The 243887-nt window shown below is 40.2% G+C and overlaps 3 protein-coding genes across 6 annotated transcripts; 1 reads left to right on the top strand and 2 right to left on the bottom strand.

Moving 5' to 3' along the window:
* Positions 1-2075: 2075 nt before the first annotated feature.
* Positions 2076-20233, bottom strand: rsph3.L (radial spoke head 3 L homeolog). Of its 2 annotated transcripts, XM_018261576.2 has the most exons (11): positions 20142-20233; positions 18704-18779; positions 16405-16596; positions 14125-14212; positions 12725-12866; positions 12276-12421; positions 11175-11378; positions 9581-9743; positions 7439-7525; positions 5789-6014; positions 2076-2619 (listed from the first exon to the last, which is right to left on the bottom strand). In XM_018261576.2, exons 3-10 carry the CDS (start codon positions 16515-16517, stop codon positions 5806-5808), a joined length of 1152 nt encoding a protein of 383 aa, XP_018117065.1. In that variant the 5' UTR covers positions 16518-16596; positions 18704-18779; positions 20142-20233; the 3' UTR covers positions 2076-2619; positions 5789-5805. The 2 variants fall into 2 exon arrangements, with proteins under 2 accessions (XP_018117065.1, NP_001121286.1); NM_001127814.1 differs by lacking the exon at positions 18704-18779 and having other exon boundaries at positions 20142-20219.
* A 23864-nt stretch (positions 20234-44097) lies between these two features.
* On the bottom strand, positions 44098-175872 carry tagap.L (T cell activation RhoGTPase activating protein L homeolog). 2 transcript variants are annotated; one of them, XM_041562843.1, is made up of 14 exons: positions 175739-175872; positions 152699-152784; positions 81488-81658; positions 66795-66959; positions 51121-51162; positions 50341-50425; positions 50190-50243; positions 49297-49363; positions 48556-48716; positions 48220-48354; positions 47659-47768; positions 46780-46975; positions 46180-46294; positions 44098-45595 (listed from the first exon to the last, which is right to left on the bottom strand). In XM_041562843.1, exons 1-14 carry the CDS (start codon positions 175805-175807, stop codon positions 44361-44363), a joined length of 2691 nt encoding a protein of 896 aa, XP_041418777.1. In that variant the 5' UTR covers positions 175808-175872; the 3' UTR covers positions 44098-44360. The 2 variants fall into 2 exon arrangements, with proteins under 2 accessions (XP_041418777.1, XP_018118719.2); XM_018263230.2 differs by having other exon boundaries at positions 48220-48381.
* A 34695-nt stretch (positions 175873-210567) lies between these two features.
* On the top strand, positions 210568-230569 carry ltv1.L (LTV1 ribosome biogenesis factor L homeolog). 2 transcript variants are annotated; one of them, XM_018261854.2, is made up of 12 exons: positions 210568-210723; positions 210822-210979; positions 211604-211735; positions 216179-216367; positions 217526-217613; positions 219243-219366; positions 219480-219723; positions 220983-221110; positions 221543-221679; positions 223004-223056; positions 228973-229170; positions 229835-230569. In XM_018261854.2, exons 2-12 carry the CDS (start codon positions 210977-210979, stop codon positions 229946-229948), a joined length of 1410 nt encoding a protein of 469 aa, XP_018117343.1. In that variant the 5' UTR covers positions 210568-210723; positions 210822-210976; the 3' UTR covers positions 229949-230569.
* The last annotated feature ends 13318 nt before the right edge of the window (positions 230570-243887 follow it).

Consider the following 243887-nt stretch of genomic DNA (forward strand, 5'->3'; position numbering starts at 1 on the left):
GAAACTGATAATAGATTAAATTGTCTACTTAGAAAAAGCTAGATATGCATGTTATTTGTCTGGGAAACAAAGTAGTAGTTTTAGTGGTGCTATACAGATGAGATAAATAAGCTATACCTCCCTGGAAACCAAAGAGGTTATTTATAGAATCATAAAACACAGGTATATGAGGATCGTTGTTGTATGCTGACACTTTCCATAGCCCTGTTTTTTCAGAAATATTTCTAAATCTATGAACACAAATGCAACTATTTCACTAGAATCTAGTCTAGGTGCTGAGACAGCCAATGATTATTATAATGCTAAATGTTTTCCTCATTTGTTTATTTGGTCTTTTTGGCATATATTTGTCATATATTAAAAATAAATAGAATGAGCTTGCTGATGTTTATGCATTACTGAAGGGCAAGAATATATGTACTGTACCTCTTCTGTGTGCTTTAAAGGATACTGTCATTACATAATAATACAGATTTCATGTCTCTATCATTGCCTTCACAGTTTTTCCATTATAAAACTCTCTGTACATACACTGGAAATGGCCTTGCCTGTGTTGTACATTTAGGCTGATGGCACACACACAGAGATTAGTCAACCATGGTAAATCAAGAACAGATGCGGCCGCGATCCGACTGGATTTATAGTCCCATCCGATCGAGATCTGGCCGACTTTCGGCCAGATCTCTATCGGGGAAGCCCCTTTGGGGGCCCCATACACGGGCCAATAAGCTGCCGACTCGGTCTGTTAGCAGCTTTTATCGGCCCCTTTAAGCTGGACAACTTCCGATTAGGTCTGTGTGGTCAAACAAGACGATTATTGAGATTGATCCTTCTTGAGATACAGACTCAGGGTAGCTGCATCTGGATCAAAGGACTACATGTGTAAGTAGCCTTTTGCATTACCGAATGCTGTTGACTGAAAACAGGCATAGCTTGCGGTGAGCTGATTTATTATCTTTACTTAGTGGTCTACATTAAAGTATGTAGACTGTGTGGGCTATAATATTGTTAGATATAATATTGTGGGTTTATCAGAACCAACTGCACCGAAAATCCCTAACAGATATCCCATACCTCTTGAATTTAAACAGAAATTGAAGGGCAGAAATGTCTATCCCCACAGACGACCCCAAATGTCACCAGGAAATTTGCCAACAAACAAAGCCTTATATTACAAGCCAACCTCCTTTTCTGCTTGATAATTTGCAACAACCCCTAAGTTTAGCTTCTCAACAGCTGCTCAAAGCCCACTGAGCACGTGAGTGTCTCAGACACTTTCCAATATGTTGACCCCCTGTGACAAGTTTGAAGTCCCAGATCACTGCTGCTGTTGAGAAGCTGAAACTTTAGGCTGGTGCGATAAGTTCAGCATATAAAATATGGCATTTTTAGCCATATTCAGTTTTAGGGTGTAGTTCTCATTTAATGTGAACTCTAGTTCCCCTGCCATGGGTTTCCCCACATGGTATGGCTCTTATTAGCAGCCTATTGCCCATTGTATGGGGCCCTCCGACGGGCTTCCCTGATTGATATCTGGCCGAAAGACAGCCAGATGTCAATCGGGCAGGTTTAAAAATCCTGTCGGATTGATAATTGTGTCTGTTAGTTGATTGTGTACTCGATCCCACCACCCATTTTCTCTACTTTTTCTCCATCAGCCCGATATTGCCCGCATCAAGGTGGGCATATCGGGGAGAGAGCCACACATTTGGCGACCTCGCCAAACGAGTGATCTCCATATGTATGGCCAGCTTTAGATTAGGGCATCATAGGTTGTGATCCTTTTACACATGGCTGATTCCAGACCTCTGACATCTTTTTGATATTATGAGGCCATGTTTATGTTCAGTGCAACACTCCACATGCTCAGCAGAACAGCTGTATAGAAATGGAGGATAGAGTACATTGTAGTAAGTCGTCAAACTATTGGCAGGCCCTGTGGCTATGTCCACGTTTTTCATTAGCTCAATGTAGACTGAAGGGGCTTTTATGGGTAACGTAATAGAAATATGGATTACTTACCAGACATTTATTATTATACATTTTTATAGGTTTTAAAAAGATTTGCTAGACTATGTATTTAAAGATATTTATTGCAGAGCTATATAAAAAGCAGCACAGTCGCCAGCTTTCATATCGGCATCATAACACAGTATGACTGATAGGTTGTAGTTTAGTAATAGAAAGCATGTTAATACATAATTCTTCACTTTCAGTATATTGTATGGTTTCCCTATTAACTCTGATGACTGAGAATAAACATTTTTTTTGTTTTAAAAGAAGAAAATTAGAGTTCCACTCGGGACTTCTTATGTGATGTGAACCTTCCCAATAAAAACTTGGCTCTGTTCTGTAGGCTGCTACAAAAAAAAGCAAAACAAAAAGTACAGCATTTATAGCCTTAATTTTACTGGGCTCTATTTGTCTTTTGAATGCTTATAGAAAACAAAACAACTGAAGTATCAACAGTGAAAACAGTAAAGCAATATAAGAGGATTTCTGGAAGAATACAATGAGGTTGTTGTATTAGCCGTTGTCCTGTGGCCATGTCCATTTATTCATTCTTAATTATGGGTTTGGTCTTGTTTTTTTCAGTGTAGATCTTAACTTATGTTGTATCTGTGTGAGGAAAAAGTGCAATTACTAAAATATAATAAAATGACTCATATAAAATATTTTTAGTCATACAATAATATCAGATTATGTAAATTTACTAGCAATGTCAGATTAAACTTCTTTGATAAATCCTAACTTGCTATAAAATCTTACTTCTGCCTGCAAACTGAAAGGAATGTTTCTGTGCAGCTTAGCTAGATAATGTAATAAATTCACCCAGGAAAGTGTCGGTCACTTTCCAAACTTACAAATATTCTGTTGAGTGGTAAAGCAAACTTACATACAAATTCAAATATGAATGAATATTAGCAGCCTTTCACACATATTCATTGATGTTAAGGTTAAAATACATAAATACATTTGGCCATATCATATACCTACATCTTTATGAATTAAATGAAGCCATTTTTTAACAATGAAAATTGATGAAAGTATTGTGTGTGAATATTCTTAATAATATTCTTTATTTTATATTACAAATCCACAACTATTAGAATTGTAATGCAAGCTTGCCTGGGTGTTCCAGGTCAGTTTTTGAAATGGATGCAGCCTGTACTTTGGACACATTACCTCGTAGCGATTTCCAGGGGCCCTATAGATAGCAACTGATTGATTTTTCATTTTAATCCTCCATCCAATGGTGTGACTACAGAGGAAGCAGACCCCATGGCAGGGGGAGGAGGACAGATCTGCTCTGCTTTGTCTGTAGGGGGACCTGTGGGTGACCCATACATTTTTGTGCATCGCGACTCACTTCCTGTGATTTTAGTCTTTTACCTCATTTTTAATTTGAAGCCTCGGCTTGAAGTGCTCAATTTGATGAGGATGTCCATAGCTGATTAGAAATTGTCTGTGTAGTCACTCTGCTATAGGGTTCCATGTGTATCAAAAATATAAAATAGAATTATTCCTATTCCTTTTCTGATGTAATGTTTAATTCCATAACAGTCATGGAGGTCAGAGAAAAATGCTGCTTCCTCCTTCCTCTCCACTGACTGGAACTTGGATTACCATACTACATTATTCACTGCTTTTAGGGGGACAAATAGATTTTTGCATTTCCTGAAGGATTTATATTAGCCAGTTTAATAACTAATCAGCCATTTCAGAAGTCAGGTTTATGCTAAGATGGGACCTGGAAACTACTTGATTTTCTGCCTTCCAAGTATACAAATGGGATGGCAGGTCTTAAAGTGACACCGCCACCCATTCATTACTATTCAGTTGTTAATCCAGATGTGCTGTGCAATGCTGAGTAAACTAAACATTTTGCTAAATGCAATGATTCATGCTTTGCACTCCTAGGTCACTTTCTAAGTATGGGAACAGGGAATTTTCTTCCGGCAAGTTTATTTTTATAATGCAACACATTTTGTTATTATACCCTGGCCTTGCAGTATTTTCTTTGACTGCAGGGCCGGATTACCCATTGGGCACCCTAGGTGCCATAAATTCAAATACTTGTAAGACACATAGTTAATCACAGTTTAGACGGTATTTACAATTTAAAGGTGTAAAACTGAGTTTTGTTATAGTGATTATTATCTCTGCAAGCGGTTCTATAGCCAGATGAAAACAGAAAGGGGGCAGTGGATATGTCCATTCCAGTACAAAGGATGGGAAGAGAATATTATTGGACTGCATTTATCCAGTAGGGGAATAAGAAGGTCCATTCCACTGAGTCAAAGGCTTTTCCAGATCTAAAGCCACAACAACCTGATTATCTCTCCTCACAATTAAGTATATTTAAGTAGTCACACATGGTAAAATTCTTGAAATGGAAACTAAATGGTTGTTTTCTCTTGCATCTCACCAACATGCATATGATATTGAGGTACATACATTGAATCCAGACTACCTAATTGCAGTGTGTCATCCACTACTGTTTTCTTTTATGCCTCAGTTCATGGCAGTTACCTAAAGTTGTTTAAACTGCTAATATTCCCACCCACATACTACAAGAATGTGCAAGTTCAGAATTAAGACATTCAATAGCAATGACTGTAACAGGGGAAGCAAACATTAGAAGGCTCAAGTTAGTATTTAAGAGATAATCAGAAAGTAAATGTTTAATCCAGAAAGGAAATAAATTGCACCTAATGGCCTGTTAATAGCAGCAAAGTAAGGCAGTGTGTATCACAATCAAGTGAGTCAAACAGAACCCATTCCTTCTCACTAGACCTAGTAGGGCGGTGTCCTAAATTGTTTCTAATCTCAGTGAATGACGTGGGAAGGAATGAAATGTAAATAAATTACACTGACTGTCAATGTGCCCCTGAGGGCGTCTGTGAAAGTCAACTGAAGTGACATACCACTATTTGGTTAATGTTCTTCATCCACAAAGCTGTTGCCTAGTGCAACCTTTAAACATAACATTTGGACTCAATATGGATGCATTAAGGCTATTATTTACTGGGTGATGCAATTCCCAAGCTCTGTTTTTCTTTTCCACTGCTGCCAATAGACAGGCAGTGTTGGACTGTAGACCTTTGGGTCTACCATAAGACCTGATCCCCAGGGCCCTGGTGGGCCAGTTCAAAGCTATGAACAAGTGTATAGGATTGTAAGGAGTGCTAAAGGAAATGTTGTAAAATGATGCATTTATAGATGTAATCTGTCCATGTGTGAGATAGTGTGAGCTTTTGATCAACAATTCCTGGAGGATCAATAATTCAATTGGTTTAAAAATCTATTAAGAATACCTCAACTAAAAAAAAAAAAAAGAAAAAGCAAAATAGCCAACTCATTCTACAATTAAAAATATGGAAAGAAGAAATGTTTTGTTCACATACTGACTTATACCCTCACATTTTACTGTACACAATTTAAAGAGTCCAGGTAAAAAATACAGGTGCATACTGGGACAATACAACAAATGACTCCTCTGAAATGTGAGCCCACTACAAAATTTCTAGTCATACATTCATGCCTGGCCTCCTATCCCAAATTCTTCCTATATTTATATACCTATATATCTGGTCATTAAGCCATTTACTTTTACAATTGTTTTGCAATTGTTCTGCCTGTCACTGCCCTATGGGTGCAGATTTCAGTCCTGTCAATGCACACATATTGGGAAGAGTGGCGCAGTATCTGCCTCCTCAGGCAGAGAAGCACATGGTGTGCCATTAGCGTGTGCTTTAATTACTAGACTCTGCTCACAGCCCAATACCTTTTTCCCCAAACTGGCTATATATCCAATGGGATCTCATCTTTGGGTTCTGTTTCTGGGTCCTTCAGTTGCAGTTCTGGATGTGTGGCTTCCATGTCTGGGTTGTGAGGCTGCATTACTGATTCTTCTGATTTTACTTCTTGTCCTTGAGATTTGACTAAAGATTCTTGTGATGTCACTTTCTGAAAATCAGCTAATCGTTTTTTAACAACATCCCGAATTATCACTGTAAGCAAAAAGAAAAAATGCTTTAATTACCAGTTATGTCCTGGTCTAGGTGTATAGGTGCATACAGTTCATGAGCATTCATTGATTAGCCTTTTGCAATTATTTTGCACTTTTTCAGAAAAGCATATAATCTGATATTTATCAGCTATTTGAATTCCATTTCTTATAACATTAGTGAGGAAGCTGGGACCCTTCCTGTTAATGTGTGCCTAGACTTGTTGATTTTGGACTTCCACCCCCCATCTTTGGTTGGTTCCCCTATCTCTAGCTATGATTCCCTCCAAGGGTTCAGTTTGAGAACATGGGCCCTGCTACAAAATGTACTACTATGCCAAATTAAACCCCTATTGTTTATTTATTTATTTGGTTTAGCGGAATTGGAATTTCCTCAGCATTGATGGTTCCTACATGGGGAGGCCCATTTAACAATGTCCAAATTTATCTCAATATTTTCTGAAAAAATTTGACCAAATCCGCACGGGTTTTTTTCGCCATATTTATTAATACACATTTCTGCAAATTTGCGGGAAAAGAACAGAAAAAATCCTGAAAAATACAAACTACACTTTCAATCAGATTTTTTCCCAGAATACCCAGAAATCAAAACGTTATTGGGACTTCTCTCATTGACTTATCAGCATTGCAACCTCAACAGATCTGAGATGCTGGATTTTCAGATTCGGACTGTTTTCAGATTCAAAAAAAAAAAACCTCACAAAAAGATCAGATTTTATACTAATAAAAACACAAATTTTTCAGGATTTTGGCATTCGGAGTTTAGTAAATAAGCCCCCTGGAGTTTTTCCGGGTTCCTAACTTACAACGAAAGATGGAGAAGAAGTAAATCAGCTGGTGCACACTGTTGTGTGTGTTGACAAGTGACAAGCATTACCCTTATAACAGTTACCACAAATGTGCTTTTATCAAGCTGCTCCATCAGAGAAATTAATATATAGTCTTATAGCTGGGGCACAACAGAGTTAAAACTGAAAGTCTAGAACTGATTGTCAGCACTTTGTTTTTAACTAGTGAACCAGACATACTGTATAGCAGAAGCTGCATTCAGATCACTTATATGGGTGAGCACAAACATTTTTAACTAATCATTATTTTCTAATAGTTCACCAGAAATAACTCGTTATTTCTTTTGCTTTTTAATTTGATAGATTCGTTGAAATATTTCTAAACCTTAACCCTACTGAGCACAATTCCTGTCCTGTTAAAATTGATACATTTATCAGTAGCATCTGTGGAATGTTAGCAACTACTGTATCAACTAATGTAAAAATTAGGAAGCAACCGATAAACAACTTTAAAATGAAACAGCTCATTTTGAATCATAAAAAATATGCATTCATATTACTCTGGCATATAAAGAATCTTACACCACTGATTTGGGGAAAGGTGTCGACAGAAACTTACTATCAAGCATAGTTCGGCCAAGATCATTCTTCTTCATAATATTTTCCACCTCTTCCATTAACCAAGGCATGAATGCTGTTTCTACATCTAAAAATTAAAAAAAAAAACAGGAATATGTGATTAATTGAATTTTTTTTCTAATTTTGCACAGATAATGTATGTGAAACAAAACTAACACTTGGGGGCACATTTACTATTGGTCGAATATGGAGGGTTAATTAACCCTCGATATTCGAACCTCGAAGTAAAATCCTTCGACTTCGATATTCGAAGTCGAAGGATTTACCGCATTTCGTTCGATCGAGCGATCAAAGGAAAAATTGTTCGATCGAACGATTAAATCCTTCGAATAGAACGATTCGAAGGATTTTAATCCATCGATCGAACGATTTTCCTTCGATCAAAAAATGCAAGGAAAGCTTATGGGGACCTTCCCCATAGGCTAACATTGGTGCTCGGTAGGTTTTAGGTGGCGAAGTAGGTAGTCAAAGTTTTTTTTAAAGAGACAGTGCTTCGACTATCGAATGGTCGAATAGTCGAACGATTTTTAGTTTGAATCCTTTGATTCGAAGTTGAAGTCGTATTTTTTATTCTAATCCTTCCCTCGAGTTTAGTAAATGTGCCCCTAAAATTACATCTAGGTTGAGAAAACCCAACCTAAAATGCTTATGTGCCAGTCCTGCTCCTAGTTTTCTAGTGTATCTTTAATTTTTCTGTTTTACATAATAGACATAATCATAACTGACATAACATGCTGTTTTATTCCTCCCTCCATATTTTCCTCTCAGTTTTTACAATCTAAATGAAAATATAACACCAACATTGAACGACCCCAAACAAATATATCAGTGGGCTGTTCTAAGTGTGTTATTCCTTCTTATACTACACAGACAGACCACTGTGGGAAACAGTAGTTATCACAGGTTATTATAAGCTAGAGGTGACATTTCTATCCGCATAAGCGACCTGACAGAGAAAGGACTGTATGAAAAGCAATACCTAGATATGTTACAGATTATTATACAGAAGGTTTTCAGGTAAGCATAAAGTAATCAGCAAGTGACTTTGTCAGCTTCTGATATTGTTCCAAGTTAAACAGCCCTCACATTTTCAAGACACTTATTAATTCAACAAAATATATCAATCTAAACCAGTGACGTAAACTACATTATCCTGGTACTGTGTGACCTCCAAAATAAGGAGAAGTGTTGCACCTTACATATCAGAAATGCTGCATTCATGACATATTAAAGGACCAGTAACATTACAAATGCAAACATTTTATTTACATTTATAAGTTTTATCTATATGTCCAGAACCTGCAAATTGAATGTTTCTTTGTAGTATCAGTCATATTTTATATGAGAAATGTTTGTGCCATATACATGTGCAGAAATCTTTTAAGTAAAGTAATTTGATTAGAAATTAGACCAATTGTATTCTGTACACTATGGGGGATATTTATCAAGGGTCGAATTGCGAATTTAAAAAACATTGAAATGCGAATTCCAAAGGACCGACTGAAATGAAGTCGAAGTTTTTTTTGGTCGAATAGGTCTGTTTTTGACCAAATAGGTCCGTATTCAGCCAAATTCGAATCGAAGGAATAGCGCATTCGATCAAATTCGATTCAAAGTTTTTCCCAATAAAAACTTTGATTTTTCAGAGTCCACCAATTGGATAGGTTCTAGGAGGTCCCCCATAGGCTAAAACAGCAATTCGGCAGGTTTTAGATGGCGAATGGTTGAAGTCAAATTTTTAAAGAGACAGTACATGATAAATTTGGATATTTAAAATTCGTATCGAATTTGGACTATTCCCTAGACGAAGTACACAAAAAATAGCTCGAAATTCAAATTTTTTTTCATTCATAAATTCACCTCAACCTTTGATAAATCTGCCCCTACAACTCTACTAAAACTTTAATACAAACTATATTGAATCTTCTAAAGCATTTAGACCTGTTCTGGTTGCAGGGTTACAAACTCTCTAAATGTGTTGGTATAGACTACTTCAGGCAGTCTGTAAAATGAATACTTGAATAGACTGAGCATTTCCATCTTCCTCCAATCTATTTAGATACTCTAGCTGTAACTTTAGCTAAATCAAACGTTATTTAAAAAAAACAACCAAAAAACCAACCTCTTTCCACAGGGTCATAGAAATATCCATTGTCTCTTAGACTGCTAAACACAGAAGGAACCAAATCAGCAAGATACTGCTGTGCAAAAGCCCGTGCTGCCACCTTCTCTGCAGTCTCCTTTTCCTTAAGTAGGATCTCACGGTGCTGTTTCTTGCGTCGTTCCTGAAACAGTGATCAGTATTTTCTTTAATTATATCCTAGAATTAATTAATTTATCTATTATATCATTTAGCATTTAGATACTGTTTGAATTTACTTTAATATAGCCCATTGTTTTCATTCTATTGTTTTTGTATTTATAGGAACAATCTGTAGGCCTATATGTTCATTTGAAAATGTCTGTTTAGCTCATCCCTCTTTAAAATCAATATCCATTATCTTGGAGTTAATAATCTAAGGCTTTCCCATTACTGGTGAGTTTGTATGCCCACAATCTTCAGCTATGGGGAACTATACAATAGTTTGGTAACAAGTGGAGAGTCAAAATTTAACCTGACCCTTTATATCCATTAATCTAACCTGTTATACCCATTACATAGTCCCATCATAATATATTTAGCTGTTGCCCAGCCAAACAAGCTACAATCTTTGATAAAAAAAACCAAAACAAAACATATAGATAGATGCTGGCAATATTCCCCCCCTCTCTTTATCTACATTTTATTGTATGTCAGTCACCCTCTCCAAGGAACTGTTCTGGCAGATACAACAGATAGTTTCAAAAGTGAGTTTAGTGCCTTTTATAGAAAGTAAAAGATACAGGGTTAATTATTTTAACTCACAGTAAAAAGTTGATCTAGGGATTAAGTCAGGACAGAGTCGGACTGGGATGCCAGGGGCCCACCGGAAAACCTTAGGCTGAGAGCCCACTTTCCAAACTATTATACTTCTTCTCCTCACTCAACCTCTTTATTCTCCTAGTCTTATTTTCTCTACATACTATACTCTATTCTTCCATTATTAAACCTCTTTATTCCCTTAAAGAAATAAGGAATGGTTAGAAGCAAGAGGCCCACTGACTCCTGGGCCCACCGGGAGTTGTCCTGGTATCCAGGTGGGCCAGTCCGACACTGAGTCAGGAAGGATTCTATCTCCCTCTGAGGCAAACCGGAGAAGCTTCTTTTTTTACCTTCCTGTTTAGGCAGGTCTCATTCTGCCATAAAGTTTGAACATGATATATGTGTGTCTTTTTTTCAACCTCAGCGACTATTCTACTTATCATATTTTAAGCTACAGTAATGCCTTATTAGTGTAAAGCTACATAAGTTAAAGTATTTCTACAAATTTTCCTCAGACATGTATCATAGTACTACCACCAATAATTGCCTATAAGAAGCAATACCTAGGACACATAGGAAATTGGCATGATTATCATTCAGAGCCATGCACAATGAACACCCAAATTCTAATAGACTATTGTTGGCACAATTTTGATGCATTCCATCTCTGCAGTTTGTTTCTGAAAAAAAACCAATCACGGGGTGAAAACACTGTGTGTGACATTATGGTTTGTACTAAAACATACTGAATGTGTTAGATAAAACCTTCATTCTGTAACAAACTAATTATCATAACTACAATAAAATATCACACTTTTTCCTCCCTGTGCCTTCTCTCCTGCTCTTCTAGACGCTGTGCTTCGGCAAGTTCTGCATTGCGCAGCTCTTCAAAAGCATGCTGTTGTGCCCTTAATTGGGCAAGTTCCTCCTCTTCCATCACTTCAAGGAGTGCTTGCTCAATTGTCTTGCCAACCAAAACTTCCAACATGGGTTTCACTTCCAGGTCAAAATCAAACAGCTGCAAAACAGCATAAAGTAGTATTTTAATATGTATGAATTATCAGGCAATCAACAAGGTTAGACCACCACCATCAGAAACGTATTTAGCCTATTAGTGAAAAGAATCTGTGAAAAAAATAACATAAAAGACAGTGTAAGAAAAATACAATACACTAAAAATACAAATTAGAGTTGCCTTTAGTACTCAACACACATATTGCCACAATGGGAGTTTGATGTTCATGAAAAACTTTTTTGGCTTCACAAATGCTAATAAGATATACTACAGTGTACTGAAAAACTTGAGACCACCCTAGCTGTCCTTAAACATAAAGTTAAAGGTCATATACTTAGTCTTTAGGGTAGTCCATGAAAAACATTCCACCCGATGGACCACTTCCCTGGCATCACAGTAATGGTGAAACTGGTCTGGAGTTGGTCCCTGACTAGAGGATACCCCATGTTAGTGCATAAAATGGAAAATAAAACTCAGAAGCAAAACTTCCCAGCATCAAACTAACAGTTTGACAGGGCTTACTCATTCTCAGTGTGCCGCTTGTGGATTAATATAATTAAACCATTAAAATATGACTGTGAATTTGTTTTAGTAGGTTAGTGTCACTGTATTAAAAGGGATTATTAAGACCTATCACAAATAGTATGTTGGGACCCAACTCTCAGGTTAAATCAGAAAATAAGTGCGCTTCTATAGAACAAAACATGGCACTTGGTAATATACCTTCATTAGATTTCCATATTTTTCCAAAATTGAACAACTTGTTCTCTTCACATCAAAGATATTACAAAATCTTTTGCTTCCTGTCTACTGAGCAGTGACAGACAGAGTAAGCATTTGTCTTTGCAGAGCATCTTACACAAAAAAGATATGGACAGAGGATTTCTATTGATACATTACCTCTCCCTCCAGAATCTGTGTTGCTACATCTGCACCTGTTTTTGCTGGGATAAAGAGAGGTGTGGGAGGCCTGTCCAGAAAAGCATCAGTCTGGCATTCCATGTCTTTCTCCTCAACACGGTCACTAAGTTCTTCTAGATACATCTCTAAAGGATACAGAATACAAATGATACATATCTGCTGAAGACATTTTTGGAACAAATTCACAGAAGGGGAAGGATAATTTACTTAAGTAGTTTTTTTTAAAGATCTGTTCTTATAGTTATCATTTAATAATAGTAGGTACTTTTTGTGAGTAAATCACATTTCTTTATCTTTGTATTTACGTGTATAGTATGAAGCTGCATACTTAATGCCTTAGATTAGACATGGTTCATGGGTAGCAATAAAACATTGGACTAATTGGAAAGGTTCTGAGCCAAATATACAAAAGAAATTTGCAACTGTACCTGTCTGCACATCAATATGTTTTCTTCCCTCTACTGCTTCTGGTGTTCTGGGCCTTAAAAGTTCCTTGGCTCGTTTCTTTGCCAGAGCTCTCCTTTGGGCTTCCTGCTGCCTTTGGATCTCAATTGGGTCTGGTTGAGCAGACTAAAGAAAACATGTAAACCAGCCTCTTACAGATGTGTACCATATACATTGTTAGGAACATACAAAAACAACCAACTTTTGCTAGAATCACTGAAAAGGGAAAAATCTGAAACAAAAAGGGCCAATGTAAACACAGCATCTTATATAAAAAAAAAAAATCTTCCTTTGATTTCAATTTTAGTCCCATGAACCATTGTTTAATATATCCTTTTGTTGGAACATCTGGTGACAAGCACACATTTCTCAAGTGATAGCCCTCAGTTTTCAAGTTACTCCACTGCAGGAGCAAGAAGTCAGAGCAGCCTGGACTGTGGTTCTGACTGGCTCAGAAGCAAACCTATCATTGACACATGACTCAAAATAGAAACAAAACAGACTCCAAAAATAGACTCCAGAACCAAAGTTAAAAGATCCGGAGCATTAACTACGCAGTCACATGATTCATTGAAGCAAACAGGCCATGTTACGTATAAATATTCTTGAGTCAATCAACACTTGCTAACAAATCTATCTAGATGAAAGGTGAGACAAAGCTATAGACAATAGACAATATTTACAATATATCTTTCTCCTAGATACATCATTCTGTTGTGTTGGTTGTAACTACAATGACATAATTTTAACTACAGTATTATCCTTTCACTAGGCCTGTAACATGTATACATCTTTAATAAGAAACAAGTAACAGATGGGCTTATATGATGGAGTCAGAAAAGTGCTTTGAATAAAATTATAATAAAAATGTAAATAGAATATTACTGGATCATTATTGAAAGAATTTAGGGTCATGGAATTTGAGAGCAGCAAGCAATATACATGTCTATCAAGTTCAACTTAAACTTTTTTTTCTAAATGAAACCAACTACTATTTTGATTGAGAGTTAGGCAAAATACTCATCTGCAGTCTCTCCAAGGAGAAAATTCCTTCTTAACTTGGAAATTGGACCAGTCCCTTGATGAAATTCAAGTAGATAAAAGTCCAGTATACAATAGTAGGCAGCAGAGTTGTACGTTAAGTACCAGGTAGTAATTTACATAAACTATATTATCCTAGATACCTATGTACAGTACGTATTTTAGGTATTAGGTCAGGCCAAGACAGCACAAGTCTTCCAAAGAAGTTGGAAAGCTTGGCATTCGTGTTATTGCCTCCTCTGGCCTCAGGATTTTATTGTTAATATTTCTTAGTTTGCATGCACTAAAGTGTAACCACAGGTACAAATATACAGCTTAGTGTCCCTCTGTTTTTATCACTTACCAACGGTAAAATATGTTGTGCATAGGTATTGCCTCGAACCACCCGTCTGTCATACATAATGTTTCCATAAGTGAATGTTTCTTCAGTCCTGGGAAATTAAAAATATATTGTTAATCACTATTAAATCTATTTAAAAAACATTTGATTTCCTAAGCAATATAAAGAAAATATAATATAAGAGAAAATACCAGGCTACGGATATCAATACTTCCATAGTTAGTTACATAGTTAAGTTGGGTTGAAGAAAGACCAAAGTCCATCAAGTTCAATCCCTCCAAATAAATCCCAGCGCACATACCTACACACCCCCACTGAAACGATATACTGTATACTGAGAGCAGAGCATCTAATACAATGGCAGCAATTTACTAGAGTTCATTAAAGGAGAACTAAACCTGATCCAATTTTCCTAGAAGTTAACATTTACAGAAAGCATTTATTTGGACAAATCCCATTTCCTGTAGACAGAACAAATTTTGCATGATAATTAGAACCATAATTTAGTAAACCAACTTCTGTAGGATCAGTATAAAATTGAGAATATTCTGATGCCTTATTGAACATGTGACCTACAAGCTCCATCTGCTGGTGGTATATTTGTAGCAAATAACTGCTAGCTAATGTGCATTTAGATTAAAGGAATAGAAACATGTTCTTCGCACTGAAAGGGAACCCGTTTGTTAAGCATTATAATGCTGCTGTAAATTTGCTTTGCCTTATTCTACTCATGCATACCCAGGGAATAATTTGCTAGTTTAGTTAGCTTATTTATTAACAAGCAATCTCCCAAGTGGGCAGGAGGTTTCCAGATTCCTAGGAAACTCATACAGAAACACAGCAATGCATTCCTAGAAATGCAAAGCAAACCAAATGGCTTGTACATGATTACAAATATTAAAAATTAAAACCCTTTTTTACTGTAGAACAAGTAATTAATTAAAGTGATAGTGACACATTCCAATATTAACAGGAACATGTCACTAGCATTTCCCAGCTCACCCTTACTAACCTGCATTGGTCTCCATGCAGCTTAAAGTTGAGCAGCTTCCTGGTTTACATTGAACATTTGCCCCGACCACAAGCACACAGCACAGTGACTCATGAAGCTGTTCATCTTCAAGTTGTGCTAGAGCCCGACCTGAGTTAGCAAGGGGTCTATAGTTTATGTAGGCACAGTGGCACAGTTCTTTTAAAATCTATCCCATTTTTAAAAATTGAGTGGTTTCCACAAACCTTGGTGCCCTGGGGGGGGGGCGGGTGAATTACTCTGGAGGCCTATTAGAATTGCCTATGAGGTGCCACTGGAAATCAAGAGAGGATGGTGAACTTGGGGTTACCATCACACACAGGGGCACATTTGCTAAGGGTCGAATATCGAGGGTTAATAAACCCTCGAATTCGACCCTCGAAGTAAAATCCTCCGAATTTGAAGGATTTTGCGCAAATACTACGATCGATTGATCAAAGTAAAAATGGTTCGATCGAACAATGAAATCCTTCGAATCGAACGATTCGAAGGATTTTAATCGATCGATCGAAGAATTTTTCTTTGATCAAAAAAACCTTAGAAAACTGATGGGGAAGGTCCCCATAGGCTAACATTGTACCTCGGTAGGTTTAAACTGCCGAAGTATGTAGTCTAAGTTTTTTTTAAAGAGACAGTACTTCGACTATCGAATGGTCGAATAGTCGAACGATTTTTAGTTCGAATTGTTCGAATCAAAGTCGTAGTCGAAGGTCGTAGTAGCCTATTCGATGGTAGAAGTACCCAAAATCTTACTTCGAATCCTTCACTTGAGCTTAGTAAATGTGCCCCACAGTGTCGGACTGGCCCACCGGGATACCAGGAAAAGTCCCGGTGGGCCCAGGTGTCAGTGGGCCCTCATGCTGCTAAACATTTGGCCTATTTCATGGCCATTCCCTATTTCTCTGAGAACAAAGAGGCCGAATAGATGTAAAAATAGAGTATAGTATAGTATAGAGACTAGGAGAATAGAGGTTGAGTGAGGAGAGTAAAAAAATAGCACTAAGTGTTGGCCCCTGGTCTAAGATTAATTGGTGGGCCCCTGGTCAAAGGTTTTTGGGTGGACTCCTGGGGTCCCAGTCTGACACTGATCACACAGCTTTAAAAAAGGACACTTACTGAATACACATGCTGCAAGGTGGATACTTGGATCAAGGATTTTTGTGCAGCCATGTGTATTCAATAAGCATACCTAGGGATACCTAAAGATAATAAAGATAATAAAGTTTTTGTTCATTTAACAAAATAATACTCACACAGTTGGCTGAACTCCTCTGTATTTCCTGCGATTTTGTACAACTCTTGGATGGCTGGAAAATGTATATGTTCCACTCCCCATCTGTTTCTGACTGGGTAAAACTGAAGTCATGGCTGCTGTCTTGCCTTCCTGGTTCCCAAGATGGTGATTAGGGTTATTTCTAAATGATTTCTTCGTTCAAATGACAAAACTGTTTAAAACACAATATATTTTATCACATATGAAATGTCAATTAATCACTGAATAAAATTTGGGCAAAGTGGAATGGTAACAAAATTAAAAAGAACATAGCCAAAAAATGCTTCTAACTCCTGTTAGTCAATTACATATGCAACAGTGAGAATCACCCATATCAAAACTAGATCAGTCATCTTGCTAATATGTTACAAATAACATAATTGTGACTTGCCAAAAATCACATATGCAGAGGGTGGAAATGTGCTGTTAAGGTGTTTGTACACTGAAGATGAAAATAATAACCGCAGCAGCACTCCGATCATTGATTTAGATATTTATTCGTGCCACTAACACTGATCGGAGTGCTGCTGCAGTTTTTATTTTCATATGGATTCAACCTGTGCAGAGAGGAGTACAGCGTGCACATGACGCTTCAAACAGCGGATTAGTGTGAGTGTGGCATTTTACTTTTTACAATTTAGACTGAAGATGTATACTTTTGCCTTCAGTGATGATCACACAAATGAAATAATATCCTGCATTAAGTAGGCTGCTCGTCCTGTTTATTTACAGTAACATTAGCAAGTTGCATGGCTGCACTTCATTTAAATTACATGCAATCATTGCAGCCCTTTTAGATGGATTTTCTAGAAGTGTCCCCTAATTTTCCCACATTATCTCGTAACCTTCAGCTATGGAAAAGCTTTATGAAGTATCATTACTTTATTGATCCAAACCTTTGGGGGAAAGGGGGGGGGTTACAAACGTGGTGTTAACATGGATTTAGTGTTAATTTGGAGTAAAATGTTCATTTTTACCAGAAAATCATTTAACACCAAATTTTTTGCTGTTTCTTTAAGACACCCAGTGTCTTTTTTTTGTAAATCTAGAGGTAAAGTCATTTATCAGTCTCTCTTTTTGTATTTGATGTTATTAACAAGCAAAATTGAGTCTCTCCAAATGATTTATACAAACTTAACTTGGCGTAAATTGTACTTCAGATTGTCTGGTGACATTCGGTACCGAAATTAATTAAAGTGGTATTCTGGAATTAGGATTAAATGCCAACATTTCTGCTGATTCACAGCAAATGTTCTGTGCTGCTGTTACTGAGCTTAGGGACTGATTCAAAATATACAGTACACATAGAATATAAATGTCACAATATTAGGCTGATTAGTAATCAATACAGATAATTACTACATGGCAGCACAGAAACCAGTGCAACTAAAATGACAATTTAATAATCAGCCTTGTAGCATTATCTTATGTTACAGACAGACCTCATTTTCTGTTTGATAATTTACAACAACCCCTAAGATCATCTTCTCAACAGCTGCTCAGAGCCCACTGAGCATGTGAATGTCGCAGACACTTTCCAAAATGGTGACTCCCTGTGGCAAGTTTGAAGTTCTGGATCATTGCTGCTATTGAGATGCTGAAACTTTAGGCTGGTGCAATAAGTACAGTATATAAAATATGGGATTTTTAACCATATTCATTTTTAGGGTTTAGTTCTCATTTAAAAGGTGTGACATTTCTTCCTTTACTTAACGTGGAACTTAAGTCTATTTAAAAACCCTTTCTGACCCCTCAGCCTCCCTGCCCCCTTCAGAACTGCATCAATCTGATCTCCTGGCACTATATAGCCAAACAGGACCATGTGCACAGCAAGCCTTGATTTTGGAGGGGGACATTCAGTACTAAGGAGCCAAAGGTGTGATATTGTGTATGTAAATGTGGTGGCTGATGACTCTTTTGTGCAGCTCTGCCTTTGGAGATCAGGTACATGGTGTATTTAGGAATGTATTGATGCTGTTCAGAAAGAAACACAAATGGTTAAAAAGTGCCCTTTAGGCTACTGTCACAATATTAAATTTTCTCCACCAGCAAAGCAAGTGTAAGTATGCCCCTTTGCTCCAAATGTATGTGCACTGATGGATTTTGACCAGAAAATGCTTATCTGTATTTTCTGTCCGGAATCCACTTTGTGCAGACACTGACAGGTGGATTCAAGTCTTGCCAGCATACAAACATATGAAGTTTAAGGCTGCAGAATCAGAGTTTTAAACACAGGTGTTTTACCCAAATGTTATTGTCCTTAGACCAAACATACTTACTTGCATCCTTGCCCATGATTCAATATTAGTGTTATCAGATTCCTAAAAATCACAGGACACATACCAAAACAACATGCTGCAAGCAGAATCAAGAAGAATCTCAGCATTTTAAGGGTTATCACACAAAATATCCCCCAAAAAACAGAAAATTGTGCTATAAATATGCCCAACCGAAAGGAGAGCAAACAAAATGAAGAGATGTATGTGAAGAGAGTTAGCTAATAGTGCTTAGGGAATGTGTTATAATTGATATGGTAATAATTTGCATTTAAGAAAAGATTATTGTATTTGACAGAGAAAACAAAACTACCTATGTAACAAAAAATGTTGTCAAATATATCCCATGTCCACATCTAGAAGCAATGGTATGCAGTTTACCTCTTACTTTATGTAGTTAACATTGATGTTGGCTGAATCTAATATATACTAACGTCTGCAGCGTCTTTTCATAGTTAGCCCTGTTCTATTTTCATGTTTACCACCACAGGCCATTTCAATAAATTACAGCAGAATGTCAGGGGGTATAATGATGCAGTAAACTGGACTGCAGGGCGATGACATTGTGCCTTCCATGGGTAAAGTCACATAGGATTGAGTAATACCCTGCAGCAGACGATACAATGCCGTTTAGGTGGTCATTAATTAGAGCCAGGTAGACCTATAATGACCTGGCGTGCTGCGTGCAACCCTATTAAAGCCATTGGTGGGAAACAACAGAATGCATATGCACAACCAAAGAACGTTAACTAATAGACAAAATGCAAATAAAAAGGAAACATGAACAGATGTATATTCTGGATTAATATAGATGCATAGTCTACTAAATGCCTGAATGAAGACCACAAGTGGAAATTTACATAAAATCGACAGTCACAATGCCTGCAACAGATTAATACAGTTACAGGAGTGCCCATTATGCATAGGGGGGGGGGGAAATATAGCATGGATTCTATGACCATCAGAGTGTCTTTACAGTGCATGTCACATAAAGAACAACTAATTATTCATATCTAATAGCATATAGTTACTAATAAAATTTAAAAAAAAATAAAAAATCCTACAGTACAGATACACATATTAGTTAATACTGAACTTGTTAGATGCAAATACATTATATGCATACTCTAAGTCTATTCTTAGAGGCAGGAACTTATAATGTTGTTACAGTTCCGCAACAGCATACAGTCTGTCATTATAAAGTATATTTATACTGTAGTTACTTATGAGACAGAAGCACATAAATGTATCATTCTGGTAAAATGCATAGATTCACACATACAGCTGATACAGGATTATTACTGTGTGATTTAAACACAGTCACACGTTTACATTTCATTTTAAAGGTCTGTTCGCACCAAATGATATCTAGATATCACCTAGTCCCACCTCAAACAATACTGAGTTCCCCACCCTCAGTTGCAAAGCCCCTTGTTCTTACATGCAGCTTCAGCTTTGTTTCTCCTTTGCTGGAAGTTTAAATGTTACAGAATGAATCCTGTTTCCTAGCACAACAAACTGTGCCTTGTATTGTACAGTTGCTAGGTTACATAGCACTTCCCTAACAACCAGTCCTTTGCATTTTTTTCTGACCTAGCTTTATTAGTGCTCTGCACTGATGAGCAGCCATGTAGAATTGTTTGTTTTAGCCTGTGCAGGACAATTCAATTGCAAGTAATGCAATACTTAGGAATTTTGTACGAGTTGGCCAAATATTGTGTTTGGGGATTATGATATGTAACATTCTGATATCTATAATTCATATTTATTTTGCCTGAAATATACTGATAGGGAAGTGTCATGCATTTTAATGTTTACAGATTATTATAAATATTAAGATCAATATAATCATTGTATTGTCTTAAATTTTACAGGTGCACTATTGATGCACTATATACTGCCCTACATGTATTGTGCAACACTCATCAGTCTACTGTCATAAACTGTCAGGGTATTATGAGAGTCACATTTTGATAATATAAAGTATAATTTAGAAATATACGTATTTAATATTTCTGAATAAGTATCACATATTTGTGTAGTGCTCATTTAAATTACCATGTGTGCTATATAACTTGTTATCAAATAAAAAAGACATTTGTTGTCAGATGATTTTCTTGCATGAATACATTTTTGGCAAAAACACTTGTAAATCCTGCCCTGGGGCAATCCTGGCCCCTCTGCCGCCTGAGGCAGGAGCAGTTGCCGCCCCCGCTTCCCCAGAAATTCGCTCTAAGGGCTCTTACACATGAGCGTTCTGACCTGCGCTCCCCTGCGTTCCGTTTTTTGGCGTTCAGCCGCAGGGGAGCGCAGGAATAGACGCAAGTCATTATTTGAAATGGGGCTGTACTCACTCAGGCGCGTGTAAGCGCCGAACGCAGGTTCAGACGCAACATGCTGCATTTTTCCTGCGTTCTGCGCCTACATGCGCCTGAGTGAGTACAGCCCCATTTCAAATAATGACTTGCGTCTATTCCTGCGCTCCCCTGCGGCTGAACGCCAAAAAACGGAACGCAGGGCAGCGCAGGTCAGAACGCTCATGTGTAAGAGCCCTTAAAGTACTCCTGGTACCTAGTGGGGCGCTGCCGCCTGAGGCGACAGCCTCAACTCGCCTCATTGGTGAAGCACCCCTGATCCTGCCCCGACATGCAACTTATTTTTAGTATAGCTGGCACTTTTCCTTTAAAAAAACTAGACACATTCTAGTTAGCAATTTATATAGCTGTATGTTGCAGATGGCTGAGAAAGGAATGCAACCACCCAGTTTGCATTTAAATGAAATGCTAATTATCCATTTAGCATGTAGAATTGAATGTCTAGATTTTAGATTGGAGTAGGAGGCAGCTCTGTTTTAGTGTAGTTCATTCACATTTGTTTCTATTTATTGGTAGTTTTGTTAAGGAAATTGCTCTGATGTTTACACCTACAATTTAATTCACACTAAATACAAATAAATAAATTTAGTGCAGCTCAGTAGGTGAGATTTGAGGGGTGAAATGATAATATATACAAAAAGAGCACACGATCCACACTAAGGGGCAAATTCATCAAGGGTCGAATATCGAGGGTTAATCAACCCTCGATATTCGACTGGGTAATGAAAATCCATCGACATCGAATATCGAAGTCGAAGGATTTTGCGCAAATACTTTGAACGAACGATAGACAAAAAAGATAGATCAGGCAGTAGCAGGCCATTTTGTGGATATGGGTCATGGAGTGAAACAACTGAAATGCCAGATGGTGGATAATGCCCCTTATTACCAGCGGGGAGGGGACAGAGCAAAGAGGCTCCTAAAAAAAAAGGCCCTCTGGATCCACTGCCTGGAAACCCTAACCCCCAAATGGTCTTAATAAGGAGTATGACTTACAAACAATTTTCCAATAATTCTGGATTTTAATATAACAAATAAAAAAAAAAACAAATACAAAAAGTATTGTAGAAGTGATACCTATATTGGCTAACAATAAAAAAAATACATTGCAAGCTTTCGGAGCACCAAGGCCCCTTCGTCAGGCAAAATACAAATGAAAGCTAGAAAGGCACAGCATATATTCTGTTAGATCAGTGAAAGGTATACATGGGCAATAAATTAGGGCATTCCAGATAGATAGAGATAAAATGTAGAGATAATACAATGAATTAGGGTGGGTTGTAAATAGTCCAGGAGTCTGGATTCAGTCAGGTCACATAGTGTGACATGAAACCTGACCCTAAATTAAGGCCCTGTCTTAATGTGTTAAATAACTCCATACATTTGAATTCATAAATCTTCCTTTCCCGTTCAGTTTAAAAGTTCCCTTTTAGAATTAAGACCTGCATGTCTTGAAGACTGTGATTTTGACTGCAGAAATGTTGCCCCACTGGTGTATCACATGATTTGGTGTTGATTTTATGTCTGTGCGCATCCTTGTGCGCAATTTTGGTCCTGTTTCACCAATGTATATGCCTCCTGTAGAGCACCTAGTACATGTAATCATGTATACCAGATTGGATGAAGCAGACGAATAGTGGTCCAGAATGGTGTAGACTTTTTGTGTATTCGGAATTGCAACTTGATCTTTGCACAGGATGTATTTGCATCTGTTGCTGTTGCAGGGAAATGTACCTGCTTTAGTTGTTTTAGGAAGAGCACTTCTGACAATCATTTTCCTCAGATTAGGTGGTTGTCTATAAGACAAGAGAGGTAGTTCCGGGAATATTTGTTTTAGTCGGGTATCTGTATGGAGCATGGGTTGCAGGTGTCTGGCTATTTTTCTAATAATGTTCAGTTGTGGGTTGTAGGTAACTACAATAGGTTCCCTGTTGTTTTCTGTCTTTTCTTTGTAATCCAAGAGTGTGTCTCTGGGTATGAGTTGCTCTGTGGATTTGATCATCAATAACCTGCGAATGGTATCCCTGATTAACAAAAGTTTTCTGTAAGGAATGGAGATGTTTATTTCTGTCATCAAGGTTTGAGCAAATCCGGTTGTATCTCAGAGCCTGACTAAACACAATTGATTTTTTTATGTGATGAGGATGAAAACTGTCCCACATAAGATATGCAGGACGGCCTGTTGGTTTTTGGTATAGGGATGTTTGTATGGTTCCATTTTTGATGTAGATGGTTGTATCCAAGAAGTTGATGTGTGAGTAAGAGTGGTCAAGGGTAAGGTTGATGGTGGTGTGGACTTGGTTAACCAATTCCACCCCCATTGGTTAACCAATTCCACGAAGGGGCCTTGGTGCTCTGAAAGCTTGCAATGTATTTTTTTTATTGTTAGCCAATATAGGTATCACTTTTACAATACTTTTTGTATTTTTTTGTTTTTTTATTTGTTATTTTTGCTACTGGCTAACACGGTACCACAGTTTTTGTTTTGGATTTTAATATGAATTTTAATATTTCTTTTTTTACAGCTATAACCCTGATATTGTGTACAGTATAATATAGATGATGGACAGATAAGTGATAATGCCAGTTTGTTACATCTATTTTGAAAATGGAAATAATTGACAATGATTTATTTGTTTGTGTGAACAACAGATGGTGCTGTTCTAATGTTTTAAAAGGAAGTTCAGTGACTGTATCAGTTGAAAAAGAGCCGGGAAACTGCTGTATACTTGGTCTAAGCTATGAAACAACAAAGGCTTTTATATAATAAAAATTTATTATAGAGTGTTTTTTGCAGTATTATATGTGTTTGGTGACTTGTGGCCATAGTGGAACGTGCACCTGCCTACGTGAGGAGTATTGTGTTTCAAGTAAGACCACAAAGGCCACAAAGGATCAGACCCAGGGTGGCAAGATTTTAGGGGGCAAATTCACTAACCAGCGGAAATTCACCAGCGACGGCTTCGCTCACATCGCCACTCTTCGGCAGGCGAAAATTTGGCAGGACAACGCTAATTCACTAATTCAGCGTTAATTCAGCAAGCACAGTGAAGTTGTGCTAGCTTTGGCTAATTTGCATAAGCTGGGAAGTTCAATTTCAATGGACGTATATGTTGCAGCAAATACATTACACTACGCAAACCCAGGGAACCTTAATAAAATAAAGTTGTTATATTGCCCTACACATGAGCCCAGGGTATAGTTTATGTGACATATGTTAGGAAATGTAGGGGGGAAGCCAGGACCCTAAAAAAATTTTATGATCTTTTTCAGCCTATCACCCTGTAAAAAGTAAATGATTAAGTGTCCTTTGGGGACATGAAACGCGTCAGGCTTTTATTTTTTATACATGATGTAAATAAAGACTTTTGTATTATTTCGCAAAAAAAATTTGGACTCCTGGATTCTACTAATTGATTGATTTTTTTGGTGTTTCGGAATGGTGCCTGCTTGTCATTCAAGGTTTTTGCGTGTAGTTCCCCAGGACCCATGAGCAAGAGCACCCAGACCCATTATGGAAAGCGGTATGCTTGTCCTTTTATTTAAAATGTCCATGCTTCTCATTGTACACATTTCAGCAGTGTCAACCACAGTATTAGTGAGTCAGGGTCACTGTACAAATTGTAATATCTGCATGTCTAAAGTTACAGTGTACCTTTAAGGCAGAGAGGTAGGCTGGTTAAGAAGGCAGAAACAGGAGGTCAGAGGAATTGTATGAAAGGAATGGAGGCAGAGAACTGCACAATGAATAAAACTGGGTTTATGCTGCAGGCTGTATTGGATGTGTAATCTCTGCATTGATTAAGCACACAATGAATGATGTAGATATAACATTAATGAGGAGCTTTAAATCTGGTTGCATGTATCCCATGGCAGGGACTTACCTTCCCCATCCCCTGAAAATCATACTGTAGTAGGAAATGGAGACTTTAAAGGGCCACACAGCACCAAATGGCTACAATAGGTATCTAAGTGCAGTAATCAGACTAGCATCTTTGTACCCTTACAATAAAATTGTACTTAAATGCAATCCACACCCTTTTTTGCCTTGTATGTATGTATATATATTAGTGTCTGCTACATCTTAAAAATGCCTTATGTAAAGATGTAATGTTTAAAATTGAATTTCTTTCTCAAAAGCTTGCTTCTCTAAGTTACTAATGTCAGTATCATTTTCACTTTACAGTTTACACGTAGGTTCTTTGTATTGTAAATATATATATATGTATTTATATTTATATATAAATTATCAGTGAAAACTGTCCAAAAAATATTCAAGATTGGTATCATGTAATAATGGTTGAAGCATCATCAAAAAGCATAGACATTATATTTTAAACAGAAACAATGCAACATATTGGTCAGAGAGTTAGTGGAGGAAATGAGTAACCATACCTTCTTAGTTTTGACCATTGAGAAATTCCCTGCAGCCTTATAACTAGACATATAGAACAAAAGTGTTCTTGATGTCACACCACAAAGGGAAATATTGTGAACCCCCTATTACATCACATTCACACTGTAAAAGCTAATGTCATGTAAAATCTTTAAGGCAATGTGTTTATAATTACAGTATGTTCATTGCAATATATTCAGTTGAACTCATGGGGACACATAAACACTTTTGTTAAAAAGAATGAAAAAGTAATCACCAAAGGTGTTTCAATAATGGGAATTCAGACTTGATATACATGGAGGAATGGTATAATTACACCACAAGTATTTCTAAGGCTAAATTTCATAGCACAAATTTGGATTTAACACATGAATCCTTTACTATCTTCAAGGTCTTTCATGACTTTTTAATGTAGATTAATAAAATACTAAATATATGATGGGATATAGCTTTACTTGGGAAAATATGTGTCAAATGATACCCCGGAGTTGAAGGATGAAAAAATATGTCATTTATTTAATGAAAGGCATTACCAAAGAATAGCAAACTACAAGATATAGTGAATATAGTGAAGCCACCACCCATAGTAAAATAGTGAAGCCACCTCGTCTAAAATTATGCTTATGGTTAAATTAACAGTTATCTTCTTCTATGCTTCAATATGTTAGTGATGTATGCCCTTTAAAAGAAGAGAGCTGTGATATAATGTGGTGAAAACTAGGGGAGTATTTACTAAAACTTTAATTTTTTTTTTTAAAACAAAATCGACCCAGCTCCCATACATGAATTTAATGCATTTATCAATTATCAATAATTCTTCTTGGAAAAGTCGGTGCGAGAAACATTGTAACAAATGAATGCATCAATTTGAATCGTAAGACTTTTTTGAATTGACATGCCGAAAACTCGACTTTATTGATTTAACACTCAGAAAACTCAACTTTATTGAATTGTCAACGCAAAAAGTCTACTTATTTGAATTATCAGACGAAAAACCAGAGCAGAGCATGATGTCTAGAAACATCTTCCACTCAAATCAGTTTCTTTCTCCTGGATTAAGTCTGATTCTCGCACAACTCTACAATCATTTTCTGTGGTAGATATTACCTAAATAAAGGTTTTGGAGTGGAACTTTGGCATGACACTTGATAAGACATGCCAGATGCCAACATTGGGATAATGTGAGGAAGAGTTCTGTCCTGCTGAAGCAGAATATAAAGTTCTGTTTAAATCATAGAATTGATCAATTGTATCCTTATGATAATTGTTTTGGCATGTGTTCAATAATGGAGTATTGGGCTCATTTATTCCTATGGATACACTTTGCTCTGGTGCTCTTTTGCACAGGCACCAATGAGCATAATTTTGTTGCCCTTTGTATACTTGCATTTGCAATGTCTAAATGAGCCTTTTTGTGTAATTTTTGTGGACATGCCCAAGTTTGCAACTAATTTAATAAAATTATATTCTTAGTCCTACGCATAAACTTAAATAGAGACATATGTAGACTTGCTAGAGGTTGGACCTGGAGGTCACCTTCTTTTAAATTTGACACATTTTTGCAAAATCTGTAACAAATCTTTCATTAAAGTGGTTGTTCACCTTTTAATTTATTTTTAGTATATTAATGAGCAGAATAAATTGCAGATAATATGAGGTAGACTGTCATGGTTGGGTTTTGTTTTCTCTGGAGAAAATGCGCTTGGCACGATTACTTTCTACAAGGACATTAGTGGCCAATATTGGGGGATCTTTTCCCCCATGGAAAATATCAATTTATCAGTGGCCACTTTTCACTTGAGGAAATTAATTTTCATTTTAAGTTGGTTCATAATGATGAGGGCAGTGAGGTTGTGGAGTGCCCTACTGGCAGATGTTGTGATGGCAGATTCTATAATATCCTTACAGGCTATTGTGATCTTAATATATATAAGTGTAAACATAGGTCTGTATGTGTAGGGGCGTATTTAGAGGGCCTGTGCCTAGGGCAGTAGGTTTTGGGAGGCGGGCCCTTGGGTACCTATACATTTATTTTTTATATTAAAAAAATGAAAAAAATCGTCCAGCCTCTTCCACGGATTTCAATAGGAAATACGGTGAAAGCGATGTGGGGTGAGGGGTATGGGGCCGGGCTGGTTGGCAGAAGTGGCGTCATGTGCACATGTTGTGTGATGTCACTTCACTCCACCGTGACATAGGTATAGGTATGGGTATATAGAATTTAATTAAAAGTAGGGAGGGGTGGGGCGTGGCCTGACTGCTGATGGGATAGCACGCACTTGGTGGAGCTCCGCAGCATACCCTGCTATTATCCTGAATAACCTGCATTATTTACTCTATTTTTGGAGCTGGAGCACTCACTACAGCCTCCTTTACCCCAGAGAGAGCTCATGGGGCAAAATAAAGCGCAGAAAAGGGCTTCGGTGGCTGCATCCCGGCTGGACAAGTATGCCAGAAACTCGTCTCAAAATGGCGGCGGTAAAGGCCTGGCTGCGCAACGATCTTCACCTGCGAAGGAGAAGGAGACGGATTACACTACCACGGATAATGGAATCGGTGACCCACAACCGGAGGGTGTTACTTTGGCTGAGCCAACACTCCGGGATGTCTTGGAAGAAATCAGGCTGCTAATGATACCTGTACAACTCTTATACAATCCAAGACTGACGAAATCAAAATCGATCTTTCCATTATCAAGCACGATCTCCAAAAACTGAGGGAAAGAACTACAGCAGTGGAGTCGCGGGTGAGCAATCTTGAGGACTCGTGCAGCGAGTTACCCGCCCAATATCGTGCGATGCAAAAACTGATGGTGGAATGTCAGCGCAAATCGGATGATTTGGAAAATCGATTGCGCAGGAGTAACTTGCGGTTCGTGGGCTTCCCCGAAAAGGCTGAGGGGGCCGCTCCCGAAACTTTTCTTGAAACCTGGCTCAAGACCACCTTTGGAGCAGACCAACTTTCCCCGACGTTTACTATTGAACGGGCGCACCGGGTACCTACCAGGCAGTCGCCTCCGGGAGCCCCTCCTAGGCCGATGATTGCTAAACTCCTTAACGCAAGGGATCGAGACAAGGTGCTTGCTCTGGCGAGAGTACAGGGTCAGCTGCGATATCAAGATGCCACGGTCTCCATCTACGCTGACTACTCTATGGAGGTCCAGCGACAACGCGCGGGATTCCAGAGCTGCAAGATCCGACTCCGCAATGCTGGGCTCACGTATGCCATGCTCTATCCGGCCAGACTCCGGGTGCAAGCGGAGGATCGCACCCTGTTTTTCACGGCACCACAGGATCTGAACCAGTGGTTGGATGCGAGGGGAGTGAATTAACCCGTTCTACGGATCTACCGCGCTCTCTGTGAGTACTGTTCATGTATGCCTTTTGTCATGCCTTGCGGGAGGCCTTACTCTGTCCTCTCTGCCTGGCCGGGCATTGTTGCACTGTCTGGGACTTGGCATTCATTTCATCACCTAAGAAGTGACTCTTTGAGTTTCCCGACAGAACATTACCGTTATTTTGGCTTGGTCTACAGTTTTCATACGGCCGAATGTGCCGCTGCTATCCTGTTTTGTCACCTGGCAGGTTATAATTTATTTTCATTTATTTACCTATTCTGAAGCTGCGGGTTCCTTGTTTTATTTTTTACTTCCCAAGGAGCGACTTTTCCTTTTTTGTTTTTCTTTGACTTTTTTGACTTTTGTTGTTGGTTGGAGCCGCTGCATCCACGGTTAGTGGCGCCAACGGACTGGCACGACCCGCCCCCAACCAGGATGTGCACCGGGGTTATGTTTTGGGCTCGAGTTCTGCCTTTTGTTAGATATGAGGTGGAAGGGGAGGGGGGGTTTTTTTTTTGTGGGCGGCATAGAGTTGTTCTGTTGTTACGCATCTCTAAGCCTATTGTTAAACTTTTTTCTGCAATTTTTTTGCTTTATGCTTAAAGAACCGATTTGAAATGTACTGCAATGTTTATGGTGTTTATGCTGTTACAACTGGGTAGACAGGAAAATGGCAATTAACCTCACTAGCTGGAATGTAAGGGGTCTGAACTGCCCAATAAAACGTAGATTGGTTATGGATTTCCTGAAGCGACATGCCACATCCATTGCATTCCTGCAGGAAACCCATCTAACTGGTTCCAAGGTGATGGCTCTGCGGAGACCCTGGGTGGGATGGGCATACCATGCTGAATTCTCGACTCATTCCTCAGGGGTATCCATCCTAATCGCTAAGTCTGTACCCTTTGTTTTTGGTAGCATTAAATCTGATCCTAAAGGCAGGTATATTTTTCTACATGGTCACATTCATTCCCGGGAGGTGCTGCTGGCGAATATTTACATCCCCCCGCCATTTGACGTTCGGGTACTTCAATGCCTGGCTGACCAACTCCTTCTATACCCTCATGCCTTGGTCATAGCTGCAGGGGATTTTAATGAAGTCATGTGTCCAGAGGTTGATGGACTGTTAAAGCGTTCAGACAGGCCACCCCCGCAACACACTAGGCTAAGCAGAATGATTCAAGGGTTGGAGTTACTGGATATATGGCGTGTCACAAACCCGGCTAAAAAGTTATACTCCTGCTATACAGTTGCCCAGCAGGCGCTTTCTAGAATAGACCTGGCCTTTGTGGATGCAGCTGCGGTCCCTCATGTCGCATTTTCTTGCTATCTCCCTAGGGGTATTTCTGACCATGCCCCTCTCCAACTTAAGCTTACTGCCCTGCATAAGCCTGATAGACCTCGCCTTTCTATTCATCCAGTTTGGTTGAACATTTTGGACAACCACGAGGATGTGGAAGCTGTGATACAAGAGTTCCTGGAACTAAATTCGGGTATCCCTAGTATTCTGCCTATCTGGGACTCCCTTAAGATATATATCCGGAATTGTATTGCAGCGGATATTGTTGCCTTTAAGAAGCAGTCTAGGCTTGCAATCCAGGTCTTGGAAGAGGAGGTAGCTGTATGTGATGCCCGTGCTGCTCTAGCCCCTACCCCTGAGAATTTTAAGCTACTACAAGTAGTCCAGGACAAGTATTCTACGAGTCTAAAAGCCAGTGCGCAAAACCGTCTATACTTTTCTAAAGTGGGAGTATATGAGCAGGGAGAGAAGGCAGGGAGAATGCTCGCACACCTAGCCAAGGCCCACCATACACCACCCCCGATTCCTGTCTTAAAGGACAAACTGGGGACCCTCCACACTGACCCTAGTGAGGTGAAAGACATGCTAGCTGACTTCTACACTGATCTCTATTCGAGCAAATTGAGTGTGTCTTTGAATGACATTGTAGCCTTTTTGCAAAAAGGGGATCTCCCTGCTCTCACCCCTGAGTATAGGGAAACCCTAGAGGCGGATCTATCTCTCCTTGAAATTCAGGAAGCAATTGATTCCTTTCCTATAGGTAAAGCTGCTGGGTCTGATGGCCTCCCTATAGAGATCTATAAGCGCCACTCTAAAACTTTGTCACCGCAGCTCCTGAATTTGTACACTGAAGCCATTCAGATGGGACAGTTACCGCAATCTCTATATGAGGCAGCCATTGTACTTCTTCCAAAGCCAGGAAAGGATCCACAGCTATGTGAATCCTTTCGTCCCATCTCCCTTCTCACGGCAGACGTGAAAATCTATGCTAAGATTCTTGCTAGGAGGCTAAGCAGGGTCATTACCCAGATTGTTAACCCCGACCAGGTGGGATTCATCCCCCAGAAAACCACTAGTTTAAACACTAGGAGGCTTTATCTTAATATTATGATGGATAGTGGGAATGTAGGAGGTAGGGCCATTGCGGCGCTTGACATTGCCAAAGCTTTTGATACGGTGGAGTGGCCCTACCTCTGGCAGGTTATGGAGGTGATGGGCTTCGGCCTAAATACATTACCATGGTTCAACTGCTATACAAGCTCCCTACAGCTTCCTTGAGATTAAACTCTTTGCACACCCCGAGCTTTTCCCTCACCAGAGGAACAAGGCAGGGATGCCCTCTCTCCCCTTTGCTCTTCGCCTTGGCCATTGAACCCTTTGCCCAAGCTGTACGGTTACATCCTCAAATTAGAGGTTTTGAAAGGGAGGGGCAAGTGGAGAAGATTCAATTGTATGCAGATGACACACTGGTGTACCTGGGGGATAGAGGCCCATCTCTGCAAGCCTTGGTTGAGCTCACACAAGACTTTGGCAGAGTTTCTGGATTACAAACAAACACGCAAAAATCTGTACTGTTTTTGGTGGATGGGTTGCTACCAGGTGAAACGTTGCATGACTGTCCCTTGCAGGTAGTAAATTCTTTCACTTACTTGGGTTTGCAAATAGCATTGCCAATTGGGCGGTTTCAGGAATTGAACCTGGATCGGTTAACTCAGTGGACTCAACTCAAATTCAAGACCTGGGACTCCTTGCCTTTGGGGCCCGCTGGTAGGGTACAGCTAATTAAAATGTTTATCCTCCCTAAATGGTTATATACCCTCTGGCATTCGCCAATTCTTATACCTAAGAAGTTCTTTGCTGGACTGAACAGCACTATTAGCCAATTCATATGGGGTGCCTCTAGGCCACGATTACGCCTCACTACCTTAATGAGACCTAGGGTTGAGGGGGGTTTGGCACTGCCAGATCTATATTTGTATTACGTTGCAGCACAGCTTACTCATTGCATACCGTGGGTCCAGGATGGTATATCTCCTCCACTGTCACAGCTCTGGCGATAGCGGCGCAACATCCGATCACCCCATGGGCAGCACTGTTGGTTAAACAGCCTAAGAAACGACAAATGCCGTTGGTGTGGCTACAAAGCTATATCTTACGTTGCGCACATAGAATGGTTGGTTACAACCAACTTGCCCCCCAAACTCCTCTTTGGGGTAATCCTGAACTAGTGGGTCTGGCGGGATTTCCCCCCCCCAAGGATATGGTGTGATCTTGGGATTGTTTCTCTGGGGGACATTTGGGAGGCTGATCAGGTGCTTTCGCTGCTCCACCTTCACCAAACTAGAAACCTTCCCCAAGCTCAATGGTTAATGTACCATAGAATTGTTACCACTTTGCAGGAATTTAGACGGCGTCCGAACACTGAACTAGCGAACTCACCCATTATCGAGGCCCTATCCGCCAGCACCCTCAAGAGAAGGATCTCGCATTTGTACGCATGTTTATCCAAACCACAATATGTGGATACCGAATTGAAGGCCAGAGGGGCATGGGAGGCAGATGTAGGCATAATCACTGATGATCAGTGGGAATGGGTATTGCGCACTCCTACACTTGTAGCCCACTCATATAGGCACAACCTACTGAAGTTGTACTTGATCCATAGAGCATACTATACAGTTCAGAGGCTATATGCTATGAAGCTGTTGCCCTCTCCCATGTGCCCCAGATGTGACTTGGAACCTGCTACTTTGCTCCACACACATTGGGCGTGCCCCAGGGTCCAGGTATACTGGAAAGAAATTATTCTCCGTCTGTCCTCAATGGTACCTGATTGGGGGGCGGGAGATGCTAGAAATTGTATGTTAAATATTGATCTCACTGAAACATTGGACTTCCATACCAGGCTTTTTCTTGTTAAAGCGCTATTTCAGGCAAGACGCTTATTAACTCTACACTGGAAAGACCTCACCCCTCCAACATTTAGAGAATGGCACCTTGCTATGGCAGACTTGGCTGCTCTTGAACGAGTGGTGTTGGAAAAGAGGGGTCAAATGCTCAAATACATTCAAATATGGAGACACTGGTCTAGCCACGTTGAGTCACTTGAAATTGGCACGGGATAATATGGAGTCATGGAGTTAGTTTCCTGAGTGGGGGACGGGTGTGTGGGAGCTCTCTCGGTGTACTACCTTTGTTTTGATTGCCATTGTTGCTGTCAGTACGCATTGGTCTGTATCTTGTACATTGTTCTGATTGATGTAACCCTATAACATTGCTGTAATGACTTTGTTTCAATAAAATTTTCTTTGAGCAAAAAAAAAAAAGTAGGGAGGGGTGTGTGTATGGATGCTGGGTTTTCATTTGGAGGGGTTGAACTTGATGGACTTTGTCTTTTTTCAACCCAATTTAACTATGTAACTATGTATGTGTTTAGGTCCAGTGCCTAGGGCAGCGACCTAAGTCCATATATATATTTAACCTGCCTAACTGCTAGTATGTATGTATGTATGTATGTATGTATATTTTTAATTGTATGGCGCTCCTTGAGGGCAAAGCACTGTACAGCAAAACAATAAATTAATAGTAACAAACAGGGGGTTATTGAAATAAAAAGTAACAATAAGTGCATTATTAGAAATACAATTCACATAAATATAAAATATAATTACAATACAGATTAAGTGCTCAGTGTCAAGGAAACAAAAGGCTAGAGGACCCTACAGTCTAAATGGGAGGGTAACATACAGACACAATTCAGAGGGGTATTAAGGTGCTGTAGGTTCCAGTTTGTTACACTGTTATATAAGTGCCAGTTCCCAGTTCAGGTGTTATCCAGGTGCTCCCAGAGGTAGTCTTTGAGTTTCATTTTAAAAACACTGAAGGAGGAAGGCAAAATATTTGAAGCCTCTCCAATTTGCCTCAGAGGGGAAAAAATTCCTTCCTGATGATCAGATTAGCCTCTGTATCAACTTGTTCTATAAGCTATCTTCCATAACCCTGTATTACCTCACTTGCTAAAAAGCCATCCATCCCCTTTTTAAAGCTATCTAATGTATCAGCCTGTACAACTGATTCAGGGAGAGAATTTCACATCTGTTACTGTATAAAACACCTTCCGAATATTTAGATGGAGCCTCCTTTCTTCTAATCGGAATGGGTGACCTTGTGTCAGTTGGAAAGACCTACTGGTAAATAAAGCATTAGAGAGATCATTATATGATCCCCTTATATATTTATACATAGTTATCATATCACCCCTTAAGTGCCTCTTCTCCAGTGTGAACAACCCCAACTTGGCCAATTTCCCCCATAGCTAAGATTTTCCATACCTTTTACCAGCTTAGTTGCTTTTCTCTATTCCCTCTCTAATACAATAATGTCCTGTTTGAGTGATGGAGACCAAAACTGTACGGCATGTAGATAGGGCCTTACAAGTGCTCTATACAGTGGAAGAATGACCCCCTCCTCCCTTGACTCTATGCCCCTTTTAATACAGCTCAAGACCTTATGTGCCCTTGATGCTGCCGACTGGCATTGCTTGCTACAGCCAAGTTTATCATCTACAAGGACTCCAAGGTCCTTTTCCATAATGGATTTGCCTAGTGCAGTCCCATTAAGGGTATAAGTGGCTTGGATATTTTTACATCCCAGGTGCATGACCTTACATTTATCAACATTGAATCTCATTTGCCACTTAGCTGCCCAGATTGCCAGTTTGTCAAAATCATGTTGCAAGGATGCCACATCCTGGATGGAATTAATTGGGCTGGATAATTTTGTTTCATCTGCAAACACTGATACATTACTTACAACACCCTCCCCTAAGTCATTAATGAACAAGTTAAATAAAAGTGGACCCAATACTGAGCCCTGGGGGACCCCACTAAGAACCTTACTCCAAGTAGAGAATGTCCCATTAACAACCACCCTCTGTACCCGATCCTGTAGCCAGTTTCCTATCCACGTGCAAACGACTTCAATAAGCCCAACAGACCTTAGTTTAGAAAGCAGTCGTTTGTGGGGCACAGTATCAAACGCTTTAGCAAAATCCAAATAGATCACATCTACTGTCCCCCCCACTGTCCAGAATCTTACTTACCACATCGTAAAATGCAATCAAATTCATCTGACATGACATATCCTTCATAAAGCCATGCTGATTGTTGCTCATAATGCCATTCATTAGGCCAAAATTTTGAATGTGATCCCTTAACAAGCCTTCAAATAATTTGCCCACCACAGATGTCAAGATTACTGGCCTATAATTGCCAGGCTGAGATCGTAATCCATTTTTAAATATTGGAAGAACATCAGCTTTTCTCCAATCCATAGGCACCATACCAGATGACAGTGAATCTGAGAAAATCAGAAATAAGGGCTGGTCTAAAACTGAACTAAGCTCTCTTAGAACCCGGGGGTGTATGCCATCAGGCCCTGGAGCCTTGTTTACATTAATTTGTATTAAAGCTTTTTGAATCATATCCTGAGTCAGCCACTGATTGAGCTGAACCATTCGTGCAGTTATAAAGTGAGCTTGTGAACCCAGACTCCTCTATTGTATACACTGAAGAAAAGAACTGATTTAACACATTTGCCTTTTCTGTATCTGTTACAACCATACTGGTACCATTATTTAATGGAGCAACACTCTGAACCTGCATCTTTTTATTATTAATATATTTAAAAAACTTTTTAGGGTTAGTTTTCACCTCCACCGCAATTAACTCTTCATTTCTTTTCTTAGCCTTCCGGATTGCTGATTTACAACATTTATTACAGTGTTTATATTCATTAAATACAGCTTCTGTCTAGTGATGGGCGAATTTATTCGCCAGGCCCGAATTCGCGGCAAAATTTGCACGATTCGCCGCCAGCGAATAAATTAGCGAAACGCCCACGAAAATTTGCTGCAAAAATTCGACGCCGGCGCAGTTTCAGGAATTTTTCGCCGTTTCGCGAATTTCGTGTGAAATTCGCGAATTTATCGGCGAAATGGCGCAAATTCGCCCATCACTACTTCTGTCCCTACAGATTTGTAGTTTTTAAATGCCTTTCTCTTCTTTCCCATTAACTTCTTTACTTCTGTATTAAGCCACACAGGATGATTCTTAGAGCTTCTACGTTTAGTCTTTAAGGGAATAAATTGAGAACAGTAATGATTTAATATCATTTTAAAGGACAACCATTTCTGTTCTGTGTTTTTAGCCGTAAACTTATTGCTCCAATCAATGCTTTGTAGGGTAGCCCTCAAGGCACTAAAATTAGCTTTTCCAAAATTCATGGTTTTTGTTGCCCCAGTATATTTTTTGTTTTTTGCACCAGACATTAAAAGCTATAACATTATGGTCACTATTACCCAGGGGTTCAATGACTTGCACATTTGCTATAAGTTCTGGGTCATTAGAGATCACTAAATCAAGAATAGCATTTTTTCTGGTAGGCTCCTCAACAACCTGTGCTAAAAAATTGTCGTGCAATAAGTTTATAAACTTGTTCCCATTAACTGATCTGGCAGTACTGTTGCTCCAGTCAATATCTGGGTAATTAAAATTCCCCATTATCATTACTTTACCTAAACTAGCAACCTTTTCTATTTGCATTAGGAGCTTTGTCTCTTCCTCCTCACGTACATTAGGGGGTCTATAGCATATGCCTACAATTAATTTGCTGGATTCTTTACAATTGGTGAAGAACTCCACCCATACGACTTCTGCCCCCTCATTTTCTAACATAACCTCCTCCTTTATACTGTATGAGCTTTTAAATCCTGCCTTACATACAGACATACCCTTCCTCCTTTTCTATTGCCTCTGTCTCTCCGAAACAAAGTATAGCCACTGATATTTACTGCCCAGTCATGCGACTCATTCAGCCATGTTTCAGCCACACCAATCACATCATATTTTCCATCCAACACCAGCAGCTCCAGCTCTCCCATTTTACCAGTCAGACTCCTTGCATTTGTAAACATACATTTAATACTGGTACCATATTGAACATATGACATGTCTAGCGGATTGTTTACTTTGGAACCATTGCTGTAGCTGATTGCAGGTACAGAGTACAAAATATCAACCTTCAGAGCCCGACATCAGTTTGGCTAATGTAAATTAATAGTTTCTAGTAACAAGAATGAAGACTCCCCATGCATAGGAGAATTAGGTAGAGTGGTAATATGCTTCTAACCATGGTTTTCTCAAAGTACATATTTTGTTCCCTTTTAAGTGGGTTTCCTGGAGAAGTATTACATGTGGTTTGGCCCTCTGAATAACCTTAAATACTAGACCCCTTTTTATTGAGTTGCCTAGTCCTCAGACATTCCAAGATAGCAGTCTTACCTGGGATATTTATTGGGGGGTAAAAAAGGTCCACATGAGCGGAGGGCCTACACTATCTGGAAGGTGTGGATTCTGCAATTTGTTTTGCTAAGTGCGATGTATGGTTTATCTGAGGATGATAAGAGTGAGGGAAATATAGGAAAGTCAATGGCAGTCATGTGATAATCCAGTTTCAGTTGAATATAGAACAGACCCTCCCCTCCCACTCTACCCCAACTTGAATGGGTTTTATTCCCATAACCAAAAAATATAACAAAGGAGGGGGAACCAGAGGGTGTTAAGCTTAGTTCTCTGGTTCAAAGGTCGTAGTAGGTGTAGTCGGCTACGTTGTTGTGCTTGCTTCTGCAACTCCGGGTTAATCTCAAGTGATTTGCCTCACATTGTAAATGAGGGAAGTAGGGTATGTTTCTTTAAATTGTCCCATCGCAGAGAACTGGGAGAACCTGGTCCTCTCTATAATCAGGAAGGTGGAGGTGGTGCAGTCTCTTCAGTCGATGTAAAAAAATGTAGGCTGTCATCTTTTACAACATGGAGTATGGGCAATTGTAGTTTCCGCAGCTTTTCTTTCACTTGAGCAAAGATCAGAAGGGAAGATGGATGCTTTATGGTTTTCATACTGTATAAAACCTATGGCCCTGGCTTCCCGCAGTACAGCATCACAATCTTTGTAATTAAGTAGGCATGCTATGATTGGCCATGGTGGGGAACCCAGTGGAGGTGCTTTGCTGGAGACTGTATGAGCCCACTCAATTATGAAGCACTGTGAAATTGGTTCTCTTCCAAATGTTTGAGTGAGCCAGTTTTCTACAAACAGCTCAAACTGTCTGCCAACTGCACGCTCAGGAATGGCCACTATGCGAATATTGTTCTGCTGCAGGAAATTCTCTAGGTCATCAGATTTGGCTTGTAGGGTGGCAATCTTCTGGGCATGCTCCTCAAGGGTGGTTTGATAGGCCCTTGCTCTATCTTCTAGGTCTGATATGTGTCTCTCTGACTCTAGTGTGCGCTCTCTCAGTTTTTGCTAATTTTATAATATTGAAATCCATTTTCAGGTTGCTGCCCAGCTGTTGCATTTCTCCCAGGGAAGGCTCAGGAGGGGTCACACGGGGGGAGGATAGGGAGCTGCTCTCCTTAAAGGGGAAGGAAACCTCGTCGGCGCTAACCCCCCTCCCCCATCCCGTGAATTGCCCCCCCTCGCTCCTCCCACCTGGCCTACCCCTCCCGCTGGGCAAATGCCCCTAACTTGTTACTTACCCTTCTGCGCAGGTCCAGTCCAGGGAGTTCACAGGCGACATCTTCTTCCACGCGATCTTCTTCCTCCTTTGACCGGCACATGCGCAGTAGGATCGTTTTGACGGTACGGATCTACTGCGCATGCGCGTGACTTTTGGCGCATGCGCAGTAGATCCGTACCGGCGAAACGATCCTACTGCGCATGCGCCAAAACGCCGGTCAAAGGAGGAAGAAGATCGCGTGGAAAAAGATGTCGCCTGTGAACTCCCTGGACTGGACCTGCGCAGAAGGGTAAGTAACAAGTTAGGGGCATTTGCCCAGCGGGAGGGGTAGGCCAGGGGGGAGGAGGGAGGGGGGGCAATACACGGGAGGGGGGAGGGGGGTTAGCGCCGACGAGGTTTCCTTCCCCTTTAAACTTCCAGCCCAGAGGCTGTGGAGGGGCTTGGTGGCATTTGTATGGCAGAGGTAGGCATTCTGGCATATTTGCTAAGGTTATTCGCTGCATTAAAGGGATACTGTCATGGGGAAAAAAATATTTTTCAAAATTAATCAGTTAATAGTGCTGCCCCAGCAGAATTCTGCACTGAAATCCATTTCTCAAAAGAGCAAACAGATTTTTGTATATTCAATTTTGAAATCTGACATGGGGCTAGACATTTTGTCAATTTCCCAGCTGCCCCTGGTCATGTGACTTGTGCCTGCACTTTAGGAGAGAAATGCTTTCTGCTGTTTTTCCTTCTCAATGTAACTGAATGTGTCTCAGTGGGACATGGGTTTTTACTATTCTTAGATCTACCAGGCAGCTATCTTGTGTTAGGGAGCTGCTATCTGGTTACCTTCCCATTGTTCTTTTGTTTGGCTGCTGGGGGGGGAAGGGAGAGGTGATATCACTCCAACTTACAGTACAGCAGTAAAGAGTGATTGAAGTTTATCAGAGCACAAGTCACATGACTTGGGGCAGCTGGGAAATTGACAATATGTCTAGCCCCATGTCAGATTTCAAAATTGAATATAAAAAAATCTGTTTGCTCTTTTGAGAAATGGATTTCAGTGCAGAATTCTGCTGGAGCAGCACTATTAACTGATTCATTTTGAATTTTTTTTTTTCCCATAACAGTATCCCTTTAAGTCTCACTTGGAGTGTTTGATGCTACACTGGTCTTCCTCCTATGCTAGTCCGTCGGTTGGGAGTGGGGTGGTGCACCTTTGTTTTTGCCCATTCCTGCTATTTACTGGCACCGGAGGATCGGCAGAGGCTTGGGGGCAAATTCCCTAAGATGCGAAGTTGCGCCAGGCGCAACTTCGCCGCACTTCGCCGCACTTTGCCAGGCGTAGTTTCGCCAGCGCTCCGCAATTTCACTAAAATCCGAAGTTGCGCTCAGGGGTAGCGTAAGGTTGCGAAGTTGCGCTAGCGTTGATTCGCTATGTAAAGCGAAGTTACGCTAGCGAAGGCTAATTTGCTTACGGCGCGAAATTCAAATTTCAATGGAGGAATATGTATCAGCACTACAAATGCCTAGAAAACCTTCAAATCAGCAAATAAAAATTGTATTTTGCCCTACACATGTGCCCACTGTCTAGGTAAGTTGCCATGAGTCAGGAAATGTAGGGGGGAAGGAGGGGAGCCCCAAAAAAATTTTCGATCTTTTTCAGCCTATCACCCATCATGTAGAAAACACGCCAGCGTTTTTTGGGACTTAGAAAAAAATTTGACTTTTTTTGAAACAATCCCTATCTACTCTATTGCGCTTCGCCAGGTCTGAGGTGGCGAAGGAAGTCTAGCATAAAAGGTAGCGTTCAGTACACTGCGCAAGTTAGTGAATTTGCATAGTTACGTCGCTAGCGAAAATTCGCCTGGCGTAAGGGTGCGAAGTAACACTAGCGAAACTACGCCAGCGTTTGTTAGTGAATTTGCGCAGTAATGAAAATGCCAAACGCTAGCGAATTAACGCTAGCGTTCGGCGCTTCGGCGCTTAGTGAATTTGCCCCTTGGAGTGTTAGCGGGAGACCCAAGGGAGCTGTGGAGAGAGGTATTCAGGACTGTTTCAGGATAACTACAGTACCCGGAGCTCTGCAGTTCTGCACCCTACTCCATTCGCATCAGGCCACACCCCTAGATACAGATATCTGCCACAGAGTATCAGTCACCACTAACCCACTGATATGTTTATTAGACCCAGGGTATGAGTTCTTAAGCATTTTTTTTTCAGGACAGAAGTAAAAGTTGTTTTTGTCCCTCTAACAAACTGCATTAATTGATGGGGTGATTGCACTTTTTTCTAGCCTTCTGTGTCAGGAATACTTTTGGCCCTACAAACTTTCCTGTTGATTCTAATTTGGGATAGTAATGCATACCATCTGTGACTTTTTGGGCAGGAGTGCAAGAGATTTCTTGTTTTGTATATAAATTAGAGATGTCTTCAGGATGGGTTTTAGGCAGGTATCACTTAGACAAAAAGGTTGAAAACGATGATGTCTTTATGATGTTAATTAGGCACAATGCAGGATAAACTGAAAACTTGTTCAGTCAAGGCCTTTTTACTTCTTGCATTGGTTATTGGTCGCTTTTGTATGTAAATTTGTATATGCAATGTATAAACCCACTTATCGTACAGTGCTTAGGACTATGTTGGAGCTTTATAGATAAGCTTCCAAGTTTTGCAAAACAATACTATTTTCTGGTTTGTGGTTTTTTTTTACATAAACATCTAGTTCTGCAAAAGAGAAAGCCATCACATTTTGCCATCACTGTGGGTTTCCTGTTTTCTGTAGCCAGAACGTTCTGTTTTATAAGCTGGAATAATATCACAGCATTTGTATAGTTTGTAGCACTGCAAAGTACTCATAAATCTTAAAGTGAATCTATTGGTTTTGAAAGAAAGCTAAGAGATACTTTATTTCCTAAGGTGACCTATCAAAAGAATCTTGTGAAACTGACAGTTAGGCATGTCGGTTTCTGTATATTCTGAGATAGCATCTACTGTTCACATGTTTGAAAATAGGCATTGGATGGGTTACTGTGGATTACTTGCCAAACTTCCTTTAGATTTCCTTTTAAAATGTCCTTAAAATGACAGTGTATTATTTTGGAATACATGTCTTTTTGAATTTTTGACGAAAATATTTTCTATATGCAACAGTATATTACATATGGGATGCTTTGTAATATATATATACTGTACATTGATAAGTCACTCTAGAGTGACTAGAGTTTATCAGAGCACAAGTCACATGACTGAGGGCAGCTGGGAAACTGACAATATGTCTAGCCCCATGTCAGATTTTAAAATTGGATATAAAAAAACATGTTTGCTGTTTTGAAAAATGGATTTCAGTGCAGCATTCTGCTGGAGCAGCACTATAAAATGATGCGTTTTGAAAAAAACATGTTTTCCCATGACAGTATCCCTTTTAAAAATTTTTATTCTAGAGCTGTCCAGTTTTGAATTCAGTCTGGCCTGGTTTTTAGTTCCATCTATTCACCGAGGCAGTGGGTTGAAAGAAAATAAAAGGATCTGGACAGAAAGATAAGTGTTACAAAATAACAATAAAAATGAGTGCCTATGTTTGTTATTCACATTTCATACTCATAAGTGTCTAGTGCAAGTGTTGAAAATGCATCTTCAATTCATAGAAATGCACCCATAGTCCTAAGAAACATTTCCTGATAATTTTAGCAAAGATACAAGCATTAGACTTGTGTTTCCTGGCAATGAACCAAAAGAACCACAATGCAAAAGAGATAAGTAAGGTTACCAGGCTACAAAGAAACAAAAAGGCATTATGGCAAATGTGTCTTTAGGGTACACGTAACGGGGCCAATTCACTAAATTCGAGTGAAGGAGAGGAAAAAAAACTTGTTTTTTGGCAACTTCAAACCATCGAATGGGCTACTTCGACCTTCGACTACGACTTCGAATCGAACGATTCAAACTAAAAATCGTTCGACTATTCGACCATTCCATAGTCGAAGTACTGTCTCTTTAAGAAAAAACTTCGACCCCCTAGTGCGCCACCTAAAAGCTACCGAAGTCCATGTTAGCATATGGGAAAGGTCCCCATAGGCTTTCCAAGTTTTTTCTGATTGAAGGATAATCCTTCGATCGATGGATTAAAATCCTTCGAATTGTTCAATCGAATGAATTGCGCAAAATCCTTCGACTTCGATATTTGAAGTCGAAGGATTTTAATTGGCCAGTCGAATATCGAGGGTTAATTAACCCTCGATATTCGACCCTTAATACATAATTAACCCTCGATATTCGACCCTTAATACATCTGCCCCTTATTATGGTGTAAAATAAGTGGCATTTGCCTTTTTTATTTTAACATTTTAGTTGTATTTAAGTGCCAAAACAAACAGTCTTTAGGGTACACTTATTATGGTGTAAAATAAGTGGCATTTGCCTTTTTTATTTTAACATTTTAGTTGTATTTAAGTGCCAAAACAAACATGCATATTGCCCAATGCATCCAAAAATACAAACCAAGCATGCTGTTTTCTAACCATATGAAAGTGCTTTATTGTAGTGAAAAATCAGTAGAATTGTTTTTTTTCACATTATATTGAGCAAAATAAAATTGTTGATTAGTATGTGAAAATACAGTATAGTAATACATTGTTCATGCACTGAACATTATTGTTCAACATATAGATATTTACATTGGTAGGTGGTAAACATAGCAAGTTAACTAAAACACACTGAACATTCATTACAATTAATGTTACTTTGGGAATGGTTTATGTTGCCCACTTTTAAAGCTGGTGTGGTAGAGACCAAGTGGATAAGAAGTGTGTGGGGGTAGTAGCAACGGAAGTAATGTGTTTTTGAAATGTTGCCTTTTTGGCTATGTCTTTTATGGCTATGTGCAATTGCTGTAATGTTTCTTTTTTGCCTGACAAAAAATAAAGATTTTAAAAAAAAAAAAAAAAAAAAAAAAAAGAAGTGTGTGGGGGGGGGATAGCTGTTGCCTTTACTTAAAGGAAAACTATACCCCCAAAATGAACACTTAAGCAACAGATAGTTCATATCATATTAAGTGGCATATTAAAGAATCTTACCAAACTGGAATATATATTTAAGTAAATATTGCCCTTTTACATCTCTTGCCTTGAGCCACCATTTCGTGATGGTCTGTGTGCTGCCTCAGAGATCACCTGACCAGAAATACTTCAACTCTAACTGTAACAGGAAGAAGTGTGGAAGCAAAAGACACAACTCAGTCTGTTAATTGGCTCATGTGACCTAACATGTATGGTTTGTTGGTAAGTTTGTGAGTACAGTGAATCCTACGATCCCAGGGGGCGGCCCTTATTTTTTAAAATGGCAATTTTCTATTTATGTTTACCCAATGGCACATACTACTAGAAAAGTATATTATTATGAAAATGGTTTATTTACATGAAGCAGGATTTTAAATAAAAGCTGTTTTATGCAATATCTTTTTATAGAGACCTACATTGTTTGGGGGGTATAGTTTTCCTTTAATTGGACAATAATGGATTTGCATCAATTTTACTGACAAGTTAATTTAATATGAGTTCATGTATATTTAATACAGTTTTTTTTTTTTACAAAATGTATTTTACACTTCAGCTTTGGTAGATATGTACAAAATGGAATTCTATTATCCATCCATATTTTACAAAATGAGCCATTCTGTTAGCTGCTAACTTGACTAAACATAGGATTCCTTGGCATATTGAATCTGATCATAAAGCTCAAAAGGCTGGCTGCATCTCCGATTTAAAGTTTCATGCTTGTGTTTCTTAACAGACTCAGACATAGATCGTATAAGAACACTTTTAGTTTTTCCATACTGACAGAGCTGTTGCATTTGCAGAGAACAGTTTCTTTCCATTGACCCTTCATTTATTGTTGTCTGTATGGTGTAGTCATGAGTTCTACGTTCTCTGTATGTACTGTCCATGGGGATATCACTGGAAGATGAAAATTCATTATTTGAAACTGTAGCTCTCATGGTTTGGACTGTCATACCTTTGAAGGGTGGGACATTTTTATGAATGGCTTCCTCATACGATGGCGGTTTGCCAGGGTTTCTTTGGTCTACCATTCTGAACACTTCATCAACTGACATTTTGCGGGCAGATTGTGGCCTTCTTAGCCTAACTACAGCTGGCTGCTGAAAACTTTTAGCCTGTGGACTCTCATTTTCATATTGATTTCTATTTCTGAGGCTGCTGTTGAACACGTTCCTCTGTAACCTTGGATTTTGTCCTTCTGGCCCCCAACTCTGTGTCTTAGCCAACATTTTCTTGTTGTTTACATAGGAAAATGACTTTGAATGTTTTTTTATTTCTCTGCTTGATGATTTTAAGTCAGTTCTAATTCCGCTCTTCAAAGAACATGATTGGTGCCTTATCAAACAGCTGTTCTTAGGACTGATGGGGGAAGCAAGTGGTGAGCTGGTAAACACAGAACAGTCTGAAAAGGAGCTCTCTAGAGAACAACTGGAAAGAGCGTTCTGCAGTACATCATCTAACACATCTACTGAATAACTAGTATTAACTGTCAAACCTCTTGGCATCTTATTCTTATAAAAGGCTATATCTAACACTTGCTTAGTTAGCTTCTCCTTAGTTGAAGGTGCTCCACTTTTACAAACAGTGACATCATCATGGCTTCTGTTCAACTTTCTGCCTTCCACCACCTTGGTATCCCTTGAGAGAACTATGTGTGGTTCTGACTTCCTCCTTCCCATACTGCTGACTTTGAACAGGCTTATAGAAGATTCAGACAGATTTATATCATGATCCATTGAGCTCTTTAGTGCCTCGCTCCCACTGTTGATCATCCCCAAATCTTCTTGATAGCTGGTTAAGGTACTAGCATGTCCCTCATGTTCAGGATCTGTGCTGTCATACGCCGAGTCATTTTGTTGGAAAGTAATTTCTACAAGACAAAAAAATCTGGTATTACTTATCTAGTTTGATGTACTCAAAGACTAAAACATTGTGCAGGTACAAGATTTCTCTAGTGCAGTAACTTAATAATTGGATATTCACTTTTGGGAGAGATTGATGCTTGTTGTTGATTGGATGCTATGGCCTGCTGCAGTGCAACAAATTTGCACCAGTAAATTGTGTAACAAAGCAAGGTAAAAAGCAGGGGTGACATTTTTTTTTTCGACCCCCCCCCCCTTGCGTGCATCAAGGGTCATTTGCAATTTTGCATGGCCAAAACTTGCCTAAAGCTGCCAAAGCCATTTTTTATGTGATAAAATGTGACACCTTTTAGGACCTTTTAACAAAACTACCCCAGCTCCTCCTTTTAGACAAAGTTCTTATTTTGCTTCTGTTTAAATAATGAAACAACAATTCTCCTTGTTCCTTTATCTCCTGCAGTCCTTCAGATTTATAGTTCTGCCAATGTTACTCTTTTGATACAACTGTATCATTTTGTGCCAGTCTTCAGCTATTGGTTTTTAGAAGACAGAAAAAGGGCAAACAAATTCTCTTAGAAATGTATTCTTATACCTGAAACATCAGTGTCCTCCAGTGAATCCTTCTCTGTGGTACTTATCAATTGTGATATATTTTCATCAAACAGATCAAAGCAGTTGTCTATAAAGAACTCAACTAGTGTGATAACCTGTAGAGATAATAATATAACTTAGTAAAGGCATTTGGGAAAACATGCAGCTGTCTTTATATTTACTTTCTATAACTGGGGATCATGTATTAACAGTGGACACATGAGCAGCCCTGTGGTAAAATACAGAAACCAATCAGTTATTAGCTTTGATCAGACTAGTGAATATTAAAAAAAGCAAAACTGATTGGTTGCTCTGTGTTGCTGGACTGAGGCAATTTTGGCAAGTGTTAGTAGATTAGGCTGAAATTATTGATTTTTGCAATTATTCTTTATATTATACTGTCTATACATAAATGAAGTATTCATATTTAAACATTATTCTTGCATTCCATATTATTTATATTGTATAAGATTACCTATTTAGCAGAGTACTAATAGAGTACCAAAATAGTATTTCTTCTTTTTTAAAGCTCAGCTAATTAAATAATGCAACAATTTTGTAATGATAAAAAATAAAATAAAGTAAATAATAAAAAAATTACCCTGTCATTTGCTTGCTTCTGAGCTTCTAGAGAAAGAATCTTGTCATGTCGAGGTTGGAGCATATTTGGGCCAATGCAGACAGCTAGATTGTTTGAATCCATCTTGTTTACAGTTGAGGCTTTGCTGATGTGATGGAGGACGCAGATTAAATGTTGTAATAAAATCCAGTTAGGTCTGGGAAGTTTATCTGCAACACTAAAAGAAACCAAAACAAATGTAAAATGTCAAACTGTTTTCAAAACTCCCTAATGCACAGAAACAGAAACTGTCTTAAAGAAAGAGGAACAAAGTTTAAAAATTATCTAAAAAATACCCTTTCAGAAATAACCATCTCTTGCTTTACATTGTCTATTTAAACATTAGGGTGTTTAACAGAAGAAACCAAATCACTAATGGAATACCTTCATTTTTACAATAATACAGTACTTCGTATAAAAAGGCATATATATCCTTGAGAAAGAGCACAGTTGGGGTCAAATTTTGAAGTGAAAAAACATCGAAATTCGACCATCGAATAGGTGTAGTACGATATTCGAAGTCGAAGGTTTTTAAAATCGTACAATTTAATTGCATGATCGTACGATTTTACAAAAAACCTTCGACTTCTCAAAACTTAGCCAAACACTCAGATAGGTTACAGGAGGTCCCCCATAGGCTAAACAGCAATTCGGCAGGTTTAAGTTTTTACGTTTTTTCTATTCAAATCGAATTTTGGCCTATTCGATTTTCGAAGTACCCAAAAATTACTTCAAAATTCGAAGTTTTTTAATTTGAAAATTCACTTCGACTCACTTCACAAGTACTCCTGTTTCATACGATACTATGTTACTTTATAAATATATATATTAATCTTAATACAGAACAGTCAGTTTGTTTACCATTTCATATTTTCAGTCCTTTTCTCCAAAGTTGGCTTCTCTAAAGCTGCCATCCATTCATGGTACAGTTCAGATGACAGAAGCTGGTTTGGAATACCTCTTAGAAAATCCTGAAAACAAAAAACAAATTTTTTAAAATCTCCAATAAAATGTCACCATTAAACATACATCTAAGGTATCTAAGCACATAATAAACCATCTATGTTACATTACATAGCTAGGCACTTTGCAAAAATGAAATAAAATGTAGTTTAAAGCAACTTTTCAATATTCAGTTAAATATTTTCAATTATTTTAAAGTTCTTGTAACTGTAGTTGCCATTGAAAGTAGTGTTTTTTCAGCCCTTTTTGTTTTGTTAAAACAATGTAACAGGAGTCAGTTCTTTGTGAAGTATTTTCAACAGATTTAATCATTAACCACTGAATAAAAACCTAAAAAACTGAAAATATATAATATATAGTGGAAAGTGAAAATTCAATTGTTTTAACTATGCATAATAGTTTTGGTTGGAGGATCCTTTTGAAAAGCATTTTAAATATCCCTAGCAATACAAAATTTACCTTGAGGACCACAGCCAGTAAATGCACTGGTTTGCTTTTTAAATCCAAAGTCTTTCCACTGTTGAGATCTTCCTTGAGCTCTTTGCGTGTTTTCTCATTGGCAGCTTTACGGAAAATACCTTCAGTAGATGGGCCCTGCTGGCACAGAATAGTAAGGATTTCCTGTGAGGGAAGGAGAAAACACTAAAACATTATATTGATGCCTAATGTATCACAGTTATGTATATTGACATCAGAAGCCTCCTAAAATGAGGACCTCATACATTTGCTTCTATCTTCATGCTATAATGAGCGCAAAACCTATGACTCCTAGCATTCTACCTGCATGATACTTACAAGTATTGGTTTGGGAAGGGCATCCTCTTCACAGACAATAGAAAGTGGTTGGTCAAACAAAGTTGCTTTTAGCTCAGGTGAAACTGATGTTTCTGATAGTGTTGAGCTTCTTCTAAATGTAAATGGCCAAGATATGACAGCTTTTCTCTTTTTGTTGTTTTCTAATGAATAAGAAAAAGATAATGATAAATATTCATTAACCAATCAGCCCAACTAACTCACTACACTGTACATATAATATATATACATATACATATTGGATGAAAAGAGCTTTACAATCTAATTTTTTTTGTCTAACTCTTTATCTCTAACTCTAAAACACATGAGAAAGAAAAACCACTGTGTATGCCATAATGTGGGTGTTTTGGATCAATTTAAATGTCATGTCTTTTAATATAGCCTTACAGTATATGTAAATACCTAACTTTGCAATATTAAGATATTCATGTCCAAGAACTATAGCCTTTGATTAATTTATGAATTATTATGTAAATAAATGTCCGAAATCAGCAAAATCAGGACTGTGCCGTTTCAGAAGCAGCAGGAAACCATAGTAACAGTGCCAAGTCTGTCCTAATTAGATTCATGCTAGATGTTAGATGTCTACAGTAGCAATATAAGACTGGTTTTAATACCAAAATATTTAACTGCCACAAACTACACATTACAAACCAGGTTAAATTACCAGATTAAACTACAAATCCCAGCATCTTCCTGATTCAAATGGGAGTTGGATCTTACCAATCAAATGGCACATGCCATCTTCATTTATCATTGCTGCCAATAACTGGTATTTCTTGGCATCTGCCTGCAAATGAAATTATGAAATTAGAAAAGTTTTCAATGATGTAAAAATCCTAAAGAAAACAGTAAATCCTGAATTTAAAGTGCGCAATTTTTCATACAGCTATGTGGCAAGGTGCTCAAAAGTTGTAGTTCTACATTAACTCTATTTATGTTTATGAAATGGCAAACGTATTCTTTAACATTGTACAACCAGAGGAAAATTCAACAAGTGACAATTTACACTGCAACCTTACAATGACAAGTTCTGCATTTACAAGTCTCTGTTTGTATTATGCTCAAGAATAACTTGTGTCATTAACTAGACCTTGTAAAAGTCTAGGATCAAAAATATTTTACTAGAAATAATCACTCATGAATAAATAAAAATAAAACATTAATAATAATATAGAACATATCTCTGTTATAAAAGATACAATAGTACTGTCCAGATGTCTAGTTGCCATACATTATCATCTGCTATATTTCCTACCACCAAGTACGACCACTAAGTTGGTGAAAGATAGCCTCATTTTCTAACATATTTGCTGAAATGCATCAATGAACACATAGGAGCCAATCAGACCTTTGTTTTCAATTTATCCTGCAGTAGACTGCAAAATGTTAATTGTTAACTGGTTACTGCAGTTAAATGCACTGGTGCAATTATACACATATTAAAATACTGTATATAAGCCCCACTGAGAGTTAGCATTATATAGCAGCTGGATTTACCTGTATCGTTGATATAAACAAGAATTGATCAAATTGGCTATTTAACTGTCATATTAAAAAGAAATATCTCTTACATATGTGATTCATTATTAAAGGCCTATAGTAAAACAACTCACCTCTGTTGGGCAATCAATCAGGCCTTCCATGTTGCTGGTATTGATTGCTTTAGACTGCAAGTGTTAGAAAAGGGACAGTGAATTAGAAGCTCAAACTGCTGTACTAAAAACTTTCTACTGCCAAAAGAATATCATTGGAAGAACTACTTACAGCATTGCAGCCTGTGAGCACCTTCATGAGTAGTCTTGTATAGGGGACAGTAATGCTTTCAGTTCCTCCAACTTCTCTAATCTGCCTGTAAACACAGCAGACACTATTATAGTATCTTTTCACAGATTACAATATTCTTTATACTATTACGTTTACAAGGACAAAGCTTTAGGAGAAGAACTGTAGGTATCCAGAAACATAAGGAATATGCAGTAAGGATTATGATCTGTGCATTGAATGAATTAATCCCTCCCATAATATAATAAAATATAATGTGCTTTGTGAGGATAAAGTATAAAAATCAGTGACTTCATCAAGCTGCATTCAATAATTTATCTATTTATGATCGTACAGGATCAGAATGTTAAAGGTTTTTTTTTTTTTTTTTGCATGACTGCAGTGAAAACCAGGTTCCCCACGTGTATATATGTGTATATATATATATATATATATATATATATATATATATATATATATATATATATATATATATATATATATATATATATATATATATATATATAAGGAAAACTACCTAATACCAAAGAACAATGCATACATTCAATACATAAATTGAATATAAACATCCAACAGTTATAGTTTTTTTTTTTTTTAAGAGCTGCTTTAAAATCATCGGAGTCTTTTCTGTTTCATTTAGTCGTTTACATACATAGATAATATGATGTATATAGATATATGATAGATTAGTGGATAGACAGACAGATAGTTATACACATATTTATAGTTAAGTGTAATAAAATACATTTGAATTTGACTTACCAAACTAGAGTATCAAGCCAGAGCTCCTTCACTTCAAGGGAGCTGTACAGAGGAGAAAGGAGACCACATTACATTCTGTGAAAGCTCGCAGTGCAGAACTGGCTGACTAAACTTGGCTGCCTACACGCTTTACTCTTTTGTGTAGGGGCAGGTGGAAATTCACTCGAGTCACAGAGACAGGAAGCAACATCATCATGGGCAGTTCAGTAAAACTATCTACATAGAATGGCTTCCTCTTTTCTTATACTTAGACTGTTTTTTTTTCTAAGAGGTAATGCTAGTGGAAATGATGAGTGGTAAGGTGTAAGGTCCCATGATGTCACAGGGACTTAAAATTTTCACCTACAAAAAAAATGTTTTCACCTCAAATGTCAGTGCGTGAGAGTCACTATAAGTTGTTTATGCTGGCAGTAGTGCAATACAATAACTAATGTAAAGTACACTATAGTTCATTTGTGATGGACCAAAAGAAAATATTTATTTCCACATGTATAAAGTAAACTGTGCGGTTCTTCAGACAGAGATTTTGTTCCAAATCATTGTTCTAAATTTAATAAACCTTTGCCAAGATTGTGAACAATACACATTAACCTCTATAAAAAAAAGATACCATGCAATATCTTTCTATGTTTTCCCAGAGCAACCCACATTTTAGTCACAAGGGCGCTACCCCCAGTTCTCATATAGCCAAGCACCCCAAGACTGTTGTGATTTGGTAACTTGAGGTTTCCAGGTCTGAAAAATCAGAGCAGTAAATTACTAAAAGTAATTTTACTTTTAGTTTATTATAGAATGGCCAATTCTACACACATTTTCAATTGGTCTTCATTATTTAATTTTTATAGTTTTTTAATTATTTGCCTTTTTGTTCTGATTCTTTCCAGCTTTCAAATAAAAACCATCTAAATCATCTAAAAACCAATGCTCTGTAAAGCTACAAATGTATTGTTATTGTTACTTTCTATTACTCACATTTCTATACAGGCCCTCTCCTATTTATATCCCAGCTCCTTATTCAAATGAATGTATGGTTGCTAAAGTACTTTGGATCCTACCAGACAGATTGCTGAAATTGCAAACTGGAGAGCTGCTGAATAAAATAATAGACTGTTAAAGGAATTGTTCAGTATAAAAATAAAAACTGGGTAAATAGATAGGCTGTGCAAAATAAAAAATGTTTCCAATATAAGTAGTTAGCCAAAAATGTAATGTATAAAGGCTGGATTGACTGGATGTCTAACATAATAGCCAGGACACTACTTCCTGCTTTTCAGCTCTCTTGGGGGCAAATTTACCAAGCGGCGAAAATTCGGCAGCGACAGCTTCACAGGCAGCGCAACACTTAGCCAGGCGAAAATTCGCTGAGACAACGCTAATTCACTAACATGCAAAGTTGCGTCCAGGTCGACGAACGCTGGCGAAGTTGCCAGCGTTAATTCGGCAGGCAGAGCGAAGTTGCAATATCTTGGCTAATTTGCATACAGCGGGAAGTTAAAGTTGAATGGGCGTATATGTTGCAGCAAATACATTACATTACACAAGCCCAGGGAAGCTTAATAAAAGAAAATGTGCCATATGATAGGAAATGTAGGGGGGAAAGCCGGTTACCCCAAAAAAAATTACGCTCTTTTGCAGCCTATCACCCTGAAAAAAGGAAAAGACACCAGCGTTTTTTGGCACTTAGAAAAATTTTCAACTAAATTTTGAGGAAGTCCTATCTACTCTATTGCACTTTGCCTGGTCTGAGGTGGCAAAGGCAAGTCTGGCGCGAGAGGTAACGTTCATTGAAATCCGTATGTTAGTGAATTTGCGCAGTTACGTCCCTTCGCCAGAGTGCAACTTCGCCTGGCAATTGAGTGCGAATGAGCGCCAGCGTCAGTCTCTTTCACTAGCGAAGTTACGCCTGTACCCAGTCACTTCGCCTTTCAGTAAATTTGCCCCTTGGTTTCCACTGATTGGTAACGAGGCAGTAACCAATCAGTGACTTGAGGGGAGGCCACATGGGTCATAACTGTTTGCTTTTGAGTCTGAGCAGCATGCTATTGATCAATTGCAATCTCACTGAACAGTTATGCCCCATGTGGACCCCCCTTCAAGTCACTGACTAACTCAGAGTTAGAGAGCTGAAAAGCAGGAAGTTGGGTTCTTGCTATTATGTTCCAGTCACTCCAGCCTTTATAGATTACATTTACGCTAACGACCTATATTATTAACATTTTTTATTTTGCACAGCCAATCTATTTAACCAGTTTTTATTTTTACAGTGAACTATTTCTTTAACTCAAAGACTACAAATAATAAAAATAGAAAACCAGCTTCAAATTGTCTCAAAATATCACTCTCTAGTCTAGATCATACTAAAAGTTAACTCAAGTGAACAACCCCTTTAAAGGGCAAGGTTATCACAATTCTTTGCATTTGCTCAGTATGATTTTTACACAGACAATTCATTCCAAGTTACTCGTAACCATTAAAGGAGAATAAAGCTTGACTAAAGAAGTATGGCAGAAATGCTGTACATTATGTTATGGACTTCTGTACAAGCCCAAGGCAACCACAACCCTTTAGAAGTGAAGATATGTGCCTCCTAAGATGTCCCTGTAGCTCCCCATCTTCTTTTCTGCTGATTGATTGCACATGTTCTTTGCTGCTGTCAGTTATTAAACTTAGAGACCGATGCACACTAAACTAAATATATATAATAAAACTGTCATAATATAATGCTGTTTAGTAAATAATTCAGATTATTGGTACATAGCTCAGAAACCAGCACAATTAGCATTAGATTATAATAATCAGTCCTGTAGAATCAGCTTATATGACAGGCAAACCTCATTTTCTGCTTGACAACCCCTTAAGTGTAGCTTCTCAACAGCTGCTTAGAGCCCACTGAGCATGTGCATGTAACAAACTGTAATGCTGGAGAAGGTTAACAGAGGACCCCGTTGGCCAGTGTAGAGTGCATAACAGTTCTTTTATTTACAGGTTACGGAGAAGAACACAAACAACAACATAAAGAGGACGGCGACCTTCCACATAGCAGTGGTGAGTCTCACAGTTCCTTTTGGTCTTGATGGAGACAAGGAATAGTAATGGAATCTTTCTTGCAGGTAACAGGTGATGGAGACCCGCATCGAAGTGCCAATCCAGGGTAAGTACTAGAAAGGGACTACAGGGCAGCCAGGTATAGTTATTAGTAGTAGGGAAGATAAGGTTATTGAGATTTACATATATTAGGTTCTAAACCAGAAGTCACTGGGTTAACAGGAAGTGGAGCTGCAGATTTATAATCCAGTGGAACAGGCAAGAAGATCCAGCAAGTACTCAAGGGGTTAACAGGAGCCAGATATGCAGAACTGTAATCCAAGGGAACAGGCAAGGAGATCGAGGAGTTAACAGGAGCTAGAGAAGCAGGAGCAGGCTGTCAGTGAGAGCAGAGGGGAGGGGCCTGGAGGGGAACCAAGTCAGCAGTAAGAAGAAGAAACCAAGGCAGAAGAGGGAGGAACTGCAGGAAGACAGTCTGGAGCACAGAAGGCAGGACCAGAACAGAAGAGGATCTTCAATAACTGTGCGCAAGGTAAATTTATACCCTGCTGGGGAAGGAGACATGGCCAAAATCAGGTTCCGGGTCATTACAGTACCCCCCTCCCTTCAACAGAGATGCCTCCTGGCATCATTTAGGATTATTAGGATTCTGCCTGTGAAAGTCCTGTACCAGTCTATCAGCATGAACATGAGTAGCGGGTTCCCACGTGTTTTCCTCAGGGCCGTAAACCAGCCACTCGATGTGATACTGCAACTTTCCATGGGAGATACAGGAATCAAGAATGTGTTTCACAACATACTCCTCCTCTCTATCCACCAGAATCAGCTTCGGTGGGGAAGGTGTCCTCCCAACAAATGGGTAATCCCTAAATGGCTTTAGCAAAGATGAATGGAAAACCGGATGTATCTTCATCTGCCGAGGTAGCCGTAAGCGGAAAGTCACCGGTTTGATCCCATAGGGGCCAAGAAATTTCAGATCAAACTTTGGGGAGGGCACACGGAGGTTCAAATGTCTTGTTGATAGCCAAACCTTGTGTCCTACCGCACACCTAGGTGATGCACCACAAGCACGATCTGCAAAACGCTTCTGGGTAGCCTTTGCTTCTTCCAAGATATGAAGCAATATCTGATGATTCTCTTGAATGTTCCGAATGCGGTCTTCTATGGCAGGTATAGGTGGTCAGACTGTGGGAAGAAGGCAGGGTGTAGGCTGTAATTGGCAAAAAGTGGGGCTTTGTTTAATGGAGGTGTGATGAGCATTATTTTAAGCAAATTCAGCCAATGGTAGTAAATCAACCCAATTGATTTGAACATGATTCAGGAAAAAATTGTATTGTTCCAGTTCCTGATTGACCCTTTCTGTTTGACCATTGGTTTGGGGGTGCATTGGATAGGGATGTAGTGATACCAAAGAAATTGGCAGAATGTTTTGATCTAATACCACTTCCTTGGGGAGGCCATGGAGACGGAAACTTTCTCGTAAAAAGATCTCTGCAGTTTTCTCAGCAGTCAGAAGCTTGGGCAGTGCAACGAAATGTGCCATTTTAGTATAACGATCCACAAATACCAAAATGCTGCTCCTTTGCTGTGAAGGTGGAAGCTCTACAATAAAATCCATGGACAATGAATGCCATGAATGATGGGTTGGTAGGGGCTATAGTAAGCCAGTAGGTTTAACTTGTGAATATTTATGACCTGGCACAAACATCACATGTTAGTATGTAGTTCCTCACATCTTTGACACAGGTTGGCCACCAGAAGTAGCAAGATAACAAGCATTAGTCTGATAACACCCAGAATGTCCAGCTGGTGGAGAATCATGTACTAGCTGGAGAGCTTGGAAGCAGAGAGAGGAGGGTATGTAGTAGCGTTTTTGGTATTTCCAGAATACATGGTCAAGTTGTAACATGGAAAGGATGTCACGATTGGTTAATTCTAAATCAGAAGGATAGGCATCCTGGAGTCTAGTAACAAAGTCCACCATTGTGATACTTCTCACAATGTAATGAGGGTTATTTTTTGGAAAATCCTGTCCTTCCTCTTCTCTGTCTACTGGGGAAATCCTTTGTAAGGCACGTAATGTGAAACTTGAACCGAGTAAAGAATAGGGACCATCTCACTTGATGGGCGGAAAGCCTCTTAGTCGTTTTAATGAATTCCGAATTCTTATGGTCCGTGAGGACAGTGACCGGGTGATGTGCACCTTTTAGATAATGGCGCCATTCCTGAAATGCTTCCTTCACAGCCAACAGTCCTTTATTTCCAATATCATAATTACATTTAGCTGGAGTCATACGTCGCGAGAAATAGGGACAAGGGTGCATGAGCGCTTTGGGACCTGAACTTTGTGATAGAACTCCCGCAATAACTGATCTGTCCACTTCTACAGAGAAGGGCTGATCAGGATTTGGGTGGATGAGTATGGGAGCAGATGTGAACCTTCTCTTGAGTTCTTGGAATGCATCCTCTGCCGAATGGGTCCACTTTGTAAATTTTCCTTTCCGAGTCAGTTGTTTAATGGGAGTAACAACCCAGGAGAATCCTTTAATAGAACACCTATAAAAGTTAGCAAATCCAAGAATCCTTCAGATTTTTAGGGGTAGGCCATTCAAGGACTACCTTAATCTTTGATGAATCCATTTCCAAACCAGCAGCTGAAATAAAGAATCCCAAGAACTGTATTCTTTTGCATTTAAATTCGCATTTCTCGGGTTTTATGTAAAGTCTGTGGCACCTAAGCCTTTCAAGAACTTGTCTCACGTGGATCCTATGTTCTGAGAGGTTATTGGAAAATATAAGTATGTCGTCCAGGCAACAACATAACGATCTAAAAGATCTCGAAAAAACATCATTAATAAAATGTTGAAAGGTGACTGGGGCATTGCTTAAAGGGCACCTATCACAGCCAAAATCAAACACATACTGTATTAACAATCTGACCAGTACAACCCAAACATGTTTAATCAAACTACATATATAGTTTTTTGAAAAAAACTGCAGGGTTTTTAAAAAAAAAAACCTTACTTTGTCAAAAAGGGAGTCTATATAGTGACTACAACAGTGACTATAACATGCAAAGTTCAGGAGCATGCTCATATTGTAGCACTGCCCTGAGTATTCTACCCAGAATGCCAGGTTTTAGTAAACTCCTCCACTAGAAGTATCCCGAGATTTCTCTATCTTGTCCCCTGCTGGTGATGTTATTATGCAAATGAAAGGCACACACTAACTTCCAGACAGGTGGCAGCACTACTGAAAAGCAGCTAACACAGAAGTTTGGCTGATTTGAAAATAGCTTAGAAGGGTTGCTAAGCAAACAAGGAATTTCAACTGAGCATGTACAAGATTTCAGAACTGTGAAGATATAGGTAGGTGTAGACAGTGAATCCAAGGTGCCTGTCTCAGCTAGAACTGCAGTGGAGATAGGGGAAATTTGGCAGAAGGTATAGCGAGCTGATGGTTTACATTATACAAACAATTCTAACTGTTTTAAAAATCAGACCTCTAGAACTTTCACATAGTGTCTTTACTTACCGTATATACTCGAGTTATACTCGAGTTTAAGCCGAGTTTTTCAGCATCCAAAATGTGCTGAAAAAGTCTACCTCGGCTTATACTCGAGTCAGTGGGCAGTAGCTGAGATTGCAGTCACTTTTAATCATTCCTATACCAACAGTTCGCTTTGGGAGAGACTGCAATATCACACAGCGCCCTCTGTTGGTTATATGAAAGAATAACATTGCGCCCTCTGTTGGTTAGATGAAAGAATAACAGTGACTGCAATATCACACAGTTCCATCTGTTGGGTATATGAAAGAATAACAGTGACTGCAATATCACACATCACCATCTGTTGGTTATATGAAAGAATAACACTTCGTCCTCTGTTGGTTATATGAAAGATTAACAGTAACTGCAATATCACACAGCGCCCTCTGTTGGTTATATGAAAGAATAACAGTGACTGCAATATCACACAGCGCCCTCTGTTGGTTATATGAAGGATTAACAGTGATGGCAATATCACACAGCGCCCTCTGTTGGTTATACGAAAGATTAACAGTGATGGCAATATCACACAGCACCCTCTGCACATGGTAGTGGGACAATGCACACAGTAATCCATTTGGCAATTCTCTGTCACCGTCAACTTTGCAAAGAAGTCCGGTTGATCGCTGGGGGGGTCACTTTGGCAGAATGTGCGCTGCTGGGAGACAGGGCTGTAGTTGTGTCTAGGCTTATACTCGAGTCAATAAGTTTTCCCAGTTTCCGTAGGTAAAATTAGGTACCTCGGCTTATACTCGGGTCGGCTTATACTCAAGTATATACGGTAGTTCTGGAATTAAAGGCAATGGATAGCGATTCTTGACCGTCACTTTGTTCAAATCTCGATAATCGATGCAAGGTCAGAGTGACCCATCTTTTTTTGCCACATAGAAAATAGGTGCTCCTGCAGGGGAGATGGTGGGATGGATAAATCCCTTATCCATGTTCAGGACACTGCTTTCCAACTTCTGTGGTACAGAAGGCTGGAATTTTTTTCTGGTCTGCATGGTGGAGGGCCGATAATGGAAGCCAGTGTTAGCCATTCCCTGTTTTTAGATCACACCCACTTAAAAACAAACCCATGTTACCACAAGATCATGTCCACATTAATAACACACCAAAAAAAACAAATAGTTGGTGCTCACTGCAGAGATATCACTCATATGTGAAAAAAGTTGTCATATTAAGATATACCCTTAAATCCATATACCTACTCCCCTGTGAATAGCACAGTACCCCCAGAACATGATTAAACACCTTAAACAAACACCCAGAACAAATACCAGGCTTATGTTCGACAGGCAGAGCAGGGCACATACAGGGAGCATAGGGAAGACAAAGTATGACACACACTGGCAGAGTATGGCAAACCCAAGGAAAATAGGACATTCATAATATGGAATATCCAGGGAGTACAGGATGAGCAGAGTATGGCACACATAGTGAGCATAGAGCAGGCAGAGTATGGCACACCAGGGAGCATAGAGCGGACAGAGTATGGCACACACAGGGAGCATAGAGCAGACAGTGTGGAAGACATAAGAAAAAACTTTTCTAAGCAGCGATATCCACCCTGGAAAACAAGGGTTAAGGGCTCTCTTTCCCTTGTAATGGGCCCTGTATTCAGTAATGAGACATCAACTGTTTTTCATTGGAAGGGGGGCTGACAGGGAGCTAGTTGGAATACCATGGCCCTGCACCAGAGTCAATCATTGCCCCACCTGGATCCTTTTAGTAGTACTAATAATAATAATGTTACACATGAAATGCCCATGAATTTGAGCATCCAATACAGAAAAAGATTGCAAAACTGAATATGGTTGTTGAGGCTTAATGGCATTCTTTTTCTCTTTAAAGGAAAACTATACCCCCCAAACAATGTAGATCTCTATAAAAAGATATTGCATAAAACAGTTCATATGTAAAATTCTGCTTCATGTAAATAAACCATTTTCATAATAATATACTTTTCTAGTAGTATGTGCCATTGGGTAATCATAAATAGAAAATTGCCATTTTAAAAAATAAGGGCCGCCCCCTGGGATCGTAGGATTCACTGTACTCACAAACATACCAACAAACCATACATGTTAGGTCACATGAGCCAATTAACAGACAGAGTTGTGTCTTTTGCTTCCACACTTCTTCCTTTTACAGTTAGAGTTGAAGTATTTCTGGTCACGTGATCTCTGAGGCTGCACAGAGACCATCACGAAATGGTGGCTCAAGGCAAGACATGTAAAAGGGCAATATTTACTTAAATATATATTCCAGTTTGGTAAGATTCTTTAATATGCCACTTAATATGATATGAACTATCTGTTGCTTAAGTGTTCATTTTGGGGGTATTGTTTTCCTTTAAGAGGACAATCAACAGCAAAATGCCGCATAGCCCCAGGCCCAGCTTTATGGCAAGGCCACAAAGGGCCGGGCCTAAGGCGGCAAAATTTTAGGGGCGGCATGGTGCCCCGATGCAGAGTGAACTACATGGGGAATTCCGAGTTCCCTTGTGTGAAGACACATGCGCACCCTTCCCGCCTTCGGCGTGACTTCTCTTCATAGGAAAAGGGACCTTGTATGACATCCACTTGCATGGGCAGTGACGGAGTCTCTTTTGGAGGTGGGGCTCTATGAACTGGAGCCATAGGTCCCCACCCCTGGTTAGATTCTGCCTCTCAGCTCGCATCTCCTGCAGTTTGTCTATCTGTATGAACAACAATATCAAATCTGCCAGGGAATCTGGGAATACCACACAGGCCAATTCATCCTTAATATTTTCATTAAGGCCTCTCCGGAAATTAAATCTTTGTGCTGACTCATTCCAGTTAGTAACTGTAATGAGTCTGCGAAATTCTGCTGCGTATTCTGCTATAGATTTCTTGCTCTGACGCAGATGCAGGAGGGCTGCCTCTGCAGTAGCACTCCTATTGGGATCATCAAATGCTAGCCTCATGGCCTGCAGAAAATCAGTCAGATTTGCTAGAATGGAATCTTGACGTTCTAAATAAGGAGAGGCCCATGCCAAAGCCTCCTTTCCCAGAAGAGACACGATAAAGCCAACCTAGCTCTTATCCTCTGGGAAATATCGAGACTGGAACTGAAAGTGCATGTGCCATTGGTTTAGAAACCGCCGATATTTGCGCCTGTCCCCCAAAAATCTTTCTGGAAGGGGATATCATGCAGGCCAATGAACTGGATCTAGTGGTTGCCCTTGAGAGGAAAGCAATTGGTTCTGCAGGGTAATAACTTGGTCTTGCACGACCTTGCAAGGTATGAATTACATGGGCCTGATTCTGAATTATCGGTGACATTATTGCTATCTGGGCGGCAGCAGCAGCCTCTACACTGGCGGCATCCATCTTGGAGGGGGTGTAGGCGCGCAGTTATTCTGTAATGCTGGAGAAGGTTTACAGAGGACCCCGTTTGCCAGTGTAGAGTGAATAACAGTTCTTTTATTTACAGGTCACGGAGAAGAACACAACAACTACATAAAGAGGATGGTGAGCTTCCACATACTAGCAGTGAGTCTCACAGTTCCTTTTGGTCTTGATGGAGACAAGGAATAAAAATGGAATCTTTCTTGCAGGTAACAGGTGACGGAGACCCGCATCAAAGCGCCACTCCAGGGTAAGTACTAGAAAGGGATTATAGGGCAGCTAGGTATAGTTATTCACAGTAGGGAACTGGGGTTAACAGGAATTGGAGCTGCAGATTTATAATCCAGTGGAACAGGCAAGAAGATCCAGCCAGTACTCAAGGGTTTAACAAGAGCCAGATATACAGAACTGTAATCCAAGGAAACAGGCAATGAGAGCCAGCAGTGAGAAGGTGAAAGCAAGGCAGAGGGAGGAACCGCAGGAAGACAGTCTGGAACACTGAAGGCAGGACTGGAACAGAAGATGATCTTCAATAACTGCGCAACTTCAACAGTGCACAAGGTAGATTTTATACCCTGCTGGGGAAGGGGGTGTGGCCAAAATCGGACCTTGGGTCCCGGGTCATAACATGGACAAAACACTCCTAACAGAATCCAAGATGGGAAACTCCTGTGACAACTTTGAAGCCCTGGATGGATGCAAAACCTTTAAACTGGTTCAATAAGTTCAGTATATAAAATTAGGGATGCAGCGAATCCAGGATTCGGTTCGGGATTAAGCCAGAATTCAGTGTTTTTTAGCAGGATTCGGATTCGGCCAAATACCAAACAGAATCTGAATCCTAATTTGCATATGCAAATTAGAGGCCGGAGGGAAATTGCGTGACTTTTTGTCACAAAACAAGGAAGTTAAAAATGTTTTCCCTGTCCCTTCCTTGTTTTGTGACAAAAAGTCACACAATTTCCCTCCCGCCCCTAATTTGCATATGCAAATTAGGATTCAGATTAGGTTCGGTATTTGGCTGAATCTTTCTCAAAGGTTTCGGGGGTCAAATCCAAATATATAAAATATATAAAATATGGCATTTCTAGCCATATTCATTTTTAGGATTTAGTTCTCCTTTCAAGGGAAAGTACCTAAATTAGCTGCCTCTTCAGAGGCAGGCAAAGCCGACAGGGTGCCCTAGGAAACCCAGCCAGCCTCCACTTCCTCTGGCAAATGTGTGGTGATGTCGTACGCATGTATGAGCATGTGCGGTGACAACACGCACGTACGCATAAGTCGAGTGGCAGGTGAGTCCGGTCTAGGGGTAGGCAGAAGAGGTAGCTGCCCAGCACCCCCCAATTGTTGTACCTTAGGCAGCTGCCTCTTCTGCCTACCCCTAGTTCTAGCTTCTATATGTGGGTCTGTGGGCAAATTCCTTTTGATGTGACACTTGCATAGCCTTTGAACCTGACCAGGAACCACCACAGCCAAAGTTGCCACTGAAGGCTTGCGCAATGCAGACTTGTACCTAAGGAATCCGGTACAGTTATCATTTCGATGTAGAATGCTGGAAATCATACAATCATATGAGACATCAGCACAATTGTTTTTGTCAGAAAACAAGCTCAGTTGTACATCTTTGGATGCATCAGATCCAGTTGTGGCAGACACAACCCCCATTTTAGCCACAATTGGGCTGGAACACTGGGGAAATAATGCATTGAGGTTAAAAATATGGCAAATGGCAAAATGACACTTTGTACACTGCACTTGACATATAAATAACCTATTAGATATAAGACCTATAAATTGTTCCTAGGCAATGTGCAAATAATGGACACAAAGGATGTGCAGCAACATACCTCTAGTTTATACAGCTCTTGTGTTACAGATGCAACTATTGTAGAATAAATATCTGGCAGGAAGTGCAGATCCAAAAATGTTCTATTAACAAACACTAAACATTTAGTTTATACCTAAGCTCAAAAAACAAAAATAGATGCAATTTGCCCACAGGCAACACAGCATGCAGAATAAATGTGCTCCCCACAAAAATCTGTGCATTCCAAATCTGCCGCACAAAAGTTTTGTTGTTTCCTAAATTAGGCGCAAGTTGCATCAGCAACGTGGCACAAAGAGCATATCAAAACTGTTGTGGAACACATATAGGTGAAAAAACTTTTTCTAAGTAGTAATTGAAAGAAGTAGTTCAGTACTCATTGTTGTGCACCTTGCAATTGAAAATGAGCAGTAAATTGCTTAAAACTACAGAAAATGAATATAATGAAAAGTGATTAAATTATCCTTTTAGAATAAATGACACTTTACATTTACTAACAATCGAATTTCGATTTTTGTTCCATAAATCTCTAATAATGTATGGTTTTCTTATTTTTTTTAAAAACCATGAAAACCGATAATACAAAATTTTGCCAGGTAAAAGTTGTTGAGGTCCTATCGAAGTCAATGGGAGCTGCACTGATCCTATTGGACCATTTTTAAAAAATTCGAACTTTTAGAGGTTTTTGTATTTTTTTTCTAGGAATTGTCTGAAAACTCAAATTTTTAGATATTCCTATTTTTTAAGCATAATTTTCCATTTGTACTTTTTTATTCGGCTGTTTAATACATTTCATGACATGAGTAATTTTTGAGTTTGAGTTTAGTTGTGGTTTCAAAAAACCTCTAAAACCACTAAAATCCAACGTTTCATAAATAGGCCTCTTTATCTTACATTTTGCCCCATGTTTACCCTCAGTTGAACATCTCTTCTTTTAACAGAAGTAGTCCAGCTCTCTTTCATCATTCTGCTTAGTAATATTCAGAATTCACGTGCCTTCACTGAAAACACTTGTTTAATAAAATAGGGAAGTCAAAGGTAATTATCAAAATGAAAAAAAAGCGAGAAGGAACAAAAAAACAAAGGAAATAGCCAGTTGACAGAGCAACGTCTGAATATCACATGGTGCAATCATGCTTTGTGATTCTCTGTTTTTTCTCTGTGTAATGGAGATAAGCTAGGTTACCTAGGGTAAGTGGTGTGTGATACATTGGGGAAAAACATTTGGTACAAATGAAAAAAATCAGACTATCAATGACTAGTAAGAGCTTTAAAATAAAAGGGAGAGGGGGGGGGGAGTAAAAGTAGTACAAAGGGCCCCATGTGAATGTACATGGGTATATCTTCATTGTTTGCTTATCAATAATTCATTATTTTACTTTGATGAAATGAAGCAAGCACTATTATGCTTTTTATTAAATATGACTTTTAGTTGCTAAAACAGAATGTACAGTATGATATGACCAAAAGCAAAAAGCTGAAAATCCCAGGTTAGACATTCTACTAAGCTTATTTTGCGCAATGCATCTATATAGTACTATGAAATTAATAATAGTAACTACTCAGTGACTACGTTGTGAAAGTGTTCTCATATCCATGTGATCACTTTTGAAACAACCACATGAATAGGAACCCTTGTGTATTTAACAAGAGAGGCAATATCTTGCCTTTCTGTGCAGGCTGCCAGATTTATACTGTCACAGTTCTGCATTTACAGTCCACAAAGTGTATTTACAGTCCACTTACAGTCCACAAAGTGTTTCTATATTATACAATAAAATATATAGATGTATTTTAATTTTTGCCCAGAACAGTCACATGCAATTAGGATTGCATATGTGTTCTTCCCACTTGAATATCCTTTGAGCACAATAAGCCATCCCCTATAATGTACTGACTTAGAGTATGTATTTGGAAGACTTTGCAAGCTCTTGTAAGCACTATAAGGCATTGCCAATTCCCATAGTGTTCTATTAAATATATAAATTATAAATGAAATTTTCAATGCATTTACCCTGCATGCATTCTAACCCTAATGTTTCAGTACTCCTTGCCTCTCACTGAATATAATGTGCTTGGTGTGCCATCACTAGTGATGTGTGAATCTGACCTGTTTCAGTTCGCCAAAAATTCGCAAAACATAGAATATTCTGCAAAATGCATCAAAGTCTAAGGGCATCAACTTTTTTTGATTTGTGACAATTCTTTTCACTTGAAGTCTGTGGATAACACTGCACCCCCAGCACATGATGAAACACCTTAGGGGCCACTAACAATAATTTTCAAATGCTAACAAATCCCCAGAACTAATACCACGCTTATGTTCCACAGGCAGAGTACGGCACACACAGGGAGTATAGGGAAGGCAGAGTAAGGCACACAGAGGCAGAGTAAGGCACACAGAGGCAGAGGATGGCACATAGAGGCAGAGAATGGCACACAGAGGCAGAGGATGGCACACAGAGGCAGAGGATGGCGCACAGAGGCAGAGGATGGCGCACACAGGCAGAGGATGGCACACACAGGCAGAGGATGACACACACAGGCAGAGTAAGGCACACACAGGGAGCATAGGGAAGGCAGAATAGCAGGCGACAGGGAAACCTATTAGGACCACTCTAAAATGTGCTACATACAGTGACACAGTGCTGGTCCCCTCCAGCAGTTTGTAGTGTAATTAGGTGAACAATGTGGGCAGTTTCAGTCTGGGTCTCAACAGTACAGGGCTTTAGGGGTGTTAACAATAGAGGTGTCACAGGTGTGAACAATGCAGGGGGGATTACATGTCTGAACAATACAGGGGATTAAAGTCTGAATTTGAGGTTTAAACAATGCAGGGGCCAATTAATCTCTGTGGTGATACCTTTAAAGTTTACACATGGTAAGCAGACACAGCAGGCAGACTTTCGTGTGGGGGCCACGCAAGGGGGGGTCGGCCGTGGTGCCCCTGGATTTCACTACTATCTGATAACCTTAAGTTATTTCATACCAAAAAGGTTTGTAAAATTCCCAAGTGTGTTCAATAATTCTCAACAACATTAAAATGCACAAAAGCACGTGTATGTGTCTGTTTGGTGATTGAGAAATAATGTGACTGTTGGAGAGAAGTATGATGGCACAATGTAGTTTGCTTTCAAAAGAGGGTGAGAGAGAAACACATCATTTGAACGAGTGCATAACTGAAACCCTGGAATCTCATGATAATGAGAGACACTAGGCAGTTAATGAAAGGGATTCCTGCAAGTTTACCCATAAATCACAAAGCAAAAGACTGCAATATGTGGCTAAACATTATATGAACTGGTGCCCAAACCTAAGAAACCTTCACACCTCAGTCCTAATTTAGTGATATACATATATAGTGGAATATGGTACTTTTTGACTGAAACTTCCCTACTGCGGAGAATAAACATTCATCTCTGGCTCTCACTGCTTTTAATGTTAGTTAAAAAATCTCCCTGGATAACACACACAAAACAATGGTAGGTGGACTTCATTACAAGAAATGCTCAAGCAAATATTTTGGGCATGATCACAAGCAGAGAGAGGTGTTTTGGCAGCTGTTGCTATCCACAGTGTCATCCAGATTAACATGTCAAACCACCTAGCATACTAATTTCCCATTTTTGACTGCAAGCACAGTGTGTTATTTTCTTTGATTTTGGGCAGGGGGGCAACAAATAAACAGGTGATTGTAAAATTTAAAGAACTGCCAAAATCATACAAAATTATGAGTATGTATGTGGGCTTAGTCAACAGTATAATTAATATGAAATCATATATGGACAAAGAGCCGGTTTTGTTTTGTATAGTTATATACATGAAAGCATGGCTGCTACAGTGTAAGCAAGAATGAACTTAGTCAATAACATCCCACATACCGGAAGGAGGCAATGCATCCATTACATGGCCAGATAAAAAGCAGGGCATTCTTAGGATAACTATGAAAAAGGCAGGCTTCTTCTTTCTCATCTTCTTCTTCACATGAAAGTGCCATCATTTCTGCTAGATCAACTCTGTGCTTCAGTCTAAAACTAGTGCCAGATCTTTAAGATAAACAAAATGTTGGTTATAATATATATACATATATATATATTCTGTTAATTATATCCATTATAAATGGTGCTTAGTGATGTAATCCTTGCTCATTGATGTCACATGACTCACTGAAATTCATATTATAATAAATAAAGTATCCCGTGTTGTAAAATGTGATGATAATAGAAGCCACCTTAGAGTTCCATGACCTGTATAAAAGAACTCAGCCTTCACTCTTGTGCTTTTCTATGGTCATGCAACTTCTCTGTGACTTATAATATCCTTATATTTTACAATAGGGGGTACATTATTTACTATATATATGCATACTATGCCTAATAGTATCAAGGTCACCTGTTTGTGAACAGGTATGGCATCAGTTATCCAGAAACCCATTATACAGAAAGCTCCAAATTATCTGAAAGCCATCTCCCATAGACACCATTTTATCCAAATCATCAAAAGCTTAAACATTTTTTAATTTTCTCTGTAATAATAAAACAGTACCTTGTACTTCCAAACTTAGATATAATTAATCCTTATAAGAAGCAAAACCAACCCGTTGGGTTTATTTAATGTTTAAATTATTTTTTAGTAGACTTAAGGTATGAAGGTCCAAATTACAGAAAGTTGTGTTATCTGGAAACCCCCGATCCCAAGCATTCCGAATAATAGGTCCCATACTTACATTATGCATCTACATTTTTTTATATGATTTAATGTCAGATAAACTAAGAACATATAGATCTATTTATAAGCATGTATACATTAACTTTCTTTCTGTTGTTTTTTTATGATGAATGTTACTTAAATCATATTGATCATTTCCTGATGGCTGCACTGATATCTATAAGGCAATTTTAAAAAATCCCATTGGCCAAGGACCGCATTGGCATCTTGATGTGGACCTATTCCAAAGGGCCTGTAGAGGCGCCAGTAATGATCTGATTGTTAGTCTGTGGCCAAATAATCGGATAAGCTTGATTTGGCCAGAATGGTCAAAGATCTACTTGTTTGGCAACTTCACTGTATGGCCAGTTTTATGTAGAGATTTAGGAGATGAAAAAGAAGTTGAAAAGATTTGGCACAAAGTAGGGTGAAAAATCATATATTTATGATTCAAATGTTTACATATCTGAGGTAGTCAAATCTAATGTTACTGGTAATGCATAGTGACAAAATGTCTATTTGTATTACACCCTCATTACAACATGGCTGAACCCCTGCCTGAATCACATAAAATGTAATCTCAATGCCAAAGGATCTTCATTTCACTATAGTGTGGCTATAGATGATAGGTACCTTGTTCCCATACTATCATAATGGAACACGATTCTGCCAGATTGGAACACAAGAATGCCTCATTTGGAGAAATCAGCAATGCATCACTTCTCCAAAAAATGTATTTTTCTTCATGATTATGCTTTAAGTGATACATTTGGTAATAAGCGTGTAATTACATTAAACTTTGTACTTTCCAATATGTCATATTGATACCAGAACCCAAGCCATGATTAATCAAAGAGGCTCAGGCAAAATAGCAGACCACCCACTTGGCACGGTGTATAGTAGGAGGAAAGTGAGAAAAGCAAACCTCAGAAATGCAGTGGGTGAAAAGCTAGACTGTGACATTTGCTTTCCCTTGCATTGCTGCATGTTTACAACTAATCTTTAATGTGAGACCACTATAATAGGTGATTGATGGACAACAAATGAATCATGTCTTGTGCTGGGTTCACCATTGCAGAAAACTGTTTTTACAGTAAATGTACACCACTTGTAATTACAGTTTATATTTTCCCAAATGTGATAGATCTGTCTACTTCTAGTAGTAACTGTATAAAAAACAACAGTCCCTCACAATGTGGAGAAACCCTGTGAATGTTTTAGTAATAAACAACTGGAAAAAGTGAGCAATTACAAAATACAGAAAATGTAGGCCAGTTTTCAAATTCTGGGGAACCCCCTTAATTGTTTCCTAGTTTCATTATAATATTACAGTAATATTATGGATAGGCCCCTGTGTAACAGTTTGTGCAGCGAACAAGCTTCACTATAAACATAATTTTGAAAGATTGATTGGACAGTGCCTCATAATGATGTTTAAAGCATTCGTTATAGTTATTATAAAAGTTAGCAATTTATGTTTCAGTCACAAAGTTAATCGTTGGGTTATGTTGTAAGAGAATGTGCTACTGAGTTGCTCTCTCTCTCTCTCTCTCTCTCTCTTTATATATATATATATATATATATATATATATATATATATATATATATATATATATATATATATATATATGACCACAAAATACATATAGACATTGCCCCCCCGCCTAATGGTTTTAAAATTAGGGGTGAACACAACTTTCCCTTGTTTGTTATAGTTTATACAGGAGCAGTGGCCAGGTCCTTTTTGTAGCTCCCACCCTTCCCAGCAATAGTCAGGTGATCCCACTTGTGGCTAATAAAAGGGCACCCAAGTTTGGAAGTTTTGCTTTTGAAAGCAGCTAGTAAGTTGCAGGTAAAACTTAGTCCCTTTGTAAAATGTAAAATGAAGCAATAGAATTCTTAATGAATCAGATGAAAGTTGAGTGTAGGACTGGCCAGATATGGGATGACTTTGACGTAGTTGGCCAGCTTAACTAAGAAATGAGGGTAAATAAAGATAGCTATATGGCCAGCCCCTGTAACCTGTATAAAATAAGCCCATGGGTATTTAAGGGACATGGCCGGTACTAGCCACACCTCCTCTGATGAAGCGCCCAATAGCACAAAACACACACACAAGGTATGCAGACCAGGGGGAGACACTGCACTGTGGTGTGTTTTTGTATGTACAGTATTAACATGAATTTTTGCTGTGGCTGTTTTAAGTAAGAAGCTGTGCATGTCTCTAATTTATATGTAGCATTTGGAAGTGGACCCGTGCACAGTTCTTACTATAAAGATAGCATATACCCCAAAACTTTATAATTAAAATGTGTCATTATGTGGACTGCACCCAGATGCAGATCTGCTTATACAGTTGAGTGACTGCATTCTTTTTATTAGTCATATAAAAACAAAGACCAGAAAGCACAACATACAATCTACATTTGAATTACTGAAACTTGGTGGAATGTACTTTTAAAGCTTATAATGTTGATTTAAATAGCTATTCACTGATGCATTTATTCAATAATAAAATTGGCATAAGCAGGGTCTAGAGACATAACTATTTTTTTTTTGGATCTTGACTGCTTAAAATGCTGTATAAGGGCTCTAAAACACAAGGCTTTATTGCCTGTTGAGAAATCCCTCTTAAAAACTACAAGCTTATGGGGACAAGTCACTTTATTGGTGCAGCACCCCTAACAATAACAGAGCATCAATACTGTACTGTAATACTGTACTGAAATAAATGTTTTGTCTAAATTTTCCCTCCGTAAAATGTTTCATGGTACACTTCCAAGCTGTTTTTAAAACAAATGTAATGCAGTTTCATTTTCCAGTGTAATGCAGTTTCGCTTTCCAGTTAACTGAAAGATATGGGTGACCCATGGTTATGAAAAAGTATGGCTAAAACTTACACAGCAGGATTTCCCCTCTTTTTTTGCTTTCAACTTTCTTTTATTTAATTTTCCCTGGTGCTACATGGTTGTTGTTTTAATTTAAAGTGTGTTTCGATGATGAAAAAAACTGTTTGATGAGAGTTACAAAGCCCAGGCTTAGCTATTAGGTTCCTGTGATATAACAGTTTTTTTGAATTGGTCATTTCTTTCATTTATATTCCAGTACATAGATAAAAAGGTCATGACTGAAATATAGGACTAATTAAATATTTTCACATATTTTTTAAGACCCATTAATATCATAGCTTTTTTCTTCCATATTGTTTTTATTTATATATGGGTCTGTATTAATTTTGTATCCCCTCTGCTGTCTACGGGAAAGGTGTGCCAGGTCTATTATAGGGTATTATAGGGTTGCTTCAGCCTCTTACCTCCCGACGCATCTCTTCCAGAATGGTGGTGCACATGCGCGCACTTCCAGGTTCCTGCTCCAGTGATGCTGGCATCTTGATGCGGAGCATCATGACATCATCGGTGCGTGTCTAATTTGAATTTTGGCGCCAAAGGCAGCTTTAAAAGGCCAGTCCACCATTGTGTGAAAGCCCAAGCTGGTTCCAGGTTTACTGTTCCTGCCGAAGCATTTTGTTTGTGATTTTGGATTCCTGGTTTTTAACTTCTACCTGACCCTTGACTACGATTTCTGCCGCCTGCCGTGAACTCTTCATCTGACTTCAAATACAACCATGCCAGTACCTCGCTTTCGGTCTTATTACGCACCTCCTTGATGGTTTCCGCAGCAGAAAGCCCAGGGCCCCAAAAGGGTGTCGGTGAACACTGGAACCCACAATGTTCACCTGTGCATCCGCAAGCTACAGTCGATGAATAGGGTTCCTCATCACGTGGTCATTACAGTTAACTTGGGCCTATATGGAACCTTCCCAGGCTGCAGCTCCTCGACTATGGAGGGATTTTTTGATGTAAGATGAAGCGTCTGGACAGCCAGGAGGCCAAACAGACTCATCTCGCTCAAGCGTTGCAGCACTGTCACAAACGCCGCCCGGAGCAGTTCCAGGAGCTCCGGGCGGCGCGTCTATGTCTTCCGGCGTCGCTCCCAAAATGGCGGCGCCCATGGCCGCCACGTGGGAAGCGGCGCCGGCGCAAACACGCCAGCGCATCGACGCCAGCGTCAGGACGTCGGTGACGTCACTATGGCGCCAAATTCAAACATAAAAACGCTACCCAGACGCCAGAATAGTTGTCTCAGCTCTTCATCCAGTATATTTTCAGTCTGCATGGTTTTCCTGTGGAAGTTGTCTCTGACAGAGGTTCCCAGTTTACAGCTAAATTTTGGCGTTCCCTGTGTAAAGTTCTGGGTATTACTCTCCAGTTTTCCTCCGCTTATCATCCCCAGACAAATGGGGCAGCTGAACGTGTGAACCAAGCTCTGGAGCAGTTCTTGAGGAACCATGTGTACCTTTGCCAAGATGATTGGTCTGATCTCCTCCCGTGGGCGGAATTCGCTCATAACAATGCCTGCCACACTTCCACTGGAAGGTCTCCGTTCATGTCGGTGTATGATCAGCATCCTCAAGCCTTCCCCCAGGACTTTGTGTTGTCTGACGTTCCGGCTGCTGATGACCATGCGGCCCACATGTCTGCTATTTGGGCTGCAACCAAGTCGAACTTGGAGAAGAGCGCTCTGGTTCATAAGACGTTTGCAGATCGTAGACGTAGACCCTCTCCTCCCTACAAGGTTGGTGATAAAGTCTGGTTGTCTTCCAGGAACATTCGGTTGAAGGTGCCATCTCTTAAGTTGGGTCCGAAGTTTGTGGGTCCATTCTCCATCTTGGAGGTGATCAATCCTGTGGCTGTCAGACTTCAGCTTCCTCCTGAGATGCGAATTCCCAACGTGTTTCATGTCTCTTTGGTGAAACCCACTACCTCCAACCGCTTTTCTGTGAACCAGTCTCCTCCTCCTACTATCTCTGTGGATGGTCAACAAGAATATGAGGTGGAAAAGATCCTTGATTCCAGAATTTCCAGGGGCTCTCTCCAGTACCTCATCAAGTGGAAGGGCTTTGGCCCTGAAGAATGCTCTTGGGAAGGACACTCTGGTGTGCACGCGCCTCATCTGGTGAGGGATTTCCACTCTAAGTTTCCCCAGAAGCCCAGTCTTGGTGGTCCGGTGGCCCCCCGTGAGGGGGGGTACTGTCACGAACGCCGCCCGGAGCAGTTCCAGGAGCTCCGGGCGGCGCGTCTATGTCTTCCGGCGTCGCTCCCAAAATGGCGGCGCCCATGGCCGCCACGTGGGTAGCGGCGCCGGCGCAAACACGCCAGCGCATCGACGCCAGCGTCAGGATGTCGGTGACGTCACTATGGCGCCAAATTCAAACATAAAAACGCTACCCAGACGCCAGAATGGCGCCCAAGTATAGGAAACATTGCCTATGTGTATCCTGGGTTCCCTGACATTTGATATTGCTATTCTTGTCCCTGATTGGTATCCTGACCCTTTGCATGGACTTTGGACTTTGCTGTTATCTGCCTGCCCGTGAAACTCTTGCCTGGATTCTGACTACTCCTTTGTTTAACCCTTTGGACACCGCAACCTTGTTCCCTCAAGAGGGCTTCCTCCTCGATCCCGACTACCTCCCTGGAGGGAGCTCCCAGCTCCCTGACATTATACTTGGGCCATGGATCCTACTGATGTCGGACAAGCGCTCCGCGGACTGGCATCCCGCATGGAGGAATATGAAGCCCAGCAGTACCGCATAGGACAGGCACTCGATACCCTTCTCTCCCGAGTGCCTCCAGCGCCTCCTGCTTCCCAAGCGGCTGCAAATCCTCCCATGGCGGACGTCTCGTCTAGCACAGGTTTCTCGTCTGGTGAGCCTCGTATTCTGCCTCCTCCTCGCTTCAGTGGGGACCCACAGGCCTGCAGAGGTTTCGCTACACAGTGCCAGATCCAGTTCGAGTTTCAACCCTCGCACTTCCCCAATGAACGTTCCAAGGTGGGGTATGTGATGTCTCGTTTGGTGGGCAAACCGCTTGAGTTGGCAACATCTCTTTGGGAGAAGAATTCTCCACTGACTTTTGATGCCAAGGCTTTTCTTCAAGCATTTCGTACTGTGTTTGATGCCCCGGGTCGGGTCACAAATGCCCCTTCTCGTCTTCTGCAACTCCGACAGGGAAACCGCAGTGTCAGTGACTATGCTATTGACTTTAGAACTTTGATGGCTGAGACTTCCTGGAATGACGATGCCTATAAGGCCGTATTCTATCAAGGTCTGTCTATTCGCATTAAAGATGATCTTGTCTCCAGGGAGTTCCCTGATCTGCTGGAAGATCTGATTGCACTATCCATTAAGGTGGACACTCGTCTCAGACAGCATCAAGTAGAGAGGGAGCGTTGTAAACGATTTCAACCCTTGTTGGCACCTCGCTTCCAGAGACCTCTCTTGCAAACTCCAGCTGCTCAAGCTTCTCCTTCTCCTCCGGAGGAACCGATGCAAGTTGGAAGGGCTCGTCTCTCCGAACAAGAAAGACTCCGTAGACGAATGGCTGGCTTATGTCTATATTGTAGTGGACAGTCTCATTTTACGAACTCTTGTCCGGTGAAGCCCACGAGTTCTGTTCCCCGAGGTATATCTAGGGTAACTCATGTAGGGGGCACTACTCCGAAGTCTCAAGAGAACACTCACAGGTTTCTCCTTCCTTTACAGATTCGCCTAGCCACTAAGACCATTGTCGGCTCAGCTTTCATTGACTCTGGAGCTGCTGGGAACTTCATGGACGCTCTTTTCGCCAAACACATGGAAGTTCCCTTATTCCCATTGTCCACTCCGCTTCGTGTCACTGCCATTGACGACAGACCCCTGGAGGCTGAATTTATCTCTAAGACGACTGGGGATTTGCCTGTGCAGGTTGGGACGCTGCATAAAGAAAGACTATCGTTCCTAATTATTTCCTGCCCATCCGTTCCTGTTGTTTTGGGTCTCCCTTGGCTGCGCCTGCATAATCCCACCATTGACTGGTCCGCAGGACAGATTTCCCGTTGGAGCCCATTTTGCCAGCAGCATTGTCTTCCTGCTGAACCCCTCCAGAGGGTGAATATCTCTATGTCTGATCTGAAGACTACCCTCCTTCTACGGGGAATTCTCTGATGTATTCTGTAAGAAAGCCGCAGAATTCCTTCCTCCACATCGACCAAACAATTGTCCAGTCGATCTCCTGCCAGGAACCATGCCCCCTAGGGGTCGCACCTATCCTCTTTCTCCAGCTGAGACTTCCGCTATGAAAGACTATATTCAGGAAAATCTCCAGCGGGGGTTTATCCGCCCCTCTACTTCTCAGGTTTCTTCTTCGTGGAAAAGAAGGATGGAGGCCTACGTCCTTGCATTGACTACCGGGGCCTTAATAAGATCACTATTAAAAACCGGTACCCCTTGCCTTTGATTGCTGAACTCTTTGACCAATTGAAAGGGGCTAAGATTTTCACTAAATTAGATCTCCGTGGGGCGTACAACCTCATCCGCATCCGTGAAGGGGACGAATGGAAGACGGCATTCAACACTCGGGATGGGCACTATGAATATCTCGTGATGCCCTTTGGCCTCTGTAACGCCCCCGCTGTCTTTCAGGAGCTCGTGAATGACATTTTCCGGGATCTCTTGGGAAAGTCTGTGGTCGTGTACCTGGATGACATCCTAATCTTCTCGAAAGACCTTGAATCTCATCGCTCCCAGGTGAAGGAAGTTCTCTCTAGTTTGAGGAAGAACTCTCTCTTCGCCAAGTTGGAGAAATGTGTCTTTGAGGTGTCTAAGATTCCTTTCCTGGGTTACATCATCTCCCCAGAAGGTTTCGAGATGGATCCCGTTAAGGTGTCAGCAATCCAAGAGTGGCCCCTTCCCTTGAGCACCAAGGCTATTCAAAGGTTCATCGGATTTGCCAACTACTACCGGCAGTTCATCAGGGGGTTTTCTTCCCGTATTGCACCTATCCTTACTCTCATCTGAAGAGGGGGTAATCCCAGGTCCTGGCCTCCAGTTGCTGTAGAAGCTTTTCAGTCCCTAAAGGACGCATTTACTTCTGCCCCAGTCCTCCGTCATCCGGATCCTAAGTTACCCTTATGCATTGAGGTGGATGCATCTGAAGTAGGTGCTGGGGCTATTCTATCCCAGAGACATTCTGCCGATGAGAAATTGCACCCCTGTGCCTTTTTCTCCAGAAAGTTTTCTCCTGCAGAACAGAATTACGATGTAGGGAATCGAGAACTCCTGGCAGTCAAGCTTGCTCTTGAAGAGTGGCGTCACCTCCTAGAGGGTTCTTCAATTCCGGTCACGATTTATACTGATCATAAGAACTTGGAGTTCATACATTCTCTCAAGAGACTGAATCCTCGTCAGGCCAGGTGGGCCCTGTTCTTCTCCCGCTTTAACTTTGTTCTGACCTATCGTCCTGGCTCCAAGATTCGGAAGGCCGATGCGCTCTCCAGAAGTTTCACTCCGGGTGATCGTCTACCAGAAAGACTTGAACCTATTATTCCCCCCACCAAGATTATTGCATCTCTATTTCCCCAAATTGCCGAACAAATCTTGGCCGGACAGTCTTCTGCTCCTCCAGATACCCCCATTGGGATGGCTTTTGTTCCCTCCGAGTTACGACTTCCTATTCTTCAACAAACCCTCTGCTCCAAGCAAGCAGGACACCCTGGTCCTGAAAAGACTCTTGAACTCCTTAGACGTTTAGTTTGGTGGCAGACTATTCGTAAAGATGTCAAAGACTTTGTTGCTGCCTGTACCGTTTGTGCCACATCCAAACCTAGCCATTCTCGCCCCAGTGGGTTATTACAACCATTGCCTGTCCCCTCTCGTCCATGGACTCATTTAGCAATGGACTTCATTGTTGAGCTTCCCCCCTCTAGTGGAAACACCGTGATCTGGGTTGTGATAGCCCGCTTTAGCAAGATGGCCCATTTCATTCCCCTGCGGAAGCTTCCCTCTGCTGTGTAGTTGTCTCAGCTCTTCATCCAGTATATTTTCCGTCTGCATGGTTTTCCTGTGGAAGTTGTCTCTGACAGAGGTTCCCAGTTTACAGCTAAATTTTGGCGTTCCCTGTGTAAAGTTCTGGGTATTACTCTCCAGTTTTCCTCCGCTTATCATCCCCAGACAAATGGGGCAGCTGAACGTGTGAACCAAGATCTGGAGCAGTTCTTGAGGAACCATGTGTCCCTTTGCCAAGATGATTGGTCTGATCTCCTCCCGTGGGCGGAATTCGCTCATAACAATGCCTGCCACACTTCCACTGGAAGGTCTCCGTTCATGTCGGTGTATGATCAGCATCCTCAAGCCTTCCCCCAGGACTTTGTGTTGTCTGACGTTCCGGCTGCTGATGACCATGCGGCCCACATGTCTGCTATTTGGGCTGCAACCAAGTCGAACTTGGAGAAGAGCGCTCTGGTTCATAAGACGTTTTCAGATCGTAGACGTAGACCCTCTCCTCCCTACAAGGTTGGTGATAAAGTCTGGTTGTCTTCCAGGAACATTTGGTTGAAGGTGCCATCTCTTAAGTTGGGTCCGAAGTTTGTGGGTCCATCAATCCTGTGGCTGTCAGACTTCAGCTTCCTCCTGAGATGCGAATTCCCAACGTGTTTCATGTCTCTTTGGTGAAACCCACTACCTCCAACCGCTTTTCTGTGAACCAGTCTCCTCCTCCTACTATCTCTGTGGATGGTCAACAAGAATATGAGGTGGAAAAGATCCTTGATTCCAGAATTTCCAGGGGCTCTCTCCAGTACCTCATCAAGTGGAAGGGCTTTGGCCCTGAAGAATGCTCTTGGGAAGGACACTCTGGTGTGCACGCTCCTCGTCTGGTGAGGGATTTCCACTCTAAGTTTCCCCAGAAGCCCAGTCTTGGTGGTCCGCTGGCCCCCCGTGAGGGGGGGTACTGTCACGAACACCGCCCGGAGCAGTTCCAGGAGCTCCGGGCGGCGCGTCTATGTCTTCCGGCGTCGCTCCCAAAATGGCGGCGCCCATGGCCGCCACGTGGGTAGCGGCGCCGGCGCAAACACGCCAGCGCATCGACGCCAGCATCAGGACGTCCGTGACGTCACTATGGCGCCAAATTCAAACATAAAAACACTACCCAGACGCCAGAATGGCGCCCAAGTATAGGAAACATTGCCTATGTGTATCCTGGGTTCCCTGACATTTGATATTGCTATTCTTGTCCCTGATTGGTATCCTGACCCTTTGCCTGGACTTTGGACTTTGCTGTTATCTGCCTGCCCGTGAAACTCTTGCCTGGATTCTGACTACTCCTTTGTTTAACCCTTTGGACACCGCGACCTTGTTCCCTCAAGAGGGCTTCCTCCTCGATCCCGACTACCTCCCTGGACAAGCACATCACGTCCAGTCCAGAGGCACTTCAAATCTCTGGGTCCGCGGCTCACTCTTCGCCGCCTGCACCTGCAAAGGTTCCTAAGATTCCTGCTCCAGTTCGTTTTGGGGTGATCTGGATGCTTGCCGAGGGTTTCTTACTCAGTGCAAGATCGAGTTTGATTTAGACGGAGAGGTCTAAAGTGTCGTATATCATCAATCTTCTAAAGGGACAGTTGCTTGCTTGGGCTTCTCTGCTATTGGATAGAGATGATCCCCTGGTCCATGACTCTGCGGCCTTCCTTTCAACTTTCCATCAAGTTTTTGACATCCCGGGCCGGAAGCTTAATAACTCTGATCGGCTCATAAAGATCAACCAAGGATCCAATACGGCCTCCGAATATGCCATAAATTTCTGGACTTTGGCTGCAGAAGAATCCTGGAATAATGACGCGCTTATTGAAGCTTTCTAGAGGGGGCTTCATGAGGATGGTTACTCGGCATCTACCTTCTTTTGATGATTTTGTGGCATTCATCGTCAAGATTGATTCCCGAATGTGAGAGAAGTCTTTGCTTACGTTTTGTGTCTCTTTGGTTACACCTTATGTCAGGTCTGAGGTTCCTCCTCCTCCTGTGACTCCTGTTAACCGCTGGTTCAAAATGAACCTATGCAGATAGGAGCTACGCGCTTAACACCAGAGGAGAGAACCTGTAGGAGAAATTCTGGTTTCTGTTTATATTGTGACCTCGCTAGACATCTGCTGAGATCCTGTCCTACCAGACCTCAGAATCAGGGAAACGCCCCAGCCTAGGTGTGAGTGTGGAGTCTCCACTAGGCAAGATTTCTGCACTCCCAGTTTCCTTCAAATCTCGTATGTTTCTCCCTGCTTCCCTTTCCACCCTGTCTGGTACGTTTTCCTACCAAGCTTCTCTGGATTCCAGAGTGGCAGGAAATTTCATCAATAACTCCTTTGCTAAGTCCTGTGGTCTGAGTCCGATACCTCTCAAGATTCCTCATTCTGCCCGGGCTGTGGATGGCAGACCAATTTCACCAGGTGTACTCACCTCTGCTACTGCTCCAGTCCTAATTCATGATGGCAGCCTTCATATAGAGGAGATCTCATTCTTACTTATTGAATGTCCGGAGACTCCCATTATCCTGGGTTTCCCTTGGCTTCGGTTTCATAATCTGTGATTGGTCTTCTGGGGAACTCACGGCCTTGAGTTTGTTCTGCTGCTCGAACTGCATTTCTTCTTCCATTATTCGAGTTTCTGCTGCTTTGTTACTTCCAGCATCCAATCCTCTTCTTCCTGAGGTTTACAAGGACTTCACTGATGTTTTCAAAAAGTAGAATTCTGAAGTTGTACCACCTCATCGTCCCTATGACTGCCCCGTTGACTTAATCCTCGGCTCTATTTCTCCTAGGGGAAGAACCTATCCCTTGTCTGTGCCTGAAACACAAGCTATGAAAGAATATATCTTGGAAAACCTATCCAAAGGTTTTATAAGGAAACCTACTTCTCCAGCCGAATCGGGGTTTTTCTATGTTCAGAAAAAAGACGTCTCTCTTAGGCCTTGCATCGATTATCGAGCCCTGAACAAAATAACAATCAATAACTTGTGTTATTATATATTTGGATGACATCTTGGGTTATTCTTCCTCTTTGTCTGTTCATCAATCTCAAGTTTTACTCAGGTTAAAAAAGCATCGTCTCTATGCTAAGCTTGAGAAATGTGAGTTTCACAAGACTACTATTTCTCTTTTGGGCTACATCATTTCTCCCTCTGGCCTATTCCTTCTGGTTTGAAAGCCATTCAACGATTCTTAGGTTTTGCCAATTTTTATCGGAAGTTCATAAAGAACTTTTCCCAGACCGTGGCCCCCATTACAGCACCTACGAGAAAGCCATTTAAAGCTTCCTGGACTCCTCAAGCACAGGAGGCTTTCTTGACCCTCAAAAAATTATTTAGTTTGGCTCCTATTCTTCTCCATCCAGATCCTGCCAGGCCCTATATTTTGGAGGTCGATGCTTCCGAGGTTGGAGTTGGTGCCATTTTGTCGGGCAGAGTTCCAAGGGACCCTTCATCCCTGTGCATATTTTTCTCATAGACTTTCTCCAGCAGAGAGGAATTATGATGTAGGCAACTGTAAAACTCTTGGCTATTAAACTTGCATTGGAAGAGTGGCGTCATCTGCGTGAGGGAGCTAAAGATCCTATTACCATCCTAACAGATCATTTGAACCTTGAATACATCTCTTCTGCCAGAAGACTCAACCCTCTCCAGGCCTGTTGGGCTTTGTTCTTCTCCAGGTTCAACTTTTTCATTTCCTATCGTCCTGATTCGAAGAACGCGAAGGCGGATGCTTTGTCCAGGTGCTTGGTTCAAAGTGAAGTGAATCCTATGCTGCCCGCGCCCATTATTTCCCCTAATTTAGTGGTGGCACCTACTTCTCTTTCATGGTCTGATTTTTCTGATGTGGAACATCCTCTTGAGTCATTTTTGTTCCTCAGCAAAGAGTCTCCCAAGTCCTGGAATGGGCTAATTCTTCTAAGATTTGTGGACATCCTGGCATCAGAAGACTCATGATTTCATCTCCAGATATTGCTGGTGGCCTCCTATGTTTAAAGATGTTAAACTTTTTGTCTCTGCTTGCACTGTGTGCGCACAACAGAAAACTCCTCATTCCTTACCATGTGGTCTCCTCCAACCCTTACCTGTTCCCGCTCAACCCTGGCTCGATTTTGCTTTGGACTTTATTGTGGATTTGCCAAAATCTTCGGATATGACTACTATACTGGTAGTCATTGACAGATTCTCTAAGATGGCTCATTTTATCCCTCTGAAGAAACTTCCCTCTGCTGCTGGCTTGGCTCAAGTTTTCATTAAGGAGATTTTCCGTTTGCCTGGTGTCCCACAGTCCATTGTGTCGGATCGGGGAGTACAGTTTGTGTCCAGATTTTGGCATGCTTTTTCTAGGGATGCACTGAATCTGGGATTCGGCCTTTTTCAGCAGGATTCGGCCGAATTCTTCTGCCCAGCCAAACCGAATCCGAATCCTAGTTTGCATATGCAAATTAAGGTCGGGAGGGAAATTGCATGACTTTTTGTAACAAAACCAGGAAGTAAAAAATGTTTTCCCCTTCCCACCCCTAATTTGCATATGCTAATTAAGATCCAGATTTGGTTCGGTATTCTGCAGAATCTTTCCCGAAGGATTCAGGGGTTGGCTGAATCCAAAATAGTGGATTCGTTGCATCCCTAGCTTTTTCTAAACAAAAAATTTAATTTTTCTTCGGCTTATCCTCAGTCAGACTGAAAGGACTAATCATATCTTGGAACAGTTTTAACGATGCTTTATCTCTCGACCAAAATGATTGGGTTGATCTTCCCTGTGCTGAGTTTGCTCACAATAACTTACAACATGTAATATGTAAATGAGTGGTTCATTTACATATTAAAGACAGATCTAATTTGCATTTTTAGGTGAGCGGCCCATTTACATTTTAAAGCAAGCGGCTCAACGGGCATTTGCCCGAACCCACAGATTGCCAGTCCGGGCCTGGTATATACATTATATCTGTATTGTGCAGTAACAATACTCTTACTTTAATTTGGCAATGATGATCATATCACTGAACAGGAAGAGATAGCGCTCCTTAGTCTTCAAGTCCTGGGTCAGCTTCACAGATTCATGCAGAATTAGTTCTGAATCTTCACTGGTTAATCCCAGAACAAATGGGCATTGCTCTATGGATATGGAACAGACATTGCTCTCCCTATAGAAAAAAAGAGATTAAGGTTTGTTCAGTAATTTGTAAAGCACCCAGTTTTTTTTTTGCAGTACTATAACCATTTGAAGGAAAAGCCAGCAAAGTGAAATGAGTCTGAAGACTTTATATCACATCAGAAGAGAAAGTTAGGGATGGCAGGGGAGTGGGTTGAGTCAGGGTGGGAAGTAGGCAGAGGCAGGAAGTGGGAGGGAGTATGGGGATCCAAGTGCACTGGAAGTTTTTTTTTAAACCTGAATTCACCTTAAAGATCTGTATAGCTTGTATATAAATGGAAGCAAATTGTATTTGTCCCTGAAAACTGCATGCTGCCTGTTACAGTATATGTTTGTCAAAGGTTGTTTTTCAAATTCAGTAAAAATATTTTCACAGAAAACACCCCAAGCAGGAATGCTACTGTATGGGGGTTATTTACTAAAACTCAGTCAAATCTAATTTTTTTATTAAAACAAAGTCTACCAAACTTCCATCCACAAATGTAACACATTTATCAATAATTGTTTTGAAGAAGTCGGTATCTAAAAAATGTCACAACAAATTCATGCCTCAATCATACGAGTGAAGCTCTGTAAACTCATCTTTATCAGACGAAAAACCAGGCTTTATCGGATTTGAGATGGAGTATTTTTGGATTAGGATTTTTAGCATCTTTGGGGTATAATAAATCTCTAAAAATTCAAGTTTTTTTCCCTCTAAATATTTGAGTTTTCCACTTTAAAAACTCAACCAAAAAAATTTGAGCTTTAATAAAGGGTCCTCTAAATGTTTATGGGCTTACTGTGTGTTTGCCTTTTTCCACATTGTTATCTCTTCATTGCAGTCTTGGGTTTTTTTTTTTGCTTGTGTAACCCATGTGACCTATTGCAGCATTATGTGATTTTTTCATCTTTGTCTTGACTTCCTTATATTCCAAAGTGGAACTGTACCCCTCCCAGGACTGCTTCAGAAGGTGAAAAATTACCCTTTACACTTCAATATTAGAACCACCCCTTTAACCCTTTAAGTGCCAAGAACATAGAGCCTTTTTAAGCCAGAACGTAGGAGCTAAGTGCCAGACACGTAGGAGCTACGTTCTTCACTAGAAGCGCAGTCTCTCTGCACTTCAGCCGCAAAGGAAGTGCAGAGAGGCGCTCCGGGCAGCATAACCCGCTAGGCAACGAGCATACTTGCCTGTCTTGCTGCTCCTGCCCTGCGATCGCTCCCACGGCGGCCTCCAACAGCAGCGACGTCATCAGAAGAGGTCTGCCGTGGGAGCATGTCGCAGGAGTCGCCAGAAGGAAATTTTGCCCAAATACAAGGGGGCTCCTGGTGCCTACAACCCCTAGGCAACGAGCACGCTCACCAATCATTCCTCCTGCCCTACGATTGCTCCCACGGCGCTCCTCCAGCAGTGTGACATCATCAGAAGAGGACTGCTGTGGGAGCATGTCGCAGGAGTTATTAGAAGATGATTTAGCAGCTGCTGATAGGCTGCTCCAGTTCCCTGAACCCCCTAGGCAAAAAATATTCTGGCTAAATCCAGCCCAGTGATCACCCCCAGGATGACCCTCCTGCTCCAGTGATGTCATCAAGGGATGCCAGCTACAGGAGTATAAAACTGCAGTCTCCAAACATCTCCTCCTCACTGTGTTGGTCGTGGATTTTCGAGGAGCCTTCCTGCTGTCTGCTGTGGTCCCCCGGTGTCGTGTGCCAGCGTGATCTGACTTGCCTGAACCAGGTACACCTGTTACACACCTGTTACACACCTGTTACACACCTGTTACACACACTTGATTGTACATTTTTGCCTAATCTGACTTTTTTTTGCAGTGTTTCATTTTTTTCCAGTTAGTTGAGCACACACACACATACCCTGATACACGTATACAGTAGTATTTTGCACACTAATCCGTGGTTGTCACTGTTGATCACTGTTTTTTTGTATTTTATTGCTTTTCCAGTGGCTTTATAATTTGTATTGCTATTCATTTGCTGTGTTTTACTTATTTCTTGCTTATTCGTGATTGTTTTTGATTGTATTTACTGAATTATAGAGATGTTGCGAACTGTTCGCCGGCGAACTTGTTCGCGCGAACATCGGGTGTTCGCGCTCGCCGGAAGTTCGCGAACGTCGCGCGACGTTCGCCATTTTGGGTTCGCCATTGTTGGCGCTTTTTTTTGCCCTCTCACCCCAGACCAGCAGGTACATGGCAGCCAATCAGGAAGCTCTCCCCTGGACCACTCCCCTTCCCTATAAAAACCGAAGCCCTGCAGCGTTTTTTCACTCTGCCTGTGTGTGCTGAAGAGATAGTGTAGGGAGAGAGCTGCTGCCTGTTAGTGATTTCAGGGACAGTTGAAAGTTTGCTGGCTAGTAATCGTTTTGATACTGCTCTGTTATTGGAGGGACAGAAGTCTGCAGGGGTTTGAGGGACATTTAAGCTTAGGTAGCTTTGCTGGCTAGTAATCTACCTTCTACTGCAGTGCTCTGTATGTAGCTGCAGTGGGCAGCTGTCCTGCTTCTGATCTCATCTGCTGACTGCTGCAATAACAGTAGTCCTTGTAAGGACTGCTTTTATTTATTTTTTTGTTGTTTTACTACTACTACTACTACTACTACTATAAGAGCCCAGTGCTATTAGTCTAGCAGTGTTGGGGAGTGGGACTGGTGTGCTAATCTGCTGCTCCTAGTAGTTCAGCAGCACCAACTTTAATTTTTTTTTTTTTAATATTCATTTTTTTTTTATTTTACTTTTTTTTATTTTACTACCGCTGTAGTAGTGTATAAGTTGACCTTTTAGGCATTATTTGCCCTGTAGGCATTATTTGCACACTGTTTTCTTCAACCCGCCATCTAGCTGTGTGACCTTGTTCACATTCTGTCTAAATATCCATAATATTACCGTCTCCAGAAAAAACACCGGAGTGACTTTTTTCAAGCAGCCATAATATATTTTACGTAATCCGTATCCACCGCTGTAGTAGTGTATACGTTGACCTTGTAGGCATTATTTGCACAGTGTTTTCTTCAACCCGCCATCTAGCTGTGTGAGCTTGTTCACATTTTGTCTAAATATTGATAATATTATCGTCTCTAGAAAAACCACTTGAGTTACTTTTTTTCAAGCAGCATTCATATATTTTACGTAATCCGTATCCACCGCTGTAGTAGTGTATACGTTGACCTTGTAGGCATTATTTGCACACTGTTTTCTTCAACCCGCCATCTAGCTGTGTGACCTTGTTCACATTCTGTCTAAATATCCATAATATTACCGTCTCCAGAAAAAACACCGGAGTGACTTTTTTCAAGCAGCCATAATCTATTTTACGTAATCCGTATCCACCGCTGTAGTAGTGTATACGTTGACCTTGTAGGCATTATTTGCACAGTGTTTTCTTCAACCCGCCATCTAGCTGTGTGACCTTGTTCACATTCTGTCTAAATATCCATAATATTACCGTCTCCAGAAAAACACCGGAGTGACTTTTTTCAAGCAGCCATAATATATTTTACGTAATCCGTATCCACCGCTGTAGTAGTGTATACGTTGACCTTGTAGGCATTATTTGCACACTGTTTTCTTCAACCCGCCATCTAGCTGTGTGACCTTGTTCACATTCTGTCTAAATATCCATAATATTACCGTCTCCAGAAAAAACACCGGAGTGACTTTTTTCAAGCAGCCATAATATATTTTACGTAATCCGTATCCACCGCTGTAGTAGTGTATACGTTGACCTTGTAGGCATTATTTGCACACTGTTTTCTTCAACCCGCCATCTAGCTGTGTGAGCTTGTTCACATTTTGTCTAAATATTGATAATATTATCGTCTCTAGAAAAACCACTTGAGTTACTTTTTTTCAAGCAGCATTCATATATTTTACGTAATCCGTATCCACCGCTGTAGTAGTGTATACGTTGACCTTGTAGGCATTATTTGCACACTGTTTTCTTCAACCCGCCATCTAGCTGTGTGAGCTTGTTCACATTTTGTCTAAATATTGATAATATTATCGTCTCTAGAAAAACCACTTGAGTTACTTTTTTTCAAGCAGCATTCATATATTTTACGTAATCCGTATCCACCGCTGTAGTAGTGTATACGTTGACCTTGTAGGCATTATTTGCACACTGTTTTCTTCAACCCGCCATCTAGCTGTGTGACCTTGTTCACATTTTGTCTAAATATTGATAATATTATCGTCTCTAGAAAAACCACTTGAGTTACTTTTTTTCAAGCAGCATTCATATATTTTACGTAATCCGTATCCACCGCTGTAGTAGTGTATACGTTGACCTTGTAGGCATTATTTGCACACTGTTTTCTTCAACCCGCCATCTAGCTGTGTGACCTTGTTCACATTTTGTCTAAATATTGATAATATTATCGTCTCTAGAAAAACCACTTGAGTTACTTTTTTTCAAGCAGCATTCATATATTTTACGTAATCCGTATCCACCGCTGTAGTAGTGTATACGTTGACCTTGTAGGCATTATTTGCACACTGTTTTCTTCAACCCGCCATCTAGCTGTGTGTATTATCTTTCCAGAAAAACCAACTGAGTTTTTGTTGTTGTTGTTGTTTTTTTAAAAATAATGCCAGGCAAAGGCAGGCCGCCACGCAGAGGCCGTGCTAGGGGCCGTGCTGCTATGCAATCCTGTGGCCCTAGCAAATTGCCCAGTTTTAAAAAGCCAATGACCCTGAACTCCCAAAATGCTGAAGAGGTAGTTGACTGGCTTACACAGCACACCCCATCCTCTACCGTTTCTAACTTTACCACAACATCCTCCTCATCCTCCACTGCTATGGCCACCCCACGTAACACTTCCTCCACCACCGGTGCCCCTTCTTCACTGGGGTCAGAGGAGTTATTTTCCCATGAGTTTCTTGAACTGAGTAATGCGCAACCATTATTGCCAGAAGAAGATGAAGGAGATGAGGACCTTACACCAGATTTAATTCTGGCAGAGAACACGATAGAGATGGACATAATGAGTGATGAGGAGGAGGTCCCCGCTGCTGCTTCCTTCTGTGATGTGTCAGAAGAAATTGATGCATCTGAGGAGAATGATGATGAGGAGATTGATGTTTTGTGGGTGCCTAGTAGAAGAGAGCAAGAGGAGGGTAGTTCAGATGGAGAGACGGAGAGTCAGAGAGGCAGTAGGAGAATAAGACGCAGAAGAAGCAGGGAGGACAGCCCGCAGGGATCAGTAGGGCAACAACATGTATCGGCACCTGTGTTCAGCCGGCCAACGCACCCGCCATTGCCGCCAATGCCGCCAACTTCTACTGTTACCGCCAGATCGCACACTTCCAAAAAGTCAGCAGTGTGGGATTTTTTTAATGTGTGTGCCTCTGACAAAAGCATTGTAATTTGCAATGAGTGCAGTCAGAAACTGAGCCTTGGTAAGCCCAACAGCCACATAGGTACAACTTCTATGCGAAGGCACATGAGCGGCAAGCACAAAGCACTTTGGGAGCAACACCTCAAAGGCAACAGGCAAACTAAAAGCCACACTCCTTCTGGTCCAGCATCTTACTGCTCTACCTCTGCTCTCCTTGACCCGTCTGAACCACCCTCCACTCCGCCTTCCACCTTGACCACCTGTTCCCATTCCCAGTCATCTGCCACCAGCCAAGTTTCTGTGAAGGCCATGTTTGAGCGTAAGAAGCCAATGTCTGACTGTCACCCCCTTGCCCGGCGTCTGACAGCTGGCTTGTCTGCACTCTTAGCCCGCCAGCTTTTACCATACCAGCTGGTGGACTCTGAGGCCTTCCGCAAATTTGTAGCAATTGGGACACCGCAGTGGAAGGTACCCAGCCGCAATTTTTTTTCTAAAAAGGGAATACCACACCTGTACCAACATGTGCAGAGCCAAGTTACCGCATCTCTGTCACTTAGTGTTGGGCCAAAGGTCCATATGACTACTGACGCATGGTCCTCCAAGCATGGTCAGGGCAGGTATGTCACCTACACTGCCCACTGGGTTAACTTGGTAATGGCTGGGAAGCAGGGAATGGGTAGCTCAACAACAACAGTGGAGTTGGTGTCACCGCCACGGATTGCACGCGGTTCTGCCACCACCTCTACTCCTCCATCGCTCTCTACCTCGTCTTCTTCTTCTTCTTACTCTGCTGCTGGGTCCTCCTTCTCCTCCTCCACACCTGTGCACCCCAGCTCCCCCTAGGCTATTCGACGTGCCAGGTACGCCGTTGTCACGCTGTCTTGGGGATGACGTGCCTGGAAAGCAAAAACCATACCGGATCTGTACTCCTGTCATCTCTGCAGTCACAGGCCGATCGGTGGCTGACCCCACACCAACTGCAGATCGGAAAAGTGGTGTGTGACAATGGAAGCAATCTGTTGGCAGCGTTGAGACTAGGCAATTTAACACATGTGCCCTGCATGGCACATGTGTTAAATTTAATAGTCCAACGTTTTGTCTCCAAGTACCCAGGATTCCAGGACGTTCTCACCCAGTCCAGAAAGGTGTCGGCCCATTTCAGACGTTCCTACACAGCCATGGCACGCCTTGCTGACATTCAGCAGCGCTACAACATGCCAGTCAGGCGTTTGATTTCTGACAGCCAGACTCGCTGGAATTCAACGCTCCTTATGTTGGAACGTCTGCTGCAACAACAAAGGGCCGTCAACGAGTACCTTTTTGAACTGGGTGGTAGGACTGGATCTGCACAGCTGGGGATTTTTTTCCCCCGTTACTGGGTGCTTATGCACGATGCCTGCAGGCTCATGCGACCTTTTGAAGAGGTGACAAATATGGTCAGTCGCACCGAAGGCACCATCAGCGACCTAATACCCTTCGCTTTCTTCCTGGAGCGTGCCGTGCGACGAGTGACAGATGAGGCTGTAGACCAGCGTGACGAGGAGCTGGAAGCGCACGATTTCTGGTCGGAATCACCAGAACGAACCCAGGCACCTGCTGCAACGCAGGGAGAGGTGCCAGAAGTGGAGTCAGAGGAGGAAGGTGGCTTTGTGGAGGAGGAGGAGGAGGACCAACAGGAGCAGGCTTCCCAGGGGGCTAGTGGTGACCTTTTGGGGACCCCTGGTCTTGTACGTGGCTGGGGGGAGGAGACCGTGGATGATGCAGTCCTTGATAATGAGGAAGCGGAGATGGATAGCTCTGCATCCAACCTTGTGAGAATGGGGTCTTTCATGCTGTCATGCCTGTTGAAGGACCCCCGTATCAAGAGGCTTAAGGAGAAGGACCTGTACTGGGTCGCAACGCTACTAGACCCTCGGTACAAGCATAAAGTGTCAGAAATGTTACCAACATACCACAAGTCCGAAAAGATGCGGCATTTACAAACCAGCCTGCAAAACATGTTGTACAATGCTTTTAAGGGTGATGTCACTTCAGGAACTCATCAACATTCCAGGGGCAGAGGTGCCAGTAATCCTGCCACGAGCACACCTGCAAGGACAAAGCCCTTTGGCCAGTCTGTAACGTCAGACATGCAAATGTTTTTCTGTCCAAGGCAGCGCCACAACCCTTCTGGATCCACCCTCAAAGAACGCCTCGACCGGCAGGTAGCGGACTACCTGGCATTAACTGCAGATATCGACACTCTGAGGAGCGATGAACCCCTGGACTACTGGGTGCGCAGGCTTGATCTGTGGCCAGAGCTGTCACAATTTGCCATGAACCTCTTGTCTTGCCCAGCCTCAAGTGTGCTCTCAGAAAGGACCTTCAGTGCAGCAGGAGGGATTGTAACTGAGAAGAGAACTCGCCTAGGTCACAAAAGTGTCGATTACCTGACCTTTATTAAAATGAATGAGGGGTGGATCTCGGAGGGTTACTGCACGCCGGAAGACTTGTTCTGACTTCTATGCAGCTGTCCTTCTCTTCAAGCCTCATGACTCCACACACAGCTGTCCTTTAGCGTCCTCCTCCTCCCTCCGCCACCGTTACAAACTAGGGTGCAAACCCTACTGGTTTAATTTTTTCTGGCCTCTGTGCTTCAGTGGCTGCAACCAAAAAAACTGGGCAAACAATGTCTACAAGGTCAACGTATGGCAAAAAATGACTATTTTCAGCATTTATATGGCATATTTTTTCTGGCAACTGTGCTTCAGTGGCTGCGTCCAAAAAAATGCATATTTTCTGCATTTATATGGCATAATTTTTCTGGCCTCTGTGCTTCAGTGGCTGCAACCAAAAAAATGCATATTTTCAGCATTTATATGGCATAATTTTTCTGGCCTCTGTGCTTCAGTGGCTGCAACCAAAAAAATTTATATTTTCAGCATTTATATGGCATAATTTTTCTGGCAACTGTGCTTCAGTGGCTGCGACCAAAAAAATGCATATTTTCAGCATTTATATGGCATAATTTTTCTGGCCTCTGTGCTTCAGTGGCTGCAACCAAAAAAATTTATATTTTCAGCATTTATATGGCATAATTTTTCTGGCCTCTGTGCTTCAGTGGCTGCAACCAAAAAAATGCATATTTTCAGCATTTATATGGCATAATTTTTCTGGCAACTGTGCTTCAGTGGCTGCGACCAAAAAAATGACTATTTTCAGCATTTATATGGCATATTTTTTCTGGCCTCTGTGCTTCAGTGGCTGCGGGCAAAAAAACTGGGCAAACAATGCCTACAAGGTCAACGACGTTGACCTTGTAGGCATTGTTTGCCCAGTTTTTTTGGCCGCAGCCACTGAAGCACAGAGGCCAGAAAAAATATGCCATATAAATGCTGAAAATAGTAATTTTTTGCCATACGTTGACTCAACGTATATGGCAAAAAATGACTATTTTCAGCATTTATATGGCATATTTTTTCTGGCAACTGTGCTTCAGTGGCTGCGACCAAAAAAACTGGGCAAACAATGCCTACAAGGTCAACGTATGGCAAAAAATGACTATTTTCAGCATTTATATGGCATATTTTTTCTGGCAACTGTGCTTCAGTGGCTGCAACCAAAAAAACTGGGCAAACAATGTCTACAAGGTCAACGTATGGCGAAAAATGACTATTTTCAGCATTTATATGGCATATTTTTTCTGGCAACTGTGCTTCAGTGGCTGCAACCAAAAAAACTGGGCAAACAATGTCTACAAGGTCAACGTATGGCGAAAAATGACTATTTTCAGCATTTATATGGCATATTTTTTATGGCAACTGTGCTTCAGTGGCTGCGTCCAAAAAAACTGGGCAAACAATGCCTACAAGGTCAACGTATGGCAGTTGTTTAAAGAGAACAGTAGATTACTAGCCAGCAAAGCTACCTAAGCTAAAATGTCCCTCAAATCCCTGCAGACTTCTGTCCCTCCAATACAGAGCAGTATCAAGCAGATTACTAGCCAGCAAACTTACTATCATCTGTCCCTGAAATCACTAACAGCTCTCCCCTACACTATCTCTTCCAAGCACACACAGGCAGATTTTTCAGATACATTTTTGCCCTTGATCCCCCTCTGGCATGCCACTGTCCAGGTCGTTGCACCCTTTAAACAACTTTAAAATCATTTTTCTGGCCAGAAATGTCTTTTCTAGATGTTAAAGTTCGCCTTCCCATTGAAGTCTATGGGGTTCGCGAACCGTTCGCGAACCGCTCGCGTTTTTGCGCAAGTTCGCGAATATGTTCGCGAACTTTTTTTCCGACGTTCGCTACATCCCTACTGAATTTGTGTTTTTTTTGTTTTCATTACTTTTATTTCACTCCTTTTGCCCTTTTCAACAATTTTTATAGCATTTTAATTTGTGGTGTTTGCTGGCTTTCGATTGTTTTCCATCTTGATTATTGTTCATCTTGATTGGTTTCTTTTATTATTTACTGAATTGTGCCTTCTTTGTTCTTTATTACCTTTTATTGCTAGCATTTGTTATATTACATTGTTTGTCCCAGTTTCAGGTATTTTATTAAAATTTTAGTTGTGTGTTGCTGATCATTTTGATCATCTTTGGTTGTTCTCAATCTTTATTGTAGTTATTGAATTTTCATCTCTATTACTTTTTACTGCTTGCGTTAGGTTTATTACGCTAGTGGTTAGGTGTTCTTAACTTGAATCATTTCATAGTGTGACTAGTGATCAGATTGAATTTGTTGGTTCATAGGTGTTTTATTTGCTGTTATTGTTATAATTGCTATAGAATAGTGAGGTTTCTGTTCTAGAAAGATCCAGGGAGTTGCAGGGAGTTCAAGAGTTCATTTTTTTCTTTGCCAGATTTGTTTATATTGAGTTTTCTTTTTTTTTTTCTTTCTGAAGTCTCTGCCTTGGTGAGTAGTTTCTGTGTTTGCAAAGCTGTCAGTGGTAAATCACACCGCATAATCACTTTCTGTTTTATTGAATTTTTCATTGATTTTATTGAGTTGGTCATATAGTTGTATTACTGTTCATTACTGCTGTTTCTGTTCATAGTTTGTAAAACCTGTCCATATTGTAGTGTAACTAGTGATCAGGTAATAATCACTGTTCAATCTGTTGATTTTTGATTGAAGTTGTTGGTTGATAGGTGTTTTATTATCTGCTTATTGTAAGTACTATAAATTAGTGTGGTTTCTGTTCCTAGAACGTTCTAGGGAGTTTAGAGGTTGACCTTTTTTTCTTTGCCAGATTTGTTTATATTAAGTTTTTTTTTCTTCTATAGTCTCTGCCTTGGTGAGTAGAGTAAGCTGTCAGCCTTTTTTCTTTTTTTTTTTTTTGACTGCAGATCCCATTTCTGATTACTTTGTTTACTGTACTGTATTTCACTGATTGTAAGCTATAGATTTTGTTGGCAACATGGCCAAAAGGTTTTTTTCAGCTGAAGAGGCAGCTGCTCTGTGCATGGCATCTAGCTCAGAGGAGTTTAGTGACTCTGACTCTGATTCTGAGTATGTGCCATCAGATAGTGACTCGTCTACTGACGAGTCACCAGGTGGGAGTAGCAGCACCGTTACTGCCCTTGAAGAGCCCATGGAGCTTGAGCAGGATTTGGATGATCAGGTTGATCAGGGTGTTGAGGATGAGGGAGAGGGCGATAGGGCTGATGCTGCAGCTGGAGGAGAGCCTGCGTGGGGGCCTCCTGGTAATTTTCATCCTGAAATCCCCCCATTTACTGCAGTCTCAGGTGTAAAGGTGGACACCAGAAATTTTGAACCAATTGATTATTTCCAATTATTTTTGACGGAGGCCATCCTACAGGATATGGTCCTCTATACGAATTTGTATGCCGAGCAACATCTTGCCCAAAATCCCCTACCCAGATATGCTCGAGCACATGCGTGGCATCCCACAGATGTAAACGAGATCAAGAGGTTTGTGGGCCTCACTTTAGCAATGGGTCTCGCAAAAGCTCATTCTTTGGAGTCCTACTGGGATACAACTACAGTGTTGTCTATCCCTGTTTTTTCAGCCACGATGCCCAGAAACCGGTATCAGCTACTGCTCCGGTTTCTTCATTTCAACAACAATGCCACTGCTGTACCCCCTAATGAGCCGGGACATGACAGGCTACATAAATTGAGGCCCCTTATAGATAGCCTGTCACAGCGCTTTGGAGAAGTATACACCCCCTCCAAAAATATTTGTATAGATGAATCACTTCTCCTCTTCAAAGGGCGCATAAAATTCCGGCAGTACATCCCAAGCAAACGTGCCCGCTATGGGATCAAATTTTATAAGCTCTGCGAAAGCAGCTCGGGGTACACCAGTTTTTTTATGATTTACGAGGGCAAGGACTCCCAATTAGCCGCCCCTGGTTGTCCCCTTGACCTGACTGTCAGTGGCAAAATTGTATGGGAGCTCATCACTCCACTTCTGGGCCGAGGTTACCACTTATATGTGGATAACTTTTATACAAGCATCCTCTTATTCAGAACCCTTTATTGCTTGGACACCCTAGCCTGTGGCACTGTAAATCGTAACCGAAAAGGTTTGCCCAGGGATCTGATAACCAAAAAATTGAGTCGTGGAGAAATTTATGCCCTGCGAAATGATGAGCTCCTTGCCATCCAATACCGTGACACAAGAAATGTATTCATGCTGACGACAATCCACGACGCGTCAGTAATTGCAGAACAGAGAGTTGGTAGGCCCCCTAAAAACAAACCTCTCTGTTGCAAAGAATACAGTAAGAACATGGGTGGTGTTGATAGAACTTATCAAGTCCAACATTACTACAACGCCACCCGGAAAACAAGGGCCTGGTACAAAAAAGTTGGTATTTACTTGATTCAAGTGGCCCTTCGAAATTCCTATGTTGTGTATAAAGCAGCAGTACCAGGCCCCAAATTGTCATATTATAAGTACCAGCTGCAGATAATCCCTGCCCTGTTGTTTGGTGGTGTAGAGGAGGTAGTGCCCGAGATGCCTGCTAGTGACAATGTCGCCCGATTGCTTGGGAAGCACATTATCGACACTCTTCCACCCACTCCTGGCAAGCAATTTGCACAAAAAGCTTGCAAAGTGTGCCGCAAAAGGGGTATCAGACGAGATACACGGTACTATTGCCCAAAGTGCCCTCGCAACCCTGGGTTATGTTTCAAACCATGTTTTGAAATATAACATACACAGCTTCACTATTGAAATATAAATTGTTGTGTGCACTGATTGGCCAAACTGTATAACAAGAATTGGTATCCCCTTTGGAAATTGTATATTGTATGCATTTGGTTTATATGTGTTCAGGGCAATAGTAGAATTTTTCTTTTGTTTTTAGTTTGGTGTTTTTTTCCCTGCTGCGCTGGGAGGTGTAGTTATTTGAGGTGTAGGTGAAGGACAAGGGCGCCTAAAAATGTGTGGTGCGTGATGACTCTTGAGATAATTTCATCTTGCCTGCTGATGATTTCGTCTCTCTGATGCCACATATGTTTCTTTACTGATACCTCATAAGCTCCCATTTCAGTGCAGTTGCTAACGCTGTATTTCTGAGCAACATATTAAAGTTTTACTAGTATATTAGGTTTCCCTAGAATCTTGGTTAGTAGGGGCTTCAGCTTTTTTTGTAAAGTAATCTTGGCACATTCAGGGTTTGCAGTTCTGCAAATAAAGTTATGGTTTACTGGCAGATGTAGACAGATGGCGTTTCGGGGAGATTAGTCGCCCGGCAACAAATCTCCTCTTCTTTGGGGCGACTTAAATCCCCAAACTGCCTTCCCCTGCCTTCCCACCGGCTAGAATGTAAATCGCCGATGGGATGACACTTGGAGTGCTTTGTTTTCCAAGTCACCTGAAGTTGCCTCTTGAGGAAACTTCGGACGACTTCGGAAAATGAAGCGCTCAGAGTGCCATCCCGCCGTGGATTTAAATTCTAGTCTAGGGAAGGCAGGGGAAGGTAGTTTGGGGAGATTAGTCGACCCAAAGAAGAGGAGATTTGTTGCCGGGCGACTAATCTCCCCGAATCTGACCATGCGTCTCTGCCCTAAACCTATCCTAAAAGTTTGAAATGCCATCTGTCCACATCTGCCTGAGTTTTGTTTAGGCTAGGTTTAGGGCAGAGACACATGGTCAGATTAGAGGAGATTAGTTGCCCAGCGACAAATCTCCTCTTCTTTGGGGTGACTAATCTCCCCAAACTGCCTTCCCCTGCCTTCCCACCGGCTAGAATGTAAATCGCAGACGGGATGACACTTGGAGTGCTTTGTTTTCCGAAGTCACCCGAAGTTGCCTCTTGAGGAAACTTCGGACGACTTCGGAAAATTAAGTGCTCAGAGTGCCATCCCGCCGTGGATTTACATTCTAGTCTAGGGAAGGCAGGGGAAGGCAGTTTGGGGAGATTAGTCACCCCAAAGAAGAGGAGATTTGTCGCCGGGCAACTAATCTCCCCGAATCTGACCATGTGTCTCTGCCTTTAGGGTCAGCTTCTTATATAGCCATTATATTCTTTACTTTACCACTTTTGTTGTGGTGGTGTAGCCTATGGAGGTTGGTTGTTTTCCATAAATGTGCAGATTTAGTGTTCTAAAAGTCCCTCCCCCCCCCTAAAAAAAGCGAAGAAAAACCAGCACTGCCGATGACATGAGTACGGATGAAACAAAAGGTCCAAAGAAGCTCCACTAAACTGATATAGATAAGTAACTTTTTATTACTCGTCTTTGGGGAAATTGGAGAGAAATCAAATGATGAATCTGTAACCGTGTAATTCTGTGAAGAATAGCCTTCAGAAGTTTGTATATACAATGGCAAGGACAGCACTTCTACAAAACTAAAGGTGTGTATGTTCAGTACTTATACAATTTGTGGGGTATTTCACAGGTAAGGGGGGAAAAGATGTCATCTTGAGCGCACAACCCCAAATTTAGCTATTGCCTCAGTTTTAGGGTGTTTGGTTTCTGCCTCTTTAGATGCACCCATATATGTGGGGTATCTTTTTGTTCAGTAGAAGTTGAAGACTGAGATTTAGTAGGTTTTTTTAGTTGCCATGGCAATTTTGGAGAGAAATCTAACTTTGGAACTTTTTTTTTTTCAGGTCAAACCGCACTTCTACGGAGAACTACACCCACAGATCTGCATGTTGGAAGCAAGGAAGGCGCCACTGAGTAACTGCAGGTGTGCACTTTCAAGGCATATATAGTTTGGGGGGTATTTTAGATGTAAGGGGTGTTTAGACTGAAAAACTGTAAGGTGTGCACAACCCGAAATATAGCTATTGTACCAGTTTAGAGTGTTTGGAGACTGGGTCGTTAGGTGCAACCATACATGTGGGGTATCATTTTATTCAGAAGAAGTTCTACATTGATGTTAAGTAGGTTTCTTTTAGTTGTCATGGCAATACTGGGGAGAAATCTGATTTTGGATGATTTTTTCTTTATTTCCCGCCAAACTTCAAATTCTATGGAGAACTCTGTCCACAGTTCTGCATGTAGGAAAGTAAGGATGGCGATACTTAATAGCTGCAGGTGTGCACTTTCAAGGAATATATAGTTTGTGGGGGTATTTCACAGGTAAGGGGGTGTTTAGACTAAAGAAATGCAAGGTGTGCACTTAGAGCGCAGCCCCAAATCTTCCAGCTGAAATTGTCTTTGTGTATTGATCTTGTTTTGGGGTGTTTGGAGGCCGTGTCTCTAAGTGCACCCATGCATGTCTGGTATTGTTTTGTTCAGGACAAGTTGCAGATTGATATTTGATAGGTTTTTTGTAGTTTTCATGGGAATTTTGGGGAGAAATCTAACTTTGTCTCAATTCTTTTCTTTATTTTAGGCTAAACCGCAAGCTACTACGGGGTGCTGCGACCACAATTCTCCGCGTACAAAGGAAAGGATGATGCCGCTGAATAGCTGCAGGTGTGCACTTTTTAGGAATATATGGTTTGTGGGGGGTATTTCACAGGTAAGTGGGTGTTTAGGCTGGGAAACTCCAAGGTGTGCACTTCGAGCGCAGCCCCAAATCTTCCAGCTGAAATTGCCTTTGTGTATTGACCTTGTTTTGGGGTGTATGGAGGCCGCGCCTCTAAGTGCACCCATGCATGTGTGGTATCATTTTGTTCAGGACAAGTTGCAGATTGATATTTGGTAGGTTTTTTGTAGTTTTCATGGGAATTTTGGGGAGAAATCTAACTTTGTCTCAATTTTTTTCTTTATTTTAGGCTAAACCGCAAGCTACTACGGGGTGCTGCGACCACAATTCTCCACGTACGAAGGAAAGGATGACGCCGCTGAATATCTGCAGGTGTGCACTTTTTAGGAATATATGGTTTGTGGGGGGTATTTCACAGGTAAGTGGGTGTTTAGGCTGGGAAACTCCAAGGTGTGCACTTCGAGCGCAGCCCCAAATCTTCCAGCTGAAATTGCCTTTGTGTATTGACCTTGTTTTCGGGTGTTTGGAGACCACGCCTCTAAGTGCACCCATGCATGTGTGGTATTGTTTTGTTCAGGACAAGTTGCAGATTGATATTTGGTAGGTTTTTTGTAGTTTTCATGGGAATTTTGGGGAGAAATCTAACTTTGTCTCAATTTTTTTCTTTATTTTAGGCTAAACCGCAAGCTACTACGGGGTGCTGCGACCACAATTCTCCGCGTACGAAGGAAAGGATGACGCCGCTGAATAGCTGCAGGTGTGCACTTTTTAGGAAAGTGCACCCATGCATATGGTTTGTGGGGGGTATTTCACAGGTAAGTGGGTGTTTAGGCTGGGAAACTCCAAGGTGTGCACTTCGAGCGCAGCCCCAAATCTTCCAGCTGAAATTGCCTTTGTGTATTGACCTTGTTTTGGGGTGTATGGAGGCCGCGCCTCTAAGTGCACCCATGCATATGGTTTGTGGGGGGTATTTCACAGGTAAGTGGGTGTTTAGGCTGGGAAACTCCAAGGTGTGCACTTCGAGCGCAGCCCCAAATCTTCCAGCTGAAATTGCCTTTGTGTATTGACCTTGTTTTGGGGTGTATGGAGGCCGCGCCTCTAAGTGCACCCATGCATGTGTGGTATCGTTTTGTTCAGGACAAGTTGCAGATTGATATTTGGTAGGTTTTTTGTAGTTTTCATGGGAATTTTGGGGAGAAATCTAACTTTGTCTCAATTTTTTTCTTTATTTTAGGCTAAACCGCAAGCTACTACAGGGTGCTGCGACCACAATTCTCCGCGTACGAAGGAAAGGATGACGCAGCTGAATAGCTGCAGGTGTGCACTTTTTAGGAATATATGGTTTGTGGGGGGTATTTCACAGGTAAGTGGGTGTTTAGGCTGGGAAACTCCAAGGTGTGCACTTCGAGCGCAGCCCCAAATCTTCCAGCTGAAATTGCCTTTGTGTATTGACCTTGTTTTCGGGTGTTTGGAGACCACGCCTCTAAGTGCACCCATGCATGTGTGGTATTGTTTTGTTCAGGACAAGTTGCAGATTGATATTTGGTAGGTTTTTTGTAGTTTTCATGGGAATTTTGGGGAGAAATCTAACTTTGTCTCAATTTTTTTCTTTATTTTAGGCTAAACCGCAAGCTACTACGGGGTGCTGCGACCACAATTCTCCGCGTACGAAGGAAAGGATGACGCCGCTGAATAGCTGCAGGTGTGCACTTTTTAGGAAAGTGCACCCATGCATATGGTTTGTGGGGGGTATTTCACAGGTAAGTGGGTGTTTAGGCTGGGAAACTCCAAGGTGTGCACTTCGAGCGCAGCCCCAAATCTTCCAGCTGAAATTGCCTTTGTGTATTGACCTTGTTTTGGGGTGTATGGAGGCCGCGCCTCTAAGTGCACCCATGCATATGGTTTGTGGGGGGTATTTCACAGGTAAGTGGGTGTTTAGGCTGGGAAACTCCAAGGTGTGCACTTCGAGCGCAGCCCCAAATCTTCCAGCTGAAATTGCCTTTGTGTATTGACCTTGTTTTCGGGTGTTTGGAGACCACGCCTCTAAGTGCACCCATGCATGTGTGGTATTGTTTTGTTCAGGACAAGTTGCAGATTGATATTTGGTAGGTTTTTTGTAGTTTTCATGGGAATTTTGGGGAGAAATCTAACTTTGTCTCAATTTTTTTCTTTATTTTAGGCTAAACCGCAAGCTACTACGGGGTGCTGCGACCACAATTCTCCGCGTACGAAGGAAAGGATGACGCCGCTGAATAGCTGCAGGTGTGCACTTTTTAGGAAAGTGCACCCATGCATATGGTTTGTGGGGGGTATTTCACAGGTAAGTGGGTGTTTAGGCTGGGAAACTCCAAGGTGTGCACTTCGAGCGCAGCCCCAAATCTTCCAGCTGAAATTGCCTTTGTGTATTGACCTTGTTTTGGGGTGTATGGAGGCCGCGCCTCTAAGTGCACCCATGCATATGGTTTGTGGGGGGTATTTCACAGGTAAGTGGGTGTTTAGGCTGGGAAACTCCAAGGTGTGCACTTCGAGCGCAGCCCCAAATCTTCCAGCTGAAATTGCCTTTGTGTATTGACCTTGTTTTGGGGTGTATGGAGGCCGCGCCTCTAAGTGCACCCATGCATGTGTGGTATCGTTTTGTTCAGGACAAGTTGCAGATTGATATTTGGTAGGTTTTTTTGTAGTTTTCATGGGAATTTTGGGGAGAAATCTAACTTTGTCTCAATTTTTTTCTTTATTTTAGGCTAAACCGCAAGCTACTACAGGGTGCTGCGACCACAATTCTCCGTGTACGAAGGAAAGGATGACGCAGCTGAATAGCTGCAGGTGTGCACTTTTTAGGAATATATGGTTTGTGGGGGGTATTTCACAGGTAAGTGGGTGTTTAGGCTGGGAAACTCCAAGGTGTGCACTTCGAGCGCAGCCCCAAATCTTCCAGCTGAAATTGCCTTTGTGTATTGACCTTGTTTTGGGGTGTATGGAGGCCGCGCCTCTAAGTGCACCCATGCATATGGTTTGTGGGGGTATTTCACAGGTAAGTGGGTGTTTTAGGCTGGGAAACTCCAAGGTGTGCACTTCGAGCGCAGCCCCAAATCTTCCAGCTGAAATTGCCTTTGTGTATTGACCTTGTTTTGGGGTGTATGGAGGCCGCGCCTCTAAGTGCACCCATGCATGTGTGGTATCGTTTTGTTCAGGACAAGTTGCAGATTGATATTTGGTAGGTTTTTTGTAGTTTTCATGGGAATTTTGGGGAGAAATCTAACTTTGTCTCAATTTTTTTCTTTATTTTAGGCTAAACCGCAAGCTACTACGGGGTGCTGCGACACAATTCTCCACGTACGAAGGAAAGGACGCCGCTGAATAGCTGCAGGTGTGCACTTTTAGGAATATATGGTTTGTGGGGGGTATTTCACAGGTAAGTGGGTGTTTAGGCTGGGAAACTCCAAGGTGTGCACTTCGAGCGCAGCCCCAAATTTTTCCAGCTGAAATTGTCTTTGTGTATTGACCTTGTTTTGGGGTGTTTGGAGGCCACGCCTCTAAGTGCACCCATGCATGTGTGGTATCGTTTTGTTCAGGACAAGTTGCAGATTGATATTTGGTAGGTTTTTTGTAGTTTTCATGGGAATTTTGGGGAGAAATCTAACTTTGTCTCAATTTTTTTCTTTATTTTAGGCTAAACCGCAAGCTACTACGGGGTGCTGCGACCAAAATTCTCCACGTACGAAGGAAAGGATGACGCCGCTGAATAGCTGCAGGTGTGCACTTTTTAGGAATATATGGTTTGTGGGGATTATTTCACAGGTAAGTGGGTGTTTAGGCTGGGAAACTCCAAGGTCTGCACTTCGAGCGCAGCCCCAAATCTTCCAGCTGAAATTGCCTTTGTGTATTGACCTTGTTTTCGGGTGTTTGGAGACCACGCCTCTAAGTGCACCCATGCATGTGTGGTATTGTTTTGTTCAGGACAAGTTGCAGATTGATATTTGGTAGGTTTTTGTAGTTTTCATGGGAATTTTGGGGAGAAATCTAACTTTGTCTCAATTTTTTTCTTTATTTTAGGCTAAACCACAAGCTACTACGGGGTGCTGCGACCACAATTCTCCGCGTACGAAGGAAAGGATGACGCCGCTGAATAGCTGCAGGTGTGCACTTTTTAGGAATATATGGTTTGTGGGGGGTATTTCACAGGTAAGTGGGTGTTTAGGCTGGGAAACTCCAAGGTGTGCACTTCGAGCGCAGCCCCAAATCTTCCAGCTGAAATTGCCTTTGTGTATTGACCTTGTTTTGGGGTGTATGGAGGCCGCGCCTCTAAGTGCACCCATGCATGTGTGGTATCGTTTTGTTCAGGACAAGTTGCAGATTGATATTTGGTAGGTTTTTTGTAGTTTTCATGGGAATTTTGGGGAGAAATCTAACTTTGTCTCAATTTTTTTCTTTATTTTAGGCTAAACCACAAGCTACTACGGGGTGCTGCGACCACAATTCTCCACATATGAAGGAAAGGATGACGCCGCTGAATAGCTGCAGGTGTGCACTTTTTAGGAATATATGGTTTGTGGGGGGTATTTCACAGGTAAGTGGGTGTTTAGGCTGGGAAACTCCAAGGTGTGCACTTCGAGCGCAGCCCCAAATCTTCCAGCTGAAATTGCCTTTGTGTATTGACCTTGTTTTCGGGTGTTTGGAGACCACGCCTCTAAGTGCACCCATGCATGTGTGGTATTGTTTTGTTCAGGACAAGTTGCAGATTGATATTTGGTAGGTTTTTTGTAGTTTTCATGGGAATTTTGGGGAGAAATCTAACTTTGTCTCAATTTTTTTCTTTATTTTAGGCTAAACCGCAAGCTACTACGGGGTGCTGCGACCACAATTCTCCGCGTACGAAGGAAAGGATGACGCCGCTGAATAGCTGCAGGTGTGCACTTTTTAGGAAAGTGCACCCATGCATATGGTTTGTGGGGGGTATTTCACAGGTAAGTGGGTGTTTAGGCTGGGAAACTCCAAGGTGTGCACTTCGAGCGCAGCCCCAAATCTTCCAGCTGAAATTGCCTTTGTGTATTGACCTTGTTTTGGGGTGTATGGAGGCCGCGCCTCTAAGTGCACCCATGCATATGGTTTGTGGGGGGTATTTCACAGGTAAGTGGGTGTTTAGGCTGGGAAACTCCAAGGTGTGCACTTCGAGCGCAGCCCCAAATCTTCCAGCTGAAATTGCGTTTGTGTATTGACCTTGTTTTGGGGTGTATGGAGGCCGCGCCTCTAAGTGCACCCATGCATGTGTGGTATCGTTTTGTTCAGGACAAGTTGCAGATTGATATTTGGTAGGTTTTTTGTAGTTTTCATGGGAATTTTGGGGAGAAATCTAACTTTGTCTCAATTTTTTTCTTTATTTTAGGCTAAACCGCAAGCTACTACAGGGTGCTGCGACCACAATTCTCCGCGTACGAAGGAAAGGATGACGCAGCTGAATAGCTGCAGGTGTGCACTTTTTAGGAATATATGGTTTGTGGGGGGTATTTCACAGGTAAGTGGGTGTTTAGGCTGGGAAACTCCAAGGTGTGCACTTCGAGCGCAGCCCCAAATCTTCCAGCTGAAATTGCCTTTGTGTATTGACCTTGTTTTGGGGTGTATGGAGGCCGCGCCTCTAAGTGCACCCATGCATGTGTGGTATCGTTTTGTTCAGGACAAGTTGCAGATTGATATTTGGTAGGTTTTTTGTAGTTTTCATGGGAATTTTGGGGAGAAATCTAACTTTGTCTCAATTTTTTTCTTTATTTTAGGCTAAACCGCAAGCTACTACGGGGTGCTGCGACCACAATTCTCCACGTACGAAGGAAAGGACGCCGCTGAATAGCTGCAGGTGTGCACTTTTTAGGAATATATGGTTTGTGGGGGGTATTTCACAGGTAAGTGGGTGTTTAGGCTGGGAAACTCCAAGGTGTGCACTTCGAGCGCAGCCCCAAATTTTCCAGCTGAAATTGTCTTTGTGTATTGACCTTGTTTTGGGGTGTTTGGAGGCCACGCCTCTAAGTGCACCCATGCATGTGTGGTATCGTTTTGTTCAGGACAAGTTGCAGATTGATATTTGGTAGGTTTTTTGTAGTTTTCATGGGAATTTTGGGGAGAAATCTAACTTTGTCTCAATTTTTTTCTTTATTTTAGGCTAAACCGCAAGCTACTACGGGGTGCTGCGACCAAAATTCTCCACGTACGAAGGAAAGGATGACGCCGCTGAATAGCTGCAGGTGTGCACTTTTTAGGAATATATGGTTTGTGGGGATTATTTCACAGGTAAGTGGGTGTTTAGGCTGGGAAACTCCAAGGTCTGCACTTCGAGCGCAGCCCCAAATCTTCCAGCTGAAATTGCCTTTGTGTATTGACCTTGTTTTCGGGTGTTTGGAGACCACGCCTCTAAGTGCACCCATGCATGTGTGGTATTGTTTTGTTCAGGACAAGTTGCAGATTGATATTTGGTAGGTTTTTTGTAGTTTTCATGGGAATTTTGGGGAGAAATCTAACTTTGTCTCAATTTTTTTCTTTATTTTAGGCTAAACCACAAGCTACTACGGGGTGCTGCGACCACAATTCTCCGCGTACGAAGGAAAGGATGACGCCGCTGAATAGCTGCAGGTGTGCACTTTTTAGGAATATATGGTTTGTGGGGGGTATTTCACAGGTAAGTGGGTGTTTAGGCTGGGAAACTCCAAGGTGTGCACTTCGAGCGCAGCCCCAAATCTTCCAGCTGAAATTGCCTTTGTGTATTGACCTTGTTTTGGGGTGTATGGAGGCCGCGCCTCTAAGTGCACCCATGCATGTGTGGTATCGTTTTGTTCAGGACAAGTTGCAGATTGATATTTGGTAGGTTTTTTGTAGTTTTCATGGGAATTTTGGGGAGAAATCTAACTTTGTCTCAATTTTTTTCTTTATTTTAGGCTAAACCACAAGCTACTACGGGGTGCTGCGACCACAATTCTCCACATATGAAGGAAAGGATGACGCCGCTGAATAGCTGCAGGTGTGCACTTTTTAGGAATATATGGTTTGTGGGGGGTATTTCACAGGTAAGTGGGTGTTTAGGCTGGGAAACTCCAAGGTGTGCACTTCGAGCGCAGCCCCAAATCTTCCAGCTGAAATTGCCTTTGTGTATTGACCTTGTTTTCGGGTGTTTGGAGACCACGCCTCTAAGTGCACCCATGCATGTGTGGTATTGTTTTGTTCATGACAAGTTGCAGATTGATATTTGGTAGGTTTTTTGTAGTTTTCATGGGAATTTTGGGGAGAAATCTAACTTTGTCTCAATTTTTTTCTTTATTTTAGGCTAAACCGCAAGCTACTACGGGGTGCTGCGACCACAATTCTCCGCGTACGAAGGAAAGGATGACGCCGCTGAATAGCTGCAGGTGTGCACTTTTTAGGAAAGTGCACCCATGCATATGGTTTGTGGGGGGTATTTCACAGGTAAGTGGGTGTTTAGGCTGGGAAACTCCAAGGTGTGCACTTCGAGCGCAGCCCCAAATCTTCCAGCTGAAATTGCCTTTGTGTATTGACCTTGTTTTGGGGTGTATGGAGGCCGCGCCTCTAAGTGCACCCATGCATATGGTTTGTGGGGGTATTTCACAGGTAAGTGGGTGTTTAGGCTGGGAAACTCCAAGGTGTGCACTTCGAGCGCAGCCCCAAATCTTCCAGCTGAAATTGCGTTTGTGTATTGACCTTGTTTTGGGGTGTATGGAGGCCGCGCCTCTAAGTGCACCCATGCATGTGTGGTATCGTTTTGTTCAGGACAAGTTGCAGATTGATATTTGGTAGGTTTTTTGTAGTTTTCATGGGAATTTTGGGGAGAAATCTAACTTTGTCTCAATTTTTTTCTTTATTTTAGGCTAAACCGCAAGCTACTACAGGGTGCTGCGACCACAATTCTCCGCGTACGAAGGAAAGGATGACGCAGCTGAATAGCTGCAGGTGTGCACTTTTTAGGAATATATGGTTTGTGGGGGGTATTTCACAGGTAAGTGGGTGTTTAGGCTGGGAAACTCCAAGGTGTGCACTTCGAGCGCAGCCCCAAATCTTCCAGCTGAAATTGCCTTTGTGTATTGACCTTGTTTTGGGGTGTATGGAGGCCGCGCCTCTAAGTGCACCCATGCATGTGTGGTATCGTTTTGTTCAGGACAAGTTGCAGATTGATATTTGGTAGGTTTTTTGTAGTTTTCATGGGAATTTTGGGGAGAAATCTAACTTTGTCTCAATTTTTTTCTTTATTTTAGGCTAAACCGCAAGCTACTACGGGGTGCTGCGACCACAATTCTCCACGTACGAAGGAAAGGACGCCGCTGAATAGCTGCAGGTGTGCACTTTTTAGGAATATATGGTTTGTGGGGGGTATTTCACAGGTAAGTGGGTGTTTAGGCTGGGAAACTCCAAGGTGTGCACTTCGAGCGCAGCCCCAAATTTTCCAGCTGAAATTGTCTTTGTGTATTGACCTTGTTTTGGGGTGTTTGGAGGCCACGCCTCTAAGTGCACCCATGCATGTGTGGTATCGTTTTGTTCAGGACAAGTTGCAGATTGATATTTGGTAGGTTTTTTGTAGTTTTCATGGGAATTTTGGGGAGAAATCTAACTTTGTCTCAATTTTTTTCTTTATTTTAGGCTAAACCGCAAGCTACTACGGGGTGCTGCGACCAAAATTCTCCACGTACGAAGGAAAGGATGACGCCGCTGAATAGCTGCAGGTGTGCACTTTTTAGGAATATATGGTTTGTGGGGATTATTTCACAGGTAAGTGGGTGTTTAGGCTGGGAAACTCCAAGGTCTGCACTTCGAGCGCAGCCCCAAATCTTCCAGCTGAAATTGCCTTTGTGTATTGACCTTGTTTTCGGGTGTTTGGAGACCACGCCTCTAAGTGCACCCATGCATGTGTGGTATTGTTTTGTTCAGGACAAGTTGCAGATTGATATTTGGTAGGTTTTTTGTAGTTTTCATGGGAATTTTGGGGAGAAATCTAACTTTGTCTCAATTTTTTTCTTTATTTTAGGCTAAACCACAAGCTACTACGGGGTGCTGCGACCACAATTCTCCGCGTACGAAGGAAAGGATGACGCCGCTGAATAGCTGCAGGTGTGCACTTTTTAGGAATATATGGTTTGTGGGGGGTATTTCACAGGTAAGTGGGTGTTTAGGCTGGGAAACTCCAAGGTGTGCACTTCGAGCGCAGCCCCAAATCTTCCAGCTGAAATTGCCTTTGTGTATTGACCTTGTTTTGGGGTGTATGGAGGCCGCGCCTCTAAGTGCACCCATGCATGTGTGGTATCGTTTTGTTCAGGACAAGTTGCAGATTGATATTTGGTAGGTTTTTTGTAGTTTTCATGGGAATTTTGGGGAGAAATCTAACTTTGTCTCAATTTTTTTCTTTATTTTAGGCTAAACCACAAGCTACTACGGGGTGCTGCGACCACAATTCTCCACATATGAAGGAAAGGATGACGCCGCTGAATAGCTGCAGGTGTGCACTTTTTAGGAATATATGGTTTGTGGGGGGTATTTCACAGGTAAGTGGGTGTTTAGGCTGGGAAACTCCAAGGTGTGCACTTCGAGCGCAGCCCCAAATCTTCCAGCTGAAATTGCCTTTGTGTATTGACCTTGTTTTCGGGTGTTTGGAGACCACGCCTCTAAGTGCACCCATGCATGTGTGGTATTGTTTTGTTCAGGACAAGTTGCAGATTGATATTTGGTAGGTTTTTTGTAGTTTTCATGGGAATTTTGGGGAGAAATCTAACTTTGTCTCAATTTTTTTCTTTATTTTAGGCTAAACCGCAAGCTACTACGGGGTGCTGCGACCACAATTCTCCGCGTACGAAGGAAAGGATGACGCCGCTGAATAGCTGCAGGTGTGCACTTTTTAGGAAAGTGCACCCATGCATATGGTTTGTGGGGGTATTTCACAGGTAAGTGGGTGTTTAGGCTGGGAAACTCCAAGGTGTGCACTTCGAGCGCAGCCCCAAATCTTCCAGCTGAAATTGCCTTTGTGTATTGACCTTGTTTTGGGGTGTATGGAGGCCGCGCCTCTAAGTGCACCCATGCATATGGTTTGTGGGGGGTATTTCACAGGTAAGTGGGTGTTTAGGCTGGGAAACTCCAAGGTGTGCACTTCGAGCGCAGCCCCAAATCTTCCAGCTGAAATTGCCTTTGTGTATTGACCTTGTTTTGGGGTGTATGGAGGCCGCGCCTCTAAGTGCACCCATGCATGTGTGGTATCGTTTTGTTCAGGACAAGTTGCAGATTGATATTTGGTAGGTTTTTTGTAGTTTTCATGGGAATTTTGGGGAGAAATCTAACTTTGTCTCAATTTTTTTCTTTATTTTAGGCTAAACCGCAAGCTACTACAGGGTGCTGCGACCACAATTCTCCGCGTACGAAGGAAAGGATGACGCAGCTGAATAGCTGCAGGTGTGCACTTTTTAGGAATATATGGTTTGTGGGGGGTATTTCACAGGTAAGTGGGTGTTTAGGCTGGGAAACTCCAAGGTGTGCACTTCGAGCGCAGCCCCAAATCTTCCAGCTGAAATTGCCTTTGTGTATTGACCTTGTTTTGGGGTGTATGGAGGCCGCGCCTCTAAGTGCACCCATGCATGTGTGGTATCGTTTTGTTCAGGACAAGTTGCAGATTGATATTTGGTAGGTTTTTTGTAGTTTTCATGGGAATTTTGGGGAGAAATCTAACTTTGTCTCAATTTTTTTCTTTATTTTAGGCTAAACCGCAAGCTACTACGGGGTGCTGCGACCACAATTCTCCACGTACGAAGGAAAGGACGCCGCTGAATAGCTGCAGGTGTGCACTTTTTAGGAATATATGGTTTGTGGGGGGTATTTCACAGGTAAGTGGGTGTTTAGGCTGGGAAACTCCAAGGTGTGCACTTCGAGCGCAGCCCCAAATTTTCCAGCTGAAATTGTCTTTGTGTATTGACCTTGTTTTGGGGTGTTTGGAGGCCACGCCTCTAAGTGCACCCATGCATGTGTGGTATCGTTTTGTTCAAGACAAGTTGCAGATTGATATTTGGTAGGTTTTTGTAGTTTTCATGGGAATTTTGGGGAGAAATCTAACTTTGTCTCAATTTTTTTCTTTATTTTAGGCTAAACCGCAAGCTACTACGGGGTGCTGCGACCACAATTCTCCATGTAGGAAGGAAAGGATGACGCCGCTGAATAGCTGCAGGTGTGCACTTTTTAGGAATATATGGTTTGTGGGGGGTATTTCACAGGTAAGTGGGTGTTTAGGCTGGGAAACTCCAAGGTGTGCACTTCGAGCGCAGCCCCAAATCTTCCAGCTGAAATTGCCTTTGTGTATTGACCTTGTTTTCGGGTGTTTTGGAGACCACGCCTCTAAGTGCACCCATGCATGTGTGGTATTGTTTTGTTCAGGACAAGTTGCAGATTGATATTTGGTAGGTTTTTTGTAGTTTTCATGGGAATTTTGGGGAGAAATCTAACTTTGTCTCAATTTTTTTCTTTATTTTAGGCTAAACCGCAAGCTACTACGGGGTGCTGCGACCACAATTCTCCGCGTACGAAGGAAAGGATGACGCCGCTGAATAGCTGCAGGTGTGCACTTTTTAGGAAAGTGCACCCATGCATATGGTTTGTGGGGGGTATTTCACAGGTAAGTGGGTGTTTAGGCTGGGAAACTCCAAGGTGTGCACTTCGAGCGCAGCCCCAAATCTTCCAGCTGAAATTGCCTTTGTGTATTGACCTTGTTTTGGGGTGTATGGAGGCCGCGCCTCTAAGTGCACCCATGCATATGGTTTGTGGGGGGTATTTCACAGGTAAGTGGGTGTTTAGGCTGGGAAACTCCAAGGTGTGCACTTCGAGCGCAGCCCCAAATCTTCCAGCTGAAATTGCCTTTGTGTATTGACCTTGTTTTGGGGTGTATGGAGGCCGCGCCTCTAAGTGCACCCATGCATGTGTGGTATCGTTTTGTTCAGGACAAGTTGCAGATTGATATTTGGTAGGTTTTTTGTAGTTTTCATGGGAATTTTGGGGAGAAATCTAACTTTGTCTCAATTTTTTCTTTATTTTATGCTAAACCGCAAGCTACTACAGGGTGCTGCGACCACAATTCTCCGCGTACGAAGGAAAGGATGACGCAGCTGAATAGCTGCAGGTGTGCACTTTTTAGGAATATATGGTTTGTGGGGGGTATTTCACAGGTAAGTGGGTGTTTAGGCTGGGAAACTCCAAGGTGTGCACTTCGAGCGCAGCCCCAAATTTTCCAGCTGAAATTGTCTTTGTGTATTGACCTTGTTTTGGGGTGTTTGGAGGCCACGCCTCTAAGTGCACCCATGCATGTGTGGTATCGTTTTGTTCAGGACAAGTTGCAGATTGATATTTGGTAGGTTTTTTGTAGTTTTCATGGGAATTTTGGGGAGAAATCTAACTTTGTCTCAATTTTTTTCTTTATTTTAGGCTAAACCACAAGCTACTACGGGGTGCTGCGACCACAATTCTCCACATATGAAGGAAAGGATGACGCCGCTGAATAGCTGCAGGTGTGCACTTTTTAGGAATATATGGTTTGTGGGGGGTATTTCACAGGTAAGTGGGTGTTTAGGCTGGGAAACTCCAAGGTGTGCACTTCGAGCGCAGCCCCAAATCTTCCAGCTGAAATTGCCTTTGTGTATTGACCTTGTTTTCGGGTGTTTGGAGACCACGCCTCTAAGTGCACCCATGCATGTGTGGTATTGTTTTGTTCAGTACAAGTTGCAGATTGATATTTGGTAGGTTTTTTGTAGTTTTCATGGGAATTTTGGGGAGAAATCTAACTTTGTCTCAATTTTTTCTTTATTTTAGGCTAAACCGCAAGCTACTACGGGGTGCTGCGACCACAATTCTCCGCGTACGAAGGAAAGGATGACGCCGCTGAATAGCTGCAGGTGTGCACTTTTTAGGAAAGTGCACCCATGCATATGGTTTGTGGGGGGTATTTCACAGGTAAGTGGGTGTTTAGGCTGGGAAACTCCAAGGTGTGCACTTCGAGCGCAGCCCCAAATCTTCCAGCTGAAATTGCCTTTGTGTATTGACCTTGTTTTGGGGTGTATGGAGGCCGCGCCTCTAAGTGCACCCATGCATATGGTTTGTGGGGGGTATTTCACAGGTAAGTGGGTGTTTAGGCTGGGAAACTCCAAGGTGTGCACTTCGAGCGCAGCCCCAAATCTTCCAGCTGAAATTGCCTTTGTGTATTGACCTTGTTTTGGGGTGTATGGAGGCCGCGCCTCTAAGTGCACCCATGCATGTGTGGTATCGTTTTGTTCAGGACAAGTTGCAGATTGATATTTGGTAGGTTTTTTGTAGTTTTCATGGGAATTTTGGGGAGAAATCTAACTTTGTCTCAATTTTTTTCTTTATTTTATGCTAAACCGCAAGCTACTACAGGGTGCTGCGACCACAATTCTCCGCGTACGAAGGAAAGGATGACGCAGCTGAATAGCTGCAGGTGTGCACTTTTTAGGAATATATGGTTTGTGGGGGGTATTTCACAGGTAAGTGGGTGTTTAGGCTGGGAAACTCCAAGGTGTGCACTTCGAGCGCAGCCCCAAATTTTCCAGCTGAAATTGTCTTTGTGTATTGACCTTGTTTTGGGGTGTTTGGAGGCCACGCCTCTAAGTGCACCCATGCATGTGTGGTATCGTTTTGTTCAGGACAAGTTGCAGATTGATATTTGGTAGGTTTTTTGTAGTTTTCATGGGAATTTTGGGGAGAAATCTAACTTTGTCTCAATTTTTTTCTTTATTTTAGGCTAAACCGCAAGCTACTACGGGGTGCTGCGACCACAATTCTCCACGTACGAAGGAAAGGACGCCGCTGAATAGCTGCAGGTGTGCACTTTTTAGGAATATATGGTTTGTGGGGGGTATTTCACAGGTAAGTGGCTGTTTAGGCTGGGAAACTCCAAGGTGTGCACTTCGAGCGCAGCCCCAAATTTTCCAGCTGAAATTGTCTTTGTGTATTGACCTTGTTTTGGGGTGTTTGGAGGCCACGCCTCTAAGTGCACCCATGCATGTGTGGTATCGTTTTGTTCAGGACAAGTTGCAGATTGATATTTGGTAGGTTTTTTGTAGTTTTCATGGGAATTTTGGGGAGAAATCTAACTTTGTCTCAATTTTTTTCTTTATTTTAGGCTAAACCGCAAGCTACTACGGGGTGCTGCGACCAAAATTCTCCACGTACGAAGGAAAGGATGACGCCGCTGAATAGCTGCAGGTGTGCACTTTTTAGGAATATATGGTTTGTGGGGATTATTTCACAGGTAAGTGGGTGTTTAGGCTGGGAAACTCCAAGGTGTGCACTTCGAGCGCAGCCCCAAATCTTCCAGCTGAAATTGCCTTTGTGTATTGACCTTGTTTTCGGGTGTTTGGAGACCACGCCTCTAAGTGCACCCATGCATGTGTGGTATTGTTTTGTTCAGGACAAGTTGCAGATTGATATTTGGTAGGTTTTTTGTAGTTTTCATGGGAATTTTGGGGAGAAATCTAACTTTGTCTCAATTTTTTTCTTTATTTTAGGCTAAACCGCAAGCTACTACGGGGTGCTGCGACCACAATTCTCCGCGTACGAAGGAAAGGATGACGCCGCTGAATAGCTGCAGGTGTGCACTTTTTAGGAATATATGGTTTGTGGGGGGTATTTCACAGGTAAGTGGGTGTTTAGGCTGGGAAACTCCAAGGTGTGCACTTCGAGCGCAGCCCCAAATCTTCCAGCTGAAATTGCCTTTGTGTATTGACCTTGTTTTGGGGTGTATGGAGGCCGCGCCTCTAAGTGCACCCATGCATGTGTGGTATCGTTTTGTTCAGGACAAGTTGCAGATTGATATTTGGTAGGTTTTTGTAGTTTTCATGGGAATTTTGGGGAGAAATCTAACTTTGTCTCAATTTTTTCTTTATTTTAGGCTAAACCACAAGCTACTACGGGGTGCTGCGACCACAATTCTCCACATATGAAGGAAAGGATGACGCCGCTGAATAGCTGCAGGTGTGCACTTTTTAGGAATATATGGTTTGTGGGGGGTATTTCACAGGTAAGTGGGTGTTTAGGCTGGGAAACTCCAAGGTGTGCACTTCGAGCGCAGCCCCAAATCTTCCAGCTGAAATTGCCTTTGTGTATTGACCTTGTTTTGGGGTGTATGGAGGCCGCGCCTCTAAGTGCACCCATGCATATGGTTTGTGGGGGGTATTTCACAGGTAAGTGGGTGTTTAGGCTGGGAAACTCCAAGGTGTGCACTTCGAGCGCAGCCCCAAATCTTCCAGCTGAAATTGCCTTTGTGTATTGACCTTGTTTTGGGGTGTATGGAGGCCGCGCCTCTAAGTGCACCCATACATGTGTGGTATCGTTTTGTTCAGGACAAGTTGCAGATTGATATTTGGTAGGTTTTTTGTAGTTTTCATGGGAATTTTGGGGAGAAATCTAACTTTGTCTCAATTTTTTTCTTTATTTTAGGCTAAACCGCAAGCTACTACAGGGTGCTGCGACCACAATTCTCCGCGTACGAAGGAAAGGATGACGCAGCTGAATAGCTGCAGGTGTGCACTTTTTAGGAATATATGGTTTGTGGGGGGTATTTCACAGGTAAGTGGGTGTTTAGGCTGGGAAACTCCAAGGTGTGCACTTCGAGCGCAGCCCCAAATCTTCCAGCTGAAATTGCCTTTGTGTATTGACCTTGTTTTGGGGTGTATGGAGGCCGCGCCTCTAAGTGCACCCATGCATGTGTGGTATCGTTTTGTTCAAGACAAGTTGCAGATTGATATTTGGTAGGTTTTTTGTAGTTTTCATGGGAATTTTGGGGAGAAATCTAACTTTGTCTCAATTTTTTTCTTTATTTTAGGCTAAACCGCAAGCTACTACGGGGTGCTGCGACCACAATTCTCCATGTAGGAAGGAAAGGATGACGCCGCTGAATAGCTGCAGGTGTGCACTTTTTAGGAATATATGGTTTGTGGGGGGTATTTCACAGGTAAGTGGGTGTTTAGGCTGGGAAACTCCAAGGTGTGCACTTCGAGCGCAGCCCCAAATTTTCCAGCTGAAATTGCCTTTGTGTATTGACCTTGTTTTGGGGTGTATGGAGGCCGCGCCTCTAAGTGCACCCATGCATGTGTGGTATCGTTTTGTTCAGGACAAGTTGCAGATTGATATTTGGTAGGTTTTTTGTAGTTTTCATGGGAATTTTGGGGAGAAATCTAACTTTGTCTCAATTTTTTTCTTTATTTTAGGCTAAACCGCAAGTTACTACGGGGTGCTGCGACCACAATTCTCCACGTACGAAGGAAGGGATGACGCTGCTGAATATCTGCAGGTGTGCACTTTTTAGGAATATATGGTTTGTGGGGGTATTTCACAGGTAAGTGGGTGTTTAGGCTGGGAAACTCCAAGGTGTGCACTTCGAGCGCAGCCCCAAATCTTTCAGCTGAAATTGCCTTTGTGTATTGACCTTGTTTTGGGGTGTATGGAGGCCGCGCCTCTAAGTGCACCCATGCATGTGTGGTATCGTTTTGTTCAGGACAAGTTGCAGATTGATATTTGGTAGGTTTTTTGTAGTTTTCATGGGAATTTTGGGGAGAAATCTAACTTTGTCTCAATTTTTTTCTTTATTTTAGGCTAAACCACAAGCTACTACGGGGTGCTGCGACCACAATTCTCCACATATGAAGGAAAGGATGACGCCGCTGAATAGCTGCAGGTGTGCACTTTTAGGAATATATGGTTTGTAGGGGGTATTTCACAGGTAAGTGGGTGTTTAGGCTGGGAAACTCCAAGGTGTGCACTTCGAGCGCAGCCCCAAATCTTCCAGCTGAAATTGCCTTTGTGTATTGACCTTGTTTTCGGGTGTTTGGAGACCACGCCTCTAAGTGCACCCATGCATGTGTGGTATTGTTTTGTTCAGGACAAGTTGCAGATTGATATTTGGTAGGTTTTTTGTAGTTTTCATGGGAATTTTGGGGAGAAATCTAACTTTGTCTCAATTTTTTTCTTTATTTTAGGCTAAACCGCAAGCTACTACGGGGTGCTGCGACCACAATTCTCCGCGTACGAAGGAAAGGATGACGCCGCTGAATAGCTGCAGGTGTGCACTTTTTAGGAAAGTGCACCCATGCATATGGTTTGTGGGGGGTATTTCACAGGTAAGTGGGTGTTTAGGCTGGGAAACTCCAAGGTGTGCACTTCGAGCGCAGCCCCAAATCTTCCAGCTGAAATTGCCTTTGTGTATTGACCTTGTTTTGGGGTGTATGGAGGCCGCGCCTCTAAGTGCACCCATGCATATGGTTTGTGGGGGGTATTTCACAGGTAAGTGGGTGTTTAGGCTGGGAAACTCCAAGGTGTGCACTTCGAGCGCAGCCCCAAATCTTCCATCTGAAATTGCCTTTGTGTATTGACCTTGTTTTGGGGTGTATGGAGGCCGCGCCTCTAAGTGCACCCATGCATGTGTGGTATCGTTTTGTTCAGGACAAGTTGCAGATTGATATTTGGTAGGTTTTTTGTAGTTTTCATGGGAATTTTGGGGAGAAATCTAACTTTGTCTCAATTTTTTTCTTTATTTTAGGCTAAACCGCAAGCTACTACAGGGTGCTGCGACCACAATTCTCCGCGTACGAAGGAAAGGATGACGCAGCTGAATAGCTGCAGGTGTGCACTTTTTAGGAATATATGGTTTGTGGGGGGTATTTCACAGGTAAGTGGGTGTTTAGGCTGGGAAACTCCAAGGTGTGCACTTCGAGCGCAGCCCCAAATCTTCCAGCTGAAATTGCCTTTGTGTATTGACCTTGTTTTGGGGTGTATGGAGGCCGCGCCTCTAAGTGCACCCATGCATGTGTGGTATCGTTTTGTTCAGGACAAGTTGCAGATTGATATTTGGTAGGTTTTTTGTAGTTTTCATGGGAATTTTGGGGAGAAATCTAACTTTGTCTCAATCTTTTTCTTTATTTTAGGCTAAACCGCAAGCTACTACGGGGTGCTGCGACCACAATTCTCCACGTACGAAGGAAAGGACGCCGCTGAATAGCTGCTGGTGTGCACTTTTAGGAATATATGGTTTGTGGGGGGTATTTCACAGGTAAGTGGGTGTTTAGGCTGGGAAACTCCAAGGTGTGCACTTCGAGCGCAGCCCCAAATTTTCCAGCTGAAATTGTCTTTGTGTATTGACCTTGTTTTGGGGTGTTTGGAGGCCACGCCTCTAAGTGCACCCATGCATGTGTGGTATCGTTTTGTTCATGACAAGTTGCAGATTGATATTTGGTAGGTTTTTTGTAATTTTCATGGGAATTTTGGGGAGAAATCTAACTTTGTCTCAATTTTTTTCTTTATTTTAGGCTAAACCGCAAGCTACTACGGGGTGCTGCGACCACAATTCTCCATGTAGGAAGGAAAGGATGACGCCGCTGAATAGCTGCAGGTGTGCACTTTTTAGGAATATATGGTTTGTGGGGGGTATTTCACAGGTAAGTGGGTGTTTAGGCTGGGAAACTCCAAGGTGTGCACTTCGAGCGCAGCCCCAAATTTTCCAGCTGAAATTGCCTTTGTGTATTGACCTTGTTTTGGGGTGTATGGAGGCCGCGCCTCTAAGTGCACCCATGCATGTGTGGTATCGTTTTGTTCAGGACAAGTTGCAGATTGATATTTGGTAGGTTTTTTGTAGTTTTCATGGGAATTTTGGGGAGAAATCTAACTTTGTCTCAATTTTTTTCTTTATTTTAGGCTAAACCGCAAGTTACTACGGGGTGCTGCGACCACAATTCTCCACGTACGAAGGAAAGGATGACGCTGCTGAATATCTGCAGGTGTGCACTTTTTAGGAATATATGGTTTGTGGGGGGTATTTCACAGGTAAGTGGGTGTTTAGGCTGGGAAACTCCAAGGTGTGCACTTCGAGCGCAGCCCCAAATCTTTCAGCTGAAATTGCCTTTGTGTATTGACCTTGTTTTGGGGTGTATGGAGGCCGCGCCTCTAAGTGCACCCATGCATGTGTGGTATCGTTTTGTTCAGGACAAGTTGCAGATTGATATTTGGTAGGTTTTTGTAGTTTTCATGGGAATTTTGGGGAGAAATCTAACTTTGTCTCAATTTTTTTCTTTATTTTAGGCTAAACCGCAAGCTAGTACAGGGTGCTGCGACCACAATTCTCCGCGTACGAAGGAAAGGATGACGCCGCTGAATAGCTGCAGGTGTGCACTTTTTAGGAATATATGATTTGTGGGGGGTATTTCACAGGTAAGTGGGTGTTTAGGCTGGGAAACTCCAAGGTGTGCACTTCGAGCGCAGCCCCAAATCTTCCAGCTGAAATTACCTTTGTGTATTGACCTTGTTTTGGGGTGTATGGAGGCCGCGCCTCTAAGTGCACCCATGCATGTGTGGTATCGTTTTGTTCAGGACAAGTTGCATATTGATATTTGGTAGGTTTTTTGTAGTTTTCATGAGAATTTTGGGGAGAAATCTAACTTTGTCTCAATTTTTTTCTTTATTTTAGGCTAAACCGCAAGCTAGTACAGGGTGCTGCGACCACAATTCTCTGCGTACGAAGGAAAGGATGACGCCGCTGAATAGCTACAGGTGTGCACTTTTTAGTAATATATGGTTTGTGGGGGGTATTTCACAGGTAAGTGGGTGTTTAGGCTGGGAAACTCCAAGGTGTGCACTTCGAGCGCAGCCCCAAATCTTCCAGCTGAAATTGCCTTTGTGTATTGACCTTGTTTTCGGGTGTTTGGAGACCACGCCTCTAAGTGCACCCATGCATGTGTGGTATTGTTTTGTTCAGGACAAGTTGCAGATTGATATTTGGTAGGTTTTTTGTAGTTTTCATGGGAATTTTGGGGAGAAATCTAACTTTGTCTCAATTTTTTTCTTTATTTTAGGCTAAACCGCAAGCTACTACGGGGTGCTGCGACCACAATTCTCCGCGTACGAAGGAAAGGATGACGCCGCTGAATAGCTGCAGGTGTGCACTTTTTAGGAAAGTGCACCCATGCATATGGTTTGTGGGGGGTATTTCACAGGTAAGTGGGTGTTTAGGCTGGGAAACTCCAAGGTGTGCACTTCGAGCGCAGCCCCAAATCTTCCAGCTGAAATTGCCTTTGTGTATTGACCTTGTTTTGGGGTGTATGGAGGCCGCGCCTCTAAGTGCACCCATGCATATGGTTTGTGGGGGGTATTTCACAGGTAAGTGGGTGTTTAGGCTGGGAAACTCCAAGGTGTGCACTTCGAGCGCAGCCCCAAATCTTCCATCTGAAATTGCCTTTGTGTATTGACCTTGTTTTGGGGTGTATGGAGGCCGCGCCTCTAAGTGCACCCATGCATGTGTGGTATCGTTTTGTTCAGGACAAGTTGCAGATTGATATTTGGTAGGTTTTTTGTAGTTTTCATGGGAATTTTGGGGAGAAATCTAACTTTGTCTCAATTTTTTTCTTTATTTTAGGCTAAACCGCAAGCTACTACAGGGTGCTGCGACCACAATTCTCCGCGTACGAAGGAAAGGATGACGCAGCTGAATAGCTGCAGGTGTGCACTTTTTAGGAATATATGGTTTGTGGGGGGTATTTCACAGGTAAGTGGGTGTTTAGGCTGGGAAACTCCAAGGTGTGCACTTCGAGCGCAGCCCCAAATCTTCCAGCTGAAATTGCCTTTGTGTATTGACCTTGTTTTGGGGTGTATGGAGGCCGCGCCTCTAAGTGCACCCATGCATGTGTGGTATCGTTTTGTTCAGGACAAGTTGCAGATTGATATTTGGTAGGTTTTTTGTAGTTTTCATGGGAATTTTGGGGAGAAATCTAACTTTGTCTCAATCTTTTTCTTTATTTTAGGCTAAACCGCAAGCTACTACGGGGTGCTGCGACCACAATTCTCCATGTACGAAGGAAAGGACGCCGCTGAATAGCTGCTGGTGTGCACTTTTTAGGAATATATGGTTTGTGGGGGGTATTTCACAGGTAAGTGGGTGTTTAGGCTGGGAAACTCCAAGGTGTGCACTTCGAGCGCAGCCCCAAATTTTCCAGCTGAAATTGTCTTTGTGTATTGACCTTGTTTTGGGGTGTTTGGAGGCCACGCCTCTAAGTGCACCCATGCATGTGTGGTATCGTTTTGTTCAAGACAAGTTGCAGATTGATATTTGGTAGGTTTTTTGTAATTTTCATGGGAATTTTGGGGAGAAATCTAACTTTGTCTCAATTTTTTTCTTTATTTTAGGCTAAACCGCAAGCTACTACGGGGTGCTGCGACCACAATTCTCCATGTAGGAAGGAAAGGATGACGCCGCTGAATAGCTGCAGGTGTGCACTTTTTAGGAATATATGGTTTGTGGGGGGTATTTCACAGGTAAGTGGGTGTTTAGGCTGGGAAACTCCAAGGTGTGCACTTCGAGCGCAGCCCCAAATTTTCCAGCTGAAATTGCCTTTGTGTATTGACCTTGTTTTGGGGTGTATGGAGGCCGCGCCTCTAAGTGCACCCATGCATGTGTGGTATCGTTTTGTTCAGGACAAGTTGCAGATTGATATTTGGTAGGTTTTTTGTAGTTTTCATGGGAATTTTGGGGAGAAATCTAACTTTGTCTCAATTTTTTTCTTTATTTTAGGCTAAACCGCAAGTTACTACGGGGTGCTGCGACCACAATTCTCCACGTACGAAGGAAAGGATGACGCTGCTGAATATCTGCAGGTGTGCACTTTTTAGGAATATATGGTTTGTGGGGGGTATTTCACAGGTAAGTGGGTGTTTAGGCTGGGAAACTCCAAGGTGTGCACTTCGAGCGCAGCCCCAAATCTTTCAGCTGAAATTGCCTTTGTGTATTGACCTTGTTTTGGGGTGTATGGAGGCCGCGCCTCTAAGTGCACCCATGCATGTGTGGTATCGTTTTGTTCAGGACAAGTTGCAGATTGATATTTGGTAGGTTTTTTGTAGTTTTCATGGGAATTTTGGGGAGAAATCTAACTTTGTCTCAATTTTTTTCTTTATTTTAGGCTAAACCACAAGCTACTACGGGGTGCTGCGACCACAATTCTCCACATATGAAGGAAAGGATGACGCCGCTGAATAGCTGCAGGTGTGCACTTTTTATGAATATATGGTTTGTGGGGGGTATTTCACAGGTAAGTGGGTGTTTAGGCTGGGAAACTCCAAGGTGTGCACTTCGAGCGCAGCCCCAAATCTTCCAGCTGAAATTGCCTTTGTGTATTGACCTTGTTTTGGGGTGTATGGAGGCCGCGCCTCTAAGTGCACCCATGCATATGGTTTGTGGGGGGTATTTCACAGGTAAGTGGGTGTTTAGGCTGGGAAACTCCAAGGTGTGCACTTCGAGCGCAGCCCCAAATCTTCCAGCTGAAATTGCCTTTGTGTATTGACCTTGTTTTGGGGTGTATGGAGGCCGCGCCTCTAAGTGCACCCATGCATATGGTTTGTGGGGGGTATTTCACAGGTAAGTGGGTGTTTAGGCTGGGAAACTCCAAGGTGTGCACTTCGAGCGCAGCCCCAAATCTTCCAGCTGAAATTGCCTTTGTGTATTGACCTTGTTTTGGGGTGTATGGAGGCCGCGCCTCTAAGTGCACCCATGCATGTGTGGTATCGTTTTGTTCAAGACAAGTTGCAGATTGATATTTGGTAGGTTTTTTGTAGTTTTCATGGGAATTTTGGGGAGAAATCTAACTTTGTCTCAATTTTTTTCTTTATTTTAGGCTAAACCGCAAGCTACTACGGGGTGCTGCGACCACAATTCTCCATGTAGGAAGGAAAGGATGACGCCGCTGAATAGCTGCAGGTGTGCACTTTTTAGGAATATATGGTTTGTGGGGGGTATTTCACAGGTAAGTGGGTGTTTAGGCTGGGAAACTCCAAGGTGTGCACTTCGAGCGCAGCCCCAAATTTTCCAGCTGAAATTGCCTTTGTGTATTGACCTTGTTTTGGGGTGTATGGAGGCCGCGCCTCTAAGTGCACCCATGCATGTGTGGTATCGTTTTGTTCAGGACAAGTTGCAGATTGATATTTGGTAGGTTTTTTGTAGTTTTCATGGGAATTTTGGGGAGAAATCTAACTTTGTCTCAATTTTTTTCTTTATTTTAGGCTAAACCGCAAGTTACTACGGGGTGCTGCGACCACAATTCTCCACGTACGAAGGAAGGGATGACGCTGCTGAATATCTGCAGGTGTGCACTTTTTAGGAATATATGGTTTGTGGGGGGTATTTCACAGGTAAGTGGGTGTTTAGGCTGGGAAACTCCAAGGTGTGCACTTCGAGCGCAGCCCCAAATCTTTCAGCTGAAATTGCCTTTGTGTATTGACCTTGTTTTGGGGTGTATGGAGGCCGCGCCTCTAAGTGCACCCATGCATGTGTGGTATCGTTTTGTTCAGGACAAGTTGCAGATTGATATTTGGTAGGTTTTTTGTAGTTTTCATGGGAATTTTGGGGAGAAATCTAACTTTGTCTCAATTTTTTTCTTTATTTTAGGCTAAACCACAAGCTACTACGGGGTGCTGCGACCACAATTCTCCACATATGAAGGAAAGGATGACGCCGCTGAATAGCTGCAGGTGTGCACTTTTTAGGAATATATGGTTTGTAGGGGGTATTTCACAGGTAAGTGGGTGTTTAGGCTGGGAAACTCCAAGGTGTGCACTTCGAGCGCAGCCCCAAATCTTCCAGCTGAAATTGCCTTTGTGTATTGACCTTGTTTTCGGGTGTTTGGAGACCACGCCTCTAAGTGCACCCATGCATGTGTGGTATTGTTTTGTTCAGGACAAGTTGCAGATTGATATTTGGTAGGTTTTTTGTAGTTTTCATGGGAATTTTGGGGAGAAATCTAACTTTGTCTCAATTTTTTTCTTTATTTTAGGCTAAACCGCAAGCTACTACGGGGTGCTGCGACCACAATTCTCCGCGTACGAAGGAAAGGATGACGCCGCTGAATAGCTGCAGGTGTGCACTTTTTAGGAAAGTGCACCCATGCATATGGTTTGTGGGGGGTATTTCACAGGTAAGTGGGTGTTTAGGCTGGGAAACTCCAAGGTGTGCACTTCGAGCGCAGCCCCAAATCTTCCAGCTGAAATTGCCTTTGTGTATTGACCTTGTTTTGGGGTGTATGGAGGCCGCGCCTCTAAGTGCACCCATGCATATGGTTTGTGGGGGGTATTTCACAGGTAAGTGGGTGTTTAGGCTGGGAAACTCCAAGGTGTGCACTTCGAGCGCAGCCCCAAATCTTCCAGCTGAAATTGCCTTTGTGTATTGACCTTGTTTTGGGGTGTATGGAGGCCGCGCCTCTAAGTGCACCCATGCATGTGTGGTATCGTTTTGTTCAGGACAAGTTGCAGATTGATATTTGGTAGGTTTTTTGTAGTTTTCATGGGAATTTTGGGGAGAAATCTAACTTTGTCTCAATTTTTTTCTTTATTTTAGGCTAAACCGCAAGCTACTACAGGGTGCTGCGACCACAATTCTCCGCGTACGAAGGAAAGGATGACGCAGCTGAATAGCTGCAGGTGTGCACTTTTTAGGAATATATGGTTTGTGGGGGGTATTTCACAGGTAAGTGGGTGTTTAGGCTGGGAAACTCCAAGGTGTGCACTTCGAGCGCAGCCCCAAATCTTCCAGCTGAAATTGCCTTTGTGTATTGACCTTGTTTTGGGGTGTATGGAGGCCGCGCCTCTAAGTGCACCCATGCATGTGTGGTATCGTTTTGTTCAGGACAAGTTGCAGATTGATATTTGGTAGGTTTTTTGTAGTTTTCATGGGAATTTTGGGGAGAAATCTAACTTTGTCTCAATCTTTTTCTTTATTTTAGGCTAAACCGCAAGCTACTACGGGGTGCTGCGACCACAATTCTCCACGTACGAAGGAAAGGACGCCGCTGAATAGCTGCTGGTGTGCACTTTTTAGGAATATATGGTTTGTGGGGGGTATTTCACAGGTAAGTGGGTGTTTAGGCTGGGAAACTCCAAGGTGTGCACTTCGAGCGCAGCCCCAAATTTTCCAGCTGAAATTGTCTTTGTGTATTGACCTTGTTTTGGGGTGTTTGGAGGCCACGCCTCTAAGTGCACCCATGCATGTGTGGTATCGTTTTGTTCATGACAAGTTGCAGATTGATATTTGGTAGGTTTTTTGTAATTTTCATGGGAATTTTGGGGAGAAATCTAACTTTGTCTCAATTTTTTTCTTTATTTTAGGCTAAACCGCAAGCTACTACGGGGTGCTGCGACCACAATTCTCCATGTAGGAAGGAAAGGATGACGCCGCTGAATAGCTGCAGGTGTGCACTTTTTAGGAATATATGGTTTGTGGGGGGTATTTCACAGGTAAGTGGGTGTTTAGGCTGGGAAACTCCAAGGTGTGCACTTCGAGCGCAGCCCCAAATTTTCCAGCTGAAATTGCCTTTGTGTATTGACCTTGTTTTGGGGTGTATGGAGGCCGCGCCTCTAAGTGCACCCATGCATGTGTGGTATCGTTTTGTTCAGGACAAGTTGCAGATTGATATTTGGTAGGTTTTTTGTAGTTTTCATGGGAATTTTGGGGAGAAATCTAACTTTGTCTCAATTTTTTTCTTTATTTTAGGCTAAACCGCAAGTTACTACGGGGTGCTGCGACCACAATTCTCCACGTACGAAGGAAAGGATGACGCTGCTGAATATCTGCAGGTGTGCACTTTTTAGGAATATATGGTTTGTGGGGGGTATTTCACAGGTAAGTGGGTGTTTAGGCTGGGAAACTCCAAGGTGTGCACTTCGAGCGCAGCCCCAAATCTTTCAGCTGAAATTGCCTTTGTGTATTGACCTTGTTTTGGGGTGTATGGAGGCCGCGCCTCTAAGTGCACCCATGCATGTGTGGTATCGTTTTGTTCAGGACAAGTTGCAGATTGATATTTGGTAGGTTTTTTGTAGTTTTCATGGGAATTTTGGGGAGAAATCTAACTTTGTCTCAATTTTTTTCTTTATTTTAGGCTAAACCGCAAGCTAGTACAGGGTGCTGCGACCACAATTCTCCGCGTACGAAGGAAAGGATGACGCCGCTGAATAGCTGCAGGTGTGCACTTTTTAGGAATATATGATTTGTGGGGGGTATTTCACAGGTAAGTGGGTGTTTAGGCTGGGAAACTCCAAGGTGTGCACTTCGAGCGCAGCCCCAAATCTTCCAGCTGAAATTGCCTTTGTGTATTGACCTTGTTTTGGGGTGTATGGAGGCCGCGCCTCTAAGTGCACCCATGCATGTGTGGTATCGTTTTGTTCAGGACAAGTTGCATATTGATATTTGGTAGGTTTTTTGTAGTTTTCATGAGAATTTTGGGGAGAAATCTAACTTTGTCTCAATTTTTTTCTTTATTTTAGGCTAAACCGCAAGCTAGTACAGGGTGCTGCGACCACAATTCTCTGCGTACGAAGGAAAGGATGACGCCGCTGAATAGCTACAGGTGTGCACTTTTTAGTAATATATGGTTTGTGGGGGGTATTTCACAGGTAAGTGGGTGTTTAGGCTGGGAAACTCCAAGGTGTGCACTTCGAGCGCAGCCCCAAATCTTCCAGCTGAAATTGCCTTTGTGTATTGACCTTGTTTTCGGGTGTTTGGAGACCACGCCTCTAAGTGCACCCATGCATGTGTGGTATTGTTTTGTTCAGGACAAGTTGCAGATTGATATTTGGTAGGTTTTTTGTAGTTTTCATGGGAATTTTGGGGAGAAATCTAACTTTGTCTCAATTTTTTTCTTTATTTTAGGCTAAACCGCAAGCTACTACGGGGTGCTGCGACCACAATTCTCCGCGTACGAAGGAAAGGATGACGCCGCTGAATAGCTGCAGGTGTGCACTTTTTAGGAAAGTGCACCCATGCATATGGTTTGTGGGGGGTATTTCACAGGTAAGTGGGTGTTTAGGCTGGGAAACTCCAAGGTGTGCACTTCGAGCGCAGCCCCAAATCTTCCAGCTGAAATTGCCTTTGTGTATTGACCTTGTTTTGGGGTGTATGGAGGCCGCGCCTCTAAGTGCACCCATGCATATGGTTTGTGGGGGGTATTTCACAGGTAAGTGGGTGTTTAGGCTGGGAAACTCCAAGGTGTGCACTTCGAGCGCAGCCCCAAATCTTCCATCTGAAATTGCCTTTGTGTATTGACCTTGTTTTGGGGTGTATGGAGGCCGCGCCTCTAAGTGCACCCATGCATGTGTGGTATCGTTTTGTTCAGGACAAGTTGCAGATTGATATTTGGTAGGTTTTTTGTAGTTTTCATGGGAATTTTGGGGAGAAATCTAACTTTGTCTCAATTTTTTTCTTTATTTTAGGCTAAACCGCAAGCTACTACAGGGTGCTGCGACCACAATTCTCCGCGTACGAAGGAAAGGATGACGCAGCTGAATAGCTGCAGGTGTGCACTTTTTAGGAATATATGGTTTGTGGGGGGTATTTCACAGGTAAGTGGGTGTTTAGGCTGGGAAACTCCAAGGTGTGCACTTCGAGCGCAGCCCCAAATCTTCCAGCTGAAATTGCCTTTGTGTATTGACCTTGTTTTGGGGTGTATGGAGGCCGCGCCTCTAAGTGCACCCATGCATGTGTGGTATCGTTTTGTTCAGGACAAGTTGCAGATTGATATTTGGTAGGTTTTTTGTAGTTTTCATGGGAATTTTGGGGAGAAATCTAACTTTGTCTCAATCTTTTTCTTTATTTTAGGCTAAACCGCAAGCTACTACGGGGTGCTGCGACCACAATTCTCCACGTACGAAGGAAAGGACGCCGCTGAATAGCTGCTGGTGTGCACTTTTTAGGAATATATGGTTTGTGGGGGGTATTTCACAGGTAAGTGGGTGTTTAGGCTGGGAAACTCCAAGGTGTGCACTTCGAGCGCAGCCCCAAATTTTCCAGCTGAAATTGTCTTTGTGTATTGACCTTGTTTTGGGGTGTTTGGAGGCCACGCCTCTAAGTGCACCCATGCATGTGTGGTATCGTTTTGTTCAAGACAAGTTGCAGATTGATATTTGGTAGGTTTTTTGTAATTTTCATGGGAATTTTGGGGAGAAATCTAACTTTGTCTCAATTTTTTTCTTTATTTTAGGCTAAACCGCAAGCTACTACGGGGTGCTGCGACCACAATTCTCCATGTAGGAAGGAAAGGATGACGCCGCTGAATAGCTGCAGGTGTGCACTTTTTAGGAATATATGGTTTGTGGGGGGTATTTCACAGGTAAGTGGGTGTTTAGGCTGGGAAACTCCAAGGTGTGCACTTCGAGCGCAGCCCCAAATTTTCCAGCTGAAATTGCCTTTGTGTATTGACCTTGTTTTGGGGTGTATGGAGGCCGCGCCTCTAAGTGCACCCATGCATGTGTGGTATCGTTTTGTTCAGGACAAGTTGCAGATTGATATTTGGTAGGTTTTTTGTAGTTTTCATGGGAATTTTGGGGAGAAATCTAACTTTGTCTCAATTTTTTTCTTTATTTTAGGCTAAACCGCAAGTTACTACGGGGTGCTGCGACCACAATTCTCCACGTACGAAGGAAAGGATGACGCTGCTGAATATCTGCAGGTGTGCACTTTTTAGGAATATATGGTTTGTGGGGGGTATTTCACAGGTAAGTGGGTGTTTAGGCTGGGAAACTCCAAGGTGTGCACTTCGAGCGCAGCCCCAAATCTTTCAGCTGAAATTGCCTTTGTGTATTGACCTTGTTTTGGGGTGTATGGAGGCCGCGCCTCTAAGTGCACCCATGCATGTGTGGTATCGTTTTGTTCAGGACAAGTTGCAGATTGATATTTGGTAGGTTTTTTGTAGTTTTCATGGGAATTTTGGGGAGAAATCTAACTTTGTCTCAATTTTTTTCTTTATTTTAGGCTAAACCACAAGCTACTACGGGGTGCTGCGACCACAATTCTCCACATATGAAGGAAAGGATGACGCCGCTGAATAGCTGCAGGTGTGCACTTTTTATGAATATATGGTTTGTGGGGGGTATTTCACAGGTAAGTGGGTGTTTAGGCTGGGAAACTCCAAGGTGTGCACTTCGAGCGCAGCCCCAAATCTTCCAGCTGAAATTGCCTTTGTGTATTGACCTTGTTTTGGGGTGTATGGAGGCCGCGCCTCTAAGTGCACCCATGCATATGGTTTGTGGGGGGTATTTCACAGGTAAGTGGGTGTTTAGGCTGGGAAACTCCAAGGTGTGCACTTCGAGCGCAGCCCCAAATCTTCCAGCTGAAATTGCCTTTGTGTATTGACCTTGTTTTGGGGTGTATGGAGGCCGCGCCTCTAAGTGCACCCATGCATATGGTTTGTGGGGGGTATTTCACAGGTAAGTGGGTGTTTAGGCTGGGAAACTCCAAGGTGTGCACTTCGAGCGCAGCCCCAAATCTTCCAGCTGAAATTGCCTTTGTGTATTGACCTTGTTTTGGGGTGTATGGAGGCCGCGCCTCTAAGTGCACCCATGCATGTGTGGTATCGTTTTGTTCAGGACAAGTTGCAGATTGATATTTGGTAGGTTTTTTGTAGTTTTCATGGGAATTTTGGGGAGAAATCTAACTTTGTCTCAATTTTTTTCTTTATTTTAGGCTAAACCGCAAGCTACTACAGGGTGCTGCGACCACAATTCTCCGCGTACGAAGGAAAGGATGACGCAGCTGAATAGCTGCAGGTGTGCACTTTTTAGGAATATATGGTTTGTGGGGGGTATTTCACAGGTAAGTGGGTGTTTAGGCTGGGAAACTCCAAGGTGTGCACTTCGAGCGCAGCCCCAAATCTTCCAGCTGAAATTGCCTTTGTGTATTGACCTTGTTTTCGGGTGTTTGGAGACCACGCCTCTAAGTGCACCCATGCATGTGTGGTATTGTTTTGTTCAGGACAAGTTGCAGATTGATATTTGGTAGGTTTTTTGTAGTTTTCATGGGAATTTTGGGGAGAAATCTAACTTTGTCTCAATTTTTTTCTTTATTTTAGGCTAAACCGCAAGCTACTACGGGGTGCTGCGACCACAATTCTCCGCGTACGAAGGAAAGGATGACGCCGCTGAATAGCTGCAGGTGTGCACTTTTTAGGAAAGTGCACCCATGCATATGGTTTGTGGGGGGTATTTCACAGGTAAGTGGGTGTTTAGGCTGGGAAACTCCAAGGTGTGCACTTCGAGCGCAGCCCCAAATCTTCCAGCTGAAATTGCCTTTGTGTATTGACCTTGTTTTGGGGTGTATGGAGGCCGCGCCTCTAAGTGCACCCATGCATATGGTTTGTGGGGGGTATTTCACAGGTAAGTGGGTGTTTAGGCTGGGAAACTCCAAGGTGTGCACTTCGAGCGCAGCCCCAAATCTTCCAGCTGAAATTGTCTTTGTGTATTGACCTTGTTTTGGGGTGTATGGAGGCCGCGCCTCTAAGTGCACCCATGCATGTGTGGTATCGTTTTGTTCAGGACAAGTTGCAGATTGATATTTGGTAGGTTTTTTGTAGTTTTCATGGGAATTTTGGGGAGAAATCTAACTTTGTCTCAATCTTTTTCTTTATTTTAGGCTAAACCGCAAGCTACTACGGGGTGCTGCGACCACAATTCTCCACGTACGAAGGAAAGGACGCCGCTGAATAGCTGCTGGTGTGCACTTTTTAGGAATATATGGTTTGTGGGGGGTATTTCACAGGTAAGTGGGTGTTTAGGCTGGGAAACTCCAAGGTGTGCACTTCGAGCGCAGCCCCAAATTTTCCAGCTGAAATTGTCTTTGTGTATTGACCTTGTTTTGGGGTGTTTGGAGGCCACGCCTCTAAGTGCACCCATGCATGTGTGGTATCGTTTTGTTCAAGACAAGTTGCAGATTGATATTTGGTAGGTTTTTTTGTAATTTTCATGGGAATTTTGGGGAGAAATCTAACTTTGTCTCAATTTTTTTCTTTATTTTAGGCTAAACCGCAAGCTACTACGGGGTGCTGCGACCACAATTCTCCATGTAGGAAGGAAAGGATGACGCCGCTGAATAGCTGCAGGTGTGCACTTTTTAGGAATATATGGTTTGTGGGGGGTATTTCACAGGTAAGTGGGTGTTTAGGCTGGGAAACTCCAAGGTGTGCACTTCGAGCGCAGCCCCAAATTTTCCAGCTGAAATTGCCTTTGTGTATTGACCTTGTTTTGGGGTGTATGGAGGCCGCGCCTCTAAGTGCACCCATGCATGTGTGGTATCGTTTTGTTCAGGACAAGTTGCAGATTGATATTTGGTAGGTTTTTTGTAGTTTTCATGGGAATTTTGGGGAGAAATCTAACTTTGTCTCAATTTTTTTCTTTATTTTAGGCTAAACCGCAAGTTACTACGGGGTGCTGCGACCACAATTCTCCACGTACGAAGGAAAGGATGACGCCGCTGAATATCTGCAGGTGTGCACTTTTTAGGAATATATGGTTTTGTGGGGGGTATTTCACAGGTAAGTGGGTGTTTAGGCTGGGAAACTCCAAGGTGTGCACTTCGAGCGCAGCCCCAAATCTTTCAGCTGAAATTGCCTTTGTGTATTGACCTTGTTTTGGGGTGTATGGAGGCCGCGCCTCTAAGTGCACCCATGCATGTGTGGTATCGTTTTGTTCAGGACAAGTTGCAGATTGATATTTGGTAGGTTTTTTGTAGTTTTCATGGGAATTTTGGGGAGAAATCTAACTTTGTCTCAATTTTTTTCTTTATTTTAGGCTAAACCGCAAGCTAGTACAGGGTGCTGCGACCACAATTCTCCGCGTACGAAGGAAAGGATGACGCCGCTGAATAGCTGCAGGTGTGCACTTTTTAGGAATATATGATTTGTGGGGGGTATTTCACAGGTAAGTGGGTGTTTAGGCTGGGAAACTCCAAGGTGTGCACTTCGAGCGCAGCCCCAAATCTTCCAGCTGAAATTGCCTTTGTGTATTGACCTTGTTTTGGGGTGTATGGAGGCCGCGCCTCTAAGTGCACCCATGCATGTGTGGTATCGTTTTGTTCAGGACAAGTTGCATATTGATATTTGGTAGGTTTTTTGTAGTTTTCATGAGAATTTTGGGGAGAAATCTAACTTTGTCTCAATTTTTTTCTTTATTTTAGGCTAAACCGCAAGCTAGTACAGGGTGCTGCGACCACAATTCTCTGCGTACGAAGGAAAGGATGATGCCGCTGAATAGCTACAGGTGTGCACTTTTTAGGAATAATGATTTGTGGGGGTATTTCACAGGTAAGTGGGTGTTTAGGCTGGGAAACTCCAAGGTGTGCACTTCGAGCGCAGCCCCAAATCTTCCAGCTGAAATTGCCTTTGTGTATTGACCTTGTTTTGGGGTGTATGGAGGCCGCGCCTCTAAGTGCACCCATGCATGTGTGGTATCATTTTGTTCAGGACAAGTTGCAGATTGATATTTGGTAGGTTTTTGTAGTTTTCATGAGAATTTTGGGGGAGAAATCTAACTTTGTCTCAATTTTTTTCTTTATTTTAGGCTAAACCGCAAGCTACTACGGGGTGCTGCGACCACAATTCTCCATGTATGAAGGAAAGGGTGACGCCGCTGAATAGCTGCAGGTGTGCACTTTTTAGGAATATATGGTTTGTGGGGGGTATTTCACAGGTAAGTGGGTGTTTTAGGCTGGGAAACTCCAAGGTGTGCACTTCGAGCGCAGCCCCAAATCTTCCAGCTTGAAATTGCCTTTGTGTATTGACCTTGTTTTGGGGTGTATGGAGGCCGCGCCTCTAAGTGCACCCATGCATGTGTGGTATCGTTTTGTTCAGGACAAGTTGCAGATTGATATTTGGTAGGTTTTTTGTAGTTTTCATGGGAATTTTGGGGAGAAATCTAACTTTGTCTCAATTTTTTTCTTTATTTTAGGCTAAACCGCAAGTACTACGGGGTGCTGCGACCACAATTCTCCACGTACGAAGGAAAGTATGACGCCGCTGAATAGCTGCAGGTGTGCACTTTTAGGAATATAAGGTTTTGTGGGGGGTATTTCACAGGTAAGTGGTTGTTTAGGCTGGGAAACTCCAAGGTGTGCACTACGAGCGCACCCCCAAATCTTCCAGCTGAAATTGCCTTTGTGTATTGACCTTGTTTTGGGGTGTATGGAGGCCGCGCCTCTAAGTGCACCCATGCATGTGTGGTATCGTTTTGTTCAGGACAAGTTGCATATTGATATTTGGTAGGTTTTTTGTAGTTTTCATGAGAATTTTGGGGAGAAATCTAACTTTGTCTCAATTTTTTTCTTTATTTTAGGCTAAACCGCAAGCTAGTACAGGGTGCTGCGACCACAATTCTCCGCGTACGAAGGAAAGGATGATGCCGCTGAATAGCTGCAGGTGTGCACTTTTTAGGAATATATGATTTGTGGGGGGTATTTCACAGGTAAGTGGGTGTTTAGGCTGGGAAACTCCAAGGTGTGCACTTCGAGCGCAGCCCCAAATCTTCCAGCTGAAATTGCCTTTGTGTATTGACCTTGTTTTGGGGTGTATGGAGGCCGCGCCTCTAAGTGCACCCATGCATGTGTGGTATCGTTTTGTTCAGGACAAGTTGCATATTGATATTTGGTAGGTTTTTTGTAGTTTTCATGAGAATTTTGGGGAGAAATCTAACTTTGTCTCAATTTTTTTCTTTATTTTAGGCTAAACCGCAAGCTAGTACAGGGTGCTGCGACCACAATTCTCCGCGTACGAAGGAAAGGATGATGCCGCTGAATAGCTGCAGGTGTGCACTTTTTAGGAATACATGATTTGTGGGGGTATTTCACAGGTAAGTGGGTGTTTAGGCTGGGAAACTCCAAGGTGTGCACTTCGAGCGCAGCCCCAAATCTTCCAGCTGAAATTGCCTTTGTGTATTGACCTTGTTTTGGGGTGTATGGAGGCCGCGCCTCTAAGTGCACCCATGCATGTGTGGTATCGTTTTGTTCAGGACAAGTTGCAGATTGATATTTGGTAGGTTTTTTGTAGTTTTCATGAGAATTTTGGGGAGAAATCTAACTTTGTCTCAATTTTTTTTCTTTATTTTAGGCTAAACCGCAAGCTACTACGGGGTGCTGCTACCACAATTCTCCACGTATGAAGGAAAGGATGACGCAGCTGAATAGCTGCAGGTGTGCACTTTTTATGAATAAGTGGGTGTTTATGCTGGGAAACTCCAAGGTGTGCACTTCGAGCGCAGCCCCAAATCTTCCAGCTGAAATTGCCTTGTGTATTGACCTTGTTTTGGGGTGTATGGAGGCCGCCGCCTCTAAGTGCACCCATGCATGTGTGGTATCGTTTTGTTCAGGACAAGTTGCAGATTGATATTTGGTAGGTTTTTTGTAGTTTTCATGGGAATTTTGGGGAGAAATCTAACTTTGTCTCAATTTTTTTCTTTATTTTAGGCTAAACCGCAAGTTACTACGGGGTGCTGCGACCACAATTCTCCACGTACGAAGGAAAGGATGACGCCGCTGAATAGCTGCAGGTGTGCACTTTTAGGAATATAAGGTTTGTGGGGGGTATTTCACAGGTAAGTGGTTGTTTAGGCTGGGAAACTCCAAGGTGTGCACTTCGAGCGCACCCCCAAATCTTCCAGCTGAAATTGCCTTTGTGTATTGACCTTGTTTTGGGGTGTATGGAGGCCGCGCCTCTAAGTGCACCCATGCATGTGTGGTATCGTTTTGTTCAGGACAAGTTGCATATTGATATTTGGTAGGTTTTTTGTAGTTTTCATGAGAATTTTGGGGAGAAATCTAACTTTGTCTCAATTTTTTTCTTTATTTTAGGCTAAACCGCAAGCTAGTACAGGGTGCTGCGACCACAATTCTCCGCGTACGAAGGAAAGGATGATGCCGCTGAATAGCTGCAGGTGTGCACTTTTTAGGAATATATGATTTGTGGGGGGTATTTCACAGGTAAGTGGGTGTTTAGGCTGGGAAACTCCAAGGTGTGCACTTCGAGCGCAGCCCCAAATCTTCCAGCTGAAATTGCCTTTGTGTATTGACCTTGTTTTGGGGTGTATGGAGGCCGCGCCTCTAAGTGCACCCATGCATGTGTGGTATCGTTTTGTTCAGGACAAGTTGCAGATTGACATTTGGTAGGTTTTTGTAGTTTTCATGAGAATTTTGGGGAGAAATCTAACTTTGTCTCAATTTTTTTTCTTTATTTTAGGCTAAACCGCAAGCTACTACGGGGTGCTGCGACCACAATTCTCCGCGTACGAAGGAAAGGATGACGCAGCTGAATAGCTGCAGGTGTGCACTTTTTAGGAAAGTGCACCATGCATATGGTTTGTGGGGGGTATTTCACAGGTAAGTGGGTGTTTAGGCTGGGAAACTCCAAGGTGTGCACTTCGAGCGCAGCCCCAAATCTTCCAGCTGAAATTGCCTTTGCTGTATTGGACCTTGTTTTTGGGTGTATGGAGGCCGCGCCTCTAAGTGCACCCATGCATATGGTTTGTGGGGGTATTTCACAGGTAAGTGGGTGTTTAGGCTGGGAAAACTCCAAGGTGTGCACTTCGAGCGCAGCCCCAAATCTTCCAGCTGAAATTGTCTTGTGTAATTGACCTTGTTTTGGGGTGTATGGAGGCCGCGCCTCTAAGTGCACCCATGCATGTGTGGTATCGTTTTGTTCAGGACAAGTTGCAGATTGATATTTGGTAGGTTTTTGTAGTTTTCATGGGAATTTTGGGGAGAAATCTAACTTTGTCTCAATTTTTTTCTTTATTTTAGGCTAAACCGCAAGTTACTACGGGGTGCTGCGACCACAATTCTCCACGTACGAAGGAAAGGATGACGCCGCTGAATAGCTGCAGGTGTGCACTTTTTAGGAATATAAGGTTTGTGGGGGGTATTTCACAGGTAAGTGGTTGTTTAGGCTGGGAAACTCCAAGGTGTGCACTTCGAGCGCAGCCCCAAATCTTCCAGCTGAAATTGCCTTTGTGTATTGACCTTGTTTTGGGGTGTATGGAGGCCGCGCCTCTAAGTGCACCCATGCATGTGTGGTATCGTTTTGTTCAGGACAAGTTGCAGATTGATATTTGGTAGGTTTTTTGTAGTTTTCATGAGAATTTTGGGGAGAAATCTAACTTTGTCTCAATTTTTTTCTTTATTTTAGGCTAAACCGCAAGCTACTACGGGGTGCTGCGACCACAATTCTCCACGTAGGAAGGAAAGGATGACGCCGCTGAATAGCTGCAGGTGTGCACTTTTTATGAATATATGGTTTGTGGGGGGTATTTCACAGGTAAGTGGGTGTTTAGGCTGGGAAACTCCAAGGTGTGCACTTCGAGCGCAGCCCCAAATCTTCCAGCTGAAATTGCCTTTGTGTATTGACCTTGTTTTGGGGTGTATGGAGGGCCGCGCCTCTAAGTGCACCCATGCATGTGTGGTATCGTTTTGTTCAGGACAAGTTGCAGATTGATATTTGGTAGGTTTTTTGTAGTTTTCATGGGAATTTTGGGGAGAAATCTAACTTTGTCTCAATTTTTTTCTTTATTTTAGGCTAAACCGCAACTACTACGGGGTGCTGCGACCACAATTCTCCACGTATGAAGGAAAGGATGACGCCGCTGAATAGCTGCAGGTGTGCACTTTTAGGAATATATGGTTTGTGGGGGGTATTTCACAGGTAAGTGGGTGTTTAGGCTGGGAAACTCCAAGGTGTGCACTTCGAGCGCAGCCCCAAATCTTCCAGCTGAAATTGCCTTTGTGTATTGACCTTGTTTTGGGGTGTTTGGAGGCCGCGCCTCTAAGTGCACCCATGCATGTGTGGTATCGTTTTGTTCAGGACAAGTTGCAGATTGATATTTGGTAGGTTTTTTGTAGTTTTCATGGGAATTTTGGGGAGAAATCTAACTTTGTCTCAATTTTTTTCTTTATTTTAGGCTAAACCGCAAGCTAGTACAGGGGTGCTGCGACCACAATTCTCCGCGTACGAAGGAAAGGATGACGCCGCTGAATAGCTGCAGGTGTGCACTTTTTAGGAATATATGGTTTGTGGGGGGTATTTCACAGGTAAGTGGGTGTTTAGGCTGGGAAACTCCAAGGTGTGCACTTCGAGCGCAGCCCCAAATCTTCCAGCTGAAATTGCCTTTGTGTATTGACCTTGTTTTGGGGTGTATGGAGGCCGCGCCTCTAAGTGCACCCATGCATGTGTGGTATCGTTTTGTTCAGGACAAGTTGCAGATTGATATTTGGTAGGTTTTTTGTAGTTTTCATGAGAATTTTGGGGAGAAATCTAACTTTGTCTCAATTTTTTTCTTTATTTTAGGCTAAACCGCAAGCTAGTACAGGGTGCTGCGACCACAATTCTCTGCGTACGAAGGAAAGGATGATGCCGCTGAATAGCTACAGGTGTGCACTTTTTAGGAATATATGATTTGTGGGGGGTATTTCACAGGTAAGTGGGTGTTTAGGCTGGGAAACTCCAAGGTGTGCACTTCGAGCGCAGCCCCAAATCTTCCAGCTGAAATTGCCTTTGTGTATTGACCTTGTTTTGGGGTGTATGGAGGCCGCGCCTCTAAGTGCACCCATGCATGTGTGGTATCATTTTGTTCAGGACAAGTTGCAGATTGATATTTGGTAGGTTTTTTGTAGTTTTCATGAGAATTTTGGGGAGAAATCTAACTTTGTCTCAATTTTTTTCTTTATTTTAGGCTAAACCGCAAGCTACTACGGGGTGCTGCGACCACAATTCTCCATGTATGAAGGAAAGGGTGACGCCGCTGAATAGCTGCAGGTGTGCACTTTTTAGGAATATATGGTTTGTGGGGGGTATTTCACAGGTAAGTGGGTGTTTAGGCTGGGAAACTCCAAGGTGTGCACTTCGAGCGCAGCCCCAAATCTTCCAGCTGAAATTGCCTTTGTGTATTGACCTTGTTTTGGGGTGTATGGAGGCCGCGCCTCTAAGTGCACCCATGCATGTGTGGTATCGTTTTGTTCAGGACAAGTTGCAGATTGATATTTGGTAGGTTTTTTGTAGTTTTCATGGGAATTTGGGGAGAAATCTAACTTTGTCTCAATTTTTTCTTTATTTTAGGCTAAACCGCAAGTTACTACGGGGTGCTGCGACCACAATTCTCCACGTACGAAGGAAAGTATGACGCCGCTGAATAGCTGCAGGTGTGCACTTTTTAGGAATATAAGGTTTGTGGGGGGTATTTCACAGGTAAGTGGTTGTTTAGGCTGGGAAACTCCAAGGTGTGCACTACGAGCGCACCCCCAAATCTTCCAGCTGAAATTGCCTTTGTGTATTGACCTTGTTTTGGGGTGTATGGAGGCCGCGCCTCTAAGTGCACCCATGCATGTGTGGTATCGTTTTGTTCAGGATAAGTTGCATATTGATATTTGGTAGGTTTTTTGTAGTTTTCATGAGAATTTTGGGGAGAAATCTAACTTTGTCTCAATTTTTTTCTTTATTTTAGGCTAAACCGCAAGCTAGTACAGGGTGCTGCGACCACAATTCTCCGCGTACGAAGGAAAGGATGATGCCGCTGAATAGCTGCAGGTGTGCACTTTTTAGGAATATATGATTTGTGGGGGGTATTTCACAGGTAAGTGGGTGTTTAGGCTGGGAAACTCCAAGGTGTGCACTTCGAGCGCAGCCCCAAATCTTCCAGCTGAAATTGCCTTTGTGTATTGACCTTGTTTTGGGGTGTATGGAGGCCGCGCCTCTAAGTGCACCCATGCATGTGTGGTATCGTTTTGTTCAGGACAAGTTGCATATTGATATTTGGTAGGTTTTTTGTAGTTTTCATGAGAATTTTGGGGAGAAATCTAACTTTGTCTCAATTTTTTTCTTTATTTTAGGCTAAACCGCAAGCTAGTACAGGGTGCTGCGACCACAATTCTCCGCGTACGAAGGAAAGGATGATGCCGCTGAATAGCTGCAGGTGTGCACTTTTTAGGAATACATGATTTGTGGGGGGTATTTCACAGGTAAGTGGGTGTTTAGGCTGGGAAACTCCAAGGTGTGCACTTCGAGCGCAGCCCCAAATCTTCCAGCTGAAATTGCCTTTGTGTATTGACCTTGTTTTGGGGTGTATGGAGGCCGCGCCTCTAAGTGCACCCATGCATGTGTGGTATCGTTTTGTTCAGGACAAGTTGCAGATTGATATTTGGTAGGTTTTTTGTAGTTTTCATGAGAATTTTGGGGAGAAATCTAACTTTGTCTCAATTTTTTTTCTTTATTTTAGGCTAAACCGCAAGCTACTACGGGGTGCTGCTACCACAATTCTCCACGTATGAAGGAAAGGATGACGCAGCTGAATAGCTGCAGGTGTGCACTTTTTATGAATAAGTGGGTGTTTATGCTGGGAAACTCCAAGGTGTGCACTTCGAGCGCAGCCCCAAATCTTCCAGCTGAAATTGCCTTTGTGTATTGACCTTGTTTTGGGGTGTATGGAGGCCGCGCCTCTAAGTGCACCCATGCATGTGTGGTATCGTTTTGTTCAGGACAAGTTGCAGATTGATATTTGGTAGGTTTTTGTAGTTTTCATGGGAATTTTGGGGAGAAATCTAACTTTGTCTCAATTTTTTTCTTTATTTTAGGCTAAACCGCAAGTTACTACGGGGTGCTGCGACCACAATTCTCCACGTACGAAGGAAAGGATGACGCCGCTGAATAGCTGCAGGTGTGCACTTTTTAGGAATATAAGGTTTGTGGGGGGTATTTCACAGGTAAGTGGTTGTTTAGGCTGGGAAACTCCAAGGTGTGCACTTCGAGCGCACCCCCAAATCTTCCAGCTGAAATTGCCTTTGTGTATTGACCTTGTTTTGGGGTGTATGGAGGCCGCGCCTCTAAGTGCACCCATGCATGTGTGGTATCGTTTTGTTCAGGACAAGTTGCATATTGATATTTGGTAGGTTTTTTGTAGTTTTCATGAGAATTTTGGGGAGAAATCTAACTTTGTCTCAATTTTTTTCTTTATTTTAGGCTAAACCGCAAGCTAGTACAGGGTGCTGCGACCACAATTCTCCGCGTACGAAGGAAAGGATGATGCCGCTGAATAGCTGCAGGTGTGCACTTTTTAGGAATATATGATTTGTGGGGGGTATTTCACAGGTAAGTGGGTGTTTAGGCTGGGAAACTCCAAGGTGTGCACTTCGAGCGCAGCCCCAAATCTTCCAGCTGAAATTGCCTTTGTGTATTGACCTTGTTTTGGGGTGTATGGAGGCCGCGCCTCTAAGTGCACCCATGCATGTGTGGTATCGTTTTGTTCAGGACAAGTTGCATATTGACATTTGGTAGGTTTTTTGTAGTTTTCATGAGAATTTTGGGGAGAAATCTAACTTTGTCTCAATTTTTTTCTTTATTTTAGGCTAAACCGCAAGCTACTACGGGGTGCTGCTACCACAATTCTCCACGTATGAAGGAAAGGATGACGCAGCTGAATAGCTGCAGGTGTGCACTTTTTATGAATATATGGTTTGTGGGGGGTATTTCACAGGTAAGTGGGTGTTTATGCTGGGAAACTCCAAGGTGTGCACTTCGAGTGTAGCCCCAAATCTTCCAGCTGAAATTGCCTTTGTGTATTGACCTTGTTTTGGGGTGTATGGAGGCCGCGCCTCTAAGTGCACCCATGCATGTGTGGTATCGTTTTGTTCAGGACAAGTTGCAGATTGATATTTGGTAGGTTTTTTGTAGTTTTCATGGGAATTTTGGGGAGAAATCTAACTTTGTCTCAATTTTTTTCTTTATTTTAGGCTAAACCGCAAGTTACTACGGGGTGCTGCGACCACAATTCTCCACGTACGAAGGAAAGGATGACGCCGCTGAATAGCTGCAGGTGTGCACTTTTTAGGAATATAAGGTTTGTGGGGGGTATTTCACAGGTAAGTGGTTGTTTAGGCTGGGAAACTCCAAGGTGTGCACTTCGAGCGCAGCCCCAAATCTTCCAGCTGAAATTGCCTTTGTGTATTGACCTTGTTTTGGGGTGTATGGAGGCCGCGCCTCTAAGTGCACCCATGCATGTGTGGTATCGTTTTGTTCAGGACAAGTTGCAGATTGATATTTGGTAGGTTTTTTGTAGTTTTCATGAGAATTTTGGGGAGAAATCTAACTTTGTCTCAATTTTTTTTCTTTATTTTAGGCTAAACCGCAAGCTACTACGGGGTGCTGCTACCACAATTCTCCACGTATGAAGGAAAGGATGACGCAGCTGAATAGCTGCAGGTGTGCACTTTTTATGAATATAAGGTTTGTGGGGGGTATTTCACAGGTAAGTGGGTGTTTATGCTGGGAAACTCCAAGGTGTGCACTTCGAGCGCAGCCCCAAATCTTCCAGCTGAAATTGCCTTTGTGTATTGACCTTGTTTTGGGGTGTATGGAGGCCGCGCCTCTAAGTGCACCCATGCATGTGTGGTATCGTTTTGTTCAGGACAAGTTGCAGATTGATATTTGGTAGGTTTTTTGTAGTTTTCATGGGAATTTTGGGGAGAAATCTAACTTTGTCTCAATTTTTTTCTTTATTTTAGGCTAAACCACAAACTACTACGGGGTGCTGTGACCACAATTCTCCACGTTTGAAGGAAAGGATGACGCTGCTGAATAGCTGCAGGTGTGCACTTTTTAGGAATATATGGTTTGTGGGGGGTATTTCACAGGTAAGTGGGTGTTTAGGCTGGGAAACTCCAAGGTGTGCACTTCGAGCGCAGCCCCAAATCTTCCAGCTGAAATTGCCTTTGTGTATTGACCTTGTTTTCGGGTGTTTGGAGACCACGCCTCTAAGTGCACCCATGCATGTGTGGTATTGTTTTGTTCAGGACAAGTTGCAGATTGATATTTGGTAGGTTTTTTGTAGTTTTCATGGGAATTTTGGGGAGAAATCTAACTTTGTCTCAATTTTTTTCTTTATTTTAGGCTAAACCGCAAGCTACTACGGGGTGCTGCGACCACAATTCTCCGCGTACGAAGGAAAGGATGACGCCGCTGAATAGCTGCAGGTGTGCACTTTTTAGGAATATATGGTTTGTGGGGGGTATTTCACAGGTAAGTGGGTGTTTAGGCTGGGAAACTCCAAGGTGTGCACTTCGAGCGCAGCCCCAAATCTTCCAGCTGAAATTGCCTTTGTGTATTGACCTTGTTTTGGGGTGTATGGAGGCCGCGCCTCTAAGTGCACCCATGCATGTGTGGTATCGTTTTGTTCAGGACAAGTTGCAGATTGATATTTGGTAGGTTTTTTGTAGTTTTCATGAGAATTTTGGGGAGAAATCTAACTTTGTCTCAATTTTTTTCTTTATTTTAGGCTAAACCGCAAGCTACTACGGGGTGCTGCGACCACAATTCTCCACGTACGAAGGAAAGGACGCCGCTGAATAGCTGCAGGTGTGCACTTTTTAGGAATATATGGTTTGTGGGGGGTATTTCACAGGTAAGTGGGTGTTTAGGCTGGGAAACTCCAAGGTGTGCACTTCGAGCGCAGCCCCAAATTTTCCAGCTGAAATTGTCTTTGTGTATTGACCTTGTTTTGGGGTGTTTGGAGGCCACGCCTCTAAGTGCACCCATGCATGTGTGGTATCGTTTTGTTCAGGACAAGTTGCAGATTGATATTTGGTAGGTTTTTTGTAGTTTTCATGGGAATTTTGGGGAGAAATCTAACTTTGTCTCAATTTTTTTCTTTATTTTAGGCTAAACCGCAAGCTACTACGGGGTGCTGCGACCAAAATTCTCCACGTACGAAGGAAAGGATGACGCCGCTGAATAGCTGCAGGTGTGCACTTTTTAGGAATATATGGTTTGTGGGGGGTATTTCACAGGTAAGTGGGTGTTTAGGCTGGGAAACTCCAAGGTGTGCATTTCGAGCGCAGCCCCAAATTTTCCAGCTGAAATTGCCTTTGTGTATTGACCTTGTTTTGGGGTGTATGGAGGCCGCGCCTCTAAGTGCACCCATGCATGTGTGGTATCGTTTTGTTCAGGACAAGTTGCAGATTGATATTTGGTAGGTTTTTTGTAGTTTTCATGGGAATTTTGGGGAGAAATCTAACTTTGTCTCAATTTTTTTCTTTATTTTAGGCTAAACCACAAACTACTACGGGGTGCTGCGACCACAATTCTCCACGTTTGAAGGAAAGGATGACGCCGCTGAATAGCTGCAGGTGTGCACTTTTTAGGAATATATGGTTTGTGGGGGGTATTTCACAGGTAAGTGGGTGTTTAGGCTGGGAAACTCCAAGGTGTGCACTTCGAGCGCAGCCCCAAATCTTCCAGCTGAAATTGCCTTTGTGTATTGACCTTGTTTTCGGGTGTTTGGAGACCACGCCTCTAAGTGCACCCATGCATGTGTGGTATTGTTTTGTTCAGGACAAGTTGCAGATTGATATTTGGTAGGTTTTTTGTAGTTTTCATGGGAATTTTGGGGAGAAATCTAACTTTGTCTCAATTTTTTTCTTTATTTTAGGCTAAACCGCAAGCTACTACGGGGTGCTGCGACCACAATTCTCCGCGTACGAAGGAAAGGATGACGCCGCTGAATAGCTGCAGGTGTGCACTTTTTAGGAATATATGGTTTGTGGGGGGTATTTCACAGGTAAGTGGGTGTTTAGGCTGGGAAACTCCAAGGTGTGCACTTCGAGCGCAGCCCCAAATCTTCCAGCTGAAATTGCCTTTGTGTATTGACCTTGTTTTGGGGTGTATGGAGGCCGCGCCTCTAAGTGCACCCATGCATGTGTGGTATCGTTTTGTTCAGGACAAGTTGCAGATTGATATTTGGTAGGTTTTTTGTAGTTTTCATGGGAATTTTGGGGAGAAATCTAACTTTGTCTCAATTTTTTTCTTTATTTTAGGCTAAACCGCAAGCTACTACAGGGTGCTGCGACCACAATTCTCCGTGTACGAAGGAAAGGATGATGCAGCTGAATAGCTGCAGGTGTGCACTTTTTAGGAATATATGGTTTGTGGGGGGTATTTCACAGGTAAGTGGGTGTTTAGGCTGGGAAACTCCAAGGTGTGCATTTCGAGCGCAGCCCCAAATTTTCCAGCTGAAATTGCCTTTGTGTATTGACCTTGTTTTGGGGTGTATGGAGGCCGCGCCTCTAAGTGCACCCATGCATGTGTGGTATCGTTTTGTTCAGGACAAGTTGCAGATTGATATTTGGTAGTTTTTTTGTAGTTTTCATGGGAATTTTGGGGAGAAATCTAACTTTGTCTCAATTTTTTTCTTTATTTTAGGCTAAACCGCAAGCTACTACGGGGTGCTGCGACCACAATTCTCCACGTACGAAGGAAAGGATGATGCCGCTGAATAGCTGCTGGTGTGCACTTTTTAGGAATATATGGTTTGTGGGGGGTATTTCACAGGTAAGTGGGTGTTTAGGCTGGGAAACTCCAAGGTGTGCACTTCGAGCGCAGCCCCAAATTTTCCAGCTGAAATTGCCTTTGTGTATTGACCTTGTTTTGGGGTGTATGGAGGCCGCGCCTCTAAGTGCACCCATGCATGTGTGGTATCATTTTGTTCAGGACAAGTTGCAGATTGATATTTGGTAGGTTTTTTGTAGTTTTCATGGGAATTTTGGGGATAAATCTAACTTTGTCTCAATTTTTTTCTTTATTTTAGGCTAAACCGCAAGCTACTACGGGGTGCTGCGACCACAATTCTCCATGTAGGAAGGAAAGGATGACGCCGCTGAATAGCTGCAGGTGTGCACTTTTTAGGAATATATGGTTTGTGGGGGGTATTTCACAGGTAAGTGGGTGTTTAGGCTGGGAAACTCCAAGGTGTGCACTTCGAGCGCAGCCCCAAATTTTCCAGCTGAAATTGCCTTTGTGTATTGACCTTGTTTTGGGGTGTATGGAGGCCGCGCCTCTAAGTGCACCCATGCATGTGTGGTATCGTTTTGTTCAGGACAAGTTGCAGATTGATATTTGGTAGGTTTTTTGTAGTTTTCATGGGAATTTTGGGGAGAAATCTAACTTTGTCTCAATTTTTTTCTTTATTTTAGGCTAAACCGCAAGCTACTACGGGGTGCTGTGACCACAATTCTCCACATATAAAGAAAAGGATGGTGCCGCTGAATAGCTGCAGATGTGCACTTTTTAGGAATATATAGTTGTGGGGGGTATTTCACAGGTGGGGGGTGTTTAGGCTGGGAAACTCCAAGGTGTGCACTTAGAGCGCAGCCCCAAATTTTCCAGCTGAAATTGCCTTTGTGTATTGGCCCTGTTTAGGGGTGTTTGGAGGCCGCGTCTCTAGGTGCACCCCTGCATGTGTGGTATTGTTTTGTTTGGGACAATTTTTTCTTTCATATCTGGCTTCATTGAAAATTTTTATTGGATATTTTTTTCTCAAATGGAATTTTGACCTTGTGACTGTGTTAGTGTTTCAGAAAAAAAATAAAAACTTGAAAAATATTGTTGAGTTTTATGGTGGTTTGTGTGACGGCGACTACATTTACAGAAAAAACTACACCACGTCTAAAAACCTAGAAGTATGCTGTTTCTAAAAATACCAAACTTATGGGGGTATTTAACGTCTATCATTAGATACACCACGTTAACAGAGAGGTACACTTATCTGTTTTGTTTTGAGGTAAAATTGTACAAAATGCGGTTTCATTATTGGGGTGTCCTGTGGACAAGAAAAGTGGGATACCAATATGTATTTGGTATCATTGGATTCAGCAGAATCAGGGCTTTTACAAACAGTAATGTTTTTATCAGCATACGTAATATATCTTGGAAAAAAGACACAAACTGTAAGTACTTTTTTCTTTATTTCACTTTTTTTTTACATATTTCACTCAAAATTTTTGTTACATCTCCAGAATAAGTAAAAAAATTTTTTACAGCGTTCAAGCCAAGATCGTTACAAAAAAAACAATATATAATTTGCCATATTTCGTGTAGGTTTTCTTGTCAAAAAACCTAACTAAATGCAATGAGTTCAAAATGTCTGAAAACTGCTTGGCAGTAGATGTTCACTTATGGAACATATCGGCTGGCAGTTAAAGGGTTAAGAGGCCCAAGCTCCTCCCAGGGCTGCTTCAGAAGGTGAAAATTTACCCTTTACACTTCAATATTAGAAAAACAGTCACATATAGAAAATAGAAAGTCATTGAAAAAAGTCATTATTTCTGGTGATCTATCTGAAAACAACTACAGTAGTTGTTTGAAGGTGAACCACCCCTTTAAGAGGCCCAAGCACACACTCTTTGCAAAAAACAAGGTAATAAATCTCCATGAGACATGCTCTGATGACAACAGGTCTTAATGTGAGAGAACCAAGGCAAGGGTTCTGGGCAGGCAAGGGAACCGGAACCTGGGACAAGAGGAACATGGAAAGAGTAATTATGGTTGTGGAACAAGCCAGGGTCAATACTAATCAGTCATTGCAGTACAGAATCACAATCCAGAAGGGTAGTCCTGAGGTAAGTACCTGGATGGTTTTGAATGTTGACAAACTGGACAAGAATCAATATACAGTAATTACCAACATCCTGTCTTCATGTTGGCCACCAGAGGTTGCAGGACAGCAGAGAACAGGTTCTACTGAGGCCTGGCAGCCTGGGTACCTTAGAATCTCAACCAAAAGAGTCTCAACCAAAACCACTTCACAAAGGTTTTTTGGAAAAAAAGAGTTTTCCGGGAAGTACTTCGGAGGTAAACTAACCTGGACTTCAAACAAAGAGGAATACAAATCAATATGTTGTGATAAAATTAAAACGGGTAAAAAATAATGCCCACCTGGCCTGTCTAGGATTTAAATGCATAGAAGACTCAATATACAAAAGGTTTTTATGGTCGGTAAACACTGTAATCACATATTTAGCACTCCTTCCAAAATATGTCTCCACTCTTCAAACACCCATTTAATGGGGAGCAATACCCTGTTACCAATGTCATAATTTATCCCCGTGAAGGGGACAAGGAACCGACTGCTACTGGAACCATGTTAACCCTTCACCCCGTAGGAGAAAACTTCCTTGAAATGAAAGCACATGGATGGATTTTACTGGTGTCAGGGTGTCGCTGTGACAAAACTGCTCCTGCACCAATCTCAGAGGCATCCACTTCTACCAGGAAAGGAAGGGTAGAATCTGGATACTGAAGAAGAAATTAATGATTTTTTTGAATTGTTCAAAGGCCTTTACAGCTTCTATAGGCCAAATACTAGGATGTGCCCCTTTTTTGGTAAGGGCAGTGAACGGAGCCACAGGGTTGAAATGTTTTTAATAAATTGCCTGTAACTGGCAAACCCTAAGAATCTAAAATGGCCTGAACCTTGGCTGGCTCCATCTCTTATCCCTTTTAAGAAATAAAATACCCCAGAAAATTTATGGAGGATACTTCAAAAATGCATTTTTCAATCTTGGCATATAGCTGATTTCATCTTAACCTACATAACACCTCCTAAACATGGGCACGATCGTATGTTAAATTTGAAGAGTAAATCAAACTATCATCTAAGTACACCTGTATAATGAGGAACAGCAGGAAGGTAACCCTTATAAAGACGTTGCAGCAATAACCTGGGAAGGTTTTATAAATGAAATCTCACAACCTAATCCTCATTTAAGTATCTCGTTAGTAACAAAATCTACTTGGGGATTGTGTTTCTGTAGCTAGGGAGGCCTAAGATCATAGGAGTATGAGGACAATTAATAATGAAGTGATGCATGACGATGAATGAAATGAATGAATGAAAGATAAATAAAATTTGTTCTGAGTGACTATTACTCATGGACATGGTAAGATTTTCAGATTTGGAAGACACTAACCCACATCCTAAAGAACTCCATCAATAGGCAATAATTTGACTGATGGGACCAGGGTGTAGTGTGGGTAAGCCGTGTCTTAATATCTAGAAAGTTCCCTGCTGTCCCAAAATCTAGGAAGGCAGAACTTTCTATGCAACTATTATCCCACTCTAAGAAGACTGAAACGAGTATTTTGGAGGAAAATTGTTGGGGAAAAGAACTCCCCAGACCTGTTTACGTTTTGCCATTTTGTGGCCTCTTGGGACAGATGTCACAAAAGTGCTGGAGCGGGAGTGACAAGTTGCTGAATAACGTCCAACCTCACAGAAACAATCTCTGCAGACATTGGATGATTTGACCTTGCTTAGTCTCTTGTTCCCGAGATGCTGGAGGAGGCTTGCCAGGTGTTATATATATGACAATTAACCATGATTAACAGAGTAACATAATTAACCTCTAGCTACTAATAGTAAGGCTAAGGTTTAAATATAACACTGTTTGAATGTGGAGTGACAGGTGGCATTTGGTGAAAAATTATGACTTTGTAGGACTGAGTTTGGAATAAAACTTTTCATGGATTTATGTATGAACATTACATGTATATGTCTAGTTATAATATTTTGTTTCATTTGTATAATTCTATGTTAGATACAGTCATATCAAAAAGTTTGGGAACCCCTCTTAATTCTTTGGACTTTTGTTTATCATTGGCTTAGCTTTCAAAGTAGCAACTTCCTTTTAATATATAATATGCCTTATGGAAACAGTAGTAGTTCAGCAGTTTATTGGATTAACAGAAAATATGCAATATGCATCTTAACAAAATTAGACAGGTGCATACATTTGGGCACCCCAACAGAGATATTAAATCAGTACTTACAGTAGTTGAGCTTCCTTTTGCAAATGTAACAGCCTCTAGGCGCCTCCTATAGCCTTTGATAAGTGGCTGGATTCTGGATGGCTATATCAAATAAAGCAGCAGCATGGCTTGACAAAGGGCCTGCATAGCCAGAAATGTTGCCTATGGTATTTGAGTAAAGTTTTTTCACTTTTTCAACAATACGGGAGTGTTGCTGCTTTATTTGATATATGCATATTTTGCCCTGGCAGGGGGTACGGCTTGCACCCGGGGCTGCAAAGAGCCTAATCCACTTTTGAAGCACACTTTAACTACATTTACTGGATGGCGGTATTTTTGACCTTTCATCCATACAAAATCTCTCCAGTTCATTTAAATTTGATGGCTGCCGAGCATGGACAGCTTGCTGCAAATCATCCCATAGATTTTCGATGATATTCAAATCGGGGGACTGTGACGGCCATTCCAGAGTATTGCACTTCTCCCTCTGCATAAATGCCTTGGTAGATTTCGAAGTGTGTTTAGGGTCATTGTCTTGTTGGAATATCCAACCCCTATGTAACTTCAACTGCTTGAACATTATCCTGAAGAATTTGTTGATATTGGGTTGAATTTATTCGACCCTCAACTTTAACACGGACCCCAGTCCCTGAACTAGACACACACAACCTCACAGCATGGTGGAAACTCCACCAAATTTAACAGTAGGTGGCAGGTGTTTTTTTTGGAATGCAGTGTTCTTCTTCTTCCATGCAAAGCGATTTTTGTTATGACCAAATAATTACATTTTTGTCTCATCAGTCCAAAGCACTTTGTTCCAAAATGACTGTGGCTTGTCTAAATGAGCTTTTGCATACAAGTGACTCTGTTTGTGGCGTGAGTGCAGAAAGGGCTTCTTTCTCTTTACCCTGCCATACAGAGGTTATTTGTGCAAATAGCGCTGAATTGTAGAACGATGTACAGATACACCATATGTAGCAAGATGTTCTTGAAAGTCTTTGAAGGTGATCTTTGGGTTGTCTGTAACCATTCTCACAATTCTCCGCATACGCCGCTCCTGTATTTTTCTTGGCCTGCCAGACCTGGGCTTTACAGCAACTGTGCCTTTTTTCTGGCATAGTGATGCATTAGTAAATGAGCCCTATAATTTGAAGTGTGTAGGGATTGCTGCAATTTTCCAAGGAAAAGTCATAATTTTGTATATGTTGTTAAACAAATTATGGCTTATGAATGGATCTTAAAAGGGTTGTTCACCTTCAAACAACTAGTTGTTTTCAGATAGAGCACCAAAACTACTTTCTATTTTCTATGTGTCACAGTTTTGCTAATATTTGAGTGTAAATTGCAATTTTTCATCTTCTAAAGGAACTCTGAGGGGGGGTTCGCCGACCGTGTAAACTGTTCTAAATTGATACATTAAGTTGATACATTTCTTATCTTTGTCCCTGCTGAGCGGAATCTCTGGGTTTCATTACAGGCAGCTGTTAGAATTGATACAATAGTTGCTAATACTCCAGAGATGCTGCTGAGAAATATATCAACTAAATGTTGCAAAATTGTAACAGTTTAGAGTTTGCACGTGAATTACTAAGCTGCCACATTGAAAAGCAAGAACATTCAACTTTAAACTTAGATTTTGGAAAAACAGTAAAAAATAAATAATGGAAAGTAAATGAAAAAATGCTTTATTTCTGAAGAACAATCTGAAAACAACTGAACTGGAAAAAGTGTTTGGAAGGTGAACAACCCCTTTGATACATGATTATTTTTAATCTGCTTTCTCTTGGGGTGGGATGTATATTGTTTTTCTGTCCAAATCCATAATATTGACAACATAATAATAAGACATTTTAAGCACTCCCACTGTGTTACATCCTGTGAAAGTATTGTGTCATCTGTAGTTAGGTCTGGGGAAAATACCAAATAATAAGGTCAGGCTACAGACACCCACTATGCATAGCAAAGAAACAGGATGATCTGGGTGTATGAATGCATGAAAAAAACTCTGATATGTGTGTTCAGATGTGGGTCTTTAACCTCCTGTTTTACCCATCTGGCTGGTTCTATTTATTATTATTAATAATAATTCTAACATTCTCAAAGCCACACTCACAGTATGTCCATTTACTGACTCCCCTGAATCTCATGTTTTAAAATAAATTCCCTCCCCTTGAATCAAATAATGCAATCATAATGCATTTATAAATGAGTTTCTTCCTTATCACGACCACTGCCTGTGTCTGAGGTTTACAGATAAGGAGGACTTATCAAAATTGCTAATTGCATACCATCATGCACAAAGAGTGAAGAGGCTACAAGGGCATTTCACCTAAGTATAAAGATCGAAGTGAACCCCACTTGTGGACCCCAACCACAAACCACACTGGCACTGGAAGGGGCTAGAGTTAGTATATTCTTTGTCATGGAAAATTCAAATGAATGGGTTGCCACCTCTGATTTAGTAGATTTCTGTGGGGGAAATAGACAGCAAAATTTTCAAACAGTAAATATTTTGCTTATGAACTGCTACAGCAATAGTCATTAAAAAGTTCAGATACCTTGGGGAAGATTTACTAAAGGGCAAAGTGCCCGTCACTAGTGAAAATTCGTCAGAAATCCAATCCGCAGGGAGATCGCTAATTTACTGACAGAAGTAGAGGACAATTCGCTAGTGAAAGAGAGGCAAATTTTCGCTCAGGCAAATGATCGTTACTCCGCAAATTCACTAAAGTACGAATTTTACAGAACGTTACCTCTTTCACCAGAGTTTCCTTCGACTAGGGCATTAGAGGATCTCTTTTGCATTTATTTTGCTTCCTTTCTTAAAAGGTAACTATCGTGAAAATGAAAATTTAATATACAGTAAGCTTCAGCATACTGAATTAAGAAACTTTCTATTTACAATCAATTGAAAATTCTGCACAGTTTCTGAAATAATAAAGTTTATCCTCACTATCCCTCTCTCAGCATCTGTTTCTCTTCATTCTGTCTTCATGCAGTGGTTGAGTGTCAGATATTTATTGACAGTTAGATCCAATATATCTTATAGGGGGGAGCTCCCTTTCCTTGCAGATGAATTAGAGCTCACTCAAATTCCTGATTGCAGTACAAACAAAATAACTGCCTTTTGCACAAATCCTGCATGTAGAGAGACATGGGGCACATTTACTAAGCTCAAGTGAAGGATTCGAATGAAAAAAACTTGGAATTTTGAAGTATTTTTTTGGGTACTTCGACCATCGAATAGGCTACTACGACCTTCAACTTCGACTCAAACGATTCAAACTAAAAAACGTTTGACTATTCGACAATTCGATAGTCGAAGTACTGTCTCTTTAAAAAATACTTTGACTACATACTTCGGTAGTTTAAACCTACCGAGGTTCAATGTTAGCCTATGGGGACCTTCCCCAGCACTTTTCTAAGTTTTTTTTGATCAAATAAAAATCGATCAATTAAAATCCTTCGAATCGATCGATTTTAAGTATTTGCGCTAAATCCTTGGAATTTGATATTCAAATTCGAAGGATTTTACTTAAAGGGTTGAATTCGAGGGTTTATTAACCCTCGAAATTCGACCCTTGATAAATCGGCCCCATGTCTGGTGAATATCAGACACCCAACTCCTGCATGAAGAGAGAATGAAGAGAAACAGATGCTGAGAGAGGGATAGTTAATATAAACTTGATTACTTCAGAAACAATGCAAATTTTTTAATTGATTATATTTAGAAAGTTTCCTATTTTTGTGATAGTTCCCCTTTGATAATAAGTGGCCACTTCAAGCATTTGCACTAACATCTTTAATAAAGATGTCTATACAACCTATATGTACCCGCCCTATTCAAATTGACCTCAGCTTAAGTGTTCTTACGAAGTTTCACTAGGCAAAACACAAAAGTGTGGCGAAGCCTTCGCAGGCGAAAATTTGCCCTTTAGTGAATCTGCCCCCTTGAATGAAATCAGTTAAAAGCATGCTATTTAAGAAGAACATTCAGGGTTTTCTATGTTCCACCCTATAAACATGCCTTTTTGTCACTAATGCAGTTGCACATAATATGCTAACCAGCCCTTTGAACCTTAATAACCTGGCACATCATTTTGAGTTTTCAGTGAATGCCATTATATTCGAATGCTGGTAAGAAATCCTGCATTATATTGGGGGGGGGGATATTGTACACTTTGCACACAGTGGTAAAAAGAGTATATTATATATTTCCTATATACCTGAACTTACCCTTTAAGTAATTCATTATTTTTTTATAACAAGAAATTATTTTAATAACAAGACATCTATCATATATTAAAAGCTTAATGAATGGTTCCTACGGGTCACTTACATTCTATTTTGTGTCACTTTGTACAACATTAAGATATATCAAAATGCAAATTTAGAGCTTAATAAGTAAAAACTCACCCATGTTCTATTCATTCCTATGTGCTTTTTAGAATTGTATTTACCAATGTGTGAAAGTTAGAACTCACAATTTGATAAATACGGTTCTAAAAATCCCATGGGTATGAATAGAACATGAGTTTTTATTTATTAAGCTCTAAACTCACATCTTGATAAATCTGCCCCTAAATTCAGTATAAGTGGAAATTTCAGTTAATGACAAAACCTATCTGAAAGCTATTCCACCACCGTTCCATTTCACACTGCACATCTAAACTAACTTCTGCTGCTTTTGACCACAAGCTATGAATAAATAAAATTTCCATGCAACTTTCTGTGACTGTGTGAGGCCTCTGACAGTGAAAGTTTTTTTGTTTGAGGTCAGGGGGTGGAGATAACACAGTTATGCTAGGAAGAATACACATGGTCTGTAAAAAAAAAAAAATACAGCAAAGCTTTTGTAACTTTACAGGGGTGGTAGCTAATTAACTCTCATCCTGCTCTCTTATTCTTTTGCTCACAGTTTTCTATCCCATCTCATTTCCTTTTTACTGCGCTCTTTCCTTTCATATGTCCAGCTTATTTTCCACTCATATTTTTCAGCCTTCACAATTCCACTGCTGCTTTCAACATTATCCTTTATAAAGGTCCTAATGTGGACCGAAATGTTGGAATTATGTGAATTAAATAAATATATATATATATATATTCGCTGTTGGTAAGGACCAGCACTCCCTTGTATAAGGACAAATGTCAAAGCGGAATTCAAGGCAACAAGGCAAAAAGAGAGCATGCACAGATCTGGCAGCAGGAAGAGAGAGATCCCCTGGGAGCAAATGCTGCATCAACTTTGTATTCCCCTTAATATGCCAGTGAGTATTTGTCAGGGTTCCCTTAGGTACCTGGTCCAAAAGGCCTACACTTTAGCTATTCCAGATCTGGGGCCCAATTAGGGACTTAGGAAATCACTTAATAAGAACCAGAGCCTTCTCTAAGCAGAGTAGGTTAGAGTCCCAGATTCCAGTTCCCATCAGGGTCAGTCAACCCTGCTTAGCTAGTGGCCCAATTTTACCCAAGAGGAGAGTCAGGAGTGAATACAGGAAATGACAATCCCTGAGAATACTGGACAGATAACCATTAACAGATTACATACTTTATACACTGGATTCAATTGATGTAACACCACAGATTACAGATAAGTGTGCACCAAAATTTAGGGGCAGATTTATCAAAGGTCGAAGTACAAATTCTAATTTAAAAGATTTAAATTTAAAGCTAATTTTTGTGTACTTCAACAAGGGAATAGTCCAAATTCGATTTGAATCGGAAAAAAATTGGAAATTCAATATTGAAATTTATCATGTACTGTCTCTTTAAAAATTCAATTTTGACCATTCTCCATCTAAAACCTGCCTATGGGGACCGCCTAGAACCTATTTGGAGTCAATTGGTGGACGAATATGGACTATTTACCCGCAAAAAACAACCTTGATAAATCTACCCCTTAGTCTTATAAATACAGCAAGTGTGAAATGCAAATAAAGTATTCAATCCCTGTTGGCGAATAAATGCTTTACTACAAGGATCTGGGATTTCAAATTATATAATCTATATTAAACACCACCACTCTGTTGAGGACTTAAACCCCCAGATACTTGACCAGAAATTTTATCAAATGTTTTCATCAATTTATTACTTTTGACCAGCAAAAGTAATAAATTGATGAATACATTTGATAAAATTTAGAATTCTGATCAAGTATCTGGGGGTTTAAATCCAGGGGCGTAACTACAGAGGAAGCAGACCCTGCAATTGCAGGGGGGCTCAGGGGTATAGGGGGCCCCACAAGGCCCAAATAATGAGTAATTTCATTATCTATTGATATCTATAACAGCACAACCTCTGGATATGCTTGGGGCCCTAAAATTAATTTGCTGTGGGGCCCATAACATCTAGTTAAGCCACTGTTTAAGTCCTTAACAGAGTGGTGGTGATTAATACTGCAAGTGGGGCATCTTTATTTTGAACCAGGCTGTTAATAGAACCCATACCCAGACAGATAATATGGTTCTATCTATCTATCTATCTATCTATCTATCTATCTATCTATCTATCTATCTATCTATCTATCTACAGTATCTATCTACAGTATCTATCTATCTATCTATCTATCTATCTATCTATCTATCTATCTATCTATCATCTATCTATCTATCTATCTATCTATCTATCTATCTATCTATCTATCTATCTATCTATCTATGCAAAGTAGTTAATATTGGAATAACTAGCTTTGGATTTTGGTTCAACAGCCCTGAATATACCATTAAATGTTCCTAATGTTTCCCCAGTACTAGCAATCACTTCTATTTGGGAAGAACAATTACAGTATTTTCCACAATGCTTTGCATCTTTGCAGGTCTGTGGAAATAAGAGTCTTGGCTTGAGGAGTTTTAATAAGACCAGAAACTTAAAATTTTTATATGTAGAAAGTTGCATATGATTATATTTTCTTTCTTTATGACAAATTTTATATGTAAATGTTGTATTTTATAAACCTTTAAAAACACATGACTCATCCTTTGAAATCTTTTAGCATAAAAAAGTGGAACACTGAAAACACAGGGTACCATACTCCAATCAGGACTTGCAGCTGTACCCCCCCTTAAAAAATAAATTTATAGCGTAGTATTATTAATTAAAAGCATGTACACAAAAATGTCATGAAAACTGATTTTGAATTTGAATTCAGTGACCCAGAGGTCATCTAGTGGTTCAAAATGCAAAGTGCATCCATAAAATACATCACAATACATGATAAAGTTAGAAAATAAAGAAATGTAATTCCTATAAACCTTTCAATATACATTCATTAATGTGTTTCGTTTATAAAATTATTTGTAAAAAAAATTTGAACAGTTGAAATTGTAATAGAAGTTATTTAGGAGCACATCAATTCAATGATTTAAAAGACAAAAACTTACCGTACTGTAGACCGTGGTTTGCTAAGAGCTTTGTTGAACACAAGGGAAGGCGCTGAGCATCGTCTCTGTGCAAGGGTTTTCTGTATCTGAAAACAAGAGATTGCAAGGACATTGTCAGTTTAATATTATCCTGTAATTTATTTTTGAAGAATGTCCCAGCATTGCATCTCTTGTACACAACAAATTTCTATAGACAAAAATGGGAGGGAGAAAGGAATAAGTAGGAATTTATACCAGTTAAACAAATGTTCAGCACTAAAATGTAATCTTCACAATTAAATCCAATATCCAATTAGTGAATTGCAACTTCCTGAATCATCCCCTCTATGCAGGAGTCCCAAGTATTATAAAGAAGTAGTGAAACTAAAAGGAAGCGCACATTAGATAAAAACTATATAGTGTAGTAAATTAATACAAATTGTTTATATACAAAAAGATTTGTGAAAAATGACCAATAAAATCCACTTAAAATGTCTAGTGCTCTTTAATCTGTCTTTTACCACACACCCAGTGAGTCAGCCTACTCACCAGATATAGACCAGTATTAAGCCGAATGGAAAGGAATAAAGGAGTATATTGTCCTGCAGCAGATCTTCAAAAGCCTCAGCATCGAAAAAATGTTACAATGCTCCAGTTTGGACATAAAACATAGAAGCCAGTACATAGTGTAGCAAATTTTAACAAATGAATAAAATGCAAAAAATTGACTACTTACAAAATATCTAATATATGTACAGCATGTAGAAAAACATAAATACAATTTAGTCCAATGCGTTTCATGTGGTGAGATGCCATACTTCCCCGGACAGGATTCCACAATTTGTATTCATTTACTACACTATATAGAGATATATTTATCAAAGAGTGAAGTTAGAGATCACCACAGTCCTCTAGAGTGAATTTCCGTGACTCTCCGTTAATTTCTATGGGGTTTTTAAAAGAGTATTTATCAATGGGTGAAAGTGAAAGTTCATCCTTTGATAAATACACCTTTCAAATTCCCATAGAAATGAATGGAGAGTGGCGGAATTTCACTCTAGAGGACTGTGACCATCTTTAACTTCACTCTTTGATAAATGTACCCCATAGTTTTTATCTGATGTGTGCTTCTCTGTAGTTATCCTACTTTCATAAGAAGTAGGAATGTGCCTGGCATTGTTGCATCAGTAAAGGATGTAATAAACACTTCTTAGGGACATAGGTACCTTGAATAGTATATAAGATTACCAATAATAAAAGGTCAGTGCCTACTACTGTATTCAGTACACTGTTATAATGGACATAAGGGCTCATTTACTATAGATACAGAGCATAACATTTTAAAAGTGATTCTTTTTTTTCAGAAAACGGTGTTAGTAGTGCTATACAATATTGAAAAGTCCATCACAGGGTGCAGAGCACAGTCTCCAGTGCCACAAGGTGCAGAACAATGTCCTCAATGCCATAAGTAGACTACTGACATGAGCAGGGCTCCAAATATATGTGCAAGTTACAGTAATGGGCCACCCACATGCAGATATTGCATTGTGCAATTTACATTTAGACACACTCTGTAGGGTCTTTTACAAACAAACCCACAAGGGCAGTTGCTGTAAAATGAATTGAAGTGAGACAACATATTGATCCAATTCATTAAGGTATTTGTGTACTAGCACTCCTGCACTTCCACATGGTCAATTTGTCCATTCTACTTCTACATGGTGCACAACTGTGATTATTAATGATAAGGAACCTGGATCCTGTATCTGGCAGTAGCTCCAGGGTTGCTTCATTACGCCTACCAGACTTGTACCCAGTGAGTTGGCTGCAACTGCTGTTATGAATACTCATTCTGTAGTGGCATGACCCCTCTCTGGAAATGCTAAATGCAACTTGCACCCGATTTGCCTCAGGAGCAATTGTGGCAGAAGCAGCTCTGAATACAATAAACCTCTGCATTATGGGTAAAACATTGCAATTATTGTATAGAATTGCACTTTACACTGCACTTGTATCTGCAAAAACACTATTGGCCTGACAATTGTTCAGCCCCAAAATTGGTGTAATGTGCATTGCAGCGAAAAAATACCAATTTGCGCCAATAATTTGCACTTTCCCTATACCTGAAATGAGCCCACTATTCTTTATGTTTTTAGGGTTATTTTGTACTACTTTCATTATCATATTCTTCCAATAAGACCACATAGCTTACTCAGTTGTTCTCTTATCTAAATACAACATACCGTAGATTTTTAGCTTCTGTTCTGCTGCCTGTTAATTTTCATACAACTGCTGTCCTGTTTCATAAAAGATTCAAAGTGCACAATTCATCAGAAGGGCCAGGACAGACACATTATCACTCAGTGCTATTAAGCAAAAGTGCATGGACTATATTTTGGCTTAATAAATAGGGTCAATATGCACACAATCTTGGACCTAGCACCTGCAGCTGCATCTGTAAAGGAACGTTAGTATATCATGAAAGAAACCTCCTTACTTTTATATTTACATTTTTTACATAGTAATTGAAAATGGCCACAACTTGTCTCAGCAGTGGTATTGTCAGCTCCCTTTACACAAACTAAAACGTGTAAAAATTCATTGTAACTCCTGCATTCATGCCTCTTACCTCTACCCCATGGGAGTGGTATGATGGACTAAATAATAATAAAGAGACCGGACACCAAGAGCTTTTGTTGGAGAAAAGGTCGCAGCTGTATTTATTTGTAACTCTCAATATTTTTTCAGAAAAGCATTTCTTTTGATAACAGGTATATATATTATAACTTGTAATAAACCTAGCCAGCCTGTACAAGCCTGTACTCTTAGGCTGCTGATTTTTTATTTAACAATTTTGTTTAACAACTCTCAATGCTCAGCCTTAATAACTCCAAGCCATAAGCCTGTTTACATTTCTTAAAGTTACTTTCCGCTGATGCAACAATAATTTTATTATATATATATTTTTTAATATTTTAGGGTGGGGTAATGAAGCACTCCTCTGCTCACCCGCTGAATGACCAAAATCCCACTCAGCGCTCCCTTTTATACCCTCATAGCGTAACCACATGACCTTCCCTTAGCCAATGCAGGCCTTACATCTTAACCTTCCTAAGTAATCAGCCCAGCAACTTCCTTAGGCGCGAAAATTTTACCTCACAAACAGTTTTAACTCAGCACACAGCTGCTGTAACATTTAACCATTTATTTGCCATCAACCCTCCCATGCAGGCTCATGGAATATAAAATTCCCTTATACCTCACATTCCCTTAGCTTTAGGGTAATAATAATAGGTGTCATCTACAATTACCTGCAGCAATTCTACACTGAAGGAAGGCAGTGTTCAAAGTGCAAAGAAAGGGGATATTGCACACTGCTTAACTTTTAGTATGTTAATTCTAAGCATCTTTTCAAGTGGCCTTCATTTTTTCTTTTTGATAATTTTTGAATTATTCACTGTTAATTCTAAGCATCTTTTCAATTGGCTTTATTTTTTTCTTTTTGATTTTTAAATTATTCACTGACCCCATCAACAAATGCTCTGTATGGGTACACATTAGGGGGCACATTTACTATGGGTCGAATATCGAGGGTTAATTAACCCTCGATATTCGACCATCGATGGTTAAATCCTTCGACTTCGAATATCGAAGTCAAAGGATTTACCGCAATTCGTTCGACGAACGATCGAAGGAAAAATCGTTCGATCGAATGATTAAATCCTGCGAATCGATTTTAATCCATGGATCAAACAATTTTCCTTCTATCAGAAATTGCTAGGAAAGCCTATGGGACCTTCCCCATAGGCTAACATTGGTGCTCGGTAGGTTTTAGGTGGCGAAGTAGGTGGTCAAAGTTTTTTTTAAAGAGACAGTACTTTGACTATCGAATGGTCGAATAGTCGAACGATTTTTAGTTCGAATCGTTCGATTCGAAGTCGTAGTCGAAGGTCGAAGTAGCCAATTCGATGGTCGAAGTAGCCAAAAAAATACCTCGAAATTCAAAGTATTTTTCATTCTAATCCTTCACTCGAGCTAAGTAAATGTGCCCCTGTTTGTTATTGCTACTTTTAATATCAGTGCATGGTTGTTAGGGTAATTAGGACCCTAAACATTGTATTCAAAAGACGTGAGGGTCTCCAAAAATAAAGAAACAAATGTAAAAGTAGAAAATTTATTAGGACATGAAGACCTTCATGTCCTAATAAATTTTCTACTTTTTACATTTGTTTCTTTATTTTTGGAGACCCTCACATCTTTTGAATACAATGTTTTTGGTCTTTGCACCTTGGGACTGAGGTGAACTGTGAGTGTTTTCCTTCTTATTATTTTTCTATTATATTTTTTTGTATCTTTATTTATTTAATATTTATGTTGAGTGGTACCATAGATAACTTTTTTGTGGCAGTAGCACAAACCAAAGTATTTTCAGTTAATTAGGACCCTGGCAACCAGATTGCTGAAATTGCAAACTGAAGAGTTGCTGAATAAAAAGCGAAATAACTCAAAAACTAAATACTGTATATTAACTAAAAACAATTGCAAATAATTTCAGAATATCACTCTCTACTGAAAGTTTGAAGTCTAAACCCACTTTATTTCCACGGTATCATTCCACTTTATCACTGAGCAGCTATGATGGCACTTGTCCAGCTGATTTTAAGATTAAACTAATGTAACATTCATTTTTAATCAATAATATAGAAATGATTTAGCAATCCAGTAGGAAAAAATGGCAGTTTTATGTCAGGACAATGGAAGGGATTAATTTTTAACCTTTAAACTGGTATTGTACAATACCTATACTGATAAAGAGATACAAAAATGCAAATAATGATCTACTGTAGTTATTTATTATATTGCTTGCAGTGTAGCCTAGTTAACTTTTCTTTTTATCATATATCGTTTTTGCTGATTAAATCTGTTGATGTTAACCTATTGGCTGTGTATTGTTCTGCTGTCTGTTTGAAATACCAGTCTGTGCTTCCACGTTCCCCACTGTTAAATAATTATATTGGTTGCGTCCTGCATTCCTTGTACCTCTTTTGTCAGTAAACTGCATAATTCTGAACATTATGTAGCCCTCCACCTTTATTGTAAATGTATATAGTGGTTAATGAAATTTTATGGGTATTAGAAGAGATATTCTTTTGCAGTAGTTGTGCAGAAAGTTTTACAATTTTTGTAATCATAATATTGTCAGAAATTAGCACTTTCAGATTAAAAGTATAATGTATTCTCTATCAAAATGTAAAAGAATATTAGAAGCTACTTCAAAGTTCCGAAACCAAGTCTGCAGCCTTGTGCATTCATATGTACCTGTGCTGCATTTTTTTCTCTGTAATAATAAATCAGTACCTTGTACTTGAACCAAACAAAGATATAGTGAATCATTACTGGAGGCAAAACAATCCTATTGGGTTTATTTAACATAGTAACATAGTAAGTTACGTTGTAAAAAGACACACGTCCATCAAGTTCAAACTTTTAACTCTATTTTAAAGTGCTAGTTGATCCAGAGGAAGGCAAAAAAACCCCAGTTGAAGCCTCTCCAATTTGCCTCAGAGGGGGAAAAAAATCCTTTCTGACTCCAAAATGGCAAAGGGACTAGTCCCTGGATCAACTTGTACTATGAGCTATCTTCCATAATCCTGTATTCCCTCCCTTGCTAAAAAACAATCCAACCCCTTCTTAAAGCTATCTAATGTATTAGCCTGTACAATTGATTCAATGAGAGAATTCCACATATTCACAGCTCTCGTATAAAACACTTTACTAATATTTAGGTGGAAACTCCTTTCTTCTAATCGGAAATGGGTGACCTTGTGTCAGCTGGAAATACCTACTGGTAAATAAAGCATTAGAGCATTAGAGCATTTAAATGATTTTTTATTAGACAAAGTATAGTGATTCAAACTATGGAAAGGCCCAGGTCCCGAGCATTCTGGATAACAGGTCCCATACATGTATATACATTATCTTCGTTATTCCAGAGTGTTGTACAAATTTCATTGCATTCAAATATGCATTTATGTACACTAGGGTAGAATATTATTAATATAATATTGATATTTATCAAGCTGCTTGAAACTTTGCTGTGTAAAACTTTGTAATGAGCTATTTTTGTGAATAAATATGGTTTTAATTGAATTGTGACTAAACCATTTATATTTCAAATGCAATAAGAATATAAAATAATAAGAACTATTGGTAAAAAAAAGACTTAGTAAGCATCTGCTACAGTTAAACACTAGAGGGGGAATGTAATAAAAGTCGGTAATAGAAAAACTATTCTCAATGCAAAAAGTTATGCTTTTGCGCAAACAAATTTTCCGTTGTGCAAATTTAATATAGCTATTGCGAACCCAGAAACTGTTTAGCGACCTCTTCGAACAGTGGAAGAAAGTTTGTGAATTTTATAGTTTGCACCAATGCGCAGTGAATGGAATTAAACTTCTTACTGAAAAAGTTACTATGTTTGTTCCAAAAGATTACAACACCTTCAAGCACTTCTTAAAAGTGCGCATTTGAAATCTGCAATGCAATAACAGTTTAAGGAAGAATATTACATTGTGAGATGTAAATTTTTATTCGTATTGGTGCGAATTGTGTTTCTATTTGCTACTTTTATTACATTCCCTAGTGTTTGTGAGTAAGAATACTGACTTGAATTTAAAATGTGAAACAGCAGAATTCTTTTACAAGTGTTATACCAGTCTGCCTTAGTTTTCTCTGGCATTCACAAACAATTCACACAAAATGCAGGTTGGGCACTCTATGCCTGCTAAACAGTGCCATAGGCACCTATATATATGAATTTGATTCTGAATTAAACCAATTAAAACTGCTGTTTTTCAGAAAACATTACTTGCACTTAACCTTAAATCTTGTCATTGTACCATGGGTAGAAACCCCCTTCCACCTGCTCTTCTCTCTTAATAGCTGGAAATTGCCTGGTGATGCGACTTAATAATTATTATATGTTACTTACTTTTTATATACTGGCTAGCCTACTAATAAAAAAAGTCACCTTTTTATTTATCTATTCATACAGTTCATCTCTCAAAAAATTTCAATTCAATTTACCACATACAGAATCAATAAATATGTATACAATATGTATGTAAAAATCAAGTTAATGTTTAAAAATTCAAAGTTAGTCTCTTGTTAACATCACCTTAAATAGGTAAAGAATGTTATCTCAACAGCATCACTAAGCAGCATCTATTAAATTTAGCAAAAATTGCTTGTTGACCAGCATACATTTAGTTAGACAAAGTCTGTAGAAACAGCATCACTTAAGTAAGCTAAAAGTTTTAAAATTGCAGTATTAACTTAAATTAGCTTTTAAAGCACTCGGTGTATCTGTATGACTCTGTAATGCTTAGCAACTGCTCGCCCTCAACCCACGTGCCTCCACACAAAAGAGATTGATCTCACCAATATGTGCACTTAGAGAAAAATCCACTAGTTTTCCCCCTCTCCACTTTCCCTGAACTGTCACTCCTCTCTCTCAAGTTAGCTTCTTCTTTGCTGTATCTTAAATGTCTATGCATTCCACTTAGAGTTGCCACCTCACCCTTTTAAAATCAGCCACATATTGAATCCACACCCTGCATGGTTAATTAGCAATTAAGTTAGATGAATTCTGCATGACTCCACATAAATCATTTCAGTCTGCAGCATGCATCTAATTTAATTATGTATATTTAATATGTGGCCAATAATGAAGGGGTGAGGTGACAACCCTAGTCCCCTTAACCCTTCCTCTCTATTTCTGAAAGCAGTTGGACCAGCCCTTCAATTACCTTTATTGCATGTTTCGGCCCTCACCCAGGACTTTTAATAAGACCTTGATCTTGATTATGTCCCAGGTAAGCACTGAAACAACACAATTTTATTTTAATAAGTCCCTTGTATGCATCAACATTTTAGCATTTCTTTATGTTCTTTGTAGCGATGTGCGGGTCAAGAAAAACCTGACCGGCACGCACCCGCAACCAACCCAAACCTGCCTTCTCCCCTCTGTAGGGGCGCACCCCTATAAAACTGGAAGCCAGAAGCCGACAGTGTAAGGTAGCTACCCGCAAATGGTGTGCTGAGGTTGGCCCGAACCTGGGGGGCTTCTGATTTGCAATATTATCAGACCATGCTTAACAGATATATCACACCTCCTAACATTTCTGAAATAAAAAGAGGGACAAAAAATTTGGTGCGCGTAGTGTGACAAGGTCTTTTAACCACACCCATTTTTGGCCACACCCCCTAATTACCATGTTCATTTTACAAAATTCAACAGGTTATGAAAGTTTGAACATATTTCTGTAGTTTTTTTTCCAGTTATTACAGTTTTGCTAATGAAGGTGAATTGCCCTTGTGAATCTAACTTCTCCCAGGGAACCTGTAATCTTATCTTGTTACAATTACTTATTTGCTTATCTCAAAATTGTTACAAAGTATTTTCTCTGAACCTCCTGCCTGCTCTGGGGCCAAACGCCAATTGAGTTAGAAACATAGTTCAGTGCAGAGAAAATAGGGAAGTTCCAGTACAAACCAGTGACTGCGGGTTGAGCTGTCAAAAGAGGGACTATATATATCTGCCAGTGGCGTTAGTACCGGGAGAACAGCACCCAGAACAACCCCCCATCCCCCGGTAGTGCCATCCAGAGTCAATGCCTCCGCTGTAAAAAGGCCCAAAGTCAAGTGCGCAGAACATCTTCCTTGGGGGGGGGGTTGTTTTTGAACTAGGGCCCGTGGTGCCCTAGTAATGCCACTTATATTTGCAGGGTTTCAGATCAGAACATGTTAATGTGTGAGGATTTAGTTAAATAAAACAGAATTGCCCGACAGGCACCACCTTTGCTATACAAAATTTTTAGACGCACGCTGCACCCACCTTGATTTCATATGCAAATTAGGGTTCAATTTCAGTTCGGTATATATATATATATATATATATATATATATATATATATATATATATATATATATATATATATATATATATAAGGCTATCCTATGGAAAGGTATTTTATTGTAATTACTGTAGAATATTAGGTATGAATCTTTGAGCAGAAAGGCTATCTGCCTGTAGAAGAGCTTCCAGAGGGGCTGAAGGTGCCACTGGAAGATATAAACAACGAGATTAACTGTGAATTTAGAGTTACGCCAGGAGACTGAATAATCTCCAAAATAAATGTTTGTGAGGGGTGAGTATAGGGGTGGCGCTAAGCATTTCTGATTTACTAGAAACAAAGAGAAATCATGAACACTCAGTCTAACCCACACAGTAGCATTGCCCAGCTGCTGGTTTTTACTTGTTGCAGATAGATTTATAGTAACAATCATACAGAATTCAACAATTTAATTGTTTTGTGAACCTATTCCACCCACCTTTATGAATTTCCACCATCACAGACAATGAACTGGAAATGATACTTGATCTTCAGGTGGTTCTGTCTCCTACACAGTTTTCACAAGAGTATGAGTACATTTAAATCTAAACACTATTTAAAATGCAATTAATCATACAGTGAGTATTTTGTAATATACAGACTACATGGTCATTTCTTTATTGATTTGGTGCTCTGCCCATTTAGGAAAGCACAAAATATGGATCAGAGCCACCATAAAACAAAGTAAATGCAGGTTCTATGATCCAGAAGAAGGTGAACGAAAATATCTAAAAGTGTCTTCAGTTTGCCTCAGAAGTAAAAAAATATCCATATCTTATTCATGAGCATTCTATTAATAGTTGCATATGAACACCTGAAAATGTCCACGTATTATTAAAATGAGAATTTTTACTCTAAGGTAGTCAATGAGTAGTGTCAAAGATATTGCGTAATTCCTTTTAGTTGTTTTACATCTCAGATGTTAGAATTCATTTTAATAGCTCAACATCTGTGCAGTTGCAAGTTGGTTTGCATGTCATTTTGTGAGGATGTTGGCTAATAGTACAGTACATATATTTATGTTGCTGCAGACACAACCTATGAATAGAAATGGAGACTGGCATTTTACTATTACTAGGGGGCATATTTACTAAGGGTGGAATATTGAGGGTTAATTAACCATCGAATTCGACTCTCGAGGTACAAATCCTTCGACTTTGAATATCGAAGTCGAAGGATTTACCGCAAATCCTATGATCGATCAAAGGATTTTCCTTCGATCAGAAAAAGCTTAGAAAACTTATGGGGAAGGTCCCCATAGGCTAACATTGTAGCTCGGTAGGTTTAAAGTGGCGAAGTATGTAGTCGAAGTTTTTTTTAAAGAGACGGTACTATCGAATGGTCGAATAGTCGAACGATTTTTAGTTTGAATCATTCGAGTCGAAGTCGGAATTAGGTTATTAATTGTACTTGGCTGGGACATGTGACCATGGGGACAAACCGCACGTTTATATAAAAGACCTCAAAGAATGAGCTGGCAATTCACATGGATCTGGCCTTCTCTTAAAGAGATGACAAAACATTTCTCAGAGTACGTAGAGGTTGCATTACTGGACTCATTGGCTTAAGAGTCATTAGTATTCATTTATCAATAGGAACTAAATGTCAGGGGGGGCTATCGGCTCCCAGCGGGAGAAGTCCAGACCAAGTTGGAAGCTTAGGGTTAAAGTCCAAGTTGGCAGTATCCAAAAAGGGTCAGGTGTAAGCGTAGTCAAGTTCAGGCAAGTATTCAATAAGGCAGGCAGCAAGAATCAGAATCAGGGTCAAGCCAAGGGTCAGGAAGCCAGGAACCAAGAATTCAGGAAACCCAGGAACACAATTCAGCAATTCAAAGTTTTCGAAGAGGGATAAAGTGTGCCATCATACTGAAGTGGTCAATAACTACTCATATAACAGTGCTCCCTTTGGAAGGTGGTAGTTCGACAATAAAGTCCATAGCTAAATGAGTCCAAGGATGAGAGGGAATAAGTAGAGGTTGCAATAGACCGCTAGGACAAGAATGACTGGACTTAGAAGAGGCACAAGCGGCACAGGCCGCTACAAAGTCTTTCACATCCTCCCGAAGGGTAGGCCACCAAAGGAGATGACTAACAAGATCAATGGTCTTTTGGGTACCTGGATGTCCGCCTTGCTTGGAACAATGTTTTTGCTGAAGGATGGGAATGCAGAACTCGGAAGGCACATATACCATACCTATGGGGGTATCAGCAGGAGAGGAGGACTGGACAGATCTGGCTGGCCAGTTACGGGAATAGGGAAGCAATGATTTTGGTGGGTGGAACAATTGGTTCTTGATCTTCACTAATGTGACCCTCAGGTACAATGCTTCGGGACAGGGCACCTGCCTTTGGATTCCGGGAGCCAGGGCAGTATGTAAGGACAAAGTTCAATCATGTGAAGAAGAGTGCCCACCGAGCTTGGCGAGGGTTCAGTCTCTTGAGTCTGGATGAATTCCAAATTTTTGTGATCAGTGTAAATGGTGACAGGATGAGAGGCTCCTTCCAGGTGTGAGTTTAACTGCCAGAAGCTCGCGATTCCCGACGTCATAATTTTGCTTAGCAGGAGAGAATTTCATCGAAAAATAGGCACAAGGGTGTAGTTTTCCATCTGCAACTTGTCTCTGAGAGAGGATAGCTCCAGCTCCGACGTCAGAAGTGGCGACTTCAATGTAGAAGGGTTGAAGGAGGTCAGGATGTCGAAGGACAGAAGCAGAAACAAACATGTCTTTCAGGGACTGAAAATCTCCAGGGCTTGAGGGGGCCAGGCTTTAGGTTTTCCTCCCTTCCAAATGAGAGCCAATACAGGTGCGAAACAGGAGGAGAACCCCTTGATAAATTGTTGGTAGTAATTACCGACAAATCTCTGTATGGCCTTGGTGCTTGTGTGAAGAGGACAATCTCGGATTGCAGAAACTTTGGAAGGATCTATCTCGAATCCCTCCTGAGAGATGATGTAACCCAGGAAGGGAATCTTAGGAACTTTGAAGACTCACTTCTCCAGCTTGGCAAAAAGAGAGTTTTCTCTCAGACGAGAAAGGATTTCTTTCACCCAGGTTCGGTGACTTTCCAAGTCCTTGGAGAAGATTAAAATGTCATCTAAATATACGACTATGAATACACTACTACTGGGGGGCATAATACCGGGAAGAAGTTCGATGGGACAATTGTAGGAGCGGTGAGTAGGAAGAGTCTCTGCAGACTTCTTGCAGAAGACATCCCCAAAGTACTTGTACACATGCGGGCAGAGACTGGAGATACACTCCTGAGGCCGAAGAGATGTACGGCATACAGGAAAGGAGAGTGTCCAGTACTTGCCCAATGCGGACCTGCTGAGCTTCATAAGCTTCCATGCGGGACGCTAATCCCCAGACCAAGGAGGAAGCTTAGGGTTAAAGTCTAAGTTTGTGGTATCCAAAAGTGGTCCGGTGTAAGAGTAGTCAAGTTCAGGCAAGTATTCAATAAGGCAGGCAGCATGAATCAGAATCAGGGTCAAGCCAAGGTTCAGGAAACCAGGAACCAATAATTCAGGAAACCCAGGAACACAATTCAACAATTCCTATAATTGGGCATTGAACCCATTTTGCCAACAGGCGCTCCTGACACTAAAATGGGGAAGGAATTTCACCAAAGGGGCATTCACAAGTGGTTGCACCTGCACACACCGTTTGTGAGTTGCACATACAGGCATTCCTAGTTCTGCTACTTGAATCATTCACAAACACCATTCATGATCCTACAAACTTCAGAAAGTCCACATTAACAATAAAAATAATCAGGTGCAAGTAGCTGAAGGAACAAATTTTGATTTTTGATTGCTAGAAAATAAGTTTGAAATAATGAATTGTGATGGTTTTTTGCATATCTTAAATATGAGCATTATTGTTTAAGGGGCCTATTTATAAAGATAAAAAAAGAAAATGAAAGAAATGGTACTCACAGTAAAATCACAAATATTTATAAAACTGTGTAATGATTTACATACTTTTTACACAGCATTTTTCACAATTTTTTATGCTAGAAATTATTTGCCAACAAAATACCATATGTCCCATTGACAAAGGCCAGATCTAGAGTGGTGGAAACTAATGCCAACATTCAGTGTTTGCTCATTGCAATAAATTATTAGTATGATAGCAATGCATGACGTTAAACAAAATCCAAGGACAATACTGAAATTTTATCACATTTATCTTACACCAGTTTTTACTGTCATAAAATATTTCACTCAACTTACATATACACCTTTGTGTTTTATTTGACATTTAAGAGCTAGGGTTTAAAATGCCTAAAACATGCAACTCACAAAAACAGAAGGAATAAAATTAAATTCAATCAATTTTACTAACTTCTTAAAATCATGTAAATATATACAAAAGGGTGCTATGTCTAGTAAGCGATGAAACACGGCTTAATACTTTTTTGACTATACAATGAGCAAAAAAATATACTGGATCTATACTAGAACTGTATATCAGACCATAAAATATTTTATCAATGGGAAATAAGTACTTAGTCTGCTTATACTCAGGAGAGAATTTTGACAGAGCCACAAAACATGATGGTCTGTTGATCATTACTAGCTTTTAACAAAACAATGTAGTAATATAACATGGAAACACCTGCTATGGAAGCTAAGACAGCTTAGTTTCTGTCTTAGCTGATACATGTGTTATTTTTGCTTTTGGCATGTACTTTATCCTTTATCATATTTTACATACTTTGAGTGTTGCATTCATGTATAAAAATCATAATACTGTTTATTTTAGTTAATTCACTGAAAATATTCTTAAATACAATTAGACGTGCATTCTGTTCGCTTATAAATAGATGATGTATGGTGACACTTGTAAGAGTCATTTATTATGAATATAGAAAAATGCAAGGTCAAAGCCATGGGTGGGGGTCAGTATGTCTACAAATCATAACTTAGATTTCTCCTCACATAGCAGCTTCAGGTTGAATTGGGGTAGCAAAAAATCCAGAAATGAGACTAAACTGACAATCTATTTCCTAGTCCCAACAAACAAGGTCTCGGTAGACTGCTAATTTATTTTAACTTGCTGGGACTAGAAAGTAGAATGTGATTCAGATTGTGACCAGTTTAGTGCAATAAATTAAAAAACATACTTATTCCCTAAAACAATAAACAAAAAGTATGTTTAGCAGAACATACTATGTCTATTAGACTCTTGTTGAAAAATAGGGTTTACTCTCCCTCTAATTCCTTTTTTTCTAAATCACAAAAGTGTGGTTACTAATCAGCACTTGAATCACACTAAACAAGTAAGTAGCTGTAAGATGAGACCTGACTAGTTGCTATAGGCAACTGTACCACTAGTTCAGTACCTTTGTGAAGAATCATGATCATGTATTGTCTATGGCATTGTATAGAGCCTGAGTACTTTCAGCCTTATAATAGAAACAACTAAATATTAATGACTCCAGCATTTTACAATGCTTTGGTAATAGTTTGTCTTTTTTTATTGAAAAACAGTATTTGAATCCAGTTGAGTTTGTTTCACACTGTAAAACTAAATAGGTTAATCAAAAAAAAAAAAAGAAACAGGAAAACCAGCTAATTTAAATAAGATTTTGTTGAAAGGGGGCTTTATTTGGGGGCAAAAAGTTAATTTTGATCTCCTGATGTGCGCACTGAAGCATGAGGCTTTTCTCAGTTTACAGCCTTTGCTGTGTAACAAATGAACTATGACCATAACAGACCCATTCATTGCCTCAATTCAGACAATAGCAGCACCAGGCTTAAAAAAAACTGTTGCTCTGATTTCACACAACTTAGAACTGTTCTCTAATTATGATGTGGAAGTTAATAACCATGAACCCAACATGCTGATTTTGGTCAATATATAAGACTTCTCATGTTCCAACAAAATCAGGAGGAAATTTATAAGGGGGGAAATAAGTCAATAATTACAAATAATTGCATTCATGGAGAATAAAATACAAAATCTTTTGTTAAAGAATAGCTAAGTATTTTAGCGTCAGAATGCATGCTATGCTCAGATGTTTCTGATTGGAAAAGTTTCCTGCATAATAAATCAACCCTAGGCTACCAGCAATGAAGTGATCCCTTAATGCTTATATAGATTACAGAGTAGAAAGTTGTAGAACTAGTAAACTAAGTGACAAAAGGGAGCACTTTGGGTTCCTTTACATTAAGTTCATCTGAGGGTGCCTTTTAAAGAGCAAAACTATTTACCTCAGTTTAATTTGTTTTGTGTTAATGATTATTTAAATACATTTACAAACATTTATATATTTATATATGTATTTTTCTGTTTCAATAAATGGTATGTATATTAAAGTCTATGGGCGTATTTTCAAGTTGAATCGTTGACTGTTTTGCGCAAATCTGCCATTTTTTGCTTTGTGTCAAAATTTGAAAACCCTATTGCTTAATGTGGAAGAAGGGGAAGATAATATCATGTGCAACTTTTTTATCACGCGAAACTGAACATCGCAACCTAAGCATACACAGAGAAAAACTTCGCTCATCACTAGTTAAATTGTAATTTTTTCCTAGCTGTGCTGAGAAGCTTGAATGATCACTAAGCATTGTTTGTGTGAGCTCCCATCTGCCCAGCCACAGTGATGTAAAATAATGTGAGCTTTTTGAATTGATATGATGCATATACCAACCTACAGAGATACAGAAACCTTGTCAAAAAAAACATATAGTGTATATTAATTTACTTATAATACCTGTTAGCAAAAAGACGCTCCTGGTAACTTTAAGAGCCAAATTTCTAGTTATTAAACCGGTTAGTTGGTGCAGAGAGCACAGTTTCACTCTCTAAGCTAAAAATGTGACCCCCCCCCCCCCTGGACCCCTCCAGCTAGGTTAAGGTGTGGGAGGCATGGATTTAAGAAAATTCAAACTAAAGAAGCCTGAATGATTTACAAATTTATCAAAGTACAAATTGTTCTAGTACAGAAAATCGTCATTACATCTAGTAAGTATGGAACATTAATGAAAAGTGAAAACTAAAAAGGAGACCTGTACAGACTCTTCCTTAATGTCATGCTCTAGATAGAATATATGATATATGAAAAAGTTAAGTAATATGCTGTATGTCTTGTTAAACATACCCTTTTCTCATAATTATAGTAATATGTTTATATATGCATTTGTGTGTCTGTAAATATATGGGGTTTTTTTTGATAGTCCTATAACTATGTTCAAAATAAGGTGCTTGAGAATAGAATTCCATACTTGTTTTCTCTGGTGGAGAATTAGCAATACCTCTTTCTCAGCCAAGCAAGACAAGGCTATAAAACAGTAAAGTATCTTGTAAATAGAAATCCAAACACTTTATGAACATTGGGTTAACAAAGTCAAAGACTTGAATTTTCTACTGAGCCAGAGGAATTTTGACCCACCTGACTGAATTATTTTCACTTCATCTAAGCTGAGGATCAGTGCAAGAAGTCTATAATTCTACATAATGAGATTTCTGAACAAAGCTGATTATTTGTAACCAAAATAATAGCATACTAAAGAAAAAGAATGACTGTATTTATTCATATTTATAAGCACATCATAAGTGCAGTATATTTCTCATTATCATATATTTAAAGTTGAAACTAATACCTGGAATAATCTTGAATTATTTTAAATTCTTTTGTTGCTTTCCAAAGCCCATTGCCCACTCTCAAACGCCTTAACTTACTTCTGAGTTCCTCCAGCTCTACCCTCCTTCTGATTGTGCTAAATTCCCCCCTTTGTGCATTTTATCTGTGCACAATCTTTTTATTTTTCACGCCTCAATTGTCCATGCTTTGTAGCACCTGTTATTCTCTAAATCTATTTCATATTGTTTCTTTTGCAAGGGAAACACCAACTATAAGTTAACCATATATTGTTGTTGGAAGAACATTACTATGTAGCACTTCAACCTACTTATCACACTTTTCAAATTTCTGCCCCTTAGTGAACTCTCACCCACTCATAAATTTGCTTCTAAAAATACCATAGAAATAATTGGACCAGTGTTGTAGGTGGAGTACCGCAGAGCTCTATATAAGATCCCTTGCTTTTCAACTTGTTTCTATTTTTGCAGATGATACTAAATTGTGCAAAACTATCCATGCAGGATGCTGCCACTTTGCAGAGTGATTGTCTAAGTTGGGAAACTGAGCAGCAAACTGGAAAATGAGGTTCAATGTTGATAAATCTAAGGTTAAGCACTTTGGCAAAAATAATATAAATGCAAGTTATACTACACTAAATGGCAGTGTGTTGGGAGTTTCCTTAAAATAAGGATAACACGTTGTCTAATTCTGGGCAGTGTCATTCTGTGGCCACTAAAGCAAATAAAGTTCTGTCTTGCATAAAAAAGGGCATTAACTGAAGGGATGAAAACATAATTATGCCTCTTTATAGGTCCCTGGTGAGGCCTCATCTGGAGTATGCAGTGCAGTTTTGGACTCCAGTCCTTAAGAGGGATATCAATGAACTGGAGAGATTGCAGAGACATGCAGCTAAACTGGTTAGAGGGATAGAAGACTTAAATTATGAGGGTAGACTGTCAAGGTTGGTGTTCTCTGGAAAAAAAAAGGTGCTTGCGAGGGGACATGATTATACTTTACAAGTACATTAGAGGACATTATAGACAAATAGCAGGGGACCTTTTTACCCATAAAGAGGATCACCCTACCAGAGGCCACACCTTTAGACTAGAAGAAAATAACTTTCATTTGAAGCAATATAGGTGGTTCTTCACAGTGAGGACAGTGAGGTTGTGAGATGCACTGTCGGGTGATGTTGTGATGGCTGATTCTGTTAATGCCTTTAAGAGTGGCTTGGATGATTTCTTGGACAGACATAATATCAAAGGCTATTGTGATATTGAACTCTATAGTTAGTATAGATATGGGTATATATCATTTATGTGAAAGTATGGAGGGGTGTGTGTATGGATGCATGGGTTTTTATTTGGAGGGGTTGTATTTTTCTCCAATAGACAGCACTCCAATTATAGTAAAACCATCTTTATTGTTAAAGGACAGCAGCACAATGCAACGTTTCGAGGGGCACTCCACTCTTTGTCAAGCATGATACTCTTTGAAAGTATGGAGGGGTGTGTGTATGGATGCATGGGTTTTTATTTGGAGGGATTGAACTTGATGGACTTTGTCTTTTTTCAAACTGATTTAACTATGTAACTAACTATGGGGCAAATTCACTAACCGGCGAAAATTCGCACTTCGCCAGGTGTAAATTCGCCTGGATAACGCTAATTCATGAAGATCCGAAGTTGCACACAGGGTACCGAATGCTGACGAAATTACGCTCTGCACTTTGAAGTTACGCTAGCATTGGCTAATTAGCATACGGCGTGCAGTTAAAGTGCAATGACCGTATATGCTGCAGCAAATACATTACACTACACAAGGCCAAGGAACCTAAATAAAATTATATAAAGTTCTTATAATGCCCTACACATGTGCCCACAGTATAGTTTATGTGCCATATGTTAGCAAATGTAGGGGGGAACGAGAGTACCCCAAAAAAAATTTTACGATCTTTTTCAGTCTATCACCCTTTAAATAGAAAAAAAACGCCAGCGTTTTTGGGGACTTAGAAAAATTTTCAACTTTTTTTTGAGGAACTCCTATCTACTCTATTGCACTTCGCCTGGTCTGAGGTGGCGAAGGCAAGTCTGGCGATAGAGGTAACGGTCAGTAAAATCAAAAACGTAGTGAATTTGCGTAGTAACGCTCTTTCTCCAGACCGAAAATTCGTCGTTAGAGTGCAGAGTTGCACCAGAGTCTATATTCTTGGCAAAATTACGCCAGCTACCTTTAGTAAATCGGCGAGGTGCCAAAATGACATCTTGCTGGCGAATTTTAGCCACTTCGCCCTTTAGTAAATTTCCCCTATGTAACTATGTAACTAAAAAGTGAGTGAATTTTTCTGCCCCTAAGTGTGTAGTTCATGGCAAGTTTTACACCTTGTTGTCAGTTTTGAGTTTACTCATTTTAATGAAGGCTATCCTTTGACCCTCTGCTAGTGAACTTAGCCATTGATGTTCTCGTGTGTTACTGGTAAAGCCTTGAGGATTGTAATTGCTGCAGTAATCTGGTTGTAATGGATAAACCTGCCTCAGCAGATAACCATCAAATCAAGTTTCTTACGTTTCTCACGCACATCACAATGCTGAATCAGAGGAGACAACTTTTTGGCCCAGGTTCAGTAAGCTGTGTGGGCATTCCAGTTGATTTCACATTGAATGTTCAACTTACTTTGAAGGTACATTTTAGATATATATATATATATATATATATATATATATATATATATATATATATATATATATATATATATATATATATACACACACACACAAGGGAAAGTTGTGCTCACCACTAATTTTTAAAAACATTAGGCGGGGGTGCAATGAGGCTGTGACCACAAAATACATATAGACAAATACTTGAGTCCTCTGCACTCAACCCATTATCAATATATTTAAGACAGAGACATTTTGTGCATACTGCTACTGAAAAATGCCTTACCCTTTAAACAAAACAGGGATTGTTTGTCCATATATTGCAATATATTTAAGCTGGCCAACTACGTCAAAGTCATCCCATATCTGGCTAGTCCTACGCTCAATTTTCATCTAATTCATTAAGAATTCAATTGCTTAATTATACATTTTACAAAGGGAATAAATTTTACCTGCAACTTACTAGCTGCTTTCAAAGTAAAACTCCCAAACTTGGCTGCCCTTTTATGAGACACCAGTGGGATCAACTGACTATAGTTGGGAAGGGTGGGAGTTACAACATGGAGCTGGTCACTGCTCCTGTATAACTATAACAAACAAGGGAAAGTTGTGCACACCGCTAATTTTTAAAAACATTAGGCGGGGGTGCAATGAGGCTGTGACCACAAAATACATATAGACAAATACAACAGGTCCTCTGCACTCAACCCATTATCAATATATTTAAGACAGAGACATTTTGTGCATACTGCTACTGAAAAATGACTTACCCTTTAAACAAAACAGGGATTGTTTGTCCATATATTGCAATATATTTAAGCTGGCCAACTACGTCAAAGTCATCCCATATCTGGCCAGTCCTACGCTCAATTTTCATCTGATTCATTAAGAATTCAATTGCTTAATTATACATTTTACAAAGGGACTAAGTTGCCAATGACCAGCTCCCACCCTTCCCAACTATAGTCAGGTGATCCCACTGGTGTCTAATAAAAGGGCAGCCAAGTTTGGGAGTTTTACTTTGAAAGCAGCAAGTAAGTTGCAGGTAAAACTTAGTCCCTTTGTAAAATGTATAATTAAGCAATTGAATTCTTAATGAATCAGATAAAAATTAAACGTAGGACTGGCCAGATATGGGATGACTTTGACGTAGTTGGCCATCTTAAATATATTGCAATATATGGACAAACAATACCTGTTTTGTTTAAAGGGTAAGGCATTTTTCAGTAGCAGTATGCACAAAATGTCTCTGTCTTAAATATATTGATAATGGGTTGAGTGCAGAGGACCTCTTGTATTTGTCTATATATATATATATATATACGGTATATATATACGGTATATATATACGGTATATATATATATATATATATATATATATATATATATATATATATATATATATATATATATATATATATATATATATATATATATACGGTATATATATATATCTTTATTTTCTATAACATAACAGATAAAAGTAGTAAATTGGCTGCTTTTATTGATCAAAGGTATCTGGCTAATTTTGTGAGCTTAGTAAAGTACTTAGGATATATAGACATTACTACATATGTCAAGGAAAACACATTGCTGGTTTACCTTGGAGGTGCAAAAACATATCCTAGAATATTCACTCCCGATCTAATTTATAAAGAGATCACCATATATCCCCTCATCATTATTTACCTTTTCTAATCTCTACAGTCTGATCTGCAGAGATAACAGAAGAGATAACAACATAACATAAACAACAGTGACCAGTGATCATAACTACTTCACTTTTTGGTTGCTAACATCATTGGCTGTAGCAACCAGTGGCCCATCAGACAGTAGTTTTAATTCCAAGCCGAAGAAATGCAGAATGAAAGAAAATTGTTTATTACTCATATATAAAAAATATTGAACACATATATAAGTATATATAATGTGTATGTTTTAAGGCCACATCATTTCGGTTGATACAGCTCACAAAATGCAGCTGTTTCTATAGAATAGAATACCCTTCCAACTTTCTCTGTGCATGTAGGGGAGTATTCAGTTAGAAAATATCCTAATCTAGATTTGATAATGGGCCCAGTTTGGTCCTAAACATTTCTTGAATATACTGACCCTTAAATCAGGTAGTGGTCTATGAGTACAAGCACCTGACACATGTCTAGATGCACTTAAAGTGGGCTGTGCTCCCCATTCTCACAAACTGCTGTCAGAATGGAATATCCTTCCAACGTTTCCTGTGCAAGTGAGTACAAAAGTAGAACTATCCTGCTTTAGATCAATATCACCAAAAACATTTGAAATCTGGGATATCAGTCTTACATACTCCAAACTGTAGTGAACAATGACTCCTAGCATGCCTAGCCAGATAGAGCAACATTCTGCAGAGCTTCATAACCGTGCTATATAAATTTTCAGATACAGTATCAAGAAGCTTGTCCTTTCTCTCAAAAATTGAAACAGTGGGGATGCAATATGCCACCCTGTGAAGTTCATGTTGTATGCTATGTTTATAAGGATATATGGATACAGTCCCTAATAGATGTTAGGGATAATTTATTGTTCCCTGGGGGGCACAAGTGCTTGAGCGCTACAGTGCATTAGAAATCAACCCTTAGTGCTCATTTACTTGCACCAAGGGGAATGCTGCTCTTTGCACTAAGCACCAGAGCAGTGTCAGCCAAACTCTGACCTTAACACCTGTCTTTGGGAAAGCAGTAAGCACAGGACCCTGTTGCAGATTGAGCCTGTCAACTTTTAATAGCGGCCCAGTTGGGGGATTGTGCAAAAGCGAAAAATTTTACAATCAGGAAGTGACATCAGAGGAAGTGATGTCACATGCATGCTCCGAACTGCTACTGAAATTATCGTTTCTCCACTGTGCATGTGCACATTGCTTCAGTGATGTCACTGATTGGTTTGTGCCCATAGGTACTAGAAAATAGGGGGAATGCTGGGATGGGAGACCACTGGAGGGAGCCCAAATCCAGTTAACTCCCAGGAAAATAAGGAGAGTTGACAAGTCTGCTTTTGTATAGAGCATTGTAAAAGGCAGGCAGCACTCCATTCAAGTTGCAGCCACAGGTCTTGCATGATGCTGTGTGAAAAGAGCAAGACAATGGCCAGTTGCGCCCTTTTTTTTTGCATACTACAAATAACCATAAATAATCTATAAAGCTTTTAACCTGAGCAAATGTCTACAACTAATATGTAGATCAAGCTATTAAACCACAAAATAAACTTAATTAATGCAGATTTAAAAAACACAGAATTATTACTGAAAAAGTATCCAATACATTGAAAACATAATTTGCCAAAGTCATACAAACACATCTCCTCTGCAAAGGAGAACAAATATCTTAACAAGAAGTGAAATAAAATTCTTAATAAAATGATCTTAAAATCATAAATTACAATTTAAATTAAGTGACAATTAAATACAGTGAAACCTCAATTGTACATCACCTGATTTTAAGTTGTTTCGCATTTTACATTGGTTTTTTTTTTTGTGGTCCCACCAACATATAAAGCATAATACATTTCCCGGACTTTACACCATTTTTTATAGTCCCCTGAAAAATATAAAATGGGGGTTCTAGTGTAAGCATAAATGGGAACTGTCATATTATTTTGATATCTAGATACTTCAATTGTCTCAAATATGGTACTTCTAAAAATAAAATAAGAATAAATAGGAATAAAAGTATTATTCTTCTTACTCGCATTAAAAAATAATACTAGTCAGACCAAATATTCTTTTGAGAATCTGGACAAATGCTTCTGCCCACAAACACAGAACAGCTGCATTTCAAGAAATCTACTCAGAGTATATAATATAAAAAAGTAATCTTTTAAACTTACTGTGTTCTTGTGTAAAATTCCTTCAAAGCTTCCTCTGCGTGCTTTGCGGCCGGTGTGTGGAGAAAACATGGTAATATTGATGCAAACAGCTCACTTTACAATTTCCTTGCCAAGCAGTCACTGAATAGCACAGCCATTCCACTAAGCATTACAGTGATTCCAGAAACAGAGCTGTCTTATATACACACACACAAACATAAAGGAGGAGCGTTTGGTTGACTGACCTGTGAAGGGAGACAGCTCATACACTTTTTATGGCACAGTAGAACAATAAGTTATTTATAGACCTTTTGCAACTGGTCTTCATTTTTAACGTTTTCTTAACACATTTAAATGATTGGTTCTCCATCTCTCTAGTATAATGTTGCTAGGCTAGGCGGCCCTACTTAAAAAAAAAAACTGGTTAGAGTGACTGACTGGAAGCTGTATAGGCATGAGTATATACTGTGGCCATTGTGCTCCCCACCTTCAGAAGAGCACACACTCCACAGACCAAGGATAGTGATAAAATCCAGCAACCTTTGCAACAAAGGATTAATGTTTGACATGAACTATGTCATGGATGATGTTAGTTCTGAGACCTTTTTATATGTGTAAAGATTTTAAAGTAAATGTCTATGACTACGTGTGTATATACATGAAAAGTGTCACTGCACCTGGGCCACAAAATAGAAGCAGTGAGTAACCCTGCTTCAATGAATTTGCAATACTTTCTAAGCGACGGGGCATGGGCACCCGAACCATTACTGATATTTGGTAAGCGATATCAATGGGATTCTTTCACAATTAAACTTGTGTAAGCCAGTTGTAATTCCCAAAGTCTTTCCCACCAAATAACTGATTTAAAGATCATTAGCAAAGACGATGCAATGTGCAAAGTGTAGTTTTTGGATGGATAGCGTCATGTTTTTTAACCTACAATGCAGTGTTGAATTCATTGCAATGTAACAATATGGACACAAAGTATCTGACATTAGCATCTGATGACTTGCCATTAGGACTTGTAAGATGTTCATCAGAGCAGGATAGACATGGGCACTGGCACCTCCTGCATGTAGCCAAGTTGCTAGGAGTATGTATGGGCACAAGTAACTTATATGAATAGTGTCAATGTGGGTTCAATCTTGTGTTTAAATAAGAGCTTTTCGCTTGTGTTGGTATAAGCAACACCTTCTGTATTACAAAAGTTATGCTGTAGATCAGTGCTGTCCAACAGTGGTACCGAGGGCCGGATTTTTTCTGGCCTACATGGTGGAGGGCCAATAATGGAAGCCAGCATTGACCACTCCCTGTTTTCAAACCACACCCACTTTAAACCACACCCATGTTACAACAAGACCATACCCACATTGATTGTGATAGCACAAAAAACAAATGCTTGGTGCTCACTGCAGGGATATCACTCATCCTCCCCTGTGGATAACAGCACCCCCCCCCAGCTTATTACACAATGCTAACAAAACCCTACCCTACCTTATGTTCCACAGGCAGGGCACACACAGGCAGAGTATAGGACACCCAGGAGCATAGGGCATGCTGAGTATGGCACACACACAGGGAGCATAGGGCAAGCAGAGTATGGCACACACAGGGAGCATAGGGCAGGCAGAGAATGGCACACACAGGGAGCAAAGGGCTGGTAGAGTATGACACACATGGGGAGCATAGGGCAGGCAGAGTATGGCACACATAGAGGGCATAGGGCAGGCAGAGTATGGCACAGACAGGGTGCATACTGCAGAGTATGGCACACACAGGGAGCATAGGGCAGGCAGAGAATGGCACACACAGTGAGCATAGGGCAGGCAGAGTATCATCATCATCATATATTTATATAGCGCTGTCAAGATACAGTATGGCACACACAAGGAGCATAGGGCAGGCAGAGTATGGCACACACAGGGAGCATAAGGAAGGCAGAACAGAGCAGGAGACAGGGAAGCCTATCAGGATCACTGTAATATGTGCTACATACAGTGACTGGTGCCCCTTCAGTAGTTTGTATGAAGTTTGAACAGGTGAACAATGTGGGCAGTTTCAGTCTGGGTCTCAGGTGTGAACAGTACAGGGTTTAAAGGGTGTGAACAATATAGGTTTTACAAGTGTGAACTATGCAGGGGGATTACATGTGTGAACAATGCAAGGGATCACAGTCTGAATTTGAGGTTTAAACAATGCAAGGGCCAGTTAATCTCTGTAGTAATACATTGTAAAGTTTACACATGGTAAACAGACACAGCAGGCAGACTTCCATGTAGAGGGCCACACAATGGGGGGGGGGTCAACGCCACATAGTTGGACAGCCCTGCTGTAGATCATCATTTCTGTTTGCAAAATTGTTTGCACCTTCCTGTTTCACCTCAAGTTCATCAGCATCTCTGTGATTTCCCTTCAGCTCATGGGCCTGTAATAATCATAATATTAGTCACAGCACAAAGAAAAGTACCATGTGAATAAAAATAACAAAGGAAATGAAATGTCACATATTTCCAGCAAAGTAACATAATAATGAAAGACCTAAATGGGTAGAAGTAAGCTTGTTACTATTATGAGACTACCAGTTTATTCCTGAAAGTTAATTACTGTTGGGCTTCATCAGCTGCCTGAATCCATATCATAATGCTGCATTAGCCCTAAGCTTTTGAGTCAGTTTTAACAGAATACTCATAAGGATTTACTTAAGCCTTTTTTTCCCACTAATTTCTCAGTTTTGAAAAGTAAACTTTTATCATATGCATGTACAACCCATGCAACATTTACTTTATGTATAAGCTTAAATAGCAGTACCAAACCTCCAAGTACATGCTCCAAACTCTTCTTAAAGAGATACTGACACCAGAAATTAAACTCTTTTTTACATCTATCATAATATTGCCTTTGAAAGCTAGTTATAACTTTGCCATAAAGTATTTGCACAATGCTTTTATATTGCCTGTCTGGTGCCCCATGTTCCTGTATGAGGAGGCTGCCATATTTGTGCAGCTGGAGTCCGTTTGCATTAGAAACTTTATCTGACAGGCTGAGACAGTCAGGTTGGCAAAACAGTGAGGTTTAGAAACTTCAACTAACAATAACTTACAAAAACAAACCTCTCAACAAAAAACGATCAACATGACCTATCGTTAACGTTTAATGTACATTCATATTTTAAAATGTACTTTTTTAGTGTCAGTATCACTTTTGGGGGCAGATTTATCAAGGGTCGAATTTCGAAAGTGAAAAAACGTTGAAATTTGACCATCGAATATTTGTAGTACAATAGTCAAAGTCGAAGGTTCTTTCTGCTAAATTGAAATCGTACGATGAAATCCTTCAAATCGTTCGATTCGTACAATGTAATCGTGCAATCGTACGATTTTACAAAAAAAAACTTTGACTTCTCTAGGCTTAGCCAAAGACTCATATAGGTTATAGGCGGTTCCCCCATAGGCTAAACAGCAGTTCAGCAGGTTTACGAAGGTAATCTATTTTCTGTAGTGCCTCCGGGTTCCTCCAAAACTTTGGTATTGCTATCCTTGCTGTTTTTAATATTTGGATAATCAACTTTTCTGTGATTATTGCCTGAGTATATTTGTCTATCCCAAATAACACTGTTTCTATATAATACTTGTAAGAGTATACGTGTGGCCTCAGGTTTTCCTTCAACTCTCCTTCAGCACTTCTTGAGCACTATTGCTCCTTCAGCACTTTTGCTCCTCCAGCACTTCTCGGTCAGGTTATTATATATTTTATGTAGCTAACTAGGCTTTCTATACCATATACTTATCAATTTATAATTTGCTTCCTGAATTCTAGTTGACCTTCTGGGGGGGGGAAGGGGGGCACAGCCCAGTGCCTTTATTTACCCACCATTGAAAGGAAGATTTATTTAGTCAAGGTTAAATGTTTTTCTCTCCAGACGTAAGGGGGGCACAGGAACAATAGGGTAAACTTTCTGTTGTAGTGTGTCGAAATGAAGACCTAGGAAGGTCATGTGCTGACTGGGAGAGAGAGGTCCAGCCAAATTCCTGCAGAATCTGAATGATTAGCTGGAGGTGATATTCGGCCATCTCTGTAGATAGGGCCTTGATCGTCTAAATATGGAGTGATAGACACACCGTGGACATGTAGAAAGGCCAACATGACATACATGACCTTTGTGAATACCCTCAGAGCTGAGGGCAGGCCAAAGGGTGGGGCGACAAACTGGAAGTGCCTGTTTTGAAAGGCGAACCTCAGGAATTAGTGATGTTGAGGAGCGATTGGGACATGGAGATAAGTATCTCTGATGTCCAGTGATGGCAACAATTTTCCTAGTTCCATGGCCCGGATGACAAAATGAAGGGATTCCATCTTTAAGTGTTGATAGGTAATCCACTTGTTCAGGTCTAGTACCTGTCAAAATAATCCATCCTTGGATGAAAAGGTTTGAGTGGAAACTGTAGAAACAAAGCTAGAACAGGAACAATCACCTCAGAGTCCAATAGAGACTAAAACAATTGTTAGAATGGCTTCCTTCTTGCCCAGTTGTAAAGGAAGCCTTGACATGAAAAAGTGGTGTTGGGGCAAGGTTTTAAATTTGAGTCAGTACCCAGAGTAGATGGTCTTGAGGACCAAGGTGTTGGAAGTGTGTAGGGCCCAGGTCTGTGCAAAAAAACTCCCGGGCTGTAGTTAGGAGGAGGGCTTCAGCTGGGGCTTTTGTGGCTGCCAGGGAGACTTGGTCTTATTGGAAAACTGCTGTTTGAAGGCTGTAGAAGAATGGGAGAGTGAGCTACCCTTGTAGTTGCAAATGCTGGAGGTTCAAAAGAGCTGCCCCTTCTAGAATTGAAGCTTGACTTAGGTTTGTTCTAAGGAAAAAGTGTGCACTTCCCTGCTATGGCCTGAGATATGACCTTTTCCATTTCTTCTCCAAATAGCTTGGAATGGATATCAGAGATTTCTTAGAGCTGAGGTCAGCAGACCACAGCTTCGGCCAAAGAGACCTGCAAGCTGCAACTGAGAGGGTCGAGGAGCAGACCACAAGTCTAGCAGAATCTAGGCCAGCTTCACCCACAATGGCATTGACCTCTGATATGTAAGAGATTATTTTAAAAAACTGAGCAGTTGCTGGGTCTTCTTGTGTCAGTTGGAGCAGAGAATCAGACTTCAATGGCCAGGCTAACCCAGGCCGCTGTCAAAATTGGGAGAAGGGCTGACCCAGAGGCTGAAAATGTAGCCTTCATCCTTATCCTTATCGGTTGGGTCTTTAAACGCTGATATATCTGGGACAGGAAGAGTTGTGGCCTTAAAAAGCCAGAGACACCAGAGCATCACCCACAGGCTGTATGCTCCATTTATCAACTAACCCCTTGGAATAGGGGTACTGCTTAGTGAAGCATCTGGTGACCTGGAATTTCTTTCTCTGATTTGGTCGGTTGACGTCAAAGTCATGAGAAAAGTGTGGCCCCGCTATGCAGCTCTGCACAAATTGGCTGAAGGCAGGGGAAGCACCTGGAAATAGCCCACTTACCTCAGAGAGAGAACCTGTGCCTAGCTTTTGTCTCTACCAGTACAACTAGGGACACCCTGAATCTGTCATGTAGTTTTACCCCAGAGGAGTCATCAGTTTGGGAGGATACCCATAGGTATTGGAAATGTAGAGGGGAATTCCCACAAAGGGGGCTTACACAATGAGTGCAGCCAGGCTGCTGACTGTGGTCTCACCCCTGTTGTCAGTGCTAATCACCAAACAATGTTAAGTCCTTGTGCTGGGTCTGTCTAGAGGACTGTCCTAACCTCCTGCGACAAGGGCACTGAAAAAACTGAGCTCTGCCAGCTAAGCAAGAGGGGTAAAAGGCAAGAGGGAGGGGCCACAATTCTGACATCACTGCAGTGTCCTGCATCCTGGTGCTATTTACCCCGTTGTTCCTGTGTCCCCCTCCGACGTGAGAGAAATGGCACATTCTATTCATTCCTATATAATTTTTAGAATTATATTTATCAAATAGTAAACTCTAACTTTCACCAACTGATAAAAATAAAATATTATGCTATGCTTTTCAGACTCCCCATGTGAGCGGCACCTCCTCCTCACTTATTAGTATTGCATAAAATATATTCACTGGCAATATGATTCATGCTATGAAAATGAGAGAAGCGATGAAGGATGCACAGTACTCCTTCTTGTTAAATGCTAATGAGCTCTGCAAGGAAGTAGTAGAGACAAGGGTTGGCAACCCCCTCCTCCAAAGGAACAACACAGGACTCAATATCAGGTAAAAACTTATTTCATTAGAAAGCTAAAAGGGAGCTATAAAACAAAACTCTGTTGTCAAAATACTTATTTTGGCTTAGGGATTTGTTGAAGACATGTTAACAAAATGATGGACATCTTACTTCTCCATACTGGAAATCCCCCGCCTGCATTTAACATGACAATAACAGCAACATGTAATTTGCAAGATCACATCAATTCCACCTCTTACATACAAATGTTTTATATTGTTTATTTTCCTGTAGTATTAGTAAATTGTAATTTGTCCATTTCTGCTGCTATGATAAAACAAACAAATGTATGCATTATCTGTTAGTTATGTTCTCTTTAATTGACTTAACAGTGAAATGTCTTTCTACACATGAGTTCAACATTGCTTTTTTACACTTGACATTCATGAAGAACCCTATTCCAGTACAGGTTTTCTGGGATGGTTCTTAAAAGAAGTATTTAGCGACTCATACACTTAAGATAGAGTATTAGTTTAATGTTCTGTATTTTTCTCCTTCTCAGAATAGGCAGAATGACAGCAGTGAACACATGCTCTACAACTGACACAAAAGTCAGCTTTGCAAAGTTGACAATCAAAATTAAGGCTTTGTAAAAGCAAACATCAGGGCCGACATAACATTTTTTCGCCTTTCAAAATTCCTGCCCACCCATTGTAAAAAGTCCACACAGACATGAGCACTAAAACAGTAAAAACACTATGGCCAAAGGATGATTAAACCTGCCACCATGTCAAGATAGACTCTTTAAGCAGGTGCAAACTTTTATGTTTTTTTGTATATTTGCACCCTTCCTTGCACATTGCAGAATAACCAAAATGGAGCCCAAAGACCTGTCACTGCCCCATAAATACAGAGCTACATTTGTTTATGAGGCAGGCAGAGGAAGTCACATAGGTGTCTCCCCTCTCTCCTTACTTCCAATAAGTTGTGATTTTATGCCATTTAGTACTAGCAACCCAGGTCATTGTAAATGACTAATGCCCTTTTTCATGAATAGCAGTTATTTATTTTTCTTTAAAAAAAGCCTGTGGATTCTATGAGTGCAATATTTCTCTTTATGAGTAAGCTGACAAGTAAAGTTCTGCAACAGAGCTATAATGTGCCCTCACAATGTATCTCCGTATAAATTTGCACATTCTGTGATCCCAGCCAGATCAAGCAGCAGTACATTGCAGGCAGGTGTTTTATTTAAAGTTAGTATAGCTTTCTCAGTGACTATAGTAGGACAACCACCAAAATAGTGAAGGTATATTATGCATATAAATAAAAAGGTGTGTAATCAGAAAGTTCTGAATAAGGGGAACTTCATATTGAATAAAACACATTTTAAGCTAATCTAATATTTGTAAAATGATTCATTTTTCTATGTAATAATAGCTATACCCTGTACTTGATAAGCTAGCACTGATGCATATTGGTGGCAAAACAATCAGTTTATTTAATATTTAAATGTGTTTGCCAGAGTTAAGCTAGTGTAAAAAATATTTCTGGAAAAAGCCAGTTCTCGAGCATTCCAGATAATAATATGTATAATATGTATAATATGTATGTATAATAATAATTATTACAGATAAATAAGGGATACTCTGTCTGGAATCCTGTTATTATAGGTAATTATTCTAATTTATTAAAATATATAATTTTTCTTTGTGATAATAAAACAGTACCTTCTACTTGATCCCAACTAAGCTGCATGAATCCCAATTGGTGTCACAACAATCCATTTGGGCTTATTTAATGTTTGTTTTTTAGCAGACTTAAGGTATGGCAATTAAAATTACAGAATGATCTTTTATGCCAGGTCCCAATGATTTCAGATAATAGTTCTTATACAGGTTTCCAGAATGCTCAGGACCTGGGGTTTTCCGGATAATGGATCTTTTCATAATTTGGATCTTCATACCTTAAGTCTACTAGAAAATGATGTATACATTAAATAAATCAAATGGCTGTCTTTGCTTCCAGTAAGGATTAATTATATTTTAGTTCAGATAAAGTACAAGCTACTGTTTTATTATTACAGAGAAAAAGGGAAATCAAATATTTGAATTTTTCGGATAAAATGGAGTCTACACAGCCTTTCCATAATTGGAGCTTTCTGGATAACTTGTTTCCAGATAACAGATCTCATACCTTTACCTGTATCAGTTATATAACAACAGTAAGGGGCAGATTTACTAAGCTCGACTGAATAGTTTGAATGCAAAAATATTCGAATTTGAAGTATTTTTTTGGGTACTTCGACCATCGAATTGGTCAAATTCGATCGAATCGAATGATTCGAACGATTCGAAGTAAAAATCGTTCGACTAATCGACCATTCGATAATCGAAGTACTGTCTCTTTAAAAAAAACTTCGACTTCATACTTTGCCACATTAAAGCTACCGAAGTGCAAAGTTAGCCTATGGAGACCTTCCAGAGCACTTTTCTAAGTTTTTTTTGATCAAATAAAAATCATTCAATTGCTTAAAATTGTTCGATTCAAACGATTTTTATTTGATTTTTGTTGCTCTAAAATCCTTCTAATTCGATATTCGAAGGATTTTACTTCGAGGGTCGAATTCAAAGTTTTTTTAACCCTCGAAATTCGGCCCATGATAAATCTGCCCCATGATAAGTACTTCTACTTATCAAATATTGTATATACCAAATCAATTACTCATATATTATATTTTACAAATCCAAAAGCAACTACTCCCATGAATGTCATATTACACATCAAAAAGCAACTAATTTTAACTAAACTTTGCTGTGGCATGTTCAATGGGACATACAGAATCTATAACAATAACATACCATTTGAAGAGGTAGAAAACATCTGACTAAAAGTATCAGCTGCTCTAGTGCTACAATTCTCCCCTCAAACCTAAATTTTCAGGAGAGGAAGGGTTCTGACATAATTTGCTAAAGACTCAAGTACCACTATCCTACCAGCAGATAAAGGGAAATGTACAGTGAAGCAGAACACATCAGACTATCATACACAGTGATTCAGATACAAATGAACAGCTTAAAATGCCTTCTATTAACAGCTACAAGAAAAATATTACAGGCTGCTTGATTATGATAATGTCATCAACCCAGCATTGTATAGTCTCTTTGCCCAGGGGAAGTCAATCTATGGACTACCTAAGAAATACAAGGAAGGAGCCCCACTGAGGCCAATTTTCAGTAGCATCAACTCTGTGACTTAGTAAAATTGCTAAATACTTACCAACATCTTAGCACCCTCAGTTGGTAACACAGAAAACCACATTCAGAACTCCATGGACTTTGTCAACAAAGTTTGTTGGAGACTGATGTCACAATTGTGTCCTCTGATGTTACCAAGGCAATTGAAGCAGTGAAGTAGCAGAATAGTGCCAAGTGTTTCAAGGGAACAGTGCCAAGTCATGGGTTTAAATTAAAGCACATGAGGGTTCAGCCTTCAGTGAACACATGAATTTAATGGACATAAACAGCAAATTCACATGGGAAGATGTCAAAGACAGCAAACTGATATGTTTGGACTATGCAATATTTATCAAAGTGGGGACCTAAACATTGAAGTATCTCAAAGAAGGTTTAAAATCTTGTGGATACCCAGACTGGGCATTTGTCAAAACAACATCAAGTTCAGACAAAAACATTAGACCAATACACCATGGGGAAGTGCATAGCAGGTGAAACAACATAACCATGCCTCATGTGACTGGATTGTTGGACAAACTTAGGAGAATTTTTATCACATATCACATTCCTGTGTTTTTTAAACTAAGCAACACCCTGAGAGAGAAGATGGTACACCCTAAAGATCCAACATCAAAACACGAAAAGTAATGTGGTCTATGCTATACAGTGTAGTGAAGAGTGTACATATCTATACATTAGTGAAAGATTCAGAAGTCTATCAACATCCGATGGAAAGGGACAACAATGTGCATATGACCTTTGATGACAACAATATGCCTATTTTGGACAGAGAAGACAGACTGTTTAAAAGAGACATGAAGGATACCAATTATACCAAACTGGAAAAATCATCCCTAAACAGAGGAGGGGTCTGATGCACCATTTGTCAGCAATGTATAATGCCGGTTTCACAAAAATTCACACTTTCACTCATGAACAAAAATGAACACCTGTCTCTATGAGAATCATCATCATATTATTGTGTCTGGATCATACTTCCCCGCCTCTGGAACTATTGTGATTGAGTGTATGTGTGATGTTGGTGACTGTATTACCCTTAAGGGTTTAAATGCCGGGGAATCCTGTACCACTACCCCTACCATTTTAGTAGAACTAAAAAGGCCATTCGGATGAGTGATGAAATATTTTCAAGAATACAGAAAGTCCTGTTGCTTTAGACATATTTTTACGAGATACAACTAATTGCATGCATTCTATATCATTTTTTCCAAGCAATCACTACTATATTTTGCATATTATCTAACCCAAACAACTACTAAGATACATTGTATATACTACATTCCTTCCCCAGCATGCCCCTGGCAAATGCCATCAGCATTGTATTCATGGGCGGAACATATTTCTATGTGCTTGATAATGAACTCAGTATAATGTCGATTTTGACGTTCTGCAACAGTATGAAGTTGCTTCTACTTTTGTATTTAAATTATTTGCATTTCTGATCTACTGCTCTTTGACCTGAAGTTTAAAATGCTCTTTGAAGATGCAACACCACGCAACCAGAGAAAGAGGATTGATTTGTATATGTTTGTTAAAATATCTGTTAGTGTTTTCTGTCACTGAAATCACAGGCAAGTTGCTATATTCAGTGAGAATTTGAAATAAAACACCTCCAAAATTAAAGTAAATCTAGCACATAGAACTTCATGAAAAATCAGCGTGGTGTCCAGGTGCACATGCCTTAAGACCCTCAGCCTGGAAAAGTTTTAAATAAATGTCAATAGAAAAATTATACAGGATGGCACAAAACTGAACAACAAAAAGTGGTGCATTAAAAAAATAGCCTTATGCGTTTTGTTCTTAAAGGGCACTTAATCATAAGCTGAAAAACATCAGAAATAACAGCATATTTCAAGGTTAAACCATCATTGCAAACATAGGCATGGAATGAAATGTCTCAAAGAATTAACCAATCATCTAACAGTTCACGAAGTCATGGATTAAATACAGTTTAAACATCTTAACACTTTTACAAAAAAAAGTGTTTACAAAAATGTATATATACAGTTCCGGCAACATTCAAAAAAATAAAGTAGAATATGAAGTAGATTATAAAGTGGAAGAAGTCTAATAAATCCCTTTAAATACATTTATACTAAACATGATATGCTGTATTCCAAATTCATACCAAAAGGATGTCTTGTACCTAAGTGGAAAATCCACTCAGCTTCTCTTCTAACCAGGGTACTACCACCTCACTGGTTTTGGGCAAATTTTTTCGATACCCACAACAGAAACAAATTCTAGTGACCTATTAGTAAATTCAGCAAACTGCCTAGCAACAGTAGTGTCGGACTTTACATCTTTAATTTTTAGTATATGTTCCCTTATTCTTTCTTTCAAAATTCGGCTTGTGAAGTTATATGTGCTAGATTTACTTTATTTTTGGAAATGTTTTCTTTCAAATTCTCACTGAATATAACTGTGATTTCAGTGACAGAAGTCACTAACAAATATTATTACAAATATATACAATCAATCCTCTTTCTCTGGTTGCTTGGTGTTGCATATCGAACTTTTTGTTGGTACAGTTTTGTGACATCCCATATCATTTTTCTATTGATATTCAGTAACATCCTAGCAACCAGCTGCAGAAAATAAAAAAGATGACTAATTCAGAAATCACAAAAAAAAACACTTGTTATAAGCTCTATAAGAATGCAATTGTGTACAACAGTTATTTTTAATGTGAATATTCCCTACAAGGGTGTATGTGGTTAATGGAAATTGAACTGATTTGAATCTGCAATAGGCATTTATTATGAGAAGTATCTGATTTGTCCCATATTAAAATTATAAATATAAAATAGTAGACTTATGAGGGTGAAAGTGGAAATCATCTGCTATATCCCCACTTCAGGAGATCATCCAGTGAGTGGAAACCAATAAAAAATGTGTTCGAATGATTGCCAGAATAACCAATATTATCCAACAATATGATAACATATAGTGCAACTGGGAATATTAAATGGTCGCTGTTCTAAAATAATGAGGTCAATTGGTTATAAGGTCACTTTTCTGGATACATCCACTGGCTCTTCACCAACTTTCTCTATATCGACTTCTCCTTCTGTTTTTACTGTAATTGTTAAAAATGTTTACCCATATTTACTTAAATCTAACTGTACTTTTGCCAATGTTAATTGCAATGGTTATAGCACTGTAAAACCCCAATTAAAATGGTAAGTTACAAAAAAGAGGATGGAAGAGAACATTCCATAAACACAAATGTCTGCTGGTTGGCAGTTGTCTCTGGAGCAAATGTACCCAGTTTACCAGAACCAGAGTTGGCACTTTTGTTTTTTAGAGAACAGTTTGCAAAAAAAATGATTATTGACTAATAAAAATAAATCAATAAATTATTACTTAAATGTAAGGCTATATGTCTATAAATGTGTCAAATGTAGTACAATATATGATTGATATAGAAGACAGTTCTGTGTAGGTTATGTGTTTTGGTTTGAATGGATTCTAATGGACTGAGTAATCCTCATTTATTAAAAATTTGAATTTGTGTTTATGTTCGATGCTTTTGTTTCTGCTTCAAATAAACGCAAATGTTTGCTTATTTATTAAAAAATTTGAATATAATTAAAAAAAAAAAAAATCAAATACCTCAAATGTTTACTCTATCATTTTCCATGGGTAGAAGTATTCAAAAGACTTGCATTGAAAGAACAGACAGCTCTTGTTAACTTCATGAACTCAGCAGCTTTTAGATTCCAACGTTTTGCATTCGAGTTTTACAATTTTTGCTATTAATTACTTTTGCACAGTATAATTTGAATTCAGGAGTTTTAGTCCAAAAAAAATTGATTCACATGAGCACTAAATTTCTAATTTATTTTCAGCCTTCCAGTACTACCTTTAGGTTGTAACCTAAATTTCAACTTAACTTTAGAACCCCAGCCCTGACTTAGACATTAACATTACATTCTTGGCTTTAAATGTACAATTTCCTTGCTCTACTTCATTTTTAGAGCCAGTGTTTTTTATGGAGCTGAATTGTTACAATTCAATAACAGCTTTTGCTCACTGCCTAACTCAGCATGTTCCCCATCTATTGATTTTAGAAGACTAGCAGTTTTTTTATACAGGGATTAAATTCATCCCCTGGTACAAACCACACTCTTTTGTAACCTAATTAGATCTTTTCTATTTTTAATAATCGGAAGAGCAGACAGGATCCTATTTTAAGACATATTATGCTTTAAGTGAATTGATTTTTATTTCTTTTTATTTTTATCAATTCTTTATTTTTAACCTTTTTAACAATAAAGGGGGGGAAGGGTACAGAAAGAAAGAGGGAAGGTAGAGGAGGGGGAGTTATCCACAATCCATATTGTATACACATATATTTATACATTAATGCGATTATGGCAGTAAGCAGCATGTTGATGCATATGAGTAGTATTGATAACATTGCATTGTAGGCTCAACATTCTGTACACTATATAGGTTGGAAAAAAGGAGAAAATAGAAGAAAAAAAAAGGTTTGTCAAGGTTTGTATTCTTTGAGTAATATGGCGACTTAAGTCTAGACTTTTATACTCTCGTCTTCATAAATTCTACCCAAGGGTACCATATGGTCCAATATTTTTTGCTTAAATTATGGATGAGGCAGGTGATTTCCTCCATTTGTCTCACTTCTTCTACTTTTGATAACCATTCTCTACACGTGGGGGCCTCTATTGAGTTTTTTTGGAATTAGGGCTTTGGCAGATTGTAAAAGATGAAGAGTGAATGGATTTCTTATTATTGTCTTCATGTCCTGTTTCATATTCAGCAATATTGTTTGAGGTTTGTCTATACATATATCCTGTAAGGTTACCTCATTTATAATCCAAAGAACCTCCTTCCAATATAGCTGAATGGCTGGACACGTTATCCACACATGGATATGGTTTCCCTACCATAAATTACATCTTCAGCATATCCCTGTACTATTAGGGTACATTCTTTTCAACTTCATCGGCGTATAATGCCATCGTGTAAGCAGTTTATATACCGCTTCCCTGGTTTTTTGCAATTTTGCAATTTTGCAAAAGCTAATTTTAGTGCCTTGAGGGCTGCCCTACAGAGCATTGATTGGGGCATTAGGTTTTCAGCTAAAACACAGAAAAGAAATGGTTGTCATTTAAAATGATATTAAATCATTACTGTTCTCAATTTATTCCCTTAAGAAGTAAATGTAGAAGCTCTAAGAATCATCCTATGTGGCTTAATACAGAAGTAAAGAAGTTAATAGGGAAGAAGAGAAAGGCATTTAAAAACTACAAATCCATTGGGACAGAAGCTGCATTTAATGAATATAAACACTGTAATAAATGTTGTAAATCGGCAATCCGGAAAGAAAAGAAAGGAAATGAAGAGTTAATTGCGATGGAGGTGAAAACTAACCCTAAAAAGTTTTTTAAATATATTAATAGTAAAAATATTTTCAGGTTGAGAGTGTTGCTCCATTAAATAATGGTACCAGTATGGTTGTAACAGATACAGAAAAGGCAAATGTGTTAATCAGTTCTTTTCTTCAGTGTATACAATAGAGGAGTCTGAGTTCCCATGCTCACTTTATAGCTGCACTAATGGCTCAGCTCAATCTAGTCAGTGGCTGACTCAGGATATGATTCATAAATCTTTAATAAAAATTTATGTAAACAAGGCTCCAGGCATACATCTCCCGCAGGCCCGGACTGGCTATCTGAGGGTTCTGGCAAATGCCAGAGAAAGTCAGTTGTACAGACTGATACATTAGATAGCTTTAAGAAGGGGTTGGATGGCTTTTTAGCAAGTGAGGGAATAGAGGGTTATGGGAGATAGCTCATAGTACAAGTTGATCCAGGGACTAGTCTGATTGCCATTTTGGAGTCAGGAAGGATTTTTTTTCCCCCTCTGAGGCAAATTGGTGAGGCTTCAGATGGGTTTTTTTTGCCTTCCTCTGGATCAACTGGCAGTTAGGCAGGTATAATAAAAAAAAAAAAAGGTTGAACTTGACGGACGTGTGTCTTTTTTCAACCTTACTTACTATGTTACTATGTTTTTGTATCCAGGGCCTGATGGCATACATCCCCGGCAGGCCCGGACTGGCAATCTGATGGTTCTGGCAAATGCCAGAGGGGCTGCTATAAGATGCCATAGAAAGTCAGTATTTAGTGGGCTGGTGGGGGCTGTTTGGGCCACTATGTGGGCTGATTGGGCCTCTGTGTACCTGAAATGCCAGGGCCTATTTTAATTCTCGGTCCGGACCTGATCCCCGGGTTCTAAGAGAGCTTAGTTCAGTTTTAGACCAGCCCCTATTTCTGATCTTCTCAGATTCACTTTCATCTGGTATGGTGCCTATGGATTGGAGAAAAGCTAATGTTATTCCAATATTTAAAAAGGGATTACAATCTCAGCCTGGCAATTATGGGCCAGTAAGCTTGACTTCTGTGGTGGGCAAATTATTTGAAGGCTTGTTAAGGGATCACATTCAACATTTTGTCCTAGTGAATGGCATTATGAGCAGCAATCAGCATGGCTTTATGAAGGATAGGTCATGTCAGACAAATTTGATTGCTTTTTATGATGAGGTAAATAAGATGCTGGACAGTGGGGGGGCAGTAGATGTGATCTATTTGGATTTTGCCAAAGCGTTTGATACTGTGCCCCACAAACGACTGCTTTCTAAACTAAGGTCTGTTGGGCTTAATGAAGTTGTTTGCACATGGATAGGAAATTGGCTACAGGACAGGGTACAGAGGGTGGTTGTTAATGGTACATTCTCTACTTGGAGTAAGGTTCTTAGTGGGGTCCCCCAGGGCTCGGTATTAGGTCCACTTTTATTTAACTTGTTCATTAATGACTTAGGGGAGGGTGTTGTAAGTAAATATCAGTGTTTGCAGATGACACAAAACTATCCAGCCCAATTAATTCCATCCAAGATGTGGCATCCTTGCAACACAATCTTGACAAACTGGCAATCTGGGCAGCTAAGTGGCAAATGAGATTCAATGTTGATAAATGTAAAGGCCTGCACCTGAGATGTAAAAATATCCAAGCCACTTATACCCTTAATGGGACTGCACTATGCAAATCCATTATGGAAAAGGACCTTGTAGATGATAAACTTGGCTGTAGCTAGCAATGCCAGTCAGCAGCATCAAGGGCAAATAAGGTCTTGAGCTGTATTAAAAGGGGCATAGAGTCACGGGAGGAGGGGGTCATTCTTCCACTGTATAGAGCACTTGTAAGGCCCCATCTAGAATATGCCGTACAGTTTTGGTCGCCATCACTCAAACAGGACATTATTGTATTAGAGAGGGTACATAGAAGGGAAACCAAGCTGGTGAAAGGTATGGAAAATCTTAGCTATGAGGAAAGACTGGCCAAATTGGGGATGTTCCCACTGGAGAAGAGGCGCTTAAGGGGTGATGTAATAACTATGTATAAATATATAAGGGGATCATATAATAATCTCTCGAATGCTTTATTTACCAGTAGGTTTTTCCAGCTGACACGAGGTAACCCATTCCGATTAGAAGAAAAGAGGTTCCGCCAAAATATTCGGAAGGGTTTTTTTACAGCTGTGAAGATGTGGAATTCTCTCCCTGAATCAGTTGTACAGACTGATACATTAGATAGCTTTAAGAAGGGGTTGGATGGCTTTTTAGCAAGTGAGGGAATACAGCGTTATGGGAGATAGCTCATAGTACAAGTTGATCCATTTTGGAGTCAGGAAGGATTTTTTTCTCCCTCTGAGGCAAATTGGTGAGGCTTCAGATGGGTTTTTTGCCTTCCTCTGGATCAACTGGCAGTTAGGCAGATATAATAAAAAAAAAAAAAAGGTTGAACTTGATGAACGTGTGTCTTTTTCAACCTTACTTACTATGTTACTATGTTTTTGTATCTCTGCCAAAGATATCATCTTTCCATCTTTGAGAAGGTCTTTTAATGTAGTTTCTCTAGATCCCAGTTTTCCCCATCAATGAATGACCCTTTTTCTATTGGTTGGAATTCAGGGTTGAACATTAAGGGGACGATTCACTAAATTCGAGTGAAGGATTCGAAGTAAAAAAACTTCGAATTTCAAAGTATTTTTTGGGCTACTTAGACCATCGAATGGGCTACTTCGACCTTCGACTACGACTTCGAATCGAAGGATTTGAAGTAAAAATCGTTCGACTATTCGACCATTCGATAGTCGAAGTACTGTCTCTTTAAAAAAAACTTTGACCCCCTAGTTCGGCAGCTAAAAGCTACCGAAGTCAATGTTAGCCTATGGGGAAGGTTTTTTTGATCGAAGGATATTCCTTCGACTTCGTTTGATTCGACGATGACGACGATTCGAATCGACTTCGTTCGATTCGAAGGATTTAATCGTTCCATCGAAGGAATAATCCTTCGATTGTACGATCGCAGTATTTGCGCTAAATCCTTCAATATTCGAAGTCGAAGGATTTCAATTCCTAGTCGAATATCGAGGGTTAATTAACCCTCGATATTCGACCCTTAATGAATCAGCCCCTAAAAGGTTGTAATATACAATGGGTGTCCGTAAGACCTAGTCTAATTTTATTTCTATGCCATATCCTCAATGTTGCTCCTATTAGAGGATGATGCCATGCTGCTTTGGGAATACTTTCCTTCTCTATCCATAAATTATTAGTTAAAGGGTAGCCTGTTGTCAGATGTTCCAATTCACACCAGTCTTTTTGTGCATTATCAAGATGTGTAGCCACATAATAAAGGTACGAGTCAGGTAGTCCCAGGCCCCCCCCCTTTTTTTTTTGGAGCTATAAATATAGTATGTTTTAACCTTGGATTTTTCTTACCACAAATTAATCTAGAGTTAATAGAGTTCATAGATTTAAAAAAGGAATTAGGGACCTCTATAGGTAGCACCTGAATAAAATATAGAAGTTTAGGTACAAACACCATTTTAATAGACTGGATTTTTCCAAACCATGACAATCTAAGTTTGTCCCAGAAGTCTATCAGTTTTCGGAGAGATGCCAACAATGGGAGATAATTATCTTGATACAATTTCCCTAAGTCTGCCCTTATTTTAGTGCCTAAGTATATAATACCTTGCTTAGCCCATTTAAAAGGAAAACTTGATTTCAAATGTTGTGTTTCTGCATCTGGAATATTTATATTCAGAATCTCGGATTTATTATAATTCACCCTGAAATAAGAGAGTTCCCTGAAATTTTTCATGAGAGACATAACCTTTGGGAGAGATGTAATTGGCTTTGTAAGGTAAAACAATAGGTTGTGGGTCTTTATCGGGTTTATGAAGTATGGTAATGTGCGCCTCCTGAGCTTGAGGATGAAAGTTATTATTTTCTCCAATACTGTTATAATAGCAGAGGAGCTGTGGGATTAACTATTTTTTAAAGGTTTTGTAGAAGGCCATTGGGACCAGGGCTTTTCCCTGCTGGAAGAGTCTATACACTCTTCAATTTCTTTCTGTTCAAACGACGCATCTAATTCACGACTAATGTCCCCCAGGATAAGTTATGAATACCTGTGTTCGCAATAAAGTCCCTCAATTTATGCAATGTCTCTTTCTGTGGCAATGTAGTTTTTAGTCAGTATAATGTTTGGTAATTTTCACGAAAGGACTCCACTGTACCCTTACGTGTCATGATGAATTATGTTTCCTTTATATTTAATAGACATAATATGTGTTTGCGGCTGAATTTTTTTAATTGTCCTCGCAAAGTGTTTTTTGCATTTGTCTCCTAGCTCATAATATTTCTGCTTGGACCTCATATAGCTTTTCTGAACCTTTTCAGTAGGGTCTTGAGTTGTAACCTCTTGCATTGTAAGGCTACCAATGTTTTATGAGCAATATTTTCTTCATGAGATTGTTCTAATTTTGAGATTTCTTTTAATAGTGTCGCTAATTATTTTTCTTTTTCCTTCTTAAGGTTACTATCCATGGCAATAATGTTACCTCAAAGGACACACTTGAGAGTTTCTCCCCAGTTTGGGGAGAGACCTCTGATGTAGCATTATTATGTAATATTGTCTCTATCCATGTTTGTATTTGTTTAATCCTACTCTTTGTATGTAGAAAAAACTCATTAAATCGCCACGTATATTCTGCCCTCAATGTTTTAGGTATGGCAAATTTCACTATGACTATGAGTGATCTGATAAGAGAATATTACCTATTTTGGCTTTTGAAAACAGTTGTAACCAATATTGGGACACCAGTGACGTAACTAGAGGGGGTGGGCCCTGGCGCGGGAAGCGCTGCCGGGCCCCCAGCCCCCCTCCGTACACCCGGAACGGCCCGGGAATCGTGGCGCGTAAGCTGCCGGGGGGGCCCTGGCCCAATCACACCCCCTACTCCCCCGGTAGTTACGCCACTGTGGGAGACAAATATGTAATCAATGCATGAATAAACTGAATGGACTTTCGAAAAATGTGTATAATCTTTCTTTGTCAGATTCAGTGCCTTCCAAATATCTTTTATCTGCAATTCTGATTAAATTTCCTTTAGGCCCTAGTAGGAAATGTTCGTTTTTTTAGAGGACGAGTCTACTAAGGGATTTAGTGTAACATTAAAGTCTCCCCCTAAAATAATAAGACCTTCCCTAAAGTCGTCTAAAACCTAAAAAAAAATGTTTTAAATATTCCACTTGGCCCGCATTTGGAACATATACATTTGCAATAGTACAGGTTTGATCAGCCAGCTTCCCTTTTACCATAACATACCGACCTTCCTTATCAGTTATTGTCTCCAAATGCTTGAAGGGGAGATCTTTATGAATTAGAGTCATTACTCCCAGGGATTTCCTAAACTGGTTATTGCTTGTGTATATATGGGCATAATGATGCAATTGCATCACTGGCATATGGTTAATGTTAAAATGGGATTCCTGAATCATTACAATTAAAGCATTCTGTTTTCTACATTGATGAAATACCTGTGCCCGTTTAACTGGTTCGTTTAAACCATTAACATTAAAGGAGAGTGTATTCCCCTCCTTATTAGTTGTATTAGACATACACAGTGAAGTTTGGTATCTGCCATTGTTTGTACATTTCCTTATACTTATCATTTACTTGTAAACGATAAGTGGAGTGGATATAAACATATAGAGAGCGGGAAAGAAAGAGAAAAGGGGGATGAAAAGGGTAAACTTAAGTAAATATGCTGTTAAAGGCTTACATGGGAACCTGCCCATTGCTTGATGGCTACAATAACAGCTAAGGTGAAAAAACCTATGTGTAGGGTGACATGGTAAGGGGGAAGAGAAAAAATACATCTTTAAACATTGTATATATAATGGGCATAGTAAGCATATTAAGCATATCCCTAAACTCATCCAAATGTCTTATACTAGGCCATTTTGCGTATCATCCATTTTTTTTATATATATTATATTTTATAGGTAGAGGAGAATCCTTACAAATACATCTTCAATATTCAAACAATGAATCTCTCGATTGATTGTACCCAAAATAGCATCTTTGAATAAATTAGAGTCTTATGGCCCATTCTGGCACCCTCCTACCCAATAAATCCTATGCCATTACTGAAAGTCTGTCTTTATATTACAAATTGTGAGTTATTTATATCTTACACTTTTAACTTACAAAACATAATCACTATATGTGAATATAGAAGTTAATGTGGAATAATTATGGCAAATACTGCTAATCAAAATATACTTAGCAGTATCAATGAAGGGACTCTCTGAAGATGGATCTGTTGTCAAACCATTGATTTTTATTTCTTGTACATTTGCATATTATTTAAACATGAGCATAATAAAATCAGAAATATTTCACAATTGCTTTAAATAAACTGGATCTGCTGCTTCTACTGCTTTGAGATGTGGAAAGTGAATGGGGATATTTTTATGGAATTACATCACATGGAAAGAAGTGCAGCGTGATCGGCGTGACTTGTGCCTGCACTTTAGGAGAGAAATGCTTTCTGGCAGGCTGCTGTTTTTCCTTCTCAATGTAACTGAATGTGTCTCAGTGGGACATGGGTTTTTACTATTGAGTGCTGATCTACCAGGCAGCTGTTATCTTGTATTAGGGAGCTGTTATCTGGTTACCTTCCCATTGTTCTTTTGTTTGGCTGCTGGAGGGGAAAAGGGAGGGGGTGATATCACTCCAACTTGCAGTACAGCAGTAAAGAGCGATTGAAGTTTATCAAAGCACAATTCACATGACTTGGGGCAGCTGGGAAATTGACAATATGTCTAGCCCCATGTCAGATTTCAAAATTGAATATAAAAAAATCTGTTTGCTCTTTTGAGAAATGGATTTCAGTGCAGAATTCTGCTGGAGCAGCACTATTAACTGATTCATTTTGAAAAAAATGTTTTTTTCCCATGACAGTATCCCTTTAAGGATTTATCAAAATGTGAGTTTAGAGCTTAATAAATAAAAATTCACCCATGTTCTATTCATTCCTATGGGATTTTTAGTACTGTATTTATCAAATGGGGAGTTCTTTCACCTATTGATAAATACAATTCTAAAAATTCCATAGGAATGAATAGAACATGGGTGAGTTTTTATTTATTAAGCTCTAAACTCACATTTTGATAAATCTGCTCCAATGTTTTAGGCTTCTATACCAGCCCAAGGTAACCAGAACCCTTAAGCAGTAAAGATCTGTGTCTCCAGAGATGACCCTAAAGTTCCCCATCTTCTTTTCTGCTGATTCACTGCACATGCTATGTGCTGCTGTCAGTTACTGAGCTAAGAGACTGACACACAATATAATGAATATATAAAATATAATATTTTAAATTAAAGGCTGATTAGTAAATAATTCAGATTATTGGTACATGGTAGCTCAGAAACCAGCATCATAATTAATCATCAGATCAGTAGCATAAGCTTATATGACAGGAAAACCTAATTTCCTGCTTGATGATTTGCAACTGCCCTAAGCAGACACCTCCAACAACATCTAACATGGGAAATACCTGTAACAACATAGAACCTAGAATCTATGATCTGTGCATAAAAGTACCGAAGTGCCACAGATCGTAAATTCTACATTTTGCAGCACTTTCTACAAGTCGGCCATCGTTCTAATGGCTGCAGATCCCCCAAGTCAACAAGCAGATGCAGTTACACCTACTGATCCAGATCAGTGTATTCAGCCAATGGGAGCAGTGGACACACATAGGCACATATTGATTAATGGGCACATTTATCAAATGTCGAATTTATGTGAATTTTTTTTTACTCTTTACATAATAAATTCAAATATGCTCACAACTCATTGGGAGGTTATTTAAGAAAAATGTGAACGTCTAATATTTGAGAGAATAGTCCCGACCTGAAAATTGAGTTCTCCCTCCGAAAATAAGTCGAATGTCAGGAAGGCAATTAACATATTCAAATGGTTCGACGTACCTCTGCCATTGACTTGTATATGAACTCGGCAGGTTTTAGGTCGAGAATATTCAAACTTGAACAGTTTCCACGGTCGAGTGTGATAAATCTCACATTCGAATTTACATTCGAATTGGGGGATAAAATTTGAATGTGTGAATTTTGACACCAAAAAAAAATTCAAATTCATTATTCGACTCTTCATAAATCTACCCCTATGTGTCCCAAGCTCCCCCTATAAATTGCACCCCTAACGCCGCTCCCCCATTACTCCTGCTGTGCATCTGTGACTACTCGTGCCCTCCTGCTGCCTTTCTGAGGTTTTTCTGCTGGATTGGTCCCCTGGATATCCTGCACTCAACTAAGTGAGCTAAACTACAACATTCTGCACCTTTTATTTTACATATTTCTTATCATAATGTAGGGATGTGAAAATCTTAGACACCCTTACACTTTACAGACAGGCACATCCCTAGTAATATGGACACCTCAGTGGGTCCTTATGGGGACCTTGTGCTTATGTAACCCCTGCAGTTCACACAGTGTACACCAGATGGCACTGTGCCAGAGTATAAAAGGTTTAGGAACCATGTGCTCTGGGTCCATTGCTTTACCCCAACCAAGCAGGCTGGAAGGGAATGGGTAGTGCTGACCCTAGGCACCTTGGCCCTAGTAATTAGACAGCTATACTCGTTTTATAGATCGCTCTAGGAGTGATAGAGAGGTTATTTAGTTGAGCAGCTCAAGGCTCTGCCGAGGAGATTAGAGGGATTAAGATCCCAGGGTATTACTGGCCCAGAGTAGGGAAACAAGTGTTGAGACAGGGATGTCAGGAGTTCCCCTAGTCTGCCACTGGAAGATATCCTGAAAACCGGGCAATACCCATCACATGCTGTCAACTTACTCTCTGCTGTATATTCCCTAGCCTGTGGGGATTCAGCCTATACGTGCTGTGAGTATATGCTTCCTTTATGCTGCTGTGTATGTTCTATACTCCATTGTGGATCAATGTGCTAAATGATCTCTGTGTTATTGTTCAATAAATATTGTTCTTGGTTCAACTGTTACATAGTTACATAGTTACATAGTTAAATTGGGTTGAAAAAAGACAAAGTCCATCAAGTTCAACCCCTCCAAATGAAAACTCAGCATCCATACACACACCCCTCCCTACTTTTAATTAAAATTCTATATACACATACCTATACTAACTATAGAGTTTAGTATCACAATAGCCTTTGATATTATGTCTGTCCAAAAAATCATCCAAGCCATTCTTAAAGGCATTAACTGAATCAGCCATCACAACATCACCCGGCAGTGCATTCCACAACCTCACTGTCCTGACTGTGAAGAACCCTCTACGTTGCTTCAAATGAAAGTTCTTTTCTTCTAGTCTAAAGGGGTGGCCTCTGGTACGGTGATCCACTTTATGGGTAAAAAGGTCCCCTGCCATTTGTCTATAATGTCCTCTAATGTACTTGTAAAGTGTAATCATGTCCCCTCGCAAGCGCCTTTTTTCCAGAGAAAACAACCCCAACCTTGACAGTCTACCCTCATAATTTAAGTCTTCCGTCCCTCTAACCAATTTAGTTGCACGTCTCTGCACTCTCTCCAGCTCCAAGAACTACTGGCGCCCATCATTGTGCTATCGCATAAAGTTACAGTTACACTACACCCTTACCTCCACCCCGCTGCGAGGGCTTACCCCTGAGAAAGAGAGCTCATCGGTGGTCTCAGTCCACCAAGGAAAGTAGCTAAACTGTCCTAGCACAAGTCAGTTTACTATAGCGCTACAATAACATAATTTTTTTTTTTTCTGTCTTTGTAATCAGGCCTGGATTGTGTAAAGGCCACCAAGGCCCGGGCCCAGGGTGGCAGGATTTTAGGGGGAGGCACTGCCCAACCACACCCACATTGGTTCAGAAGCAATGGGGATGCGCAGGAGATAAAATAGTTTTTAAAATTTTCCGTGCACCAATCCCCATTGCTCCAGTCCACTCCTGGAGGGGATGGGGGCGACGAATGTCACCGGGCCTAGGGGAGCCAGCTATGTAAATCCAGCCTTGTTCATCATTGATTTGTGTTTTTTACTGATTTTACCGCATTATTACTTTTGTGTTGCCTTTGGGTGCCTGTTATTGTCCTTAAAAAGGCTGTGTTTGCAGTGACACTTGTGGATCTAGATTTCTGATCACCGATTTCACTCCAATAACTGGCTGGCAACATGATGCTGCTTTTTTTAGTTGTGATTTTGCAGTGTTTTTTCAGATTCGGGCCCCCTACTGAGATCTTAAATTTTGGCAGGAAATATATGGTTTGTGGGCGTTATTTCACATGTAGGGGGTGTTTAAACTGAAAAACTGCAAGTAGTACACAAATAGAGGTAAGCCCCCAGATTTTAAACTGTAATTGCCCTTATACATTGCTCCTGTTTTATAGTGTTTGGTGGCCACGTCTTTATGTGTACCCATACATGTGCAGTATTATTCAGGAGAAGTTTGTTTCAAATTTGAACATTTTTTTCAAGGTCTGTAGTTTCTAAAACTACCAAACATAAGGGGATATTTTAGATTTACATATACGTTATACTGCATTAACTGTTACATGTGCTTATCCACTTTGTTCTGGTATAAAATTTTACAAAATTCTGCTTTAGTTTGGAGGTTACTCCAAAAAAAAAAAAAACGTCTGGCACTAGGTGCAAATGTAATGCGAAATTCGTCTGGCACTTAAAGGTTATAGGCTGAGGCTTTAGGCTTGTTTACCAAGTTCAGTATATAGAATATGACATTTCCAGCCATATTCATCTTTAAGATTTAGTTCTCCTTTAAGCTCATTAATGAGGAAAGGCAAATAAGCAACTGTTCCGGTAGTCTTCTTGTAAAAACAGTAGATCTTTTGCCTCAATGACATACAGTACCTCATTCTTCAGCATAATTTTATTCTGCAAGTACATTCTATGACACAATCTAAAGTTGACCACACATATACTGTATCTATATATGCCAAAACTTACTGCAACATGCTACAAACTTGTTGGCAGTTTAGCCATGTTCTTCCATAGTAGAGCCTGTTCCACTGTTCAGTTGCTGCGAGCCTCTTCTGTTTCAAAGTCCATGATATAATATTAAGCAGGAATTAAAAAACAATATAAAGTAGTATGTGATAGTAGAAAATAAGGGGGCTGAAGCCTTGTGGTCTGAGCTTTTCACAGATTATAAAGATTTCAGCAAATGAATTGTAGGGATATGCTAGTTTGAGGAAAGATTAATGTTTAATTTTAATTACCCAGCAACAGTTCTGCCAGCAAAGTTAATGGAAACAAATTTATAAACTTGTTCTATGACATCTTATGTAACAGTTTGTTGCAGAGCCAACCAGATATCATGCTACACTGGATCTAGTGATCTCTAATGACCAGGAATGTATAGCAAATGTGCAAGGAGTAGACCTACTGGGTAATAATAGTGACTATAATATGATCTCATTGAATGTTTGGTGCAAAAAGCAAAATGACAACAAACACTAAATTTTAGAGAGAATTTTAGAACTTCAGAGCATATATTGGGGCATTATGTTTTCTGCTAAAAACAGAACAGAAATGGTTGTCATTTAAAATGATATTGAATTATTACTGTTCAAGAAGTAAATGTAAAAGGATCAACCTATGTGGCTTAATTAAGAAGTAAGGAAGTCAATATGAAAAAAGAGGAAGGCATTTAAAAACTTCATGTCAAAGTGTACAGAAGCTTTGCTTAATAAATAAAACACTATAGTAAATGTTTTAAAGCAGCAATCAGGAGGGCAAAGCTTGAAAATGAAAATTCTGGCAGGTTAGCTGGGGTTCATTTATTCTGGGTAGCCTTTTATCACGTGATATGTATCTACTACCCAGAATTAATTCACTGCAGTTATCCTGCTAGAGTCCTTCTTCTTTAACTGGATTTTGCTGATTGATTTGGGTTCAGCAAAGAGAACTAACAAGGAAGTAAGGCATATATTTTTTGAAGTTTTTCATACAGCTCACCAAAAATGTATATTTTTTGAATTGCAATACTCTTACCATTAGATCCTTTTAGTAGACACGAAGGCATCCATTCAGATTAAAAGAAAGAAGGTTCCAATTTAGGATGCAAAAAGGATTTTTTTTTACAATGAGATCTGTGAAGCTGTGGAATTCTCCTTCTGAAGTGGTTGTACTGGCACAGTCATTATATCATTTCAAGAAAGGGTTGGATGCCTTTTTAGAATTGAACAAACACAGGGTTACTGAAATTAATTTAGTACAATATTTATCCAGAGTCTAATCCAATTGCCCTATTGGAGTCATGAAGGAATATTTTCTCCCTCTGAGGCAGATTGGAAGTTTTCAGATGAGGTTTCCCTCCTCTGGATAAACTAGCAGTAACCTTTTAAAAAATCCCATAGAAATAAATGGGGAGTGGCGGAATTTCTCTCCAGCTGACTGTGTAGATTTCTACTTCACTCTTTGATAAATATAACCCAATACAGGAAAAACTCTAATTCATTACCCTAGCAACAATGCATTGCTTTGAATAATGATGACTAATGATAAATATGTAGCCTTACTGTGTTTTTGTATTTAAAACAGGTTTATGACCCCCATTTGAAAGCTGGAAAGAGAAAGATAAATAATTCAAAAACTATTTAAAAAAATTACCATCTGAAAATTTGCTTAGAATGGGCCATTCTATAACATACTAAACATCAAAGAAAAGGCCACCCCTTTAAGGAACACATCAAAATTAACATTGTAGTTTCCCTTTAAGGTAGCTTTTAGTATGTTATAGAATGGAAAATTCTAAGCAACTTTTCAATTGGTTTTCATTATTCATATTTTATTGTTTTTTTAGTTGCCTTTGTTTTCTGCAGGAAAAATGTTGGAAAACACTTGGTTATTATGTTTATCCAAAGTCAACCAAGCCACTTTTAAAGGACCAGTAACATCAAAACAAAATTGTAAAAAATGTGTTAATTTACAACAAAATAAAGAACACCAAAACAAATTATACTTTAAAATCACAAAGTCTTTATTAAGAAATAAATTACCAAAACTCTGCTTCTGCCCCGCTTCAGAAAAGGCGACAGGGCGACTATCCATCGAGTGGTGCACGATTTCTCCTCCCTGGCTATTTGCTGCTGGATCCTTTAGCTCCCACTTTCCATGCTACTGTCAGCGCACCAATCCCTGTACAAAATGTTTCCTATACACAACATTATTCCAGCTTTATAAGGAAAAAGGATTGTGTGTCCTTCTTACTGGAGCAGAGCCAAAGGGGCCCTTGTATGCGAGTCAGAGCGCAGAGAGTCATAAAATTTTGTTGAAAAATGTATTCTGGTAAATATACCAATGACACAGGAGGGTGATTCAAAACCACATCCTAAACTCTTGAATGGTTTCTTCATTCGAATACTTCAGCATCCTGGCAATTGGGTGTTTTTCCAACAAAAAAATAAAAAGCTTGGGAAGTTTTAGTGCCAAGCTTTTTATTTTTTTAAAAAAACCTGCAGGAAACTGAGGTAATTGAATGAAGAAACTGTCAGGAGCGCCCGATGGCGGCACCCATGAACCACGTGAACTGACGCTGGCATCGCAATGACGTCACGCGCCTGGTACAAAATTCAAAATAAAAGGACGCCGGTCCCTTGCCCGATTGTAGGTTTTGTTTTGAACATTCCTGGGTGTTTAATAAATCCTGTTATATTGATTTCTGGACTTTTGACCATGCCTGAACCTCCACTTTGATATTATTCTGCCTACCTTTTGGACTTTTGCCTGGACTTTGATTACGATTTTGCCTGATCTTTTTTGTACCACGAACTTGGACTTTAACCCCTAAAGCTTCCTCCTTGGTCCTGACTACTCCTGCTGGGAGCCGATAGGCCCCCTGACAGAAACCACATGAGAGTTCAGGAACTCTCATTTATTTTTAGTAGCCGAATGTTCTAGCCCAAAGGCTTGAGCTTGATAAATACGCCCCTCAACGTCAGTAGTCACAACAAGACTTTAGCAGTGTTAAACAATATGGAATCATTGTTTTTTTTTTTAAATAAAGCACATTATGGAAGAAAAATATTAAAAATAAATTAACTTTTATGCAGGCCAATAATTTAACTATCATTGTACAAGTATTCCTCCAGATAGTAACTGAAGAAATTAATAGTTTGTGCAACCAAATAAGTGGGGATAACCTTAATCACACAGAAAGACAGGCCTTTTGGAAAATGAGGAGGGTTCTGATAAAAAAAAGTCTGACAAATCTGGTTATCTGGAACAATACATTATTTAGCAGAGACAGAAAGTTAATTGAAATCCAGCAGTTACAAGCAAGTCAATATGTAAATTTTCGGTTATGATAACATGTAACTTAATTACAATAACACCATGGACCTCCTCAAGTGCTTAGAGGGGCTAACGGTTACTCTCAACGCCCTATTAGTTTTGCCCTTGATGTAGAGGCAAAAAACAGAATCGATAATGCACAACACTACAATTATTTAATAGTACAGTAGTTTTACTTAATTATTTAATGGTATATTTACAACAGAAGGACACCGCTTTAGGTACAGCCAACATATGCAAATCTATGTCTAGGACAACGAAAGAGGGACAGTGTCTTTAGTCTATACCTGCTATATACCTCTGTGGCTAAGGGATATAGATGATTTTCTATTTTTTGGAGGGTCCCCTGAGCCTAATGCTGGATTTAATAGAAATACAGAATATAAATTTCAATCTTAAATTCATACTCTCCTATTATTCTACCACAATTCATTTTATAGTTTTGACAGTTGGCATAGATGATAATCTATACTAAAATAAATACCATTTTATACTGTGGTAGTTTTTATCATCCCATATTCAAAACGGCATATTACCAATGGGCAAACTTTGACATATAGATGAAACAGTTCTACGTTGACACAATTTAAAATACAAGCTCAGGAAATGGAATATAGATTTTTAAATAGAGGTTATTCCCACCATTCAATACAATGAGCTTACCACAGAGATTTGAACACTAAGCGCTCCTCTTTATTGGTTCCTAAAGTTAACATTGAGACTTGTAAGACTTGCAGTTAAAGGTAACCCAAGTCACTTTAAACGACTTTCCCATTTTACTTAATGACCCTGATCTGAAACAAGTTTTACCAGTGAATGTAAACTTCTGTTTCCGTAGGCGTAAGAATGCACAAGACTTTTCTACACCTTGAAAACGTTTGACAGTGTGGACCCCAAAAAATGTCTTTCATGACAGTTTTGGTAGGGAATATAGAGTAATTATTGCAACTGCCAAACAAGGAATGACATTTTTTAACATATGAACGTCTGATTAAATCACAGAAAATAAATTATAGTCTGATGGTCTTATGTAAAGTGCATATTTCTAACTCCTTTTAAAAAAACTAAATAAATACAAATAATATCCTGTGCTTCATTTCCCATACAGAGAGGTCATTCAAGGCACAGTGTCAGGCTTAAGCAGCTGCTTGCCAAGCATTATTTGGAGTTCCCTTTGTCTTCAGAACATCCGGACTAATTTGGCAATTAAGTTGCTGATCCTCTCTCCAATGCACAGCCTTCTTCATTGGAATGACATTACCTTACTGTTCCTTTTGACTTTAGGTCAGGAAAGCAGTTCAAATTGCCTCTGTAATTGGTGTCTTACTGTGTGAGTTGCTTTTAAAACCTGAAAGTTAAAAAAGCATAGTCACCCAAAATCATGTACCTAGCATTCGAACCTGGGTGAAAATGGATGTTTAAATTATTTGTAAAATTAAAAAAACGATGTTTGTAAAATTAAAAACCAATATGTTTCTAATTATGCTTTGCAAATTTCAGCAATATTCTAAATACATATTTTGCAGGGCTTTTAACCATTCAGATTAATCATTGTTTATTTACATCTATTGAAAAATAAAACCAATTGTCTTGATAGCAGAATTAATGAGGACAGTGTGACGAACCTACGTGCTATCAGGCATTCATAGAGTCTCTTGCCTGACTGAACTGCTAGCTTTGTGGTTAATTATCTGTTCTTCATACTTATTGAAAGGGACAGTTATGTTCACATATTTCTCCATTCTGCCATTAATTAATTTTGGGATCTATTTAGAGTTTTAACAAAGTAAAGGGTTTTGGTAGAATTTCTTTTCTGCTTGTGCCATATCATTAGCTCATGTTTTCAACCATAATTTTCCTAGTAATGCAACAAGACATGTGTCTGTCACTTTTATACTTATATCTATGTTAATTAAATTTTTATCTAAATTATTATTATATTATTTACTACTACTTATATTCTGAAATCATAATGTGTTAACCTAATCCTTTGCTTGTTTTCAATTAAAATCAGTGTCTGTATATAAAGTTGTTGGATCAGTTATCTGGAAACATGTATCTAGAGAGCTCGGAAATACAGGAAGGCCATCTCCCATAGACTCCGCTTTAAACAAATAATTCAAATTTTAAATTGATTTCCTTTTTTCCTGTAGTAATAAAACTGTAACTTGCACTTAATCCCAACTAAGATAAAATTAATCCTTGTTGGAGGCAAAACAACCCTCTTGGGTTTATTTGATGTTCAAATGATTTTTTATAATGATAAATCCATTCATGATGATCCATATTACGGAAAGATCCCTTATCCATAACAACCCAGGAACAAATGACCCAGATTCAGTTTCCCGGTTGTTGATGTTACTACGTTGACCAACCGCTACTAGTGAGTGGCCTCCAATATTGCAAGCTTCTTCTTTTTATTTTGTAACTTAGATTCCAAGAGTAAAACCCCTTCCTGCATTCACTCAAGAGAGCTGTCTTGGAATGGCTGCTCCAATATCACATAACAACAGTAATTTAGGTTTTAAAAAAACTGCTATTTGATCCAGAGGAAGGTAAAAAAAAAGCCCATCAGAAACATCCCCCCAAGTTTTCCTGATTCCAAATAGCAATTGGACTATTTTTAAAACAACCAAGATACACAATTTGAATGTGATAAATCTGCCAAGATTAACACACAAAACAATTTTGAGCTTTGTATTTATGCTTCGCTACTCTGGTCCCATTGTTTGTGTTTAACTCTTCCAATTTGTCAGCATGACCTCTTACTAAAAGGATAGTCAGTGCAACATACTACTACCCACGCTTTTTTATGTGAATTCTGGACATTATATACTTACAGTCTAATCAAACAACACTCAACCAAGCAGTTAAGGTGGCCAAACACGTACTAGTAATATGGGTAAATGTACAATGGCTTGTCGATCCTAACCAATTTCTATTTACTATTGATATTGGTCAGTTTAGGGATTTCATATGCTGCACCATGTTGGCAATGCATGGTGTGTTTGCACAGCACCTCTACATAAGTATGTATGTGTGCTGTTGTGGACAATCGAAAGGCCTACCAGCTGTGTACCTTTAGTTCGCAAAACTAAAACCTGCCAAGATAAAGTGAGACAAAATTTTGTGTTGCTGAGCATTTTTTAAACTTGTGCATTTATCCAGATAGAGAATATGCATACTGATTGTGTTTATAAATACAGAACATTAATATACCATATTTACCAGCAGAAAAAAAGCTTCCACTTATTGTGTGGAAGTGGATCTACATAAAAAGCATTTTGAAAGAGGAGACCCTCTCCTTATTTGAATGCAAATACAGGGAATTCTGGGAAGAAAACACAGTTTTGCATATAAAATGTTAATTTTCATGAAATACCTTTCACCTTAGCTTTTTACAATGCATTTGTCAGTTTCAAGGCAACTTGTTGACACATGTATGAAGGTTCCTGACCAATAACACTTTTTCACAAAAAATCTTAGCACTGTTGTTTTATCTTATGTGGTGTATAAAAATATGTGGTTTTGTTTTCAGAAGTTGTTTATCTTTTTAATGTGTTACCAAAAAACCTTACATTCGACAGCACCACAGTGGCCTCTACTGGTTTATTATATTAACCTGATAAGGTCTTCCATGTGGCTATAACAATGCTACTTAAGAAACCATTTTAATAAACCACAGACAGACCAAAATATACTGCTGTCAGTGTAATTATTAATTTCAGTTTAATAAAATCTGTTATTCTACTAATTAAGTGTACTTTAAAACAAAACTGTAACACTGTCATTATTTAGGGAACGTGATTTTCAGGTCAAGATGGCTTAGTTTTTGAGACAACTGTTCCATTGGCAATTGATAGAATTAACCCTCTGATTCACCAAGACAATCACATCACATTCAGTGAGGATGAGCTAAAACTTACCAGCAAAACTTAGAAGTAAAAAATACTGTAATTACATTGGTCTCTGATTTAGAAAAAGAAGGGGAGATTAAAATAAAAATATATAACATTGAAACTAGTGTATTATAATAAAGAATAAGAGTGACAATTTTGGGGGTAGCGGTGGGATGGGGGAAAAAGTGACAAGTTTGTGGTAGGGGTGGGATTGGGTAAAAGAGTTACAAGGGTGGAAGTGGGATGGGGTAAAAGTGACGAGCGCAGGGGTTGGGTGGTGGAAAGAGTGGCAAGTGTGGGAGCACCTTACCGTTCTGCATCTGACAATCTTCCAGGACTTTCAAGAACCTGAAAATATTCAATCCATGTATACTGTTAATGAGAATGCTATGTCAGTCAACAGCTGCAAGGACTTACAACATTGTGAGCTATAATAAAAGTGGCATAGATTCATAGGAGGAGAGGGTAATCTTTTCACTATACAAGGCCCCATCTGAATATACTGTGCTGTTTTTGTCTCCAGTGCTCAAATGGAATATTATTGAATTAGGGAGAGTCTAAAAAGGGGCAACTAAGCCAGTAAAGGGTATGTAAAGTCTCAGTTATGAAGAAATACTGGCAAAGTTATGATTGTTTACGTGGGAGAAGAGGCGCATAAGGGGGGAATATAATAACTATAAATATATTAGGGAGCCATATAATAAACTCTTTAATGTGTTATTTACCAATAGCTTCAAGAAGCAGTTGGGTGGCTTTCTAGCAAGTGAGAAAATACAGGGTTATTGAAAATAGCTTGTAGTACAGGTTGATCCAGAGACTGGTTGTTCTTCCTAAACCTGATTCCAGGAAGGAAATTTTAAGCAAATTGGAGAGGCTTCAGAAGGATTTTTGTTCTTGCTTCCTCTGGATCAACTAGCATTTAGGCAGGTTTTATATAGACATAAAAGGTTGAACTCAATGAAAATGTGTTTTTTAACCTAATTGACTATGTTTTCTATGTTTACTGACCACTTCACATATTTCAGCTGGACTCTTGTTCCATATTTCCGTTTTTAAAATCTCTTTTCCAATGTATCATATGATCAAACGAAATTATTGAAGGGAGCATAATTAACTATAAGAAGCATCCCACAGAAACACATTCAGATACTATTATAGCTTGTCACTTTGTTAAAAAACACTGTATATTCTATTAATTAACCTTTATATAAAGAATTTAGAAAGAATAAAATAAAAATAATTGCAGGGAAACTGCACAACAACCCAATATTTGCATCAAAATTAAAGCATCTGTCTTGTGCTCTACGTTTTATATGGTAATGATAACGTAATATTCATATTATGGGTTAGATTACTGCATTATGTTTTAGGCTTTAATCACGTCTCCTGCAACTCCCTTGTGGTGTGTTACTTTCCGTCCTCTTTTTTTTCCTGGCCTGCAAAACGCATAAGAAATCCTGCAGCAGGGAGATTATTTGTTTTGTATGACGTATATTAGAATATGGTGATATGGGTATCAATAATCAAAGTGTAGCGTTTTACATCGGATAATTTGATTTTGCAGAAACATTCTTGAGACAATGTTTAAATGTTTACTCTTAATTTAAAGCTAGCTAGCCCTCCTGATTATCCAGTGAATGCGTAATATGTTTTTATCAAGACAGAAGTTGCACCAGCTGGGTAAAGAATAGTCCCTTCACTATTCAGTTTATAGGGTGGTAGAAAGATGGCAGATTATAAGTAAACAAATATTCACAGCGCAGGAGTAGCACTAGCACACTGTTTCCGCTAGATGGCTGGCTGTAATTTTCTCATCCGCGTGAGAAGAGCCTTTAAGTAACTTCCGGACTCTTTAGCTCGCGAGATAGCTACTCTTTGGGAGGTGGACCAAACCATAAATGCAAGGGGCGACTTGTTTTTGATCTGGTGAATTTACTGGGATGCATTGTTTTTATAAACTGCTAAGTAACCGTGGCACCGTGTATATATACATTTAAAACGTCATTCTTTATTTTATTCTGTAGACCAGAAATAGCTTCGATCGCGGAGCACACGCAATACCCCGAGAATATTTTTGGTGTGATCCAATGTGGCGGAGGCAGCGTGGGTAGTTGGGGACTGCTAGGAGTTTATGGCGTGTTGGTGATCTTGTCTGACAGCTCTCCGTGTACATTTCAGAATGGTAAGGATTTAAGCGGTGAGATTTAAACGAAGCGTCTCTGTTTCTTTTAAAAGCATTTTGTCCATACGACTTTTCAGGTCACATTTGATAACTGTTTCTGTTTTCTATGAGAAGTCCCTGTTTTTACGGAGATTTTTTAACTTGCTAGTCTTTTATAACAGGTAACAATATGCGTGCAGTAATCACAATTAAAATGTGTGTATCCTACATTTTGGCCTTTATCAAGGATCCTCGATAAAGGCCCCAATGAGGTCTGAAATGTTACATGCACAAGTGATGTTTCAATAAAAATCGGTGATTTAAGGATTTGGAGTGCTGTCTATCTTGAAGATTATACATATCGTTTGACCAAGCACCCATAAGTGGATTTAAGTGTTAGATTGCAGGTTATTTAAGAACTAATATAGATACACATACAGTATATCTTTTAAAATCTCCAAGTCACTAATTAAATTTCAACTTTAAAATTTTAATTTCTTGTCATTTGTAAAAAAAAGAATCTGCGTTTTAAGGGTGTTTCTTTTGACCCTTACAGATAAATAAACGCTTTTCACATCACTGTACATAAGAATATTTTCCCTGTAGAGCTTTGTCTTGTATAACACAATGTTTGTTTTGGTATAGCCTCACCGAAAGAAGAAACCATTTATAGAAAATAAGAAAGCAGTCACCTTTCACCTGGTGCACAGGAGTCAGAGGGATCCATTAGCCGCTGATGAAACTGCTCCTCAGAGAGTGTTGTTGCCTGCTGATAAGGTGGGGTATGAATCCTTTTAAATAATGCAGTACTAAGTGATGCTTAATAATATCAGCTGACCAATGTATACCTAAACAATTACAAGATGCATTTTTTCTAACTTATGTTTGATTTCACTGCAAAGAGCTGCTGCTATATTTGGGTATTTAAACACCCTCAGCAAACTGTTGATGGGACTCCCATTATAGGAAGATTTGTAGGAGACCGGTTATTATTTAAACAAAAAGTACTAGATTCAGGACCAGTTTTTATCTTAGAATGGTCAGACTATTAAGGGTGGTGGCACACGGGGAGATTAGTCGCCCAGCGACAAATCTTCTCTACTGTGGAAGACTAATCTCCCCAAATGCCTTCCCACGGGCAAGAATATGAATCGCCGGCGGGATGCCACCGCCCTAACAAAGGATGTGGCTTAGAAGTATTAAGTACTGTCTAGCCACTTCTGATTTGTCAGTGATTGCTCCAAAAGTCAGGAGAAATGTAATCGCCAGCCTATCTAGGCTGCTACAAGACATCATAAACTTGAAACAGCGGAAATCAAACAGAATTACAAATGCTAGCAACATAACAAGACTCCATGCTTCCAAGCAGATTAAATTGAGCTGTTCCATGAGTTAGCGGATTTCCTCACCCACCAGAGGAGACTCTTCCACCCTTTAATCTCTTCTCTACGTGAGAAGAACTTCAGCTACAAGTGGGACTTTCTCTTTGCACTAACGAAAAAAAAAAAAAATACAAATCTTCACCCCAAAAGTTCCCCATGATATGAACTATGGCCAGGATTCAATATCTTTCTTTTGCCATTATTCAGGGATAGTAATACGGAATACCATGCATAAAAAGGCAGAAAAAGCATGTACGTATTGACACAAAAAAACGTGCAGGGGTTCTCCCTGCTACACCTGCCTTTGTGTGCATGGTATATTGTGTTACTATCGATGAGGGAGAAGTGTCGACCTCTAACCAAGCACAAAACAAGTCTTTATTTGAAAGGTTGGGGAAAAGAGGAATATTGTTCCTTCATGATTCAGGGATACCAGGATCACAAAAAGCAAGGCAACAACTTAAATATCAATGAGAAATGACAGTATGATTGGCAGAGCTCCCAATACATCATACTATCCGACGGAACCTTTGATTGAAACTTGGTCTGGGCTACATTACCCTTGTTTACGTAACTCATGTAGATAAGCATGTTGAACTGAAGGATTATTGAAGACGTATTGTGCTTAAACAGGGAAAAAAGGGGGGCTTATGGAGTTATAATACACGAGCCATGAATATCCTGTAAATTATATCATTATAAAAGGTGCTTAGTGATGTCATTGGTTCTAATTGGAGCTTATTGATGCCATTTCTGTCACATGACTCACTGAAACTTGTGTATTATAATAAATAAATTCCCCCCTGTTGTAAAATATGAGGATATTAGAAGTCACCTTGGAGTTCCATGACCTGTATAAAAGCACTCCGCCTTCAATCTCCTGTTTTTATATGTTCATGGAACTCCTCAGTAACTTATAATATCCTTATATTTTACAGTAGGGGGTATTTTATTCACAATATAATATATTCAATGGCATATGCTCCCTCTACACTTCTCTAATGGCTATCTATGTTCCCTTGCCTTAGCTGACATTACATTACTATCCTCTTGAATTTAAATTTATTTTTTATGTGTTTCTGCATTGAGTAGGGATGACGCCGAACACGTAATTGCACACACCAGACCTTAACCCTCTTATTGTCTGGTTATTTACAAGAGTGAGAGCCCCTGGCCTTATCCGTATCAACAACCATTCACCCCTCTCAGACACCACAGAGTGGGTGCAGTCCTAACCACCTGAGGGCAGAAGCATATTTTCCCACAGACTGACACGCAGCGCTCAACTTCAGTTTAATTGTTTTATTGCAGTTTATTTTGACACATTGTTTGTTGAAAACCAATAAAAATTGACAAGAATAAAAAAACTAAATCTGACCTCTGCTTCACAAACAGACATCCCTTTATGCTTACTCTGGATATTGTTTTTTCCAGAAAGCTGGTGGATAATGCTGTGAACTCCAGTTTACATTAACTGGATGACTTTGAGAGCTTCATATCTGTGGTCTGTCTTCTTTAAAGAAGAGCATTTATTGATTAACATCCTGTATGCCCTGTTTGTTTTCCTTCCCCTCCCTTCGCTGCTTGTTCCTTTCTCTTGCCCTGCAATAATTGTGGAAAAGAAAGAAAAGCAAACTTCTGTATAAATAATACATAATCTGCTGCTAAAAGTATTTTATTCTTTTCTGGGGGCAATGTGTATCAGCAGTTACTGTAAGTACCGTAGTCATTTTCTACACAGTATTATGTTGCACACAAAAAGTAATCAACATATTTTGGGTTTTCCTTTGTAAAGTCGCCACATCTGTTATGTTATACAATTCCAGAACATCACCTGCATTTATTCCCTTGCAACTCCCTGCACCTGACCATAAACTGTTCCACAACAGCTGCATTTCCCCTTGCAACTCCCTGCATCTGATTATAAATTGTTCCACAACAGCTGCATTTCCCCTTGCAACTCCCTGCAACTGATCATAAACTGTTCCACAACAGCTGCATTTCCCCTTGCAACTCCCTGCAACTGATCATAAACTGTTCCACAACAGCTGCATTTCCCCTTGCAACTCCCTGCACCTGATCAAAAACTGTTCCACAACAGCTGCATTTCCCCTTGCAACTCCCTGCACCTCACTATAAATTGTTCCAGAACAGCTGCATTTTACTTTGCAACTCCCTGCACCTGACCATAAACTGTTCCACAACAGCTGCATTTCTCCTTGCAACTCCCTGCACCTCATTATAAATTGTTCCAGAACAGCTGCATTTTACTTTGCAACTCCCTGCACCTGATCATAAATTGTTCCAGAACAGCTGCATTTCCCCTTACAACTCCCTGGACCTGATCATAAACTGTTCCACAATGGCTGCATTTCCCATTGCAACTCCCTGCACCTCATTATAAATTGTTCTAGAACAGCTGTATTTTACCTTGAAACTCCCTGTACCTGATCATGAATTGTTCCAGAACAGCTGCATTTTACCTTGCAACTCCATGCACCTGACCATAAACTGTTCCACAACAGCTGCATTTCCCCTTACAACTCCCTGCATCTGATCATAAACTGCTCCACAACAGCTGCATTTCCCCTTGCAACTCCCTGCATCTGATTATAAATTGTCCCATAACAGCTGCATTTTACCTTGCAACTCCCTGTACCTGATCATAAACTGTTCCACAACAGCTGCATTTCCCCTTGCAACTCCCTGCACCTGATCATAAATTGTTCCAGTACAGCTGCATTTTACCTTGCAATTCCCTGCACCTGATCATAAATTGTTCCAGTACAGCTGCATTTTACCTTGCAATTCACTGCACCTGATCCTAAATTGTTCCAGAACAGCTGCATTTATTCCCATGCAACTCCCTGCAATTAAACATAATTTGTACCAGAAGTGCTGCATTTATTCCCTTGCAACTCCCTACACCTGATCATATATCAGTATGAAGGAAAACAAACCTACAACTGCTGTTCTTGGATATCATAACAGTAAATACTAATGTACACTGTTTGTATAAGTTTTATAATGTAATAGAGGCAGAGAGTTGCATAGTGTATAACAATATATTATGGACTATAGCTTATGTCCAGTTGGGCAGGTACATTTGTGACTGATGCCTATTTGCTGTGGAACACAGGAGATGTACTGTTGTACTTTAAATAAAAGAAAATATTACTTTTACATTACTATTGCAGTTTGTATTAACTTTCACATCCATTGATTTATGTTGAACATTTAAGGTATATTGTAATATAAGTGAATGATTAGGCAGCAGCATAAGACAGTTATGTGCAGGCTGGAAACACGCAGGACAGAGGGTGGAAGGGGAGGAATTTGGCTGCTACACAGAGCAGCCCGGCTGGTTGCGCGCTTCTGCGCGGGCTGGTTGCGCGCTTCTGCACATGCGTGAATCGACGCATGCGTACTCGCACATATGGGAACAAGTGCCTATTCTGCCTACCCATAGTTCCGGCCCTGCTGCTACAGCTCCAGAGTTCAGCCTCCCAGTCAGTGCTGTGACCATTTCCTGTGACAGAATGAACAGACCCTCCCACTCTTCATTTCAGCCTAGACACCAAGCAGAGAGGTTCTCTCTGCAGCTCTGATATAATGACCGTTCCAGGAGGTAAAATGCTTTCAAAACTTTTTTCTTTCTGCATAATTACATGTTTTGAGGAAGGATGAGTAATATATCTGAATATGAAGGTTATATGAAATGTCCCCTTTCAGTCCATTGTCCCATACATGCCATTTTCTAGATATCGCTGGTCAATCTCTGTACTAATATAAAGAGCTACTGGTTCAATGACATATTCCTTTTTATTTTCCTATTCAGGCAGATACAGAAAAACGTAAAGAAGAACAAAGAGATTTTGGGGTTTTCTTTGACGACGACTACAATTACCTTCAGCACCTCAAAGAGAGGGGCCCTTCAGAGCTTATTCCCTCAGCGACCAGCAAGTCAAAGAGCTGCATTATCACTGATCAGGATGGTGACAAGGAAAAGGAGCCTCAGCATGTTCCCGTATGCCCCTATGCTGTTAAATACATTCAAATGTTTTTTGGCAGCTAGAGTTGATATTGCATTGCAGAAGCTGGCAATTTGCTGCCTTCGTGAAAAACGTGCAAATACAAGTTATATGCATACAATAAACCATGTGCATTAAAGGGGAAGAGAAGGCTTATCCAGACTAGGACAGGCATTCTAGTAAAGGCCTCCATTATGAGCTCTGAGCTGCTTATAATATTGCCTTATTTAGCCTTATTACTTTGAGTGATGCCGGAATAAGTTGAGGTGGCTGAAAATACATTATGCACCCATTTGTGAAGATACACAGTTCAGTATACTGTTTGAAGGGTCTAGGGTAGGATAAAGCTGCAATAAAGCACAGTCTGGGCATTTATTTTGTTATTTATTATACATAGGAAATTAGGTTGAAAAAAAGACACACCTCCATCAAGTTCAACCTTTTAACTCTATTTTAACCTGCCTAACTGCTAGTTGATCCAGAGGAAGGAAAAAAAACATTTGAAGCCTCTCCAATTTGCCTCAGAAGGGGAAAAAAATCCTTCCAGTCTGAAAATGGCAATTGGACTAGTACCTGGATCAACTTGTCGGTGTGCTGATTTTCACTGGCTCTTTGTTATTCTCTTGTTTTCTATTTTTTAATTCTGATACCCAGTCAGCTGCATCACCTCCTGTCTGTATGTCTTAAAACTAGTTGTAGGTACTAGGCATAATTTTGCTGACTGACTGATTTACTAATTGGGTGTGCAGTCCACCAATATATTAAATAATAGTTGATGCCTTGTGGCATACCTGGGCTGTGCATGGTAGAGTAAGTCCAGAATGTAAATTTGTACTCTATTGTGCGTACCTGGGGACAGACGAGAAGATGTCGGCACATCAATCACTAGAATAGTTCTTCAGCTCAGTGTGTTTTAAGAGGTGATGTATGCAATTATCATCATTGGTAAATGGTAAACAAATTTGCAACCATCAGTGATTAATCCTTTTCTTCTTCCTTCAGTCTATTTAGCAGCTCAAGCATGCTGTCAATTATATCTGCCGATATAATGTGAGCTGTAGCACTAGTAATGTATATATGTGGATGCTTGCAATTAGGATTTTTACACTTACTGTAGTAAATCTATATGTATTTAAAATGTCTCTCTTATTTAGGGACCATCAATAAATTTACCATCCTCCGTGTTTGCTTCTGAGTTTGAGGAAGATGTTGGATTGTTAAATAAAGCAGCTCCTGTTCGAGGTAAATTTGCTAACTGCATTGATTGACCGAGGTTTTAAGTTTTTTTATTTTTTTGTTTTTTTTTTTTGGTTTTATGGTCACTTTATACGAGTTGCTTAGCTGACATAACTACAAAACATACACCTAACCCTCAATTCTTTTGCCTTATGATTTAAAATCCTTTTTGGTAGACCCAAAAATCCAGCAATTGTCTGAGAAAACATTGCGAATTGCCATGGTTATGGCATAATGGTATTTTGTTCTGCAATTTGTTTACTGGGAAACATTTTAAAGACAAAACAAGGAAACCTTTCATTAGGCGTAAGCCAGTTTAACAGTAACATAGATTCTGAAGTTGAAAAAAAGCACAGTTCAACCATTTGTTCAAGTGAATCCTGTTTAACAGTAATGACACACAAGTGAAGTGTTTTGTTTCCCCATCAATTTAGCACTCAGTAGGAGGAAGACAAAACAGGAGAAATCTTTCAAGTGCTTATTGCTCAAAAACTCACAGCCCTGCATGTTCAAGGGCTTGTCTTGTCACAAAACTGGACCAGGTGCATTGTGGCAATTTGATTCACTTTAGTGGAAAGAGGTGTTTTAGTGTTTTGTTCCCATGACCCTACAGTGACAAAATACTGGTTTACCAAAAATCTAGGCACCCCCTAAAGTGTAATAACCTTGACCTCTAGTTGGAGAAAAAACTGATGCCATTTCTAATTTATTGCAGGAGGAAACCACTAATTCAGCCAGTCCCTTTTCCAGTGTACTGAAGTAGATAAACTACTAATTATATGGTCTGTCACTTGCTAAAATATTTTGTGTTTGTAAAAGGATGCAAACAGGGCACACAAATCTTTTAATTGATTTAACTCGTATCACTCAGACAAGGTTATGCACACATTTTGCCAACGAAGCTTTTACCACACTCTAAAACATGACAGACTACAACTCACTGGACCAAAACCCATCTATGATGTATAGAAATTCATCTAAATGTCCATTAGCATTTAGAAGATGGTTTTAAAGGGGACCCGTCACCCATACAAAATTATTCCAAATCCTATTTTATCATGTTAGTCAAGCAAAATGAACTTTAATTACACTGTATAAATTATTTGAATATTGTTTCCATCAGTCTGGGAATTCATAATTATAGCAACCAGGAAGGAGCCATTTTGTGGACACTGTTATTAAGACAAGCCTTGTATCATCTCAGAATCTTGTTTGTGCACCAGGGGACAAGGATCCAATGTCCATCCCAATGCCCTGGTTACAGAATTAAATCGTTAAGAGAGCTGGGGGAATGCAGGGAGAGCAGTGACATCTAGGAAGTGCTGAATGGAAAGTGAAAGTAATTGTTTGCCCCGCCTCTATGCCTAGGCATAGAGGTGGGGTAGGCAATATTTGATTGACAGCTGATATTTTTAAATGAGTTTACAACAGCTATGAATGCTTTAATAAAAAAAAGAAATTGGATTTCATATTTAATTTAAAAAGGACTTTTATTATACAGATTTTTATTTCTGGGTGACAGGTCCAATTTAAGGTGTTCAGTATACATTTATGAATACATATTTGCTTGTGTTGACCAAGCCAACATGTGTCCAATGAATCAAGCCAGTCAGCTTTTTGGTTTATTGTCTTTAGGTCTATGTCTTGACTTGGATCCAGATATTGTGGCAGCTTTGGATGAAGATTTTGACTTTGATGATCCAGAGAATCAGTTGGATGATGACTTTATCTTACAGGCTAATAGTGATGACCTCCGGAGGTACATTAAACTCCCTATTTGGGGCTATCTTTATTGTTGCCTTACCTTTCCTTTTCAAAATGTACTCCACATATATATCTAAAATGTCCTTTTCTTGGTACTTTTTGTTGCAGATCATCCCATGAAAAAGATGATGATGACGATGACTGGGAGGATGTTGAGAGTGGGAGTGAGGAAAATGACTATGATTCAGATGGAACTGTTTCAGATGAGGATGATGGGGAGGGTGATGGTGCCAGAAAAGAGTTTCTGTTTATGCAAGAGGAAACGAAAAGTCGTTTTACAGAATATTCCATGACATCATCTGTTATTAGGAGGAATGAGCAACTCACCCTTCTTGATGAAAGATTTGAAAAGGTTGGAAAATCATCTGTCAGCTACAAATATATTTTCACTGATGATAAATAAATACAAGTGTAATGTAGTGCTCTCATAATTAGGAGCTTATGCTTAGAGCAAGCAGGGCATTCCCCGTCTACTCTAGGGTTTCGAATCTAATTTTCGGTGTATTAAAGTAGCTTTCCTCTGGATTTAGCAAGCTTATTAACTCTATCTCTGGTTATTCTTGAGTCATGGTATTATATTTTTTTTTTTTAACAATTCAAGTTTATTAAGTATATCAGAATAACAGCAGTGTGACACAGGTAGGTAATGCAAAGTCACATTACAAGTGAATACAGTACAAACAATGTTAGCAGGCATAACATACAATTTGTAAATTCCAACTATTCTACCACCTTGCAGTGTCTACCCTGTGTATTAGGCAAGTGAGTATCAAGATGGATAAGGAGTTTGTATATGCAACGAGCTGCTCACCCAATTTGCCTCAAGGACTCATACTTATACCTTAACTAAACTAACGGAGGGATTTTTACACCTGCTTAATCCGACTAAAGAACATGCGGGAATCAGTGACACTTTGTGTGGTTCCTTGCATCGCTGTACCATCTGAGGTGACCATTTAGTAGATCACAGGGGGGATTATCCAAGATTAGGAATAGCTATATCCCCGTATACTCTACATGTAATCTCATAATTTACCTTATACTGTGGGAGTTGGTTGAGCCGCTAGCCATTTGTCCCATGTCTTTGTAAACTTTTCAGGGCACCCTCTTCTAATATATATCAGCTTGTAAAGAGGAATTGCTGAATTAACTTGCTTCTGCCACATGACAAGTGAGGGGGGGTCTTGGGCCTTCCACTTCATAGCTATACATTTTTTGGCCGTAGTATATAAAATTGCTAAGAAAGTTCTAATTGCCCTTGTTGGGGCCAAATCCTCCACTTGGTTAAGCAACATAATCAACGGGTCAAGTTTAATTGGGATGTTTATAACCTCGGATGTGTAATCCGTAACCGAGTTCCAGAATTGGTGTATTTTGCTACATGACCAAAACATGTGCATAAAATCTGCCGGGGTCTGGTGGCATTTGGGGCATTCTTCCGAGTATTGCATTGAATGGTATTATATTTAGCTGCCAGAATTGTTAGTAGGCAAAGATGCGAAATGAATAGGTAAAACATATTGAGGCTGAAAAACAAATGATGTCCTACTAACTTCTGGTTCTATTCATTTTTAACAGTGGAGCTGACTAGATTTTATATTTTATTCTCAGTTTTATGAACAATTTGATGATGATGAAATCGGAGCCTTGGATAACACAGAATTGGAAGGATTCATTGACTCAAACAGTGGTCGATTGGAAGAAGTAATAAATGATTACTACAAGCAAAAAGCAAAAGAGTATGTTTGTTTTTTTTGGACCAAAATGGTCCAATTGGCACCCCCAGGAGTTTAAACATTTACTTCTTTCAAATGTATTACTCAGTTTTCATTGAAACAGCTAAAAAACGAAAATAACCCTTACAGTAATATCTTTAAATTGTCCCAAATGTTTTAAGACTACCATGTTAATTTGACCCACATTTACTAAAACTGTATATCAAACTGGACTCTAATTGGGTTCTCTTGGCAATCTGCCTCTAAGCATGTTGTTTCTGTTGATACGAGAGTTCTTTGGCATTTACTTGCTAATGCATGGTGATTTTGTACCATCTATAAGCTTGCATTTCCTACTGTTTTTAAATTGTAAGATCAAAATGTATTAATTTATTTTCTTTAAAACAATATAATTCTTTCTCAAATATTTTGATTGTACACATACTCCGTTTGCAGCTGTGTGAAACTGAAAAACCTAACACCTAGAGATGGTATGGATTCAGTCACTGAGGAAGATGACGAGGACAAAGAAGATATGCAAACTATAGTTATTGAGGAGCCCAGAGAAAAGTGGGACTGTGAATCTATCTTGAGTGAGTCTGAGGATATCCTATTCTTTGGTGCACTCTACATATATTTTCTCACTGCTGTTAATCCAGATCATTTCTATCTAATTAGAGGGCCACATGCAGGATGCAGCCCTCCTAGATACGCCACAGAGCATGTGATGCAGTGAATAACTAAAAATAACTCTAAGCCTTTTGTGCTATTTCACCTTGGGCAGTGGGAAATCAGTACTCATGTTATACATTTTTTATAACATTTGTCTGGTGAACTGTACTGGCTTTCCTACTAAGCATCTTTATTTAGGCTGAAACAAAGCAGTAAACAAGATAATATTCACGTCAAATAAATCTAATAATCCCTTCATATACAAATCCTGTTAACACAATTTATTTTGCATTCATATAAAATATTTTTTTAAAATGTTCTTGTATATAGTTTATTCTATTCACAGATATTTATATAAAATTAAAAGGCCAGCAGCTTTGCTGTGTGTATTAAACTATTGGCAGATTGAAAATACACTTGGGAAGTTTCTGCACAAAAAAACTTCTTACAGCAAATTATAGATGAAGAGAGATAACTCCAGACACTTAAGAAATACTGCACAGTTAGGAGCATACACAGGATCAGAGACAACAGGAATAGTCTAGCATATGCTTATCTGTAATATTGTAAAGCAAATATTTTAACCATAAATCTGTAGTTATGTTGAGCATTTACAAAAAATAGATTTTAAATGGCTTACATCCCAATTAACACGTCAGATTCCCCGATGTGAAGCCAGAAATGGACTTGGCATCTTACCAGTAAACACAGTGTCTAGATTTATGATGGGTATTATGAGATTTGTGCAGGATGAATCAGAATCATGGTGAAAAAAATTGACCTGATTTTTTTTTTTCTTGTACTTAGAAATGTCAGCAGATATGAAACAACAGTGGATAAAGGCTCAAACTACACTTTAATAAAATTTAATTCAATCTTTAGATATTGCCCGAATGCATTATCATTCACAATTTTTCTTCTCACTAGCATATTTTTACTGTCTTCCTCTGCCTTTATAAATTTTTGCATGTAATACTTGTGTATCATGCAAGTGTCAAATTACAGACTTGTGTGATGGGAATAGGCAACAGAGTAAAGTAAAGACTGAGAAACAAACTAGAAACACAGGAACAAGGGCAATCTCCAGTGTTTTGCCACCTGCCAACGAACATGCCATTTGCGCTTAATTCCCTCTATTTTTGTGTACTAATGAAAAGTATTTTAGCTTAACTCTTGCACAATGTCCTAACTCAATAACTACATTGTGTAATATAAGTGTAATATATTTTATTGTCCTCTTTTAAGGTACGTACTCTAACTTATACAATCACCCACAGATTATCAAGGATCCACCCAAGGTAAGAAAATAAATGTTCCTTTATTTGTGTTTAGTGCGAAGTTATCCATAAACTGGAAAAGCAGCAAAGCTTTGTTAGTGTGGTTATAGTGATAATAGTATCAGTGCCCTTGCAGTTGTCTGCACTTTTTATAAATGCACTTTTTATAAATGCAGCTATCTGTTTGAGCATCCTGGTTGCTTGGTACATTTCTAGGTGTTTTCTACTCTTCCATCTAAATAAATGAACAGATATTACATAATAACATTGATAATGGAGGCCCCAAGAAATAAGTACAAACGTGTGACTCCATGAAAGCTGTTTTATCAAATGGACGTGCTTCCTATACCAAGATTTGTAGCACTGCTCAAGTGAATAGATCCAAAGCCAAGACAGGCAGGCTATCCGTTCAGATTTCAGCTTGCTTTCAGTAAAAGAGTTGAATTAACCCTGTGTAGCAATAAGGGGGTTACTATTAACACTTACAATGTTAAATAGCAGTATGAAGTTAGCAGCCCTGATTTACTGTCTCAGAACCTCCTATATGATCATTTAAAACATATGACTTGCATAAAATGCTGACATCTAAGTTTCAGATCATAAGACCTAGCTAAACATTATGTTACAGCTAGTGTGTGTGTGTGTGTATATGTGTATTTCTATATAACTGTTGTTTCTTCCTCCGAGCCAAGATACACCCCCTTTCTTTCACAAACAACAGCCAAAACACTAATCCATGCCCTTATCTTATCCCGTTTAGACTATTGCTATCTCCTCCTAACCGGTCTTCCCGACACCCATCTCTCTCCCCTCTAATCAATCTTATACTCTGCTACCAGGATCCTTCTGCTCTCTCCTAAAAGGGAACCTGCTCAACCCCAACTAAAATCTTTAGCGTGGCTCCCTGTTAAAGGAGAACTAAAGCCTAACTAAAGAAGTAACTAGAAGTGTTGTACATTATGTTATGGGCTTCTGTACCAGCCCAAGGCAAGCACAGCCCTTTAGCAGTAAAGATCTGTGTCTCCAAAGATGCCCCAGTAGCTCCCTATCTTCTTTTCTGCTGATTAACTGCACATGCTCTGTGCTGCTGTCACTTACTGAGCTTAGGGACCCACTCACAATGTACAGTACACATAGAATAGAAATGTCACAATATAAGGCTGATTAGTAATTAATACAGATAATTACTACATGGCAGCACAGAAACCAGTGCAACTAGCATCAGAATTTAATAATCAGCCCTGTAGCATCAGTTTATATTACAGACAAACTTCATTATCTGCTTGATAATTTGCGACAACCCCTAAGCTTAGCTTCTTAACAGTTGCTCAGAGCCCACAGAGCATGTGAGTGTCACAGACACTTTACAAGATGGTTACCCCCTGTGACAAGTTTGAAATCCTGGATCATTGCTGCTGTTGAGAAGCTGAAACTTTAGGCTGGTGCAATAAGTTCAGTGTATAAAATACCGCATTTTTAGCCACATTCATTTTTAGGGTTTAGTTCTCCTTTAAGCAAAGGATAGTATATAAAACCCTTCTACTAACATTACCACACCCAGCAACTCTAGCACACATATTTTTTAGGTTCAGTCACCCGCTCAAGAACCAGGGACGTCCCTATAAGAGGAGGGAGGCCGTAGACACGACCTCCAAACCACAACCCGAGGAGGAGATAGTATTTAACCTCCGTTCCCATCAACTTAATCCCATCGAACAGAAAGTGCTGTCTAAGGGCCTATCCTTTGTTCCCACTACCAAACCCCTTAGATCTAATGATTGATTTACACCAGCTGCAACGTAACATGAAACTCAAGGAACATTTCAGTCAAACCCACCAAAGATATGACACCCTTCTGCTCAAAGCGCTCGTTTGAACCCACTAATACTCCCAAATCTATTCCTGCGTTCACAGGACTATTTGTAGAACAGCGCCTAAAGCAAACGGAGAGAGCAAAGAATCAGGAGCATAATATGGTGTAGTATTTTCAAATTGTTAGAACACCCTGTGGTGGAAAAAGAAAAATCAGGAAATGTTTTAATCGTGTAGATTTTCCTTTTATAGAGACCTACCCTTTCCGTGCCTACTTACAAGATAGTGGCAGTTATATCACATGTACTGTAGTTTGGTTTCCTGTAATCTCCTCTCCTCTGTCAGTCACTATTAGGCTCCCAAATAAGAATATAAAAGGTACATAGTACAATAGCGTTTTATTAAAAATTTTCCTAAAAACATTAAAAGATTTACTCACATTTGTTTTAAGGTTTTTTCACATATAGGCAAGTCTTTTGGCAACCAATCTTTATACACACAAATAGACAAAGATCCCACTTTTTCCTTAAAAAAAAAAAAAAAAAAGGTTGATTACAGCCTTAATTCTGCACTTTCTCAGGGGATCATATCAGAAACTACATATACATTTATCTGTCAAATACTTTATAAGCTACAAAAAATCCATAAGAGTCTAGGCAATCCACCTGACCAACCGATTGTTATCGCACAAGACTCCATCCTTCAACCTTTAGCAATTTACACGGACTACTATTTACATCCCTTGGTACGAAACATGCCAACATCTCTCAAAGATACAGGTGATCTTCTTAACGGTCAACCGATCCCTGCACACACCCTGCTTGCCACTATGGATGTTACATCTCTTTACACAGTTATGCCCACCAACCAGGGCATAAAAACTATGTACTGCACTGTTATATCATCCAGATCCTAGATGCCCAAAACCTGTATTTATTATGGACCTGCTTGAATTCTGTCTCAAACTCAAAATTTGAACTTTGCTACTACCTACAACTCAGCGGCACCAGTATGGGTTCCAAAGTGGCCCCGGCCTTTGCCAATCTGTACATGGCTGACTTTGAACAGCTACACGTCATGCCTCAGTATGGACCACGGATCTACAGAATCTGGCACTACATTGATGACCTTCTAATACTTTGGACTTTCTTCAAATGGTTAATGACCTCAATGCACTGCCCACACCTATTAAATTCACAGCACTTATTAATGCAATTGAACTTCCATTCTTGGACATTCTCCTGAAGAAACAAGGGACCCACATAACTACCACCATCTACCGCAAAAAGACTGATAGAAGCATCTTATTACATCACACTTCTTGTCACCCGCCACATCTCGTGAGGAGTATCCCATACTCAAAAATGATCCGAGTTGTACGCAACAACACCGATCAAGTAAGGCTAAATGACCAACTCGAGGAACTTGCCTCGACAACTTGCAGATACCCTCTTCATGAACTACTAGACAGCAGAGCTACACAATACACACAGGATGATCTATTGGCCTCAGCTGACAAAACCATGCCAAAAAGTAATGAAGATCGACTTACTTTTCTTACCACTTACTCAGCCAGTACCAGGTCTTTCACACAAGCCATACGCAATCATTGGTCTATCATTCAAAAAGACAGAACACTCCCACCCTTTTTTAAACTACTCCCTAGAGTGGCCTACAAAAGGGGACGCAACCTCAGGGATTTCTTAGTACATAAAGACCCCAGACACTACTATCAACCTTCTACAGCCTCTAGCTGACTTTCAGAGACAAGGACTGACTGCTATCGATGTACGGACTGCACTACCTGCAGACAACTTCTGACGGGCCCCACGTTTACCCATTCACACTCGGGCAAACCAATCACGATCAAACAAAGTGACTTACACTTCCAAATGTATTATTTACATTATCAAGTGCCCATGTCTTCTTTATGAGGGCAAAATGAACACGACTTTCAGAGACAGGATGGCCAACCACAGATCTGCGATCCGAGCGGCTCTCAACAAGGGAAGCGGCAACATTTTGTGGAACTGAGACGCACATTAGCCTCACTCAGAAGCATGATTTTTTTACTTTGTTCCAATGACGCCTCGGGGTGGTGACCGTGAATGTTTACTTATTCAGACTGAACTGAAATGGATCCACCGACTAGACACTCTTAGCCCACGAGGACTAAATTAACTTTTTATGTATGCCCCCTTCTTTTGAATATTGCATCGAATGTGCCTCTACATGGAATATATATTAATTAATAGATGTATATATTCTATATCTATTTATCTATCTATCTATATATCTTCATCTATAGTCGGACTGTTGGGAAGAAAAAAAAAAAATATATATATATATATATATATATATATATAGTCGGACTATTGAAAATTATATATATAGTGAATAAAGTACCCCCTCTTGTAAAATATAAGGATATTATAAGTTACCGAGGAGTTTCATGACCATATAAAAACACGAGGCCGAAGGCCGAGTGTTTTTATACAGGTCATGGAACTCCGAGATAACTTCTAATATCCTTATATTTTGCAACTGGGGGTACTTTATTTATTATAATACACAAATTTCAATGAGTCATGTGACAGAAATGACATCAGAACTCACCGTTTATAACTGATGACATCAGAACTCACCGTTTATAAGGATATAATTTACAGGATATTCATGGCTTTTGTGTATTATATAGTGAATAAAGTACCCCCTCTTGTAAAATATAAGGATATTATTAGTTACCGAGGAGTTTCATGACCATACCATGTTTTTATACAGGTCATCGAACTCCGAGGTAACTTCTAATATCCTCATATTTTACAACTGGGGGTACTTTATTTATTATAATACACACATTTTAGTAAGTCGTGACAGAAATGATATCACTACTCACCGTTTATAACTGATGACATCACTACTCACCGTTTATAAGGATATAATTTACAGGATATTCATGGCTTTTGTGTATTATATCTATATATATATATCTATCTATATATAGATATCTAGATAGATTAAAACTAATCTATAGATCTATCTATCTAGATTTCGATCTCTCTCTCTCTCTCTCTCTCTCTCTCTCTCTCTCTCTCTCTCTCTCTCTCTCTCTCTCTCTCTCTCTCTCTCTCTCTCTCTCTCTCTCTCTCTCTCTCTCTCTCTCTCTCTCTCTCTCTCTCTCTCTCTCTCTCTCTCTCTCTCTCTCTCTCTCTCTCTCTCTCTCTCTCTCTCTCTCTCTCTCTCTCTCCCCCTCCCCCCCCCCCCGTATAAGCCGAGTTTCTCAGCATCCAAAATGTGCTGAAAAAGTCTACCTTGGCTTATACTCAGGTCAGCGGTACCCAACCCGAGTAGCTGAGATTGCAGTCACTTTTAATCATTCCTATACCAACAGTACACTTGGGGAGAGACTGCAATATCCCACAATGCCCTCTGTTGGTTATATGAAAGAATAACAGTGACTGCAATATCACACAGCGCCATCTGTTGGTTATATGAAAGATTAAGTGACTGCAATATCACACAGCGCCATCTGTTGTTTGTATGAATGAATAACAGAGCGCCATCTGTTGGTTATATGAAAGAATAACAGTGACTGCAATATCACACAGCACCCTCTGTTGGTTATATGAAAGAATAACTGTGATGGCAATATCATACAGCACCCTCTGCACATGGTAGGTGGACAGTGGGACAATGCACACAGTAATCCATGTGGCAATTCTCTGTCACCATCAACTTTGCAAAGAAGTCCAGTTCATCGCTGGGGGGGTCGCTTTGGCAGAATGTGCGCTGCTGGGAGACAGGGCTGTAGTTGTGTCTAGGCTTATACTAGAGTCAATAAGTTTTCCCAGTTTTCGTAGGTAAAATTAGGTACCTCGGCTTATACTCGGGTCGGCTTATACTCGAGTATATACCGTATATATATCTATATATATATATATCTATATATATATCTATATATATCTATCTATATATATATATATCTATATATCTATTTTATAGAGTCGGACTGTAGAATAAGTCCTACAAATAAGTAAAATATGTTACTCTGGTCGTCAGTCGAGTTAAGCAAAAATAACAAGCTGAATTTTTGGAAAACTGCAAATTGTAATTTATTTCTTGCAGGCAAAACTAATACGCGTATCTGTGAAAACTGGTATTCCTATGGATGTCCTTCCTGGAAGGGGACTCACTGCCAAGCAGGTTGAACGAATGGAAATGATTAACAGTAGTGACATACCTAGGGTGTCAACACATCCACGCAAGGATGAATCAAAAGAAGAGCGCAAAGCTAGAAAACAAGCCATTAAAGAAGAGCGCAAAGTAAATCTTTTTTATTTGTAATGCTGAGTTAACATATTTGACATATAAAAATTGCAAAAGAAGCGTTTTGTATATAAATGTGCCTTTTTTTGTCCATATAACTTCACACGAGTCTGAACCCTTAAAGCCATGTGTCTTTTCGTCACACAAACAAAGTTGCAAATTTTCTTTTACACATACACACATAGTGAGCTGTTTTTTTAACCCTACCTCGGCCCTAATTTGCATATACATATTAGAGTTTGGATTCAGTTAAGGATTCAGCTGAATCCTTCTTAAAAGATTTGGGATTTGCCCGAATCCCAGAATAGTGGATTCTGTGCATACCTACTTTTAATACAGTTAGTGCTCAAGATTTGCTCTGAAATAATCAATTTCATGTGTCATTACTTATAACATTTATTAAATTTTTTATATATGGGGGGGGAGTGAGCACATAATACCTGCACCTATATGCAGTCTATATATGGCTCAGGTTCAGTAATTAGTGTTGGTTACCAAGTGCTCACCGCTGGTATAGCCGGCGATACACTGCGCAACATAAATTAAGGAGAATACCATGAATAAAATATGCAGAAGGGACTTCATTGTACTTGCACCTCATGCACTGACTTTTTATTAATCCTTGCAGAGAACTATTAATAAAAGCTCTTTTTTGCTTCAGGAAAGAAGAGTGGAAAAGAAATCCAATAAACTGGCATTCAAAGAAGAAAAAAGCAGACAAGTAAAAGAGCAGCTTAATCTTAAACAGAATCTTCAAGGGCTCAAGCTATCTTAACAAAATTGTTAACTGGAGCTGCCCCTTTACGACTATGAAGAAGAGGAGACTGACACCAAATTATCATACCAGCACGACCAACACAATTTGCATTGCCAGTGCTGAAACAGAATGCTGAACTGTATTCAGCAAAAATTCCTTTCAGAAGAAGATACAATAGGGATTGTAAAAAAAAAGAGAATTTCGATAAACTTAATTTACTATTTTAATATAAAACTGTACATTATCCTTAATATGGATTGTGTTTATTGCCATTTGACATCTATCAAACATGATCCTTATACATGGCCAAGTGAATAAATGTCCCTTCATCTTTTTATGTATTAAATATATTTTTGGTTTGGCATCTTCTAGCATTATATCTTAATAGTGGAGGTCAAGAAATCTCAGTAAGTAATCTCTAAGTAAGATTCAGGGGCTGGAAAATGTAAAGAGGGATGAAAAAAAGATCTGTTTGATCATTACAATTTTGTGGTCACACCACCTAAATACCACACCCATTTTACAAAATTTGGGCAGGTTATGGAAAGGTTACAACACATTTCTGGGACTTTTAGGGTCATGTTGTATGTATTATAATAAATAGTTCTGCTAATAAAGTGTGAGTCCCTGTTCCACCAAGAGACCTTAAATGTGATTTATTCTGATTTCTGTGGATATCTGTGTATTTAGAAATAGTTTTAGCATGGGGGTCATCTCTATTGCTGAGATCTGTATTATTTGTTTCCCTTCTGCCTGAAAATACTATTGGCAAGTTCTGCAACTTTATTGCCATCTGTACTATTATGTGCAGACAAGTTTCCTCATATCTGATACGTGTATCAAACCTGGTCCCAATGAAGAACAGGCCTATGGCATAGGAATGTAGCCATTCTAACGACCCCCCACCCCCAAAAAAATATTTAAGTGGTACTTGTTTACAATTCCTATATCCAATCAGTATGCTGACTTCAGTTCTATAGAAGTGGCTTTAATCACTACTATTTATACATTTTTAGAGCCACATTAAGCAAATCTATAAACAGGCAACTTTATTATCAAAAAAGATTATAAACTTGAACCTAGAGGTATGAATCTGTAATACTATCTAACTGTATATGTGTAATACTTTTGATGAGAGAACTTTATGTAATATATGATTGGAATTAGAGAGTTGCCTGTATTTAATTAGCTTAATGCAGATATAAATGCCATGGATCTAATGTATATATATAGTCTGCAGACCAGTGCTTTTGTAATTTGGGAGAAAAAATGAGTACATACAGGAGGCTGAAGGGCAATTAAGTAATGTTGAAACGTATATGCCGTTAAAGAATAATGCCATAGGATATATGCAATTAAAGTTATGGATGTTAATACATAGGTTTAAAGTGGACCTGTCACCCAGACACAAAAATCTGTATAATAAAAGTCCTTTTCAAATTAAACATAAAATCCAATTTCTATTTTTTATTAAAGCATTCATAGCTGTTGTAAGCTCATTTAAAAATCTCAGCTGTCAATCAAATATTGTCTGCCACTCCTCTATGCCATGGGCATAGAGGCGGGGCAGACAATTACTTTCACTTTCCATTCAGTACTTTCTAGATGTCACTGCTCTCCACACATTACCCCATTCTCTTTACCATTTAATTGTGTAACCAGTGCATGGGGATGGACATCAGGTCCCCCATTCTGGGGCACAAACAAGATTTTGAGATGATACAAGGCTTGTCTTAATAACAGTGTGCACAAAATGGCTGCTGCCTGCTTGCTATAATTTTGAAATCCCAGACTGAAGGAAACAAGATTCAAATAATTTATATTGTGTAATTAAAGTTAATTTAGCTTGACTAATGTGATAAAATAGGATTTTGAATAATTTTTTTGGGTGATGGGTCCCCTTTAAGGTTAATACATAGGTTTCTTTATTCAAAGAACTTTGGAGAGCTGAAATAGTTCTTAAAAGTATTTTTTATATGATCCCAAAAGTGCAAAAGCACCACACTTGTCAGCCTGGAAGATATATTGTGGCATGCAGTGATTCTGTATTTTCATTATTATCCACTTTTTTCGACAGGATGTTATTACCATTGGCTAAACAAGGACATTCTTATATTCAGAATACATCTTTCTTTTGTGATTAGTTCAACATCTTGGGAGAATAAAGTATAATAATGTAGGTGGCACTATCAACAGCCTGTTCCCCTCTATCCCCAATGAATGAATGAAAATATATTTGTATATTTGTTCAATTGTGCCTGGGTGCGAATAGCCAAAAAATAATTACAGAGTTTCAATAGAGGCACGCACTCTCAGAAGTAATGGTGAGAAAAAAAGTATTTATTCCAGCAAAGAATCGGCTGAAGATATATAGATAGAGATATATAGATAGAGATAGATAGATAGATATATTTGCACCAGTAAATAAAGGGGATGTATTCATGTCTGAATTGTGCGCATTGTAATAATGTTAAAAGGGGTGGCACATTTTCACATATTCTGGCAAATTATTTACTTTATCGAATGTATATTCGTGTTAGTTATTTTACTATTTATATGCCAGTGTGGCGTATACTTTGTCATCTCAGGGGGGATACAGGGACTCTTGGGGTTAAGCTTCACCCTCTAGGAGGCAGGACACTTAGAACTTAATTAGAGGGGGCGTGTCCAGGAGTCCGGGTTAACCCCACACTGCCATAATCCCTTCGTTTTCAAATGTCCTGCTTACTAGGAGGAGAGAAAACCCTTGTCCCCACGAGACAAAAAGAAACCTGGACAGAAGATGGGGTTATCCAGGGACAGGGCTACCTCCATCGAGGGAACAGCCACCAGGGTCACCTCCCTAGCCAGCATAGGCTATACTGACCACCTAAACATTCCTGCATCCCATCCATAGGGCTACAGATGGTCTCACAGGTGAGTAGCAATCGTGAGTATAACCTGTGCAGGGAAGCCCATTGCACACGCTTATACCTTTTTTCCGTCCCCAAGGTGAACAGTGTAAGACAAAACAACTCCCCGCAGCCTTTTCACTTCCACTCGGACAGGCGACAAGGGTCGCACGTTGAGGAAAAACAACAACTTTCACCACAAGTCCCCAGGCGACAAACCAGCCTCAGGCTGACGGGGCACCCCCTCTGGGATCTCAGCAACCGATAGGGGGCAGATTGCTGTGATTCCCGGAGGTGTGGAATCAATATTCGTCAGACGCCTGGGTCAACGAAATAATCTCCCAAGGTTACCGCCTAGACTTTTCTTCCTATCCCCCCAGAAAATTCTTCATGATCCAGAGTACCATCCAATCCAAAAAAGGCCCAGGCCTTCCTCGACTGCATTGCCAACATGGAACAGAACGGATTGATCATGCCAGTGTTCCCATTGGAGACATTCTTCGGGTTTTACTCCAATCTGTTCCTAGTTCCAAAGAGGGACGGATCATTCAGACCAGTGCTGGACCTCAAATACGTCAACAAGCACATTCAATCAGTACGATTCAAAATGGAAAAATTACGATCAGTGTTCCGAGGGATGGAACCAGGGCTACTCATGATGTCCCTGGACATCAAGAATGCGTACCTCCATGTACCGATATGGCCCTCCCATCTTTTTCTGAGGTTCGCCTTCAAGAATCGCCATTACCAATTTGTAGTGTTCCCGTTTGGACTATCTTCCGCCCCAAACCAAACTCATGGCAGTGACCACAGCAATGTTGAGACTCCAAGGAATTTCGGTAAACCCTTATCTGGATGATCTTCTCAATGCCAGGACAGGCAGATAAAAATAAGAGACCAAGTCAGTCTATGACTCTCCAGCCAATGACCCACTGTCCACCTAGTAATGAGGGTCCTGAGACTGATGGTCTCAGCCATCGAGGCGGTCCCCTTTGCACAGATACACCTGCAACCACTACAAGCCAACATCCTTTCAGGGTGGAAAGGAGGACCTCTCTCTCTCAAACGTTACCCTTCTATACGCAACAAGAGAATCACTCTCCTGGTGGCGATCCCAAGAAAACCTATAAGCGGGCAAATCCTGGGCCATGCTGGACTGGACTGTAATAACGACAGACGCAAGTCTCCTAAGTTGGGGAGCAGGATGGAACAACCTATCTGTACAGGTCCATGGTCTCTCAAGGAGTCCAAGTTATCCATAAACATTCTAGAGCTTTGGGCGGTAAGACTAGCACTAAATCATTGGTTTTCTTATATCCAAACCAAGTTCTAGTACAAAGCGACTAACTCCACTACAGTCACATACATAAACAGACAAGGAGGAACCCGCATCAAGGCGGCTCTAGCGGAGGTTCAGCAGATTCTAAGTTGGGACCATCTGCCATTCACATGGAGTATCCAACACAAAAGGTGGATTTCCTCAGCCGGAACCAATTGGACCCCGGAGAATGGGAACTACATCCAGAGGCGTTTGCAGAGTTGGTTAGACTATGGGGACAACCCCAGATCGATCTGATGGCATCCAGAACCAACCACAAAGTGACCAACTTCTTTGCTCGTTATTGGGATCTGATGGGAGTGGATGCCATGACGCAATGCTGGCGATTCAACCTAGCCTATGTCTGCACCCCTCTCCCCATGCTGCCTTGGGTGCTGGAGAAACTGTCACAAATCACAGTAATCGTAATAGCCCCCTTTTGGCCCAGGAAAACCTGGTTCTCGGGTCTTCAGGAGATGGCCATAACTCAGCCAATTCACCTCACACCCAGGAACGATCTACTACAGCAGGGTCCCATACTTCACCACAACCCTGGACTTTTTGCTTTGACGGGATGGTTGTTGAAGCAGCCATTTGGAGACGACAAGGCATAGCGGACGAGGTCATTGTCACAATGCTTAAGTCGTGCAAATCATCCAGAGTTTACCACAGAGTCTGGTGGAGCTATTGGAACTGCTGCAGGGAAGCAGGACTAACCTTTCTGGACTACAACATACCAAGAATTTGTCCCTCCTTCAGAGAGGACTTCAGTTCAGACTGAAGTTGAGTTCCTTGAAAGTACAAGTGTCAGCTCTCTGTCTTATTCCAACCATCCGTACCGTCTTACACGGAGTAGTCTATTGCATGGTGGATCAGAGAGACAATCCATCTGGCCTACCTATCTAAGGGAAAGTCTCCACCAGAGAATATTCGAGCACACTCCACAAGGTCGTTGGGAATGTCTTGGGCATGCTGCAACTCTGGATCAGATCTGCAGAGCAGCCACCAGGTCCTCGGTACATACATTTACAAAACTCTACAGCCTAGACATGTTTTCCTCTGCTGAGGCCTCCTTTGGCTGGAAGGTACTGCACTCCGTGGTGCAGTAATGTATCATAATCTATATTGCTTGCTTTAAGTCCCCAAGAGTTCCTCTGTCCCCCTAAGATGACAGAGAAAACAGGATTTTTTGATACTCACCGTTAAATCTGTATCTCTGTAGTCAATAGTGGGACACAGGACTTCCCGACCCTGATATGGAATAGGAAATGTTCTCCTGAATTACCAGTTCTGCAAGTTTGAAGTTATAATAATCCCTTTATTCAGCAGTCTCTTTGGTACAAATTGAGGGATTATGGCAGTGTGGGGTTAACCTGGAGTCCACGACACGCCGCCTCTAATTTAGTTCTAAGTGTTCTACCTCCTAGGGGTGTTACCCCAACAGTAATACCAGAAAAAAATTTCATTTTAGGCATGAAATTCCAACTGATTTGGAAAGCCTCCTGTCTCTCGAAAATGCCAATACCAGATATGTATAGTTTTAGGACTTCTGTACAGCAAAATCTCCTGGCAGTATATTACAGAATTTTGAAAGCACGAAGGCAGAAACAGCATACTTTAGATTCCAAAGCCAAAAAAGCCTGAAACAGTAGGTTTCAGGATTCACGCATACAATAAGTCCTTTGGGGTCACTTCAGAAAAATCAATGCACTGACTGCATTTTTTGTGGAGTAAAAACACAAATATGTTTTCCCCTCCAAAATCATATATTTTTAGAAAGTATACATTCTACCAAACCTTTCTGCAAGGCTTTCCCAAAATTGGTGGTTTTGATGAAATACCTGAAAATTGTTTCAAAGCTTCAACTTTCTAGTATCATATCACCCATGTATCATTACCATGACTCCTCCAAACAGTTTGATGCCCATTGTGCATAGGTTTACCAAAGTTTCTGGCATTGAGACCCCCAAAAATCATCATGAAAATCATCACAAAGCTTGCATTTTACCCCATTATATACCCAACATTTAGTAACTTAAATACATAAAACATCCTAAATATGAATGCTAGGGGTCCAGTGAGTAGTTTGATGCTTGATATGCAAAGATTTACCAAACCACGTGGCAATACAGAGACCCCCAAATGAAAATAGTACATATTTTCACGCATAACACACTGACTGCTACAATATAAGCACCCGGTATGTGTATTATGCTCCATAAGACCCCCTAACAGTATGAAGACCCTAGAAAAACCATATATTTTCCGAAAGTAAAGATTCTGACGAATCGAAAGCAGTTAACTACATCTTTCTACAGCATACTACAGAACTGCAAAGCTATGCTAAACATAACGGTTTTTGTGAAATTTCTGAAAATTGTCACAAAGCTTGCATTTTACCCCATTATATACCCCGCATGTCTTAGCCTACCAGCATAAAGCATCCTAAATATGAATGCCAGGGGACTACTTAACAGTTTGATATCCAATATGCATAGATTTACCAAACTATGTGGCATATAGAAACCCCCAAATCCAAATAGTGCATTTGAATTTTCACGTATGGCTATTACAATATAAGCACCCGGTATGTGTATTATATGTCATGAGACCCCCTAACAGTATGGAGACCCTAGAAAACCATATATTTTCCGAAAGTACACATTCTGACGAATCTAAAACTGGTAAATATGTCTTTCTACTGCAAAATACACAGCTATGCTAATCATAGCGCTTTTTATGAAATTTTTGAAAATAGTCACAAAGCTTGAATTTTACCCATGATATACCCCACATTTTGTAACGTACCAGCTAAAAGCATACTAAATATGAACGCCAGGGGTCTACTGAACAGTTTGATGCCTGATATGAAAAGATTTACCAAACTAGGTGGCATACAGAGACCCCAAATCCAAATAGTGCATATGGATTTCACGTATGACACTCTGGCTACTACAATATAAGCACCCATATGTGTATTATGTGCCGTGAGACCCCCTAACAGTATGGAGGCCATAGAAATCCATATATTTTCAGAAAGTACATATTCTGACTACCAAACTGCAAACATAACGCTTTTTATGAAATTTCTAAAAATCGTCACAAAGCTTGCATTTCACCCCATTATATACCCCACATTTTGTAACGTTCCAGCAAAAGGCATCCTAAATATTACTGAACAGCTTGATGCCCAATATGCATAGATAAACCAAACTATGTTGCGCACATAGACCCTCAAATGGATATATATAGCCTAGTGTAATCAGCAGTCAGAATCAAAGTTTAAAAAATTTAGTATGGCCAAATAGGTTTTACGTACAGAAATAAGTGAACAACATCAACGCAAATCTGAAAATGCAAAAAAATGGCTAAACATGCTATAAAATGGCTAAATATGCACCAAAATCACAGAAATTGCAATATAATCACAGAAATAACGTACAAAATGTATTGTGCAGTGCAATTAGCAAATATACTATTCGCAATGGCGATAAAAAAAGTTCAGGCAAAACAACAAATGATGCAGTAATAAAAAAAGCTATACAATTGTTTAAGTGTGTATATATATATGTGTGTACACTAGGCAAATTGTGTGTTATGTGCCTTTGTGTGTGCAAGTATGTGTGAGTGTTGTAAATGTGTGAAACCCCCCTGATCCCCCAAAAATGTGTATGTGTGTAAGTGCAAATGTAACTGTGTAATAGTTTAAAATGTGTGTGTTCGTGTATTTGTGCGTTACACAAACCTGGGTGAAAGCTGGCTGAAATCCAATGAAGAAGAGGCAACAGCATCCCACAATGTTGATGGAGTCCATCTTCTGCAGGATCCGGTAAGTAATGCCGTTGGGGGGGGTCCAAGAAGTTGCAGCAGACGTGTTCCAAGTGTGTCTATTGCTGTCTATGGGAGCCTGCTGCTATCTATGGGAGCGAAGACGCAGGTTTAAATGATGCAGAACGTAGAATCTACGTTCTGTGGCAAGTACCTTTGCCAAAGAATGTAGATTCTATGGTCTGTGGCATTTAAAAGGTTAAGATATATGTTGATTGATTCTGTGCCACCTTTAAGGAGCGGGAGGATAGGGAATTACTCTTAAAAAAAGCTTTTTGGATACTTACCCTTCAAACATTAATCCCAAAAGGCTTAAATCAAGATTATTATTTGTATGGTTTCATTTAGGACACTTCTCTTGGTCCCTTGTTCAAACTACTGTCTGGTTGCTAGCGTAATTTGGACTCTAGCAACCAGATGCCTGCTAAAATTTCAAACTGGAAAGCTGCTGAACAGAAAGCTAAATAATTGAAAAAGCACTGAAAATTACATAGGAAGATGAATTGCAAATTTCCTCAGAACTTTAATAGTAATGAATGCAAAACAGAAATGGTTGTCATGTATAGCTTTACTTTTTAAACACAAAAAAGAATGCATTTATCTGTATTTTTATTGACAGAAATACTCAACAAACAAATCAGGCCAATTACTGTTCACTCTTCAGTACAAGGTGCTCATCTAAGGCTTTGTCTACTCCGGTTACCAAATTAAAAACAATTTTTGCAGATGACAGCAATCCTAAGGGTTGTTTAAAAACTTTATTCTATTCTACATGGCAGCAATTTAGCAACAATTTCAGCAAAGTTTTAAGCAGCGCTCTACTCTTTAGCAAACATATAAGTATATGTTTCAAACAGACTATACTGAACTACACTATAGTGACAAAGTCCTTTGTAATAATTTAACCATTTAATAGATTTCATTCTACATCAGTTTTAGATTAACAAATTTGGACTGTTCAGTAAATGATTAACAGTCTCTTATTTGGTATTTTGTGTTGCCATATGGTACATCCTATCCAAGATAATCGCCTATAATAAAACCAGTATTAAAGGTGTTGTTCACCTTTACTTAAACTTTAGAGTTATTTACAGAGTGATATTCTGAGACAATTTGCAATGGGATTTCATTTTTTATTGTTTGTGGTTTTTGAGTTATTTAGCTTTTTGTTAAAAAGCTTTTCAGTTTGCAATTTCAGTATTGTAGTGGCTAGGATCCAACTTACACTTGCAACCAAGCATTTATTTAAATAAGAGACTAGAATACGAGCAGGAGAGGTCTTGAATAGAATGAGGCGTACTAAAAAGCAGAAATAACAATACATTTGTATCAGTAAAGAGCATTTGTTTTTTTAAATAGGGTCAGTAACCCCCCCCATTTGAAGTCTGGAAATAGAAGAAAGAGGCAAATAATTCAAAAATGATTAATCCCCTCCTTGCCTGTTTACATAAAGAATTCAGAACTGTGCCCTTATTTCTCAAAATGTTAGCCTCACTGGCCTACATACAGACATATTCCACATATTTATTTCACTGAGCCTCCCAAGGAGAATCAATTAAACAACTAGTCATCTAGGGCACAGGCATATCTTGTAACCTGTCCTTAACATCTTCTAGTGCATGTGACAACATCTACATTAAAGTGCTGATGGGTTAACACACACATTTAATAGTAGCTACTTCAGGATTAAGAGGCAATGCAGGCTCTTCCAGTGGGAAGAAAGGACATTTTGTCTCCCATGCTACGAGAGATTAAGCATGGGCAACTAAATGTCCCTTGTGCCTTTGCCCTAATAGACTGGTAGATATCAAATTTAGTTGACGCTTAGAGCAATAATTTTTGTATTAAACACTGATCAACCAGCAGTTGGCTAGTATATAGCTTTCACAGTGATTGCATAGATCATAAGTCTTTGTCTATTTTGTCATCAATTTAATTTTATTAGATATTAATAACTACATATACTAAGGCACTTGAAAATGTGCAAAGCATGGGAATATATAATACAGGAAGAAGCATGGGAAAATAATTTGCTTGTACAGTATAACATGAAATAGTAACTGGTCAATAATGCATAATATATACATATAAAAATCATAATACATTTTCTGAGTACATTTAAAATACATATTTTATACAATATACCTTAATATAGTACAATATGATTAAACAGTAATTCTAATTATTTTCTCTATTCAACCAGTGTACATATCCAGTTATTTAAAACAATACTCGCACATACAGAACAAAAGCACTAATTGGTAGCTATATACTCAGTAACATCCCTGTATACATGTTTTAAGGCAAACAACTCAATGTAACCTATTGTTGGGTAGTTTCAGCTTGAAGTTTCAGCATATAAATACACCCAACCATCAAAAGTTTTAAAATATGGCCAATGTATTCCATATCATACAACATAAAAGGACAGCTTGCTATAGGCATAGAAAAACTTTCTTGCATACCTGATTTAACACATACAGTGGGAAAGCTACTATAATAGCTGCCTCTGCAGAAGGATTTTTTATTTTAAAATAAATAAATAAAAAGGTACATTCAATATAAAATACATTTATGATGCCATGGGTTTAAAGGAAACCTTGAATGTGCCTAAGATGTGGGGCCTAAAATATAATGGGGCGCAGAGGCCAGGCACACTGCAAATGCTTTGAATGAATGTTTAGAAATAAATAGGAAAGATCGCGCAGAGCATTAAAAAAAATTTCATTATTGTCTTTATGGCCCAGTTTAGCAACAGTCTTTAAGGGGATGTAAACCCAAAAATAAAAATAAGCTACTTTCCAGTTGTGCATTTATTTTAAATTGTTTACATATGAATGTATTTCGATGACTATATTTTGAAAAGTTTCTTCGATAAAAATATACTGTGGTTTATATCCCCAAAAGTGTAAATAATACTTTTTTTTTTTTTAATACTTTCATCTACAGGATAAAAGGACAGTTATTTTTTAAAGGTACAAAACTGTAATAGCTAAAAATAAACAAAGTTCATAATTAGTGTAAGCTTACTTTAAAGCAAATATTTTGATGAAGGAATGGAGTTTAGTTTTGATAACACAATACTTCATTTTGGATTTGTTAATACTGGAGTGCTTAGATCAATATTTATTCCTATTTCTTCTGCTTATTGTGTGACAGGTGCTGTAGTTCAGCCACAGGTTGTTTAAAGCCGCATACAGTGGAAGGAAGTTGCTTTGTATACTGCCTCTTTATTCCTTCAATTGTTTTCCTTCATCAGTGTAAGACACAAATATAAATGGCAAGCATCTCTTTCAGAGGAAAGCAATTTTCTATCCACTGCTGAACAGAGAACTATAAACAATCTCTTCTTGTGAATTCTAGGAAAAAAAGAATCATATTTCCTGATGCTTATGCTTAAACCACCCCAGGACTTATTTTGCACAACTGGCCCAGATCTGATCACATATTTATCACTTACTGTAGAACTTGGAAAGTTAAGACAGTACATTGAGTGACTGAGTCCAGACTAATTCCCAGTCTCTACTCAAATATTGAACCAAATTAGTCTCTACTAGACAGACACTCAGTGTAAGCGATCATCTCACCCTCCTATCACATGCATATTGACTTACAGTTCCCAATATTTAGATAGTTACTATTTTTGAGAAAATGGTTCTTTCAAGTGTGGGTCACCTGTCATTCTACAACAGTGAGTGATGTCTTCTCCTCACACACCGCTGGTAAGACTTACAAAATGAAACAATATATAAATTGTAAGACACAGAATGTTATGTATTTGATCTCATGCAAAAAATGTGGCAAGCAATATGTCGGCCAGACAAGTCGAACCCTCAAAGAAAGGGCACGTGAGAATATCAACATTATTAAAAATGAATCATGAATCAATGTGGCTAAGCATTTCCATGAATGGGGTTCGAATACTCTTAAATATTTCACAATATGCTGTATAGAAAGTGTACTTTTAGATCAGAGAGGGGGTGATAAGGTAAAAAAACAACTCCATTTAGAAACTGAATGGAATTTCATCCAGCCACCAGGTTTCCGTTCTCTTCCTGTGTTACTGGGGGCAATTATCTTCTTGTTTTGTACATTTTTCCCTATTGTTCCACCTGTACATATCTATTTTCCTTCAGTTTTTTTTGTGTCATTGTTCTTTTTAATTATACATATAAAGTTTTCTTTTTTTGCCCTCACTATATTGAGTACAAAGATGGTGCCCTTGCTGTCTTTTGTAGGCGGGCCATTACCTTCGCCTATACGTGCACCTGGACCACTTCCTAAACTTGGTGAGTTAATACTCTGTGGCCTCAGTTATTTTCATTTATTTTTGTTCTTAGTTCATAATTCTTTGTCATGAAGATAACTAGAATTTTTATCACTCGTTCTATTTATTCCTTTGGGATATTTAGAATTGTATTTATCAGTGGGTAATTGTTAGAACTCAACATATGATGAATTCAGTTCTAAAAATCCCATAGGAATAAACGTGGGTGTATTTTTATTTATCAAGCTCTAAACACACATTTTGATAAATCTGCCCCATAATGTTTTGACAGCTGAGAGCAACACTGCAGTCAAAATACCTCTCATCTCAAGTTTCTTCCCATTCATTTGAATACAATGCTTTTTAGTTTCAGGGTCACAAAGCCTGCCGTTTCATATATCTTAATTATACACTGTATGATATAACACTCCACTATAAGTAATATGTAAGGTTGTTATGGTATATATTGTATAACAAAGCTCCCTAATACAGTGAGGTATAATAGGGATGTGTGGGTCAGGTGAGTTCAAGCTGACCAATTCCGATTTTGGAGGTTCTTTAGCATGTGTAATTTTTAGTAGCATATGCCCCATCTACTATTGGGTTAGTTTATGAATTATTACAATCAATACAAAAACGTAACAACCTTTTTAAAAAATGAGTTTGTTACAAGTGAACCTGTTCTAAGCAACTTTTTGTCTGGTCTTTAATATTTATTTTGTAGGTTTTCTAATTTATCTGCCTTACTATTCTCTGTAGCTGACAAGGCTTTTTAGTTTCAGGGTCACTAAGCCTGCAGTTTTCATGTATCTTAATTATACACTGTATGATTATATCATGTCAGGGCGCATGTCATGGACAAATTCACTGCCAATCACCCATTTCCTCTGCATCAAGCTCCACAAGAGATGGGCAACACATATATACTCACCCTGCCCCCTCAGAATTCAGAGAAGTGGCAGGTCTGGGTATATAAATCCACACGACGGGTAGGGTGCAGGTTAAGTTATTGTGTATTAGGGTCGGGTACATCACAAGTATACTGTAATTAAAAAAAATAATTCCTCTTAATAGTGAAAATAAAGACAGCATTTATAGTTTGCAGAAAAATGTTCCCTGGTAATATAAAGTAAGACAGAGAGCAAGCTCAGTAGGGGTTGTCAATGAGACTCCTGACAAGCAACTGGACAAAATGGTGGTGGTATAACAAAAAAGTTTTTAATGCATATTATTTGTTTTATGCTAATGTGTTGGGTAATTTGGGTATTTTTTGAGGGTGTCCTATGTCTTAAATGTTTTTATGTTGGCATTTTTTCTTCATGTAAGTTAGGAAACTATAGGTACTAAATTGGCTCACACAAAAATATCTCCCCTCTATCTCCCCACAACTTCACAATGGAACAAAGTAAAAGAAGGATTTGCATTACACTCTTAGGATAATGAATCTTGAAAAAAAAAGCTGTAGGTGGGGAACTGGCAAATATACACCCAGCTAACATACAGACACAATATCATGTGTTCTGTTAAATCTGTGGAACGAGGTATGTATGTTAACACATACATACCACATTCCACAGACTGAACAGAACACATGATATTGTGTCTGTATGTTAGTTGAGTATATGTTTGCCAGTTCAGCAAACTGTGGCAAAA

This window comes from Xenopus laevis, chromosome 5L (assembly GCF_017654675.1).
Source record: "Xenopus laevis strain J_2021 chromosome 5L, Xenopus_laevis_v10.1, whole genome shotgun sequence".
NCBI lineage: Eukaryota > Metazoa > Chordata > Amphibia > Anura > Pipidae > Xenopus > Xenopus laevis.

Excerpts from the sequence above, each read along its gene's own strand:
- rsph3.L (XM_018261576.2), bottom strand. The coding sequence starts at position 16,517 with ATGACTTCAGTTTTACCCAGTCAGAAACAGATGGGGAGTGGAACATAT. Across the intron at positions 14,213-16,404 it reads AGAGGAGTTCAGCCAACTGT|GACTGAAGAAACATTCACTT; the intron begins GTGAGTATTATT and ends TTAATTTCCCAG. Across the intron at positions 12,867-14,124 it reads CACAACATATTTTACCGTTG|TCTGCTCAACCAGACCCAAT; the intron begins GTAAGTGATAAA and ends TGTTTTCTTTAG.
- tagap.L (XM_018263230.2), bottom strand. The coding sequence starts at position 175,807 with ATGTTTTCTCCACACACCGGCCGCAAAGCACGCAGAGGAAGCTTTGAA. Across the intron at positions 50,426-51,120 it reads TGGCTTGATACTCTAGTTTG|GCAGATTAGAGAAGTTGGAG; the intron begins GTAAGTCAAATT and ends CTGTGTTTACAG. Across the intron at positions 45,596-46,179 it reads GGAGGACACTGATGTTTCAG|AAATTACTTTCCAACAAAAT; the intron begins GTATAAGAATAC and ends TTTGTCTTGTAG.
- ltv1.L (XM_018261854.2), top strand. Across the intron at positions 221,680-223,003 it reads GGACTGTGAATCTATCTTGA|GTACGTACTCTAACTTATAC; the intron begins GTGAGTCTGAGG and ends TCCTCTTTTAAG. Across the intron at positions 223,057-228,972 it reads TTATCAAGGATCCACCCAAG|GCAAAACTAATACGCGTATC; the intron begins GTAAGAAAATAA and ends TATTTCTTGCAG.